General features: G+C 43.9%; 1 long non-coding RNA gene across 1 annotated transcript; it reads left to right on the top strand.

Moving 5' to 3' along the window:
- The first annotated feature begins 29,909 nt into the window (after window positions 1-29,909).
- LOC119146989 lies at window positions 29,910-37,897 on the top strand. The gene is made up of 2 exons (XR_005103908.1): window positions 29,910-30,473; window positions 35,718-37,897. It is a non-coding gene; the product is annotated as an uncharacterized LOC119146989 (long non-coding RNA).
- The last annotated feature ends 250,461 nt before the right edge of the window (window positions 37,898-288,358 follow it).

Raw genomic sequence — 288,358 nt, forward strand, 5'->3', positions numbered from 1 at the left:
CAGAAAGCTGGACAAAGCCATTTGCTCACCACCGTTGACAATGGATGTGCCATAAGAAAACAGCATTTTATAGCGCTTCCAGCTTCATTTGTGATAATCAGTTTGGCACATCTCTACCACAGCAGGCAAAATGCGATTAAATGGTGTCAGATGTAAGGGAAAATAATGAAATTTTTCTTCCATAAATCATAAAATGCTAAGTCTTTGCAATCTTGTCATCCAAGCCCCTGCTTACATTACTTTATGAAGGTGATAAAACATAACACAGTGTACTTGATTATAAATTATAATTTTATAAGCATAAAAAATGCAGACTTGCAAAGCTTATGTTCATGCTTATGTGTCCACATACTTAAGTGCCAGCAGATGTTCAATGATCAATAAAACTCAATTTATATACATTATTCTGAAGCATCCTTGATCATAAATACAGGCTGGGAATGCCTAACTTCACTCCAAGTAAGAATGATGATAATTGACTATGAAGTTACAATACAAAATGCTATTGTGGTAAGTTTTATTTAAGCTCTAGAAATAAAACATTTCTCGATTTTCTTCAAGACTGCTGGGACAGAACCCACAATTTAGAACCTAATCCATAGATTTATGGAAATAGCAAGTGGCTAAAATTAACTTCAACATTGTCAGGCATGGTTGACTGAAAAGGATCTTGTTTAGTAAGGTAAACTAAATGTCTCCAGAGGCTATAGGCTTTATAACAAGGTGTCCCTGAATTATGCTGTTTGCATTAGTAATGATAAACAAACATACCTTTATTGGGGAGCGACCACTGATTATCATAGAGATCACAGGAAAGCAGGTTCAGAGACGTACTTGATTTCAGGACTGACTCCCTTGAGCTCACTATAGAGAAGCAAAAACTGGGAGTGTAAGATACTGCATATGAGCTCAAGTCCACCTCAGCAGCACATGATTGGAAGAGCAAACTCTTCTGAAACCAAGTGTCTGTCAGATGTAATAGAAGATGGGTTAACTAGATTTTAAAAGTGGAGCAAGAAGGACCACTTTTCTGCACTTCACTTGTCAAATAAGAAAAGATGACACACCCAAACAAAAGAAGCATAATAGGTAAAGTGGTATATCGTTTTGCTTTTTCCTGTACTTCCACTGCATCTTGTCTACAGAAACAGAAAACCCAGCAGAAGACAACGGTAAAATGAGACCAGCCCACTTCCCCTAAGTCGTAGAGTTACTTCACTGCTGCAGCTACAGTTTCTGGCTTTCCTGATCTCTGCACTTCACTCCCTGCCTTGGATACGAAAGGGACATTTGATCAGTCAGGGGTTTTAGTTTTGCTTACACATTTGCCAGGCTCCTGTTCCTTCAGCAAGCAAAGCCAGCTATAGGGTTGCTGCTGCCCAGCCCCTTCCAGCACGGACATTATACAAGCCCGTTCCACTGCGTCAGTGAAGAATTTGCATTCATAAGAAACAGGTTAGTCCAGCCACTTTCCAACTGTAAGTTCCTATAAGAACAATCGTGTATATAGTTACAACCCCCAGGTCATTTTTCAAAGTTACTTCTTTCTATAAACTCCAAATTGTTTTTTCAAATATAAACTCAAATTATTTTCTCTTTTGCTGAAACGCTTCCCTTTCGTTGGTAACTGTAGTTTAAATTAAAAAATACCCAGCCTGCAGATTTAGTCTATAAATCTTTGCAGCTGCCTTATGTGGTGGAGAAACTAGCCTGCTAATTATTTTGTTTTGCTACTCTAACGCTGTTTTTCTAAATACAGCAGGGCTTATGTTATTCTTGGTTAAGACTGAGTCTACAAAAGCACAGCCATGAAATTTTCAGCTGTAAATTTTCTTAGTATAAGTCTCCTTTGAAGCATAATGATTGTGGAGCTCAGAGATGCTTTTGTTCTCATGGTAGATGTTTATTTTCATCATATAATCTTCTGAAAGGTATATGTTGTAATTTTCGGTTAAATCATTGATGCAGGCAATGCCCGTGTCCTGTTCTACATAATATCTGTCAACAAATTAATTACTGATGGTGAAAAGAATTATCTGCCAACACATTTTTTTCTGGCTTATCCAGTTACAACTCCCCTTTCATTCCAAAAGCGGTCCTGATTCAGAATTCATGAAGTCAGTGGGCACCTGGCTGCAAACTACACTGGGTCCTTACTACTCCTGTGCACCGAGACAGTATTGCTAGGTTTTATTTTAATCATTATAGTGACTTACTGTTTAGATATTTATTCCTAACCCACCTATCATAGATTTTCCTTCTCAAAATGATGTAATGTAACTTTTTTCCATATACTTCTCCTGCCAAACAGTATCCTGAGACTTCACACATGCTAGCACATTGATAAGGGGTTTCACACTGAAATGAAAAAAACCCACATCCTTTCCCAAAAGCACTGTCATATATTCTTGCTGGAGCTGTCTGAAGTGTATACACACAGATGTCATGCTGCCCTGAAGACTGCAACCTTGTTTCACAGAAATGCACAACAGAGAGTTAGTATTTGGAGGGAGACCCAGAGCAAAACCCCCAGTTTCCATGCAGAGGTCTTGCTGTTTGTTCAACAGGCTGCCCTCCTCCTGGTACATTAGTACTGAACCAGCATCCCAAAATGTGATGCAGCACGCTTCAAGACATGCTGTCTACAACTTGTTGCTATTAAATATTTCTTTATGCTGTACTGCCATGTACTGAACTGCTCCAACCACTGCGTGTGTATGTTTGTGCGTGTTACTTGCAGTCATTTAATATGCATGCACAAATAATAAAAATTTTAGAGTGCCTTTTCATAAGGCATTAAGGCAAAGATACAGCTTTTGAGACAATTTATTATTATTTAACAACTTTTCTAAAAACAAACTTAGTTCTACACTTGACCAGACTTGGTCATGGTTAACCTCAAGGATAATATATCTCATCTTTTCACACGCATAGCTTTCACTCGCTAAACTGAGCAAAAGTTATGTACATAAATCATGGTGAGAACACAGCTGACAAAGACAGGACATAAAGCCCAGTAAAGAAATATGATTTTCATCTTAGTAGTAATTTCTAGGTGCTCTGAGATACGTCTGGAAGCTGTAGTTAGGATGTAAAGATTTTGCTTGTATTTCTGAAAGGCATTTCTCTGAATGTTTTGCCAAATCCGTGTGTTTTGCTATTGATCTGTATGGAACAGTGCACTTGAAAAAGACCTTTTCATTGAGCAGCAGCCCCAGAACTGCACCAACACCATTCACGGAGGTTTGTGTACAGGGGGGACAGAGGCTGGGCTCCCCTCACTGCCCCTCAGCTCCAGGTGTATGTGGTCCTTCCTCACAGCTGGCACCGTGTGCCTCCTCGGGCTCTGCAGGACCTTCTTGTGTAAATAATTGCAGATAGCTGATAAATGGGCACTTTGTGTTGTGCCGGTGGCAGGGTTTTGTTAGCATTTCCTTTGATCGTTTCATAAGGAAACTGCTGTTATTTACCTAGGAGGTACTCCCCGCAATATGATCATTTACTAAGGCAGAATGTAAATCTTCGAGCCACCTTGCCTCTAAGCTGTGGACATACTAAAAGCTCACTGGGTCTGGAAGAAGAAGTCACACCATGGAGAGATATGCCATCTGCAAATCATTTTCTAAAAACTCCAGAGAGTAAAGGGGCTCACATTTGAAAATGCTTTTATTTGAGAAATCAATGCGTCCTTTTGATCCTGAATTGCCTTGGGCAGAAACATTTGAGCTTCCTTTTTGGAAAAATACTTCTTCTTTTACACAGCTGTCTAGTGTTTTGATGGTGAAATTCATTCTGTGCTCTGGCAAAACTTCTAGTGATAAGGGGAAGAAAAAGTGTAAACATCAAAATCAAAAAAGACAGAGGTCTTCCTTTCCATGCCCTTTGCAGTACAGAGTCCATAAATCCTCCCAGTTTCTCTAGATAAAGCTGGTTTGAGACACCAGAATGGTGCTGCTGGCACTCACGTGCTGCTGCGTACATAAACCCACAGACTGTGTATGGAGTGAGCAGAGGTGACCTGACCTCATGGTTGGTGCCCCTCGTTGCTGAGATGCCTCGTCCCCACGTTCTGCAGATTCAGCTTTGGTAGTGGAGACTGCAGAAGGTTTCCTGTTTCCTTGGTCCTTAACTGGATCTCTTAATTGCAGAGACTGTATTCTGGTATCACCAGAAGTCCTCAGTATATGTTCAGCTCTCAACAAAGTTAGCTCTTCGGTGTCTGTGCCCGTGCAAGCCAGGTATGCAGACTCACTGTCCTCTGAGCCCTTCTACAAACCAACGGAAATGGCTTGAGACATCAGCATCTTTCCCCAGCATCTTTACCTGAGCAACTGGCTCCTGCGCATAGAAATTCCCTTGTAGACTCCAAGCAGCTCCACATGATGGGGATTCTACATCCTGCTTCTTTAAATTGTCCAGACTCCTCCAAAATTATCCAAGCTTCCTATGAAAAACCACAGGCAGGTGACCTCATTGCTCTCACATATCTCTATCGTCTTATTGTGGTGGTGTAACATCAGAGGACTGGCTCTGCAACTCACTGGGCTCTCCACCGGACCAGTTCAGCTCACAAAAGTGGCAGACAGCTGTGCACGGTTTTGTGATGCCTTTAGTTTTCTCGTGGGATCCTGAGTTGAGCAGGACTACGCAGGGATCTGCTGGAGCCCAAGGTGAGCTGACATGGAATCTGGAGTCCATGGCAGAACTGAGAAGAGGGAAGAGGGAACAGGATCTTCTTCCCCTTTTGGCACCAGCAGCAATCAGATTTGATCAACTCATGTTGTGTGTCTTCACCTAAGATAATCATGTTAGGTCCTATGTCGTCAGTGGAGGAATATAGGTACCTCTGGACCGTGACTGGGATCCTAGATGACAGACTCAGATGATAAACTGAAGTTTTCTGGCTGCAGTTAAATGAGAAGTAGCTTCTAAATAAAACCATATAAACAACGGCCTCAGTGGTCTTTCTGGTCCTGGAACATACTGCCTGAATCATTTGGAGAACAACTTAGAGATTTTATAGAATAAAAGCTCACTTCGTCAACTGACACCTCACATTTGCATACAAAATCATATAAATCTTTCCCTCACACCTCTCCATTTGGAAATTGCATGGTTTCTGGGTATCACCCCCACTCTGTTGCCCTGGGAAGCACAAGCTGTCTACACCAGCAGGTCCTGAGCTCTTACTTGTCTTAGGGAGGTACTTTTTTTTCAGAAGCAAGCTTCAAGGCAGTAGATACATCTTCAAAAATGAGAGGAAAGGGTTTCTACTTTTGGACCTCCCTCATTCTCCAGAAGATGGGAGGGTAGAGATCTATTGTACTGACCAGACAAATAAATCTTTAGCTGAAAGTTTTAATTTGTTTGAGGTTAATGTCATTGCCGATAACAGTTTATCCCTAGAGCCAAACAAACAGTACGTGCTTTTCTCAGTGTCCAGGATCTTTATTTCCAGTATTGCAATACACAAGATCCACAGGTAGAATAGCAAATTGCAGCATGCCAGTATGAAGTGTTAATTCTCTTGCCTTCAGAGAGCACTCAGAATTTTTTGCAAACTGCCTTAGAAAAATAAAAATCTGTAAAATTGTATCTGTAAGTGGTAGATTCTGTATTTGTCCCCTTGATAAGGTCTGGAAATAAAAAGAAGGCAATACTGACTGTGGTAGAAAATAGAGACTCTATCCATGCTACTCAAAGACTCCAAACCAGTGAGGATTTATTTAGAAAACAGATTTCAAGTTGTTCTGGACTCATACACCCTCTTATAGCTTCACCTCGGGACATCAGATGGCTTCATTTCCTGGCATGGAGATTAGCTGGCTGACTCTCTCAGTAAGAACATTTGATCTGAAGTCCCAAACATCCTGATTCAAAGCAGAAAATACTCCACAGAACACATGTATTCTGCATAATGGCGAGATTAGCAATATGGTCCCCACTGTGTCAATTGCTATCGTGCTGATTATAGCATCCTGATACACTGGAGCGACTTCTGGAGCAGAAGAAGTCAGGAAAACAGTTGAGCTTGCTAAGGGTTCATTCTGGCACCCCTGAGCAGCAAGATTTTGAGAGATGCTTTATCATGGGCTTCTGAGACCTGTCTGAAGGATACCTCCTGTGCATGCAGATCCTCTTGAAGGTTCAGATGGGACTTTGTTATGAGCACCTGAAAACACAATTTAAACTGAAAATTTAAACTTTTAAAATTTTACTTTAAAATATGTAATAAATACAAAACGCATCTATTTACCACTTCCTTGCTAGTCATCTTTCAGAAAGGTGAGAAATTTGCAAGGCTTATTTATGATGCTGCCACGGACTTACTTCCAAGAAGACAAGTTTCCAGTAAGACCTCATCCGAAATATAATTTCAAGTTCCAGTTGCTGTTTAGATCACATTTTTCAGAGTTTGCTTCTTGGAAGTTTGGGGATTTGCCTGCAGTTATGGATGGTATTTCATTTTTCTGCAGTAGAAAGAAATGGTGTGAGATAAAGAGCATGCTTGGCAGTGGGAACTTCTTTCCAAAACGCAGCATGCAGTAAGGAGAAGTGCCTGGCCCTGTGCACGTGCCTTGGGATGCCGTCCCTTTGGGGTGATGTAACATCCCTTTATTTGACTCTGGTACTTCTGTAGCAGCAATTTTTTTTCATCTCACTTTGCAACACCAGACAGCCTTAATGGCAGAAGGCAGCAATGGTTTATTTGGCAAGAATTCAGGCAAGAGTTTTGGTTATGAGATCGGAAACAAAAGGCTGTAGGTAGGGCAGGTGTGAAACATGATTCCAGTCAGAGTGTGATATCTGGGTGTCTTGGCAGCCACTTATTGTGGTTTACTCAGCAGACACGAGGTATCTTTGCTGTCAGGACTGGGGCTGGTGGCTCCCAACAGCACCCTAATTTCTGGGGGCTGCCCTGGGGTCTGAGGAAGGCTGGCCTGGGAGCAGGCCACTCCTGCCGCTGCTGGGCTCTTCATGGCTTGGGTCTCCTCTTCTGGGCAGTAGTTTCCCTGCTGCTGTACCAGCTCTAAGGGCTGATGACCTGGTTTGCAGCGACTAACTCCCACACATACGCAAGCAGCTGATGGTTTCTCTCCCTCTGTTACTTTGCATCATACTTCCTGGTCCTTATTTACTACTAACCTAGTCTCAGAGTCTTCCACTTGCCACCTGGGCTGGCTCACAAGCCCTGCTCCAGACTACTCGAGCAACTACCCATGGCAGCCTTGCTTCAGCCTGCAAGCCTAAAGAGTAAGCTCTCCTGTGGCCAGCTCATACTTAATCAGCCAGTGAGACGATTCAACTTTCACATAGTCTAAACTGTTCATACACTTAAACATGAGTTGCAGCTTCTGGCAGGTGATATTATATATATACATACATATATAGAGAGGGTATCAGTTATACACCTACTCTATAAAGCTCACAAAATCGTACTGTAAACTGGCATTATTACCAGCTTTCTATGAAACCAACATGCACCACATGAGCAATGAGTTGACAAAGCTGGTGACAAAGGTACTTTGTCCAACTTCCTTACAGCTTTAGAGGTTCTGCCATCCAGCTTTCCTGAACCACAAACCAGCAATACAAAATGCTGCACCTTGGATGCTGTCTGGGTGTCTTCACCACGCAGCACAAAGCCTTTCAGGTCCCGCTCTGGCTGAAGACCCTGGCTGAGGACGCACACCCATGCCTGTTCAGAAGCTCTGAGAAGGCTCCTGGTAGCTTCTCCCCATGATCAGGCTTTCTCCTTCCCTCCTCCAGCCATTTGTTTCCACCCAGTAAATATGCCGGCACATCCCGGCACAACTATTTGTGTAGCTGCATGATGACCTGGACTGGGGAACTGATCCGAGTTAAAAGTAACTCAGCAACAGAAAAGGTTGTTTTTAACCCTGTCCAGTTTCAGGAGCAGCTGTAGTGCTGCAGGGAGGATGTAGCACAAGACCTGCAGCAAGCAGCAGTGGTGAAGGGAGACACAGGAGCTTCCTGGGCTGCTGCTGTTGGTGGGTGACATCCGTGTCACCCCTCACTGATACCATAGCAGGAAGGACCCATAGCTCCTGTAGAAAGCGCCTCAGGAGCTGTGCTTGTGGAGCTGACGAAGGCAAGGACATAGGATGACACTCAACCAACCTGGGCAGGGAAGCCAAGCCTGGCAGGGGTACCTAGGGTTTGCATCATCTGCTGCTTCCTTGAACTTGGCTCCTGCGGCAGTGGTGGTGGCTATGGTAGGCAGCTGTAATGGTTTGAAGATGGCCCAGTACCTGCGTATAAAGGTACGTAAAGAAAAAAGTCTCTTATGCTGTAAGTGCTCCTTTTCTTCCATTGCAGACTGTGAAACGTGAAACAAATTAACAGCTGACATGACCCTACACTCTCATGTTTCTGAGTAGCTAGTAGGTACTGGTAGACAACCACTAGGTCTGCAAGACCTAAAAAGGAAGAATGGTCCAGATTCTTACTCCGCAGAGAAGGAAATCAGGATTACCTCCAGACACTGACTTATCTCTGTTTGAAACTGATGTGGGAAGCGAGACAGATCCATCATCTGGAGTGCTGGCAGAGAGGATCCTCACTTCCAATTATACCAATGCATTTCTGTGAGTTGCTTTTCAAGAGTTCAGAGATAGCTGGCTGCAAACATCCTTCCCCTTTAGCCTTTGAACACACTATTAATGAAGTGATTTTTATCTGATGTATCTAACAGGCAGGTATTTCCTTCCTGCCCTTCCCCTTGCTTTTTTGGAATGACTACATAGCTTCTTTTTGGCATATGTACTTTATATACTGTGTTCAAAGGACTATGGAAGAGCAACAGCATGACAGGCAACCCGTAAAACATAAAAGGGCTGCTCCTATCGCCCTGCGTGTCAAGCTAATGTTGCCCTCCAGCCATATGCAACCATTATATGTAGCAATCCAAACCTGCTATAAAATGCTCTGTAAAGAACAGCCCTGCCTTAGCAAGGGATGGCTTAGATAATCTAAAGGTCCTTCTCTCCACTGCCTGCTATGGTATTACTGGTGTATTTATCCCCAGAAAATGAGTCACTGCCTGCTTAAAGTAGGAGGCAAAGCTCTCTAGCTTTTTCTGTCGTACCCAAACTAAATGGGTTTCAATGGTGTTTCTTCAGAGTTGTGAGAAAAATGAAAGCGTCTGCAGGTGTCAGGAAGTGACCTTGTTTCGGAAGATACAGCTCTAAATGGAGCCTTGAAAAATAATAATGAAAAAATGCTACTTTGTATGGCAAGGGGAAATGTGTGTGATCTCTTAACTGGCAGGTAAAATTTATTATGGCAGCTATTACAAAACCAGATGTTGGAACACGGGGTTTTCATATGGGTATAAAATATTTGAACTGTGTTAAAATTTATTGATAATATACATTGTCTCAATAACTCCAGCTTTCCAAATGGACACAGCACCACAGATAATAAGGCTTATAAAAGGGACCTGTGAAAATCATCCAGTTCTTACCCCTGTCCTAAGACAGCATCTGGTGTACCTATGCCTCAGTGGTTTGCATAAGTACGTCTTAAAAGGCTTCCAGTGGTAGAGTTAAGCACTTCACTACCCTTAGAGTTACAAAAAAGGTTTTTTCTAATGTTTAGCTTAATTCTTTCTTCCTTTTAAGCTCATTATTCCATCTTCTGTCGTACGTGAACATGAGAAATAGACCATCCCATTCCCTTTTGTAGTCATCTGTAAAATACTTCAAGACTGTTAGCTTGTTCCTCAGCTTTCTTTTACCTAGATGAAACATCCCCAATTTTAAGACCTCTAAAGAAAACTCATCCTTATTGGTCTATAATTTTTTTGAAACTGATTTCCTAAAACTGGACACAGGCCTCCAGCTGAGGTTTTATCAATGCTGGTAAAGTGCAAGATTGCTTCAAATGTCCCACAGACAGTAAGTCTCTTTATTCATCCCCCGGTGATATTTGCCTTTTTCATAACAGTGTGACCTTGTTGACTTCTATTCAACCTGTGATCTGTAACAAGCCCCAGATCCTTTTCTGCACAACTCTACCCTTCCCAGATACTCCTTATTCTTTCTTTGTGCAGTTAATCACTCTTGCCTAACTGTAAAATCTTCATATTGGGTTGCATCTTATTTCTAGGTCATTTCTTCAGTTTGCCAAGATCCTTTTCATCCAGCTGTCTGGGTTTGCATCTATAATATTAACACATGCACATTTTTCCACCTTACAAATAAAAATAATGAAAAGTGCCTTAAGACAGACCCTTTGAAGACTTAATAAATACTTCACAAGTAGTTTTCTGTCCAGTTGTGTCCCTACTCTTTGGCAAGTTCATTTCTTTATATTTACTTAGCTTGCCCATTTTAAAAATGTCCAAAGTTTTACTAAAGTCACGACATACGGCAGCTATTCTTTCGCCCTATTCACACGGTCTACTACCTATTCAAAAAATGTAACTGCTTTAGTGCAATTTGTCCTTAACAAATCAGTGTCAGGCATTATTTATCTCACTGTTTTATTCAAGCTGCTTACAAATAGTTCCAAGATTTTTCTGGGAATTCAAGTTCAGCTAACCCCATTACCCCTTTCAGCCTCCTTTTTAGACAGTCATGTCTCTCCCTTGGTGGTGCCCAGGATCAAAATGCACATAGCTATTTAGTGTCAGGGAATGCCTCTGCTAGTGTAAATTATGTCTCCTCTCATGATGCCACGTCATGTAAACATTTTCACCCTCCTGTAATCAGATTAAACTGCACAGTTAACAAAGAACTGGGAACAGGATATATTTTTGCACCTTTGGTTCCTTCCTCGGCTACAGCTTTGCAGACACTAGACTCCAGGTGTAACTCAGTAAAAGCAAAACTTGCACCAGACTCTAAGTACACTTTGCCTTTGGAATACTAGAGATAATCGGGATCATTGTACCATAACCCACAGCTGCACTTGAAGTGGAAAGTACTTGGGCTTTGCTTGTTTGCAATTTTTCTGTTGCTTCTTCTGTTGAAAGTAAGTCACACAGGCATCAGCAGTAGTATCACCATTCAGTAAGATTATTTCATTCATGACTTTTCTTACATCTAATTGGAAGTCAAGTTTCTCTCCTGTTTTCATTCTCCCATTGCAGGCTTCAGTCTCTGATATCCCTATGTTAAGAATACACATTAACTGAATAATTATTACTCATTATCAAAATTAATTATTATCAAAAAATTATAATTAACTGAATCGTTTTGTCTAAGCAGCTTGCAGGAAACAGCAGATTAAGAGGTAATTCATTCTTGTGATACACCGCGGGTGAAGCCCTGATCCAAATGAAGCTGACAGGAGTTTCACCACTGGTGTGACAAGGATCACAATTCCACCCTAAGCAGACTTTTTTCTTTAAATACTGATGACAAAATAAAAATATTGGTTTGAATTATTATTCACCAGTTGTCCTTAGTGCAAAGACAGATGTGCACTCCACCCCTCAAAGACTTCTACAAACTTCCTCCTTCCCAGAGAGCAGTGCTTGGCAAGTGTCCAGACACCAACATCTTCCCTTTGAAAATTATTGATTATGTGGCTCTAACAATTGATAAATCCTCTATCGTTTGAGCCAAACTTTGTCTTTGTTTAGGGGCCAAAAGAAAGATTAGGAAATGTTCTTGTCTTGATTAAATAAAAATGATAATGTTTAAGTGCAGGGAAACACAGTCAAAAGAATATGTGAGGCATCTGGCTTTCATATTCTACAATTTGATAAAGTGGATGACTATTTTCTGACGAAAAAAAAACCCACAAGAAAACAAAAAAGAAATAAGCAAGTGTCCTTACCTACAGCAAAGTAAAAGATAAATTAACTAAGCATAATAACCTGGTGCAGCACATTTATAAGAGCAAGTCATTTTCCTGTACCACAACAGCACTATCACACTCTCCCATTTTGTTTTCATTTTCTAAGCTAAGGACAAGGTGGGGGGTTTTTTGGCTTTTTTTTGTTTGTTTTGTTCTTGTTTTTTTTTACTACAGTAGAGGCAGGGCATTCTCAGGGGCTCTGTAAAGTTAATTTTATAGCTTCTGTTTTGCTTTGTTTTCTTTACCCTCCTCTTCTGATTCAGCAAAGTAGTTGTGGATAGGAGCACGATGGCAGCTGTACTGGGATGTATCAGCCCTGAGGTTGGATGTTTCCAAGCACCATGTGCAGGACCCCAGCTGGGGAGTACGTTAACAGGTAACCCAGTTCACTGCACTGAACCAGTTTTAGGGGTCTGCTACTGAAGTTTTGAGACTGCAATCCCTTTTGTGATTTTGTGTGGTTTTATTACTGTCTGCAAAGCAGGAACACAGCTTTTTGAGCAGGGACTATCTTATCTTTTGTGTAGAACAGCTAAATAAGTGTACAATGAGACTACTGACTTTAATGGCATTTTTCTTCTGGTGCTGCCATTATTCACCATGGTTATGCTGCAGACAAATGAATAATGATGACACGGATAATGATATAGCCACTCAGAAGTTTTGCTGAGGTAGCAAACAGAAATTCAGTTTATAAGACACAATGTGGGCAGGATAAGATTATTTTTTCCCCACTCTTTGTTCTTTCTTTGCCATCTATCTGTATAGCTTCCATTTCTTCCAAGTCTTTTGTTGATGTCTGTCTTGCACTCACACTTATTTAGTCCTGTATTAGAAAAGAATGCATTTAAAGTGGAGGTAGTGTAAGTGCCAGTGCTCAATCTCTGTTAACATGCTGCTACACGAAATGGTAGAAAACTTCAGAGACAGCACAACAGAGATGACTCCTGGAAAAGTCTGGAGAGTCTACTTTCAGTGTCTTACTTGAGATACAGTATCAAGCAACAAATATGAGATCTCTGTAATGTGGCAGTATTCATGACTGAAACTTGTGTCTTTTCCATCACATTTTAATTCCTGTTTTGATGTTATCCACAGAAAAGAGGAATTGCCTCGATATTTTGGGCAACGCTGTTTGTGGTTAGACATTCATACAACAGGTTATAATTTACCCATGTATTAATAGTGTTGGTCCTAAACATCTCTTCAAACCACCTATAATTAAGGAACTTACATAGGCAGAAACTAGCTCTATCTATAACCTAGGAAACATGTGCTTTTAATGATGCAGTTGTCAGTGGCTCCGCAGCATACTCATCGGACATGCTTGGTCTAACAGCCGTTCTCACTTCTGTGACTTTCAAGGAGCCATGAACCTCTAGCCCAGGGTATGGCCAGAATTTAATTCTGGAGATTCTGTACTAACCAAAATCCGATGGAAGATATTGAGGTAGACCAGCTGAGCTCAGGACAGGTTAACGGTACCACCACAGAGAGCACAGGCTGTAAGCAGGCTTTCTCTCCAGCTCATGTTTGTGAGAGACCTCAAGAAAGGACAAAGATAACTGTACGTACTAGTCCGTTCACTCATGGCAGTCAGTGAAGATCCTGGATTTGTCTCGTCATGCCTGGGAGAAGTAGCAGGGAAGCAGATCTGGTGCTGAAGCAATAAGACCTTCCCTAGGAAATGATACAGGCTACAGCTTGCTTAAGGTAGGTGAAGACGAGCAGAAACTGCAGGCGAGCGTCCGGCTCCATAGTCAGCTAGCGACAAGAGAGTCGTTCCACTCCTCCTCCATGACGCTTGCACTCAAGGTCCAGCCTGCAGACCTCACTGCTTGATTTCCTTAGCCATGCAGTGATGTTATGACTCAGGTAAAAATGGGAAGATGGGGTAGCAGAATGTTTTTGGGGGACATAAAACAACCTTGACCATCCACAAGGGAAGGTAGGAGCTGGGAAACACAGCAAAGATAACGGCTTGAGCAGTTCCACTCGTCTTGCATCTTGTTTCGTCTGGTAAATCTTGGCTGTCACCTCACATTCCAGTAATTCCTGCACTCCTGTAGCCACCTTCCCCTTCAGCCAGGGACAGATTTCAACTGAACTTAACTCCCATGCAGCCTATTAATAGAGAAGATATCAATCACCACAATTAAGTGGTAACGGTAGCTGGTATAGTCACTGGCCTCTATCCAAGGACATGTGACAGTCCTGGGGGCAACCTCCCAAGCCAAAGCTCCAGGCAGCAAATTCTTAACATAAGAACTTCTACAAAGTGGTATTTGGAGGGGATTTAGGGATGCTGCAGGATCAGTGTTCCTCTTTCCTGAAGACAAAGGTGGGTTAGGGAGTCACAGACCTTGGAAATGGTAGCTTTTGCTATACCATGGGGGGTGGGGGGAGAAATCACCATGCTCTTTGTCTAATGATCGTTTTCTAATTAAGACCCATATTGTTTGTGCTGGCCAAATTGTAATGAGTACAGGGCGAGGGAGCAAAATTGATTTGGAAAGGGAGCAAAATTGATCTGAAGGGATCTTCCTTGTTTCTGTTTTCTTTGTTCATTAAGGGGATACTGTGAAGGCAATAGTCACTGCAGAGAAGGAAAGCTGGCTGAAGTGACTGCTCTGAACTGGCGTAACAAGCTGTATCCAAGAGCTCCTGAGGAGCATAACGAAGGCTGTCTGTCATGTTAGGGCACAGACTACACGGCATGAAAGGTCCTCAGCCTTTGCTACTGTGTGCAGTTTGACAAATGATGCAAAGATAAAAATAACATATTAAAAAAAAATAATCAAAGAAAGTGTTACTAGGATACCAATCATTCAGTGGAGGACAAATCAGAACCCAGTGAGTCTGCAGGTAATGGTAATTATAGTGCTATGTAAACATGTGAAGCAGGCTACCAGTAATGCTTCCATTTGTCAGGGGAAGATGGGCTGGGATGGTGGACCTGAAAGAAAATTTGGTTTACATTAGATTGTTTTCTTGTAGACTTCCCTCTGCCATACACGTTCAAAATGCAATCCTTTTCCAGGGAGGGAAGACTCCATAGCCCTTATTAACGAGTTCACCAAGCGGATTCATAGGTAGGGTTTTGTCCTCACTATCAGATCCAAATCTGCTTTGAAACGAATTTCTTTTTGTCCTACCAACTGCCAACGGACCACCACCTTCTTTGCGACAAACTTGCACACTGGAAGCCTGCTGTCATGCCCCTTGTCATTCCTCTCTGGAAGAAGGCAGCTCAGTCTCTGCCACCTTTCTTCAAACATTCTTATCGCTATTATAGATTCCTTCTGGATTCTCGCTCATTTGCCTGTCTTTATAAGTATGCCTGGAGCTGGGAACAGGACCTCTGCTGAAACTTCCTAACCCCCTCTTTTTACACATGATCTAGCTCTGAATTCATTTCCAAAGTAAGACTTACATTTTTTGTAACAGCACCATGTTATTAATTAATTGAGTTTGAAATCTACCATAACTTCAAGTTTCTTTTTTTTCTGCAGTACTTCTGAAAATATTGCATTTATTTATAAATGTTCACTAGATTTCCCCTTGCCAAGTGTAATGCTTTAGATATGTTTTTACTGAACTCTGTCTCATTTGTTTCATTTGGAGTGAAAACTATTTTGAATTCAGATCCTGGTTTCTGAAGCACCTGGAAAGGTCTCCCCTCCCTATTCCTCATTGTCATCTGCAAACGTTATAGGTGTATTCCCTGTTCCACCACCCATATCATGCAAATCAAGCAGAAACCATACAGAAGATCTTCCAATGAGATCTCATTTAAATTAACCAGTGTGTTTGTCCCGTAACTGAGTGTCTGCAATTTTTGTGTATGCTCTTTTAGACAGCAATTTTTCCTGCACTTAACCAGGTAAAATTTCCAGTTAGTGTCCAGATTGTTTGTAAGAATGTCATAAGGGGCCATGCCAGAACTCTCGCTAAAATAAAGATACAGCCTATTGAGTGCTATGAATGTGAGTTTCCTGGGGAAAAAAGGAAATCAAACTGACTTGGTGTGATTTCGTTTTACTTCTTAACACCTTCTTATCCTCCAAGTGCTTGTAAGTATGTTGTAAACTGAGCTGTTGGAGTCCCTTTGTGGGTTTCAAAGACAGGTTACCTGTCCTATAATTCATTTTCCCTTTTTAACAGACAGGTATTATATTTCTTTATTATATTATATTTATTCCCCAATTGTCCCTCAGGTCCACTCTGTGCATACTCCCAGGCAACTGCTAATGGCTCAGAGGTCACTGCTGTGACTAGTCCCTCCAGTACTTCTGGGTGAATGTGGTCAGGCCTCAAGTATCACTAATTTAGATAAGCATTTCAATTTAGATAAGCATTTCTAACTGTTCCCTCTCTGCTCTGGCCTGCTCCCTTGTTCTTTTGTTTAAACTAATTTTATTAGGTATTGGTCACAACTAACTTCTTTAGTGAAGACTGAAACAGCAAAGAGATTTACTATTTTGGCCTCTTTCATGCTGTCTGTTATTTGCTCTCCCTGTTATATAGCTGTACTTCTTTTGCCACCTTACGTTCTGGTAACATTTTCTGGTTGCCTTTTATGCCTCCCGCTATTTGTAACTCCTTGTGTGCCCAAACATTTTGCTTTATCCTTCCATATTATATAGTCAGTCATGGAGAGGTGTCCTGGTTTTCCAGGATTTCTATGAGGCTTTGATTTCCACGTGCCTAAAGAATGCCTTAGAGTACCACCTCAACCTGCAGTTGTGCTTTCTCTTTCCTTTGTACCTGAACAGCTTATTGTAGAACCTTTAATATGTATTTTTTCAGTATCTGCCAGTGGTCTCCTACTCCTTTATCCTTTCAATTACCTTCTCAAGAGGCCTCCACCCCAGCTTACGAATTCTTAGAAACCTGTTCTTTTGTATTTCATCCTTAATAGTGAGGCTTTTTCAAAAATAGCGGTCTGTCACTTCGTAATTGCTTTCCCCCAGACTGCCTTCCACCTTCTCAAGAAACCCCTCATTATTAGCTGAATCAAATCCAGTTTATCTGTGTCCCCAAATACCACCCTTCCTCATCCCCCGCCTTTTGAGGAAAAACCTGTCCACAGTATATTCCAAGACCCTGACAACTGCCTGTTATCTTTCTCTGTAGCTTTTGTGTTATTATAGTCCAATACATATATTGGACTATATATATATAAAATACAGTCCAATAGCTAGTGTGCTATTGGAAGTGCCTTGCAGGGGCAAGGCCCACTCCTGAACATCTCCGTGAGTTGCTCAAGTGAAAAAAGCCTCATGTATTTCTTCTTTCTCATGATCTAGTCTTCTCCAAAAGACCTACAACAAGACATCCATCTCCTTCTTTTCTTTCCTCATTTCCACCCAAAGGCAGTCAAGACACCATCTTCTTAGCTCTCCCTGAAGCGGACAGCAAGCGTACGTGTCTAAATGCCATGTCCTGTCTATTCTTCTGGAAAAAGTTGTGTCTATGTCCCTGTTCCAGGTCCCAGATTTGCCCCATCAGGACTTCATGGCACATATTATGTCATGGTTTCATGCATATGAAGACTTTGAGTTTTCCTGTTTATTCAACATTTTACTGATATTTGCCTATAGCTATTTTGGATATTCAGCTGTTTGCCATATCACTCTGTCTCCTGGTCTTTCTTGTGCTTTTTGCTAACAGTTTCCCTATGGAGATTGTTAAGAAACTACTAATTACTGCCAAGCAAAGGGTATAGTGGTGGCTTTGTGATGTAGATACTGGTCAGCCAGGAACTTGACTGAGACTCCAAAATTACTGTAATTCCCATCTACGTCTGGACAGACTCCAGATAGTAACAGCTTTCAGTCTCTGCCAGCCTGGTTTGGAGCAGTTTGCCTGTGTGTGATTTTGCATGTCTGTCAGCCAAATCAGAAAGCCAGTGCAAAAATCGAATACTTAGAGGGTGTTTGATACCCGTGGGAGCTGTCTGGGTCAGGAAACCAATGACTAGTTTATAACAGATTGGGAAAAACAAAAAGAAAAGGATAGAAATAATATGGCTAGCATTTTAGTCACAAATACAACTGCAATTAAGTGCAAATTACCAATGTAAATCAGAAAGATTTTTTTTTGCCTGTGTGTTTCCTGACAGTCTTAATAAAGATTAAAGCTGAGCTGAAATCGTTCGTACAAAACGTGAGAAGGAGCTGCAGCCTCTCGTGATGTGTGACATGGTTCTCAATGAAGGCTCACGTTGCTGGTTTCACAGAGCAGGCAATATGCAGCCTAGGTGGGAAATCACAGCTGCAGAAGCTGCCACCAAGGTGTCTTTCACTTGCCTCAGGTGTCAGTCCTCGATCAGAGAGTAACACCAAAAGCATCGAAATAATGATGACCCATTACAGAGCATTAACAGCAGATCCCTTGGTGCCCTGTCCCTGTCCACATTTATATATAGACAAAGCTTTCCTTTGTATACCCTAGGCATACTTTTCTTTATTATTTAATTCACTGTAATTAATAATTAATACACTATAATTAATAACATCATAATATAATTTGTTCACTATAAGGAGGAAGATTATAAAGCTCATCAGAAGTCCTGCCAGTTGTTACAAATGACAAATAGGCAACAAAACTGAAAAGCCTGTTTGTGGTTTGTGTGGGTTACTTTCTAAATGGATTTTATAAGTATACCAATTTCTCCATTCCTAATTATTTGGAATGTTTGTGCATTTTCAGATAAAGACAGATCTGTGCTCATCTATTGCTTTATAGATGTTGCAAGGAGATGAGTAGGAAGCCCATCCTGGACCAGACAGCTAGAATGTTCTGAACTACATGTTCAGAAGACAAATGAGTGAGAAGTCCTATTTGTTTTCATTTAACACAGGAGGTCAGTCATAATCCCACAGAAAATACCATTATGAACTATAACCAGTAATAATCCAAATTTACCAGGTGTAAGAGAAAAGCCAGTATAAGCACTCCCTGTTCAACAAAACCCTCCCACCAAATTCACCTTCTCAAAAATCTGAAGTCTACAAAAAAACCTTGTAAAAATCTTGGGAACTATTGCACCAAAGCAAAGCAATAGTCATGAACTCTTTACTAAGAATTACCTGTCTGTAAGCCTTTAGCTAGGCATGTCCAGAAACCATTAGCTTCTTGATCTCAGTCTATCTCAGATGTTGGGTAAAAGCACAAGGACTAGTTTTTTAAATACTTGTGGCAAGGCCAAAATTGTAAAATACCTCACATCCAAGCCTTAAAGTGCACCTGGCTAGAAGTGGGAAACTAGCTCTGTTTACAGAGCCATGTGTTCCTTGTAGGCACAAGTACTGAGTGCTAAAATTTGAGAATTTAGGCTTTAAATGGACAGAGGGACTTAAACATCAGAGAAGCCCTGATCTAGCCCAGAGAGATGGGCAACTCAGAGCAGGATGCAAGCTGTACGCCTTCAGTGAATGCACAGAATAAGCCTGGGTTTTTCCCCTCCAGCATTCTATTCAAGCTAACATCTAATTAGAACTGGGAACTTGGTGTGCTTTTTGCTGCTGCTATGACAGTTCCTAAAAGCATTTCATGAACATCAATTGTGTGTGGTAGTTTTGCACTAAGCTCCCCAGCTACTGAAGGAGAAGAGAGGGACAACATGAGCTGTTTTATTATTGCACAGTACAGATAATGACACACTAACCATATCAAAAGGAGCTTTGTAATTATTGGCTCAGGGGCTCTGGTGGTTATTTTACATTTAACCCACATACCAATTGGGTGTCTGCTGGCACATGGTGGCCATATGGAGGGCAGAAAGCGTTACTGTCTATCACAGGAGAACATAATCTGGAGAGCGGAGGCATTTTCATGTGTTGAACAAAGTTCCACCCACATCATAAACTGGTCATTCTGCCACATCATAAGCTGCAGGAAAAAAATCATATAAATCTTCACAGAGATTCTACAGGACTTCAGTCAGAGGCTCTGTCTTTTATGCAGCCAGTGAATGCACTGTCGATGCTTTAAAATAACAACTAGTAGCCATATGACTGCTACCAATACATTTTGTCATGTAATACTACTATATATTGTTGGAGCAGTGTTGAAAGGGACACAAACTATTTCCCCACTAGAAAGAATGTTAATGAGACGAATTATTGCCTGATTAAGATGGGCAAAGAAAACCATGGAAATCTATGCAGGATGAGAATCCACAGGGGTTATTTGTAAATCTCATCTTTTCACCTGTTGACTTTTGGGAACCAAAGTTTAAAAACGTCTAAAGAAGTTACATATACATATATATATATATATGCAATTTTGTGTTGATTATTCCATATTATTATACAGAAAAATATTTCTGTGAACAAAACATATTTGTCTGTCCACCTACATAAGCTTGTTTGTATCTATGTATGTATGTATTTATGCTCCTCTGCCTGTGTGTTTGTTGGGAAGGGGTGCTGTAGCACTTGCAACCAGGTCCTACATGCTTATTAACATTTTGGGAAATGTTTATAATTGCTTTGCTGAGCGGAGACTGAAAAAAAGACAAGAAAAATGGTTTGAGACAGAATTCTCAGCTGTCTCACTGCTCTCACACTACATTATAACATAAATGGCAAAGAAACATAAACACATGGGGGGGGGGTTGTTTGTATTGCCTAAACAAATATTTTTTTAATAGTATAAAAATACGTGTAACAGGAAGATAGGCGGTACCACTGCAGGAGAAAAGCATGTTTGTGCCCAATTCACCAGAGAGATTGTTAAAGAATATTTTATCATAATGAAAATATTACCCTTGGAATGCTGGCAAGATCAGTGTCAGTTTAAGTTGCCCGTCCTTTTCACTTGTAGTCACCAAAGTTAGATTTGTCCTAGAGTTATTGTGACTAGCTGATTTTTTCATTTCAGAAAATGTTCGCTTTCATTCACAAATCAATAGCTCTTTGCTAGTCCTGGCTTTGCTTCTTGCTCTTCTCCATCAGCCCTTGCTGAGGGCCGTGGCTGAGGGCCAGAGGAAGTGTCCTATTGCATTTGGCTGAGAAATCGGGGAGGAAAAGCACATTTCTGTGAGGTGCAAATGAAGCACTTTTCCCACTGCTGTCCTGCAATGTAGGAAATACGATTCTAGCTGGAACAGGCTGCTCATGATTAGGACCCCCATATGTTTCAGAATTTTGACAGGCTATTCCTAAACTCATAAACTTTGGAGAGTGCTGTGGTGGGATCTGCAGAGCAACATTTTTTTTTTTTACAGTATAGGATTCCAGGCAATCTGTTTCAAAAGGGAACTTTATAAAGTTTTCCCCCTTCAGCTGGTAAAGTTAACAGAAATCTTCCTGGGGATTTTAATGAGAAAAAAACCCCACAACTTTTAGTTAGCTTCTAATGCCTTTATTTGAAAGCAGCTGAGTGGGGCATATATAAATTTGCTAAAAGTTTTATGGACAACAAACATACATCTCGGTAAATTTTCCATTTAATGATAAGGAATTTAGCTGGAGAGAACAGAAACCTTCAGACCTGTGGAATATACCTCATTTACTTTCTGAGCTGTTTTATTTTACATATACTCTTCAGTTATTCCAATAATTTATTTAAATTCGTGTTATGGTGTCTTGTACATCTAGCTTTGACAAAATCATACCATTTTCAAAAAAAGACATACTTTTTTTATATACATAATTGTGGCTTACTATGCCTAGGAAGCCTTGTGCAGCAATTCCACCGCCCTTTCAAGTGACTCTATTAATAACTGATCACTGCAGCAATTAATGTTTTTACTGAAGAGTTATTTACCCTCCAGCACAAAAGAAATACAGTTCTTTGGGAAGTTGCATGCAGGGGAACCTGCACTATCCAGGTTTCTCAGGCACCTGAGCTTGGGTTCTAACAGCCTGCTCTACTGAGGTGGCATGTGCATTGATAAGGAGCCACAGCCAGTGTTATATGATCAACATAAATAAGAATACATAATACAATGGCGTCAGGCAAGCCCATTTAGTTGCATCTGCACTACCCCATCCAAAGGCTGAACGTTTTGTGTGTATGCCTAGTGCCTGTAGGTTACAGTGCTAATGAGCCTATCTTGTCTCCTCTGAACAATCTGTGCTGGAGTTGGAACGAATTTCCTGTGGTTCATCAGAAGAACTGGCAAGCAAACAAGGCCGATAGATGTAGTTCAGACTTGCGAGGATTTCCTGGTAAGATTGTTTTTTTCCCTGTTCAACCAATTATGAAAGCAATAGTAGATGTGAATATCCATTTCCCTTTGCAGTTGCAAAATGTTGGCATTCGCTGATGTTTCCTTGTGGAGAAAGCCAGAGGAGTAATGAGTTGCCATAATGGTTTGGCCTGAAGATTCTTCCTGCGGACCTAGCAGATGGCGATTTGAATTATGTGTCCTGCAAGGTGAAAGCCATAAATCAGACCTGAGCAGAAGTGAAAGTCCAAGTGATTGTTCTGAAACTCAGGTGCTAAACTTTGTTTCATCTCTTCAAGATTTGGACAGGACGAAGATACTTTTTCTTCTTTAGAATAAGAAAATAGTGGAAGCAGAAACTTTTGAACTCTATTCTTCAGAAATTCCCAGGGGGTGTGATGAGTGCACTTCCTCTTTAAAGGCTGCTACGGAAAGCCATGGTGTTCTGAAGGAGATACAGGTGGCCTCCGAAGGCTGGGTGTATGATGCTTATTTCAGTGGAATTCCGAGTCATCATACCCAGCCTGTTACCTCTGAGACAGAAGCTGATGTTTGAAGTATGATGATGGAGCTGGGTACCTTCTGGAGTAGCCAGGCTGCTTCCTGGATTAATACCAAAGCTGCTGAGTGTTCATCACAGTGAGTCTCCGAGGGAGCTAGAACTGGAATGACACAGAAAAGCCCACAGCTCCGGGATTCACGGGGAAGCGTAGCAGATCTCCCATCCCTGAGCTACCTAAGCCTTTCCATTAGACCAGGTCATTCGTAATCAAGTGATTCTGTGTCATAGGAATGTTTCACGATTTGTGATGTAGTGTTTAAGACCGAGGAAAGGGCTTTTCTACTAGAGATTCAGGTTTTTTACCTTGATTAACCATATCTTCCCCAAATTCATGCTTTGATGTAGATAATAGAAATGAAACTACATGGTAGAGTTGTTCTGATTTTTATCAAGTAAGTGTTCACTGCATATTTCTAAGTCAAATGTTATTTTTTAAAATATCTGTAAATAGTACTTACTACCTAGGATTCTATTGCTTTGGATACTTAGCAAGTAAGTTTTAATTAGTATTTGTGCTTGTGCCTTGAGGGATGAGCTGCCTATAACACCCTAAACAGTAAGAAAAAATAAAATAAAAAAAGAAGGGATTTGTCAAGCAAATGGTTTGGAGGAGGGTAAGAAAAACTGTCACACAACATGACTGTCACACATGTTTTTTCCACCACCTTCTATCTTCTTCCATTATTCAGTATGTAAGAAGAGTTTTCCTTTCCCAAATGCTTACTAAATTTCCCTACAAGACTAGTATCTGCAAATGACACCACTTTTGCCTCTTTATTAAAAAGGCCCAAAGAAAATGTGTGTGTGGGGAGGAGCGGGTGACTTTTTTTAGTGTTCTTTGCACTCTTAGCTAGTCTGCAGTTGCCAGTTGCATTACTGACATTTATTCATTAAGTTTTGCCACATTAATTCTTCCCCTCAGCCTTGAAGGTCACCAGTTTTGATTTGCTGGGCTTGAGAAAAAGTTAGAAGCAAATACTGAGGCCACAGACACTTGCCCACTGGAGAAACGGCGGTGTTGGTGTAAGGCTCTACAGCTTTCACCACAGGGATGGTCTATGCAAGTGCTTCTCTCCATCACTGTGAAAGCAACTGGTTTATTTGGAACTGCCAGTGCAGGACAGATGGAAGAAATAGGTGACTCGTAACTACCCCGGCCGTTTCTGTAAGAAGCGTTTGACTGCAGCCTGCATAGCTCTTACTCTATTTTTTTTGCCTTCTTTTCACATTGCTGCAGCCAGGAGATTGCTAAGTGCCTTTCTAGGCCAGGTTTGAATGCAGTGAGACTACTTACATAAGTAGCTGTTCACCAGTTTGAGCAGCATGACCCTTAGTTTCCATTTCTAGGACACATCCTTCAAGAAAGTTGGGCCTGTTACGTCAATCCCAGTCCTGGTCCTGCAGAGTCTGCCGACAAGCTTCAGCACAATCTCCATCAAAGTTATTATAAACTTATTAAATCATGGCTTGTGGTATATATGGACTATGTGGTATATATGGACTATAGTTCATATAGTAATGAAGTACAGAATTTGGTTGTTTGTTTATCTCTGGCTGATTTTCTTGTATCAGGGATTTCTACTGCCCTAAAAATGAAAGGTTAAATTCCTTCAAGTCTTTGTCCTAGATACCACCATGTCACTTTATTTGGACTCTGTATCATATCATATCTGTATCCCTTTGTAAACGCCATTCCAATAATTCTCCCTTGCATGATTTTTTCTGAAGGACTCCGAAGTAAAGCTTGGTGGGAATTTTCCCACAACATATTTGTTTGTATCCAAAAATGCTGACTTGCTGAAACGGAACCTTTTTGTGGGAAAGTATTTGTTCCAGTAAGAAGGCTTCTCAAATTCAGAAGTGAATTTCTGGACAAAAAAAGTGAAAGACAAACTTTCCCTTCTTTTCCTCAAAATAGATGGCTGCTCAATGCTCAGGCTTTCCCCGGAGGATATGGGCAAGAGAGGTTCAAATCCCATTGATTCAGCATGTTCGTCTCGTCCTGGGCCAGCGATGCAAAGCCGAACAGCTTCAGACAGGATAAAAGGCAGCATTCTCACTGGGTTCTGTCTTTTTATGCCTGTTCTGGCACTTTCTCAGGAAGGTCCTAACTTCATTTTAATGCACAACAAAAGCACATTTTGAAATTTCTATTGTTTTCCAAAACACTAATTTTTTGCAGATACTGTTACACTAACCCAGCAGTGATCGCTTGCAGATCCATTCATATCTTTTTAAAAATGCAGATGACAAAGTCATTCTGTTTGGGGATCTATAACTTATATGGAGTCTTGAATCTTTGTGGGTTTTTTAGGAGACATTTAGGGGTTGATTCTGCAAATTTCTAAATTATAAGATGTTATGAGCATTAGTTACTTAACTCATGGAGCTATTCATACACTTGATGACAGCACATTATGAATTGATAAAAATTTTATTAAAGTCAATAGAAAGTTTTCCACTGGATTCAAATGACAGTTTGTTACATTGTGTCCCTGCATCCTGAAGTTTTGATTTGACACTTGATTTTGCCTTATTTTGTGATGTTCATAATTCTACCAAAATTATATTTGTATCAGTCACTTACCTCTACAATTACAGAAAGAGGCATCAGCTTTGTCTGCTTTTTAAAGAGACAGTGGGAACCTGGAAAAGCTGGATTCTTTTCTGACTTACCACTGACTTGCTTAGGCTATCTATCATTATTTATTAACTTTAGCAATTAATTTTATGACTCTAAGATGCAAGGAAATTTAAGCACTAGGCAGTATAACAGTGGCAAAATCGTGCATTACAGTCTCCCAACCTTAACTTACTCAATGGCAATTTCACAATTAGGACATTATAATGCAGTTATAATGCATATTTATTATAGTAATGAAGTACAGAATTACATAGATATAACACAAATCATATTTAATCAAGAGCAATCTCAGATAATAACCAACTAAGAATTAGAATTATATGCCATTGAGTTTATATGTATCTTTTTTTAATCAGTAAGTAGTGCTACAAATTTTCATAATATAAATTGTTTACATTTGTTTTAAAACATTCTATAATACTGATTGATGCTTATGACTGAATCTTTCCTTATTGTATGAATACCATAAAAGTTCTCCAACTAATGAGACAATTAATTTTCCATCCTGCATAACTCCAGTTTCAAATTAGATTTAAATATTAGATCTTATAATGTATAAATTGTTTCAAAATAGAAAAAAAACCCCAATCAAAACAAACAAAAATACTATTTCATAAAGTTGGCAGAGAAGGACCCTTGGAAAGCAGAGTAGTTTGTTCAGAAAAGTGATTTCTATATTCTATCATAAAACTCTCCCCCCCCCTTTTTTTTTTCTTTTAAGGCTACCATTCTGTGAAATACTGTTCATGCTTATTTCACAAAAAGTCACAGCTTGGTCCTCTGTATCATGTGCTTTTGCCTGTCTTGCATAGTAACCACGTTCTTGAACCTTCTCAGTTGGAAGCATGCTGCCAAAGCAGATGGGTTCTTAAAAGTAAAATGCAAGCCTAATTATTATTCCTCAATCTTCAGCTATGAGTTTCACTTTATAATTTAAATTGGAATAATACTTTTATTGCAATTTAGCATACTCTGGAAAACATTATAGAATTAAATAAGAGTATACCATAGTGTTTTCAATATATTTTACATTCTATGTTATTACACTACTATTTTTCAAACTATGCCTAAAATACATTAGGACTTATCACATGTCTGGAGGTATGCTTTTAAGAGTGGTAAGTACATGGGTTCCCAGCAAGTGGTAAAACTAAAATAAATACTTCTTCAAAACAGTGAAACATACAAGCGCATTGGAAATCAGTGTTCAGTGACTGTGACTGAAGAAAATCAACTGACTTTTGAGAAATCCCAGTATAGTACACACTGTAGGTAGCGGTATTTTACATTTGGAAGCCTTCTCCATGAGTCATGTCCTAAACCAGAGCTGTAACTGGAAGAAGACATTACTGCTCCAGTCCTGCATGCCTCCCCAGCCACAACTGCCAAATCAAAGTCTCCAGCTAGTAAGGCGAATGACAGAAATAAGTACCTTTGCTTTTTACTGAACATGAGAGCCCCCACAGCATTTCTAAATGCATGTTATTCAGGACAAAGCATCGTAACATTCACAAACACAATACTCACTCCTCTGCCCATTGTATAGGTCTGTACTCACTGCTATAGCGAGAGTTTTGGCAGATGTTGGCCTCCAACAAAACCAGAAGATAAAATTATTAAGTAAAGATAAAGCTGCATCAAGCCTCTCCAGAGCTGTGAAACAATAGTTAGCTTACGCTAATCTTGACTCTGAGCCTGAGAATGTAGTGGCTTCATATATCATTTCAAGAAGCACTTTTGCTAAATTTTAAGGCATGATGCAACCGTTTAAAAAGCAGATAATGTATCATGGAGAGCATTCTGGCTGAAGTCCCAGGTCCATTAAAATCAATGGGAGTTTTTACTCTGGTTTTGTGCCACACATTGGTTATTTCTCCTCCCTCATGCTTTTGACTTACACTTATTTTATGATACTCATTGATATGTACTGCTATATCGGAGTTCATTAAAGCACTGCATGTTTCATTACATAATGAGAACTCAAGTTCGCACCAAACAGAAAATGAGTTTTTATTTGCAGAAACAAAAATTATTCTTTCCTCCCAACTGCTGTTTGATAGACATATGATGGATAAGGGAAAGAGGGGGTATATTAAGCTCTAAATAATGGACTGTATGCCTGAGGCATGCTTTTTTGTGTAAGTTGCCTGCGATATGTGACATTCTGTTGGCTATGACTTTAAAGTAACTGTGTGCCCTGATGTAAGTTAAACACTAGAACATAAACACCTATATTAAATCTGAAACAGACAATAAAATAAGAAAACACATTTCCATTTTCTGACTGACCTCAATCTCTGAATGAGGACCCCTGCATGTTACATTAGCAGGCTGTGCTCCATTACACTGCTGCACGCTCTGCTCAATCTACTGAAACATTGATTTTTTTACAGCGCGTACACACTGTAAAATCGGTATTCCTGTACACACAGCCAAGTGGCAATGGCATAGCTGAGGCCAGCTCCGTGGCCTGGAAGATGGGGTGTATGCTGAGGGAGCAGGACTACAGTGGGAACAGCAAGATGGGAAATAATACCACACATGGGGAACTGCAGCAAAACGGAACGGGGCTGCAAACCGAACGGCGCAGGGAAGGTGCAGACAGCGAGGGGGGTACATGCTTTGTAAACAGAGCAGAGAGGCTCAGGGAAGACTTGCCATTTCTGATTCTGCAGACAAAGAAGCTAAAGAAGAGGCTAAACAAGAGGAGACAAAATGTAAGTATTTAAAGGTAAGAGATTCTTCTGAGGTGCTCCTTCCCCAAACACTAGGTTTTAAAGTCGGAATTGAAAGTCATTAAATTGGAAAAAAAAATATATATGTGAACTAAAAAAAAAAATATTTCAAAGTGTTTTTCAATTTATTTCCTTTTCAGATACCAAAATGACAGCCACAGGTTTGGACTAGCATAGATCACTGTGATCCTGCAACACGGACCACACCAGCGCTGGAGTTCACCCGTGCGGCAATGCCAGAGCGGGACAGGGCCCACACGAGGAGGCACGTCACGTTCAGCCACACGTAGCTCATATAGACTGATGGCTCCTCTGGGACTGCTCAAGCAGTGCCTCAAGCACAGCAGCATTTTCCCGGCTGAGGCCTACATGGCTACAGGCTTAATCCTGCATCAGCTCTTCAAGCTGTCAGCTGCGTTAGCTGCTCCGTCTGAGCCCAGGGAACAAGCTAAGCAGCGAGATACGTTTAACTTTAATGACTGTAATTCAGTGCAAGAGATAGAAAGTTGCAGAAATTACTGGTTTTAAGCTTTATTTAGTTGGGTTTGTACTACAGCGTATTTTGAGATCCACATGGAACTAGCCAAGCCTCGACACCTTCTGGAGAGGAGAGCGGGAAACACCCTCTCCAGACGGAGAAACGGACCTCCCGGCCGTTTCTCCAGAGAGAAACGGATCCCCCGGCCTTCCTCTCGGGGAGCGGGGACAGGCTCCTCAGGAAAAGCTGTCACGCTCTTCCCAAGGTCCTTCCGATTTGAAGCGGGAATGAGCCACATCGCGGCGCCCGCATGCTCGCACCTGCCGCAGGCCGGGCTGCCCTCCCGGGGCACACCGGGCCCCCTGAAGGGACTGCGGGAGCGGAGCGCGGGGCCGGCAGAGCGCCCGCCCCCAGCCCCGCCAGCGCGCAGGGCCGGCACCTCCGCCGCCGGCTGGCACCGAGCTCCCGCCGCCGGGGCCTCGGGAGGCGCGCCCGGAGCCTGCCTGCCGCCGCGGCCTCGCAGGTGTCGCCGGCGGTGCCTGCCGAGGACGGGGCTGAGCGCCCCGGGCGAGGGCTGGACCCGGCCTACGCGCGGCCGCCGCTGCGGGAGCGTAGCTTCGCCGTCCCCAAGCCGTGGCTGCGCGCCGGCCGGGGCGGGAGTGCCGCGGAGCCGCCGCCGCCGCCGAGGCGCACCGAGGACCGGCGCCGCGTCCGCACCCCAGCGGTCTCGCGGGCACCCCTGCCCGCCCCACGCCCCACGCCGAGGTCGAGGCCGAGCTGCATCGGGGACCGAGGCACCGCCGGGGCGCCGCCGCCCTTCCCGGCGCCCGCCAGCCGCCTCAGCGCCCCCTCCCCCCCGCCGCCAACGGCCGCCACGGCCACCGGGCCCCGCGGCGCGGCCCCGCCCCTCGGGTGGGCGGGCGGGCGTGGCGGGCGGCGGGGCGGGGCCGCCTGCGAGGCGGCTTGGCGCGGAGCGGCGACAGCAGCCGTGACCTCCGACCCCGCCCGCCGCCGGCCAATAAGAGCGCGGCTCGTCCCCGAACCCAAAATTTCCACGTCGGCAAAAGTCAAGATGGAGCGGCGCGCGGCGCGGCGGGGGCGGGCGCGAGCGGCCGCTGCCGCCCGACGGGACGCGGCCGGACGAGACGAGGCCGCCGCCGCGGCGGGGCGGACCGGACCGGACCGGACCTGTTGCGCCGGGCGGCGGGGACCGAGGGGGAAGGCGGGCGGGGCGGGGTGTTGGGGGGGGGGCGCCGCTGGGCTCCCCGCCGCGGGGGGCTGCGGGGCCGCGGCGGGATGCCGGGCGCTGCTAGGCGGGGCCGGGGCCGCTTCAGGGCCGCGGCGGCGGGGCTGTCAGCGGGAGCCGGCAGCGCTCCGGGCAGCCGTTCGGCTGCGACTAGCGCAGGGCGGCCCGTTAGCTCCCGGGGAGGGGGGGGTGGTGGTGGTGGTGGTGGTGGTGGTCTTTCGAGGGGTTTATTCATTAAAAAAAAACACCCTCTGTATCCTTCCGCCCCTGGCCGGGCGGCGGGCGAGCCGCCGGGGGGGAGGAGGGGGCCGCCTTCCCCGCCTCTAACCGTGTGCGCCTTCCCTCCCCAGGCAGGGAAACTTGTGCTGGCCGACGGCCCCGGTGCCGGTACCGGAGGAGGACTGGAGCCTCCGGAAGCAAAGTTCTGTGACACTCCGACTCTGGGTACGATAGCAGTCAGTGCACTACAGAACTTTGTCTCCGGCGGCGGCGGCGGCCCCGGAGCCTCAGGTGGACACGTCACTGCGGGTGCCCCGCCGGGGCGGCCGGCCCAGGCCCACCGGGTGCCGCAGCCGCACCTCGCAATAAAGCTCTGCCGTCGTGGCCTCCCGCTCTGAAGTCTTGTTGGGTTGGTTCGTTCTGGGGGTTGTTTTTTGGGGTTGTTTTTTTTTTTCTTTTCCAGGGTAAAAATAGCACGACATCTGGGTACCCGAGGGCTACTTCAGCACGGTCAGGCCGGCCAGGCTGCCGGCATAAATGTGAAACGAACTGGTGCTCGGTGCAGCTGCATCGGTGGTGGGTATGTGAATATGCTCCTCGCTGCTCCGAACTGTGCTGTGCCTGTGTACTACAGTAGTAGCTTAACTAGGGGCTGGAGTTGGATGAAAGACTTTGTGCTCTTAGCAAAAACCTGAGCTATAGAACCCTGTTGTAATACACAGCACGTAAGTGTGCTGATTCAGTGTTCAGGCCTTGCCTTGTGGCACTGAGCTGTTTTCCTCTTCAGGAGCCTCGAACCTCCAACTTCTCTTGGGTAATAGCTACGACTTAAATTCAAGCCTCTGCATCTTCAAAAATCACGAGGTTTACGTGAGTACTGCGAGGCTTCATCCTGGCTGGTGCAGGGGGGAGGCTTTGGAGGGGTAAGTGGCACCCATGTGTGTTAGTGCGGTTGCAAAGTTTTATAATACAACCTTATTTGACACCTGCACCGTGCTCAACATGGGCAATGGCTTTCAGGGCTGAGAAAGAAAGGAGCAAGCTCAACTTTTTTCGGTTTAAGTTGGAATCTGGCAACAGTACAGAAGCCAGCCTGGCTCTCCTCAGAAGTTTCGCAGAATTTCTTGATGTGTAAACTAAGCTGTGAAGTTCTTGTGAGGTGGACATAGTCAGCTGATCAGATTTCATCATAATGAGAGTAATCTGAAAAACAGGAATTGCTAGAGGTCAGGTGGAGTAAGGTATAGCAATTTATTTAAAATGAAAAATCTGTTATGAGCTGTAGAGTTTCTTAGCAAGTACTTTGACAGCAGCTGCATTATATGGCAGATATGCCGCTCTTACACATAAATGTGTGTGCATGTACACATACATGTTAGAGGTCTCATATATTCTGTTAGCCTTTTGTAGTTAATGATCCCCTTTGGGCTTGCTAGAAACATAAATCAGCTTTTCCTTTCTGCTAATCTGAACATGGAAGGTACAGAAAAAATGTACAGTTCATGGAATTGGGCTAGAAACTGAAATGCTATTCTAAGTATGTGCTTTCTAGCTCAAACGGTTTAATCAAAGGGTAGGTAAAGTGAGGAGCACTTACTGTATGGCAGCCCATGTGACCAGCTAGGGCTATATTTGGATGCTGGATGTTTAAGGAATCCTTTTTGCTAACCATTTTTGGCCAATTGCCTGCCGCTTTATGTTGTGCAGTGTGATGTCTGCTAAAAAGGATTTGGAAGTCTGGTGTCTGCAACTGTTTAATCAGTGCAGTTATAGGGAAACACCTTGTACTGTCAGGGCTAAAGTCCCACTGTATTTAATTTAGGGGTGGTGCCTGCCTAGCAGGATATGCAATGCAAATTGCAGTTTCCAATTTTTGTACTAAATATCCCTTGGGGGGAGGGGGTGCTGCACATCTCATAAAAGCTTCTTAGATGCTCAGGTTTGGTGGTTAAAACTACATAGATTCTTACAGTTCTGGAAACCCACAGACTGGAGCAAACGCTTACTTTTTTTAGGCTAAGTGTAACATGTTTGGATCTTAGCTTATTTCAGTATAAATTCAGGATCCCACTCCCCTACTCTGGGCAGAATTCTTTTGCACTAGACTGAATGTGATGGCAGATAGCAAACCGAAGTCTAGCTACAGTGGGAATAAAGAGTTAGTTGGCTTTCTTTTAACACATCTCAGCTGGAGCCAATTTTCCATATGCTTTAGCTTCCTGGTGGTCCAGCTGACCAGCCCTGAAGGCAAGGTGAGTAACGCTTGGCCTCCTGATAGCCCTCACTTGTCCTTGCCACACGGCTGCAGCATGTTGTACCTCCTGTCCTACAAGTAATACTTGAATAGTGACCTTTTGGTGACACTTCTGCTTTGATACAGGAAATCACGTGGCCTTCAGGTGGGACTAGAAAAAAGCTCAGTGCTTCCGATTTTGTGCTTTCTTCTTACACTGAACTGTATGTGATCTAATAGTCCCCTGGCATTTGAACTTTCTCACTTCATTGCAGTCTAAGACTTCTGAAGCGAGTTTGAGGTACGTAGTGGTGCTTGGGGCCTTGACTGGGAAGATGAAGAGCTCTGACTAACCTTTTAAGAGTAGTGGTTGATAAAGGTGGTGCAAGAATTGGAAACAGAAAAAGAATTGGTGATGCGATTTAACAAAGTCTGAATGACAAACTGTATAACTGCATTGATACAACTTATTTTCCCATGACTCCGTGGTGTCTTCTGCTTCCCTGTTAGGCAGTACATCACTGGAGACATACTCTAAACTCTGCTGCTTTATTTTTTGGTGCTTTTTGATGCTTTAGAGAGTCTATTCCAATTACAGTCCTTTGCTCATTGGAAGAGTGGCAAATGAGCATGCTGAGTAAATTACATGAATTTCCAAAACAGTAAGAGTCTGTTATCTGAAGGGGCAAAGGAAATGATACAAACCTATTTATTGTTCTGCAAGCTGGAGAACAGGAAAGGAGTTTGCTGTCGAGTACTCTGAAGGTTGAGACTGAATGGATCTGAGCATGGCCCAGACTCCCTGCATGTGTTGATCCAGCTGTATGGAAATCCTTGAACTCTGTATGTAGGTGCTGAAGTTTGAATTCAGAATTTAAAGGGACATTTTAGAAGTATAAAAGGTGATGTCTCACGTGCTTTTGTCTTTTCTAGGTCAGGACCTCGTTAAACTCTTAAGAGTGTGCATGTTCAGTGGCAGCCACTTTAGTTTTTGTGATGGGTGAATAATTAAGAGCACGGGGAATATAAAGCAGAGGCAAGCTGCACAGCCTATAGCTGGTTAATCTTAGGATGCCACTGAACCTGACAGAATTGAGGAACGTGCTTACTTTAGCTTCCAGAGATGTGATTTTGAGCTGGTGAAGTTTTAAGCAGAAATCTAACTCTTGTACCTGTAATCTAAAAATGCTGTGAAGAGATGAAAATGACAAGCCTTTCACGTGTGCTTTCATGGAACTAACTTGTACTGTTTTACTAGAAACAGAAATAGACTTGCTGACTTCCAGCAACTGTATGATAAAATTTATAAATAGACCGTAGAGTCCAATGAAATACTTTATTTGTATTGGAAGTCATGAGCTGACTCCAAAAAAACCCTGGGATATTTATATTTATCTGCTGCGTGGGCAGCTATGTTCAAGAAAATTCTCTGGATCCATGTAGAGTGACATGCCCGGAAAGCCCACCCGGAGCAGTGGCTTCTGGAGTCTTGTTTGTTGGGCTTTCGGTGGTAGCAATGGTCTTTTCTCTAAATCTTGGGACAGTAGGATGGAAATACTTTGTAGGATACTTGAGTTACCAACACAAGGCCACACGTACCTGTTGGCTGCGGAATGGGAAGCAGAGTTGCAGTAATTGAGGTGGGTTAATGGCACCATGCAGCGAAGGATTTGCCTTGTAGTTGGAGCCAGAGGAGGTGAACCTGGTCTTGGTAGAAACAGGACATTGAATAGGTGGATTCTTATGAGTGAAAACTGGAACTGCTAAACTGTCCCAAGTTTATTTTCTATTTTATTTTGGGAGGGAAGTGGAAGTTAGAAAAACTTGGCAAATGCCACTCAAATAAAGCTATTTTCTTGCTTTGTGCGACGGGCTAGGAACTCAACCCCATGCCCGTTGTACTTACTGTACTCTGGAAATAACCTTTGCAATGACCAGGTTTTATTTTCTGGAATACTGGTGCTAATGCTATTGAAAATAGCTTGGTACGGTTGAGCCTGTACTTAATATATTGGAGGTGTTGTACTGCACCATCATTCTAATTAACTGCAGGATGAGGGAGCTGAAACTTGGCTTCATATAGCCAGCACAACAATAATTACGTGCTGAATTAAGTACATACCTATAAAAACTTTCTGAAATGAGCATACAGAGTCCTGAGCTTTATGAAAAAAGTGTTAGACTATTGATGAATGATTGTCGCTTCATTTTGATTTCAGTTGGGCTGTGAAGCAATACCACCTTTTGGTGCAATGGCAGTTTGTACCCTGTCTGATGGTTTTTACCTTTCAAGTTTTGGAAACGACATTCTTGCACCCACACTTGGTCTCTTGCAGGGCACCTGTGAATGTTCCTCAGCAGTAGTAAAATGTAGTAAAAAAAAAAGTAGGCTTTTTATAAAAGTCTCAATACTGAATGCTGACCCACTTGCACAATAAAATCCGTAATGTATTTTGTGGTAACTTGCAGGAGCACTAGTTGTGGGAACATCATTAACAGTATGACAGACTCAAAATAATGACAACAGCATATTTTAAGTTGTGTGAGTAGTCCCATTTAGGCAAGCAAAATGTTTTGTGTTTTGTTTAATATGTTTAATATGACACATTTTGACAGCTGGGTGTCTTGGGGGTGTCTTAAATTTGTATCTAGACAACAAGCCCAGTTGCAGTGAGTGCTGTCGCTCTTGCCCTGCTGACTCCCAGCTCCCATTAGCATGTCCCAGAACTGTGACTCACTAACAGTGTCTTCAGGTGCTGATTCCTTGGAAGAGGCAGAGAAAGGATGGTCTTAGTTTGGGGAAATAACCATAGATAAAGCAGTTGGCGCTCATCCTCTAGTTTCTTCTTTCACAAACGGAAACAGAGGAGGTGCTCTGAACATCAGGAAACACTTTTGTCACTGTGAGAGTGACTAGGCATGGGCACAGGTTGCCCAGGAAGGTTGCGTCTGCATCCTTGAAGATATTCAAACACTGTCTGAGATTGTCCTGGGCAACCTTCTGTAGGTGGCTGTTCTTGAGCATGGAGTTGGACCAGATGAGCTCTGGAGATCCCTTCCAACCTCAACCATTCTGTGATTCTTTTCCTGACTTTATGCCCGGAAGACTGTTTTTCCTTTCCTTCCGTCTTCTCCCTATCCCACAGGTTTTTTTCCATTGCTGCTTATTGTCACATGAATAATCCTTTCATTTGTAAAGCAGAGGGGGAGAAGGGTTACAGAAGATCAATACTGATTTGAATAAATGTAATGTAAAGCACGTAGTGATCGCTTTTGACTCAAGTGTGTTAATTAGCTTGAGTTGAGGCTTGAGTGTTTAAAAAAAAAAAAACGTTGAATCCCATCAGAATTAGTACACTCTTGCTTTAACCTTCGTAAGTAGCAAAGTATGGGATTAAATGTGTGTTTAATGCAGAGGAATTCTCACTTTCCTGAGTGACTTAAATCCTTGAAGAGTAGTGGGGTTTGCTCTTCAGTCATGGCTGGGCCCAAAAGAGGAAGCGACTGAAGCTCAGAGATTTCTTTTGTGTGAAGCTTTCCCAGTGCAGTGATGTTAATAGACTGATAAAAATATTCGTGGTGTCATTGCAGCGCTGAACCAAACTGCGCAGTGCCTGTGAGGCTTGCACCTTGCCCTCTTGCTCCTTTGGCAGGGGAAACTGGGGAAAGTCCCAGCAGGGCATGGCACATCACCCTTCCTTATGGGGGCGAAGGACCATGCCGGGGCAGAAGTGTTGATGAGGTGAGGGTTTGCTGCAGTTGAAGGCGAATGGAGCCGTTGGTGTTTTCCCCTCATAGAGTACTGTTAGGCATGAAGGCTTTAAATAATGATAAGGAATATCTGCTTGGCTGCGCCGACTCCTCAAGGTTGCTCGTGTTTAGTCTTTAGAGTTGCATCCCTGCATCCCCCACGAAGTTAAGGCAAGAAGCTGATGGCATGGAGCAAGCCATGGAGAAAAGGTGCATCTCACACTAGTCATTAAAGGTAAAGCTGGAGTCCTTGCCTTGACGAGCAGATATGGTGGACAATACTTGCTTTGCTGCTGCTGCTGCCCGATGTACTGCGCTCGCCTGTAGGTATGGCTTGAGGGACCAGGAAGAAGAAGATTTAGATACAGCTGGAGAGAGAAGCAGAAAGGGGGGGGGTAACGGCAGAGGGTGGTGGGTGGAAGAGGCCGTGCAGTTTGCCCGAGGAGCAAGTTTTATGTTCTGCTGTGAACTTTGATGTCCATCTGATTGCAATTTGGTAAGCACTTCCCAAGATGTTAAACTGCCAGACTACGTTGACCAAACTAATTTGGGAGCCTTATGTATAATTGCACTCTGTGGAAGGAGCTAGTGCCCCTTGAGATGCTTTAGTAAGTACCTGAAACATAATGTTCATAAAATACTATAGTTACGTACTGTGGCCTTTTAATTTATGCTGTGTGTTAATTTGAAAATAAAAATGGACTTCAAATTCTGGGTTCTTAGGGCTGTTGTCATACAATATAAATCCATTATTTCAGAAATGGTCAACTAAGCTAAACGAATGAGGACCCACGGTACATGAACAGTTGTTGCTAAAATATAATTGTCATCTTCAGAGAGAAGCAGGAGATGCAAGAGAGCACTGCCAAGAAAGCGGAGCTGTACTTAACCCATGCACAGTAAACAATCAATACCAGTAAAGTCAAAAAAAAAAAAAAGGGAAGGCTCGCAAGTCCTCCAAGGTAAAAGTTTCAGGCAACAGCACTGTAAGTGACTGTTTGAGGAAATGCGTGGATGATGACAACTTTGATTTCCACCCTGATGTGTTCTCAGCCAGCCAAAGCTGAGGTGGAACTGAAAAGCTGGGGATAGTGTACAGGGGCAAGGCTGGGTGGTCAAGGGGAGCTGCCGTCACTCTGGATCACTCCTGGAAAAGCAGAGAAGAGAAAGCAGGCTCAAGCCTGCAAGAGGGTACTTCTCTCATAAAAGGCCTTTTCAACAAAATTTTAAACTAACCTATTCAACTTATGCTCACTTGTGGGTTTATGGACAGGCTGGTGGGAAATACTAATTTTGTAGTTTCATTAAGTGCAGTCCTTGCCATGTGGGTTTGATTAAGCAGCCAAAATAAAAATACAATGAAAACCGAATCTTGTATTTAAAATATTTCATTATTCAAATTGTGTGTTCTTGGCTTAACGTTAAGCATCCAGGTCTGGATTACATTCTTGTTCAGTACAGTTCACTTGTCTGAACCATACTGTTTAGATGTGGTGTTAAGTTCAATTATACTTGGGGTCAAGCAAGCAAATGGGAAGATGTAAAGGCAAACTTTAGCAGTTGTCTGTAAAGGAAACAAGGGTTTGGGCAATGTAGCTCATAGTACATATAGAGTAGATACTGTCTTCAGCATTATATGGCCTGCTTGCCCTGTGTAGTTCGCAGCATGAAGGCGAGTGAAAGCGTGAGAAGCATATATTGCAGGCCCATATTGATCTTTGTCTCAATACTTTGAAATCTTTGTGCTTAAATCACGTTAAGTGAACAGCTTATTTTTTAGGGTAATGTTAAAATGCTTTATAAAACCATAAAAGGTATAAAAAGCTTTATATAACAGCGTTAAGCTCGCTTCTGATGTATGCAGGTAAATAGTGGCGACAGTTGCTGTTTCAGTGTATAGGACCAAGCAGTAGAGGTATTGCTAGCTATGTAAAGCTTTTAACAAAGTATTGTACTTGGTCACATTCAAAGATACTAAATGTGAAAAGAAACCTAATAAAATACTTTGAACTACAAATGGATTTTATAGTCTCCAGACTGAAATTGTTTCCTTACGCTAAGAATAAAAAGCATTTGTGAGGGGAGTTGCTGTTGGATCATACTTTGGCAAATTAATGCTGTTTATTTTGCTTCAGAAACTTTTTTTAGGAGGAAAAAAGTTAAATTATATGTGATTATCTAAATATATGCACATAAACATGCATTTTTATATGTACGTAGAGTATGGCTTTTGGATTTTGATGTTTATGAAGATTTTCCAAGTGTGTGGTGTACAGAATGGCTCTTTTGAACAGATTTTGCATAGTCAAAAAATAATTCACTGCAGACACCTAATACGTATGGGTTTTTTTAAGTATTATTTGATTACAATGCATGTCATAGCAGAGTAGTTGCAGGCAGGGGAGGAGGAATACCTGTGTGTAGCACTGGGTGAAGGAATGGCAGTGCTGCCAGCTTGGGGAATTCCTGGTGAGCAATGAGTACTCGCAGCAAAAGAGCCATCTAGTCCAGGGCAATGTATTCCCTTAAGGAAAAGGGATAAAAAAAAAACTGAGGAAGATTTAAGGGATGTTTTCACAAGCATAGGGAAACTTTTCATAACTTGTGCTGCTTAGAAAAAGCAGTCAGGAGGAAAGTTTAGTACTGTGAACCACTGCAGAAGTGGGGAAACCCAAAAGAATTAATTTGCCATTTAGTAGGCTGGAGTTTTGTTTAATTATGCAAACATTTCATCAAATAGGGAGTAAAAGTTAAATGTATAAAAATAAACATGTAAAGGATGTGCTGGGGTGAAAGGCATGCAGCTAAACATTGTCCCATGCTTGGAGTACCAGAGTTTGGGAGTTAGGCTGTGGTGCATCCAACATAACTAGTTCTGGAGAGAATATTGATATGTCTGTTTGGCCCAATCTAGTAGCTTTTTTCAGGGTAAGGGCTATACCACTGTTGCATGAATATCCTAAATGATAGGATGGGGGACAACAGGAGATGAGTAGAGAGCCTCTGAGCAGCTTTGGAAATAACTGCTGGATATAGAGTAAAGGGTGTTTGGGTTTTGTTCTGCCAAAACAAGTGGGTGAGAAGCTGGGGCAGCATGGATGCGGGGAGGAGGTGTGATGGCTGGGGATCTGGCGTGCAGGGAGATGGTGCAAAGCCTCTGAGAACAGAGGGGTAGGTGAGGAAGTTCGTGTCTGACATGTCTGTCTGAATTGTCAATTGCCAAGCAAGACTCTGAAGATGCCAAGTATTCACGGGATCCAGATCTTAAGAGCATGAGGAGCTGAAGGCATTTGTTAACAAAGACACGGTTATGGCACATGCTGGCGAAGAGCACAAAATGCATCTCAGCCAGAGGTGCTAGGCAGTTCTTTGAGATAAAACTGTCAAAAATGGAGCCCAGTGGTTTAGGTGGTAGTGAGAACAAAGTGCTGATGTATTCAAACAGAAAAGCAGCTTTGGCTTTAATCCATAGGTGTGAAAAGTTTCATGCCTATTCATGAGCCAGCATTGTCTGAAGCTTGGTGTAACTCATTCTTCATGCTCACCCAAATGAACTGGAAAGTGCTACTTCTTAAATTGACAAATACGTGATATGCAGGTTGAATATAAACAGGGAGATGAATGTCGTAAATGTACTCTTTAAAGCATTTAATGCAAGTGCTGTACAGCAAAATCTGGAGCGAAATTACATGCCTACCTGTTCTCAGATAACAAAAACCAATTTTTTGGGGGGGACACACAGCATAGGCAGTGAGTGGGGCTGCACCCTGACAACATGGACCATCCATTGTGTATTGATAATCATGCATATGTTTATGTAGGCTCATAACTAACATGATCCAGCCTTCTCCCCGATAGGACTTGTTTGATCTTTTTTTTTCCTGTTCTTTACCGGAGTGCCAAATCCATTGCTGCACTGGGCCTCCCTTCTGAAGGCTGTGCTCCTCTGGCTTTGCTGAAGCACCAAGGTGCCATGTGCCTACAGGAGCCAGCTACCAGTTTGTGGAGCTGGTGACTGTGCAATGGCTATGTCTAGGAAAAAGGCACCTTTGAAAGCATTTGAATTTGCACAAGGAGCTGCAAAACTAGTGATATGCATCTTTTTAAGCATCACAAGCGAAGAGGCAGCTGCTACGTTGTAGCGTATTTAAAGTTGTTAAGGTTTTTGCTTTTCAACGCTCGCGGTCCCATTCAACAGTACAGAAGTTTTTAAAGTGACCTATTTAAATGTAAACACCAAAGAAAAAAAAAATAAAGCAGGCACCACAGGGGTTAAGGGGCTTCCTTGCTGGAAAGGAAAGGAATGGTGGCAGGTAGCAGCCAGATGCGAAGTGACTGGGTTTGGCTTGCAGCAGTTTGGCAGGAGCAAATTTAAAAGGTAACTGCAGTAGCTTTAAAAGGTAGCTGCAGTAACAAGACAATCCTGAGCGTGGCCGTGGGCAAGATCTCAACCAATAATCCTGAATTTGTGGGTTTCTATGTCATACTGTCCCTGATGAATAAAACCTTCAATATGCCAGAGATATTTATCGCTGAGAGGTCTTACAATTTTCTTAGTATTGAAAATTATTTTATGGGAGAACAGAGCCAAAATCCAGGTTTTCTTTTCGCTTCAGCACTTTCAAAACAAACAGGTGTCTGCAGTGTATCCCAAGTCTTCATTCAGTTACTCAAAACCAGTATTTCCTATGTTTATTTAATTCCTTATTCTTGGGTTTAAATCAGTACAGCTCTGCCAAGAGGAGACATATTGACGAGTTATTTTGTAAAAAGAAGACTTGAACTTGTCTGTCTTCTTCAAGGAGATATTAGACTACAAATGGGTTATGAGGCGTTACTGAAGTCATTACTAACCATAGCCTCACGAAAGAGGAACAATAAAATCTCACGTTCCCTGTGTGGATTTGAACTGTGCAATCATGTAAGTTTCTTAATGGTGGAGTTGCACAGAAGACAAAAAAATCCCCACATAGATGAGATCACTTGAAAGCAGAATGATCGGTTAGAAAGGTTTTGCTGACATGATATATATTCATGTCCATAGGTACAGGGCTCCTTGCCCCCTGCCCCCTTTTTTTAAAAAGTATTTAATGTTGTCTTAAACCTACGCTGGATAGAAATATGTACCTGAGTTTCCAGGTTTAAAAATGAGACCACAACCCCAGCATTGCAATTCTTTGACGGAAGAATTTCATTCATATTTGAAAGCTGCTAAACAAAAAAGAAAAAAACCCACTTTCAATTCCAAAAGAAATGATTCTTCACCTTTAAATACAGAGCTCCTCAGGTTTAGTTATTTGTAGTATGAGCATTATTCATCTGAGCTCGGACGCTAGAATATTTATAACTAAGAGCAGGAGAGGTGAAAGACATCAGATGTAGAGAAAAATTTCTTTCCTCAGTGCTGGGAGGAATCCGGCTGCTTCTGTTTGCTGGGGAAGGCTGGGCAGCAATGCGCTGCAGCGAGTGACGCCACGGCAGCTGCTCAGTTGGTTTTGCATAAGGCACTAAGGCTCACCCTGGACAACCAGTGTCCCTCGCGATGCCAAACGTGATGAAACTGATCCTAGCACAGAAGCAAACCGCTGTTCAAATTGCTTTTGCTGTCGAGGCAGCTCAAACCAGAAAAAAAAAAAACCACATTGTGAGTGAACGATATAACCGCAGCAGGGCCCTTGCTCATGTGTCCCGATGCTGTGCACCTTCGAAAATTAATTCTGCCCCAGTGCGGCCAACGTGCAGCATTCTGTGCAGAGCTGGCAGTCATCCTAACAGGAATAGGGGAGGAACAGCGGCGAAGTGGCCGATGTATTTTCAAAACTAAACCAGAAAAAGATAAATGTGCTCATCCTCAAGAGCTCCATATATATGTAATAACATGATTCTACTTTGGGGGAGGATTGCTTATTTTTTCGCCTTATAAAAACAGCAAAGACTGATGAACAGAATAAACTGTTTGAAAAAGGGAGGTCAGCTGAAGCTCAAAGCTCAGAAGACAGTTCCCAGGACTGGATGGTCGTTACTGTTAATTCTTTTAATCTGTTCTGGAACTCCATGTCATTCATTTTCAGTTCTTTAGTTGCTGGGTATTTGTTGAGCAGAGAAGAGTCCCGTCCCTGCTGGCAAGCAATAACAACAGCAACAACAATCTTTTTTAAAAGATCTAGAAGACTCCTAAGCAGTACCATAGTCCCGCAGCAGCGGTACCAGCAGGCTAGTACTGCGTGTTCCCCTGCAGGTCACAAACCGCCTGTGGCAAAGGTCGCTTTTTTGGCATGTACTTGTGTAGTGGTAAGTAACGAAGGCATCCTAATGCTGCTGTAGCAATAACACTGGCAATACAGATAATAGCAATAATAATGAACTCAGTGAAAAATAAAATAACCATCTTCCAACCCCATTATCCTTGGCATTAAAGCCACTAATCCCTTTCAGCCTGGCTTTATTTCGTGGTCAGCCACTAATAACTGTATTAAGTGAACATTCGATGATATTAAGCTCATTACACAAGTGATGAAATGTCACTTCTCACATTAATTGAGAGAAGGCACTTGATAGGGTGCTTTGGGACTGCTTTTTTTGTCACAACAAGGGAACTTAATTGCAGGTGTGACTTTATTGCCGACAGTGAAGTAGGACCGCAGGTGCATTTCTCTCCCTGAACAGCCCAGCAAAGCCTCTCGGGGGTGAATGAGGTGAGGCTAGGGTGGCCTTTGTCAGCCTTCTTGCTGCCTCCCTCTGCCAGCACTAGCAGAGGCTGGGCGAGGTCCTTCAACAAGTCATAACAAAAAATGTGAAACTTGTGGGTTTGGCACTATTTCTGTGCATCCTGGCTTGTCCCACAGGCCAGGAGGCAGGGCATATGGACAGGCAGGAGCAGTGCCCTGGTTCAGCTGGGCTGGAGCATCAGTGGGACAAGGGCCAGACCTGTCCTTCAGTACAGAAGTAGCTACAAAGGCCATGATATTCGTCAGGATCCAGCAGCAAGTGAGAGTACTGGATGCCAACCACTCAGCCATGCCCACATCACGTAGCTGTGAACACCACCAGACATCTCCCTCCCACGCAGCCCTTAGCAAAACCCACTCCTGATATCAATAACCTGACTGGCAAGACGTTCTTGAATTAATTTCCTTCTTTCAATAGCCTCTTGAGGATTTCAAATACCTGAGGGGATTTTGCCCCATTACATTACCCTCATAACACTTGCTATTCCTCATCTCAAGAGCTATGGAAATTACATTTTCCCATTTCTTCTGCCGAGCTGCTTCTGTCTCACAAAAAATCATGTTCTTCCCCACAGTGTAGAAAACCTCCCAGTAATTCTAGCCACTTGGCATTGAAAAAAAAAAGCTAGAGTAAATATGCAGTGATACTGTAGAGCAGAGGGCTAAGAACCAGCCTACTGAGGCTGCAGAGGAAGACAACGCAGGAGCTAATGTTCTCCTTATCTGGAAATGTCGGCGCTTGATAGGAGTCGTTTGAGGCACTTGAAGTTGGTTCCATTTCACAGAAACTCAAATTAGCAACCCACAGAGCACGATGTCGGAGCAAATGGCTGCTTTCCTCCCAGGCTCTCCAACCTAATTCGTGGAGAAGATGCTTTGCTCCCTCAGGAGGTCAGACAGCATATTTTCCAAGGAAACTCTAGAAATACGGAAAAAAAAAGCCAACTGAGAAATCCTTTTGGAGGGCCAGTATTTCAACTGCATTCTTGCATATATAGGCTATTGGTTTTCCTCCAGAGAGTAAAGCATTTAATCTAAAGATCAGCCCTTCCGAGACTGAAAACTTTTCTATGGTATAAGAGAACTGAATTTGAATGAATTCCAAATTAAATTTCAAATAATCTACTTTGAATGTACCATTAAGCTAGGAATTGCCTAGATACGATTAATAAGTGGTAATATTTAACAAAAAAGAAAGAAATTCCTGGAAGAAACGTTAACTAACTATACTTTTTTCTTTTGCTTACAATTTCTTAGCTCAAAACACGTAGTGGTGTCTGTACTACCCATGACACTTTGTATTTAAGATTTTAATATTCTTCTTAAGAAGAGCTAATGCAATGCTTTAACTTATGACTGTTTTACTGCTAACCCTCAGTTTTGGGGAAGGAAAAAAATGAAGCAACCTTTCACATACTGCAAATGGTATAATCCATCATCCCACTCATACATTGTTTATGTGACTGCGATCATGCATGCTGATTTAGGACACTGATCCATCATCTCCTGTGTTCCAGGTTGGCAAGTGGCTCTGTGTTAACTCTTTCCTCCTGTGTTGTGGGAACGTGCCCATCAGGTCAAACCCCCTGGCACTCACCAGAGAGCTCAGAGCACATCTTTTTGAGCAAAAAACATGTCTTAAATCTATGGACTGTCTAAACAAAGTCTGCATGGGAACATGAAGAGGCAACCCTGTCTCAAATGATGTAAAAAAGTGAAAAAAAATGCTGCATTCTATAAAAAGTGGAGTGAATATGCCCAGAATATCCTGAGACCTCAGTCAGTGATCAGTTAACTGGAAATGGTGGTTAAATTTCAGGAGATGTGAAATATGATTCAATTTGTTTATGCCTCAGGTGTGGCACTTACAACTTTTAACCATGGCCTGGAAGCTTTGTAAATATTTAAGACTGAACATGACCCTTTCTGCATGCAAAGGGTTAGATCCTCAACTGCCACAAGATTCGTAACTGATGAATGTCTGTAATTAAGCATCTTGCATCAAATATAGTTTTATTTTTGTCTGTTTTTTGGTATAACATTTGGTATTTTTAGACACCAGCAGGTCTGAAAGCCTCCCCAGGGACCAATGATCTCCAGCTGCTGGCAGACCAGTTTGGATGCTTGGCCACAAGCTGGGGACACAGACACCCTCGACCACAGGTCACCGAAGGCTGGGGCAGTATCTGATGGAGTTATTGCTGCATATGTCCCTTTCTGGGTATGCAGCCCCCTTTGGCCACCCCATAAATGGGGCACATCAGGTTGATGCATACAGCCAGGTTCAGCTCTAGGGAGTTACTGCTGTAGCTGTTACCGGTTTCCTTGGGGGTGTCAGTGGCTTCCTTTCCCTGCTGGGGACCTTCCTCTTGTGGAGGGATGAGGCCAGTTTCTTTCCACAGCTCCAAGGCAAAAAATAGCAGTGGAGACCCTGCCTCAAGCTCGTGCTACTGTCTTCCTTTGCAGGAAGACTCCCTGGTGCTCCTTCCCCACCAGGCTTTTGATCCACTGCTGCTTTTTTGAGACTAGCTGCAGAAATTCAGTTTTTGTACGGCTTTGGCAGAGTGTTACTGCCCCCCATCTCTTCAGAGGGAGAGATGAGCAGCCATAATGATATCATGCATTGGGTATAACCTGGCATGGTGGGCGCCCTTCCCCAGCCCACAGGGCCAGGAGCCTCGAGGATGCAACAGGGCTGGGGGCGAGGCTTGGGTATAATATGTAATCATAAAGAGGTAGTGCTAAGGCAGAGGAAAAATATTTTGGGAGAAGGTTTCCCCCAGCTAAGTTGTCAGTCTTCACAGAGATGAAAGCTCTCACCACACATCATCGGTGCCTGGAGCTAATCTAGATTATTTTAATTTAAACATACACATATTCTGTAAAGTCTTCTTTTCCTCAAAATTCAATTCAGGTAAACTCCATGGCTATCAAGGACAGTTACTGTCTTCATATGGAGGGCTTTGCTTTTGTATGTATCTAATAGGAGCTTGGGTTTTGAGATAAGTCAAATTTGATTGATTTCTTTCATCTGTGGAAAAGGTAATTTCTAAGTCACCCTTATTTTGGTCATTTATCAGATCTCAGCATCCTCAGTATCTCATACTGTTGCTCTTACAGAAATACTGCCTAGAAAATATTAGGCAAAACTACCTAATCTTATCTAAATGCATTTGGCATAGGATTTTGGTTTGAGGCAATCCCTGAAACAATACAGTTTTATAATGCAAGTGACCAGTTTTTGTGTCTAGCTTTGTTAACCAGCATGGTTATAAAATCAAGAGGTAGTAATGACCCCCTAAAGCCAATCAGTAATGGAAAAGTAATGACTGGTAGCATGAGGTAGAATAGTTAACGTTTTCTGTTGGGAGGGAGGAGAAGTGGATGGAGAGCACGTCTGAGGCACTCCTGGGGTGCTGGCAGAGCCCCACAGGAGCAGAGGCAGGACTGGGACCGAGGGTGTCACAGCAGCAGTCCTGGGGCCAGCAGAGGTGAACCATGGCCCTCAGCCACCACCACCTTCGGTGGTGAAGGCTTGATGTCAAAAAACTTTAATCAGGATTCCTGCCAGATTGGCAGCTGCTGAACCTCTTTGATAATGTCCTCAGCGTTTGAAGAGGAGGGGAAGAGTCAAGGGAGATACTAAAGACCTGCCAGCGTGAAAATATGCTGGGTTCTTGGGTCTTGGTGTATCTGTGGCAGTAGCTTGTCACCAAAACCCCCTCTCTTCCCTGTCGTACTGACAAGAAATGTCTTGGTGCACATGTGAGAGCTGAAGGCCAGCGCTTCAGAATATTTTTAAGGAGGCATCCCTAAAAGCACTGAGCAAGCCCATTTGTTAGTGAGGGGAGCTCCAGGGCTGGGTGCTAGCTTTCCTTAACTTGCTTCTTCGCATTTTGAGACAAGCTGAGGAAGGCAGTTGACTGTGAGACCATTCTCACAGTGGGGATGAGGGCCTGAGAACAAACCTGTGGCAACGATACATCCCAGTGAGGCATCACTCCCACCGTCTGCGCTTCAGATGTGAAAAAATTGCCTGGTTCTGGTGTTGGCTTTTCCAGTGACAAGTGCTGAATAGGATGAGCACAACAGGCAGAGATGCTTGTTTCCTTCTAGAATTTAGAGAAACTGGTATCCTAAAGGCTTTTATTTCCAAAATGCATCACTGGAAATGACTCCATAAACTTTGAGACTTTATGTGTTATCACTCTTTTCAGCAGATTTGAGAAATTGTTATCCCATGTCAAGCAAGAGTCACTACTCTACTTCTTCAGAAGAAACTTGTCACTGGTAGCTATAAGAAGACAGGCAGTGCTCTCCTCCGCATGCTTTTGAACAGAACTGCTCAGACATGTAACAAGGCTTTTAAAGCAGAAAGGCTGTGCCTGGACCATTCACATTTGTCTCCGAGAAGTTACGCGAGGCTCCGTGATGCGTCAGCTGAAAGGCTTTGCGTGTGGTAGTTGGAGTCATATGGATCAGAGAACAAAAGTGTCAATTCTTCGCTAGCAAAGGACTAGTCTCACTTTACCAAACCATCCATCTGGTAACCTTTCAACCAACACTTTTTAGCAAAGAGGGTAGCAATCTATTGGGCACCTGTTCTACGCAAGCACAAAGCAAAACCCTCAGGTAACTGCCGTACTCCTAATCTACCCTAGTCAGGCAGTTCAAACCCTGCCATCTCTCTCTGATACCATATATATTATTTTGATTGCTTCTTACTCCTTGAAATCTTCAGTGGAGTTGATGTAGAAATGACTGTCACATTCTGAATTTGACATTTGGGAACAGAATACCTTTGGCACAGAAACTAGCTGAGGTGATAGCTCAGACTGGGATGAGGAAGAACCCCATGCTATGAATGCCACGTGTCTGCTGGCACTGACTTGCATTTAATGTGGGCTACAGATAGGTTGGCTTGCTTGTGTTTTGTGACTACTCAGATGATTCAAGGAGAAATAAATGATGGCCTGGAAATCATGAATTACCCAGGACTTATATCAGCAGGCTTACATGTTGTTGTCTGCTCATCATTCAACTGTTAAATGTCCCATCATCCACTCAGAGAGCAAAAACAATACTTCATGGCTAATAATACATTATGAACTGCAGGATAATGAATTATTGCCATGAGCAGTTTGTTAGCCACGCAGATGGGGGTGTTGGTTGAGGGGAAGCTCAACATGACCCAGCAATGGGCATTTGCAGCCCAGAAAGCCCACCATATCCTGGGCTGCATCAAAGGAAGCATGGCCAGCAGGCGGAGGGAGGTGGTTCTCCCCCTCTGCTCTGCTCTCATGCGACCCCACCTGCAGTGCTGCATTCAGCTCTGGGACCCCCAATGTAAGAAGGACATGGACCTGTTGGAGCAGGTCTGGAGGAGGGCCATGAAGATGATCAGAGGCTGGAGCACCTCTCCTATGAAGACAGGCTGAGAGAGTTGGGGTTGTTCAGCCTGGAGAAGAGAAGGTTCCAGGGACACCTTATAGCAACCTTCCAGTACCTAAAGGGGGCCTACAAGAAAGCTGGAGAGGGACTTTTTACGAGGGCAGGTAGTGATAGGACAAGGGGTAATGGCTTTAAACTGAAAGAGGGTAGATTTAGATTAGATACAAGGAGGATATGAGAGTGGTGAGACACTGGGACAGGTTGCCCAGAGAAGTTGTGGATGCCCCATCCCTGGAAGTGTTCAAGGTCAGGTTGGATGGGGCTTTGAGCAACCTGGTCTGGTGGAAGGTATCCATGGCAGGGGGGTTGGATCTTTAAGGTGCCTTCCAACCCAAACCATTCTATGATCCTATGATTCTATGATTCTGTGCTTCTCCATTTGAAATTATAGTTGTAATAATATAAATTACTTCACAGGCTTTGGAAAGGATTTGCCAAACACAAGAGGCAACTGTTGGCTCAACAGAAACTTCCTTGACCGACTCAAAAGAAAACGCTGGAAAATATCTGCTTTTCAGTCTTACTTGAGTACATTTAATTTTTGGAGAAGGCACCTGTGGGCAAGTCAGAAGGACAGGGCCCTTAGATCTGGATCACGAGGAGGCTGTTGTGTCTCAGCCCTTGGTCTCTCAAATGGGCATGCAAAGAGGTCCCCTCAGCACTGATTGCCACTGATTTGATACTCCACACCTCTTCATCATTAACTGAATCCAAATCAACAGGTCTTTTGGGACAGTCTCACATGGCTGCTCCAGAGCAGCACTTCCCTGTTGCAGGCCTATCTATGCCAGCCAGGGATCAAAACCTCTCCGTTTCTTTTCCACCTGAGCCACCTTGTGGGCCCTCTTCTTATAACAAAAATGTTACTTTTAAAAGAAAAGCTACCTACCGTTCACAGTGTACATTTCAGAAAACAGTAATGGAAACCCATAAAGGTGGCAGCACTGTGGGACCTGACCCATCACTGCTTGATCACCAGACTATTCAACCTCTGAAATTAATTAACTTGTTTTGATGTAGTTCCTAGAAGACCAACAGCCTACACACACACACACACACACACACACACACACACAAAATAATAAAAATTAAGCACCTGGATAGTTGTGGCAGACATGGAAAGGGATGACATGGGTGTGGGAACAGAATTCCTTCCTTGATACTTCCCAACACTGTCAGGACTCTAAAATACATTCAGTGAAGTTTACCAACAGATTTTCTTGACACTGCTCTCACAGCAGGGAGAAATCTGGAAAGTCACTGAGTTAGGTTTAATGTTTCCTTCCAGCCCCTGACAGAGAAGTCTTTCTATCCATGGAGGTGGGAATCATCTGTTAAGGTGCTGACCACCTTCTTATCATACAAGATATCTTGAGCGGTGCCCCAAGGGGCAATAGTGCCAGGAAAATTTAAGCCAGTGAAAATGCAATGGGCCTACGTGACATGGGTTTTCATAGAATCAGAGAATTGTTTGGGTTGGAAGGGACCTTTAAAGATCACCTAGTGCAACCCCACTGCTGTGGGTAGAGACATCTATCACTAGATCAGGTTGCTCAAAGACCCATCTGTCCTGCCCTTGAACACTTCCAGGGAAGGGACTTCCACAACTTCTTTGGCAAGAAATGAAGGGAAAGGAAGAGTTTACCAGAGGGCAATTTCTGTGCCCTTCACAGCCAGCCAGCTGAGGCTTTGTTATATTTTTTCACAAGCAAAGAGCGTTCAGATGCTTCTGGGCTCTGTCCTTGCTTTAGTGAATCACACGTGACAAAACTAGGATGAACAACAACGCCAGCCTCCAGAGGCCGGCGTGTCGTGCCCTTTTCTGGGCACAAACCCTCTCTGATCTGCTGATACCCATCTCTGGCTCCTCCGGAAAGGGAAATGCAGGAAAGAGGACACTTCTTGATGATGATTTCCCACATGTGAATAGTGGACTGCTGTTCCCACAGCTCCTTCCTGGGGACAGAGGCCTGGCAGCAGCCGTAATGGTCCAGAGGTGATGGAGATGCTCCCAACTCACAGACACGAGCAGGAAGCATTTGACTGCACGGTCAAAGGTGAGGCCACATAAAAATACTCCTGCTGTGCTGTGTCTGAGGCATGTCAAATCCCAGCCTGGGCAGGCAGTGAGAGGTGGGATCTCCAAATGGTTTTTAAGTTTCTGGATGGGCTGTCGAGCAGGCAGGCGGGGAGCTCTGAGCGATGCTGGCTGTGGCAGTGAGCACGATGGCGGCTCTGCCACCCAGCCGTTGCTGCCTCCAGACAGCCGTTCGGCATTTCGGTGATGAGAAGGAGCAAAACGCTCACTATAACCCCATGCCAAGGAACATGGGGTTAACACCTGGCTCGCTGCACTTGGGCGACATGTCCAGCGGTTGGCAATTACAGCCATCTCTTGAGGAATGTATAAACATGAAAATGAACAGCTGTCATGGTTTTGGCTCATTTTGCCTTTCTCAGGGCCCCTGAGCACAGTTTCTCAACTCCAGCAGCTCTGTGGCAGAGCTAAAGCTCCAGTGTGACTAGCCTTTTCCTTCTTCCCTTCCTACCCTTTGTTTTCCTTCTCCAGCCCAGAGTAACACAAACGCTCCTGAAGGCACTACTTTCCCGATGCCCATAGGACTTGGAGAAAGCCTGGCACAGGTGAGATGCCAATGCTTTGGCCTGCTAGCTTCAAAATCTATTTATGTGAATGTACAGCATCACGTAAAAGCCTCTTTCTGTATCAGAATGAGAATTTATTTTTTTCTTTTCTTTTTTTTTTTTCAGATTAAAGTTGAAACAAATACTGTGGTTTGAGTTTCTGGGTTGCTCCCTCAGCATCTGCATTTCAGTGCTAAGCCCTGAAATATGGAAACGGCCACTTTAGGCTGTGGCGTTACCAATGCAATGACTAGCTCTGTGGTGGCTGCACAGCACACACAGAAAATACATGTCATTTTAAAGGCTTCTTTACGAGGCCGAAGCTTTGTTTTATATTGGATTAAATCTGAAATAGTATCTTTGCCTGCCTGGCACTGGTTGCTTGCCCGTAGCTAAGAGCAGGCTTTGCTCAATACCCTGAAAAGATTGGGATTTCAAATTAATTTGTGCCTTTATTAAAAAAAACAAAAGCCCACAAATATTCCAGGCCAAACTTGAGATGACTGCCCAGTGAGACAATATGCCGTATCACTAAATTATGATGTTCCTGAACAATAATGTCTTGTGGAAACAAAAAATGCTAGCTGTAGCCTTCTGTTATCCATCAGCCAGCAGCACAGGAATGAAGTTATTTAACTCTCAGAAGTACACAGATCAATATCACCGGGTGTGGAGCAGAAATGGACTGCCAGGCCTTGATGTTTAATTAATTATAAATTACTATTGGTTTATAAATGACCAGGTTTAAGTGCTGTGTAAGTGACAGCATATGATGGTTGGTAGCATCTTGATTTCCCAAAACCTAAAAGAGGCATCTTAGAAAGAACATGGCAAGTCAGGGAAAGCACACACAGCTGAACAATCCCAACTGCTTGGTATTTTGAAAAGCAGCTCTTGATTCCTAACTGACATTGCTAGCTAAAACAAATAAGCTCTGTGCAATTACAGCACGTAGCCTGTGTTCCTAGGGCTTGGGCCTCAGCCTTTTAAATTATTCCAATTACGTCCTATGGTATCAAGCTGGGATTGGTTTTTAGAAACACATATTTAATTTGCACTTCTCTTTTAATTTTTGCACAAGCACTATGTGGCCTCCAATCCTCCCCCTCTGCTTTGGGGGTGCCCGGTGGGGCTGGGCAACACCAATGGGCTTGGTACGTTTAGTTCTGCCGTGGGGAAGGAGCAGGAATAATGCGCCTGCCTTGACGGTGACACCTGTATGCAGAGCTATGTGCACGCATGTGGCTACACCCATGTACAGGTATGGTGCAGGCACCCACACCTATAGGCACCCACACCTATAGGCACCCACACCTATAGGCACCCACGGGTTTATTCCTCACGCCAGCCACCGAGGGGCTGAATGGCGCAGGTGCAGACACCCGCACCTATAGGCACCCACACCTATAGGCACCCACACCTATAGGCACCCACACCTATAGGCACCCGCGGGTTTATTCCTTTCACGCCAGCCACCGAGGGGCTGAATGGCGCAGGTGCAGACACCCGCGCGACCCGCGGTCGCGGAGTGCCCCCTGCTGGCGCAGCCCGGGACTGCAGCGGAAGGTGGACGGGGACCGGGACCCTCGCTCACCCGCTGCGACAAGGCGAACGGGGCCCCGGGAAGCTGTGACGCGCCGTCAGCACTTGCTGACGGCCCACGGAGGAAGGAGCCAGCTTCGTGATTCAGCTGCAGAATGATTGGGAAGGTTTCCAAGGATCCTGAGCACAGCCAAGTCACTGCAAGCAGTCGGTATTTGGTGGTGACACACCTTTTTTTTTTTTTAAAAAAATAAAATCCCACTGTGTGCCTGCAGGCATCTTCAGATGCTGACCTCCGAGCCTTCATCATCAACGCTGAAGCCCTCTTGCTGGGTAGTACCCCAGCGACTACACAGGGACACGTGGGTGTAAGGACAGGTCTCACATACCTTTACGGAAGCAGGTCACCCACAGCCACCCAGCTAACTGGAAATTTGCCAGCGTTGCTGCTAAAGCCTGTGTTGCCTCAAAGGAGCCCCAAGGACCTCACAGTAATCCCATGGGCAGGCTGGCAGGGTGGCCTTTCTGCAGGCAGGGACACTGGAAGGTCTCACACCCAGAACAGACGGACCTGAGCCACGGACCTCACAGCCAGGGAACCCCTCTGTCCCCCCAGCAAAAGCATCTTCCAGTTTTTACTGAAAACCAGGTAACACAAACTCCAGTGTGCCCTTTGAACAAAAATCCCACTTTCTGGCTATCTCCCTTCAGTCTGACCTGTATGCCCCAGTTTCACCAGCAAACCATATTCCTTCCTATTGCATTAAAGTGTGTGGCACTGAATACAGTGTGCCGCAAATAGCCACATTGCTCAGAATTTATAATGATATGACAGTTCCCTTGGAGGGTCACCGGTTTTCTTGTCATTTCTGAAGACCCACAGCAAGCGAAAGGGATTTGCCGTTGTGCATATTTTGAAAAGGCAAGGTCAAATAATGCCTGCAGCTGAAGTTATACCTATGCAGAGCTAACTGTGATGCTGAGACACCTTTCTTATATTTATATATAAATATTTATAATTTTTATATATTATATATATATATAAAGCCAAATATTTATATGCTGAGACATATAGATGCTGCTATCACTATCCTAACCATTTGGGCACCAGCACATCACAGCAATGAGGAGCCAAGGCAAGCAGAGGTGGCTAAATTGTCCATATCATGTGGATTAGAAAGGGATTGACCCCGTACTCTCATGTGCCCTTAAATACACAATTGATTGAACCTGCAGTTATTGGGGAGGATCAAAAGCTTGTGCCGTGATGTGCAGTGGGATTTAACCTCCCTCAGACCTACTCTCCACCTTGCCAGAGGTGGGAAATTGCGTTTGGGCCCAAGGTGAACTTTTGGCCTTCTCCTGGCCAATGCAGAAATTCTCTGCTACATGTTCAAGGCACGCTGTGATCTGACCCCGTTCTAGAATTGCCAGATAGTCTGTATTATAAAGGATACCCCATATTATACTTGCATTAAAAGTCTTGCATGAAGAGTTTATGAGAAATGGCCTGCCTTGGATTTTCACTGCATCCACTGCTGTCTGTCAACCTGGATCCTGCAAGTCCAGAGATGCAGCTATTGCACACGAGCAAATAATTCATGTATTTACTGTACAAATTACCCCTCGTGCACAATGACCTGCAACTCACTGCACAAATGCAACTCCTCTGAGACTATCCCAGATTTTGATAAGCAAAATGTACCAGCCCTACCTAGTGTGCAGCCTGTCTCTGCAAAAGTAACTAACCCTCCCTGGACTGCTGACTTATAAATCATGGTTTTTATTTCTCCATTGCAGGAATGTACTGCAGATTTATAAAACATTTAAGACCCAGTGGTTAATGTTTCATCTGTTCATGAATATCCTGAGGGACCAAACTATTGTTTAATCTTCTACAGAAATAACCATGATTTATACAAAAGTTGTCTGAAACATTTTTCTTTTATTAGCAACACCACTGCATGTCAAAACCAGAACCTAGATTTATCTACCGTTCATGCTATGCATATAATACATAATGCTGTGTGCATTAAGTAAGGAATAAAGAAGTAAATATTGTTCCTGTTGAGTGAAGATCTACAGATAGGCGGCTTCATTTTTGAGGTGATTTGGATCTACATCAACATCCAGCGGCCATGCAAGTTAATAGAGCCCTGAGTGTGCTAAAGGTCTGAAGCATTTGCTGCCTTTGAAGTGGCTTTGCAAGTCAAAAAGAAATGCCAAGGGAAAAAAAAAAAGCTGTTTGGGTTGCCTGGCTGCAAGAGCACTGCTTGGACTTCCTCAGGTGGCTGAGGTTGGACATTGGGGACATTAAAATCACCAGCATTTGGAAAGCTGGTTTAGAAAAGCATGATATAAACTGGAAATCTGTATCGCCAAATTAAAGCGTGCTGCTTTGGTAGAAGTTCTAAAGGATTGCAAAAATGGGGTGCCCAAGGAGCATGTGTATTACCAGCTCTCACAGACCCCATGTCCCATAAATTGCAGGAGGAAATCTCCTTCCTCCCCAACCTGCAGACTCTGAAAGCAACATGTCCTTCTGCCCAGCCTTTCATGCACAGGCTGAGCAGGGACCTCAGGGCCACCCGGCATCTGGAGCCACCCCAGTCCTACCAGCAGGGCCCAGCCGGAGCTCACTTAGCTCCACACAACACACAGGAGTGAGAAATAATGGGGAAAAATTGAGGTTCAACACCCACAGCTAGGACGATGCATAGAGGCGAGGAAGGCAGTGATAAATATTTGTATTTAGTCATTTCTCAAGGGGCACGTTAAAGAGGGAAGTGTGTTTATTATTCTGAGTTAGAAAAAACAGTGGGACTCGGGGGCTGAGGTTGAAAGTGCATATCAATAATTCAGTGTAGAATATATTATAGGGATATGGTGTAATTATCAAAAGCAAAACAAAGAAATGAAGAAAAAGTCACCAGCTCTCAAATTACATTTGGTCAGAAGATGTTTTTCTCTTTCTTGCTTTCTTTCTTTTTTTTTTTTTTTTTAATTTCTATTTGAGAAACAGAAGGGAAGTCTTTGGTTAGCACCTCTGCTCTTTCTGTTTCCAAACCCATCTGAGAACCTCAGACTTTCCTGCACAAAGAAGGCAAGAGACAAGGAAAAAATGATACTGAGCTGAAAACTATTTTCTCTAGGAACACAAACTCAATTAGTAGCCAGGGGTTGTTCAGAATTACACCTACATTTTAACAAGTGCTGAGATACAATAAATACATTAAAACTTCAGGATGTTGCCAATCTGCCCAAGAAACCAGAATTTGCCTTACGGGGACAATGTAACAAGCACAGGGCTGCAAGCTGAGGATTTTGTTTTTTCTGATCACATTGAATCGAAAAATTCTCTTTGTTTTTTTTTTTTTATACATTAGTATTGGGAAGAGACAGTTGTAGTTCTGAGCAAAGCTTGTACCTCAATAAAACTTATGTCGTTGGGTCCTACCCGATTTAAATATGTATTATTCCACTCCCCATTGAAGAGCAAAGCTAATTATTAGGATCAGCCAGTGAAATTCAAATTGGAAAATTCAAAATCAGTGGGTGCAATTCTCACTGACATTAGGAAAGGTGAAGATGGGCCTTTGGTTTCAAGCTTCTTTTCATCAACATTAGTAAGGCTGTGCCATCTGGACATTGGAAAAAAGAAAAGATGAATCCGTGAAGAGAGGAGAAAGACGGAAGACAAGACTCGGCTGCCATTACCTGATGCAACTTGCTGGGACCAGCTGGTATCAGTAGAGGAATGGGCTTTGCTTTGTGAAAGGTGTCCTCCTGGTTTGCTTTTCCTTGTCGGGAAAGAAAGATTGACACCACTGAGCCATCAGCACCTCAAACTTTCTGTGGTTTCACAGTACATTTTCTCTGTGAGTTTATCTGCTGCCACAGTCTCTGAAAACAAGAACCAAGAGCCAGCATGGAGCTCAAACAAAAAAAGTCTTCTTTTACTTTAATCTTGCTTACTTTTTTCATCCTGGCAGGAGCTAAAGCAAGGATTGTCTTTCATCCTCCTTCTCTTTTTTTCCCCTAACTCTGAGACTATTCTTAGCTATTGATCTTGTACCCTCATTTGCTGACAGAATTAATTATTTAGGCTTTATTTTACTGTAATTCTTGCCAGCTGTCCTTACTGAAACTCTCAGTTGCCAAATCAGGTAAAAACAGATATAAAAATGTTCATTCACTATCTATGTATTTAAAAAAATCATTCTAGCAATAAATCACTGTCTTAGTTATGGTTTCTTTTGTCTTCTAAATGGCTCTTCTGGCCAAACCACAAATCTTATCAGCAGAAGAGTAGTGGGGTAAGAGCTGTAGTCTCTCTAATGTTAATGTGGGTAGGTAGGATGCCTGTACTATCAGAAATTCTGGAGTTGTTCAGCAGAAGAACTTCTCAAAATCCCAGGAACAAAAGCTACATAAAAACGGTCTTCTTCCCTAAAGGTGAGGGTGGCCTGAGGGTGACCTTTCTTTAGCTAACAACCATTATATTAGGCATAAGGGACACAAATTCTAAAAGTCAAATCCTCGTCAGTATCACAAACACGTTTTTAATCAGGACATCTGAAAACAGATATACACACTCTCACGAGGTGTAAAAAGGAAAAGGCTCAGCTGAAAAACAAGTGATACATCACTCTTCCGTTGAACTTACCTCACATGGTCCTCTTCAGATAAAAATCTATCTTTTTTTATCTGAAAGGTCCTATCCTTCAGATAAAAAAGCTGGATCCCTCTTTTTTCTCCATTTTAGAAATTTATGCAGATAAAGTGGTAAAGATTTGAGGTTTCAGGCTCACACAGGACATCTCATCAGAAGGGAGTCTGGTCCTAAGCAAGTCCCCTCCTCCCCTAACTGGAAGTTTGGTGGGACCAGATTTCCAGCCCCATTTTCCTGACCACTGGAGCAGTGACCTGCCTGTCGGAGCCCACCATGCTGGGTCAGCCCCATCGGACAGCTGGCACTGCACAGCCTCCTACAGACTCGTTTACGGGACAGCAATTCTCAGCAATCCACAATGGCCTCAAAATGTTCTGTCATAGTTGAAAAGATACCATGTTGTAGATTAGGTGGCTAAAAAGCTACAGTTTAAAAGAATTGAGGTGTAATTCTACCCACATTTGACTGGTATGATTTGTGGCAGAAAGTGTAAAGTAAACGGAAGATCAAGAATGAAATTTAGCCTCAGTTTCTATTAATCTCATTCCAGCTCCTATAAAAGAGGTTCAATTTTGGCCCTAAGAAAAAAATTGTTTTCCATAGATAAGCTGCTTGAAGCATAGTATGATATACCTATAGATAACAGTGAAAAAAAAAGAAGTTGGACCTGAGTAAGAGGCACAGCCGATGAGAAGAAATCTCATTCTGAGCAGAAATCTTTCTACTTGGTTACCACGCAATCTAATCCTGACAGTGCACTCGACTTGAAAAATGACATCCCCATCTCCAAGAATTGAAAGGTGGCAGAAAAAGCAGGCACTCGGTGCTTTAGTCTAAAGTAATTATGAGCTCCTCACGAGCTCAAAGACAAGAATTGATTTTCATTTCTAGATTATCAAGAGGTGGGGGCAAGCAGGTCAGGAAATCTGACCCTATCTTGACCTCGTGGATTGGATTGTTCTCAGAACTCTTCAATATTGAAAAGGATTGTTTGGGATGGGAGGGGGCGGGGGGAGGAGAAGAGAAACTCTCTGGCATATTTTGTGCCCACTGGTATCTAAGAATCTTTCTTTACTTCTCTTTGTGCTCTTAATAATTCAACATACAGTCAAGTATTTGAAGGTGCTTATTTGAAAGGCGTTTGACCAAATCTGAGGACAGCGGGAGCTGCAGACTGCTAAATCAGGAGAGTGTAAAAGCAATATAGAAATAAGCACGGTCTGGTTTTGGAGGGAACCTGTAATTCTTTAAATCACTCCTGTGCTATAGATATACCTATAAACCCACCAGCTGACCCAAATCTTTTGTTATTGCGGTAATTCAACATTTGTATAACACAGCCTATTTCAAAAGACTCCAGATGATTACACCATTACCTGGCCTCCAAGAAATTTTGCCGTTTACTGCAGTGAGACAAACCCAGCCATGTTTTAAACTGAAATACGATGACACCTTGCTAACTCAAGTGCATGGGGACCATATCACTACTGGGATTGCTTAAAAATGGAATGACTGTAACATTGCTTTATTTTCAATTTCATGTCAAACTATTGCTCTTTTTTAAAAAGAATAATTCTGTAGATGTTTTAGATGAACTCATGCCTCGCCCCTCCAAAAAAAAAAAAGAAAAAAAAAAAGTATTTTGGCTGCAGGAAATAATACACAAGTTAAACAATAACTTCAAGGAGTAGGCATGAAAATTATAGACTTTGTAGAGGAAATAGAATCAGCAGGAGGTCAGGATTAACCCAGACAATAACCCAGTGTGTGTTTTAACCTGGCAGGCAGCTAAACATCACACAGCCATTCACTCACTAGTGTCCATGGTCAAGTCCACCCTTGATCACAAGGCCATCTAATATGTTGCATCTCTTCCTTGGTGGCCTAAGGTGTCATGGGCCCGTTGGGCTATAATTAATACACCCTTGTGTCACCAGTCCAGATTCACATGAGCCACTTCAATCCTAGCAGCCTGATCTACCTGCTGGTTGTTTTGGTGTTCTTTGGTGGCCCAGCTCTTGTGTAGATGTACGTGATGTACTTTTATAACCAGGTCCTCTACCCAAGCAGCAATATCTTGCCACAGTTCAGCAGCCCGGATGGGTTTACCCTGTGCTGCCAATTGGTCTGATTCCATTGCTGTAGTCAGCCCCATAGAGCATTTGCCACCATCCATGAGTCAGTACAGAGATAAAGTATTGGACATTCTTCTTGTTCAGCTAAAGCCAGCTGGATAGCTTTCACCTCTGCAAACTGACCCGATTCATCTTGTCCTTTGGCAGTTTCTGTGACTTGTCATGTGGGACTTCACACAGAAGCTTTCCATCTTTGATGTTTTCATACGATACGACAGGTCCCATCAGTGGGGCACAGCGCTTTTAATTTTCGGGTAGCTCCTTATAGAGGGGACTCTTCAGCACACGTCACTTCCTCCTCTGATAACATTCTGAAATTTTTGCCTTCTGGCTAGTCTATGATCATTTTCAGGAATCCTGGACAACTGAGGTTTCCTATGCAAGCCTGTTGTGTGATCAGTGCAACCCACCTACCCGATGGTGTGTAGAGAGGACCCTCCCTTTCAACATCCAGCACAGGCAGTCGGGGGCCCAGGAGGAGCTGTGCTTCAGTACCAATCACTTCTGAGGCAGTGTGAAACCATCCACATGCTGTCAATGTTTCTTTTTCAGTTGGGGTACGGTGGGCCTCAGATCCTCTGTATTCCCAACTCCAAAACTCTAAACGTCAGCCTTGAATCTCCCTGATGCTTTCTGCCAGAGGCTCCAGGTAGAGCCATTCTCCCCAGCTGTGGTGTAGAGCACATTTTTTACATCTTGTCCTGACTGGCCCAAGGGCTACTGCATGAACTATTTGCTGTTTAATTTGTTCAAAGGCCTTGTCATTGGTCAGGACCCCATGTGAAATTGTTCTTCTTCTGGGTAACTTGATAAAGAGGGCTTACAATCAGACTGTAATTTGGAATGTGCGTTCTCCAAAAACCCACAACACCTAAGAAAGCTTGTGTTTCCTTTTTACAGGTTGGTGGAAACATGGCTGTTGCTTTGTTGATCCCATCTGTTGGGATCTGATGACATCCATCTAGCCATTTTATTCCTTAAAAACCGGATCTCCTTGCCGGTCTCTTCATCTTACATTGTTTTATGGCAAAACCAGCTTTCAGAAGGATTTGGGCTCTTTTCTTCCCTTTCTCAAAAACTTCTTCTATATTATTACCCTATATGATGATATTATCAAGGTATTGCAGGTGTTAGGTTCACCCCGTTCCCATGCAGCATGGGCCAGCCCATGGCAGACAGCAGGGTTCCATTCCTGTCCCTGGGGCAGGTGAGTCCAGATGTACTGGCTGCTCCTCCAAGTGAAAGTCAACTGTGGCCTGCGCTCTGCTAGCGAAGGGACTGAGAAGAACACGTTAACAATAGCAGTGGTGGAGACCACCTGGTTGCCTTTGGCTCCAGTTGATATTTCAGTTCTAGCATGTCCAGCATGGCAGCACTCAGCAGTGGTGCGACTTCATTCATGCCGCGATAGTCTGCTGTTAGTCCCCATCCTCTGTTAGACTTTTGCACTGGCCGTGCGGGACTGTTAAAGGGTGAGCGAGTGCTGCTGATTGCTCCTTGGCTCTCCAGCCGATGAATCAGCTTATGGATGGGAATCAGGGAGTCTGGGTTGCTGCCAGTGCACCACTGTGGTAGTGATCGGCACCCGTTGTTCTTCGACCTTCAGCAACCCCACAACAGAAGCGTCCTCCAAGAGACTGGGCAAGGTAGACAGCAAGGTCCTCCATCTCCAAGGCAGCTATACCAAAACCCCACCGGTACCCTTTTGGATCCTTGAAATACCCTGTCCTGAGACAGTCTGTGCCAAGGATGCACGGAGCCTCGAGGCCAGTCGCAGCAGGGTGGGTTTGCCACTCATTCCCAGTTGGGCTCACTTCAGCCTCCCATACACCTAGCTGTTGGGATACCCCTGTCACTGCAGAAATACGGGAGCGTTCTGCCCCGTTACAGCTTGATGGCACCAGCGTACACTGTGCACTGGTGTCCACTAAAGCCTTATACTCCCGTGGGTCTGATATGCCAGCCCATTGAATCCACACAGTCCAAGAAACCTGGTTGTCCCCTTCCTCCACCTGGCTGGGGGCGCGGCCCATCTAGTCCTGGTCATAGTATTCATTGCTCACTTCTTCTAAATATGAATCAGAATCCCCTTCATTAAAATCAGAAATAAGATCAGCCCTTCTGCTCTGTCTGGGGAACTGTCCACTGGAAACTGAAGCAGCAATTTCCTGAAAGAACCCCCTTTTGTGATTGTTTTTTCTTGCAACTTACATACTCATGCCTCTAGGGTTGAGGTAGATTTTCCACCCCACTTCATCATGTCCTCTTCATAGTCACACAGATAAAACCAGAAGGTGGCCCACGGTGTGTACCTTATTTACTCTTGAGCAGAGGAACACTTACTCCTAATAGTTGAGATGCTGGTCTGTACAGGTGGGGAGTAGGACATACCATTGTCTTTGAATTGATGGAACTCCTGGGACAGTTTCTCAGAGATTTTCTTCACAGCTGAGATGCAGGTCCTTAAGGAGCCTGAGATTCTTTGTATTGCTGGTGTTGGCCAGCCGACTGATCCACGATTTGTCCCTCCCTGTCTTTCCAGGTCATTGCTGCTAATGAGTTGGCATATGATGATGGTGCGCTCCATATAAACTTCCTCCACATGGGTTGTGTGCACTTGACTTCATCTGGGTCTTTGGATAACTGCTTGTTGTTCAGGTCATTGTAAATCACCTCTAGCAGGGCTAATTCCCTCAGGTACTGGATACCTGTCTCCATGGTGGTCCGCTCACCTGGGTGACATATAACATTTTTCTTGTAGGGATACCTTTCCTTTGGGCTTGACAGGAGTCACCTCCAGAGGCTGAGGACTTGTGCCACTTTTTCAAGCACTTTGTCAGTGTCCCCTTCGCTAGAAAGGGATCCCAGCTGTTTGGCTTCTCTGTCCTGGCTACTGGCCCTGTCATGCCACCATCGGAGCAGCCAGGTGACAATGTGCTCGCCTGGAAGACATCTGAAATCTTTTTGCATATCTCACAGCTCACTGAGGGATAGGGATCAGGTGGTCACAGCCTCATGTATGGGTTCTGCCTCTTCCTCCTCCTGTTCTCGTGATGGCCCTGCTTCACACTGGCCTGCCTTGTCCACTTCCTCCCTTACTAAAAGAAGAGTTTCTACCTCTACTAGATGAGTTGACTTCCATTTCCAACATTGCTTCTTGTGTATAGGGGCGTCTGATACTGGTACAGGTCAGTTCCTGGGTTCAGCTGCAGCTCCTGTCACTTTGTGAACAGATCCAGAGGCCTTCTCCTCCCTTTGAGGGTGCTGAGTAGTGTTGACCAGGGCTCAGTAGGCATGGGCCAGGCCCCAGCACATTGCAGTGATTTGTGTCCCTCTGGAATTGCCAAGATGACTTATTCCAAATATTTTCCTAGTTTTTGAGGATTCTGCACCTGCTCAAGGGTGAAGTTCCAAAACACCAGAGGTACCATTGTCCTAGGTACTTGCCCATACTACCCACATACTTGCCACTCATAACTATCCAGCCTCAGGCCACATCTCTGGGTCATATTCTTAAATAGTTGTTTAAATTTAAACAAGACCTGAAGCACATTCAGGTGTAGGAGACATATCAACAGGAACATGCCAGTTTGAACATCCCCAAAATGCTCAAAATTCTCAAGAGCTATTTAACTAGCCTGGAGGGGAAGGGAAAGATAAAGGAGAAAGAGAGGGTGAAGGAGTAGGGAAAAGTGTCCACCCCTTCTCCCCCATAAATTGGCTCTCCAAGGAGAAAAGGTAAAGAGTGTAATTATAAATAGTTTCAAAGAGATGGTTCCTGAACAGAGCTGATGGTGATATTGAGTAAAGATACCAGATTAATCTCACAACCAGCAATTTTGTCATATCATAAGCCAGTATTACAAAGTACAATAAGATGATAACCTTAACCCAGCCCCCCCGATGTGATAAGAAGCACAACAGGGAACATGTGCAGCAAGTGAGGTGTTCCATAATGCAACTCTGAGAGCAAGCACAATTCTGAGCGCAAATAAATCAACATTGTGAGCAGCGACTATAAAATGAATATAATGAACACTTATAACAAATTTGTTTTAATACATTGTGATCAGATCTGTCATTATCACAGCTCTTTGGACCCCATGTTGGACACCAAAAAAGGACAGCTGTGTTTTAACCTGGCAGGCAGCTAAACACCACACAGCCATTCACTCACTACCCCGGCCCAGTGGGATGGGGGAGAAAATCAAACAAAAAAGTAAAAGACATGGATTGCAATAAACACAGAAAAGGATGGAATCATCATCATCATCGAATTAGAATATACAAAACAAGAAAACAAGTGATGCACAATGCAGTTGCTCACTGCCTGCTGACCAGTGCCCAGCCAGTTCCTGAGCAGGGGCCCCTGGCCACCTTTCCCCACAGTTTATATACGGAGCACGACGTCATATGGTATGGAAAATGCCTTTGGCCAGTTTGGCGCAGCTGTCCCAGCTGTGTCTCCTCCCAGCAACAACTGAGACATCCGTGTGTTATCAGCAGTGTTCTCATCCTACATCCAAAGCCCAGCACAATACCAGCTACAGGGAAGAAAATTAACTCTATCCCAGTCAAAACCAGGGCGCCCAGGCATACAGATGAATCAGTTCCAGAGTAGTGGGGTCCCACTCTGTGGACTGTATAATGTGTGTGCAGTCAGCTGCTGCTGAAATATTGCCATTTCTGGCAGAAATGCCACAGCTGCTTAACAGCCCACATTGACACAAGCCCTCAAAGGAGAGAATGGGAAAAAACTCCTGACCCAACCTTTAGCCAACTGTAACTGCAGGACTGCTACAGCAAAACGAAGCTGGTGGGAATTCTGTTACTGCAACCCTCTGGTTTCCCAAACCTTCAGGAAAAGCAAGGGGTTTATGAAAGGGTAATGGAAGGAGGCAAGCAAAGCCATGCATGCATTGCAGCTGAGTGTAGGCATCCAGGGCAGTGAAGCAGCAACAAACACACACAGAAATTATGTTTTCTGCAAGAATCTATGTGGATAACACATCATAGTGCCCAGTGTTTTCCCTTTTTTTTTAAACTGGAGACGTATATCTCCAAAATGAGACTCAACAGAAGGCCTCTTTGCCTTTGTCCTGATGTATTACCACCCTAAATCAAGCAAAGATTTAAACTGAGAGTATCTAAAAGGTCCCAAAGTAGGTCCCCACTGCTGCCAAACTTCTTCAGTCAGCCTTCCAATCTGAAAAGCTAAAGGGAAATTATCTGTGAGCAGGCCACATTCAAAATAACAAATGAACATGTAAGTGCGATGCTGGTTGTGTAATTGCAGTGTCTCACTTACAGGACTCTAAAGCAGGCGCCTGAGCACAATGGCTCTGCATATAAAATTAGTGCAGGCAGCTGGCAAATCATTAATTAAGAACAGCAATGGCTTCAAACTAGAGCTCTGGGGATTCTACAGGAAATAGGAAGTACACTGGTCCTGCTTTCAGTTATGCTTCTGACCTGGTTTCTTCCCCATAATTAAAAAGAAAAAAGCAATCCATATCTGAGCCACAATATCACACAAGCCACTGGCAGCAGTCCTTGAGATGACATGCACTCTGAACAAGTGGCAACACCAAAAGCTTTCTTCAGGTATGCTCCAGCATCAGACAGCTGCAAAACCGACTCTGGAATATGATGCATACAGTGCTAGGTAATTAAAGTAATCACAAAGATTATTCCAAAGAATTCAAACTTTTTAAAAAACATAAGATGTAGCTTCCCCCCCCTCCTTCTATTGTAGTCTGATTTTTATATATTAGATGATTCATATTCTTTCCTGGATTGTCCCCAGGAGTATCACACAAATAGAAGTGCACATAAATGCTAAGCTAAAATGTAAATGAGAAATAATCTCAAGATTTATCTGTGAACTCCAGCTTCTTTTAGCAAATTAATTCATTGACAGCAGAAGGGTTACTGTCTTGCTGTGAAACATATGAGGGAAAATGTTGGTTCACAGCAGATTTATTTCCACAATAGACCTAACATGTCCAATAATTATTATAGTTCACCATGTTGTTCCTGGGCTTTTGCTGAAGATTGCAGTCCCTGTTAGTACAAAATATATCTGCAGGGAAAAGACAAGGAGAGCAATTTGAAATGCATAATATTTTCTCCTGAGGATGAACTCTACTACAGCAGCATCTCCATATTCACAAGATGGAAGTGATAATCTGGAAATTATGTACTAGTAAAGCTCTGGGGAACAAGGAAAGAACAGTTACGTTATGGCAAGGGAGAGACCAGCTGGCCTCAAATGTGCACTTCATGCCATCTTTTCTACAGGAAAATTTGGTCCTTTCTGTTTTAGACTGGCTATGCTACGGGTCCTACCACCCCAGAGCCAGCCTGAGCCCTCCTGGCACCCCTGGCTCTGAGCTGGGAAGGTGGGGGAGTGAGGGCAGGGGTTTGGGTGGAGAAAAGCAGCAGACGACTGTCCAAGGCTTGGAGGAAGCAGAATGTGGGCACCACCAGATCACCCAGTTTCCCTAGGGCTGTGTTTTCTCCCACTCCCTGTGCAACTAGCACAGCAGTCCCAGAGCTTTATGCCACTTGTTGCATGGGAACAGGGGATGAGAGATGTATGGGGACATCCATTTAAGTGGCAAAACCCCAAGCCTTTTCTGCATCCATAGGAGAAGACTGAACATTATACATGCTCCTGACTATGCATCAGAAATGCACCAGTTCCCCTGTGCCTCTGCAGTTGCTGCATGTGTTTGGGCTGGTGAAGGAGAATGAGATTTTCCCCTTTGTTATCATTTTGTGTGTTGGTGTTGAACAGGATTTCTGACGGTTAAAAAAACCCATGGAATGGGTATTTTGACTTACTGACAAGAAAAGGTGCTGAGTGACCAAAACAGGTTGCACAAAGCTGTTTAGCACTGGAAAAGACTGAAGCATTTAGGTAACTGTGTATTTGAACTATAGACCTGGCCAAGAAAGGTAAGGTCACCTTGTGTTCGGAGAGAGGGATAACCTGAGCTAAAGCAGCTCATGTCTCTAAGATGCCGTTCATTCCTGTTGCTTCCCTTACCCCGTTTCCCATTTATTTATGCGGGTTTCCTGCCATGTGATGGAAGCAAAGGAGGGAAGCAGCACTTCAGGGCTCGGTTCCTGTGTTGCTGCAGTCCCCCAGTGCTGCTGCGGCAGAGTAAAACGTTACTGCAGTGCCCTGCTTTCCTGCACGGGCACATGTCTTGCTCTGTGGGGTGAGAGCTGTCAACCTGTCTTCATTGCTCAGAGCAGGCTCTGGAATTCAGACAGGACTCTGGAGGGGAAGCTCATGCTGTCGGACGAACTCACCTGAGACCTTGGGCACTGACAGAGTTTTGAGCATCTTAACCATTTTATCACATAACGCTGGTCTTTTTGTTCTGTGGTCCACAAGTATCCAGGATGGCACTCACATTTGTAAAGCCACATGCACACGTATCTTCTTTTTTTTTTTTTTAATTTACTTTTTATTATTATTATTCCCCAAAAAGGCAAGGCAAACTTTATGGAACAGGTTTTCATTACTTCAGGGTATGACATGAGGTTCGCAGTGAACAGTCAGGAGACACAAATGCGATGAACTTTACTGTGAGTGAATAATTCAAATTCAAATTCAAAATCAAAAAGATCTAGGGCGGCAGCAAGGGAACGCAGAATTATAATGATCTAAAGTGGGAAAAATTCCTTAGCCTGCTTTGGGACAATCTGCACTTACACCACCAAATTTTAATATACGTCTAGTTCAGCAGAAGTTGTGAAGAGGAAGATTTCTGTACTGGGTTTCAGAAGCTCAGATGTGGCTTGGAAAAAATCAAAATAACAAATGAGTTTCAAGGGTCCAACTTGCTCAAACAGCAGATGTTTTTATGCCATGAAAAATACTCAAGAAAAACTTCAGTGAGCAGTTACTACAGTGTGCTTTGCATGAGCTCTTTTCTCCCGTGGCTGGAAAGCACTCTCTCTATTTCCTTTACTTTAAGGACTTCAGCTTGTGCTTGGTACAGAGAAAATCAATCTCCTGATGCATCTGTGAATTATCCCTGATACTTTTTATTTACATCCACAAGCCGAGTGTTTTTGGCAGGCGCTGCACTTTCTGCTCATGTTCTTGTTACTGTTTCTACACAATGCTTGGCTTTCAACGGTGACTCGGAGCATCGCAAACAGGTTCCTGAACTTGCATGTGTGAAGCATACTAACTTAGCATCTACAGACCTGTAAACTGAGACAAAGTCACACACCTGGTTGGTCTTATTTGCTATCCTGTCTTCACCACTAGGCAGTACAGTCCCAGGTGTAAACCACTCTTGAATCTCTGTTGCAATAGGTAGTAATTATGATTTCCCTGTATAGGTAACTGATCTACTCTTTCTTTCTGTGAGTAGCTACCTGTATAACATACTGGGATGAAATAAGTAAGTGTGGAAGAACAAATCTGTTTCTCTTACATACATCAGAAGAGACAACAGCTGCCAAAAGTCATGTTATGCAGCAGTTGCTCAAATCACAATAACACCAAGAAAAACAGATCTAATCAGATTCTATGCTTCATTCTTCGGCATTGCGTGAAATATAGTGCATGATTCCTTTATGGCATAATCCAGTGTCTGTCAGAGTCGCTGGAAAGACTCCAGTTTATTTTAATGGGGAACAGATCTTGAATGAAGCAGGAAATATGATGATTTATGATATTCAAAAATGAAAATATATATAGGCATTGGCAAAAATAAAAGTGGTTTATATATCTGTGTTCTGCTTCAGACAGATATCAATCCCAGGTGACTCAAAGTAAGGCACAAGTAACTTCATGACAACCAATTATGAAAAAAACTGCACCAGGAAGCACAATTTCCAGAGGTGTGAGTCTAGTCCTTATCTTACACCCTGATGTGTAAGTATTTATATCACTTATACATGCCTGTATTACCAGGAATTTGCTTTTTATTATCCATACAACTACATAATCCTTTTAAAAGTCTTACTCAGCTATTTGGATCTGTAGCATCTTGTACCACTGAGTTCCAGGCACGTTGATGATCTGTATCTCAGAAGTAATTTAGAAAGCAAAATTAAAGCAGGATTTAAGACACAATAAAAATAATCTGACACCAGTTGTTCAGCAATAGGCTTTCTTTTTTTCCCCATGGGCATGATCCTTTCTCTTTATCCATCAAAACTCCCTTTGGAGTTCAAGTCAATTAAATCCCAGGACCTTAATAGCCTATAAACCTATTGATATCACAGATTCTCAGCTAGTGGGAAAGTGGGAAATGTTCCTACCTGTGCCAATCTAGGTCAGGTAAAGAACCAAACTGATTCAGTTGTGTTACCTCCTCTGCTTCCACAGGAGGAATCTGTAACACTCTTACAAGAACAGCCAATGAATTATTTGTGTATTTTAAAGTACCTGTAAACAACAAGAAGCAGATAATGATTAGAAAAATATACAGTTAAGCTAGAACTTAGTCCTGTCGTGTGTGTACTACAACCATTCAGCTAGCTTTTATGTCTGTTCTTAGTGGTTCACCGTGTCATTTATGTCAGCAACAATATGGCAAACATGCACAGTTCCCTTATTAAATTACCTGAGCAACTGAAACACTGGAAAACAGTATATAAAAGTTTTAACAACGCAGAAAAAAAAAAAAGCATTTCATGTATTTGATGTAAAATAAACACACATTTTAAATTTTAAAATAATTCCCCTGAAGGCATGGTGTCAAACACAGAAAGATATAAATTGCAGACTTCCTCTTCCCTCTCTCAGGCACGGAAAAAAAATTATACACCAAATATACTAATGCAGTGAACTTCAGCACGACCAGGCTTTCAATACCACATCCTACAACAGTGGACTGGGTGTACTTCTACCACTCTTCTGCCCAAGTCTGACCCCTGAAAATGAGCCATACTGAGCATCTTGTGTAGCTTCCTTGAATTTTCTTTAGATTTAATTTTTATTAGATTTTTCCTTTTTTATTTGCTTGATCCTTAAATAGGGACTTTGTCCCTATTTTTGCAAAAGTTATGAACAATTTGTCCTATAAGCCCTGATAAATAGCAAGCACTCACTCCGTTAGTTAGAGGATCGGAGCCCAAACTTGCCTCTCCGCCTGAAACCCCGGCTCTCGGGCTGTCGGGATGCTTAAGGGAATACACGGCAAGTTTTTTTTTACTTGATGTTTAGAACAAATATTGCAAAAAGCCTTCATGGATAGAGCGCAGTACATTATGAACCACCCTCGCATACAAACTGCAACGTGCAGTACACAGAATACTGTACAGAGAAATCCGGCTGCCGTTGTGAGAGATTTAGATGTCATTTGTGCATTTGCTTGGCCGGCTCTGTGGTAAGTTCCGAAGGCACAGTTACACCCTTACATTACATTATTTCCCCGAATTTTTTATGTCAGACATCAGTTCGTGCATAGGTAAGAAATATAGCGAAGAACAATTCGTGAAGTACAGTGTCAATGGTAAGGAACAAAACGAAAAGAAAAAAAAAACAGAAAAAAAAAGAAAAAAAGGAAAAAGGACAAAGGAAAAAGAAAAAGGACAAAGGAGGAAAAAGTAGGAACAAGGAAAACGGAGGGGGGAAAACGGAGGGGGGAAAACGGAGGGGGGAAAACGGAGGGGGGAAAACGGAGGGGGGAAAACGGAGGGGGGGAAACGGAGGGGGGGAAACGGAGGGGGGGAAACGGAGGGGGGGAAACGGAGGGGGGGAAACGGAGGGGGGGAAACGGAGGGGGGGAAACGGAGGGAAAAAGGAGGGAAAAAGGAGGGAAAAAGGAGGGAAAAAGGAGGGAAAAAGGAGGGAAAAAGGAGGGAAAAAGGAGGGAAAAAGGAGGGAAAAAGGAGGGAAAAAGGAAAACGGTTTATTCGTAAACACAAACATATACATATATTTTGGATGTTCTTTTTTATTAAGCAGTTATTAAAAACAAACACTTCAAAACGGTGCCTTTATCACTTCCTCGACAGCCAAGAGATTTGTGAAGGTGACTTTAACGAAAATGCCGAGATAATCGCTACGGCAAGACGGTGACTTAAATCACTATAGGCAATCGCTTCAGTTACGGCGAGGTGAAGTCTGGGCACTTAAAAAGCGCAGGATCGCCGAGAGCAAACCGCTCCAGCACCGTGCGCCGCATCCTGCCGCCGCCGGGGGCCCCGGGCGCGCCCGCTGCAGATGGGGCACGGCTGCTGCGCGCGGGGCGCCCCGTCGCTAACGGAGGGTCGGCTGAGGCGCGCGGGCGGGATCTACGCGGGTTTTTCCGCGTCGCACGCGAAGCGAGATGGCACCAGGCAAGGGCAACCCGCCGGCCTCGCCCCGTCGGGGTCCGTGTTTCGCAGCCTGCCCGTCCCGCCTCAGCCTGCCCGCTGCTCTCCCCGCCTCGAGCGGCTTTCCCCGCTCAGGCCGCCCCCCAGGGCTGCCAACCGGGCCCGGTGGCTGCGGAACGGCCGGGTGCTGAGGCGGCTCCGAGCAGGGGCGGCAGCACCGCTCCCCCCGTCCCCGCCGCCAGGACGCCCCCCCCCCCCTCTTTGCTGTCCGTTCCCCCCGTCTCTTCTTTAAACACGCCGCGCGGCGCGGGCTGCTGCAGCGCATCCCCGCTCAGGGCGGCCAGCGGGGCCCGGGGGCCAGCGGGGCCTCGCAGCGGCCGTGGGAGGTCGGGGCCCGGACGGGTCCGCGGGCCCGGACGGCAGCACACAGGCGGCTGCAGAGGGGCGTCCCCCCCCGCGGCGGGAGGTGCACGGCCGGCAGCCCGGCAGGGACCGCCGGGGAGGGCAGCGGGCGGAGCGCGGAGCCCGCCCCGCCCCGCCCCGCCCCGCCCCGCCTCGCGCTCCGCCTGGCCGCCGGTCTGCAACGCCTCGTGCGACGTCACCCGCCCCGCCCAGCCGCTGGGCAGACACGCCCCCGCCGCCCGCCAATAGCGAACTGCCTCCGCCCCGTTTGGCGGGGCCGCCCGGCGGCGGCGCTGCGCGTCCAATCCGCGGCGGCGGTGCGCGCACCGCCCCCTGTTCATTTGTATTCGGCTCTGCGATTGGCTGGACGGCGTGGCCGGCGGGCGTTCCATGGAGAGGCGGGGAGGGCGGGGGGCAGGCACGGGAGCAACCCGAGACCGCGGCCGCTTTCATTGGAGGAGCGCCCCGGATGTGTCACGCTCCGGGCGGGGCTATTGAAATCAGGGCCCGGCCCCGCCTCCCGGCCCACCGCGGGCCCCGCCCGAGGCGGTGCCAGGGCGGTGATTTGCATAGAGGCGCTGCCGCTCGCATATGCATGAGGAGAGAGGAGGAGAGAGGAGGGGAGAGGAGGGGCGGGGAGGGGAGGGGCGGGGAGGGGCGGGGAGAGGAGGGGCGGGGAGGGGAGGGGAGGGGCGGGGAGAGGAGGGGCGGGGAGAGGAGGGGCGGGGCGGGGCGGTGCTGGCCGCCGCGGCAGGGCACACGCCGTAAATGTCCCGCCGTGGTTTATGGCGTCCCGCGCCTCTCCGGCTCCCCGGGCCCTTCCGCCCGCCGCGCTAATTGGTGTGATGTGTGGTCCCGGCTCCCCGCTCTCTCCGCTTTCGCCTCGGCGCTGTAACCCAAGCCCGCTGCCTCGCCGTTTTTAATAACGCCGAAATCTGGGCCAGATGGGAACCATTAGCAACCCCATCCCCTCTTGCTGATCTTTATAATCTTATTAGTTTAATGGGTCACGCAGTGCAGGACCTATTTCCTACGGATCAAAGGGAAAACAAACAGGGTAATATCCCACCGGGCTTCCTCCACAATGGCCCCACGGGTGCCGCTGCCGGGCCGCTGGTGCTGCTTGAAATGTTCCCCCTTATTAGCCCGCACTGGCCGCCAGTTTTAAAAGACTCCCGGGCTGCTCTCGGCCGGGGCCCGGGTCCGATTCGGCCAGCCCCGGTTCCGGCGCGGGGGTCCCAGTGGCCCCGGGCCGGCGTTGGCAGCGCCGCTAGCCAGGGCTGTGGGGGTGCTCCCGCTTCTCCCCGTTTGATCGGGAACGATTTCCTGCCGAGGGACTCTCCGGGGAACGCTCCCCTTTGTCACACAAGCGGGCGAGACATTGCCCGGCGTGTTACCGTGGATCGCGTTGCAGTATCCGGCAGTTATGCATTTTTTTGGTTCTATTTCCCCCTCTCCCCCCTAAAGCATGAAAGCGGCATCACATGGGATGGATGATGGGGTCGAATCGGATACCCCGTGGCTTTGCCCGGCTGACCCAGGGGCGGCGTTTTCCGCTCAGTGGCAAAACGCTTATTTGTAGTCCGGAGACCCCCTCCCGTAGCCCCTGCAATAACTTTTAGCACAATAAATTAGTTGTACGCGCACTGTGGTCCATTACGGAGGAGTGTTGTGTGACGGCTCCTGTCAAAGGTTACCGGCCTTCATGCAGCCGCATAAAGCGTTTCTCTAGAGGGTAAATATTTGGAGTTATTAAAGGGCTTGGAAGCTGGGGGCTACAGTAGGGAATAAAGCCCCGGCACCCCCCGCTGAGGGGCAGCCGGCCCCCCAGCCCGTGCCGGGGCTGCCTCTCTCCCTCCTCCCCCCCCCGGCCCCTCCCGCGGCTGCCGCCTCCACTCGCGGCCGCTCCGCGCCCCTCCGCGCCGCGGTACCTGGCGGGGGGCACTGCGGCCGACGCCACAGACCGGCCTCGGGGGGTCCGCCGCGGTCCCCCGGAGCCGAGGCTGTAACCAGTTTATCTCCGTTTCTTGCCGTATAAAACGCGTAAATGTACACACGTATCCGTATTTAAAGTATAAAAGCACACGTAAAATATTTATCTTTAAAATCGCTAGAAACTAGGTATGTACGCGAAACCTGGGGAAAACGAAGCCTGCGGACGAGAAGCTCCTCAATGGCACCGCTCAGCACCCACCGGTGTCCCTTCACGGGTCTGGGGTTATCCCGACCCAAAGGGGAGCACGCGTGTGCGTGGGGAGCGGTGCGGGCGGGCACATATCAGCGTGTGCGCAAGCAGGGAGCGGAACGATTTATCGCCCTCGCAAATCTCCGGGATTTTGTTTTCCAAACTTCTAAAGAATTTTCAAGGAAAAAAAAAAGATGGATTTTTCTTTTATATCTCGTATAAAATCCATTATTTCCAGTTGTGTAGTCTGGCCCACGATATATTTAAGACATAAAAACCCTTACTTGTTGAAATATCAGAGATGATATATTATTCTCCCAGGTCGGAAACTAGATCTGAGTACGTGCGCACACAAACACAGACGTATTACGTATATATCAGTACGTGTTAATGGGTGTGTGTATATGCCCCCTTTAGTACTACCTGCACTGGTTTACCTAACAAATTGAAAACTGGACGGTGAGTATAGCCATATGCATGCCAACCACACACATACACAGTAAGCTTTATTTCATTAAAGACTATTAATACACAAGCCCATAAAAATCTACCCCTATTTAAATTTTATGGCAGTCTATGCTTTAAGTGCGCCTGCTTGTGCATGCAGAAGGAATTGTGAACATATGATTATATACACACACTCAGTTTTTTTTTGGGGTTTGTGTGTATTACAAAATATGCATAACATGGATTATTATGAAACGACTGATTAAAATACCGATTGAAAATGCAAATATCCACTTAAGGGCCACTTAAGAGATGACAGACGGTGCTTTCTCCTGTCCGTACAGCCAGTGGCGACTGCGCCAGGTTTTGTCTGTGTGGGTTTTTTTACCATATTTTCTCCTGGAAACAGATGTGTACTTTATTTCAGGCGAGCTTTCTGCCTTTTTTTTTTTTCCTTAACCTGCTAATTCCCCGAGTTTATTCGTGCCATAGACAATAAAGCCATAAAGCTGACTGCAGAAATTTGTTTGCCGTAACGATGTGTTATTTGAGTCCCGGCTTTTGGGACTCTGACACTTGGCCAGATCAAAGAGCCCCCTTAAAAAACCCGTGTGATTCAGAGCCGCTGTGTGCGTGTGCAGGGAGCGGCGGGGCAGCCCTGGACGGAAACCAGCGCGGGGAGAGCCCGGAGGCGCCTCCGCCGCTCCCGGCCCCGCCGCTGGCCGCCCCCCCCCCCCCCCGCCCCGCCGCCCCGGGGGCTCCCCGAGCTGCCGCGCCCCTTCGTCCCGGTGCCAGTCCCAGCACGGGCTGGCTTCCCCCGCTCCTAGGCTCGGGGCAGCCGGGTTTAGGGGACGTTTCCCCGCTCCCCAGCGCCAGGCTCGCCGCCTGGTTTTGCGTGTGTGCCCCTTCGTACTGCACCTACCCCGGCGCGACTTTAAAGCCCCGTGTCTAATTGCCCGGTATTAGTTTTACTACCAGATATCGACTCCTGAAAAGTAGATTTAAATTACGTGTTAGAGAAGCGATACTATAACGCGGCAGAAAACAGAATCCCTCCTCAAACACATTTATGGGCTAAGGCTGCAAAGATCACAGGCTTCAGGTTTTGCCTTCGTTTTAAGGGCTGTCCCGGCACGGAAGTCATTTGATAAACCTTTAAGCTGTACTTCATAATCTTTACTGCTTTATGGAGCTTTCCAAATCTTTAACACGCTGTAACCTTTTCAAGACAGATGCCAGACAACATTTCGGTGTTAGGTTTACTTTAATGTAGTTCTTGCGAGGAAGCGAATTTTCACGGTACCCACATTACCGTCGGGCACCCCCGCCCCGGCCCCGCGCAGCCGTCTCCTGCAAAGATTTATTAAACCTGTTAAATTACAATTATCTCCCGCACCAAGTTTGATCCATCAGATTACAGCCTCCGCGGTCTCTGAAGCTGCCACCGGTGAAGGGCGCTTTTCGTACATATTCCTCCGATTAGCGCTTGCCTGGATGGGAGGGAAATTATGATTTATTGCCGTGTTAAGCCGTTTAGGAAGGGAAATTAACCCCAGAATTGCCTCCAGCCCTTTTGAAGTTCACGGTTTGTTTTCCTTACTGTACAGAGCGGGGATCAAAGGGTCGAAACGCCCTCTTGTGTTTACTTTATTTGCAAGAAAAAAATAAAAAAGAGGGGGGGGGGCGGAAAATAGGGCTGCTTCGGGCAATTAAAGCATCGGCTCGCCGCCGCCGCGGAAATTCAACACCCGGCGGCAGCCGGGGTGCCGGTGCTGCCGCGGGGGGACCCTGAGCTCCAGTCCCCGGTCCCCCCAACCTGTGACGACACGGCCCCTCCCTTGTGACGTCATCCAACCCCCCCTCGGGGGCTGCTGCGGCCTCTATTTCTGCACTAAGTAAGGGCAGTGAAAGTCAGGAGGCGCCTGGAGTTGTTTTGTGTGTGTGTGTGTGTTTTTTTGGTTATTTTTTGGGCAACGTGCATAAAACACCGCCCCGCTGAGGCAGCCGCGTAGCACCCCACGCCCGGCGGCGGGGCAGCCCGGCGGGCTCTTGGAGGCCGCTAAAACCGTTTCGCTGCGGGCCCCCCGCGGAGCGGCAGCCTCTTATTTCTGCTCTTCAAAATACCGGGGCGCGTCTGCGCGGAGCAAGGGGCGCGGGGCTGGCAGGACTGCCCGCGTCCCCCCGCGTCCCCCCGCCGCACGCCGCAGCTCTTTCGGCTCCTTCTCGCAGGCGCGTCCCGAAGCGCGTAAACCACCAGCCCCGCGCGCCCCCAGCGCGCCCGCTGATTGGTGCTCGACGGCGGTGACGTCACCGGCCGGAGGGGTGAGGGACAGCGCCCGGCGGTGGCGCGTGCTGTCCCGCCCGCGCCGGGGCTCCGGGGGGCGGAGCGGGCGCGGTGGGCGGCGGGGGCCGGCTCGGAGCAAACGAGCGGCGTCCCCGCGTCGTTTTTTCCCGCTGCGGAAGCCGCGCTCGGCGCTGCCCCGCACGGAGGAACTCTCTCCGGCGGAGCGCTGCTAACGCCGTCTCTCTCCCTCGCGTTTACTCTGTGGGGAGAGGCCCGGGCGCGGGGCGGGAGCTCCCGCGGCCCCGGCTCACAGCCCGCGGGGAGGCGGGAGGGGAACGTGCTGTGCCAGCGGACCAGCCGCGGCCGGGGCGGTGGGGGGACCCGCGGCTTCGCCTCTTTCTCCTGCTGCCGGAGGAGCCGGGCTCACGGCTTTAGCCACCACGTAGCACCACACGCGCACGCACGTGTACTTCAGCGCTGGGTTATTCGGTGCTGAACGCTTTTTGCCCACGCAACTCGTACGCGCCTGCCTGGCAGCCGCCATTACTTGGCACGGTTACGCGTGAGAACAGAGAGCTGACGCTCCGCAGGGCGACACACAGCGCTGGGGAGGCGGCAGCGGATGGTGTCGTTATTACGTGCAGCGACTCCGTGTGACGGGCAGACGCCGGCGCCTCTCCCCCGAGCCCCCCGCCGCCCTGCTCCCACGGCGACCCGCGCTACCACCCGCCCCGCGGCGGCGCGCCCGGCATGCAAATGTCGCCTGATTGACGTCCCCGCAGACAGCCAATGGCGGGGCGCCCGGCCAGCCATTGGCCGGCGAGTATTTGACGTCAGCGATGACGCACGAAGCACGTCAACCAATCCACGCTGACTATGCAAATACGGGTGGCGAGGCAGGGGGGCAGTGGCAGCGGGCGCCCTCCCGTGGTCGCAGGGAGTGCTGCAGCGGTGCGGAGCGGCCGGAGCAGGCGGCGGCGGCGGCGGTGCAGGGACGGGGCTCCGCAGCGGGACTCTGCAACCGGGCCTTGGCGCTCGGGGCTGCCCCGCGCTGCTGGGCAAGTTGGAAACACCCACGGGCCGCGGCGGCCAGGCGGGCAGCGGGGAGACCGGACGGGCAGCCAGCTGCGCCGCTTGGCTTTTTATTTTTTGAGTTTTCGCAGTTTCCCCGTGTCTGCCCGGGGACAAAAACTGACACTAAAATCGGCGACGAAGCCCCGGGGCACCCGGGGAGCCTCACTGTCCTCCCCGCCCCGAGTTCTGCGTACAGCGAGTTCCCTTTCCTTGGCCAGGGGCAGCGGCATTTCATTAATTAGACAAAGAAAACCGGCTCCGGCGGGGGGTTCCCTTCTTCCCCGGGCAGGGACGGGAGCGCAGCGCTCCGCTCCGGGCTGTTCTTCCCGGGGCCGCTGCGGAGCGGCTCTCCCCTCCCGGGCTGAGCACGCTGGAGCCGCCGCTGGGCTTCGGGGATGCCCGGGGCCACCTCGGCCGGGGGTCGCAGGGCTGTGGGCACCCCCTGGAGCACCGTCACACGCCAGGCAGGCACACACGCGCCCAGCAGGCGGGCCGGATCGGGGCCACCCCGTTCGTGCCGGTGCGGGGCAGGGTGCGGGCTCCGGCCCCGAGGTCTCCGCAGCCCTGCGCAGCCGGCGCTTATAGAGGAGCCTCGGCTGCGGTCAGGGTCCGCATGCCCGCGTACCCCCCCGGAGTGCAAAGACACATACACACACACGGGTAGGGGGTTGTGTTTTATGCGTGTAATTTTACGTGTGAAAAAAGCAAGTTATCCTCTAAAGAATGTCCCCGGGCCGGTGGGCTCACTCGAGCGGCTTCCTCTCCTCCCCGTGTCCCCAAGCCCCGGGACTGTGCCAGCGAGCCCCGTCCCCCCGCCGCCGCTCCCTGCCCCGCTGTTACCCTGCTTTAGCACCGTTTGCGTTTTTTCCCTCCCGGGGAACTCGCAGTCCCTTCGTTCAGCTGTTTTAAGTTCGGTTTAGCTGAGGCGGCAAGCTGAGGCCGCTGCGTGTAGTTTGCAATTTAAACAGCTTTGAGCTGGGCTAAGGCACATTTCGCTGTGCCTCTCCCCGACGTGGCAAATAATGCACAAGGGTACAGGGACAGGCCGTGTCCGTGGGTGCCTCTCGGAGCTGCACTGCGACGGACTGCAAGTGCTCCTGTATGTGGAAGAGTCCTTGAATTCTGTGCTCGGCATTTAGAAATAATCCTGTGAAAGAATAAATGTGGTGTTCGTATGTAGCAAGGAAAATAATTTTTCTCTTTTTTTGGGGGGGAATATTCTGCTTCTGTGACTTGGAAAAAAAATTAAAATCTTTGTGTGATGGCCCACGACAGTTTACCCTGCAGTGACCCAACACATGAAAAACGTTTCCCTTTCTAAGAGAAGGGTGAAAAGCCACCTTTGCAACCAGTGACAGAACAATTTAATGAACATCTCTATTTTGTGGCTGGAAGAGAGCGAGGCTGCGTGTGTGCGTGCACACGCGTGTGCGCAGGAAAGGTTAGTGGGGGGTAAAGAGGCTGCGGGTGTTGGGAAAGCAGTGATTCCTAAGAACCCATGTGGAGTGCTCCCCCGCCCTTTAAAATCCTAAACAGACATTCCAAGAAGGAGGAAATAATCCTGATTTGTTTTCATTCGAGGCTGTAAAGCAAGAGCCAAACAGAGTTAGAAATATAAACCAACTGAAAGATCTCCCAGCTGTTAGCTGCTGCTTCTAAACAAGCCTGATCTTTTTTTCTCTCTCTCCCCTCCCAAATCTCCCTGGCTTGTGGTTTCTCTCTGAATAAGGAAGGTTCCCTAGAGAATAACTCACTGGAATTCACTCCCTCAAGAAATGACTGCATAGTTTGGTGAGAAGTGAAAGGGGCCTTGAGCTGGGGAGGGCTCAGGGAAATAGAGATGGCTCCACAGTCCAGGGAAGATATCTGCTATGGTAACAAGGAGAAACAAATGCTACACTTCAGCGCACAAGCCTGAATACCCGCAGGGCTCAGAAAGAATCCCCTCTCCCATACTGAAATAATCGGAAATAATTGACCCTGTGCAAAACTGGTCCCCCCTTCTCTCTTTTCCTGGTGTGCTGGTCATTCCCAGGGACTCTTCCTGGAGTCAAACAGGCCCTGCGGTGAAATGCACGCGGTCCCTGATGAGCTCCTTAGGGTCACTGCTAAATCCAGGCCCCTGGCCTTCCCACTTATTTTCTCCCCTCCCCTCACTAATCCTCTGTCCCCAGGCCTCTCCCAGCCCTTCTCCAGCATCCCACCTCATTTCTGGCTTGCTCTTGCACAACCATTTCTTTTGATTTTAGTCGGACCGATTTGTACCCTCTGGGTTTTGAATACTGAGCCTGCGGTTTATTTGTCTGTTTTATTTTCATACAGAGTCTGAAAGTTGTGCCTTTTTATGGCATAGGTTATTTCTATAGCATTGGCTCTCTGCCTACAATGGTAAAACCCTGAAATCCCCCCTCAGCCCTCAGCTTTTCCCTGTCCATGAAGTTAAGAAGGGACTGCACAAGAATGCTGGTTGGAAAACAGACAGATCCATGCTGGGGGTGATGGAGCAGGACAAAGTACAATGGGGCATCTTTCCTACAGTATCACATCTGCAAATTCAACTGGGGAAAGTGATTTGGGGTGGTGGCAGTGGGGGGAGGCTGTAAAACTAACACCAACCAACCAACCAACCACCACCCCTCCAGCCAACAATGTTTTTTCAAAAACTCCACACATCTTGGGTTGCAGTTGTTGCTGTGACCCAGATTGTAGCCTTCCACACAGCAGATGTCTTTGCTCAGCTTGGGGTGTGGGCCTCTCTGGTATTAGGTAGTGGCTTTTTTGTCCCTGATTAGAGAGCATATGCAGTGTCATTAAATGCTGTCCCCAAATCTTACGAGGTATGTCCCCAAATTTATGAAAAGTGCAGGGGCCGTTTGGGGTGGTGGGATTTCTTGTTCAGAGACACGTGATGTCTTTTATATATAGACACACACACATATAGACACCCCCACCCCTATATATATACATATATGCGTGTATGTATAGAAGTGTGTATATTTACCTGTACACATGAATGTGTGCATATGTAAAATGTAAAACGTATGTGCATGCACACGTCTCTGCATGCGCAGACACGCGGTATGTACACTCACGCGCACGCGCGTATGCAGCCCCCGCGGTGGCCGCGGCGGCGGTGGTGTCGGTGTCCGGGCGGCCGCCAGGGGGCAGCAGACACCGCGGAGAGGCGGGCGGCGCGGGCGGGCTCGGGCTGCGGGCGGGCGGCGGCGCAGGGCGGCCCCTCCGACGGCCGCTGCCGCGGGGCCCGGCGCCCCGGTTTTTGTCTTCAGGCGGGGTCGGCTGGCCGGTTTGCCGCCGAGACAATGGGTTTATTGAATACAGGGGGCAAGCTGGTGAAAATTTGGATTTACTAAAAGCTGAATTCCTCCAAAGAAAAACTTGCCATGTTTCCACACCCATGCCCTGATTCCTTCAGCCTTAGCAAGGGAAATAATCTTGTTAAAAACGTTTCTACAGCTTGAAGAATACCAGGACAAATTTTTGAAATGATTGTAGCTGGCTTGGGAAGGTTTTTACATAACTTTCCTTGCAGAAAACAGTAAGACAATGCTGGAAAAGCTGAGGGCTCCTCTTACCGTTGTCTGGATGCAGAAGCGATTGTGGAGGGGTTGCGAACTCTTGGGAAAATATCTGCTTTTAATTCAGAAGAGAGCTTTTAACACAAAGCAGGCAAGGGGTACGCAGTGGAGTATATTTGCTGTGGATTTTTAGCTGAATTTTCTAACCTGTCCACTTTGTGCAGCTTGAGTTCTCTTTGAGTTCTCTTCCACATTACTCATGTGATGGAGTTTCGGGGCCCCAAATGGCTGCAAAAGGCAAATTTGCCCAGTTGCTTTCTGTTGGCACTTTCATCAGCAACTTGTTCATAAGCTCCGACTGGGGACCACCACCACCAGATGACTTAACCAAACGCAAGGAAGTGACGAGCTCAAATAGTCAACCCAAGAATAAAAAAAACCTCAGAAAAAAATGATGTGAGTCATTTCAACAGTGAGTTGTATGCCAGGGCAGGTAAAAGAGACCCAATTAATTTGTCAGTGATTTCACACTGTTCTTGCAAAACTGTAGCTCACTGAACACTCATAAAATAAATGAGTGGAAATTTAAATTGTTTCTTCTAACACTGTAAAAATAGGTCAAATGTTTAGATTTCGTGCATGCTGTATAATGTAAATGCCATGCTGGAGAGGGTAGATGCGTTCCCAGTGTTGTATTGCAGGGTCTGAGCGATCATGGAGCTCAGCGGACTCTGTGAATATGTATTGAGTCCATAACCTGTGGCTGAAGGTCCTGATCCCTCATAGCTGCCAGTGACATGGTAACCGCAGTTCCTGTCATGTCAGTGATCGGGAGATAAAAGGCCATTGAGCGCTGGGATGCTTGGAGCTGAATAGGAGCACTGCAGCAGTTTCAGAGCCAGAGTCTCTATACATGACATTCGAGACAGATTCTTTCTTCTCTTTTTCAAAACAAAGAAACAAATGAAACAGGAAACACTCGGCAAAGGAGCTCAAATGCTTTCTCATCCTCCTCCTCCGCTGGGCCTTGCGGCATTGCTTTGTGGATGCAGAGGGATCACGGCAAGCCTCCCTGTGAGCTTGCAGCAGAGTGGCTGATAGCGCGGGTGATGTGATCTATGGGCAAAGAAAGGCTTCTGCTCCAGAGGTGCTCTGGCCTTATTCCAAGCACAGCTGATAAGCAGTTTTGATCGTTTTGTCTATTGGCCATGATGTGATCTTTCCAAAGTGTAACATCTTTTAGTCTGGACATTGTAAGCCTCATTCTCCACCACTCACATAAAATGACTGTTCTGACATTTTGTCTGTGCTGTCATCTACATGCACAAAATACCATCCTGAAAAGCAGACATTCATTGTTTTGGTAGTCAGAAAAATGAGCTAGGCTCCCTGCAAAGGTGCGCTCGGTGTGCCAAAGTAGGTAAGTGCATGACTGTATCCCAAAAGATTTTTTCCTGACATCCCCAATAATTACTCATACTTCAGGAAGCACCAAGATGCAGCAGTTCCAGCTAAGATTCCTATTACAGGAAATATAAATAGGAATTGCAGGATCTAATTTGACTCCTCATCATGGTGCCTGTGGCTTAGATATCTCAAACCAGACTTGCACTATGTGAATGAAGTCGAAGGAATGGTGCTGACTGAGTCCATTTGGGAAATCTGTTCTATTGTGTTCTTTATCTGTTTGCCAACATAAAGCATCTCATAGAAGCTTATGTAAAGTGTTTGGGTAGTTTCTGGATAAACTCTGGAAAAAAGTTTTAATGTATTTTTTTATAATATGGTCCTGTTGCTGTACTTTTCGTAGATACTAAATGGAAAACCAGAGCAAGAGGCAGATGCTTATTTTTGAAGGTGGGAAGCCCCTCTCATCATGACAAACTGTGGAGTTAGAAACAAATTTATTTGGTGTCAAGATTTTAAGTTTCAGCTCTTGGATGGTACATGGGAATGAATGCTGTGGTTGATGCCTAGCTTCTTCTGTGTGCCCATGAACATGGAAAAATTAGGATTTGCTTATTGTTGTACCCATGTCACAATCTAAGGAGCAACAGGAAACTTCAAAGAAGAGGAACAATAATTGAGGGCACATAAAAAATTGCCTTACACTAAGTGTAAGAAGCATAGTCCAGGGACTGTTAATGAACCACAAGGAGGGAGGCTGACGTGCTTTGAATGAAAGGGGTCTTTCCAGTGGGTTGAGAAGTTAGCTTTTCCATCCCGGAATCTGTCTTCATGGATGTCGAAAAATGCATGGGGGTTGGGACAGTACCTGTCTGCATACAACCCCAGTCTTCTCCTAGGTAAATAATTGTGCAAATTGTGGCATTTTTGTGCGTGTCTTTTTTTCTCCAGCTATATGTCATTTTTGCAGGCTTCAAGGACATGAGTCTCCTGGAATGCTGGCTGTGTGTGTCCCACAGGAGGGCTGCAATGGCCCCGTTCAGGCACTACGCCCAGTGCAAGCTGCAGAGGCTCAGGAGAGAGGAGGGATGAGAAGGTGCTGGGGTGAAGAGAGAGTGATTCTTGAAAGAGGTGATTTGGAGATTGCTCTGCCTCTGGAAGTTTAGCTGAGTGTAAATGTAATTGACTGATGATTACCAGATAAGAAATATGTCTAGTGGAATTTTGCACAGATTTGGACAACATTTTCCACGCAACTCAGAGGAACTGCCTTTCACTGGAAAGCAAGATTTCTTTCTTTATTTTTCCTTTCTTCCTTCTTTTTCTCCTTCCTTCCCTGGGTCCGTGAAATTATTTTCCTGCAAATTAGCTGTCTTTCTCCTTCTTGCTTCTGGACCTGGTGCTTCTGGAAAAGGAGGAGGAAGACCCTGCCATAGCATGCAGACTGCACTGGTGCCCCAGGGGTGGTGGGCGACTCCATCTTGTCATGGGGGTTTCCGTGATCCTCCACTCCCCCAGAAACCGTCCTCCCTGTCGTGGCAGTTCGGGAGCAGCAGACAGAATCTGAAAGCATTAACAAAAAGTCTCTTTAACCTGTGACTCACCCTCTTCCTGGCAGGTCTCTGCTTGAAGGATTTACTCTGCCCCTCGGTGTTTTTTTATTCAGGCTGATCAAGTGCAGTGATCCCTCAGAGGGTGTTTTATTTCCTAAGTGGGCAGTCTTCAGCGTGGTAGGACTTCAACATCCCTCTGACATAAACTTTCAGGCCTAATATAGTGATATATTCATAGGCTTATGGGCAGAGCAGTTCTCCAAATGGTGGTGGAGTTTAAAAAATAGCAATAAAAAAGCGTCTTCTCCTTTCACGTAAGAACTGGCCGATTTGTGGTTTGGACGCTCCCGCCAGATACTGAACAGAGTGGATGGAAAAGGTTTGTTCGGCTTGAGTTTGACTTTCCCTTCTCTTGTAGCTTTTGGCAGGGCCTGGGGCTGGGCCGGTCCCCCGCGGCCCCGCCGGCTCGCTCCCTCCAAGGTGTTGACAGACTGTTTTTCAGCTGCACCAGAGGCCGCAGATCTCATGTCAGGCTTCAAGATACATGTCTTGATAAACACGTCTGCCTCCAACGATTGGCAGTGTTCTTTCTGGAAAGCAAAACAAAAAATGGCTTTATATAAACAGGCGCAGTGGTGCGCAGGGTGTAGCATAGCACGGCTTTGGAGGCATGGGCGAGTTCTTGTCCCCTCCCGCCGCTGGGCTCTTGCTGACAGGGAAGTGGCCACTCGCTGACAGCGCTTCGGTGGGGGGCCACTGCTTGCCCAGCTGTGACAGGGGCCCTGTTCCTCTGGCTGCGCTCTGCCAGGGTAGAGGAGCTGGCCAGGCCACCAGGGCTGCCCTGAAGACAATATGGCCGCCCTGCCGCTTGCTGTGGCTGCCCTGACAGTCAACGTGGCTGCCCCACTACGCACCATGGCTGCCCCAGCTGTCATATAGCTATTAATATGATTTCTATGGATCTGATTCCATACAACTTGGCCCTTTAGCCACTATCCATTTGAAACGCTCTCCAGAGGTGGCTGTTTACCCTCTCTGTTGAGATCGGTGATACCACTCACAGCCTATGGAAATGGACAATGTCAAGATCTTGGTAGGGTGTAGAAGAATGCAGGCAGTGGGTTGACTAGCATTGATAACATGCAGCTGTGGCCTTGCCTCGTTGGTAGTAGGTGGATTGACATGGATGATGTGTAGCTGTAGCTCATTCCTGCTAAGCAGTTAAATAGCCCTGAGGATGGTGGGAGAGGGGGTTGGATGGAGGAGGGGCAGTGTGGTCTGACCTCTGAAGGAAAGAGAAACAGCATGGACAGTAGAATCTGACCAATGGTAAAAGTCTTGTTGCAGCCTCCTAGTTTGTTTGTGCTTCAACAATTGGTGCCCTGTGAGAGACTGACTGAGTTGGACTCCAACTACAACCATGGGGCAGTGTGGCAGCTGGGGTGGCAGAAACCACCCATAGTCCAAGGGAAGTGCCATCCACTTCCCATCCCTGCTTCCCTTTGGTGTTATCTGGTGTGGTGCTCTCTCTGTCTGTGAGAGGGATCATCTCTGGCTGAACACGAGTGCTTTGCAGTACTATTAATAACGCTGTGAATCCCTGATTCCCTTGTGCCCTGAACAAAAGCTGCTGGTCTTGGCTGTGGTGATTTTTCCTTCAGCTCCTGCACAGCCAGCTCCCTGGGGAGCCATGGAGGGAGAATGGGTTTCTCTTAAACAGAAGTAACGGGGTTTGGCCAGCACTAGCCCTGACCGGGGAGGATGGCAAGGTCCCATGTGTGCCTCTTGTAAATGGGACCATTTTTAGTAGGCTAATAAGGGCCCTAGCCAGTGTTTTTAAACTGATGTTGTAGCAGTACAGTGACAGCTACTAAACTCCCTTACCTGCTTGCTAGGAGAGCACAGAGTGGGGAGTGTTTGAAAACCGGTGCAGCTCCTCAGAGCACGTGATCATCACCTCTTCTTCTGCCATCTCCCACCTGATTGCTGTTGGAGACTGCTGTAGCCAAGAGCCATTTAAATCTCTGCCCAGTCACGTTTTGGGGCTGTTGAAGAAAACTGCAGACGGCTTTTGGTGCAGAGTCTGGCATAAACCCAGTCTGTAAATGTAGTCTTCCCTACTGCAAATGCTCCCATCAAAGGCTGCTGGTGTTCCTGTTTGACAGACACTACCAGGTCTGATAGCTGCTTGTCAGGAAAATAGGGACCGCTTAAGCTGTAGGCACTGGATAAGAATCTTGAAAAAAAAAAATAATCAGTGGAGTTAAGAAAATAAAAATCTAGAGCAGATGTTGAAAGTTCCTTCTTTTCATATTCTATCCCCCCCTGAGGGCAGAAGGGGAGGAAAAAAACCTTCTGCACAAACGCAGCTTAGAGAAGGAAATGGCTTCCTGGCGGGGGGGCTTCCTTTATATTTTGAAGCTCCTAAGGCTGGCTGCTGTTCCCTGGTTCGTTAGCAGGATAGGCTGGGGCACAGCAACTGCTCTGCAAATGCATTCCCCACCCGGGGCTCAGGGTGTTGAGCAGAGGTGCTGGGGAGTTTTCTTTTCCCAGCTGGGTACACGTGGCAAAATTCACTTTTCAAGTGACCATTTGTAAGGTTTCCTCAGGGGTGCATCATTTTCCTCTCTCTGAAGTGGCTGGGGAGCACCAAGCTTGAAGGGCAGGGTGTGTTTGGAATATACTGCTCCTTTTGTATATTCTTCTCTTTCTTAAATCGGAGCTCAATTTAAAATGCTGTGGCTTGAACAATTCAGTGCAAGGGAGAAAAATAACACAGTGAGGGGTAAGAACAGAGCATGGTTTGATTCTCAGTCATACTAATCATCTGACTTTACAACAGACTGCAATATGTTCAAGGGAGTGATTTATCCCTCGGCAGTGTAAGGTGACTTTAATAGGAGACTCCATCCTTCCATCCAGAAACCCTCATCCCTCAAATGTCTTTTATTCCTGTCAAATGTCTTTTCTTCCTATAAATTCCCTTGCACAAACTATACTTTTGAAGCAATGGGATTGTGCATCAAGCGTCTTGTAAACCATTGATGGCTCTGGCCATAGTTTGGAATAGGAGTATGTGAGGATCAGGGCAATCCGGGTGCACTGGAATGTGAAGACTGTTCCCCTCTCCCCATCTATGCAATTAGCAAGGTTGCTGTGCCTTGTAGGTTTACTTCTATAAGTGGAAAAATGTCAGCTCTATCATTTTTTTTTTGTTTTCCCCCAGAGAGCTGATGTGGCTGTCATGTGTTGTTACCTGTTTGTCAAAGGAACAGCACTGGTGTCAAACAATAGTCCGGATGCAAATAAGAGAAAGAATGCGTGTCCTGGACTGGTAAATGGAGCCTCTGTGTTTGCTGTGACCTCTTCTTCCTCAGCTGATTTTGTATCATAACGATCCCTGCCATTTGGACAGGAATAATTAATGAGATAAGTGTAGGTTAGTGGCTTGTGAGCAGCCAAGGGCAAGGCTGCCTGTCCGTTTGAGCTCAGCCTAAACCGTGGGGGCACTTCCTTCCTGAGTCAATAGTGATCCTGGAACGCTAACAAAAGACCCCCATTGATCATTGCCCTCTGGCAATTACTGCCAGTGTGAGCCTGCCTCTCACAACTTGTTGACATCTCTGGACAATTTAACTCAGACCCTTTAAAAGGTCTCTGCAAAAGAAGCAGGCTGAGGTCTATAATGGTGTAGGTCAGGAATGTAAGGACAAATGAGATTCTTCCCCAAAGAGACCAGGGTAGGGTACACATGGAGTTCCAAGCCAAGCTGCCTTTCTGGTGTTACAGGAGGGCTCCGTGTCTAGCTTAAGTGGTATTTTACTTATGATTTACCTCTCTGGGAGACCTGGCCAAAAAAGTGACATTTCTCTTTCATGGGGATTTGTATGTGTGTGTGCGCAAAATGCCACCTGTGGCTTGAATCAGACCCAAACCAAAGTTTTTTGGGGAAATTGTACCCTCTTCCAAGCTGGGAGTTTCCCATATTCTTCAGCATCTTTGTTCAAAGGTGTTCCCAGGATATTCACTGTGGATTGATTATCAGGTTATGGGGGGCTGATGTGAGCCTATGGTACATATTCTTGCCTTGGCATTCATCTTCATGGATTGTCCCGGGCTTGTCTATACCTTGCCTGTAGATGGACTTTCTGGGCAAGTCTGGAGATGGAGATAAAGGCCTTATATTCCAGGAACATCCCGAGGAATCGAGGCAGAGGCTGCCAGAACCTTGGCTTGGAAGGACATGAGTGCAGACTGAAATGCTTTGCATAAAACATCCTGGATACCAAGAAATTGCCCACCAGCTCTCTTGTCTTGCTTCCTTGATGCCATAGAGACTTCTGCCCAAAATACAGTGTCCTTAAGCAAAAGATAAAACCTGTTGGTGGTTGGGTATGTAACAATATTGAAAGGCCTTTACCTTTGTAATGAAAAGCGGTCCAACTAGTTAGTATACATATAATATAAAGATATACTATAATATAAGGCACCGGAGCTGTTTGGTGCTAATTACCCCCTGCCCTCTGATGTACTCTTAGTTCTCTTGCCATCATTTCCACAGGGTCTTAATCTCTGTTCCATTCAGGACCCAAGGTGGAGCCTACTTGGTCAGTGTGCCGATACAAACGCCTTTGAAGATGCCTGTAATTGCAGCATTTATCATATTTTCAAGCCACAGGCCTCTCACAACGGGCATAATTTCTCTCTCCCACTATTATTGTTCAGCTAATTGAGGGAAAAGCTATGGTTTGCCCAGCTGATCCATTCTTCAGGAAAACTGGACCAGTGTTATTTCAAGTGAAATTCAGCATGAATTGCTGAAAAAAGATAGAAAGTAAATCCTATGAGAAGCACCCCAGTGACCTCTGCACAGAAGCAGAATGGGGAGGGCCAATTTACTGCAACAGCTGCTTCATTCAGTGGCTCTGGGATAGAGAGGGGTGTCCCAGGGAAGTGTGGCCAAGGCAGAATTGGACAGCCAGTCTACACTAGATACTGTCATGAAGTAAGCATAGGGATGTGACATCATTCCAGCTTGGGGGATGGAAGATGGGTCACAGAGGAAATCCATTTCTCGCTCAAAGCTTGGGAGCTGGATTCTTCATGGCAATTTTACATGCCGCTTTTTCTTCTGTGTTAGCAGGTAATACAGTCCTTTAGTGATTGATGGTTGTCTTGCATCTGATGTGCAGGTTTGATGTTCTAGTAACAGTAGATGACACTTTACCCTTTACAATATTGTTGAATCAATAAATGCAGACCTTGTTTATTAAGCACAGCTGACACTGTCTTGCCAAGGTCTCATGTAAAACAGATCTGGGTAATACAGCGATTCAGTAATGGCAGCTTATATTAAAAGAGAAGCATAAGGCTGAAGCTTTACAACAGGATATTGGTTTTCTACAGATTCTAGTAGGGTAAGATCAGTGACTCATCTTGCCAGTATGGATAAACAGAGTAACATACTGTCTGCTTCATGGAGATCTTTTGAAGGACACTAGGAAACCAAGGGATTTTTTTCAGCTGTCAGAAATCCTGTAGCAATTTTGGGAAGATATGCCCCAGCACTCATAGTCAGTGTTTGCCATTCCCTCCCTCTCACACTATGGCTTAGCGAACTGGTACCATCTATCTGCCTTTCAAGACCCTTCAAGAATTTAGAGCATTTAGAGAAAGGCTGTTGATGTGTGAGACTTCCTGCTCCGTAATATATTAAGTGGAGTGTTTCCTAACACCCAAACCATGGCAGTGTGTTGGCCCAGCCCCATCCTGGTTATTCCATTTTTCTGTTCTGCCTACCAAGACTTGGCCTGTCTGTTAAACTCTGCTGTTCACCTGCCTGACCCACAGCCAAGACTGGTACTTCATTGTGGTCCCAGAGACCTTCTAGAAGAGACTAGGGTGGACAGAGTAAACAGATGGACCTCAGCCAGACCCAACCTCAAAGCTCTGGCTGGTCTGTGAACATGTTACAGTGGTCCTCTGCAGTGAGTTGCACAAAGGCAGGGCTGTGGCACATCAACATTCAACCACAGCCTTCTGAACCAGCCCTCTGAAAACTACTCAGCATGTGGAAATCTTGAGGAAAAGGCTTCAGTGAAGATCGAGACACTTTTTTTTCCGAAAGACAGTCAAATCAAACATGAATCATGTACAGACCATCTTTGGTCAGGTTTTCAAATAGCTGATGCCCAGGTCGAGGAAAGGTGCTGCTGTGTCAGTCTAGCTCCTTATGCCTCTCTGTCATACTGCTCAGGAGGGTATACCTGAGAGCTGTAAACTGTAAGTGGGTCTTTCCTCCCTTCGAGTTTATAACCACAGAGAAAAATGATGCCTCTACTTTCTGTGTCCTGCCCTACAATTTCTGCCTTCAGGGTTTTCTCTAGCTTATCTGCCTGAGTCCTGCCTTTCTCCCCATCTCACTGCCTGCCTCAGTGGTGGCATCACAAGGGTTACTAACAAGGCTGTTTGTTGGAAAGACATTTTAACTGGAGGAGCAGATACAGAAACAAACAAGAACTGGAGTCATTCTCCTGGCTCCTAGTTGCCTTCAGCTTTGAGCCAGTGCAAGGTATTATGAGACAACTCACCCACCTTGTGCACCACATCTTTCCAAAAAAGAAATCTCTCTTCAAACTCTTTCAGGAATTCTCACCTCCTCCCCAAACCTGTGGGTTATTGCAGGAGTTGATTTACTTTGCAGTGGAAATCTTTGCAGGTGTCCAGGTGTTTCGAAGGCAGCCAAAGCCAAAGATAGAGCTCTGATACTGCCTGGTGTTTGCCAACTCTTTGCACTGTCTGCCCATATTCCCTGCAGTTCTTTTCCAGTCCTGCCGCGGCTCTGAGGCCACGGTCCTGACAAGCAGAGAAAATTTGTCCTTTTGAACAGAATACTAGCCTGAGCTCCAGGGACCGTGCTCCTTTATTCCAGAGAAGAGCAATCAAGTCTGAGGCTCCTGAGCAGGAATGGATGTTGGGAGAAAAAAGAGAGGAAGGGTAGCACTTGTCTAGTTCAAGTAGTAATGAAAATCAACCATCTGCTTCCCAGGGCCTTCAGCGGTGTAATGCTGATATTGGCCTCAATGTATCGTCATTCAACAAGTCTTCAGAGTGTTATGAGCAGTTACTGGCCTTTCTCTTACTGCTTCCCATTTATCAGTGTGCTGAAACCCTGTTTTTTCAGTCTCTTCCCTTAACAGCCTCACAATGGGATACAGCCCTCGGTTCCTCCATGAAATGCCCTCCTACACCTGGCTCTGGGAAATGACGGGAAGGCAAAAACCCCTTCTGTATCTAGTGGCCTGAAAAGCAAAACCTCATCTAGTTGATCACTGTCAGGTTTTGATGTTCTGATAGCCTTTACTTTTAGCTGTTGCTTTTGGTCACTGGCTAATGCATGTTTGTTACTCAGCTTGATCTGTTGAACATTATTTATTTTCGGGTCTTCTGTGTGGACAGAATTGCTGTCACCAAGTCCACATGGGCATTATAAGAACTTTCAGTGAAGTCCAAGAATCTCTTGGCACTGTGCTGTCTCAGGGCAGCAGGGGACAGGCTAGGGATGTGGTCATTGGGAGCAGAGATAACACAATGCAGAGAGAACCAAGTGAGTCATGCTACATGACAGATTTGAATCTCATTGATGAAATCACAGACTATACTCATATTCTGGATCAAAATTTCCTTATTGTAATTAGAGCTATACATATGTGGAAAGCTATGTTATTTTCCTGATATTTTGAATTACTTCATTTACAGGGATTTTTTCCCAAATACTAAGAGAACAATGTCACTTCTAAAATGGCACACCACCTGATGGCTATTTTAAAAGTAAGCTAGCTGGTTCTTCTGGAAGACTGGTTTTCTTGGTCTTAACATGAACCTCACTGGGGGGCTAAAAGCAGACTAGCATTTCCTTAGCAAGCAAATAGGACACAGTCTGGAGACACAGGGTGGGTACTTTTCATAACCAAATAATGATCTAGCATAGAGCTTTTTCATGTCCAGAATACCACAAGAAGCATGCAAACCTTAGTAAAGAAAGAAAAAGAATAGCAGTCCATTCACAAAATACTCATTAACTGTTCTTGCAGACAAGCAAGACCAGCAAAAATGGCCTGTGAGGAGGAGATCTAGGGTGATGTTTGAAGCTTTGCTTAGAAAAATAACGCTTTTGGTCTTTGAGTCCTTCAACCCATCTTGGTATGATTAAGGCTGCCTGAACTATCAAAGCTAAGGAGGAATGGAGAAGAGAAACAGAAGAGGGAAAACAGGGACAAGGGAGTTGGTCCGTTTAAGGATGGGGTTTTGCGTGCATTTGTATTTTGATCAAGGAGGAGAACTCAGAAAAGATGTAGAAATACTTATCTGTCTAGACGCCATCATGGAAAATGCAAAAATATCAGAGACCCCATGGGCTGACTGGAAATTAAATTTCTTCCTAATTTGGGTACCTAATTTCTTTAGGTCACTTCAAGAAGCCTAGCCTGTGAGTTTGTCAGCTGCCACAGAGTGAAATGAGGCAGAAACGAAGACTTGTGGAGCTCAGCTCCAGCCCAGCTGTCCCCATGTCCTCCACTCCACCACTTTTTGTCCTGTGCCATCAGCAATGGGTGGGTTGTTGTCTAAAACTGTGCTTAAGATCACGTTATTGTGCAAGGCCTCTGAATGCGTGCCTTGTAAAGCACAGCACCCATTGAAATACTGAAGAAAGGTAGAAAACACCAGTGATGCTGTAGCATAAGTGTTGCATTATTAAGTGCATTTATATTATATCCACTTGTCTTCAAATCACTGGAACCTCAATCTCCAGAAATGAGTGACTGGCTTAAAAAGGCCTGTAATGTGCACATCATGCAATTGGTTTTCATCAAAGACAATTATCTGGGTAACATTCTTTGGGGGATATGTTTGTTCATGATGCTTGGTATCCAGATGGGACTGGATGTCATTAACCATCAGGGAGTATGAAAAGGAAAGAGCAGAATGTGTATTATTCCCAGCATGGTGGCTTTTAACCCTTTGATGAAGGGAGCCAGAATTTCCTGAGGCTTAGGAGGCAATTCTGGTGCCAGAGCTAAAGAAGGCATGGAGTTCATTTTATTTAGAGTAGGTTTTATGAGTTGATCTCTGGCATTTCACACAGATGAATTCCACAGCGTTCTCACATGTATAATGGACTTTTTTCCCCCCAACAAAGGTAAAGCAGAGATGTGCAATGTGCAGGAGGGCTGTATGCATATCTAACCAAGACAGAAGACAACTGCCTTCTCCCATGAAAATGTTTAGTGTAGTTCAACATTTTGGTTTTATTTCCACTTCTTTTCTCGGTGCAGTTCAAAGTGCTAATACATAAAACCTTTTCCAGTTTGCAGTTTAGCTGTATCAGAGCTTTCTGCATTTTTATGCTAAGCTTTGAGACTACCCAGGAAACTAGAATTGCCTGCGCCTACTCCCTGTTACCACCTCCGTCCACATTCATTTTAAATTGAGCGCAATTTCACAGAAAGCTTCGCCTTGGCTCCTGAGACATGCTGAATAGCAGCAAAATGAACTTCACTTTCTGGCTCTGCAGTGAAACCCGAAAGCCCAGGCACTTTCTTCTGGTTTCAGCTTTCACAGGGACAGTTCCATGCAGCTCTAGTCCTTTGACAAGTGCCAGGCTCCTAATGAAAAGGAGGTGGAAGTGCGAGTTGAGGTTTCATGAGCAGGTGGGGGGGAAAGAAAGAGCGAAATTCTGCATTACCCAGAGCTTGTGCTGACAGATGAATTAAAATGTAAATCTGGGCTAAGATTTCCAACACCAGGGCATAAAGTTAAGCTCCTGAGTTTCTCTTCAGTCTCTAAAATAAATCCTGATTTTAAGAAGTTCTCACTGCCCCAGCATTCCGCTGTATAAATTTAAACAGGGTTTTAGGAGCATCCAGTTAAAAAAGCCTTGGCCCAGTTTTCCAAATATGTGTCACTGTAAATCATAGCATGCTTCGCAGTTGAAAAGGGGAAGGGAACTGCAGCTTTAAAGTTGAATGAGATGCTGTTCTTGTGTTCAAAGTCTTTGTGAAGCACAAAGAAAATATTCAAATTGACACCAAACTAAAAGCAAGACTCAAAATAAAACTAATCAACCAGAGGATGCTAAGTGACCTGTTCAGGAGGGAAAAGAAAAAGGTCACATTTTCTGGAATAAATCCCTACACTGAGAATCTTGGGCCGCTTCTTTCCCCTGTGTGACAAAAGGCAGGAAAAAAAAAAGTCCTACTTGGATTTTAGTGCTCTGCAATGGGGTGTGCTACTTCTGGCCATCTCCTTTTGGGAGTAAAAGGTATAGAAATGTCTGAGATTTATTTAATGAACCAATGAAACTGAGTTGAGCAGTCCTGCTGAAAAGCGTTGCTGCTCACTCGGTCTCTTTGCTTGGTCCAGAATTGCCCTTGAAAATGTGGTCCTGGCTGGTTACTCCCCAAGCCAGCTCTCTCTGGAAATTTCTGCCTGGCCATCTCCCAAGCCAATGTGAGGCACACAACAAACAATGTGGGTGCGCATTTTTAATGAAGCCAAAATATTTCATGGTCACATCTTTTCTGAAATGTGCTGAGATGATTTGCTGAATCAAGACCCAGGAACGGTTTGGGATGCCTTTCAGTAGGCTGGTGAGAAATTGGCTGGATTAAATAAAGGGTTTCTTTTCATATGTTGCATAGATGGCAATAAGACCTGCCAAGTGGCTGCACTGCAGCAGGGTTTGAATAACATTTTCTCATCCCTCATTCCACTGGAGTGATTGATCCGCCAAGGTTTGTTTTGGCAGGAGCTTGCCTATCGTGGAATGTAGAAGAGCATGGGAAAGCATCCAGTGGCTAGGGGTGGGCATGATGTTTATTATGAGATAGTTTGTAAAGTATTTGCAGTATTCTGAGCATCAGAAACTAAGATTCTTTCAAAAAGAGGAAGGAAATAATGTCAGGAAAATGCATAAATAATTACTTAGATGTCATCTAGTATGAGGTCTTGTGGCAGCAGAATCATGACATGACACTTTACAAGGGGGCAGACCATTGTTTTAGGACAATTAGGCCCATCCCAGCCCTGTCTGTAGTTTCCCACGGATGATTATATCAAGAGTGACAGTAATCTCACTGGTGCAAGGAATATAGTGTTGCAAAAATGAGGCAGCAAAAAAATCCTGCCCTTTTTGTTAGGCAAGAATGTTTTTAAACTGGGCAGGAATCACCCACCCCAGCAACGAGTTCTGGAAAAAAGTTCATGTCGACTTCTGAAAAGTCACCAAATGTTTCTTCTTGTGAGGCTGGAAGGAGCTGTGACTATCTGTGCCATGTAATACCCTGGGCTGGGAACTCGACTCTTTTAGTTTTAATCTGAAACAGCCTCGTGTTTGGTCGCATGTGCTGGGCTGTGTCAGGCAGCGACGCAAGCTCCTGTGTGGGGATGGGAGGGACAAGCCTGACTGTCTGCCCAGGGCCACAGGGAGTCTGACGCTGGCTCAGCTGGGCAGATGCACGGGGAGGGACGTGGTAATCAGTAAATAAAGGGTTTGACACGAGCTCTTCAGTAGTGTGTGCAAGGTCCTGCCAGCAGAGGTGAAGCCTGAACAGGTGGTCCTGTTGGGAGAAACCTTTGCAAGCTGCGGAGGAACTGCCCGAGCCGGGAGGCTGTGCTCAGCTGCTCCGGGCTGGAAGCCGCTTGCTGTCCACACGTGGTGGTACCTTTACGACGGTTGACTTTACAAGATGCAAAAGCTGACTCTGCTCATGGGTCATCAGCTCATATTGGGCTAATAAAATCCACACTCTGCTCACAGGCACTGTTGGTCAATGTGCCTCTTTGCTTATGGCTGCATAAAGTGATACCATACTGTCTGGCACGGCTGTACATAGGGAATTACATTTAAATTTTCCCATAAAAGAACCATTACTTTACAGCAATATTAAAAGAAACCATTTATGAGTGTTAAATCTTTATTTAAATATAATCCTTACCATGTGTTGTGTGGAAAAAGGCAGCAGCCTATAACATTAAAAAAGGTATACTTAGTATGTGGGGTTTTAAAAGCACTTCCATTTTCTAGATTTTTCTTGGGTGAGGAAGGTCTATTTTGGTGGGGGTGGAGTCCAAGCTCTGGCTGGCCAAACCATGCAAGAAACTGTCTGTTTATTTGGTCATGCAGAGGCATAATGTTAGCCATATTTCTGTGTCTCGGGTCTGGCATATGAAGGAACTGAAATGAAAGAGCTATTATGCTGCCCCCCCTCCCCGCCCCTCCAAATACCACTTAATGCAGGGTATAGTATGTGCTATGGTCAAACAATGTGGAAGCAGCTGTGCTTCCCTCCTGCTGTACCTCCCCATTCTGAGGCTTCCTGGTCTCAATATTCATCCTATGTTCATCATACCTGCCATGCTATCTAATTTTTCTCTGGCACCCATGCAAAACAGTTTTCTGCAGTGACAACTAGTTCTTCTTTGGTAATACTCCATGATGGGTTGTTTCAAAAGCCACCTTAAGATCTTGCTAACCTCTTGCCAAGGTTGCTAGACCAGCCGAGAACTCACAGCCACTCCTCCTTGAAAGTACGAGCATGATTCATCTCAGGCTGAAATCCCACCATTAGCAGGGGTGAGGGGAAGCATGGGGAGGGCACAGCTTGAGCACCCGATATATAGTCAATGTATGCAACGGCCCTGACCAGCACAACCTGCCCCTGCCAGATCCCATACTGCTCTTTCAGAGCACTCACCATTGCTGGCCGCTTCACCATTTCCTTCCAGTTCTGCTTACAACCTCACAGACAATTATAGCTGGCCAATGTGATTTTCACCAGGGAAATTGGTTTTGACCTCAGTGGAAGTTTCTCTGAAAACTTTCTTTTTTTGGGAAAGTTTCAACACTTTTGTCCAGAAGGAGAAATAAAAATCAGACAAGCCAAAACATTTGTGTGAGAAACAAAACCTTTTTTTTTTTTTTTTTTTTTTTAGGGAGAAGCTGTTGGATTTTTTAATTTTTTTTTTTTGTAAAAGGAAAAAAAGTGACCTATGTTCTTTTTTCTTTCTACTTGTGAAAATTTTCCACAAGAAAGGTGCTTGACCATCTCTTTTTATGGCTGCAAATAATACTGAAAGCATCTGATGAGGCCTCTACCTAGAGAGACAGAAGAGGGAAAAGCAAGAATGATCCTCGCAGCCTTTTCCTTTTTAAAGCATTGTTTCAGGAGAGTGCAGAGCTTTCTTCAGAACCTGTAGTGCAAAATACAGCAGTTGACATATTTACTTTTCAGATCTCCAGGACAACTGGGAAGATGTATTTCTACTGACCCAAATAAATCATATCCCACTAATCTAGCTCATACTGAACTGTTTTGAAAACAGGTGCATCCAGCTCATCCTATTATTTATGTAAATTTCAACTACAAACCTGTTGTACAATAATAATGTCATTTTTACTTAGCAAGGCAAATCTTGACAACATACTAGGCGTGGTTTTTTTCCTAAGCACCTGTGTCTGAAGACATTTTCACTCCTTACCAGAGAATAACAAAACGTGGTAAAGCAATATGAATAAAAACTTAGCACAGATAAAACACAGGGTGGAATGCAAAGAAGAAAGAAGAGTAGTTCGTGGTCTAATGTTTATTCTGTAGTGATGCATTTGTGCTGTACCGCTTTTTCAGGCGTTTCTTGTAGCATTTTTCTTAGTGTTCATATCTTACAAACGTTACAGGAAATGGAGCGTAGAAGGGTGAATAAAATTTGCTTCTCTGTATAAATAATTAAAATCAGAGTAGGACATAAACGTGGATTAAACAAGCAGAAAGGAGAAAACAGTAAACCTTGGATAAGCATTATGAAAGCTAATACAAAGCATTTCATATTTGCAGTGTTGATAAAAGCGTTGTTATCTTTTTCTAGGCTAAATTCTTACGCTGGAATAACCAGCTGTTAGTAAGTCAGTGTAAATCAGTGGCAATCTTTGAACCAGACCATAAATCCAGGGTGGCTCTGCTGAAATCAGTGCCGGTACTTCATATTAGCACCATGGTAACTGAGATCAGAATCTGATCCACAGTCTTAGCTCATATTATTCCAGGAGGAATAAATCTTCTTAAGTACTTGGCATTTTTTTGCCTGATTTTGTGGGTTGCCTCCAATATTCCAGCCACTCTTCCTTTCACCTCTGGTTACATGGCGGTTATTCCCATCAATGGGACACAATGGATGTGCTGAAAAGTGGCAGAGTGGAGCACTGGCTAAAATTGCTCTTGCAAATACATCCAGTGCCTTCAGGAAGATTAATCTGAGTGAAGCACCTGAAAAGCTGGAAAAGCCTCCGTATACTTCTGAATGCACATATTCATTTGGAGCTGATTGCTGTTCCTCTGGTGCCCTATAAATCCTTGAGGAATGCAATTGAGGTCTGAGATCTTCTGCAAAGGGATTTAGAGAGGTTGTGAACAGAAAAATGGAGGATTTGTTTGACTTTTATAAATCCGACTGTTTTAATATATTTTTATAGAGAAATTTTTATTCATACATGTATTAATAAAATATGCAGCTTGAGAGAATCCTCCATGAACCAACCAGTCCTATTAGCCATGGTTGTATTCAGTATTCATAAGGTTTTGCCAGAAAGTTCAAATCAATAATTTTCAGATTAGAGGTTTGCTCATAAGCTCTTTACTATTTATTATTTCTGATTGATCACATAATCTGACTTTGCTTCCTTACTGGGTAAGGTAATGAAGATGGGAGAATGTTAAGTACCAATCATGAAAAATGAATTTCTGTGCTCACGCAGGCCCAGTGGCCACAAATCTGCACAAAAAGGAGTCACTTTGAGATAACGCAGCTCATATTCAAGATGTACAAGCGGATTTTTCACTTCGTGCCTCCTGTGTCCCACACAGAACTATCTCCTTGTCTTTTTGGTAGAATGGATTAATTTAATCCTTATTAATCCAGATGCAGTAGTGAGTGTGATTCAAAGATGGGGGGAAATCCAAATGCTCATCTTTAAGGTCCTTCATATGTCTCCCATCTTCATATGTCTTTTAGGTTCCCAGCCTGCCTGAGCTATCCAAGCAGCCAGAAGCATTAGCTGAAGAATAGATTACAGATACCTTTAGGAAAAAATTAGTGAGTATACTGATATTGCTGTGTCAATTTTTTTCTCAGTTTTTGGTATCACACCAATTGTTGATGCAGATCTCAGGGCATTTCTCTGTGAACTGTACATTCCATGAATTTGGTATAGATGCACAAATGATGGGTTAGCTAAAACTTTCACTGGAATACTATTTCTTATACTGTGTACTTCTCACTGTTTCTGAAGTGTCAGTTTTCCAGTCATGACAGTGAAACGAAACAGTAAGTGCTGGGTAACAAACCTCAGGCACAATAAGTCTGGTATTTTTTTGACAGTGCATTTTGGGATGGACAATGATGATTTGCAGATATGTTCCTGTTTTGGCTAAACTGTCACTGAGAGAGAGACTTCAGGTTCAGACCAGAATTTCTGGACAAAATGTGAGAGAAACTGGGTGCCAGAGCACCCAGGAACCCTGAGGGCTTTTTTGGCACCTTAGAGATGTTGGGTGTCCCATAGCTCAAGCATTTGGGAAAGAATGTTTCCTGGTGTCTCCCATCCAGGCAGTTCCACTTCATACAGATAATTGAGAATGTCCTCAAGCAGGACACCAAATCTGAGATGTTGTGATTCTGGAAGAGTATCCATCACAGCATTACTCACAAGCATGGAAAGAGGGAGAAGAGAGGAAGTTGTCTTCTGCCTGGAGTGAGAACATCTTTGAGATGACTTACTTTCTCAGAGAATGAGAGAAAAATTTTTTACCCATCACCAGTAAAGTGACCATAAAAGCAGGCCATCATGTGTAAGCTGACACGAATTCATGTCGATGGCATACTGATAGAAATCCAAACATTTATGGGAGAACCAGTTCTTCTCCCTCTTGCATTGTAAGGTGCTGTGTCGAGACAAGGAGCTTCTGCTTCTCTGTTCTGTGGTTTTTCTGCACTGTATTTCTGAGTGTTTCTCTATTTCAGGCTACCTCTGATTCTTCTTTAGGACAATATAGATGCTCTGCTATATTTCTGTTTAGGCTAAGTGTAAAGACAGGCCTAACTTCTATGGAGCATTTTCCTCTTGCCCCAAGAAAAAAAATAGTTATTTGCCATCTCTTGACTCAGATATAGCCTATGGTTTAGATTTTTAAAAATAGGACTAATTGAGAGAAAACATTTTAGTAGAGTTTTGTTATTTAGTGCTCTGTAGAGATTGGGCTCTCATTTAAAGTTTTTTTTTTTTTCCTTCTGAATTGAATATTTAAAAACTGAGTTTGACTAATGACATTTCAGAAAAGTCAGGCCATTTGTCTTCTTGAATGAGAGAATGTAGCTGGTTGTAGTCAATTTTTATTTAGAGATTTTTCTTGTTCCCATGCTTCTTACAGAAACCAGGTCCTTTGAATCTTGTTCCCTTGAGAAGAAAATGATAAACATACTTTTGATCAGTTGTTAATATGACTGTCTTCCCAAGATGCAGATGCTGATCTGCTTGGTACATATCTTTGTATGGGTACTTTTGTGACAGAATGGAACATGCTCACTGTACTGACTGCTTCCCAGGATGAGCCCAAGAAATATTGAAGATTTATTGCACAAAATCATTTGTGGCAATGCTGCCTTCCTACAGAGATACCCAAGACACTTTTCTTCTCATTCTTGTTGCAGATGATTTGCATAATTGTTATCATATCTGATATCCCCCACCGTACATCACTTTGTATGTGGTTTGTGCTATTGAAAGAGATAAAATGGTAGAAGCTAAAATTCTGTGGAATATTCAAGTTGTTGCATATGTATTATTTGACCTTGGATTACTGTGATTTTTTATAAAAGGACCAGTAAGGCTTGGTATGTAGTGCATAAAGCACTAGCTTTTCTCTGGGTATTTTTATTAGAAATTTGAATCATGGTTCAAATCACAACTAGAGACCTAAATGAAATGAGTCTGTGTTTTCATCTGAGTCCCCCAATGGACAATAATCCAGAACATAAAATATACCACTTAAACTTTGGCAGTCTTCTGTTCTCAGGAAGCTTTATTGCTTTGTATTACCTTAACTCAAAGATAGTCCTTCCAGGACCCAGTTCAAGCTGAGGTTATTCAAAGAACAAAGTTTGTATTTCTAACTAAAGCTGGTCTGTGGTTAACTGTAAGCTCTAATAGGGTCGCAAAGCAAACTCACATACCTTTCTGCTGTATCTTAATGAAATTTAGCTGTTTGGCAGGAATGTCTGTCAGATCATCCCCTCTCTATCTCCAACATGGAGCCAGAAGGAGGTGGGGAGACCTTGGGAAAATTATTCTCTGAATCCCTAGAGCCAGAAGCCTTCTGACATCATCACTGATGGCTCAGGTATTTTAAAGGAATTCAGCTCAATTTGGGATTGATGGATGCAAAAGGTCACAACTGACAGCCTATATTTTTTGATCCTTACGCCTTTCCTTTTTACCTGCGTGCCTGTGGGTCCCCGTGTGGCAGCTTGCCCTGTACCCAAGGGGTGACCGGTGCGGTTTGTGCGTTGCCTCTTGGCAGTGTAGCAGCCCCTGAGCCACAGGACCCACGCTGAGGCCAGCTGCATCGCAGTAATGGGAGCCTAAGTGGCTAGAGCTCTTCTGGATTTACGTGATGTAACTGGAGTCTCAGCGTCGTGTGCTGGCTGCATTTGATGTCATGAATGCAAGCTATTTTTTACGCTTTGATAATAAAAGCGCTGCCTGGCTTCAAAGGCAACCTGGCTTGGAACATCCTGTAGCATCTGAGAGACAAATGTGTTCTCAATATAGACACCTTTTACTAATGATTGATCTGAGGCGTAGTAGTCCTTCCAAAACAAAAGGCATGGATGCACTGTGAATTAAAATTTGACATCTTTCCATGCACAGCAGAAGTAAGGGAAAAAGGTTCATGCGAATGTCATGGGTTGTGGATGGATCTCATCCAGGTGAAATTCCTTCTGGTTATTTTAAATGTAACAACAACTGACATTAGCAGCATTTTTTTTACCCTGAAGGTGAAACACTTTTCAGACTGTAGCTTAAAAACAGCTCTCAGTTATACAAGTGTAAATCTGTGCCAAATAACTCCAGTGAGGCCAGTGGAGTTATTGGGGATTTACATGGGTGTAATTCCGAGCAGAGTTTGACCCTTTGTGGATATAGATATGCACTCAATTTATTGTGCTATTACGCTGCAAGCAGGTGCGCAGGGACATCCACTGGGAAGGAAAAATATAAGTCCCAGCTACAGGTCACTTCATATCCCTTTCCTCAGGCTTGCTGTATTTCCAAATCAAAACTCACAGGCAGAACAAATCAACTTGAACTACTGGGTAATAACCTCTCAAGGCCATTTTAGCTTCAGCCCTATGCAAGGCAAAGGGAGGTGTCTTTTCCCTTAGCATCTTCTTTTACACTTTCTCCCCTTCCCCAGCTGCAATCTTACCTTGATAATGGCTGTGAGGGCAGGAGCCAGGTAGCTCTTTTTATGCTGGGCTGTCATGGTATCTTGCTATATATAATGTGTAAGTGAATGGCTATAACTGCAGATGGATACACAGAGGGGTGTTGTGCTTGTGATGGTACCTTTGATAATCTGAAATAATTTGCGTGCATGTAGCTATCTGGATGGGTCCTGACTGAGAGAGACACATACAGAACCAGAGCTGTAGGGCAGGTTTAGTGCTTATTGTTTGATACTGATTTGAGGTTGTGTGCTGCCACGGTGGCTACTCAACAGTATATCTAGGAGCAAGTGCTTTAGGTGTAATGATGGGGTGAATTGTAGGAAAGTAGCATATGGAGACCTAAACTGGAGTTTGACCAGCATGCCTGGGTTAAAAGCCCTGACGCCAGAATGTCTGTAAAAAAGAGCCAGCAAATCTTTATTGAAAGTGATTCAGATCCTGGTTTTATGCTTCCATCGTAATGATGGCATCTCCAGAACCTCATAGCCCTTTTCTTAAACTTGGGCTTAAACGAAAGCAAGATATTTTGTGTCCTGACTCATCATCATTCACATTTTTGGTCATGCCCCTCATTCACATTTTTGGTCATGCCCCTTCTTCATGGTATATTTGTCCAAGGGCAGCTCACCCTCTCTGGCTTTCACTTCTGCCCACTACATGCCAGGAAGGCTTTCCTTCCTCACAGTCCCAGAGTTTCTAGGTCATTGCATTTCTGCCTGGGACAGTCAACAAACCTCACCCAGCTACCAAAATGCTGTAAAAATACTTGCAAATTTCTCTTTTCATGCCTTGTTTAACCCTGAAATCTCAGCTTCTGTAGCCGAGGCACAACCCTGCCAAATGAATCTGGTGATCTCTACATGGGCTAAATCCTGTCTTTGCCTTCGTACCAGTCTGCAGTCATCACTCAGACTCTTCCTTCTTGAGATCAGCACTCTTTGAGGCAGGGATGTAGTTTTTTGTAGTGTTGGATACTAGCATAGCTCTCAAAATAAGACATAACAATTGATGACCCAAAATGTGAATGATGATTACTCCCCTGATGGGTGCTGGCTAGATGGATGTGCAGATGGAGAACAGTTTTGAAACTTTGATCCCTGACAGCTGGAAGTGACCTTTTACACTTTCTGGCATTGAGAAGAGCATAATTTACTGCACCAGCTTTTGCTTTCCTGGGGCAACTGGTGATGCTTTGCTCACGAGACGCTGGGCAAAGCTTGGAGAGGGCCACGTGCTCACACTACTGGTTGGAAGCCAGAAGCCCAAAATTAATCTCATGGGAAAATCAAGAAACATGAAGTTTCCTTCTAAAACAACTAAAAAAATATAATTTTTTAAAATGTTTTTTCACTATCTTCTTAGCAAGTTTTTAGATTAAGGGCCACCTTTTTGCTATTAAAAAACAGTAAAAAAACCTGAAAATCATTCACATCTGTACCAAACTGGCTTAGCTATTTTTTGCCCCTGTGGGAGAAATATCCAATGCTACCCTCTCCCTGGGTACATAGAGTGGTCTACTCCAGCTGTTTTGTCAGGTCATCAACCTAAGAGAAGTATTCTGGTGCCCGGGGCAACAACTGTCTAATTTGCCCACAAATCAGGTCAGTCTTCTATCAGGGCTGTTAAAAATTATCAATCCACTGAAAAGAAATCTTCCCTAAGTAAATTACAAACTAGTTGTTAGCATCACAAATTATCCAGATCTATTGTATTTAAACCTTTGTAAGAGAAGGGAGATGCTGTACAAGCCTTCTCAGATTCTGGATTTGAACTAAAAATTTTCTACCAAATGTCTGTATCTTCTACAGCAGCTAGAGCTGGTTATAAAATAGATACAGATTATTTAAAGTAGAAAAGACCAAAAAGACCAAAAGACCTTTTTTTTTAAATAGTCAGTTTTAAAAAATATTGACAAAGCAGTTCAGGATTTTCAACCACCTTCCCTACAACCTGGTAAAGTTTCATTGTTTACCATTTAGATTTTCATGTTCAGTTTTCTTTCTTTTGTTCTTTTCTGTCTCTTGCATTTCCTCTCTTCTGCTGTTTTTTGAGAGAAAGCTGGAGAGAAATAAATAATGAAGGAAAGAAAAGAGTAAGGAAAAATGAAAGAAATAAGCTAAGAGAAAGAAGGAAGGGAGAAAGGAAGGAAGGAAGGGAGAGGAGGCATGGAAGGAAGGTAAAAATCAGCCTTTTGAGATACATTTTTGAAAAGTCTATTTGAGAAGTCTAGCTGCTTTATTTTTTTCTTCTTTTCTCTTGTTGTTGTGGCCTTCTGGGGAAGCAGGGCTGAGTTTCTTCCCTGGGAGCGGACGACAAGGTGGAGGTGCTGCTTCTACGCGGCCAGTCCCAGCTGAGGAGAACGGAGCTGTCCCAACTGCCAACACATGAGCAGTGACTTGGGAAGTGCTATGGACAACCAGGGCCTGGGAAGGACTTTTAATGACTGCTGGCAGGAGGTAGCTAGTATGAAAAACACCAAAGTTTAGAAACCTGAGAGGTGTCAGGGTGTTTCATAAAAATTCTGCTGCCCATGCAGAGAGGGGATGGACTCCTGCCTGGTTTAGGTCAAAGCAATATATGATACCGATGGTTCAGGTATGTGCATAGTCTTTTCTAGTCCAGACAAAGGACCTTGCAAAAGGACCATATCCCTTGTCAAAGGTTACAGTTTGGCTTACTTTGGAAAACAGTCTTCTCGCTACAAATGCCTGCCCCATGCAGGGCTGCCAAAGGCAGTTCAGGGTTTTTTTTGGGATTCACTGGAAAAGCAAAGAAATGCAAAGATGCTGAAGCCAGGGCACAGGATCAGAAAAGCAAAACTCTTGGGCGTCTCTGCGAGGAAGTGAAAGCCAAGACCTTAAGGCAGGAGGAGCTGCAGCCTTGGAGGGAAAGTGTGAAGACTGGAAGTGTGCTCTGCTGCTGTGGCTTGCTGACACCTCCGTTGGTGCAATTGCTCTGTTGGTGCAATGATACGTGCTTGTCTCCTGTAAACATCTCTCAGAGAGTTTGTTTGAAAGTGGCTTGCCAGCTCTCGGCACTTTCATCCCAACACCTTCACCGTGTGGCCAATGTGGGGTTGAAGCTAACATATCAATGGTGCACATTAACTAATAGCCCCATCTGAGTTCATCTGTTTGGTTTACAGGTTTCACTACAGATTTTATTACCCCGTGATTCAAATCCCAACCCTGCCACAGTTGCCAGGTTGTCCAGATGCTTACAAATGATAATAAATTAGAAATACTTAATGCTAAAGCTATTTAGTGTTATGTGAGGATAGAGACCTCCAAGTTGGAATACTGTGCCATGTGTGCTTCTACCTTGAGCTTGTTGTGGGATATTTGCCTAAAACTTTATTGTATTGTATTGTATTATTTTATTTTAAAATTTATTTTATTTTACTTTTTTTTTTAATGGTCTCAAAGGTTGGAGAGAGACTCAGAACCTCAAGCATTTCCCTTCAGTTCTGCTTGGAGCACTTCATGCTTCTAAGTATAAACAGCTAGACCCATTGTCTAAGGCAGGATACTGGGGCTGACCGCAGCAGTCTTCAGAAAGTGAGATGGATTAATTTTGTGTGTCTGATAGAGCTTTGCTGCAGCCATACCTACGTGTAGTGTACAAACCTCTGCCTACTTAGGAGCAATTTTTAAGGCTTCCATTAAATGCGAGACAAACCCTGCACCTGCAGCGTTCACCCATGGGTATGGCATTGCTTGGTACATCTAAAGTTGCCTAAGGAGCTCTGCAGATTTCTCTTGAAAAATATTTCTGTCAAGTTTTATATTCAGAAGGGAATCGTTTATACCAGATTCCTCCCCCAGCTATCAGACTTGTACAAATCAGGCTGTTCCATACCCTCATTTCAGATCTTTGCGTACACAAGAAATACAGAGAGTGTAAAATCGGGCCTATGTTGCAAAGGAGTTTTATCAACACATAGTACAGATAAAACCCCCATCGTTAACAAGGTTTTAAAACTCTGCAAGGCAGGGAAGGGGTTAAAGCACCAGCATCTGGAAAGCAGCTGGTAGGATGGGAGGAAGAGTGGAGAAACGGGACTTAAACCAAGGCTGCTAGGGCACCTCTGAGATGTTTGGGGCTGGTCCATCAGCATGCAGCTGGCAGTGACTGTGGGCCGGTCCTGGACGGAGTAAGGTGCTACTTAGCAGGGCTGAGGTGGGGAATGGTGCCCAGGAGCCTAGCTGTGGGGTCTTTGTCAGTGCAGGTAAAAGAGCAAACCTGAGGGAGCAGCTGAGGATGAAGACGGCAAAGGGGATGCTTGTTATTATGCAACACCAGTGTTTGATTTTTAGGGTTGAGAAAAAGTGCTAGTACACCTATTTGTGTCGATAGCATTTCTGTGCTGATATATAAGACTTCTGGGGTTTGGACAAAACAGTTTGAACTTTGTATTCTTGCATCCTTTTGTGCTCCCTAATCTCTCGGGAAGGACCTGTCTGTTTCCAAGGCATTAATTTCAAAATTTATGTGGCTCTGTCACCACCAGCAGTGGCTCCTAAACTCCTTTTTTTATGATAGTGATAGTCTGAGCTGCTGTCAGGCTGGTGATCCTGTTGAGGTTTGCAGCTCCTTGTCCACAAGCTTGTTGTCAAGCTCAGGACAGAGGCAATCTCTTAGACCCTCAAAGCTCATTAGAAGCCACTTAGCAAACTAGATATCCTATAAATCCTCCAGCTAGCTGTAATTTGATTTTTTTGTGGTTGCAGTTGCCTAGCAGTGTTTGGCTATCTGCAGCGTGTGAAGTGACACAAGTTCCAGGACCACTTTTTACAAGACATGCATCTCTTGTTCTTGGGCAGGTTACTTGGGCTCGAGGGATTTCTTCAGGCTACTTCTTTCTACCTTACCCCACTGCAATGGGCTCTACTCCTGTCTGGTAAATAGGTAGCATAAGACCACTTCTCTTGAGAGCTACTTGTCTTATCTTGAAAGCTGACTACCAGGAATTTTGGTAACCTAGCTGGGATATTTATTGCCAAATATGGTTGCAGTGACCTTCCATGTATGCAGAAACTTAGAATTCACCCCAAGTCTCTGCTCCTTGCTGGTGCTCTATCCTTTCTGGGGCACTCCAGGTGTCTGCAGTGTAAGCACATAAATGTGCACAAATTGGTACACGGTGTGTAAAACACAAAGGCCTTCAAAGAAATGGCTTCTGTAGTCTACTTACAGATTAGAAAACAGCTGAGTCTCCAGTTCCAGTAAATTGCTCACTGATGTTTCTGTTTTTATTATATATTTATATATTTTCCAGAAACTGAGATCCCCCTGAAACCTTTAAGAGAAGCTCTGTCAATTTGTTATTTCAAGTCATGAGGCAAGTATGTTTTCTAGAGAGAAGGTTCGTGGAGACCAGTCTGGTAACCCCAGTCCGTTTGGAAATGGACAGGTGAGCAATGCCACGTGTAGCGCAGCCCTGGATCATGGTGTTCCTCATGGATAGCACAGAGCGTTGCCTCTGGGACTTCACACAATGTTGAGTGCTGTAAGGTTTGCACTGTTTGGTCATAAATGGCTAGTGTTGTTCATTTAAAAACTGCAGAGCCTCCATGTGAGCTTAGTTAATAAAATGTTTGAGTTTTGTTAAACAAGGGATGCTTTCCAAAGAATGCAGAGAGCAGAGGATCTCTTCCAGCCAGGCTGGAGGGCTGTACTGGGACATGGCTGGCGGTGCAGGAGACCAGGTGCAAGATTTGGGGCTCATAAACAACCTTCACCTTTGGAGTCCAGGCACATGTCAGCAGGAGCAGCAAGTATGGAGTCCAGGCTTCAGCCTCGCTGTGTGCAAGGGATTTGAATGCGGAGTCTGAAGCTGGAATTAAACGCTATGCCAAGCACCCCTCCAGTATGCAGTGGTCGGAAAATGTTGCTTGTATCACTATGAAGTGTGTGTACACTTTCTAAAGGGTTTAGTTGAGAAAGAAACCAGAAGACACCAAACACATGTTTGTATAAAGCCTTTCCCTGAGTTAAGAGATGTCAGATATAAAGTTTATACTCCTAAACATGGGAGGAAATAGCCTTTGGTTTAAATTTTCAGCAGGCCAAGTTATATAGCCAGCCCGGTGGGACTCTTGCAGCTCCAGAGAAGGAGCAGCTTTCAGGCAGGCGGGCTTCTGGGGGAACATCAGCTGGGCACGGCACTACGCTGATGTGGCTGGCCAGGCTACGCTGCTCGGAGTAGAGCTCGGTGTTGCCATCATCGTGGCGCAGCTCCTGCAGGCATAGTGAGTGCGGAGTAGGCAGTGGTCTGGGCATCGGTGCCTTCTCCTCCTGCACAGCCCTTCTTGCCCAGAGGGGTGTGAGGGCAGCGGGCAGCGGGCAGCTGCCGGCGGTTCCTCTGGGTGCATGAGGACAGCGGCCGGGCAGGATGGTGCCCCAGCGGCAGGCACAGGGCTGAGCCCCTGTCACACTGCCCTGGGCTGTGGGCTCACCTGGCGCAGGGAGTGCCCACCAAACCAGGCTGTTGGCGTACGGCTGATTACAGCTAAAGAAAATAAAAGTGGTTAAGCTGAGCTCCAGAAAGTTGCCCACGTTCCGCTTAGAAAATATTCAAGACCCAGATACACTGCAGAAATGCACTTTAACCACCTGAATCTGTATGGGGAGGGAACAGTAGCTATTGAAGATTGCCCTGCTGAAGGGGCGGTATCCAGGCCCAAATAGGATTACCCAGCCTGTGTCCAACACTGTCTTGCAGCCCTGTTTACCCTGCTTCTGATTTAAGCTGTATTAAAGGTAGAACCAGACTGTCAATCAATAAGCCGTGTTTGTCATACGGTCTGGCTCTATTTCTCTTGCAGTCCAGCACAGGAAATAATGAATACTTCTGTGGTAACTCTTTGTTTGTTTGTAGGATTTTTGTTAAAATACAACATACTTTATCAATTTGACTTTTGTGTATGAACGTTTTTATTAGACTTACTTACGAAGAACTTCATGTTTTGTTCTCTGCCCTGTGTTCTCCAGCTCCTCTTTAAGAGAAGGTGACACCCCAGCCTGTTCAACTGCTCATCTGCCAGGTCACCTGCAGTAACTGCTGAACCTGCTGGCCATTCTTAACGTCTCTAGACAGAGCAGACTCGCTCTCAGACATGAGCTCTTAAATGTCTGAAAACTGATAGATGTGCAAAGAAGGAAAAACAGTTCAGGAAAGAAAATCCATAGGGTGTGTTCAAACATTTAATCTTGTTCAGTGTTCCAGCTCAACAAACCTGCACCTGTATGGGCTGCTCAGCCACATGCGCCTCATCTGGAGCCAGCCATTTGCTCAGGTTTTAGCGAGGGGAAGGAGGAGGGAGCTGATGGCACTCATCACGGGCATGGCGTGAAGCCCAGGAAGGAAGGGAGGGAAGGGGAGGGAAGAAGGGAAGGCAGGATGGTGGTGAGGGTGAAGGCAAAGAGCTGGAGTTACTGCAGAGCAGGGACACGCACACTGTAGAGAAGCCAGCTTTGTCAGTTTTGCTGTGTCTTGTGCCATATTTACACAGAAAAGGCTGATGCGTTGTTGGGGGAAAGGACTGTAGCAGTAAGACAAAAAAATATCAACCCAGAGTTGAAACAGTCACATTTTTTAACATCTGGAGGAAAAAAAAGAGTGTCAAAATAAAGATTCGGCTCAATGTTGAATGGCCATTTTTCTGTGAATGTATCAAAACTTAATTAGCTCCTGTAGAAGCTTTGGTATTGACGCAGAGTAATGGGAAAACATAAGATGTAAACCAAGAATATTTGTAAAAAATGCTATTAAAGATTTCTCTTTTTAAGAAGTGACAGATTAACTAACAAAATAATCCCTTTTATTGAACAAATTGGTTAGAAAAGTATGGTGTCTGGCTTACTTCCAACACCAATACTACTATTAACAGCAGCCATGGAATTGATGCCAAATTAAAAGGAGAACAGTCTGAGCCCTGAGTGACAGAAGTGGCCTTCTGCCAAGAAAGGTAAGTATGAATGCACGAGGAATATTTTCTTCTTGTTTTTGTATTTACATTTGGCATTAAGAAGTCACCTAAGGGCTGTTAACATCTGAGGTGGTATAAATCTAAACAGGTAAAGGACAGGACAGATTTTAAAGGCATTTCCCAGCAATTCATCTTGAACACACAGCTACCAAGTATTCTCACTCTTTGAGTGCGGCATCACAACTAAATTATTGTTCCACATTTTTATTAGCATTTCATTAGAAGTAAAATAAAAAATGTTTGACAAACCATATTTTTAAAAGTTTCTGAGGATAGGTTTCAGGCACGAGAGGGATTTTTGTTTAGTTTGTAAAAAGGCTAGGATTTGAGAGCTCTGAGGCATTCGCTTTTTTAGCACTGAGGATCCTGCTCCCCTCCTGTTGAGCCCTTTTTCTATTTTCCACGTATACCAGAGATCTCAGTAGGTCTCTTTCTTGAGGAACGTGCTAGCCACTGTGAGGAAAGGAGTTGAAATCCAGCCATGAATAATAAATGTTTGGAAAACAGGTGAGAAATCACTTTTGCCCGACAGCTGAAACTTTACCAGTGTACTTAACACTACAGATCAGATCTTCAACTGCCATAAGCTGACTTCTGTGGAGCTACTTTACTTCACACCAGCTAAGGATCTGGCCCCATATGTCTGATTTAGTGGTGACTCCAGTCCAGTCTGAGAGCAAATTATGGTGTGTATTGAACGACTGCTTCCCAGAGGTCAGATGGACCAGTCTCACAGGAGGGCTCAGGCTGCCTCTGATCTCACCCCCTCAAACTAATGACTGTGAAAATAGTCATGGATGTGGGAAGCGATTACATTGTGATGCACATACGTACTTCTAATGCCCAACAGCCTCTACTTGCCATTTCACTAAAAATATGTTTTCTGGAGTGACCATTCTTATACAGAAATTTCTGAATCCAGTTCATGATTCTGGCACTGAGGGATTTTTTTTCTTTCCAATGACAGTGGTTTTTTTTCCCCATTTTTAATTTTCATTGGATTGGATGTAAAAGAAAATTTTAGATGCTTGTTTCAGGAAGGAACTGCACTAAATATAGTTCTTCCAAGAAGTGTGGTAAACATCTGTCCAGCCATCCACTTATCTGTCCTGTCTTCCCAGAAAGGCTTTTTAAATTAGTTTTTTTAAATTAACAGATTATTTTTTTTTGATCGGTATAAAGTTCATTCTGGAGCTCTGTTTTACAGGTAGATATAGTAGAAATTTGTAAACGATAAAGAAGATTGGTTCTGATGAACCCAAGAAACCTTAGGAGATGTTGCTTAAGAGCTTAAGTCCCACTTTGCAAGTATTGGTGCAGATCCTGCAATGTTGTGGCTGTGTGTCTTGGCATTGACAAGACCCCTAAGCACCGCGCAGCTGCGCAGAGCACTTGTGACGTTTGAGGCTTCAGGCAAATGCTGATGCACTAGAATAGCTCCGGGATTTTGTAGGGATGTCTCAACCTGGGCAGGAAGAAATATGTATTTCCACCTCTGCTCACAGGTTGCTTGTGCCCACATTAGGAGGCTCAACCCGTAACTGGGAGAGAAGTAAAGAAGCTTGCAGGAAAAACCCACTGTGGACTGACTGAGCTGCCAGCTGTGTGTCTGACTGTCTCTGGGACCAATGACATACAAAATCCTGACAAATCTGCAACTGAGGAACAGAAACCTGCACACAAAATCCATATATTCAAACTCAGATATTGGTATATTTGAAATTTTTATGTTTAAATTCCCAAACCCTGAGAGATGAGCTGAAGCCCACTCCTGGTGACAGGTCAGGACAGATCTGCAAGCTGCTAGGGAAAAGTCTTTCACTACTATTTACAATCACTTTTATGGATTGGTCAAAATGTTTCTGTTTCTGGTGTTGACAAAAATGTTGAGATCCGAATACTGACAACCTAACGCCCATTCAACAAATGGAACTTATTTTTGTGAAGGAGGGTTCAATGCATATGCAACATCAAGGATATCAATGGCATAACAGAATGGTGATCATAGTTTCTACCATAAAACCTAGAAACCAATTCAACCCATAAAAAACCCAAACAAGCTAACAAAAAAAAAAATCAACCCTGAAATCTGTTTAACTATAGCAAGTCCTTTTAACTAAACCCTTACATAGTAAGTAGCCAACTCTGCCCTCAATATATTCTTGTTCTGAGCAGGATCAGAGGTGTTGGTGCCAGGAGTCAACATACCATGAGAGTGTCTGGTTTTTTTCCGACTGAATTGGACAGCAGAAGTGCAAATTTTCATACAGGAGAGCTCTCCTTGTGCTTTCCAGCCTTCTTGGATGGAAGCAGCAGAAATTTTGGATAGGATCTGGGTTATACTGGCACTCCCAAACAATTTTCCAGTCCAAACCCACTATCCAAAGCATCTGAGGTTTGCCCATTGCTAATATGTTTAATCTGAACTAATCTGTTTTTTATTTAAGCAGGGATTAATTGCATTTCTTTGTTCTTTGGTGACTTGATGCTAATCACATGCAGCACACTCCTTCGGATCAGTTACTCAAATGCCTGAATTGCTACCTTAGATGATGAAAAACATCTGGGAGAGGAAGTGTAGCAAAGGGGAAAGGAAAAAAAAAAAAAAAAAAAAAAGAGGCAGATGGCTGTATCTAGGGGCCTTTGCTGTTGTGGCAGGAGCACTTTCAAAACAGCTCTGCAGGTTCCTCTTTCTGTTTAGAACTTGCGTTTTTTTGGCTTATGCCTGAAGCTGTGGTGTTGCCTGAAGCCTAAAATAACCCAAAACTGTGGCTTTTTGGAGCTAAACCTAGGGTAGATGGCAAGTCTACACTCAAACCTTACTAATTCTGTTGTGGGAGATTTCCTGCATATCTTAGCACTGACAAAATCCCCGAGCATCGCACAGCTATGCAGAGGGCTTGTGACATTTCAAGGTTAAGGCAAATGCAGAAAAAGAAAGAGAGACTGTAGCTTGAGCATAAGCAGAGTGAAAATCGGGGCCAGGGTGATGCTGTCCACTCCTGCCCTCTAGACTGGGCTGCTCAATGTGCAGGTGATGTTATGTGCTGTTAAACATAGAGGCAAAATGTCCATCAAGTCAGGACACCCACAGATGGGACCACAGTTCAGACTTATATAAGAAACACACTTTTAATGTTGTCAAGAGACCTCAGTACAGCCCCTAACTGAGCAGTGCTGACACAAAGCTTGTCATTGAACCCAGCTTTCTCAGTGGCTAAGGGAAATGGCTTTCAACATTTTTCTGACTATGGATCTGTGATGGTTTTCCAGGGTGTCTGCAGAGAGAATTAAGGCCTACGCATGACAGATTGGCTTTTCGTATGCTGCCTTAGAAGTGGTCCATCTATGCCCAAGGGTACACTGACTGTCAATGGGATACCTTCAGTCTAGGGGAAATCCTGGTCCTAGTAAAGCCAATGACAAAATTATGAGTTCATAGTAGTCAGAACTGAAACCTCAGCAACTCCTGTGGTGTTCAAGGAAAAAAAGAAAATGCTTCATTTCATGACTGGATAGGAGGCTCAGCGATGTAGACAGATTGTCTTGCAGCAATGCCAAAAATATCACCTGTGTTTTACGGGAATAAGTAAAGAGACTCCAACAGCCCCATCTCTAAAGTGTGGCAGATTAATGCAGGAGTGAAACTTAGATCATCTCCATAACAATGCACAGCATCAGCTCAACTGACTGGGCATGGACTGCTTTAAAGGAATTCTGTGGGAAAATCAGAAACCATTCACACAACTGTCAGTTAAAAGGCTAACAAATTGTCCAGCATCGCCCAGTGTCTCAAAGCTAAACTAGCATTGATTAGTTTTCATGATATTTGAAATGAATGTTGTAATGATGTCCAAAGTCTACCTTACTTGCAAATGTATTGGCTGTCTTACAAAGCCTGAAACAGCCTGGTTGACATGTCTTATTTCATGTATGCCCTCGAGTATGCAACATATTTAAATCACACTGTGCATGGTTAAGTGTATGTTTTTCCATATGTTACTTTAGTAGAAAACTGAACTGAGGCTTACCTGCAAGAAACAGCATTTCAGGATGTCAGCATATTCATACCGACTGCTGCTCTTGCATAGGTCAGCAGGAACGAGCACTTAGAAAAACTCTCTTAAGCTCTGGTATAAAATGCGTAGAACAATATTTATTTAACTCCCAGAGGAGTTCATGAAGCTTAATTAATGCCAGCAAATTGGTTTAAGATCTTTGAGTGAAAGATGATATAAAACTGTACAGAGTGTGGCTTGTGGCTATTGCTAGTGTTTCAGAGCTGAGGGATCAACCCAGGCTTTGAGTCGAACTGCGGAGCAGGGTGAGGCATAGAAGAGGGTCTGTATATATGCTTATACTCAGTATGAACTCGTGACCCGTGTCCTCTGCTTATACTGCAGGTTGTCTGTCAGGCTCCAGGCTGACACACTGAGATCAGGAGACGAAGGTGCTGGTCCTGCAGGGTCTCCATCTGCCTGTATGAAGGAGACCTGTCCCAGCTCGCCTACCCACCAGCTACCTTTGGGTTGCTGTTGGAATGTTTTGCCTTATGAACAGACATAGGTGTGGTCTGGACGACTGGCACAGACCGCTCCGTTCAGCTGGAGAGATCTGCCTGCCCCAGGTCCCTGCTGTAGCTTGCTCTGAAGGAGAAACAACGATGGGGAGAAACAGCAAGAGGTGCTTATGCCCCGAGCACCCAGGAACATTTTGCTTCCCTTTTCCCTGCCTTTGTTATCCAGAGGGTGATGAAGCTTCACGGCATCCTTTTGCTCCAGCCTGCACGTGAATGACAATACAACATATGCCACAGAAATACCACATCAAATATGTGAGAAGACGGTCATCTATGAACTTCGTGATATTTTGCAATGAATCAGATCCAATGCTTATACAGTCCACTTAAAAGCCAAACAAACTTAAAAATTTAATTGAGACTGGCCAGAGGAAGGGAAAACATCAGAAGCAAATAGCTGCAAATGTAAAGTTGCTTATGTTGGAGCTTCTCTGGGTTTTTTCCTGAGTCTTTTCAGTTAAATCTGCACATTCTTTCTCAGGCATTTCCTTAGAGCATTGCTTTCCTTATAGCAAAGGTTTGGAGTACCCAGAGATCACAGACTTACTAGGTCTTGTATGTAATGAAAATGAAAGCCTGGAGTAGGTTTAAAAATAAATTATTATCTATATTAAAACCCATCCCTATCAACTCCGAGCACTGTCAAATGACTGAGAAATTAGGATGGCATGGGTAGGCCAGCTGACTGGCATGCTTCAACCCACAAAAAAATAAGGAGGAAAGTGCTGATCTGAAAACCTGTAAAGATGGTGCTACATTAGCTTCTCTCTTACAGAACTAATGAAGGAGCTCTTTTTGTCTTCTAGCAGCATGCACTGCATGTGAGTGCTCTATAAAACTCATTAAGGACCCTCTACCTCAAGACATCTCCGAAAGGTAAAGAATGGTGCTTGAGAAGGTTGTGATGTATGTTTGAATTTCCGTTAAGATAAATTGCATATGAAATAACTAATTGATTATGTATCCATCCTGGAAATATTTGGATTCCTGTAAGCAGAATGAGGGGTCATTGGAAGATCAGACTGATAGAAACCTTCTAAATGTACCCATGGGTTTAATTCTGTGGGTTAACAAAACCAAAACTAACGGCCTGTGAAGGTTGTCCATTTACAGTAGCCACAGATCTGTACAGTATCACAGTCGGACCTGAAGGTGTTCCTTGTTCATATGGGCAAGTACTCAATGCCTAGAGACCTCTTTCTTTACTTTGGGAGCTTTCAAACACACACCTTATTCAGAAAATTATTTGCATTTTTACAGAACACAGGATTAGCTGCAGATCTATGGTCAGCAATTTTCTTTAACTGCTATACAAACAGGAAAGTTCCCTTAATTAGGGGTACAATATGTGGTGGCACAGAATGTTGCTATCTAGCAAAGTTTCTGAATCCTCAAAGTGATATTTGATAAGTCCCGGTGGATTTCAAACTTCACATTTATAGGATATGCTGCACTTTACCTAAATCTCATAAAACAGGCTAACACGCAGCACCTAGGGGAACATGAAAAGCAACCTAGTTATAAATATTTGAGCTACATTGTAAATTGTACACTAGAGGCAAGAAAGCAGGAACTCCCCAATTCAAGATGAGCAAAGCTAGCAAATGTGAAGCAGGGGACTGTGATGCCTGAGTGCATTTCTCCCATTTGACATCCAGTTGGAAGTAGATAACAATTGCTTCAGAAAAGCCCATTCCTTATCACTGTCTCTTTGGCTCCACTCATCATGTTAAACCTTAAGGGATGATTATTTTGAATTTCAAACCCAAATGTTTTATTTTGGTTTTCACTTATTTTTAGAAGTATCTTTGGTTCTTGGCTTCACTCATGTCAAAAAATTGGCTGAGAGGAATTCTAACCTGATAAATCTAAGAGAATAACAAGGACCCCGTGCAGACCTTTGTTTTTGTAACACCTGATGTTCTTTCCTATTGTGAAGAGCAGATAATAGTGACTTGTTCCCCATTATACTGTATTTTCCTAGGGTAAAAAATATTTTTGCTTGTGGAGAATGAAACTCACTATTTAGGATGATCTGCCATGATGAAAGACTTACTGCTTGTCATTCTCCAGAAATCGGGGCAACATCTGAGGGGCTGTGCCAGGCATCAGAGGAGGCAGGATTTTCTCCCTGAATGCAATGGGAGGCTGTTTTGGAAGAGTGCTGGGAGGTCACCTGAGTGTGTTGTGTCCTGTCTCGAGGTCTGATCCAGCTTCTCATACGCTCGATGGAGAGACTCTCTTCATTTTTGAGTGGAAGCCCAAATCACCTGGTTTAAAGATAACAAGGAAACCATTAAGCAAATACACCAAAGCAAAATAAGTCAGTTCAGCCAGGAAAACAGTACACTTTTTTTTTTCAGTTTTTATGTCCTTTGTAATGTTGCTGACAAATGTCTTGTGCCTAACTTCCCTTATTGCCTTTTATTTTGAATTAACAGCCTGGTTATTTAGAGATCATGTATGTTTCCTTATTATTTAGGACATATTTTTTATGTCGTATACGGAATTTTTGGACGTTTTCCCCAATGAATGTGAAGCTGCCGTCACCTCCATGGTTTCAGTCTGGTCATAGTTAGGATTTTTCAGACCACACACAGGCCAACTTCTTACTTTTGGCAAGAAACAGACAACTGGGCTCATAAATTATATTCATAAATATTTAGTGTACTCATATATGTGTGGCTTTCTAAATAAAGAGGAGGAAAACCAAGACCTGAGGAAACCTGGTAATTCTGGGGGAAGAATAATTTATTTTGTCAGGAAGAAAAGCCTTCTACAAAATCTGTAAAACTATAATTTACTCCTGACGTTTAAAATAAATCATGTTTTTGTACAAGTATAATGCGAATGAAACTACTTCCAGAAAATCAGTATGGGCTTTGACCAACAGAAGTATTTGAAATATTGAACACTGCAAGTATTCAGCAATAGCGAACAGCGTAGGACAGCATGATTTATTACGCCAGGAGGGAGACTATCTAATCATATAGATCCCATTCTCCAGAGTGGGCAGTGGTCTCTTTCTGCACATGACCCTTCTCTATTAAAAGGGAAAATGGTCTGTGGAAGTAGTGATGGTGACTTGAGGGTGGTGGGAATAGTGCATGGGATGGAATGCCACCAAGGAAAGAAGCTTTCCCAGGCTCCTCCCGTGAGCTCAGCCTAGCCACACTGCGCAGTGTGCTCAGGTTATCTTTCTCAACTCCTGCATAATATAAAATAACTTTAACTTTCTTTTTTGTGTGTGTTTTTTCTAAAAAAAATTATCATTTCTTACTGTGTTGATAAAAAGATGGTCTTCCTGTCTTATTTTTTTATGCAGAAACAGTTGAGTTAAGATACCTCTTTTCTGCAGTTTTGCTAACAGAATTATTACAGTGAAGAATAATAATATGAACAACACAGCAGCACACAGCTGCTAATAAATTGCTCGCTGTTTTTGGACCAACCTAGCTCCTGAAAGATGTGAAGTATCATCTAAGAAAGATACGAAATCACAGAATGAGTTGGGTCTTTAAAGATCATTGTGGGCAGGGACATCTTCTTGCTGAAAAAGGATCGGATTGCTGAAAGGTATGTCCAAACTGACCTTCGGTTCCTCTTGACCTCAAGTCTGGCTTTGATTTGGCCTTTATGAGAAGGCTTATACCACTGCCCCAGAAGAACTTAGCTTCTTACAGTACTGGTTGTTCAATTTCTACTGTTTTGTTTGCCTTTGTGGCATACCATAAAGTTTTACAGATTGGAGACAGGAATGATGGCTATGCCCAGGGCAGGTTTGTTCCCTACAGTTTGAACATCATCTTGGTTTTAAGTTAAGGCTAGTGTCACAAGGCCTGCAAAGAAGTCTCTCCTCTCATCGTCTTGTTAAAATTCTCCCTTTCTTAATATGATTACATTACATTTCCTATTTTCCACCAAATCCTATCCTAAACTGCCCTAAATTGTTTGGTCACCCTCTCTCATGTGGATAAAATATTTGTTAGGCAAGCTAAAAAGGGTCAGGGGAGATGTTTGTGCACAGGACCCTGTCAAATTGCGGGAGTGGAAGAGTTCAGAAGACATATGTGACCAATTTTCATGGTTAGCTGTTGGGAGATCAGTTGCCTGGGGTAAGAGCCGAAACTCATGCATCAGTGAAAATTATCACGCCCTGAATCTCTGGCCAGATGTGCACCCCTCATCTGATCCTGTATTATTTTCAGGTGTCCATGTCTTTGTCCAGGTATTGGAATGGAAGGCTTTGAGGCATGCCTTTGGAATATATTTCAGACTCAGACATTTGATAGGGCGATGAGAAACCTTTTTTTCTTCCCTCCTGCCACAGTGCTGATCATTGATTAAATGTATTCAGAACATGCAAAAAGCTGGTCACTGGATTTATAGCAGCGTAAACAAGAACAGGGCAGCCTGCTCTGCCACTACAAAGCTGAGGGCTAAGGTATGAGAACTGTGAATAATACTGTTAAGACACTTTGAAGCCACTCCGTGTTAGTCCAGGGGGCTCCTTGTTTTATAGATACAGCCATTAGAAATGTGTTTCTTCTGCAGAAGAAATGATAGAATCTTCAGACGTGTTACCTATCCACATTCAAGGGATATGCAGGGCAGGGCCCTGGGACAACACTCTGAAAAGTCTGGCTGGGTGGGAGGAGAGGGCACAGGGTACATAGTCTTCATGCTTTGTCCCTGTTTGTTGTGACAATGGCCATCTCAGGCACTGCGTATGAACTCCTGTCGTGTGATGGGCTAGTATTTAGCCTGGTGGGTCACGGGGCTGAGGGAAATCCTCAGCCCCTTAACATCAACCTTATGACACACCCTTGAAATGCGGTGTAAGAAAGCAAGTGAAGTATTTGAAGGCTCGGGGTGAACAAAGCTCTCTAGATATCCCAGTGAGGAAGGGAATCTGGGGGACAACTCAACATGGAAAGCATGGCACTGTGGGGAGATCAGAAGGAAGGGATGTATATTCTACTTAGGCAAAACTTAAATGGATCTTACTTAACAGTAGTTATGTGTTCTGGACTGCGTGGCACTTAGTAAACTTAAATGGAGAGGAGATCTCTGTACTAGATGGATAAGCGCACTTCCTGCCCAAAGAACCTGTAAAAGGAATGAGAGAGTGCAGAACTGGCTTCATTTGTTATGTACCTATTTAGTATTTCTTGCAATATTACTACATGTTTTCTCATTAACTCCCAAGAATCCTCTTGGATCCCCATTCCCTGGCTTCTAAGCTCAGGCTCAGGTAATTCTTTGGCAGTGTTTGACAGTGACCAGTGGTACTAGTCAAGAATATGATATCCTCATATCATGTTCCCCTGTGCTCTATTTACTGTGTTTATTTAAAAAAAACAAACCCCACTTCTGGCCTTTAAAACACTAGACTAGAAAGATGAAGAGCATGCCTTGGAGTTTCAAATGATACATAAGGTTGATTAACAGTGACCTAGAGGGTCAACTGAAATTTAGGGCTAGAGTTTCTAGTAATGGAGGAGAAAATTACTGAAAAGCAAAAATCCTAATTTTCCCCCTTTAGGCACAATAATAGCCATTGTCAAGTTTCAGAAATATAATACTGTGGCGCTGTCTACTGAAGGAAGCCGCTGAAAGCCCTATTAGTAAAGTCATAGGGAACAGGACTGAACAAATTTGGGGAAGGTACCCTGGGGAACAATCAGGAGGGTGGTGAGATGATCTGAGGGCTCTTTTTGATCTCAAGCCTTGGTATTCCTGCATCTCCAGGAGTAAAACAGGGGAGAAGTAGCAAAATAGTTGGAGGTATTGAAGAAGACAAGGAGACATCTGCTAGTGCGAGAAATAAAGCCAGGTATCAGCAGGTTTTTGGATTGGAACAGGTGAATTTCTGCTGTAGACCTGTGGAGACAACTATCTTTGGGGGTGAATACTCGGAATAATTGCCCAAGGGGCCAGGACATGGGCAGAGGGTCATACCGCACTAAATTGGGTAGTGCTGAAAGTCATCTAATACATGGAAAGGGAGAAGGGCCCATGCCTTAACCTCTGCCCGAGGTCCCCATATATCTGAAGCTGACTCTGCCTGCGAGTGCCAGGGATGAGCGGAGATGGGGAGAAGGCAAACCTTGTCACCCCGGCACTCCTTATTTCATTCCCACCACCGCTGCAGCTCCTGTCTCTTGAGGACTGACACCATTCTTCTCATTTCATACCCCAGGATGAGGTTGCAGATTTGGCCACCGACACGGTGGCCAGGGGCAGGGTAACACGGTGCTGGCTGGTAACTTCACCACGTTTTCATTTCCTTTGTGCATCCTGCACATGAGCCAGCACAGCGTAACTGGTGAGGCTCACAGAAAGAATAAGTCAGCACGGTGCTGTTAGAGCTGCCGTGATTTACACAGCTGAAATCCTTGTGTCCATATATTCAGTTTGCTTCTGTAATTTATTGACTTTTTGTCCTTTTGGCTTGACTCTGCCTTCCTCCAAGGGTATCGCGCTGCCATTCCCACTTCATAGTATTTCATCACAAAAAAGAAAGTCGCTTACTTTCTGGGGTATTTGACGTCTAAGAAGTCTTTCATCTCCGTGTTGCTATTTCGTGATAAGAACCAAGGTATTCTGGATGATATTACAACCTAAAGAACACTTGTAAAATATTTCATTATCAAGAATCACCTGTCTGTAAGCCCTCCCACCTGAGAGTTTTAGGTCACAAAGAGGCAACTGGAGGCAGTCTTTCCCTGATGAAGGAAAAATAGCAACTTTGGGAGAGGAGGTCCTCAAAGGCCTAAACATGGAAATTGACCCCACAAATAAGAATTGGTTACATTTAGGATTTTTTATGAATTTAGGATATTTATGAAAATACTTCTGTCTTCTGACTGAACCGTGTTACATGTCTGTGCATCTTAATTAAGTCCATAGGCGATCAGATGAGACTTCTATCTTTGACATAAATATTTGTGGAAACATCAAAATGGTCGGTGTTTCATCTGAAAATGAATCCAGAAAGATAAACTGGGACTGGCATGTGATTTTTACCCAAGTATGGCAGGAGGAAATAACCTGTCAATATATCATATTATGGGATGGTATGATTACTCATACCTATTTTTTTCATCCCAAGTGGAGGTAGATAGGTGAAAAGGACAAGACAGACATGGAAGACATTTCAGGTAGAGGTTGCAGACAAGACAGACAGAAGAAGAATGACTGGGAAAGAGGGAGAGAGATGCAATTACTGTTGAAGCTGATTGGACAGGTTCAAGTTCCACTTTGTATTAGTGTAAATTTTGAATAGTTCCCTTGGGTTCACATGGTGGTCTTTTAGGGATTATGTTGGTGCAACGAAAGTCAGAGGCAAGGTCATTGTTTCATGTAGATGTCGTCTCATTGAAATAAACAGTGGAATTTAACTGAGTTTGATAGTCACTTTTACTCTCACTTGTTTTTTAATATAAAAAAAATATTCAAAGAATAAGTGTCATCTCTGAGCTTAGCCCCATCATGCAGTCTGCATGTCAGTGATTCCTCATTCAGTAATTAACACAGGACAAATCAGGGATATCTATGTTATTATTAACAACCAGAGCTGGGCTTGATAGCATCATGACCTGCATTTGCATCTTACTGTGCCACTGTAATTGAAGAAATAGCCCCAGTGTGACTGATAATCCTTATATTGCTACAGTTCTGGAGAAGTGGCTGGCAATAAGATGAAGATTTTAAAATAGCATTACCACCACTGGTGTCTGTTTGTGAAACAACCGTAACATTTTATGAATTTCTTGTTTCCCAGCTATTAGTTGCCACCATCTTCATATTGTAGTTCACCTTCTATATTTGGGAAGGAAATGGTCCAGGGGACTTTCCTGGGGTCAGTTTACCGTCTGCCAGTTGAATGATGGGGACAAAAACCTGAGAGGAGGTGTCTTTGTAAGATGCCATAGCTGTCATACAAGCAAATACCTTGGACATCTTGAGTTTTTGCATGACTTCCTGAATATTCCTCCACCCATGCAGGGCTGAAAGAACAGGCTGAACACTATTTTCTGCTGCTGCAAAGCTATTTCACATCCTGCTTGTAGAAACAGTAATTTCAGTTAACAGTTTTCCAGTCAATAAATGTTGGAAATATTTAGAAACCAAAGCTCACGGGGGCTGCAGGAACTGATAGACTGCAACTGCCTGATCTGGTGAATCCGATACCATCAGAAAACCATCTATCATTATTATTACCATTAATAAAGACCAAGAACATTGTTAATATTGTAGGTATTAATAATCTAAACAAAAGATAAGGATAACAATTCTGTTTTAATATAGAGATGGCACCTATACATTTATGCATCGCTTAAATCCCAGTCCCTTACTTACATTGTAGGGTTTCATCTCCCTGTGCTGGGTTGTCATGTATTTCATGGTGCTTAGGCAGACCCTTTAGTTAACCATAAGTTTGGTAGCTTCTCCTGATTCTTAATTACAGCAGTAAAATGTTTGGAAAAGGCCTGCTTGTCAAATGTTTTAAATACCAAACTATTTTAAAGTGGTTTGCTTTATATAAATATGTTTGTCAAGCCACAGAAGCAGGGAACATATGTGATCCATTTTACAAGAGTGAAATCTAAGGATTTACCTAAGGACACAGGAATTTTGTGAGGTAATATTTATAAATGTCACAGGTGTTATGGTAATTGTAAATTGCTAGCCTTACATCATCCTTCTCTAATTGGCCTTGGGTTCTGGTCTCTGCACAGCTATCTGAATGTTAATAATTCCATATCATGCTTGAAAGCAGAGAGAAACAACTATTTTAACCAGGGAAAAACAAAGTGAGTGACTATTCCTGCATGCCTTCCACTGTGGTGTGGAGATGTGAGCTGGGGTTCCAAGGGCGCCTGGTTTCCACACAGGTGACACTGGGTTGTGGTGGTGTATCACTGCTAGCAAAATGACCTGAACTCTTGCAAGAATTAAAAACTCAAGGAACATCCAAAAGTTATCTTCTTCAGTGAGTAAATAAATCGTGGTGTATAACACCTAGCTGTTATCTACTCAGCAGAAAAAATAACTCCTTATATTAATTAAAGTCTGTGATGTAAAAATTCTCAGATGTCACAAAATGTAATGTTAAAGCTCCTGTTAAGTCAGCCATAACTCTGTCCCTTATTCCTGTGCTATAAAGGGACGTTGGAAAAAGGGAAGCGGAAATGTAAGTATTGGATAAATAGAGATGCCATTTAAGTCCAGAAAGCACATAAATACATGTTTATCTTTAAGACTGTGATTTACCCTATCCAAGCCTAATAAAGTGAATGGAACCATTCATATGTGCAAAAGTTATGCACGTGCTTACGGCTTTCACTGGACCAAGGATTCTCTGTCCTTTGAGATTTGTAGAGAAGTATATTCTTAAATGTGAAAGGACCTTCTTTGTCTGCTGCCAGAAGCAAACCTATCTAGATTATTTTCTAGATTTTAGGAACCTTAGAACCTTTACCCCTTCTCTATTCTGGTCGAATAATTAATGAAATGGTGTCAGAAAATTTGCTTGCACTTCTTCATTCCTTAATTTCTTGGACCTATTCCTAACTTCTTTGCATACCCCCTTCAAATCAACAGAAGTGCTCACACAAGCAGGATTTATGCCTTTATTATTAATAAAGGCATAAAACTACTACTTTCATTTAGAAAATTCAGTTTGCACAAACCTGTAGGCCATTGCCTTTGTGACAGGGCTAATCTTATGTCAAGCTATTAAACAATGTGTCGTGCTGGGCTTTATAACATGCAGCTCATTGTGGATCAGAAATTAGGTTCTTCTTGAGAGTAGCAGTATCTGCAGACCCTAAATTTAAAAAATAATAAATATGTTCAGCTGAAAAATAAACAGAGGTCTAACTTCATGTGCACTTGCATGCCTTGTTGTGAGGAAGGTCAGCTTTCTTCCACTTGCATTTACTAGGCTTTAATATTGGAAAAAAACCTGGATACTGAGAAAAGCAAATTAGTGTCTACTTCAACAAGGGTACTCACCCTTCCATTCAAAACAGCTTTTTCTATCTGTTCATTTATTAGTTTATCTATCTCAAGGGAGAAAAGTCAGGAGGAAAATTAAAAAGAGCAATTAACGTTCAGAATGTTGGCTGCCGTCTTAGGAACCAACCCAAAATGTAGAATCCAAGGTGCTAGCTGGGGGACTAGCTGTAGTGGTCACGTTAAATAAGGGATAGTTAAAGCAGGAAGAAAAAAAGTGCCTCCTATCACAGACCCACATATATTTAAAAACTGAAAGGTGTAATTTATTATGGCATAAAACATAATTTAGATGTGTCACATGAAAGAAGCTGAGTGCAAATCAAAACACAGATGCAGAGCCGAACAGCATCATAGTAACCGTAGTAACCATTGCAGTTGCGTTTTCTGGATAAGCTAAAGAAATGTAAAACTTCTTAGTGTGTGATACTGGCAACTGATCAGAGGCTTTCATTATCTCTCATTAGGTGCATGTCATAGAGGGGGGATACTCATGTATGATGGGAATATCCCATTGGCATATCTGAGATCTCGCATCCCCAAAATCCTGGGCATCGATATGATCGATGAATCGCATAGACCATGAATCAATGAACACACCTGAAGCCTGGGCATTTAAAGTAGGATAGTAACAATTATTACAGTTTATGTGCAAATGCTCAAAAGAGAAATATGTGGGTGGTTTCTAGGGGGTCTACAGTGCTGCAAGCACAAGGGGGTCCCACGAGTACGGGAATGTGGGACTTCCCCAAGGTGAGCTGATCCGTCCCTCTGGCACACTGCGGCGCGGTACTTGCTGTTGTCCTAATGATCTGCTGTACTGTGCTCTTTGCCTGTCCGTAGGCAGCCGGCGTCTTCTGCTTTGCATTTTTTTGTGCTTTGGTTCAAGGGCTGTCTTTTGGATCACACATTTGACTTTTAAGTCATCCATCAGCTAGCATATGGGGTTCCTATCACACACCGCTAGCGTCTATTGGTATTGTGGCAATACGAACGGTGCAGTTCATCCTAATTTTTATCCAAGTGCTAGATGTTTTCCCAAGCACTTTTTGAATAATTTATTTTTACAAAAAACAACTTGATTTCATGTTAACTAAGATTTCAGACATGTTTTTCTAATTAAATAGATTTGTTTGCAGCATGTAAAAATAAATCAAGATTTCCAAACCCTTTAGCTGGCTGGATCTCCAAGGGCTTGGGTATATGTCACTGAGAGTTTAATGTTACGGGTAAAGAGTAAACAGTCTTCCGTGACAGATTAATTACATAAGGTTGCCTTGCAAATATTAAATAATTGATGGAGATTCAAATCTGAAGTAAATAAAAACTGACATTATTTACTTGAGGTTTTCTTCCTTCCCTTAGAAAAGTAATGCCTATTCCCCAAACGTGTTCAAGGGAAGAATGTAAATTTGTTTGCGGTGATCACGTCCCTGTTTCAGTGCTGACACAGGGAAAGAAGCAGCCTTTCAGGGCACCCTTTCTCCTGTGCTCAGTTACAGCTTCTGTACTCCTTAAATTTCTTACCACAGCTGATGGCTTTCCATTTCCATGACTGGATCCAGACTAGCGTGGGGGACACAGCACAGCTCGCCCTTGCCCTCTCCTTGGCCTTGTTCTGCACTTACAGCCGTGCTGATACTTCAGAATTAAAGGCGTAATCTCTGCTCCCGGCATTAATCAGTCTGGCTTTAGGGAGATTTTTTGCGTAATGCAGGAGGAAGAGTTGAACAACTGGATCCTAAAAGCAGACAAGGGAGATGAGAAGCTGTGACAACCAGACACCTATGAACAGGCTGGGTATTCATCAATCCTCAGAGCACAAGTTTTTTGCTTGTTCATCATTTCCTGCTCACCGAATTGCAAACACATCTGTTCTTGGGTCGGCAGGTTTAGCAGTGGTGGCCAGCTGAGGGCAGGAAGCTTGGGCTGTTCTGCTGTTGTTCACCAGGACTTTCACCTTTGTGTGTCTCGTGGCTGATGTTGGTATTTTCATTGTCAAAATAAATACAGAAGGCAACACTTGGAGTCCATTCCCTAGCAGGCTGTGCTTCCTACAGAAACGAGTTAGCAAAAAATGAAGCGAATGTGATTGCATTTCATGTTGGTTTTCCTCCTAATAACTTCTGAGTCCACAGGCCATTTTCAAATAAATTTGACAGAAGGTAAAAGGCTCTGAGATTATCAGCTTCCTACAAAGCTGGGGAAAATCAGCATCTGGGTAGAGGAGATAAGGCCAAATGAGTGCCCCCACAGATGGAAAAGCAAACAGATTCATTCAGCCTGACAGCAGCCTACTGGCCACTGAGCAGGGGCTACCCATGTCACTGCCGTCTGCTTGGTGAGTGTCAGAGAGGGTGTGGGATGGAGATGGGGCAATCTTAAACAGTGAAGGAATACTTATCTGGTATGTAGAACATATTCATATATTTCGGATCAGGGAAGCTTTTGCAGAGAAGGAAGCACTGGTATCCGTGAGTTTTTAGGAATACTAAACAAAACTGCAGTTCTTTTGAGCTACAGCTCAAAAGCAAGCACTGATGTTCTGTGGTGGACCACGCTATTCTAAAGTTGACCCTGTTCATGAAGCTCAGATTAGTGTAGGTGAGATGAGGAATCCTAGGACAAAGCGAGGATACAGAGGTGAAGTCTAGTATTTCGAAGTACTTGTAAATGGTTATCTGAACCTATACATTAGCTTCATTTCTCATGGCCTCATTTCTCTGGTTCTGAATATCTGAAGCCCTCGTCATCTTAAAATAGATACGGTATTAGGGAAGTAAACCAGGGTGAAACACAAAGAGACAAACAGTTCAGCTCCTACCACTGCTGTGGCCTTAATTTTGCCACTGCCACCTGTTATTTTGTTAGGACCATGGGACCCACCAAAACTCCTCAGGTTCCTTCCCCCTTCCTTTTGCTGCTCCATGTACCCACCATGGACAGGCTGTAATTAACTGGGACATCGTTATCAGGGTACCACGGCACTTCAGGCTCTTGAATAGACAGTGTTGCAGTGGTGTTAAGAATTATATGAGCTTTTAGGCAGACATTCCCTATCCAGAAGAGCTGGCTGGGGAGCAGTGTAAAGCCACACTCATCTTGACTTCTTTTCAGGAGGTTCAGGTCTGCCATTAGAAGGAGAGAGAAACTCTTTTTCTTTAAGGAGTATTTTGGACTGAGGTTATGTACAGGACCCCACCTTAGGTCTCACAACTCGTATAAAGTTTGAACAAAAAAAAGTAAATTGCTATAAAAGCTGTAAGCTCCTATTATCCACAGAAATAAGAAAGCTGAGTGTTTTTGGCAGAGGACCTGCTAAAAGCATTCCAGAATGATCTGAAAATGAAATGCACTGCACACAAGGCCATTTTTTAACCTAGAAGTGGGCATGTTTAAAGTGTACTTAAAACCAGGAAAGTATTGAAACAGCAACTTTGTTGTTTACCTCAGGGACACTGGCAAAGGAAAAAGATTTGAACTGGTATCAATTTAGTATTAAAAGGACATATAAGATAGTTTTTTTGAGGTCGCCTGCTATAGAAGACTGTCACAGGACTTCTAAGATCCTGACCTGCAAAGGCATTTAAACACCATTTTTATGTTTACTGACTGGCAGTTAGGAACCTGTGCAGGACGTACACCTTTGAGGATCTAGGCCTATATTTTTATACAATGTGGGTTGGTAAGACAGCTGGAGTCATGGATATATGGTGTCCTTCTACTTTCATGTGTCTCTGTTCACATCCAATCTCATTTCTCATTCACTCTCAAAGCAGAAGGAGGCTTCATCCAAGAGAATCTCTCCATATTTTCAAACTCTGAGATGGACTCTGGGCCCTCAGGGCGGTGAGCAACCTCTTCCATTCTACTAAGAGCAGAAATTCAGATGTACAGCTCGGTAAAGGTCTCCTCTGCTGCTGCTGCTGCACCCCGTGTATGGCTTTGCCCGTTGGTTTTATGTAGCACTGTTCCCGTTGGCCCATGCCACTCTGTTTCACTCTTCTCTGCCATGCTGGTGCAAACAGTCACAAGAAGACTGGGATCTTTGATGTTTCCATAGCTTCTGTGATGCCTTCTGGTGTCCACAAAAATGGTATAATCACAGAAATCGTGTTTGCTGCTTTTCAGCCCTAACAGTGAGTCTACTTTTTGTCAGTGTCTGCTCCAAGTTAGTTAAAAATGTGCATGTTGAAAAACATTGGAGGCTACCTTAACAGATCTGATCTGGAGATCTTCTCACAAAGGATTTACTAGTGCTTCCGACTGCACCAGCACCACCTTCTTGATATGAACATCAGAAAAGCAAACATCATGTTTTTTTTTATATGAACATCATGGCATTTGTCTTACTTGCTGCGAAGAAAAGGGCACAGAGAAGAGGGAAGCCTGAGTGATCATTGCCCCTCTCCCTTTGCATGCTTCTGATGTTAAAATCTGGCAGCTCTGGTTTCCATGGGTTTTTGTGTGTGTGTGCTTGGAGACTGTCTTAATTTGCATGGTTCACTGCCAGGTGAGAAAGAATAATGCCTGAATGTACAGAGCAAACATAGCTGGAGTATCAGACTACAGCTTGCTGGAGGGGCTTGAAATGGTAGCTGCTCAAGACTTGCAGACCTTTGGCAGGGCTGTAAAAATACAAATAATAATAAAAGAAGGGAGACATTCTGACCCTAGCAGCAGCAGGATACCTTTGCATGCAAGTCCATCCAGGATCTGACTAACTGTCTTGTAAGGTCCATGTGGAATGTGTGAAGATTTGCAATAATCCCTTACTGAAACAAGGCAGAGGACTTAACAGCCAGAAATTGCTCATGCAGCAGGGCCTTGGCAGGGGAACAAGCCCGTGCACAATTCCATATGGAGCTGAGCTATTATCCTTTTGTGTAGCTTGGCCTTAATGCTAGTGCCTGTACTAATGCCTGCCTACAATCAACTGACCGAACAACTGACCGACCAGCCAGCCAAGAAAAGGAATAGAAAAAAGCTGTGACCGTTCAGCAGAGTGGGGCAGTCCTGCAGCCATTCCTCAAGACCAGATTTTGCCTGCGATGCCTCAGCCCTGCCCTGGGTGTGGTGTGAGACCCAGAGGCGCCATTCGAGGGCTCTCTCTCATTTCACGCTTTCTTTTTGATGGCACTGATGCTCCCTTGTCAGCAGGCTGGTCTCCCAGCACAGGAGCAGGAGTCAGCCTGCTAAGCTGACCCCTGCAAGTGTGAGGACAGCAGCTGTGAGCATCACACAGAGGGGATGAGTCTCCAGCATCCTGTTTGTGCCAGCACTGCCAGGCAGGACCAGTCCACATCGATTTGCAGGCAGGGATTAGTCACGCAAAATGATTTTAGGTCCCTGGGGTTTTCATCTGAGTGCACACAGTGTGCTGTAAAGTCACAAATTAATTTAGCTTACAGTCAACTGTATGTTATTTCTATTGCTCTTACAGATAAGGACTTGGAGGACCAGAAAGAGTCAAGTTTCCCAGTATTGGTCCTGCCCCACCAAAGCCTACTGGTCCTTGATGGTCTGTGACAGCACAGGGGGGGACAGCCCAAGCAGTGTGTCCTTGACTGCAACATGTCCAGCCCTGCTTATCGACAGATTTCACACTTGCAGCCGGTAGCTTGTTTGTGTTTCGTGCTTAACTTCTCTCCCACTGTCATCAGGATTAATAATTTATTTTTGCAGCACTTTGGCTAGTGAAGGATGCAGCCTCAGCTACTGCACTGGCAATGTAAATATGGCAGCCAGAACCTGGCTTCTATACGTATGCATCTGTGTGTGTGCAGGCACATATATGTGAGTGTAGGAATAACAATCCTATGAAAGCTTTAGTGTTATAGCAAGAGCAGAGAGATTCAAGTGAGACAGGCTTTCAGGGCTAAGGAAAGAGAGAGAGAGAGAGAGAGAGAGGATTATAATTGCTATTTCACTTGGAGTATTTCTTAAAATAAAACCCAGTTTACAATAAGAAATAGCCAAGGGGCTGCGTAACTTTGGCCTGATATATTCCAAGTGGAGCAGGACTGGTTTGAAGCCACGCAGTCCTTACCCTTTGGCATGGAGTTAGTTCTGCAAACCCTGCTGTGGAACTGAGACCGTGTTTCCTTTTATAAAGAAATTTTGGTTTAGGGGGCAAAAGGAAAATATGAATAGCGCTCTGGAGCGGTGCTCCTGGACCCCGTTTCCTATAATAGTCCCAGAAAAGCAGGGCAGATGATGTCATGGCAGCTGCTGATTGCCTGACAGACAGTTTCCGCAGCGCAACATGAGGCCCTTTGGTCTCCCTGTCAGGGAGACTGGCAGCTGAATGGCACCAATGAGCGCCGGACTGTATTCCCTCTGGGAATGCTGCCCTCACTGATGGACAGAAAGCAAAGGGAAAGATTGTCTTTGAACCTGAAAAGAATCCCCTTTTTTCTCCCTAAAGCTCCTGCCCCAGCTCTCCGCAGCTCTTTTTTCATCCCCTTTTTTTAAAGGTGTTTTGTTCTACAGCAGTTACTGAGCTTAATGGAACTGAATGACTTTTCCCCTTCGCAATCTGTCAGTCAAAAGCTCAACTCCAGGGCTGTTAAATGAAGTCCTTTCAGAGTCAGACAGAGGAGGAATGTGTCAGTCATCCAACAGACCCTGTTGTGTTTTAATCTGTCAGAGGGATGATAGGGAGAGCAGCCGGGCTTGGCTGGGGCACATTCCCAGCAGCAGCGAAGAGGCCCTGAGAAATCCAGGTGCTGGAGCCAAAAAGTCAACCAGTCACAAACACGGGTGAAGCACAGCACCCCGAGCTCCCAGATGCTCTGCTTTGCAATCGGCTGTGAGAAGTTTGGGCAAACTTTCAGTAAAGGTTTCACAGTAAGCATTTCTAGCAGAAAGCCAGCCTTTAAGCACAGGATGGATCTGTGTAAGGCAGGGCGTTCAAATTAATATAACTCTTAAATAAAACACTGGAGACAGTAATCCTCTGGGTGAAATGCATTTAGGTGGACTATGATTCCAAGCCTTTTCTGCCGAATTACCTTAATTTTTTGAGTTTCCCGCATTATATGACATTCCATTAATCTTACCTATTAGGTTAAGACTGATGTGCAATTTGTTCAGGGGCTGAACAGTTGGTCCTATTCACTCAAGCGCCAGTGTTTCACTACACATTATGAGTAGTGCTCACTGTTGCTCTAATGAGAATAATGATCCTCTACTTGCATTTCAAGGGTTTGCTATTTCATTTTTTTTTTTATTTCCTGCAAGGGAGTAGATTTAAACAAACAGCTCCTGTTCTTATCAGATCTCATCGAGAATGCCTCTTGCCTGTTTTTACAGAGATGGTGAGCTGCAGTTCTGCACACAATGTAGTTCTGTGTTACTGTGGCAGCTGGACTCCTGATGCACTTGAATATGCTGGCTTTCCATCTGTAATAAAGTGGGTGTATATCCCCCACAGCACTGCTGTGGTTCCCCTCTAGTTTTGTGTACCCGTGGTCTGATGCCAGGCCCAGCAGAGCTGGCGAAGGCAGCCCCTTCCCTGGGAAGGATGCTGCATGGCGGTAGCATCTTGTTTCCCATCCTGCCTGTCTGCCTGTCTGCAAAGTCATGGAAAGCCAGTAGTCTCTCACAGTTTGTCATTCCCTAGTTTAGGCAGAGGCTATCATGTCAGCATTTCTTAAATGGTGCAGCAAAATGCATTCCCTCCATCTTCTCCCCTATGCCCCAACAGATTTCCCTTGTATTTGCTCAGAGCAAGGGAGCTCTGTCTGTCTGTGGGACTGTGACCTGCCCTGAGCAAGGACTCTTTTGGAGTTTCAGCTGATTCTAGAAAGGTGTCTTTCGTGGATGCTGACAACTATGGCTATATAAAATGTTATTGACATAGAAAACTACCTGTTCTAGTTATCTAATGGGTTAAACTCTGAAATACAGGGCTTGCTTGGACAAAGTCTGAAGAACAGCACCTGAGTGATATGCTGACAGGAGAGATTCACAGTGTTGGCAGCTTTTACAATAAATTTTCAAGTCAGTGGGTATGTTCTAGGATAAATAGAGTGGTTTCCTTTCACTGAACTAGAACAACACCAGAACTAACAGTCAGCAGGGTACAGAGCCCTGGCAGGAATCTAAAGGTGTGTAAAAAGTCACCTCTGCCTGGTCTTGACTTGTTCCCTTTCACAGTCGAAGGAAAAGATCAGAGAAAGATAAAGTTTTAGAAAACTGCCTAGATGCCCCTGTGTAATTTAGTTGAGAATTACTGTAAGTGGAAAATAACCTGAGCTCATCCTGCTAAGACACACAGGACAGTCCTGAAAAGGATGGTGAGTTGAAGTCCTTTGCATTTGGCCCCAGAAAGCTGTCTGCATTTGTTTAGAAGAACCGGAGTTAAGTTCTCTGGGAACCAAGCTGCTTCACAGAGTAACTGAATTAGTAGGGTACCTGCTTTGCCCCAAAAGGAAGATGTTGCAGGGGGGCTGAGGTGGCCAACACAAGTCCATAAGAGGGGAGCCCGTTCCATGTTCCAAGCACAGGCTCTTGCTCCATCCGTCACTCAAGGCTAAGCTGCGGGTGGAGGGAGGTGTGGGAGGGCATGAGTGAATGGAGCCTGTTGTCATGTAGATTATTTATCCTCTATGTGGAGGAGTAATTAGGCCCAGAGGGCAGTCCATCACTGTCCTCAGGCTGGATCAGTGGAGACAGACTGGCTCCTCTTCCAGCGATGCTTAGAAAAAAGAGCTGTGCCGCACACTGGGCCCCGTGTGGAGCACATGGCGATGGTGCATCTTGATGTGGTCAGAAAGGTCATCGTCCCCACTGAAAGGCAAGAGAAGCCTGAGGAGCACTGGCTGACAAAGGCAGTGGCCTCTTGTCTGCGCACGGACAGGAATGTAATTGCTGAACATAAGCTGTCCTTGTTTCACAGAGAAGGATCAGACAGCCCCGTTGGGGTTCAGCTGATCTGAGGGAAGGCTTGGCCCTTTATGCGTATTGAAAACCTTTCTGTAAAGAAAGGTTCCTTTAACAGTGCCTTAGCTGATAGCTGAAACAAAACCCAGCCACACTGCCTGGGTTAGCCTGCATCATGGGCTGCAAAATGTGGGAAACGGTATTTCTGCACTCTCAGAATGCACCGAGATCTTCCCAGGCTGGTTAGTGTCCTTGGTCCTTTTATTGTTTTTTTTTTTTGTTTTTTTTTTTTTTTTTCCCAGTTCCATAACGTACAATGAACTAAACAGAATTTCCTTTGCATGTAGGTCTGCTATTCTATGTTTTTAAGTATTTATGATACGATCCCCTGCACATGCAGGCAAGAAAAATATCATTCTATTGATAGGAATGAATGATGTATCAGTTTGGATGTCTATCTATCCTGTCTGCATGCTCAGTCATGGAAAATCATTGGACTGTAGCAGCTTGTCACTCACTCAGCTAAATAAGTTTCAAGCCATATCAACATCTGCTTAAAAGTGGCTGGACTGCCACTGAATTGCAAAGGCTCAATTCAACCCATATAAATGGAAATTTTTACTGTTGGCATAAAAGCATTTACAAGCTGAGACATATATTATAATGGGAATGAAAATAAACCCTTAAAAAATCTGCACCCCATTTGTTCAGGCTGTGCCTGAATGTTCCCATGCTGAGAAGCACTTCTTGCCATTTATTAACTGTGACTTTAACTAGAAAGTGAAGCTGTTCATTCAAATAAAGTGCATTCCTGGGGCTCCTACTGGAATAGCTGTCATTTTGCTGAAGGGCTGTGTCTCAGTGACACATGTGCCAGCAGTAACAGCTGTCCAACGGTGCCGGATCCTTACACATCCAATATTCCCCACTCCTTGTTACCAACACTGAATGCAAGCCCTAAAATTTCCCTGTGAGTGTCCTTCCTGTTTCAAGAGACACTACAAAATATTTTTTAACAAGGTATTGCTGCCTGGTTTTAAATGTTTGTGCACTGATGTTTGCTTGACAAAGATCTGTGAACCTGGACAAGCGAATAGTCATAGTCACACGCACGCACTCTTAAACACAGTTGGCCTTGTCTTCACCCAGCACGATCTACTGCTGCGCAACTGATGAGTGATGTATGTGTGGGTGGATACATTTTAGGGAGAAGTTATTCAAAATTTGTACTTTTATGCCCAGAAGGGCTTGTATGTGTGTGTGCCCCTGCTAACCACAGAGGGGAAAAAGAGCAGGTGTTCCTGTTTGCAAAATAATGCCTAGAAAATGAGAGACCAGGACAAGAACCCAATGAACGGGAGATCCTTCTTTCATTCATTTCCTTAAGTTAAGCCCTAACGTGCTACAAACTTTTTCTGGTTATTGTTAAAGGGGAATGGAAAGTTTCAAAAGCCCTTTCTTGTAAAGAATCTTATATTACCCCTAAAAGGGATGGCGGGTGGGGGAGGAAAGACCCTCATCTGCAGTATGGCAATTTCAAGCAGTAAACTTGGAGGTCCTGCTTTTAATCCAGGCATTTAATTTCAAACAGGTGTTGCTGCTTGTCCTCCTGGGGACCTGGGAGGTGAATCCCTGCTGGTGGATGTGGGATCTTGCTTGCTCCAGGGAAGGGATGTGTAGCTTTTCCTGCTGCTTGCAGGTGACAGCTTCAGATCCCCTGTGGGCAAGGGAAGAGGCTGAACCTTGGAGCAATGGTGGGAAGGGGCAGGAGGCTGGGGGCCCAGGGGCCAGGGCTGGGTTTCAGTTTCAGGTAACGTGGGTTGCAAGCCCGGCTGCTGTTGGTAGATGCTTCTAGCTTTTGCTTTTTGCATCTTTTTTGACATTTCCCAATTGGAGGTCTTGCAGACCATGAGGTGGCATCTTCTTCTGAGTGATTTACACTCCCCCCCACCTGATGTCCTTCCTGGGGCCTCTTGCTGCGCCTGGACCCACATAGCAATCAATATTCTTTCAAGATGTTCAAGCTTTTTTCATTAAGTTTGCCCCAGTTCTTCTGATGCTGCTCTTGACCCTTGCTGTTGAGCATTACAGCAGTATACTAAACTGGCACCTTCTGTCACACGTTAAGAAAACAGCCATGAAAATGGAGAGCTTGGAGGGCACACCTTCTGCAGCCTCAAAGGGCATCCTTTGAACACCAGATCCCCCTCCACCTGCTTGAGCACAGTTGGATGTGGTGGCCGGACCCTACCGCACCAGCCCCACTGCCTTCCCGCAGGCTGGCAGGCTTCCTTTTGCTTTCGGAATAAGTGGCAGCTGTACCTCTGGGGCATCAGACTTGAGAGGAAAATGGGAATTACGGGGTATCCTAATGCTCTCGGGCTGCCTCTGCAGGTGCCTGGGAGCTGGCCTGGCCCACCAAGGGCTCTTTGTCTGTTCCCACTCTTTTTCAGGCACAAATAATTATAGGTACAATTTAAGTGACCTCAGTGTCTAACTACTTGATTTGAAGGCACAATTAAGTACCTAGACATATAAATAGCCTTAATTGGACCTTTCACTTAATGGTTAGAACAGCAATAGGGGCCAGTGTAGGAAACTCTGACCTTGTACCTGAAAATTAGCTATACTGTACATTTAAACTCCTTAACTGGAGTGACTCCTAACCTTGCACACCTGGCTTCTAGTCAAACCTCTAGATGTCAACTTTTCTGACTAAGAGTACATGTTTTTTTGGGGACTGTTTATTGTGCAACAAAATGCCTTTCTAGAAGAGTTAGTATCAGCATGGTTTTTTACCCGTTCAGTCAAATATAGCAAAGTGTGGAAGAAACACTCCTTTCCCCTGAGCTTGGTGCTGTGGCATCACTTTGGAGGTGCGAGGCACCCACCCCACCTTGCTGGGTGCACCATCAGTTCCAGTGGTGCACCCCAAAGAAACTTCTTGGAGATGTGGATGAGCCAGTTCTTGCTGAGGGGGTCCTGTTAATATCTGAAGGATAATTTGTGCTAAGTAACTGTGAGCAAGGTGAACAGCTACACCAGAGCGTATCATTGCCTGAATCTGGCGGGAATGGAAAGTCCTCCACTGCTATGGTACATCAGACTTTTCCCATGAAAAACCTTTCTGCAGAGAAAAAAAAAATAAATTTGAGTTGTTTAATAGCATTTAGAGCATATGAAGAAAGATAACAGTCCTGGATTTTGTGGGATCAAAAAGGGCCCTTCATCTGTGCCTGTGAAACAAGCAATTTCTTCTACTGGCACAATCTAAAATGCATTGTGAACCTTTGAACTCAGTAATAATCCACAACAATGTTTCCTGGGAACTGCTATTATTATGAGTTGATGTAGCCATCTGGATACATCTAGCTATTGTTAAACATGATGTTTATATGATGTCATACGTACCTATGCCTCCATAAAGAAAGAAATGCAGTTTTCTGCACCAATGATCTTGTGTTTTGAAAGCTAGCGCAGTAATTTTCCACCCTTTTATGATTCATGTATCCTTCCTTAGCCGTTCTCCAGCAAAATTGTGAACTCTTTAAAAAACATTACATCTGTAGACCGCTATCTAATATTTATGAACTTATTTTCTTTCATTCTCTTCCCCGGACCTGGAATCTCCCAGGGGTCCTCAGATCACAGACTGAAAACCATTGGGTAGGATATACCTTTTGTACCAGCTGGGACAAACAATGGTGTGAGGCTGTTAATATTCCTTTTGAAGGGGCTGTTGGGCTACACCCCACTCCTTTGCTAGGAGCTGGTGGAGCGCAAGAGTAGGGGCAGCATCTGCTCTGTGTTCCCACTGCAGAGCCCTTTCCTTACGATGAAGGACTGGGCATGATGTGGCTCTGTTTTAGACTTGATCTGCCCAGCTCCATTAAGAAACCAAAGCTCAGTAACCATTTTGCAACCAGATGTGACATGGGTTGTGCTTCCTGTTATTTCCATCAGCCCTGAGGGTTACCTAGGTGCCAGCTGGGAATCACCTCTGTCGCTGGGCCTAAGCCTACAGTAGGTGACTGCTTTTGTTACGGCACACACACAATACTCCAGGTGCATGGGCCCTTGACTTGGGCATGCAGGTTGCTGGTTGGCAAGATGCAATGCCCAGGCAGGTCTTGACGTCTGCCAGGACTCGGTCGGTGTCCTGGCTTTTCAGAAGAAGGACAGCTTGGGAGTGATCATAGGCTGGGCAGCACAGCAAGGCAGCTTGCACCATCAGCGTGACTTCAAGTCGACTCCCAACATGCAGGAGCAGATTCAGCGGCCTCCTCTGTTCCTTGCAGCTCAGTCCATGAAGTCACTCTTCCTTTGCAAAGACCCATTCTTGCCTCAATAAATAGAGCTTTCCACTGCCGTTGTTTACTTTACTGGGGGGGGGTGTCTCTTTGTGTCACCTTTCCCTTTTTTAATTTTGGCCTCTTATGGACTACATGCTGGTTTGCAAAACCTGCCAATCCGAATGAGTAGCCCAGGGAATACAAGTTCCTATGGGGTAAATGCTCTAACTTATGACTCATGGAGTAGAATAGTAAAAACTGAAGCATAAAGAGCCCTGGGCACTAGCATACCACTGATGTTTTAAATTTATCTTCTGCAAATGAGAAAGATGTTTTTCTTCAAGACATACAAAAATATACCAGCTCAGTGCAATCTAAATGAAGTTACGTGGGAACACTGCTCTGCACTGTATTGCCAATCTCCTGTGTTTATGTATAATTTTCCATGGGGCATTCCTGTCTGTAAAACTACTCAGAGTGCTTTCCTGTGGACTCCTTTTGACTGGCAGGAAAACGAGCAGCCCTAAGTGTCGTGTTGTTCATTTGCGCACGGCGGTTTTACAACTGTCAATAGCATCCGTGAGAGCTGAGCCTCGGCTCTGTGGCGTGCGTTGGGCAGGGGTCTCGGGTGAGCAGAGGGAAGGAAGGAGGTCTTGGGGACCAGGGCTGGGGTCTGTGGGAAGAGGCACCCTAGCTGGCAGCGGTGGTCCGAGGGGGAAAGCTGGTGCTGTGGTCAGCCACCTTGCTCTGCTCCATCTGCACGGTGGTTTTGGCCCCAGGGAAGATGTCAAAGTTGGCCTCATAAGTTCCTCCAGGACAAATAAAGTGGAAAGGAGCAGTGGGCCGTAAGATGCCTAATTCTGCCTTGCCAAGAATTGTTTAGAGAGGTGACTTGCTCCCCGAGGAGAGGGTAGGTGACTTCTCAGAGCACAGCGGAGCAAGGACTGCTGCTGTCGGTCACACATGGGTATCTGGTCTCCTCCTGCGTGGCAGGGGCCTCTCCTGCCCATCACTGGTGATGCCTGGGAGGTGAGTCTCACCTGGATCTGCAGACCCGCGCGTCACTTTGCATGGATTTATTTCTAAGGCTTGGGTATTGCCTTCCACACAAGGAGATCTGCCAGGGAGGCAGCACTTTTCAAAGCCATCCCACTGATTTCTGTGCCCCAGCTCAAATACTCGGCTCTTATTCCCTGAGACACACGGCACAACTGAAGGTCCTAGCTGTCCTTTGAGGAAAAGGCTTCCTTGGCGCTAGGCCAGATCCAGCCTGTGTTTCCTGGCAGTGAGGCGCTGCAGGGAAGGAGCAAACCTGGGTTTGGCCGTCAAACATGGAGCTGATCGAAGTGTGAGCATGCAGCCTGCCTGTGGGGCCAAAACCCCTGGAAGATGTGGTGGTGGAGTGCAGCAGGGGTGAGCCAAAGCAGGGAGGACATGAAGGTGGGATGCAGCCTGCCTCGGCAGCTGCCAGCGGCAGAGATCCCCTGGGCTGGTCACCCTTTAGTGATGAAACTGAGTTAAAATCCGTGACTTTCAATAACGAAGAAAGAGACTGCAGTCTTTTTATTTCCTTTCTGTTCTCTATGTTCTTTATGCTGGAGAAAAAAAGGAAGGGAAAGGGGATATTTACATCTAGTCACGAGGGAGAGAGGGGATCTAGTTCTTGATGTTTAATGTGTGTTTTAAAGTGAAATGAGGGAAAAGCAGAAAAGTGCAACACTGTGTTATGCTAGGCCTCAGTGTTCCTGTAGAAAGGGTGACAAAAAGCACCTTTTTTCCAGAGTTATTTGCATCTAATCCTTGGTCAAAATTGCTCTGCATGACTCACTCATTCCTGTTTTCCTTGTTATACTGCGTCCCATGTCACATGGGCTTCTGAGAATAAACCTTCTATAGATTTTGGGCAATATATAGAAAGGCCAAAGAGGTGAAAAAGAATAAAATGACTTTATAAAAAAAAAAAATAGATTACAGAAAATGTTTTAAAATACTCTAGAACCTCTGGATCATAAAGAATAGTCTACAAATTTCCTAAAGGCCAATGTCTGCTTTCTAAACCAGTCTTTCTTGTGAGAAAAGAAAACTCACGAAAGAGTGGTTTAGAAAGCACTTTTCTCGTTTTGAGCTGCACCAAAAATAATATGACAGCCCAGTTTTACAGAATTGGTATCTGTGACAGATGCAGAGCTGAATGTTGAAAGTGAAAACTTCTTAGATTTGAAGTTCCCATTTTTGTGATCTGTATATATAAGATTAACTGAAGTGTTTTGGTTTTGCAATCAAATTCACTAGAAAAATACTGGACACTTTTCATGTTTAAGACCACAGCTGATGTGGATCCCATATTGATCTTGAAACTGCAGCGAAAAGCTGACAAAGAGAAAAAGGAAATGATGAAATATTCTTATCTTTTCAATTATTTATTCACTGTTTTTCCCCCTTCATTTTCACTCCAGGGATAATAATGAGTTTTACGAATGTAAGGTGTCAGCTATAGGCTTTTCTGTTGAAACCTCTAAATTTATGGCTCCTCTGGGCATTACAGGCACGGATAATGCATAATTTACAAACAGACTCGAAACTTTCATCTTCCTTTTCCCACTCCTTTTCAGAGCTTTTTGTTCAAGGAGTGATTTGTTTTGCTGTAGTGGAAGCCATATGCTCTTCTAAATCTCAGCGGAGTGTAGAAATTCTGCAACATTGCCAGATGTTGTCAAAGAAACTTCACCTGACATAGAATTACACAAACTTCTTAAGTCAAAACTGTCTTTCTAAGGGGATGTTTTTTCCTGCTATCGGGTGGTGGGTGAGAGGAGACCAAATCACAGCCAGCTGGTGTAGGCATAGTCTCGACATCAGACTCCCAAGGTCTGTGCTCTGTTTCTGGTGGGGCAAGAGCTGGAAGCTTTAGTGAGCTACCTCACAAGAACTTGGGTCAATAGCTCTTAAATAGGAATCCTGCTCATGGCATTGACTCTACTTTGTCATTAAGGACTTACTATACCGGATAACACCAGTCTAGTTCAGAGCCGGTGTGACCATGACCACACGCTTGTGTGTCACCAGGTGCTGCAGAGAAGGGTAGAAGAAATGTCACATCTGAATAGATAAAAGAAGACTTACTCTGTTATTTGGCAGTTAGTGTATGACTTCAACTAAAAGCCTTGATGTTCTCCCTAAAAACGTGTCTGTGACGGATGATAAAGCCTCAGAAGCTCTTTTTATTCTAAGAATCCCCTCATTCTTATGTGCGTCTCTGTGACTTTTTTCCTTGTGGCAGCAAATCAGAGGGTTTAGGTGCTTTGGGTGCGAGGGCATGGGATGAGCTCTTTCCTTCACTGGAAGTGCCGAGTAGTGAGGACAGCCTCCAAGCCCAGAGATGCTGAAGGTAGGCTGGCAGAGCAGAACTGCGCAAAGACCTGTGGATCCTTATACAACCCACGCACTCCCAAAGAGTGGGGCTTGTGTTTCCTAGGTACCTTTTGCGAACTCCTTAGCGGTGGGCTGTGGGTCCCTAGGAGTCTGCTAAAACCCAGCAGTCTGCTAAATACTTCAGCGACGGCCATTTAGGCTACACCTAAAGTGAGGTGTCAGTAATCTGAGAATCGTGTTAACAACATGGTTTTGCCTCCGGTCCCCAGTGTGATTAAAACGTTATTTCATCCCAGAGTTTAGCTGGGAGCTGTGTCTCGAACATTCACATGACCGTGGGGAGTCATGAATGTCCCAGCTGTGTTACTGATGGAGTCATGCCTGCCTACACCATCTCCAAGACAGCTGGAGGCTGAATCCTGGACATGGATCTTGTCATGGGGTAAAGGATGTCCCCCGCGCCTCCCACAGGTGGCTCATGGCCAGGTTGTGAGACTGTCCATCTGGTGAATCTTCAAGCTGCTTGAAACCCGACCCTGAGGCTGTACTTGCTCCATTTTAGTGCCTTTTCCTGCATTGCTGGGACACTGGCGCTGTGGCTCTTACTTCTACCAGAGCACCTGAAGCAGCTATGAGCAGGTCCCTCTGGTTTACACCACGCCTATAACGTAATCATTCCCAGCCCATGTGGTGATACTGCCCACAGTTAGCTTCCTCAGGGCAGACAGGGAAAACGAGTGCAGATTTTGTTCACTACTCAAATATGTCATGGATCTTTCTCAGGATATTTGAGAGAAACAGAGCAGGAAACTTCCTGAAGGCAGTGCCTAGCCTCATTCTTCCTCTGGGGCACTGCCGGTTTCCTTGTGCATCGTTTCCCTTCATTTCCCAGGTGCTGACGGGGAACTCCCTTCCAGATAAACTGCTGAAAATGACTAAAGACTTTGTTTTGCCCCAGCCCTTCAAGAAGTCCAGGCAGACTCACACTGGTGTCTTTGTTCACCTTTCCTTATGCTTCTCCTGCTCCACATGCTCCTCACACCTCCTTGAAAACAAAATGCTTCTCCTGGGTTTCAGGCAGCCCATTGACCCAAGCAGCACCCACTTCAGCACTTCCCACTGAGATTTATGACAGCTGCACTTGTTCTGCAGATGTGGGTCTTGGTGGCCGAGCCTCATGCTTTCACAGCAACAGCTCTCAGCTCCATGTTGACCAGCATCGACTGTCAAAACTGACAAAATTTTCATTTTCTATGTATTTCATTTATACATATCTATCTGTTGAACCCCATCTGCTATGCTGGATGACCCCTTACTGTGTATGATGGTGTGATGGACTCAGAGTTGGGCCACTCTGTTGTTTGATTTGTTCTGCTGTATTGTGTTACACGTCGTTCAAAGCCCAGGCATAAGTGAAATGCAGCGTTCAAGCAATATGCTGTGAGGTTCAATGGTATGGTTGAAGTGCATACAATCACACATTATAAATCGATCCATCAACATTATAGAAAAATGTCATTAATATCGAAGCTGTGTCTTTTTTTACTGTTATACCTAGTTCATGTAAGGAATCTTTCTGACACGTAGGTTTCTTAGTTATTTTTTTAACTTAAAAACAGGATAAAGTTTGATAGCTTTATTCAGCAGGGCACTGTGGAAATACAGCAAATCAGCACAAATACACAGCCTGTCACAGTCGTTCTTGTATAAAATATGACCCACAGTTTTGAAACATATGGTTACACAAGTTTTAATTTAAGTGGCATCTTCTTTAGTCAGCAAAATGAGGTCTGGCTTGCCTGCGGGAAGTGGAGTCAGCACCTCCACCTGCTGAAGTGAAAAGGCTCCCCCAGTGACCAGTGTTGGTTTCCACTGTTGGTGTATGGCTGAACAAAAACGTGAACCTTTTGCACTTGATGCACGCAGGGAAAACCCAAGAGCCTTCCCATACATTATCTGCAAACTGCTAGAAATGCAGCTTAGCGTATACCTTGCAGTCACACACCCTGTGGTCCCACTGCCTGAACCCCCCACGTGGATAAGCACCAGACGCACCCCCCTGCTAGAAGCACTAAACTTTCCCACTGACACTTGTTTTCGATTTTGCCTCTCAGCCACAATAGGGAGACTCCCATACTGGTCCATCTTGCCAAATAGATATGTATATATGTATATCTTGTCACAGCTTATTTTACTGATGCGTTTGGATAGATTTAAAAGCCTCCCTTGGTCCTAGAAAGGAAATAATAATTAGCACCTACTCTCACAATAGGGAACTATCGTCTCTTCTGGAGGAGGGGAACAGGGCTTGTCCTCCCCCTCCTGACAGCTGCTGCTGGGAGACATTTCTGGGCTGTCAGAGCCTCTTTATGAGCAGATTCTTTTGTGAGTCTTCATTGCCCACACCAAGAGGTCTACCCTTGACATCTGTTTTTCCCCATGATTTTTTTCATCTTTCTCAATGGTTTCTCTATCTAATTCATTCTCTACTGCCTCTCTCTTCTGATCATTCTTTTTTTTTCTACTTTTACTTGGTCTTTATTTGACAATGAAGAAGATTTCAGGGCAAATGAAAAGTAAATCCAGTCTAGATTTTGTATTGGGCTTTCCTGGAGCTTTGGCAAAGGGTTAGTTTGCTTTGAACTGCGTAGCGAGAGTTAACCAAAGGAAGAAAATTGGACGTCCATGGAAAAGACAGATATTTCACTGTAGAGATCTCATTGCAGAGCACTGCTTGTAAATGTGAGGAGAAACGCATCTATAAAGAGTTGATCCAGGCTTTCCCAGCACACTTGAAATGGAGTCATCTGACTTTGTTTAAATTTTTTTGATCCAAAGAGCAGGAGAACATTTCACTCATAAAGAGTATCTACAACTGTGTTTGAACCTTTGACACGGGAAACTGAGGAAATTAAACCAGCTGCTACCAGTTTCTCCGGAGCCAGAAAGATGTAAAGCATGCAGAAAAACAAAATGGTTTTTTTTTCCCTCATATTGTAATTTTCTAAAAAGAAAAAAAGAAGAAGCTATTTTTGGAAGGGGGAAAATATCTGTGTTTGCATTTCTGTCTGTAATACAATGTGTGGCTGATAAGAGGCTTATGTTTTAAATTGTTATCATAGGGAACCTGATGACTTCTGAAGTTGGAGCAGGGCTGGAATGAGGCTGGCTCCTTCTGCTGCCTTTGTCCTGTCCTGCGCTGTGCCCTGCCAGTGAATTGTGCAGTATCTTAAAATGACCTTTTATCCAGGCTCTATAGAGGCACTTTTAGTCAACTGGTAGGAGCAAGTGACCCCCGACCTCCTCATATTCACTGAGGGCATGGAGGCATTTTCTGCTGCTGATGGGTGGTCCCAGTAGACGGTGGCAGCAGATGTCTGCTCCTGATAAATCCAGGGTTCAGCTAATGAGAAGAGACCTGTCACTGGTTTCACTGGAGAGTGAAATACGTAAGCTATAGGCAAGTGTTTTTGCTGGCTTTTAAGCTCCATCACTGGCTGTGAAGACTGAAAACCTTTGATGGTGTCTTGTACTGCTTTGGGGTAGGTTTCAGTGCCCCCCCTAAGTCCTTCCACAGCTGTTCTGCTCCTGTGCTGGGCACCCATCTGTACCGCATGCAGACACCTCTGAGCTCCCTTTGCTCTCATAGCTGGGAAATGGGGCCATTTGCTGGGCTCGTGATTTTTCTTTTGGTTCTGGAAGTTACTTTGTGCATCTGGTGGAAAGCAAACTTGACAGTGTCCACCTCATACTGAGTTAGCCTGGTTAATTTGTGTTTAGGACTTTCTTGCACTGGAAACTTTCAGCTGAGAACCCATTCCCAGAGCAATTTCTGCTTCTTTGGTTGTAGCAGCTTTTCAGAGTGGTTAGCCAAACCCACTATCATTGCTGGCTGGAACAGCTTACTCAACTTCACCCATCCCTCTTGCCCATCCCCTTCTTGCTCACCTCCTTTCTTCTGGTGCCAGTAATTTCTATAAATTATCATATGCTGCTCAGTGGCAATAAATATTAATAAAGGTATATCACTTTACTGCTGTAATAGTGGGAGAAGAGGTAAGCAACGTATATTTTACTTCTTCAGAGGCTTGGCTCCCTTTGGCATGCCTTTTCCTCCCAGAAGAATTGCCAAATTATACTCTAGTTTCCCTTCCCAGATGAACTACATCCTCACATCTGTTTGGCTCTACTCCAAGCCACCCCAAGTCAGTAGGAGCTTGGAGAAAAGTTTAACATGCAAATTGAAAATGTCAAATTTTGGCTTTGTTTATTGCTAGTTTTGTGGAAAGGAGGAAGTAGAAAGACTTTCCATCAGAACAGCTCACTGTTATTGTTTTGCTTTGAGTAAATGAACCTCTGAATTGCAGTAAAGGGAGTGTCTGGGAGGCTGAGGGACCAAAAGGGCAATGCTATAGGAGCAGTCTTAGTCGTGCTGGAAAAATGCAGTGCTGGGAGAAGTGTGGTGTTGGGAGTGCACCTTTAGACAGCTGAACTTTTTGGACACTGGAAACCAGCAGAGACAACTGCAGAATGGGTGTGTTGTTAACACTGAGGCAGGTGTGGTAAATCTAAGCTCAGTGCGGAGTCCTTTCCATATGAGTGCCAATACTGCATTGACTCAGTGTTTCGCTCTTTAATTATGTAATTTCTGTTTGAAAGACATAATTCTATGATCATACAGTCCATTAAAACTGAGAACATTTGTTTATGTAAATTTAATGCACCCTTTGAGAAACACAATTTCCATAGAGGGTTTTTGGGGTACCTGAGGTGCTCTGCTGAGAATACAACGCATTTTAACAATGTGGACTAAGAGCGTTTTATATGGGTGATGTTTTGATCTGGGACAAACCAGAAGAAGACCAGAAATGCTTGGTTGAAGTTAGGTAACAAATACTAGTAATTCTGTATCAGACAGTAATGTACCAGGAAGAGAAACTGACCCAGCAAAGTGTGTGAGCAGCTCATGGTAGGACCAATGCTGTCACCAGTATCTGTGCCTCCTTGGTGCAGAAAGGGATTGATAAAAAGGCTCCCAGCAATGGGAAAGTTGTTCATGTGTGAGCACTGGTATGCAAAGATGTCCAAAGAACATGCCAGACAGACATTAGCTTAATTTGAGAAATGGAGGAGGTAATGAAAAGATCCAGAGTTGAGGTACAGTACTGGTAATTATGAAGATAATTTAAGCAGAGCTTCTTCCACTGCGCGTATTCATTGTTTTCTTCTGGATGTGTTGTAAACCTGGAGATGAGCAACTTCTTTGACACAGTAAAGTAAGAAAACACAGTAGTAAAGACACAGCAGTAAAGAAAAAAATGCCACCTGCCACCTAAAATTGAGTGTTAATATACAGACAGAGAATAAGGCCATGGGCTTAGCTTGGTGGTGTAAAGAAGTTCATATCCTTATTTATGGAAGCTGAAATGTTATCCGAAATGGACCATAAATCACTTGCTAGCATTGCCGAATTGGGTCTGCCCAGCACTCTGCCTGGAACACACTATTTTTAACTGCAGAGATGTGATTTGTATATCTAATGCAAACCCAATGAAGAGGTGTTAATAGCAGGCACATTCCGGAGCATTTAATGAAAGTCCCCCAGTATGTGTCACTTAAAAAATACCTTATAGTTTTAATTGAAATATGGATTATAATATCTGTGGTGATTCCATGATGAAAACCTGTATGAAGTCATTACCACAAGAACATTCTCTTAGCTTACCTCACCCATTCAGAGAAGCAGCTCCTTGTAATAAAAGGGATTTTCTCTAAGACAGCAGCAAAGTGATTCATAAGGAGTTGCAGAAAATTTGTTGAAAATGATAGATGGAGGTTACTTAGGAATGGAACAAGAGACAGGCTAGAGATTCCCAGTGAATAATGATACTGGGAAGGTTGTCTAGGCTTGTTGCATATGTCAAAAATACAGACCACACTGAGTGGAATAGTATCATACTGTTGTTCCAGGGAAAAATAAGCACTTTGCTATTCGTAGCTACTTACTAGACTTGTGAAAATGGTTTGAAAAGGTCATAAAATAAAAGCAGTTTTGCAAAATTGCTTTTTGATTGAAACTTTAAAAAGACTTTCTTTTTAGACACTTTTAGTGTCTTTCATATTTTGCTCAGCTTTTCTTTTTTCTTTTTGTCCTTTCATTAAAGCAGAGCCTGCTTTTAAAGATTGCTTATGAACATACAGCTGTAAAATAAGTTCAAACAACTTCAATTGATACAGGTGGGACTAGGACAGATTGCACTGTGGTTGTTGATACTGTTCTTTTAGTTGAGTAGATCCCCCTAGTTACAGAGTGGATCCTGGAAAGCCTCTGCGGGGCAAGGTCTATTGAGTTAATCACTGCAGTTAACTAAATCTGGATTTGAAATAACTGGGGAAGAGTATAATTCTATATTTCTATGATTCTGAAGCCTTTACTCATGCAAGTAGTGTGGGTTAAATCAATGAGACTATTCACATGGATAAGCATTAACCATATGAGTAATGAGTAATGAGAAAGGGTTGAAGGGTCATTCTTAAAGTTGCTAAGAAACTTTGCAGCTGCTTCATATGGCCCAACTATCATTATTCCCTGGTTATTGCTTCTAATGCAGTAGTGATTAATTAAACTAGGGTGATATTGACCCCATGCCGGTTTGTTCCAGGTTTAAGCCCCCTCTAAATGGTGTCTTGAGGACTGCAGTGGGTGTAAGAGGTGTGCAGGCCAAAGCCCACAGCAGTCCCTCTGCGTGAGGTGCGTTCGACCCTCCGCTGGTTTCAGATTTCCTTTCTCAAGAAAATTGTCTTGGTGCCTGAAATGGAGTTTCCAGTCCCCATCCCCCTCTTGACATCCCTTTCTGAGTGTATCAGTTATCATCTCATGCTATGGCACACAGAGCATAGGAGAAGTATTTATAGCTAGCCATGCCTATCGGGAGAGATGTGCAGTGCTATCTTCAGTCGTTCCACATACGCTTGTTTTAATTACTTCCTTTCTCTGCAAAAGTAAGTCCACATCTTCCAAAATAGCAGCAGCCTTGAGGCCAAATATTTTCCCAGGTGTTTCATTCCCTCAGCATCTACAGCCAGCAGGATGTCATTTCAGCTGCCTCTGACTGCCCAGGGACTGTCCCTACTTATCCGTGATGCCATTACAGAAATGTCCATTGGCCTTGGCGCTGAATGAACCGGCAACCCTTCGCTTCCCTTCTGAAATTGCCTTCTGAAGGGACAGTCATGGCCATATCAAAACCATCTGCTTTTCTTGTACTGAGGAGCAGAGCATACTGTATGGTTTGCATTAATGGCGTTTTTTTCAACAGCACAGAAAAATATTTCTAAGCCTCCATTTTTTTTAATTACTGTCATCCTTGCTTCTTACACGGCTGCAGTGCCTAAGAAGGACGTTATTTTATTTCTTCAGCCTTTCAAGAAGAAACGGACTGTTGGTTGTTTTTCTTGACTGCTTCCCTGCTCTGAGATATGTTTATTTTTAATACATTATTGCCTTTGGTCACACTTTAAGAAGAGCCATAATACATATGAGACACTTTGGGTTTGGAGTTTCATACTTTTTTGGAAGCCTGTGGTCATTTCTGGAGACCCGCTACATAGTGGTGTCCTGCATCAAGGTGTCTTGAGTTCTTACATATATTCACCCATCCACTTCACAGGCAGATTTTTGCTCCAAATGATGTGTCCAGTTAATAGAGTTCTGTGAGCTTCAAATGGGCTACCTGAAGAAGGAAGTTATTAAGCAAAAGACAAGATGGTATGATGTAGAAGAAGTAGTTCTCTAGTTCAGCTAAGCTAAAAGAGGTTATAAGTATGAACATTGATGAGAAACTAAAAAAAAAAAAAGAAAAAGCAGTCATCAGAGAAGACATGTCTGAATCTAGAAGTAAAAAACGGGTGACAGCTTTCCTCATCTGTCCTCTTGGCAGTGATCCATTGCATGACAGAGCACTTCTGAATAATATCAGCATTGTTTGAAAGCAAACCCCAGGCTACCGAGAGCAGGTTCAGAGATCGTTGGTTTTATAGTGAAAGGTGGGAAAATGTCAGCTCTGTGCTCTTCACATACAAAACCATTTTCCTACACTTCTGGCTAGATTCCTTCAGCTAAACCAATTGTCAAAATGTGCACTAGTTAATTCCACTGTAATAAATATAACACATCAGCAAACATAAGCTTATTCCAAGCCTTGCATGTTTCGTGGAGCCAGATGGACTCTGGACCCTTCACCACTTCTGAGTTCATCACCAAAGGTGTTGCCCACTGCCCCATGCGTGGAAGAGGATAACATCCATTACTTGCCTTTCTTCTACACTCCGCTTCAGGAAAGCACTTCACAAAACGTTTAGCTTTTCTGGGGTACTCTCATTGTATTCATTTAAGCACGTGCTGATACGTTTTTGGAATTATGAATGCTTTCCTGAAACAAGGTCTGGGAGCACGTAAGTCCTGCCTTGGACCAGAAATGCCAGGCTGAACAGAGCAGGCTAAAATTGTCATAGTTTGCCATTTTGGAAAAAAAAAAAAACAACAGAAAAGCTGTATTTTTTTCCCCGCTGTGATTTAACTCAGTGAGGAAAGGTGAAATAGATTTCAGCCCATTGTAGTAAACTTCGGAGACCTGCGCTCAAGTACTCGGTTTGGTGTGTCTGTGTGGTTTTGGACAGGTCAGGCTCCCCAAGCGTGCATGTTATAGCTCTCTAAGCGAATTATCACTGAGCTAATCTGGTACACCAGTGAAGTTAGCAAAACCTAAGAAGCTGGGCAAATTAGTCAGGTTAATCTTCTACGGAGTGATGGTGCTCACCTGGACATTTGTTATCTTGTCTTTTTACAAGCAAGTTTTGTGTCTGGGTTGGAAGAGGGAGTTAGTGATTCTGGTATGTAGTGTTTCCAGTTACACAGGGCACTTGATTTTTCTCTCCCATCTACTTCATAGTGGTTTTTTTGTGCATTTTTGTGGTGTTGGGGTTTTTGGCTTGGTTGTTGGTGGTTTTTTTTTCCTCCCCAACATATTTCCTTGTTATTAATGCAGGGTGACTTGGCAACAAAGCCAGTCAAGAATGTGTTACTAAAGAAACCAGCTGTTCAATGCACAAAAGTGTATGGAAAGACTCTTCCTGAAGTCATGTGGGACTGGTGATTGGGTCATTTGGACATTCTTATCACAGGCAGCTGATGTATGCTGTCCTGTACAACTTGCTATCCTTTTACCAATGAAAATACTCATGTCAGAAGAAAAGGAAAAGAAAACTCAAACCCAAGAAATAGCGTGGAAAATTCCCACACTTGACTGTTGTTCGGTACCTCTGAAAAAGATAGACCTCTGCCATCATGCCCAGAGAAAACATTATTTCCAACTCCAGATGAGTTCTTTCTTACCCAAATCTGCACTTAGACATTCTTTCCTGCTCCTTGACAAGCTTTTCTTTTGCATTTTTTGTGAACAACTGTCTATCAAACCAATATGGCACTCAACAAGTTAGTCGTTTCCAACAAAAAAAGAAGGAAACAAGAAAACTTCACTTCCTGGGAAAAAGCTTTTTAAAGAAAGACCCATCCCGTTGGCATAAATCAACAAAAGGCAAGTGTATTCATTTAGCTATCCAGAAAGTCCTAATATGTCATCATGTCATGTACAGCATTCGGCTGCTTTAATAGTGTTATCCTTTTCTCTTTTTAGAAAGGAGTTCATTTCAGTGAGCTTGTAAAGTACAATATACTGTATTAGAGGTTTCATTATTCACAGGGACCAAAAGAAAAAAGAAAGATCTTTCCACACATGATTAATACTTCAGCTGAATACCACGTGCTGGATGTGGGCCATCCATCAGCAATTTAACATCTGTAATCTGGCCATGGTGAGTCACTGCTAACATCATGAACAAATCATGGATACTCTGTGGTCTTAACATGGTTTATGGGCCTTGTATGAATTGAATGTGTGTTCAGCCTGGAGATGAAACAGGGATGGTCTAAATTAAAGGCAAGGGAAGTTACGAAAAGGAGCCTTGCCATTTATTTATTTATTAAGTAGATGTATCGGAGGACTGCTTGTGGAAGTCTGGCTTTCAGCCCTTCCCTAACAGGGAAAGGTTAGAGGATGGGAACCAGTGGGATTTAACAGAAATTCAGCAATAAAGAATAATAAAACAAAGGGAGGTGATCAAATCCAATCCTCAGGCACATGCTTTAACCTGTAAAGGCATGCACAGTACTGGATGGTAAGTCTGGTTTTGTTTAGTCCCACCTAGCACCGTGAGCTGCGGGTACCTGCAAACCAGTGTGGTGGGCAGTGTGGGCTTACCCCCCACCGGTATCTCCCTCCCTGAAGTCGACCTTTTTGCACTGTGCTTGCTCAGTGCAGTGCCTCTGAAAGCTTTAACTTGAACAGAGACTTTATAAGTGACCAAGAGGCAGAAGAAGCTGCCCAAGGAATAACCTGACGATACTCACCTCCTGTGTAGGCTGATGTTCACCTCTAGCTGCACTCATTAATTTGTCAACAGGGAAACTGCTCCCCTATCTAGACAAATTTCCCTGTGCCACGATCCCTTCATTCTGGGCATGCTGACAACAAGCAGCATGTCTCCATGCTGACTCAGGTCCTGCTGCTACCCTTGCCTTCTGCCCTGGCGCTGGATACCCACATTGATGCTCACGCTGGCAGTCTCCTGGTTTGTGCCTCTGGGGACCCCTGGGACGGTGTGTTCAGGGAGAGCCCGCGCGCCTGGGATGCTCTGCCTTCCTGGGTCTGACAGGAGCACAATTTGATGACCATTAAGATGCATTATAGAGTTCAGCTACTAATTCAGGCATTTTCTGAAGAGGAAGGTGAATTTGTATTGAGAGTCTTTTTTTTTTTTTTTCTTTGGCGGCTTGAGAAGTATTATTGTGGCTGCTGTCAGCTTAGATATATTCTGTAATACATACTTAAAGATACTGATTGCTCCTGTGACTTGATTATATGATAGTTGCTTTAGCAATGCAAATAAACAAATAAACTGGAACGTGTTTGGTGTTGTTTGGGGCTGCAGAACTATATAATTCATAATTTTTAGTTTTTTCCATTCATGAAAAGCAAATCTGATCCAATCCAGACTTCTGCTATAGTTTTGTCTCTGCCTCCGTCGGGATAAACCAGTCAGGATAACTTTCTACAAGTTTAGTTGAATGGCAGGTTCTTGAAGGGAACATGAATAACTTTTGTAAATTGCCTTCAAAAGTAGCACAGGATCTTTCAGTCAATTTTAAAAGAACTGTTTACTGTTGCATATGGCAGTCATTATTTGGAATAATAAACCCACTGAGAATCTGAACATGCATGGGCCAACAGATGGGTCATCTTGCTTAGCAATTTAAGCAAGTAATTTATTTCAAGCACTAGGACAAAGCACATGATTACTAGTTCCCTTCCAAGATACATGCAACAAAGTGCCACAGCATTCCGAATCCCGTAGCCATTATGGAAATGTACACTTTCTCCTCAGGATTTGGGACAATTTTTACTTGCTTGCAGCAATTTATTTCACATTTCATACTAAAAAGCGCCATTTTCTGGTTCAAATCAAGAGAAGGTAAGAAATGGGTAACTATGAAGTTATATTACAATGTAAAGTCACCTGTATTTGGGCAGTGCTATACAAAAGCTGAGCATTAAGCAACAAAACCAGAGAAGCACTTATGTTATTTTTAGTAATAATTATGCATCCTATCTTTCTCTGAAGTGATTAAAGCTTTATCAACTGGGAACAATATGTAAACATATATTTCAGTTATCTCTGGCAACAACAAAACAGAATTTGCTGTCTTATGGTTTGCCAACTGCGTTAGCTGCTGAGGTCTCCTGTTCCTCCTCTTTGAAAACTGGTGTTTATCTCCCAATAGCCACTGAAGTGATGACTCAGAATTTAAAGTTTGCCATCATCGCAATGGATCAGGCAGTGCAGACAGCCCAAGGACCTTGGTACTATTGCACAAACCTGTTTCTGCTCTGATTCAAGGCTATCGTCATCAGGGTGATTCCAAGTCCATGGAGTGTGCCAGCGTGTCTGCTGTGACTGACGGGAGGGTGCAGCTCATCTTACCAGTGAGGATGGCTTATGTAACATTTGCTCGCCAGTCCGATACAAAATTTTGCTGTGACCTACCCTGGACCTCTAGTTGAGCAGTGCAGCATCACTGTTAGAGCACCAAGCATTACCCCAAGCTGTGGTCCCTCCAGGTGGGACAGCCCTATTTCAGTGGCCAGCAGGCACACATGAATTCTGCAAGAAAAGCAAAGCTGCTTTGGGCAGAAACTGGGTTTGAAAAAAAAACCAACAAAAAAATCAACCAAAAAACACTTCATGGGGCTTCATGGTGTTAGTGTGCCTGATGATTTGTGGTTGTGAAACAATGCCACTGGAGGGGGTCGTGACCACACAGTGGTTTTAGCACCCAGTGGCAGAGCTGGTGCACACCTGTTCCACCAAACCTTCCTGCAGGTCTCTTCAGTGTGTGTGTTGCAGGGCACTTGGAGTTTAGTGATAGCAACATCATGTCATTGCACCGACATAGGTCACATTCAGCCTGGTGACCAAACAGGTAAGAAAAACTAATTGGTTTTTGAAGAGCCTAGTAGGCTGTGGTGGGAGCTGAGGTGTGCAGCAAGCATGGTGGGTTCCTACGCAGTGGCAGAGCTGCTGTACCTCTCTTCATGAGCCCTCTCAGCCTGTGGCAAATGCAGTCAGATATATCTATGTAAATTGCAGTTCATTTAAACCTCCTCTCAGCCAACAACGAGCTCATTGAACCTATATAACTTGATTGTGTGCTTGATTTTTAACAAATAGCAAGCTTTTGTAAATACACAGCATGTTTACCTAAACCTCTGCAGTTTGATCAATGTTGTCATATAAAATTTAGCTACTGATACTTCATTTTGAGCCATAAACATTGAAAGAATTATTAAAATGAATTCTAAAGTCGCAATATTTACTCATTGGCCAATGTTCTTTGTGAGCAGAAATAAAACTTGTCACTGGTACATTGTCCTAGGGATTAAAAAATTGTGAGGGAGTTGCAAAGAGAAGATCCTTCCTCTGTTGAGAAATCTGGCTGGTTTTGAGAAAAGCTTATGGAGCACTAAATGGTGTTATGAAGCAGTAAGTACCCCCCAAAGATGGAAAGGAAGAAAAGTTTTAGCCATGAGAAAAACAAAATAACGATGCATGCCCCAATGCATACTCAATGAGTGCTTCTTATGAGAATAACAAATTGCGGCCAAGTTTTTAAAAACCAAAATATTTTACTTTGACATTTTCAGAATGATTTTTTTTTTATGCATAATTTCACAATAACTGTTTCATCGAGAAACAATTGAATTGAAAAAGCTTGGAGACCCAAACCAGAATTGATTTGTTTGGTTTTCTTTCACTGAGAATGATGAAACATATCTGGTTTTGGATCTGAAATTTGTTTTCTCTGAAATTCTGCTGCTTTTTTCCCCCCTCTCTGCTGGGTCCCCACGACACACCTGAGCTTTTCATCAGGTTTGTGACTTCTGTTCTCCACTGTGTGTCCCCAGCCTGACCATATTCTTTGAGCAAATATTGCCAGGCACGGGGAGCAGTGGGGACCGGCACTAGCCTGTGCAACCTGACCAAGTCCCATCAAAACCGAAATGGAAATTCCTGTTGGGAGCCTGCTGGGTCTGCATGCATTAGTGGTTTAGCACTGCTTTCCCTTTTATCTCTATTATTTCAGCAATGCCACTGTGGTTTCTAAACTCTTTGGTTACAGCACACACCACATCGCCCTGCCCATTGCTTCAGAGACTGCTAATGCCTTCAGTCCATTTGGAGAGTAGAGTCTTAATGAATTTAGAAAAGAAAAAGTTCCAGATGTTTAGCAAACTATCAAAATACACTGGTTTTTCTTTTTGTAAGAAACTTTTCACAACCTGATAAAACCCCATTCTCTTAGCAAACAGATTATATCTCAGCCAGAGGTGTGAAACCTTAGTAGAAAAGAACCATATGCCAGTTCAGGAGATAAAAAACCCAAAAGTGTCACTATGTGCTTTCTAATTCTCTCTCAAAAAAAATCACTATCTAAGAAGAAAATTAAAATAAAGTATGTTAAAAAAAAGATAAAAGCAAAACTGATTTCCAAATGTTGTATCAAACATATGACACAGGCTTTTAGTTGGCTATTTTTTTTTCTACTTTAGACAGAAAAAACTGCAATTCTCAAACTACAGAGTTTTTTCAAACTTACGCTGAGTGAGTCTTTGCAGGCAGTGGATGAACCGGGCTTCATTTACTGCAGTCGTGGGCGTAAATCCCACTAAGGGACCAAAATTCAGAGTTATGGTAGTACATTCCCTGCATCTTGTATTATAAATGTTGGAAGACTGGTAAATTGACTCAGAAGAAAAATTCGCTGCGTGAACATCTTGTTTTGTGTCATGACAGACAGAAAGCATTTCATAGGAATGATGCCTGATAAAGTACTTTTCATCAGCCAAGCCCAGAGTGCTCTACAGAGAAGATCCCAGGTACCTTGTTTTACAGGTGGGAGCAGGGATGCAGGAGCTTCCCAAAGCAGAGCTGCAATGGGCAGGAACCTCCTTAGGCACAAGCCTTTACTCTAGCTGCCATCCATTAGCAAGACGGAATACAGATACTGGAGAGGTGCCTCGAGTTATAGTGGTATAGCAGTAGGGAAATGTGTCACCTTTGTCTGACACAAGCTTGTATTTATTTCCCGACCACAGATTTTATTTCATTTCTTTCTCTCTCCTCCAACTCTTTCCCAGTTGCAAGCTTTGTGCTGCCGAGACAACACTTGCTTCTCTGCCTTTGCAGGGGTGTGAAAGGATTTGCAGTCTGGCGAAGCAGTCTCTCCATGCTGTGCCTGCTGCTGCGGGCTGGAGGTGGAGCGCACCCTTGGGAAGCTGAAGGCCAAAGGACATCGCCTCCAAAATTGCTGAGTGCCATATCACACGCACTGCCTGCCCGGTCTTGCATGGTCTGCAGGACGAGGGGCTGGTGGTTTTGCGGGGGGTGGGTGCAGTATCGTGCTTACCCGTTTGCAGCTGATAGCGAGCTCAGCAAACACAGCCCCCCGCGCAAGGACTCCCGGCAGGAATTAGGGGGATAATGAGTAGACCCACTTGTGGACCACACATGCTGCTTTGATGAATAGTCTCCTGCTAATAGAAAGGCTCTTTGCCAGGGGCTAAATTCCTTGGTACATATTGTTCTGCTGTGTTACAGGGATTAAAGTCACCTGCTGTACGTGAAGCTCTCAGGATGAAAGACTTACTGACCTGTGTGGGATGATGGGCCCTCACAAAGGGCTGCTAGTTGCTGATCTCTTTTTGTTGAGTTAAATATCAGGTTTTGTACAATTTTTCTTAATGATTTTAAGCTGTGGGTTTACCTTTTAGAAGCTTGCTTGTTATGTATTTTTAGATCTATATTTCAATACGGTTTTGGCATGATCGTGGATTCCTGTGTTCTTCCATTGGGGTGAGCAGCAGTAGGCAGTTAAATGGGGGACTATACTACACTTGCAAATGTGTGTACTGAAAAACTGATGACTGCTGTCAGGCCCACTCACCACTGCCTAAATAACACACGGTGATGAGCTCTTCAACTTCAGAGTAGAACTGCAGCTCATCCTTTGGAAACTAAGCATCAGAGAAGGTTTTGGGGAGTTTTGCTGATGATGGCCACCTGCGCTACCTTGCTCTCCTCCTGTCTCTGCTTTTGCACATGGTGAAGTGCACTGCAGGTGTAGAGCCAGGAGGGATTTTTACTTTCTTCTCCCTGTCGAATCCTCCTTAAGGGCTGTTTGTTCCCTGAGGCCAGGGCAGTGAGGGGAAAAAGCTGAAGGAGCAGAGTCACAGCAGAGAGGCATCAGGCAGCAGAGCTGGTTCACAGTGGTGATGAGTTCCGAGCACCTTCAGCCTCCCCTCCATTCAAGCTTCTCTGCAAGCTTCAGAGATAAGTTATGTGTACAAACAAAAACCTCCCCCAGGCCTAAAATGAGGCCAGCGAGGAGCAGATGGTGCATGCACTCTGGAGATGATAAAGAATGAAGAATAGTGTGAGGCAGAAGATTTGAAGTAGAAAAGCATTAAGTAAGGCAGAGTTATCCAGAGTGCATGTTGGTCTGCATGAGCTGTGGCAAGAAGCACAAGGCAAAGCATGGGGGAAATAAGGAATCTGCATATGAAACCAAGTGACAGCAGGGTTACTGCCTTGAGTACAGTATCATAACAGAAAATGAATGGACCATCAAGTGCAAACAAAAGGTCTTCTTGTTTAGTTGGAGCTGGACACGGGAACATGATCTGGCTTGGTGCTAGTGATATAATCATTCCTTCGGTGCTCCTTTGTCAGTGAAGCCAACAGAAAGTAGAATATAAGACTTAGAGCAGTCATCTTTTCTATGTGGAGTGGCAGTATGTTGGCTGAATGTATTGATACAGCACAATCAGGAAGAAAAGACACCTGCACCATATTTAATTATGGCAAGATAAGATGCATCCATCAATCAGGTAAAAGCATACCTAATTTTTGATCTCAGCAAAAAGCACCCAGTCCCCTGGAGAAGCAGAGACCACATTTCCTGAGGAAAAGCTGAAGCCTGTCTTTTAAAGGTGACAGAAACTCAGAAAATGAGGAGCTGAGAGATGACAAACTTTTCACAGCTCAAGTCTGAAGACAAGTTCCTTTTGCACTTGGCTTTTGATCTCACAGCCACAAGCAAAACCCCCAGACACGGGCCAAGCTGCAAAAAAGGACGCATTCCCTTGCTTAAATATAAGCCCAATGGAAGAAATTTGATGCGCAGAAGGATCATATTCCATTACTTCTTAGTGGAGACCTGACTGAAACCAAATATTTTTTTACATGTGATGCCTCAGCAGGGTTCTGGCATTCTCCTTAGAAGAAACACAGAACATGTTTGTTCAGATTTAACACCTTATATGTGCAAAAGAAACTATTTCCCCTGCCTATTGGTCGGGTTGTGCTTGGCACCAGTGGCAGCTCACTGGGAAATGCAACACATTTGTGACTGTCTAGAGGTTACTAGAGTCTACCTAGGTGACACATGGCTTTAGGAGAAAAACACCATCATAAGATTCTAGCAGCTCTGGACTGAGCCACTTCTGCTAGACGAAGTTAAACAAACACCACCAGCATACCATGGAAATAGCACACGGAGAGAGCAGGCAACGGTCTGCAGTGACCTGAGAGATCACAGTAAGGCTGCAACCATCACAAACACAGCAAAACCATCACAAACAACAGAGAAAAAGATGTTACAGAGATTGCGAATCATGCAAGGCAATGCAGGTCTCAATCAATTACCTGAAGGAACAATCCAATATTAGGAAGGCAGGGGGTTGACAGAAAATTTGCAATAGCCCTGGCAGTAATGAAGAAGTTAGAGGGATCCTAGCTCTGAAGATTTCTGATGATAAGCACAAAATTATGGTATCCCCACTCACTTTCACATCAGGGGCACAAAAACCATAGGTGGTCTTTCTGAAGCCTAACCCCCCTGATGCTGCTGCCTCAGGGAAGATGCACGTGGGCACGTGGCAGTGCAGAGGTTCACCGAGCATCGCTAACCACTGCCAGTACTGCACACTGAGGGCCCAACTCTGCCTTTATTTTCTCTCGAGTCTAGCGTGTACTAGTCTGAGTAGTCCTGCTGACTTCAAATTTTATCAATGTTTGTAAATACCTGAAGGGAGGGTATTGTACATAAATACCTGAATGGAGGCGAAGCTGTTAGTTCAGGGGTGCTGGCTTTCAAACTGCATTATCACGATAATTCACGGACTGGTATGCTGGGACAGCAGACTGGTTTCTGAGGGCTTAATCTTCTGTCTGCTTACTGCACCTCTCACCGGAGCCAAGAACTCTGTTCTGCTTGCTTTGCTTTTGTAGGTCCTGTGTGGGTGTGCTCACTTGCCTTCCAGCAGGTGCTGCCCTCTGACAGGCCCATTCTGTACTGATAGATGGTTTCCAGCAACTGAGGATCTTAGAGCAATCTGAAATACTGTGAAATAGCTGAAAAAAAAAAATATTAAGACTTAGCAGCACTTCCTGTTGCTGCTTTATCTAAGATAAATGGAACATCTCTTCAGAAAACACAGCAATATCTGCAGCAGACTGGAGAGAATCGTTCTTTGAGCTATCTGCAAGATGAACAAGTTGATGAAAGAGCCTTTTGCTCTCCATACACTAACTGCATGCAGGTACCTGAGTCTGCTAGTCATACACAAGAGGCTAGGGACATCCTAGGTATAAACCCCTCCTGCTGCTCTTGCAAGCTCCTACAAGAAGAAAGCTTATGAAGAAAGCTTAGAATGATGTTGCACTTTGTGTGGATACAAACATCAGGTGTACTTCAGACGAGAGAGAAGGCAACACCACCGGGAAACTTCAGGAAGTAATAAGGAGATAAGACTTGATAGGGGAAGCTGGGCTTTTCGTTGGATGGATTAGGATGAAAGAACAGACAATAGAGAAGGGACAGCTGATTGATGTAGGGTCAGAAAATGGTTCTCCAAAGCTGGATCTGCTAGCCACCTTTTAACTCAATATGAGCATGGGTTTTGTTCTTACCTTGCACTGATGGATATCACATTAATGGCTGTTCCTTGCATTAACTCTCAGCCAAGAACTGTGACATGTCTTTGTGTAGTTAGTCTTTCTGGAGATTATCCTGTTCCATTCCTTTGACTCCTGTAGATACGTGTTTAAGTTGTGGTACATAATTTCCAAGATGGTGATACTTTTTTCTTCTTTTTGTTTTCATAGAACATCCCAGGAATGACCCAGGAATTTCTTTTAGGATACCTGATACATCCCTGTTTTTAATTTCAGCCATCAAACATTAGCTTTCAGTGTTTTTTCAAGATGTATTCTACAAAGCAGAGCATTGTCCTGTCGTTACCACCAACAAACAGACCAGCGAAGTGAGAAATAACTGTGATAAACACAATAAAAAGAAGAAAAAAAAAAAAGGATGCAGGACTGTAAAACCCAGTAAAGCTGTTTATATACTCAAGGTGATCATTAGCAACACTTGGTTAAAGTTTCATGACAAACTCATTCACAATGTTAAGTTTCTGGCAAAAATTCTTCACTCTGAGGAATATGCAAAGTCACTTTTCAGCCAGAAGCTGATATATAAGCCAGCAGACATAGGGCCTTTCATGGGTTTTAAAAACTAATCTTTTATATGACAATTTTGCGATTCTGGAAATGCCATTGCCAAATATCTTGATGTTTTCATCTGGAGCAGAACAAAAAGACAAATTCTATGGTTTTACACTGGAGAAGCTGAGGCTTTTCACAAGAAGGTCAGCTTCACAATTGCTAACAAATTTTCCAATAGCCAAAGCAGATGACATAGGTTATTGTACACAGCGAACCCTTGATACAGTTGTATCACAGCTGTACCCAAATTAACTTTCTTTTCTTAAAAGGAATCTGCAGTTTGAGCTGAACTGTGGGAAGGAATTCTATAATTTTTCTGACCACCAAAACCCACTTGATTTCTTGTTGTGTAATTCTAGTGAAAAGCAACATTTTGATATATATCATTTCCAATATTCCAGATGTTAAAAATACTTCTCTTCAATGTGGTTGTAATGGAGTCTGCCAGAATTCCATGATAGACTTCTTCCTAGAGAATTTGGGGTTGCTTTTCAAGTTTTGCTGGGGACCATGTTCTGGGAACTTGTGGAAAACAGAGTATGCGTCACTTCATAGGAGGCTTAGCTGCCTTTTCATCCTCTTCATTTCAAGAGACTGTCTGCATTACCTGAAGGCAGACACACAACTGGTGACTCCTTTTGAAAATCCCCAGCAGGGCCCAGCTATGCCTTTAAAAAGTAAATGCTGTTTTATCTTTAGAAGTAGTTGAAAAAGGACCAAGGTTCACTGCTGGCGAAGGAAGCAGAATTTGAAACAGAAGCTTTTGATGGCTGGTGTTGCCAGCCTGTATGGATCTAGTTGGTCTTGAAAGGTTATAGGAGCCTTGCCATTGCATACTGATGAAAACGGAGTTACGCCCTTTTTATTTTTGTGATTATGTGCTTGGTAAAAACCTTTGTCCCTATTTTCAGAGCTGCTAAGATGACCAACAAGGGTGTGCAAATTTTTTTATGAAATCCAGGTAGATTCAGAGCGGTGGACAGACATTTCTAAGGGGCTAATTCAAATCACGATCTTCTGCAATGGTGAAGAAACCAGTGGTTTGCCAAGTTTAGGGACAAAAATCTTTATGGGCGGATCAATAAATCTCTCCTTGTCTTACCTTATTACAATAGTTTAGTAGGTAATAACCAGAATGTTATAGTTTTTCTTTCCAGGGTCTTAGGCAATTGCTTTCTTCCTTCATGCTCTGTAAGAATCTTTAAATAAGTCTCAGAGACTTATTTTTCCATAGATGTAAAATAATACAGCACTTACAAGACTATAGGTCATTATTAAAGACATTTTTGCAATTCTGCGGAATTTTCTATTTTTACTCAGGATTGTTTTTAGAAGCTGACAGAAATGATTCAATATTGTTTTAAGCTATTCTGTAAGACTTAAAGTATTTTCCACAACATCCTCCTGAGCACTTGAAGTCTTCCCTCTACTGCTTCTAGATCACTGGTGGACTGTGGCCCAGTTGGGCAGTAACGAGGTATGAATGGATTGCTATTTCCTGTCCTAGGCATTTTTAAATGAAGATTCAGCAGCTGATTGAATCAAGTAAAATGCATAGAAGGACTGCCATTTATTTTCAGCTATTAACTAAGGGTTACTTGTTTTGATATTTCTAAAAATAAGTTTTTTATGTTGGATTTATTAATTGCCCCTGTGTGAACAACATAAAAATTTCTCATGAAGATGCCCTTAAACTTCAAACAGAATTTCCTCTGGTTGCATTTATATTCTTTTGGTGTTCATATCCTACCAACCACATTTTACTCCCAGCATAACTGATGGCAAGTGAATTAAGTTCACATGCTCAACCATTTGCATCGGAAGTGATGGATTTTACAGGGGACGAGACATCAATAGATCAGGTTTCCTCAAGCCATTTAACAGTGCCCAGGCACAGAGGCAATTAAATAAAACATATACAGATCTGACTACATTCTTCTCAGCTAGGAATCAGGCACACAAGTGATTATGCAATGCTAGTCACACAGGTGCTGACAAAAATTACAATCAACAATGTAATAACGTATCGAGCACATTTTATATGGGATCAGACACTGTTTGTTAACAAGCACGGGAGTAGCAGGGTTATACACAGTAAGAGAAGGAACACATTTATACTCTGTTCCCAGCTAATAAATTTTATAGTAGCTTTAATATTTTTAGGTATGTTGCTGAAGGGTAGTGTTATGAGACCCGAAAAGGAAGATTTAAAATGCTTTAAAATGCTGTAATCCTGTTTATTCAAACTTTGCTTTAGTGGGTTGCTTTCTCTGAAATAGTCAGGCTCACAATTATGCCTCCTTGTAATGTGAATTAGACTCATCAATCTGATCATAGAGGAGAAGTGTTAAATTAGGACTAGGAATGATTAATCAATACAGCTCACATTCCAGAAATCATTTAGCAAAATATTTCTCTATTTGTCACAAAACGGACTTGAACCGAAAATGAAAACCCAAGCAAAGTCTATGAGCTGTGATGTTGAATTAAAACGCTGAGAAGCTGCCATCAAAAATACAGGTTAAATTAATTGGAAGCATTATTCCTCCTTAGGCACTGCTGCTTACCCAGCTCCAGGAACTGGCTGGGATTCCAGTGAAGTGGGGGTGCGGTGCCACAGGGCTTGGCTCCCCAGACCCTGCCCAACACCGGGACACTGAGCAGCATCTGCTTCACTGTCACAGTGGCCACCAAGGAAGCCCAGTTAGCTGGTCCCGACTGCCAACCCTTCAGGGTTTCACCTGGTTTCAGTGGCAGTCAGTTGCTTCCAGTGACAGTGGCCATCCACATACCCACAAATCACTCCTTCCCCTTGGCCTGGAAGCGAGTGACCTTGGGGTTCATCTAGGTTAGAAAATGTCTTTGGATCAAGACTTACCTGGCAAATATTAAGAACTGCACATTATTACTCCAGCTCCGTAGTTATTAAAAGGGTCCGATGCCGTTAAGATTTACACATAAGCATTGTCTTTTAGGAGTATCTTTGCTGCATCTTAATGCCAAGCATATTCGTTTTCTGTGTTGTTAGCTCTGTTACAGTGACTTGACCAGTTGTTTCGCTTCCTATTTGTTGTGTGCTCTGCTGTTTGGGTTCAAAAAATGGTAATGAATTCTTGTAAATTCAAACAATATGGTTTTCAATTTAAGTTTAAAATGAACGTCTGAAGTTCTTCTATTGATCTTTGCTTTCTGTAAGCCTATTTTTGAGCAAAATCTCAATTTGGGTCCTTTAAATTGTGCTTTGCAAGATAGCTGGTAAGAGCATATATTTTAAGTTAAGAAAATAACCATTGTTTTTTCTGGGGCTTGTTGAGTCCAGCCATATGTTTGATTTTTAAAGGTATTGCATCACTTGTCTTTCTGTGAATGGCTGGACCTACTGATCCATTGCCTTTATTTTAAAATTAATCCCATGCACCCCTCAGGCTTTGGAAATACAGAAGCGTGGGCTGCAGAACCAGGGATTTTTACATTCAACAGTTAGTTCTTGGAGCTGATGAGCTATAAAAGCCCTCTTCTGAGATCGGTATCATTGGGAGACTGATTACCTGTGGTCTGAGATGCACTCCTATAGTTGTGCCATGGTGCTCTTCAAAAATGTAACATCTTTGTATGGAAAAGAAATCATGCCATTTTATTTGTCCTTATCTTATTTTTTTAAATTCTGATCTTCCCAGAATGTCCGTGTGATCAGAGACACATAAGTGAATAGTTTAGATAGTTATGGCTGCTCTTTCTGCTTTAGTAGCATTTCAAATACGAAACTTATGTATGTACATCTGTACATCATATGTGTACGTACCAATGGGCTACGTTGGCATGTGTTACACAGCATAGCTGTACTGAAAGAATATTAAAGTTGCAAATTCAATCACTTTAAAGTTGGGAAGCGCCTGAAAAAATTGCACTTTGCTAATGGCTTTCACAGGTATTTGCTGACAGCAGAGGAATGCAGAGGCGGAGGACTCCTTGGATCCATTTCAGCTCTGGCTGGAGCTGGCCCCATCCACCCATTCCCTCCAGACCCGATGCGCTGGTGTTCCTCTCTGGGTCTCTCTGCCCTACTACTCCTTGCTTTGTTTCATTCCTGCAGGTCTCTTGCTCCCTGCTTTTGAGGTGCCTGTGCCAGGCTCAGCGCCTGCCATGGCCCTGGCTCCCCCTCTGCCAGCCCCTACCACAGCTCAGTGCCACCCCCTCGGTGGGACCAGGCCACCTCTGCTCACCCTTCCCGGCTGGCTCTGGAGGGGGTATCCAGCTCCATGCTGAGCTGGATAGATGCAGCAGGCTTAGCAAGGACACACATATTTTGCAGTTTTTGCCACCGATCATTAGCTCTGTCCTAAGCAGACATGATTGGCAATCATTTAAAGTCTCACTGTGTACCAAATTTGCAGAAAATTTCACAGGACATTCAAAAGGTGCATCTCAAGAGGGGGAAGAGACTGACATGCTTGTCTCCTACTCCAAAGTTAAGTGAGCAATAGCTTCTCACAGAAAGGATTTTTGGAGGCTTTTAAATGTTCTGGTACAAGCTCTTTTTGATGGCTTTATTTGCAGGGTGGCCAAACTGTTGTGTATAAAACTCCTGCATAAACAAAAACCTGAATGTGAACCTGACACAGAGGGTTTCAGCTTAACTGGTTATAGTTTACTGAGGATTTAAGCCATTGAAAATGGGGTCTTCTGGAAGGAATTTGTAGATGCTTTTAATAATAGGCTTCCTCTCCTACAACAAATACCAAAACAGATTTGTTCCATCTTGACAGATTCTTCAGTGGTTTACGTGTCCTCAATTGAGTGAAGATCACTGATAGACAATTACAAACAGAAGTGCCTTGGAATTAAAAATAGTCCAATATATTTTACATTCTTCTTGAGTGAATACTTGCAATCAAACTCGTGCTAGATACAGATTTTGAATTTGAGTAACAAAAAATCCCCAACCTTGAAACTTATCTGAGAGCTGGAAGTAAAACTTTTTCAGGGTTTTAGAGCTAAAATGAACCATCAGAAGGCAACACTTTAAACAACAACCTAGAAAAGAATGCATCATCTATATATTAAAACACCCAGCTACAGGGAAAAAATGTTTCACTGATAACAAAAAGGGTAAAAATATGTTATTGTTATTGATATGAAGAGGCTAAGTATAGTTTGCATAGATTATGATCTACTTTTCATATTTATTGATCTCTGGTTGTCTCAAGCCCAACGTTCCTGATGTTTCCATTCATAACATCGTAAGGTCTATCATTCCAGTGTGAGCTTTGGTAGCAGTATTTTTCTAAGCTTCATTTGGTTACGTGTATGAGTAGATTATCCTGTGGATTTGTCAAGATTTATGGAGGCAACATTTTATGTGTTTCTTTGACAGAGCCAATAGCATGGGCAGGCACCAGAAATAAACCAGTTTTTACATCTTAGTAGGCATGCATTAAGAATTTTGGTTCATCAGCCTGCACAGAGTTCACTCATATCTTACTGTTCACTGACTCTGACAGCTCGTATATTTACTAGGTGGCTCATAGTGCTGCAGTTCCCATGGCTTTTCAGGCGGTGGAGGTCTGCAGGTTTTATTTAGCTTTAAAAGTTATTACTTGCCAAATGCAGACTGGCCTCTTTTTGCCTGTTGTGAGAGGAAAACGTTGTGAGAAGTTGTTATCTCTTTCTGCAGGTGCTCCTCAACCTCTGAGCACACATCTGCCTCAGCAGATGCTGCTCTGCTATTGCAAAGGTCCTCGGTAGAGATGGGCTCAGAGGAAACACGGGGTGCTGGGGTTCAGCTAGTGGCTAATGGGAACAGAGGGGCTGCAGAGGAGCAGTATGAATTTCAGCTTTCCAAACATGTCAGGGAAGAGGCTGCTTTTTGATTCGTCCCCCTGTGATTTAATGGCATGTACCATGCAGGTTAAATCACCAAAAGGACAGCAACAATTTTCTGCTCCTTGGCAAACCCATAAATTTTAGTGTGTGGCCTCAATCCCTTTCCTGTTCCCTGAAATAAATATTCTGGTTGTGAAGGCAAAGCAAAATCTAGTCTGGAGGCTGTTCTAGAATAAACCCTGGCGGGTCTTCTGATGGAGTTTCCATCCCCCCCTGTCCATTATGTTCCCTGGTGAGCAAAGGGAATAGTGCATTTTACTGCCTCTGGGCAAAGCTACCGGGGAGCCAACCTCCCACAAGGCTTGCTGAGAAAACCTGGGGCAGACTTGGGTTTCCTAAGGTCCAAGCTCTTGGATTTCCTCTGTCGTGAATTGGCAGTGAAGACACTGATAGAGAGAGCTAAGATACAGACGGAGAGGATGAGGGTCCCAGTCCTTGTCAGTACTCTCGGATGTTTACTTAGGGCATTTATCAAGGTATTTCTTGTTTGTTTGCAGTGGTATGAAAAACAGTGCATGAAACCAGCATGAGTTCCTCTGATGATCGGTGCTGTATGAAGACCCAGGAAGCATTTGTCTGCTCCCCAAAATTCTTACAACCAAAGACACAGACTGTCTTCTCGTTAAGTAGCCGAAGCAAGCTGAGGAGAAGCTGAAGTGGAAGCTGGCAGCTGGAGAAGTAGCAGAGTGCTGAACGGGCAGCTGAAGGCAGCAGTATGCACATTCATCCTGCCATCAGCTGAACCTGGCTGCTGGCAGAGTAACTCTTTCAACACTGTATGTTGAAGCGAGAGGAGACAAAGCATGTAGGGAGGCCAAGAGAAGCCTGTCCGCCTCACCTTTGATATCAAATAGATCTCTGGCATCTCACAGTCATGCACACAGAGCAAAGGTGGAAGCATTGCAGCCAGGAGTCTTAACAAGCACAGTGTGACCTGTGTCCAGTTTATCATCTTCCCTTGCATTTACTAACAGAATGTTATGGTTTAGGAAACGTATGAGAAGGGGCACGTATAATCTCCAATCCTAGAACAAGATGCGTGCTGGTCAGTCAAGGACCCCTGCCAACCATCCACAGGCAGTGTTGCTCACTGGTGTTTTTGTATTTCTTTCATTGCTACAGCCACAGCTTCACATTTATTGGTGTAACTCTGGTGCCATTGAAAGAGACCCTTTCATATAATATCCTATTCCTGGACTAAACTGTTTACTGCTGAATTTGAATGACTGCAATTGTTTTCACCTCAGTTTGTGCTATTAAGTTTAGCAATAATTAACATCTCTGTTACTTAGGTTTCCTCCAGATGCCTGCTATTAAGTTAACCAGTCTCCCATCTGGAACAGCATATTCTAACTGGTGCAGTGGCCACTTACTCTTGTGCTAGGACACTGTGCCAGCGCTCCTTTCTTGCTTTCCTGTGTAGTGACAAAGCAGTTGCTGGTGAGATGGTAATATCAAATGCTGGGTAGTGACACAAATACAGAATCATAGAATCACAGAATCACTTTGGTTGGAAAACACCTTTAATATCATCAAGTCCAACTGTAAACCTTAGCACTGCAAATCTACCATTAAATCATGTCCCTAAGGGCCACATCTAAATATCTTTTAAATATCTCCAGGGAAGGTTACTCAAGCACTTCCCTGGGCAGCCTGTTCTAGTGCTTGAGAACCCTTTCGGGGAAGAAATTTTCCCTAATATCCAATCTGAACCTCCCCTGGTGCAACTTGAGGCTGTTTCATCACTTCCTATCACTTGTTACCTGGGAGAAGAGAGGGACACCCACCTCAACACAACCTCCTTTCAGTTGTAGAGAGTGATAAGGACCACCCTGAGCCTCCTTTTCTCTGGGCTAAACACCCCCAGTTCCCTCAGCTGCTCCTCATAAGACTTGTGCTCCAGCCCCGTCACCAGCTTTGCTGTCCTGCTCTGGACATGCTCCAGCACCTTGACGTCCCTCCTGCGGTGAGGGGCCCAAAGCTGAACCCAAGATTCGAGGTGCAGCATCACCAGTGCCCAGTACAGGGGGACAGTCACTGCCCTGGTCCTGCTGGCCACACTGGTTTAGATACAAGGCAGCAAGCACTTCTTTTCCTATTTCATTAATATTTGTTAGCAGTGATTAACCTGTAAATAGGTAAGGACTGTGAAGGCAGATCAAAGAGCTTTGTGGGAGGCAGCTCCTGGAAGATAGCTGACACTTTTCCACACCAGGTTTTTTCCACACAAAATTGCAACTCAGAAGAGGCGTTTGATGCAGAGAGCAAATCCTGCCCTGCAAAGTGTACCCCAAAGATGGATCTGCAGCGAGGGAGAGGAGGGGCAGGTCAGGACTTCTTGTAGTCTAAACCTTCCTCCCAGCCTACCTACTGGGAATCCCCTCACCTTCAGTTTTTGGGGAAATAATCTGTAAACAAACTAGGCAAAATCTGATTTCCCATTCTATATGCAAAATGCTCCTATGTTTTTGTTCATATTTTCCTTCTCCAAATAACTAGGAAGCTATAACTGCAAATAACCTATTAATAAACTCTTCTGCCTGCAAGAATGAATTGAAATAAAGGAAAAAATAACCCCATCCTCTCAAAAACTTTGTCAAAATTTTGTTTTAATTGCAGTTCTGCAGATAACTCTAGAGGTTAGTGATAGATGAAAAGCAAACAGTTCTGCTGAGGAAATTTAGGAAATCCCTTTATCATGCATCTCTGAGGAAGATATTATTATCAAAGATGCCTTGGCAAGGTCTTTCTTTCTATCTCTGCTTTTTCTTCTTTTCTTTTTCTTCTTTTTTTTTTTCCTGTGTGTGGTTTCATTTGTGGTTTTTTTTTTTTTTTTAAATAATATTATTTTCAGCTTTGAAACAAAACAAGACTTATGATTTGGAGAAATGGTCCGTTTTTTTCAACCACTCTGACTCTTCCAAAGCAACACTGGACAACTCAAGCAGTGAACTTTTAGGACAAGCATCCTGACTGTTAGAAGGGAACTGAAGATAATCCTCCTGATTTAACAATGCTAAAGTTGATGTTACCTAAAGTATTTACTTCTTAAAGACAAAACTCACTTAAACAAAACCTGTGGTTTTTATTTTGTCTTAAATGACCATTCTATTCTGGAGTCTTGTTACTTTCCCTGTCATACTGAAATGAATGTTCTTTCTGGCTGAAGCTTATCTTTTCCTGAAATTCTCAATCCTGTAATGAATCTGCCATATGACATGGCACAGAAACCCTCCCGTCAGCTTTAAGACAAGGCAGGTGGGACTCCCTACGGACAAGCAAAGGAGAGCCCACTCAGCCGCCTGTGCTCATTGAACCTGGCATCTCCAGCTCTGCAGAGTCTGGTTGCTGGGGGAAGAATTTTCTCAATGGTGGCTCCAAACTTTCTGAATTGATTCCCTGCAAAACGTGAGAAAGCACAAACTTGGCCACTTTTAGGAAGGGTTGTTGCAAAATGTCACTCTTTTTTACAACCTTTTCCAGCTAACTGATTTTATGTCCCAGGTAAGGGGCAGCAAGAAAGTGTAGCAAAGAGAAGAAATTTCTTACTGGAATGTTGAATGGGTCATCCTGAGGATAGCTCTGACACTGTGGAAATGGGCATCAGATTAATAAAACCAAGGACCTTACAGTGGGCTGAAAACAGAAGAGTAATTTAGCAAAGCGTATTATTAGAGTGGCCATTTTTGTAGCAGACACCTTTGGAGAAAGAAATCTGTCTTTACATTGCGCACAAGCTTAAAGATAAGTGTCTCTTTTCAATTAGATGAAAATCCAAGACTTTTGTCAAGGTATGCCAGTAAAATGAGAGTAAAACAAATCCTATTGTAAAATATGAACCTGTTGCAAGTACAATGCTGGTGGTGATGAGTAGACAGGAATCAGCAGTCACGTCACACGATGTCAAGCTTGGGATGGGCATTGCAGGAAGGGAGATATTATAGATGGGGAAGAAAAAGTCTCCAGTGAAAAATTTTCAATTTCTTTAGGAGGATCATTATAAGGACTTATATCTTCTGTTTTACTGTCAATTATTTTGGGGAAAGATACTTTTTTTTTTCTGTTTTAATCATACCTTTTTTTTTTCTTCCTTTCCAATAATACCTTGGTTGGAAACTAGACTGGTATGTAGGGAAGCCTTCTGTGAAGTACAGGCGGTATTCATAGCTTGGAAGAGCAATCTCTCTGCTGCTACAGTCCTGTGCTGCTGCTACAAGATTATCGTATTGTGTCAGCTGGTATTACACACTGGTTACGGCTCTGGTGCATTAACCTTGACTCCAGGACATCTATGAAAACAAGTTTGGATTGTCAGATCCTACCAGAGGCACTACTACTATAAAGTGTATTGCAGCCGGTATTCAACATTTTATTAGAATGAAGAATTACATATTTTGATCACTCAAAAATGAATAATTTTTGCAATTCAATGTTTTAACCAATAAAACAATGTTTCTATAAAGAGAGATCTAGCTATCCAATCAATATCATGAAACACAGAGCTCTATGAACACTCAAATACTTCAGTTTTGGGCATAAAAGGTTTAACAGCAATAAAATTGAAATCTATGCTCCTTGCTTTTTTCCTCAAGGGATTTTAAAATTGTTTTTCCTTCCTGACTGCAAGTCAAATGTTGAGGATGAAAAAGAAAGGTAACCTTTGGTCTTTGCTAAGGACAAAAAGTGTGTGTGTGTGTGTGTGGATAGTCCTAGTTTTTTCACTTTTGAAGTAACTGTGCATTTAGAAGAAGCACATATAAAACCATCACTTTGTTACAGTATTAACTTAATAAAGTTTTACAAGACGTAATTTTACAAATTTTAATCTTAAGAACAATTTTTTAAGATTAACACTTGCACTTTCCATCACATGCTTTTAAAGACCCCAGTTCTATGGGGGCACTTAATGGCTTGATCTAAGAACAGTCATTGACGACAGCTTGCACTGTCCTGCAGTCACTGCAGTGCCATTTCTACGTAGACACAACAGTGCTGATGGCACATATGGGGTGCCTTGGGCTGAAAGGTGCTATAGCTTTATGTCCTAACGTTCAGCAAAACAACCCAAAGTATGGGAACAGCTGTGCCCTCAGGGTAACCCTCAAGGAAATCATGTCAGCTTTTTAATAACTTATAACAATGGTGCTTAAACCAAGATGGCACTTCTGTAACTGTAGCTAGAGAAAAGATATTTCATAAGGAAGAGCCACATTTTACAGTGAGTAACATCATACAAAGTCCCGGATTTTGAGTGAGGCATTATTCTCTAACTGAAATGTTTTGCATCTGAAAGGCAGTCTTGCCAGGGTGCTGGTGCCAGTTAAGCAAATTTACTGGCTATGGTTTATGCTCACACAATTCCTTCTTCTTGATTTCATAGAAGAAGTCAAGCTTCAAAACCGTGTACTGTGTGGGGCCATTAAGTTAGGTTTTAGTTTCCTAATCATTCTCATAATGAAAACTTACAAAAAAGTCATACAAACATGAAGAGCCTTTTTGGTTCCAAGGCTGTGTTAGGCTAGGAGCACACTGAATATTAATTCCCAGTCTGCAAACTTCCAAGTTGTCAAAATCAACTCTGAAATACTAAGAAATACCGAGAATGTATTTCTACACTGAAATCCATAGGAACTGTAGATGCTTCACAGTGTCACAGGATTTGGCTTGAAATTACACTACTAAAAGCAGAAGGGAAAAAGTGAGTCTTTTTCACAGCTACAGTTGCTGTAATCCTATGACGGAAAGAGCTAGAAGTACAGAGAAAAAGACTGCTGAAAGACCAGGTGTTTAAAGCCCTTTTTAAGTTCATGCCCCAATAGCGTTTATGAAAACTGTCCTGGAAAGCAGCAAAAGCCCACTATGGTGACCCCAAATAAGATGCAAGAAAAAAAGTCTGCTTGAAAGTACCATGAGGGAAACATAAAGAAAACTCTGACTCCCATTCAGGACCCTCACTTCCATTCACAGGAGAGGGAAGAAGTTAGAGCAATTTCAGAAATAAAAATGCTGCTGGGTGTTAGGGAGATGTGTGAGTGACAACGCATTCAAGAGGCCATCCAAAGTGGTGGTCAAGATCTTAAAAGTGAATGCACCACAAACTTCTGTGAAGGTCATACTCTTCTCACTGTACTGATTCACAGCTTCAAAGATAAGAGACTTAAACATCTGAATTCATCATGCCTGCTTGAAAATGACCTGCTTTTCAGAGGTCCTGGTGATACGGTTCAGCCAATGTACGAGGTGGTGTTTTGCTGTGGTCATGTCTTCATCCCTGTATGCAGCATCTGTGCCACATTCACTTGTTTAGGTGTCTCAATACTCTCTCCTCTGACTACCCACAACTAGTCTTTTTAAATGCTCATACAATGGAATGTCCAAGACTTCTCTGGGGGTGGTTTTCCAAAGGTTTAACAGATTTCACAGTTTCATGGCGATTTGCATTGAAGCTACCACCAATTATCAGGGTAAAATAGAAAAAAAATACTGGGATGAAAATTAGACTTACGGTGCCTGAAAACTGATAGAGTGAACAAGGAAATAAGCAGATAGTGTTAAGTATACATGCCAAAGGTTATAGTGGCATATTATATGGCACTGAAGAGTTGGGATCTAAAACATCTCCACCCAGAGGATGAAACTTCAGTAAATCATAGCTGGCAACACCCAGTGAGACTAATAACTTGTGAATCTCACCCCCAGCAGCAGTGATAGCTTCATTATTTCATTCCTTAGGCTGTGTATTTCACCATGTTTAGCTGAACAGCTCAACACCTGAGACCACTTCTTTTCCATTTTAAGATTATTTTTTTCCCAGCAGAGAAAGCATTAACATCTGACCACTAGGATAAAAGATCCAAACTTCTAGCTACGCGTAACTAGGAGGAGTCTTGCTGCCTGGCTGTGAGTGGAAATGTGGAAGACAAGGTACCCATTGACATTGTGCTGCTCCCCGGGTCCTCACTGGGGGCGTTGGGGACAGTGCCCCACGGTACAGCACCACCCGCTTCCCTTGCCTGGGCTGTGCCCCTTCCTCTGTCTGATTTCCCCACACAGAAAAGCAAAAGGCCTTTTTACCTATTTTGCTATAAATGGCAGCTGAAGACTTCTGTGATTATTTTATTTAGCAGTACACATTTCTAATTATATACAGCATGCTGGAACCTTCCAGACACTGTGAGTAGGGTTTTTGTTGGTTTGTTATCCTACTCTCATTTTCTGTTGGTATATATCAATGCAAAATTACCCCTTCACAGATTTTTTTCCATCTTAATGTGTATCAAAATCAAATGCTCTCAGTGTAAAATTGCCCTTCGGACACAAAAGGCCAAATTCACACTGGTTTCAGTGGAGGGAATTCCAGTGACTTCAATGGTCCTGTGTGTGCAGGGACTGGGGGGTACAAAATTAAGCTGGCCTATTAACATCACAGGCAATGTCTTTTTGAATTTCGGCAGAGCTGGTTTGCAGCCAGACGTTCTTTGCAGTAGTCCATGTATTTCCTATAGTCCAGATGTACCTGAGCATGGTGCTGTTGTTTTACTGTAAGATCTTGGGCAAACCCACACATTCTCCGCAGTCTTTGTTTCCCTGCTTTTTCTTTCTTCACTGCACAGGGCTGTGGAGAGAGCAATTGCTTTATAAATTGAGAGTCATTTGGTTGACTGAGGTCATGCAAATTCTTTATATGCGATAACTTATATAACTTACACACAGCAATGCATAATTTACATTTACTGTATATATTACTAACCTAGTCAGTACAGACGTATATAGAAACACAGCCAGTAGTATATCACAGTAAATCCCACAGCATTCCACCAAGCAATACTGCCATCCTTTCAGAGGAATAGAAACGTTATCAGTGTAAAGCAATTACATTAATCCTGTATATTTTATGTGCTTATTTCAAAGATTAAGCAGGAATGGAAGTGTGAGGTTAAATTGCTCTGAAGCTTCAGCTGACTTCGGACACAAAGTTGAAACCTAATTTAAACTTTGCAATTGCTCCTGTCTTAACAACTCGTCGAAAGGAAATGCCAGATACGTTTCACTTCTCCCCCACCCATACCCATACAACGCATGCATTGTGCAGCTTAGTACCGGACAGGCAACTTGCAAGCATTTTTTGCTCGTTTATTGTGAAGAAATCTTGTCCAATATAATGTTTTTTCCCTTTTGCATTTTGCTTTTGGAACTCCTTAGTGTTTACATTGTTATCCCGAGCATGATATTCCAGAAGAATGATATCATTATTTATACTTTGCCCTCAGAAATCTGTTTAATATAATTGTGACTTTTTCAGTTTAAGGTAAACATTAGCGTTTGATGAAAGCTTGGTCCTTTACCTTCTCCCTTGGTAGCTGTTTGTTAAGGTCTGCTATGGAGCAGCAGTCAAATTAAGAAAGTGGTGTTATTTCAACAAAGCCAGAGACCTTCTCTTGCTTGTAAATATTAGTACATCCTGCAAGCACTGGTGAGTGCTGCCAGCCATCCTGTCACTTAAACAGAGTCAAGACTGATGGAGGCCAAGTTTCTGTCAAGATTCAAAACTCAATGCATTAGCTCAGGAGCTCAGTGTAGACGTGCATACATTTTTATTTTCACATCTACTCTTTTTATGTCAACAGACTTTATGGGTGCTGGTTTCTGTCACAGTCCGAAATAATTAACCCTGAAAGAAACATTTTATTTAATGTTTTAAGAAGTCAGGATTTGGTGACAGAGTAAAAAAAGCCAGATCATGAGCTGACATCATGTAAAACAGCCAAGTGGCAGGACATTTAATAGATGGGTGGCCCAGAAAGCCACAGAAAACATATATGCGTAACACCTAAATTAGGGCTATCACGAAGATCAGATGTGTTACAGACACACTTTCCCTTCAGACAAAGCAGGTAGGATGAAATAATGAAAAAATATGGAGCAACAACAAGCAAGCGGCGATTTACAAATGAGTTACTGTGTATATACATGAAGCTGTTGTTAATGTAAGTGATGGTTCATAAATATGCTACCAAGAATTGGTGTATTTAATTAACTTTCTGTGATCAAAGTAAGCATGTTTCTTCTGTTGGAAATAGCAAGAAAAAAAAATTGTGTAACATAAACTAGGGCTAATTCCCTGTTCTTAGCACTCCACTGGCTTCAGGTATGTTTGGCTCACACAATACTTAATCTTGTCATGTTCTGTTCTCCTCTCAGTCCTCACTATCCCCTTGATTTTAATTCAAAAGATTTGTTTTTCTCCATCTACTGAACATTTTATTTCTTCTTTTTGAACTCTGACTCTGAGGCCTTTCTTATTGGTTGCTTCCCTTGTCTTTTTAATGGGGACCTTTCTTTGCTGTTTATGCCACGGTACAAATCTATGAGCTGGAAGAAAAAAATGTGCTAACATATAGGTCATTCAGGAATAACCCATAAAAACAGCTGGTGGCACATGGGTTCAAAATTGGTTTGAGTCCACAGTCTTAATTTTGCCTCTACATTTTTTAAACTGTGAAAAGAAAAAGAAAGGGCCTGGATTCATCTAGACTCTTTGTTTCCACCAAAAATATTTTTAAGCCCAGAAAAACCCCAACAGTTTATGTTTTTTATTACCAAGCTCCTCACAGTAAGTCTGCAATAAAAAAAAAACCTGTTTTTGAACACACAGTATCCCTTCATCCCAGAAGACAGTAGGCTGAATACCTGGCCTGGCTTGAATATCAGCCTGAATTAAGTGGAGAGAGACACCCTAATGCAAAGTGGGGATATGTTTAGAAGAAAAGTGTTTTAATATCATCAGTTTTAGACCGAGTTCTGAGGTTAGCATCAAAGCAGTCCTGTTTATCTAGTGGTATGCACAGCAAAGGCCCAGTGTTTCGAAACTACCCAGAAGGATTACCCTTATTTTTTATGTTTGCCATATCATGGAGAAATCATCTCTGTGAGAAATATATTTGGAAAATCTGGAGAAGCAACTAGGAGTTGGGAAGTGATTTTTGGTACCTCCAGCCCAGTCCTGTCAAAGATGCATGCAGATCATGAGGTTGGGAATGACTCATGAAAGTCAGAGGGACCAGTGACAACCTGTTAAAGTTGAGCCCTGCAGAAGCGTTTGCAAGAACAAGGTCTTGATAGCAAAGTCTAATAAAAAATAATGCTTTCCCATATATTAGAGAATTCTCCTGGGAACTGTGACTCCCAGCTATCCCTTTCAAATTGCATAATTAACAGTGTGCTTCTAATTACCAACTAATCAAATCAAGCCTTACTGCGTGTAAACAGGAGTCTGGGACTTTTAATAAGGTCTTCCCTGCACAATTGCTCTTAGAATAGCAATTAGTTTGGTTTCTGCTCCCATTGATAAAAGTGACAGTAATATGGAATGAAACTGTTTGCATACCCTCCAATTCATAAATGAAGTGCAGTTACTGGGGGGTGACCTTTGATGAGGCAAGGGGGAAGGACCTGAAGGCCTCCACGAAATAGACAGGAGCGCTTGCTTTTACTTTCACGTCATTCTTTGACCTAATGTCTAATGTTCTACCTGTCTAATTAGACATGTCTAACATGTCTAAAGGCAAACCTAGCTGGGGTACCTTCGGCTTTTATCAAGCCAAAGGAAGTATTTGCTGCACTGATGTTATCAATGAGGCAAGAAACCGGTGCCAGGTGCCACTCATTGAGTGGCTAGAATAGATGTCAAAAGTTACAAAAAATACCCAAATGCTGAGCTTTTTTCCAAGCACAAAGAAACTATAATCTGAGAATATAACTACCACCAGATAGACTTTGGGTATTTTCCTCTATAACTCATGTTTTATGTGACAGTCCAGTTTCTTTATATCTGCAAGGAAAATTATGTTTTGTTTTCTCATCATGTGCAGCTGATCTCCCTTGATTGTGAAAAAAAAAATTTGAACAAGGCTTTCTTTAGCAAATCATTTTTACAAAAACCCCTCAGATCAACACTCCCTCCTCCCTCCCTTCTTAGAAAAAAAATCAGCCACCACTAACCTACCCTGTATTCTCCATTTCACAAATGTTTCCTTGTTTTTTCTTTTCTTGTCTTCCTATGACAAATATTCCACAGTAGGCAGATTCCTGACCTACAATACAGAATGTTGCTAAAAGAAACATTGCTGTCAGATGCCCTCATCAAATCCAATAAGCCATATCCAGCTTCAAGTTGACAGTTGCATTTTTTTCCTAATGCATATTTTAGCCTTGCTTGACCATCAACCATATGGCAGGTTTGTCCTGTGGGTAAGTTTATTATTAACAGCTTGCAGCTGGAGATACAATAACTACGTGTAACTGTGACATTGCACTAATTGATCAAGACATCTCCAAAACAAGATGCAGAAAGTGGCCACAGCAAACAGGTTCAGATTAATGTTTGGGGATCTCCTTCGTGCACAAAGTATCTTAAAAACTGAGTGTTCTACTTGGGGCTTCAGTGAAAGGAATTAATTTCAAACAGACCTCTTTTGATGGGAAAAAGACATTATTTAAGCTAAAGTTAAGCCTGCACACCAGAAGCTCAGACAATTAAATCACTGAATATGCTGGGTACCTTCAGTCCATGCTTTCCCTTCTAATCCTGCTGTCATAGCAGAGGGTGACTGAGGTTTAAGAACAGCATGTGTAACATTAATCCATCACTTCGTATTAAGGTCAGAGTGCTGGATTTTTGATGGGAGGGAGAAAAAACAACCTTATTAGGGATTAGGTAGAAGTTAGCTGGCTACTGTTCAGGGCTAACTAGTAAATAAGCTGCAGAATGTGAATTGCTTGACTTGCATGTGTCTCCTGGTAAATTTATTTTTCAGATGCTTTTGCCAAGCTTGGTAAAATGATCTTGAACTGAATGGAACAAACCAAGTGAGTTCAGTGGTTTAGTGCTGTATCTTTGGAAGCTGAAGCTGTCAAACTTAAAAAGGTGCTGTCAAGTGTAGAGCACTTGTCAAACAACCTGCAGACTTCAAGGTTTAAAACAGAAAGCTCGCCAAACTCCCAGATTTATGAAGAGGTTAGTTAAAGCTTATGCAGGAATGAAAAGTGTGTGTGAGGAAGAAAATATGATGACTCCATGCAAAGTATCAGATAACTAGCACCGGGTTTGAACTGGAGCCAAAATTAAAAGTGCTTTGTTGGCATGTCAAGACTGAAAAGTGTATTTTGCAAATTCTGTGTCAGTTGAGCAGATTGGGTAAAGCATGAGAAAAACAGTCCCCGGTGCTCTCTTGGTTTAATGCTTGGAGCGAGGTGATCTGTAATCACAGCATGGTGAGTCTTTCATGAAGAACATTTTATCTGCTATATTTAGGTCTTGCTTCACACATGCTGACAAAACAGACTTAAGTTTGCACTTGGCGGTCCACTCTTTGCAGGTCCTTGGCAAACATCTTGTGCAAGGAGGGCTTACAGCTTGAGCACACACTGATCCCAGTCTTGGTATTTCCCTTTGCAGTAGGATGGGTGCATTTTAGTCACATGGTATCTTTTCCTTTCCCTGGATGATAGATGATATAATTCTTGAAAACAGCTGGAGGGCCAGACTGACCTCGTGGGCTTCAGTTCTCCTGTAGAGATATAAAGACCCTGAAGAGTTTTGGTATGGTCTTAATCTTTCGCAAAATGAAATTTCCATAAGGGAGATCTCAGTTTGGAAGGCTCATCCCTGATCTTAACGGAGAGGTACAGCATAAGAATGCCTGTGTTTGGAAGAAGTTTCCAAGGCGGTTTAGGATTTTTTAAAAAAATATTTCTAAAGCTTGTCTGCACAGGTATCTTCTAAAGAAAGATTAAGTATGGGCATGCCTGGATTGCACACTGGATGTTATAGATGTTATACTATTAGAAGAAGCCATGCCAACCATTTTTATTTATTTATAATAACAATCATTATTTTTCCCTATCAAAAAGTACCTGGGTGATCCAAAACACTCTAAGAGCTGTGGATCCTTATTGATTCTGGCCTACGGGTACTTCGCACCCCTGGGTACCCCGCTGGGGTCTTGTGTATGTCTATGCATTAGTAAACATCAAAGTCCAGTAGTAGACATCTGAGATTTTGTGTGGAGTAATTTTGTCAACATCCTTGCACACAATTTTTTATCTCTCATAAACTTTCACTAGGTCTTTCACAAGTTCAGCTGCTGAAAAAGTGCTTCTTTATTATTTAAAAACAAAGAAAACACTTGGCAGAGTTTGATAAATCTGTAGCCCATATGATACCAACCAACAGCCTTGGAAAGAACAGGGGGAGAAAAGCTCTAGTGTGTTTTTCTCCATGAGAGGAATAAAGTACAATAGAAAGCTTTTTTATTATTATTTTATTTCAATATTTTCATGTTGGAAAGTTATATTGCTCAAGTTGTGTCATCACCTACTAAAATACATGATTGAATTTGGATTTTCTGGTGGAAGATTTGCAATGCAAAACATCATGAAAGCTGAGGTTTTGCAGGGCAAAAGTTTAAATTCAGCACTGTACTTGCAGGAGACTGAAATTAACGTGTGACATGAGGCCTGTCCTAAATGTTACAATTTAGGGGCTGCAGTTCCTTCAGCTGGAAGACTGGTAGGGTCTAGAGGGCTATGTAAGGACTGTACTGCAAGTATGCATCGTCAAGAAATAGCACAGTGCAGGAATATTTCTACAAAGTAGTATCACCAACGTATACAGGTGTGTCTATGAGATACAAGACGTGCTTTTTAATAAGAAAATAGAAAATGGAGGCAAGAGAGAAAGGGAGAACCCCAATGCACTATTGGTTTTGGTCAATGAGTGAAACATCAAGGGCAGGTGGATTTACAGACATGTGTAGAGTAAACGTCTGTGTGACTTTTCCTCCATCTAACAGTCAGGATCAATGGCAGTTGAACATATTCTGGTCAATCATTCAAAAATGCTTCTGAGGGGGACCAAAACAAGGAATAAGAAGCTTGAACCACAGCTAATTGTTATAAAGGCATCCCAGGAAGCTCTGCATAGTCTGTCAAGGGGGGTTAAATTCTGCACCCACCTCTCTGCTTTCTGAACACACTGTGCTTGGGTCGCCTGAAGATGCCTGATCTCTGAAAGCAGAGGTGTGTGCTATGGAAGGACACTATTGTGTCTGGATAGATACAGTCCTGGTTACTGCAGCTGGGCAGAAACATGGGAGTAGACTTTTCTGTCACAGTGTTATTTAATACAGCCCACAGTGGATCTCTGGGCACTGCGAGGGGAGCAGGATCAGACCCCAGCACTCACTAGCCTTTCTAGCTGTCTCTGAATGATCCAACTAATGTTTTTGGTGGATTATCTGATTTAAGGGGGAATATGGGATGTTGTAGGCTTCTGTTGCGCATTTCCACAGAGCACAAAAGCTCCAAGGCCAAGCACAAGTCACAGAACTGCAAGATGACCCACACACAAGACACTCATTCCCAACACCCAAGACATTCATTTCCCCACAGGGGACAGGGAGGTGAGAGAAGCTTCTGCCATCCCCTTCCAGCAGTGCTTCCCCACACACAGCCCCTGGTGCGGGTGGGGAGCTGGTAAACAAGACCCAGTCTGCAAATTACCTGCAGGAGCACCAGGCAGAGCCCTGCCTCCTTACACATGGCCTCGGGGCCTGCTCACAGCTCCATACCTGCATATGAGAGCAAAGATCCGAATGCATGTGAAGTCCCATCTTATGGTCAGGGGAAGGTGTTGCTAATAACCCTTGTAAACCCTGGTGCCATAGAGGTTTTAGTGGGAATATCAGATGCTGTACAATTGTTGCAGCACTCTCCAAACTAGCTGGCTGCAACATGGCCCTTTACCATCTCATACCAGCATACAGTCCCTCTGCTGCTTTCTCCTCACCTCATCCAGGGCCCACTCCTCTCTTCCTTCTCCCTCTGCTGCTTTCTCAACTGCTCCCTCTTCATCGGCTCTCAACCACTTAACTTAACCAGCCACACCTGCACCTTATCTACATCAGCCAACCCACCGCCCCTGAAGCCAGCCCACAGCTGTATATTATCAATGCTAATTAACCCAGCTTCATTCCTCTACACTGTACCTTTTGCAGGGGTTGGCCCCCAGGTAGCTGATGCGTGAGTGTACCCGGGCTGGTAGCCCGCCCTGTAAAATGATCTTCAGTCAGGCAATTGTCAGGTGACACAGTTTCCAGTAGGTTCAGCAGAAGCTCGTGTTTGGCTCAGTCTATCCGGTTGCAGCTGTTTTGGGTTATATTTGATAAGTAGCCATCCAAGTGTCAAGTTTTTGGGGGTGGGGGAGGTGGGGGTGGAATGTCTGTCATCCACAGATGTTTTCCGAGAAAGCTGTTCACTCACTGTTCATATACTTAGTGCCCCTGCTGCCTGCAGTTGTATATACTAGCGGATGTATTTTCCAAACTGCTTTTAAAATAAAAATACCATTCTTAACTTTTGTCCCTGAAACAAAAAGGGGTAATTTCACCCAGATCAAACAGCCTAGCTGAACAGATGATGGTGTGGGAAAATGTTCTCGTGTGGTTGAAAAGATTTCTGCGAATCTTTGGATTTACTCTCACCTAACTCTTACAGAATGACGATGAACATCTGCATCTTGAAGATGTTCCATAGCTGTTAAGGAAGACGTGGTTTAGCTACAGGCATCTCCTGTATGGTTCCCAGTCTCAACCATGCCTGCTGGCGCTCACTGCTAAAGCATGACCGGACAGACATATATATTTTTACCGTAATTGTTATTTTACTTTTACTGGTCCTTGATATTAGTAGTCCTTTCATGCTGATGCCTTTTCCTTATTGATATGAAAGAAGAGAGCATTTACCTAAAGTCTTTCTTTTTTGGGATAATGAGAAACGATTTATCATGCTGATCATCTCCAGCAGCCCTCTGACAGAAACATGCTCACATCTCTGTAGCTGCCAGTGTCAATAGCGTATTTGTCACAGCTCTGCTTCAAAAGCCTTCAGTGAGATCCAGATGTTCTAGGAAAAAACATCATTCCTGCAGAGTATCTGTGGGCTTGAGAGCAGAGTTGGATAGGGGAACATGGTAGTGTAACATCATGATACGGCTCCCACGATTTCGTTTGTCTTCCCTGCACTCTGTGTCAGGCTAGGGGAGAAGTATGGTGCCAGATGACACCCTGGAGACAAACCTGGGACATATTCCACTTTTCCCTCCATTTCTCACTTTTCCAGGAGTGTTGCTCTTTTGTCAGCAGCACTGCAGTAGCATCTTCTACAGTTTAAATTCCTGTTGCATCTGTAAATCTGTGAAAAGTCCACTAGGAAACTGTACTGACACAGAAACCACTGTCTACCTCTTTACTGAAAAATAGTCTGACATTGAGCAGAGGATGAGTAGGATCTGTAAACTAGTGTGGAGCAGTCCACGGTGGGACTTTGTTAAACTCTATAGGATAGCTTTGAAAATGCTTAGAAAAGGTTCTCATAGATTTTCTATAAAAATGGAATTATTTAGCATGAGTGAGTACCATGAGGGGTTACACAGAGACCTCTGAACCTTCAGAGGTTAATAAATCCAATATAGTAGCCGATGCGGTTTTGATTGCTCAGAACCAATTGCCTCTTGTGCGTTACCCCTGCGCTTACAGAACAGACACCGGGGCAAACGGAGGCTCGACAGGTACTGTTATCTAGCACCCTATCATCGAATAACGGCATCTTCAGAAAACTGGGGATCTGCTTTCAACTGCCTTTGAGGATTTCTGAGGTGAGAGGGAGCTAGTGGTTCCTTGAAGCTGCACAAACCCACTGTGTATCAGCACAAATGCATGCAGCATCTTATTGAACATACATACCTTGTTTCCAGTTTGCTCTTCCTAAGCATCCAGTGAGGTCTAGTTTTATGAAGAAAACTACATAAAATATAAATCACACCCCTCCCCCCCAACTTCAGTTTTTTCCTTTATACATTATATTACTCTTTTGCCCTTTTTTCTTCAAGTAAAAATTTCACTAATTAAGTGTGAATGGATTTTGTTTTTAAATAGACCCTCAAAATATAGCTAAAGAACCTTAATAAAAAGATTTTGTCAGCTTCTTTCCACTAAAAACAGCTTTTGCTTTGGCCTTTAAACACCAGAGCTGAGTTTTAGGGCTTTAGGAAATTGTGCATAAACAGTCTGGCACGATGCTGTGTAACACAAAGAGAGGACTTCTCTGGTTCACTGCAAAAATCACAGATAACAATCACACTCCCTATCACTGGCGCATTATGACCATATGAAATATACACAGATGCATAGAAAATTAACTTCTGCACTTCCATCTACACACATATACACATACATGCAGCAGGTAGACTATCAACAGTTTAATCCTTCCTAGTTGAGCAATATGTATTTGGCTATGTTGGAAATATCATTTAAGGGGTGGGACTGCTGCCAGGAGTTATGTGTAAATGCTTTCAAACCCTTTGCAGAGCAGAAAATAGCAACCAAAATAACCGATGCTCATTACAGAGAAGAGGCTGTGAGGCAATGTCCTGTCTGCTTGTGGTTAAATCTGCCATTGTTATATAATAACTGCTTTATTACTACTATTATTTTTCAGATAGGCTAAGCATGACTAAAACCTGAGTGTCACAAAGTCAAAATGCACAAGGGCCAGCTATGCAATGATCTTTTCAGCCAGAAAAAAACAAGTAAACCACCTCCAAGTTTTTGGAAGCTTGAGGTTGTGGGTCTTTTTTTGGTGGGGGTTTTTTGTTTTTTGGGTTTTTTTTTTTGTTGGGTTTTTTTTTTTTGCGAGTGAAATTTTTAAAGCAAAGGAAATATCCTTCTCATTATTTGATTTACCTTGAGGCATTTGACTTTCAATTATATGATAGGGTCACAGGCTTTTCCTCAAAAAAAAAGAAATAAATTAGGAGTTGAGGGAAAAATGACTTTGTGTACAGCCCATTAATTACTGTGGGTGCTGAGCACACACCCATTCTCCTTACACAAACAGAAGAACTTCTATGCCGTATCAGAGCAGGCCAGCCTAGAACTTGCAACAACAGTGAGTCTTTCAACCACTTGTGTGACTTCACGTAAAATTGCCTCTTAAAACAAATACACTACCCCCCTCCTGTTTCCTTCTCAGAATTTGAACCATTCTGCCCCCTTTTACATTTCACCACTGTGCTGTTACGCATCCCACCTCCCACCAGCAAACCCACCCCTTCCATGCAAGTCACTAATGAAAATCCCAGACTCCTTCCTTAGCGGTTATCAGATTCATATTTCTTTGGGTTCGACTATTATTCTAAACTTAAAATTCAGTGTCAGGCTTTGCTTCTGGGTTTTTTGCTGGCAGTTTTATAGCTTGACCAAACTTCATGTTGGATAGTGTTTTGGTTGGCTGCCATATTTATCCTGGCTGTTAATCAGGATTTTTGCTGTTTTGGAGTAGGGGCAAGGTGGAAGGAGCGGTTATGGTTTCGCTCTGTTAACAGAAGTGGCCATGCTTACTGTCAGGAGCAAGTGTCTGTACTTTGTAACTACAAATTCCTTAATGACCTGTTACATTTCAAAGCAGAGTTGGACTAGTGGAGGGAGGAAACCTAAACTGATAAACAAGAACAGCCACCCTCTGCCCAGACCTCTAGTCTCCCACAAGCTATTTTTAATGATTCTGTTATTTATTCCCAAATAATGTTTCTTTCTACTTTTAATAATAAAGCAGAAAAAAATATTTTAATTTATTTTCTGTATGTGTTGGTTGGCCGGATGAATTTCGGACTAGTTGTAGACCGGAGCAATTCCAGGTGTAAGTTTATTAGTCAATGAAGAAAGCAATGGCACTGATTGAAAGAGAAGCCCTCCTACTGACCATAAATACCTGCTTTGGAGGGGAATGGGGAAAGCCTTTCCTAAATTTCCTATTTTGCAGTAGCCTGCTTTCCTGTGGCTTCTGTGAAGTAGCACCGCACACCTCTTCTTCTCCAGGTATTAATTGAATCAAGATATATTTGATTAATCACAGTGCCTTTTCCTTTTGACCCCAAGGAAGGCCACCCTGGCTCCGTCCTGCATTTCCCAGATGTTTCTCCACAGCTTCTGTGGTTTCTCAGCGTGGGTCTCTGTGTCTCTGCTGAGCCAGGGGCTGCCAGTAATGGGGGGAGAGACAGAGGAGCCCAAATGCCCCGATGTGCAGATACCTTGTCCCCAGGGTGCCTCCTCGGTGCACGCCGTGGTGCAGGGACCTGGATGCATCGGGGAATGGGGTGCACTGGCTTTTTTTTTCATCTGCCTCACTGCCCTTTCACAGGGCTTCTGCATGCATCTCCCACAGCACTTGCTCAGGTCTTCCCAGCACTGCAGGCAGCCGTGGGTTCTGCCATCCCGGGGATGAGGCGTTGGGAGGAGTCAGGGAAGCAGCGGGGCTGGAATGGAGGTCCAGGGGTGGGACAGCCAGGCTGAGTGATCAGTAGACTTATAGGGGGGTTAATTTCCATTTCTGGCAAGTAAATGGTTTCCTTCTCCTGTGCGCCTGGCAGTAACCACTTAGCCATCCCACCCTGTCCCTCTCTGCTCTTCCAGCAGCTGGCACAAGCCAATCATGCAGGGAAACCATGGCTATTTTATTGGGTATCTCCTGTTTCGGCTGCATCTACAGCCAGCCCTGGCCCCTGCCAGGTGTCTGCATGATTTAGAGCATGTGATTGCCTCACTTTGCTGCACGTGCAAGGCCTTTCTTCTGGATGATCCTCTGAACATTTTACCATGCCAGGTCCAAAGTTGGATCGGGTACTATCTCAATCCAGTTTTGAATTACATATTGAGGCTAGTCTGAGAAGAGCAACCAGCTGGCAACCACCAGCTGCATGACCAAGGTCCCAGGACTGCAAGGGGGAGGGACAGTGCTGGCCCTCCAGGGTCCCACATGGCTGGCCACTGTCTCCACAGGTGCCCCCAGGTTGGTGGGACTTCCCTGCCCACCCTGAGCCATGTCTCTCCCTGCAACTGGGAGGACAAGGTGATGGTGGCATGGGGTGGTGGAGGGGCAGAGGGCTCGGGAAGGAGATGCTCCAGGGTAGCCCGCGGGGGTTTGCTACACAGTTGAGCAGGACCAGTATTTTACTTCTGCCCTCATGTGTGGTTTGCTTTTGCATCAGATGGTGAAACGCAGACTCTTGCCTGGCCTGATCATTTGTAAGGGCCTGATAACTGGCACACACCACCCTTCCCTCCCCCCCAGACTGCAGTCTAGCAGCGTCCCTTTTTACAGATTAATTTAGTGCCTGTGAATCAACCCTAAGCCTGACCCAAGCTGACCACCCACTCTGAAGGTGTTTATATTTTCAACCCCAGGCATCTTAGTAATAGCTTTCCAGCAGGCTGTGGCTTGCTTCAGGGGGGGCTGCTCTTCACGTAGCATCGAGCAAATGACTGACCACCATTTCAGTGATGTCCATCTTCATTCCAGTGATTTACTCACAAGTGACTGAGCTTCCATCTGTTCAAGCTAGATAATGGTAGAAGCCCGAGACATAAACTCCCTTCCCTCTCCTTCTTCCCAGAATTATTCCAATAACTGACTCAATGTTTTAGGAAAGGAAACATTTCTCTTGATTAGTAGTCATTTTTTGTTTAATATGAATTCACAAAAAAGCTAGGAAGGCTCACTAATGTAGGGTAAAATGTATCTTTCATTTGTATTATCTGTAGCAATTACTAAGGCACTAAAATATCAATTGAAGAAAAAAAGAAGAAATGTTTGATTTCATAGTTAAGTGCAGAGAAATATTTATAAAATAACTGTGAAACATCCATTATATCATACTGAAAATAGTATTGCTTGGACAGCTTGCAAATTCCGAGGTTTCATCCCTTCATTGTAATAAACTACCCCAGATTTTAGTCGTGTATTCCAATAGTATTTTTTATTGGTGTTTGGCTAAAGTAGAATTAAAAGATCTCATTTATCCACTGTTATACTTGAAGCCGATTGTTAGATTAGGAATCAGCTCCCCAATATGGAAGTACTTTCTCTTAACTGGCATTTAGAAAAGGGCAGATATCCAGCAATGCAATATTATCCTCCTGAACTCATCCTGCTAACTTTATAGGGAATTTTGCCTTTGATTCTTTGGGACTCAAAAGGGCCTTTCACTCAGGAGAGTCAAGGACTAAAGTGAGATCAGACAGTGAGATAAGGAGCCAAACCCTCCTGTCATCTTCCCCCGTGTAAATTCGGTGTAACTCCAAGAAGCCTTACCAGGCTGCTGCTAACATTCACATTCTGACTCCTAATAAACCCCTGACCCTCTATTTTAATTATTCTTGATTCCTTAAACATAAAATCCCTTTTCCAAATGTTCACTTAAGTGGCTACTATTAAGTCTTTATCAGTTCTGAGCATTTCAGCCTCTTCTAGGCAGAAATTTCTCGATCTGACAGAATAAGAAATGCATTTACATGGCCTAAGCTCTTAAATTGTCCCTTTCAATTAATGCCCCATCATGGAGCAATCTGGAAACCATTACTCAGTAACTCTTCATTGTAATTGCTTGCAGCTGAATATCCAGGCCTTGGTAATATAAGAATAAAAGAAAACTCAGTTAGTAACAAGTGCAATTGATTCCATTCAGAATTCCCCTGGTGCTTTGCCATGTTTGGCCTGCATGAGAGGAAACAAGAGGATTTTTTTTTCTCTTTTTTTTTTCCTTTTTTTTTTTTTTTTTCTTTCAGGGCCAGGAAATGAATTGGCAGACATAAGATGGTCTGTGTGCTGCTTGCCTTCATTTTTCAGCTGGTCCTTGTTAAAAATGAGACGGTGGGGCTCCTACTTTTTTTTTTTTTTTAAAAAAAAGAAAAAGTAGAGGGCTTTTCTGGTAACAGATAAAACTACAATACCTCAATTTGCTGCATGCTAACAGCAACCAGAAACGGTCGCCTCCTGTGCTTTTCATAACCAGACTTGAAACTTTCTTCAGTTAATTCCAGGATTCCTTGCTAAAGGAATATTTTTCTTCTTGATCCCAACTTTATGAATACTTAAGCAACTCTGAAAGTGAACTTCTCCCGTCTTCTTGTCCCCCAACCATCCACCAACACCCAAACAGAAACATGGGCGTGTAGCTGTGCCCACATATACGTCTGCCATGTCCACCTCACAGAGGTGAGTCCAAGGGCCATGAATCAGGAATGATGGAAACTTTACGCTAAGTAGCATCAGCTTTGGAAGAATTCAGAGAACACCTTGGCTTTCAGGGATGCGGTACTGACATTTTACCACGTGCTTGCTCCCAGGGCAGGTTGTTTCCCATCAGCTTATCGGAGTGTGTCCAGGCTCCCACGAGCATCCAGACCCTGCACTTCCTCAGGTGAATTCATATTAAACAAAATATCATGGTTACTCCAGAGATATCAAACCCTAGCAGACACGGCACATGCCAGGTACCATGAAGGCAGGGTAGCTTTCTAAATATGTGAAACAGTAAAGAGGATTAGTAACAATCTGTGTGCCTCCAGGCCATAGTAAAGGGGTTTAACAGCTCTGCAGCATGGTACAGTAAAAAGTTTAGCTCTGGTGCTTCACTTCTGTATGCCAGTGATGCTACAGGTCCAGTCAGGACTAGAATTTTCCAGCACCTCCTCCACAAACGTGTTTTCCCTGCAAGGCCAACAATGACAAGGTTGCTGGTAGGTGATCCCACCTACTGCTCCAGGCAGAAAGAGCTCCTGGCACCCAGAGCACCTCATCCTTGTGCCTGTTCTTCGGTGTTGGGAGCTACTTCTTCCACGATCATCTCACATTGCTGTGATGCAAATAACATGTACCATTATTAAAGTGTTAGGCTGGTTCTGGTCTATCCGGGAGGTCTGGATATCCCAAATGGTCCCCTCGGAGGTGGCCCCCAACAAGTAATGGTGGTGTGCCTGGAGCAGATGCTACATGTGCACATGGGCTGGCCGGGCTGGTGGGTGATGTGCAGCAACGTGGCAGTATCCCCTGTAAAGCACAGAGACAGGCTGCATGGCAAAAGATGATGCTACAATACCACCCCGCAGCAAACAGTGCTGACAGACAGTTGTCTCCCCTGCACTGGCAGCTGCCAGAATGGCTTTAGTGATGGGGGCAGCATCAACAGTAAAGTAAGGCAGCCAAATGTTCTCCATCTGACTCCTTGAGTAGCCACAGAAGAGATGTGTGTAGCTACAAATTCTCACCTCCAGTAAACCAGATGGAAAAAATATTTTTTACAGTTTTTCATTAAAAAAAAAGATCTAAACAATAATTTCAACTTTTGTCTTGAAAAGGCTTGTGGAAAACCAAAGGGATATTTTTCACAGCAGGGAAACTGCCATTTCATTCTGGAGAGCTGTTTTTGCTAAGAAGTTGGCAAAATTTCTTTGTAAAATACAGATTGTCTTTCTTTTTTTTTCTTTTTTTTTTTTTTTTTTCCCTTGCTCTGAACAGATGCGTGGAAATTAATGATTTTCCTTGAAAGGTAAAAGTGATATTTTTTTTTCCTTTATGGGATTTACTGTTGCTGTAGTCCTCACTGCAGCTCAATATTATGATTTCACACAGGTTTTTTGGATGCTTCTTCAAAAGTGTTGACAGTTAGATAGATGGGCTAATCTGGGAATGGACTTCCCTGGAAATCCTTTGGACTCTGCAAGGCCTGAAGCTCACCTCAGAAGCTTCCCATCTACACAGCAGGTTCTAAATCTAATTATTCCTTACAGCTATATTGTGCTTCTCAGGACTTCACTGAGGTGGGGTATGTAGGCCTGTACCTGGCAAAAACCCCAGGACCAGCTTATCGGAGTGTGTCCAGGCTCAAACCATGGGGTCCAGCACTATGCAGAATATGCTCCATTCTGTGCTCTCTGTCACCCCGTTTCGGTGGTGTGGCTGTGGTTGATCTGTCTCACTCCCCGTATTTCCAAGGCCCGTTGTGACGGTTGTGTGAGTTACTCAAGGGTGGAAAAAATGTATCACTCTTTCCATTTTTAAGGAGAGGCTGTAAGGTCAACACCACCCTGATGTGTAAGAGCTGTAACACAGAGGAACCAACCTGTTCCTGGAGGGAGTTTTCTAAGCAAAAGGTTTTGATGCCAAAGAATGCACAAACACCAGAGGTGCGAGGCGAGTCTGACACGGGCTACCCAGTCGTACGCACAAGCTCAAAACCATCTCATTTCCTTTGTGAATTTCACCAGGAAACAAAGAACTATGCACCTGAACAACGTTTGTAGGACTGGTCTGTAATGAAGTGTAAATCAAACCCATGTCACCCTCTGTACTATAAAAGATGTAGCCTGATAATTTTTGTTTCCATAAAAGCTACACAAAATAAGATTATTCTAGCAATAGTCTCTATAAACAAAAGCAATGTTAGGGTTAACCATAAACTTCAAATCACTCCCAAGACACCACTGACTGTAATCTTTGGTGCCTTCATACATCATCTTGAGCCGTGCTGGAATAAAATGTTCTCCCTCAGAGCCAGTTTATTATCTGCTTCAGGTGTAGGTTGCACAGGCTCTGCCCTTCATGTACTTGCTGCTTTGCACCAAACCTCCATCTTGTAATCACATTGCTACTGGGGCTGAGTAAGGTATTGTCTGCCACTGCCATCACCTCTGCAACGGCGGCTGAGCTTCCTGAGGGCAAAGAGCAGCATTTCCCAGGCAAAACCCTTCACTGCATACTGTTGCTTTAGAGGGTGCTCACAGACACACTGGTGATATCTCTGATCGTGTAATGCCACCTTACACACCCTCTCCTAGCTCCTCTGTTAGCTCACTCCATGCAACTACTGCGTGCCTGAGTTTTCTGTACTGCCCACCGTCGGGAGCGGGAGGCTTGCCTAGGTGATCTCAGCCCTTAATTTTGCTTGTCTTTTTTCTCAGCACTGCACTTATCTATTTATCAGTCACTGTCTTGGGAGCATTGAAAGAAGGAAATGAAAATACGTTCAGCTGGGGGTAAGTCTGAAGTTACATTCTTAAGTATCATACTCCAAGATACAGGAAAGGCTTTGAGGCTTTCCTGTTATTTTTCTCACCACTTTATCCATGCTGTGCTCTCATTGCCTCCTAGGTCTTCAATTTTTGTGACTCAGCACAGGTCTCCTGAAGGGAATTTGAAGCTCCATTGAATACCACCAGCTGAACACTGGCCAGAATATCTAAAACCTCTAAATTACTAACAGGTCTTTTGTGAGAGTGGTGGAACTATCAACATTACTACTCCGTAATGAGGAAAACATTTAGAGGCTTTTGAAGGAGATCGGTCCTGTTGTTTTTCCGTTATATTCCTCAGCACTTTAGTCTGGAGATCTGTGACAGCAAATTCCCAAAAGTCCTCAAGTAGAACAGTTAAAATTTGGGGAAGGATAAAATGTCTTCTTTGAAACTCTTGGGGAAGGGGTTAAACTCTTGTTTGAAAATGTTAATATTTTTTTTAAATGAACAGTTCCTTTCCAATGAGGTGGGGGAAAAAATTAGTACTTTTTAGATCCCTCTCCCAATTTTATTATTAACAAAACCTGAATATGAAATATCACTAAAATTCCAGCTCATCCATTTATTTGGCAAATAAATGCTCAAAATTTGTATACTCAAAAGCTCAAATTTGTATACTAATTTGGAGCAACCTGACTCACATCTCTTGAGATGGGAAAACTGGATCAGATGCCTTGGAGAGGTCAGAACCCTCATGCATGCACATAGATGTCCATATTACTATTTCTTAGGTCAAGAAAAATAAAAATACCTTTCCTCTTGGTTTTTTGGTTTGGTGTTGGTTTTTTTTTGTTGTTTTTTTTTTTTTTTGTGTGCAGCTCTATTGATCTTGGTTAGAAGTAGCCAGTGCAGAAATATCCCTTTATTAGATCGGCCCATTGGTTTTGATGGTGTCTCCTCCCAGTGACAAGCCCTAACCACAGCAATGATGCCATGAAAGAGCTCCATTAACTCAGGTCATCAAGGCTTGAACTTTTCGCCTACAGCTTGTCCCAGCCTTCTCTTGCTGCACTATCTGTGAGAGTTTGGACACTGCTAGTTTGTTACACAAGGAAGATAAATGGTTTGTTTGGAAAGCTTCAGCACAGGCTCTGAGCAGAAGTTCAGAGGTATCTTGTCTTTCCACTCCTCCATCTGTCCCCAGGTAGTTGGGTCTTATGGTATGAGAGTCATGGCTCAAACCCTTCCTCTTGTATTTGTATAAATTATCCTGAAAAGCAATACAGTTTTTACAGATGTGGTTGAGAGACCCTGTAGCTCAGCACTTCCCCTTCTTTCCTAGGTCCCAAACAGGCAGACATGGGCCTGAACAGTGCACTGCTGTATTTTGCCTGAGAGCCTCATCCACGGTTATTAGCATAGTTATTGCATGCAAATGGACTACCTCCTATTTTCTGCCCAGTTCTGCAAACGTCACTGAAATCCCTTTGTGAAGGTAGCTCCTCCTTTCCAAATTCCCTTTGCTTTTACTAAAAAAAGCCTGGGAAATACATTTTTTGATTAGTTGAGAAAGGAAATATTTTCTGTTCTAGATCTAGAAGAAACAAATTCTCTCTTTCCAGTTCAGCCACCAAATTAAGAACAGTTGATGATTTGCACAGCTCATGTGAAAACCGTGGTCTCTGCAGCAGCTCATGACAATTTCCATGACAATACTGTACATTAATATGCTTTATGGGTACAGCCTCACACTGCAATGTAGGACACTTTTACAATGATCCCCGACTACATCACATGTGGCTGTAGCAAACAATGAATCTAATGCTGCACTTGTAAAAGATTTATGATTCAGAGAGCAGAAGATAAATGATTCCAGTCCCTGGATGCTTTAAGAGCAAGTTCCTTTAGCTCATATGGTTAAAATTGATCTTTCCATTGTCTCTTGTATGGAATGACCAAAACTAATGATGTTAGGTAATCAATATGAAAAGCCGTGCATAAAGAATTAAACCAAGAAATAATGGATTGCTGTGTCAAAGGCCTCCAGACATTAAGAAATCGGTGCTGACTGGACACGTCAAAGAGACATCCAGACCTTCAGGTATTTCACTTCAGCCTGTACCCACACCTAGAACAAAGGAGTCCCTTCCTATTCAGAAACGAAAACATGAAGGAGAGCAAGCCAAAAATAACACCGCACTATCAGACACGTGGCCTCCCTATAACTTGCAACCTTTGAGAATTTTCAGTACTCAGATAACCTGCAAAAGAGCAGAGGGAGGACTTGAAGGCCAAGGAAGGGAATGGAAAAGGAGCTAGAATAAAAATCCTCTGTATATTATCTGCAGTCCTGGAGTCTGCTTGGTGCCTCAATCTCTCTAGGATGTTGTCATTTGCTTTGTAGAGTCCCTTTCACACGCGTGAAAATAAACTACTAAAACTAAATAGTTAAGATCCATGAAATCTGGTTTCCAGTGGCTCTGTAGTTTGTGTTTGGAGTCTTTGCCACCCAATGAGCTATGAGGCTTTTCTCTAGCTATGGTGGGGAATTCATACTAATGTTCTCCGTGTGGATTTGCTCATGTCTAGTACCTGTGACTTTGTGTGGCCAAGCTCACTCAGCAGCCTTTCTGCCAGCAATGGGAACCACTGGGATCTGTCTCCTCTACATGGCTGGCTATTTAATGAAATTTGCAGAATTTCGCATCTTTGACACCCCTACTGCTCTGTCAAATTTAGTTACAATCAGTTGCTAAGTTCATGGAGGGAAGGGAGAGAGAAGGTAGTGACACACAGACACTCTTGTATTGCGCATCATTGCACAGATGTCATTTTTTTGCAAAATCAGAGGACAGTTGCTAAGTAGCAAGCCCTTCCTTGGGGATTTTAAAATAGCTGTAGTGGTGTTTCTTGGACAAGGCTTGAAGAGCACGTTGGTTGGAGCCTGCCTGTGCAGCACACAGTATTAACCTGCACAGTAGCCACAGCAGGCGATGGGAGAGCTCACAGACAGGCGGCCCAGCCTCTGCTCTCCCTCTCATCTGAAATGATGCCCACTGCAAAGAAATGGCTCTTTCCTGCTCTAAAATAAGCAGGAACATGGTATTGTCCAGTACGCTGCTACATAGCATGGGTGCTGCTACATAGCTCTTATGGTTTACTCTCGCTAACTTTTTCACATGTCATGTTACTTTCAGGACTTTTCAGCTGTCTCTTGCCTTTTTTCTCTTCCTTTATTCTCCACAGCCCTTTCCACACTCCTTAAATAGGGCTTTTCTGTTGCATCTGGTCAAAGTCATCTAATCTAATGAGGCTCGATCTTGAAGCAGAGTGGAAATGAAGTTACTGAGCAGTTCCCCACTTCTCACTGTCTGGCTGGAGAGACAAAGATGGGGAAAAAAGAGGGAAATCTGGGATGTAGAATAATTTCTGAAAATTCTTCTTTGCTCCTTTGGGTATTAGAGTGTATATAAAATGTTTTACTTTCCATTTGGATCTTCCAGGCAGGATTTGTATTGATGTCTCCCATAAGCCTCATCATTTCCTAACATCCAGACATACCGGGTATAAGCAGAGGCTTGCAGATGAGCTGGCACAATCTCCTTTCCACCAGAAGGAGTATGCATTTCTATGGATGACAATTTGGCTCTATCCATGCTAAAGAATATACCATTCTTTTCCTGAACTGTTGTACTGAGGAGATAGGCTGAGCCCAGAGCCTGGCTCCTGGGGTTTGGATCCCACATGCCGCTGGAAGCGCTGTGTATCCCTGAAACTCAAATACTCACAACTTAGGAGAGTTCAGCTTTGCTTCCAGATTGGGAAGTCCCGGAATAGGAATCACTCAAGGCTATTCCAGAAGATGGAGTAATGAACCTTTAAAGGATTTCAGCTCTGAAGAACTTCATCTAGGGACCCTGAGAGCGGCAAGCTCAGCACCTCATGCCCACTGCTGATTTTAGTAGTTGACACGCAGCTAACCTCCACACACGACTTAAAAACTTGGAGGCAGGGAGAGAACACGTTGCAGAAGATGCACTTGTGTGAGGACTAGCTCGCTCTTGGGATGCGTATGTACATTATAAAGGAGCTTGCCCCTGGGGTCTGGTAGCCCCAGGCTACCTCAACAGCTGGTGGAGATGAAAAGGGGGAACTTGGGGAGCCCCCCTTCTGTGTCATCCCTCAGCACATCTTTTCTTTGCGGTGGATGACCAAGGGACATCCACCAGTGCCAGAGGGAACAGTTCCACCCCAGTGGTGGGCTGTAGGAGAGCAGGAGTAATGCCTCTGGGGTCTCAGCACAAGGTAAAGGCTGAAAACCAAGGTGCTGGGGCCCTTGAGCCTGGGAGCTATGGGCTGTACTGGTCCCTGAGGTCCTGGGGTTTGCTGCCTGCAAGTCATGGCACTGCACCCCGTTGCCCAAACGCGCCCCTCACCCACTCATGAGGGAGGACTTCTGATCTTTATCTTATACCTCAATGCTCTTTTTTCCCCCTCTCCATATCCCATTATATTGATTTTAGCCCCAGTCTTGCTCCATTTAACCCAGTGTTAGAGGTGGAGACCTTAAATATTTATTCACTTAATGTAGCCAAATGCAGCCAACAGTAATTAAAGGCCTGACCTCTAACACCCCTCTGAAGCACCCGGCCAAAGTTAGAGGCTCATCATCACATGAGAAATCGGAGGTAATTAGACCTCCTTCAGCCCCTGCTTCCCACCCCCCGGCCCCTGCCCCAAATACTCTGTAAAGTAATACCATGGCACTAAATTAGACCTCATTACCTACTGAGTCACTCGATCCAGACCTCCCTTACATAGTAATGAGTACTGATTTATTGTGATCATTATTTGGGCATTACAGGTCACTAAATAACATGCTCTGCCCACACATGTCTTCTGAGCTAATAAATATCCTTATAGGAAATATTTTTGAGTGAACTAACCTTCAGGTTGGTTCAGTAACTTAAGTCACATTAATTTTCTTAATGCATGTAGTGCTTTGATAGGAAAGCCGCAGGGATGGAGGCAGAAAAGCAGGCACAGAAAAATCCCCAAACACAGCTTTTCTCAAGCTGGGATTTCTGGATGGAAACTGGGGAAGTGGTGCAGAGAGAGGTCAGTGGGGAAGATCAGGAAAAAAAACTTAAAAAATGTATATTTAAAACCAACCAGCCCCCCTAGGGCTTGATCTGAAGCTCAGTGAAGTAATGGAAGGATTCCCATTGAGCTTAATGGGCCTTGGACCTCATCCAGGTGTGCTTGCAAGTATTTGTGCATCACTTGTGCACATACATACGCTACTATATATTTCTTAAAAACTTCAAGGCAAATTAAAGTAACTCAAAAATTTGCTCCGGGAACCAAACGACGCTGGAGTTTCTGGAAATTTACACTGTCTCCCTTGCTAGCGTAGCTATTGTACAAAACTGGGGAAGATTCAAATTTGGCAGAGCTGAAATGATACTGTTTGCTGTATTTATCTATGTAAAACCTTCAAAGGACTCATCAATTTCAGTTAAAAGGTGCACAAAGCAAGTCCATGGATATTTCTGAAATATGTGGGTATATATTTCCAAAAGAGACAATGGAAGATTAAAAAAGGAGGGGAAAAAAGAAAAAAAGAAGATTCACGATTCAAGAAAGATAAAGAAGAAAGGGATTTAAACCCCACTCTGCTAGCCATCACACAAAATGTTTTATTGGCTTACTCTTAACAAATCCTATAATACGTTTTCATTATTTATAGAAATAATTCTAGATTAGTTTGCCATAAAAAATTGGGCTGGACTGTTTTAAAAATTACAGAAATTAGATGAAATCAGGCTCTTTGAATTATCCATGAGCATTGGGTTAATATAATCAATACTTCAGCCATTACAGGTTGACGTTACATCTCAAGACAATTTTCTAACTTAATAAGATTAGAAATAATAAACTGGTATTATTTCTTTGCGAATTGGGGCCTCTGACCTAGTAATTTAATGGCTTCATTATTACAGCCGTGGAATGTAGAAAGACCCAGCATGCTCCCTATTATCACAACTGTGCTTTGTCCAAATTATGTGACTTTCAAAAAAGCAAAATAAAAATTTAACAAACAATTTCAAAGGGCTGTGGCGGACGTTTTTCACTAGACATGGTATGATATGCCAGAACATGCTTGTGAGTTTATTTTTGGTCCATTGCACTGTAATAGTATAGCTTGTATGCTTTCACATTTAAAAAAGAATGAATAAAAAGCTCCCTTTACATATTTTCGGAAAGACAATACTGGCAAAGCTTTCAGTGCTTTGTGCTCCTGCTGTTTTTTGGTGGCTGCTACTCAGATACTTTGCAATAGGGAAGGGAAAATAGTCTCTTGGTCATAGAAATAAGGGTCCAAGTCTGGCTATTCTATGGACTTCTTCACCTCTGAAGTTGAATGTGAGCCCTGTGGAGGTCAGGATGGACAACTCTTCTGGTGCCAGGACATCCAGGATTTCAATCTTCCATCAATTTCTAATCTACAGAGTGGGAACTTGGGTGGTAATTTCCTTTCTCCTGCTACGCTGCTGTTTTGTCTATTTATGTATGAGGTCCAGAATGGAGATATCCATTCGCCACATGCATCTCTGAGCACCAGAGACTACTGGTACCAGCTGATGCTTTGCCAGGATGCAAATAATAGCTGCGCAAGCCTCATGCAGTGAGGCGTGGAGCAAACGCACCCAGAGTGTCTTTTGCTTCCTGCCATGGTGAAGCTTAGGTGAAAACACCGATAATTCAGCAGTCTGGTAGGAAATGTATAGGGGACACACACACACACATTGGTGTGCACAGGGGAAATGCCACCTCAAAAGGCACAAAGGCTTCACAGAGTAACTCAAGCCAGGACTGGCATCCTCACAGGGGCTGAAGCTGGTTTTCAGGATGCAGGACATACACCAGGGTATAGTTCTTCCTCAGCAGCAACATTCAGAAGATGAAAGCCTTATCTTTCCTTCCCTTTTCTCCTTGTGCAAGACACACTTCAGTCCTACCTGCTAGAAAATAGCCCTGCGTTAGTGTACATCTGCAGGGCAGAGATGCAGGCAAACAGCATTTATTTTGCTCCTTATCTTCTCTCCGCACCATTTCTAACTCATAGCATTTCAGAAAAATAGAAGGGCTTATTCAGCAGGATGCTAATTCAGTTATCTCTACCTGTAAGAGAGCCTCGTGTGGTCATTTCCAAATCTCTGGGCTAAGCTCATTCACATACACACATCTGTTATAGCAAATGCTTTCTGTAAGCTTTAAAGAAAACATAACCCAGGATGATAAAACATCAAGGAAAACAGAAGACTCAGCCAAACTATCACCCCTCTGAACTTGTGCTCGAGAGATGTTTGCGGTTAGATGCACTTGTATTTCTGTGCCTCTGCGTCCATCTTTAATTGGCAGGTCTGCCAGGAGCAAGGGAGGGAGAATGAGGTCGCACTGAGTCCTGTGCTTTCATCACTGTTTAGGAATGAGGGAGACACCTCTCAACTCCTCTTTGGAAGTGAATGGGAAGAAAGTTATGACAAAGTTACCTGCCTTTCAGAATTAAGCCTGTAGCTTTTTAATATTTTGTACCGAAAAAAATCTAATTTGGCTTAATTTTAAGCCTAGCAACACTAGTCACAGACTGGCACGCATATGCGAATGGATCCACCGTGCTCCCAGACCACTGCGTTATCCTAATTCCACAAGTGGGAAAAACAAGCCCTTGCGGGGTTTGCACAGGGACCCCCGAGACTGCAGCTGTCGGGGGAGCGGAGAAGCGCAGCATTCCTGAGCCTTGGTGGGGAGAGCCGGTGCACATGCTTCCCATTTTAACCGCTGCGTTCTTTCTGTGCAATCACAGGCCAGCTGGGCTTTGATGTCCTTCCCTAACGAAAGGTAGCATGGGGCAGGAGGGGCAGCAGCTTCAGGTACGTAATGAGACGCTCTTGATTGACAGTGCTCTTGCTCAACCGCATAATCACTTCATTAGTTTTTTTCTTTGCTTTTAACAGAGCAAAAATTATTTTGCTGTTGCAATAAAAAAGCACTTTGATGGTGGAAACACTTTTTTCAGTAGCCAGAAAATCATAAGATATATGTGCGTAGAAATACATTTTTATATAAAGAAAAAATATTTGCTTTCAGCTTGGAATTAACCCTAAGATAGGAGGCATTTATACGACCTGTGGTACCGCTGTTAGCTTTGTGGAAACACTTATTTTCTGTCTCCCACAAACGTGTTGGCATTTTTTATGATGCTCTATATTTCCAGTCACCCTACATGCATAACCTGTGCCCATTTAGAAACACAGCGCTGGAATAAAAAGCCACAGACCCTGCAGGCTCAAAGCAGTGACAGGGTATTTTGCCCGCGACACATTCTTTAGGCAGAATATACAATGCCCCCTCCTTGAGCAACTGCGACCAGTCTCTGGTTAATGTCTCCGAAACAGCCTGTTAAGACTGTTACTACAAATTAGAGTCTGGATCATTCTAAAACGAAAATAGACTTCTTTCATCTTCCAGATGGCTGTCTGATTGGGAACTGGCCAGGATCACATTTCAGGTTGTGACTTAATGATTCAGGACAATATTTATGGTTATTACCTGACAGAGGGCAGTGAGGAAAATTAAAGCACAGACCCATGCTTCATTTATGACAAAAAAGCAAATTCGTGACAGTTCTGTGTATTAGAGGTGGCATCTTTTGCTCGGGGCAAAGTCCGAGCATAGCTCCGCATCCGAGCCAGAGCTGCCAGGGCTGCTGCGAGGACCCAGCCAGCCCCGCTGTGATATATGCCCTATCGTCAGCAGCAATCTGGTGCTTCCCTTGGAGGAGGTCTTAGGCAGGCAAGATACAAATATGAGTGAGAGCTTTCAGAGGGGAAAAATAACGTAATTATACAGTGTAGTTGTTTGATGGCTGCAGTTGTCTGAAATATTATTCTTTGGGGCATGTTTTTGACATAATTATTGCTACAGAATAATCCCTTCTGGAGAGAACACGCAGTAATTACGCATGCCAGTTGTAGATATGATTGTGTATGTGATTTTCTCTGCAAACGATGCTCCTTGTGATACCAGCCGTTTGGGGTGCAGGGTATTTTGAAGCAACGGGCAACGGTGTTTGGCTAAATCAAACTGAAGCCACAGCTCTGCTGGCTCTTTCTGAAGGGAAGAAATTTATTAGTGTTCCTCTCCTGGTTAATCCTTTGCTTTGCATATGGAACAGACTGGCACTTTTTTTCATTGTCAGTTGCTAAAAAAATAAATAGCCCTTATGAAAGTGACTGCATCCCACAGCTTTTGGGCTTCCCGTAAATTGGGTTCAGGCTGCAGGCTTTCTTAATAAAACAAACAATTCTGAGAGATGAGAGGTAGCTGTTGAAAAAAGCATCAGGAAGATGGCTATCCTTCCCATCGCTCAAGCTGATTTTATCCCTAAGCTAAAGTAAGCTCTGAGTTTGAGGATAGTGATACAAGGAATATTGTTTCAATTAAGAGTATCTTCTTTTCAGGAGGAATATTCTGTCCACACCTGTAAATATTACTCCAAATCAATCAAAATATTTATTATTTAAGAAACATTTTTCCCTGAGGAGAGGTGCTTCTCAGTTATTCTTCGAGCAGGACCTTTCTTCTCCTCCTTTTGCCCCCTTTTGCTGTGCCCTCACCCTGACAAATGTGGCATCTGGCAGCATCCGGCCATGTCATGTCGTCCCAGAAAGTGTCCCCAGCTGCCTCCTTCCCCAGCCTGGTCCCATCCTGCTTGGGGCAGTGCTTCAGCAGACACCAGGCGAACCGGCTTGCTGATGCTTGCCGCTAGCTATTTTGATTTATGCTGGGATTTGCAGAGCTGCCCCGGGGAGACAAAACCATGGAGCCTGATGTATTCCAATCCCCTTGTGCAGAACAGAAATATTAGTCACAACCTTCCACAGAAAAGGCCAAATAATTATGAATGTGCCATACCGCTGGGTGCTTGCTTTGGTGCATTTTGGAGGGATACAGCTACATAATTAGGGGGTTTTTGTTTACTAGCATGAGATGCATTTTTATCCTGTTAAAAAAACCAACCCCACCAAAATAGTTTGAGCACTGAAACGGTAAGGGTAATTTTTCTGTTTCCCTCTGACTCTTCAGTCACGCGGGCGGTTGTGAGGTAGCACACTTGGCTCTCAGCTTTTACCTGCATTTCAGCTGGAGGGGCTGCGTGAGGATCTGAGCAAATCCCCAACCTCAGCCCAAACCTGCAAGACCCCCCTAAACCCCTTACACTGGCTCTCTCCAGTACGTGAACCTCCCATGCAGGCACGTTGCCTGATGGCTTTGTCTGATGACGGGGGCTGATCTCCACCACCCTTTCACATCTCTTCTTTACTCCCTGTGCCCCTCTGAGCACCGCACAGCCACATCGTCCGCACCCACGAGGGCCACGCTCACCCCAGCGCAGCATCTCCAGCAGCAGCTGCCCCACGCCTGCAATCCTTCCCCCATCCAGCATCTAACAACAGTCGGATGCTTGAAACACTTGCTTAATTATGTAGTGGTGAGCACCTCACTAAAAACAGGGCTGTGGTATACAATTAAAGGAAAAATAAATAAACTGTCTGATGTTGTCAATATCTGTAGCTCAACGTGAAATTACACCAGGAACAGGAGACTGTTGTCTGAAAAATCCATTTTCTTGTCATTTTTATGGCTCTGTTAGATAATAAAATCAAGAGAAAGATGACTAGAATAACAATAGTACCTCTTCCTGGGTGAAAAGATAGGGGGAGGAGGAGGAATGCAGAGATGGATGTACAAAATGTCTAAGTAAACAATCTACATACATTTGCATTTGCACGTAATCATTGATATAAAATGTTGTCTTCATTAACATTAAGAGCTAGAGATATATGTTACTCCCCCATCTCTGACATAGCTGCCTCTTCTAAAATAAGGACTGGTGGCTCTTAAACCCATCAAGCAGCCTTAATTCTCCTCATTTGACTGTGTTATTTCAAGTGCCTGAAGATTTACTAAGGAGCGGCTGACATTAATGAGAGCTGCACATCCAGATCCAGAGGAGAATAAGCCCGAATTAGGTTTCATCAGAATAAATAAGGGATGGGTCACTGTGTGCTAAGACAAAGATCAGGATGATATTAAGAACAAGTTTTGGGGAAACAACTATAGACCATATTCTACCCAGTCCTACTACTGTATGTAGTTCACCCAGTCTGACCCTTCATCCACAACCCACGCTGTGAGAGCAGGTTGAGTTTTGCACTGCTCTGCCATGGGAGAGGGGTCCAAAGACACCAACCAGAGATCCATTTCATCTCTGTCTCTTACAGAGAATTGCAGATCTGTCAGTCTGGGGGGAAGTTAAGATTGTCAGATTAGCCCCCCAGCTTCTGCTTCCAGCCCAGCGTTCCTCAGGAGCTTGGTGGGATACCACAACCCTTTATACCTTGCAATATATTAGCATAGCTGTTAAAAAGCTACAAAGCTACCAAAAAAACCCGCAAAAGCTAAATATGTAAATACATTTTTGACTTGAAGATTTCACTAGGTAGTTTTTCATATTAAAATACACTGTTAAAGGAGACATCTCAATTATCTTTGTGAAAAAAACCCAACCAAACAAATATCCCAACATCACCTAGTGCTTTCTTTCAAAATATGTAGTTTTTACAAATGAGTGGTGTAGCTAGTCCAGTAAATTCTGCTGCTCTTCCCACAAGGCTTTTTGTATTGCAAAGCTGACTGGTCTGATGCTCTAATGAGCCAGATATTCCATAATGTTTCAAAACAGCAAGAAAAAAAAAAAGAAATTATTTGAATGCAAGGTTTGAAACAGCTATGCAACTTTGCAGAATGACTGTGCTAATGAGGTGTCTGCAGGAGTCAATCAGGGCAGACGACTTTCACAGAAAAACTCGATGCCTTTCAGATTTTCAAAGAAAAATAAGCCAATGACAAAAGCATAGCAGCTGCAAGCACACGAAGGAAATTAGTTATAGCAGACTTGTAATTAAGCATTGGAAACTGATCAAAACCATTATCATGTTAGTTTATACCATGGCTTCTATCTACTACAAAATCAATTACACAAAAAATAAACTACACACGCTCTGAAGTTTTCTCATATGAACACATCCTATCCATTCTTTGGACTGCGAAGTATGTTTGCTTTCTCAATAAAGTATGCAAAGTGTAGAGCAGGGAAAAACTGAGATGAAAAGGAAAACAGAAAAATTGGGAGAGAAGGTTGGCAGAATAAGTTACTCCATCTGAACCACACTTTCCTAAAAAAACAATATTTGTGCAATGAGATAAGCAACCATGGTACTCTTTTGGCTATGCATTCTCCGTTTTCCTTTGCTGAGGTTGTTGGGTAAACAGGACAAATTGCCATTAAATGATAGAAATAATTTAAAAATAATAAAACAAAAGAATGTAATACAAATGTAGAAATTTGGGGGAAATGTATGCACAAGAGAAGTCGGGCAAAAGTTTGTCTTTTGAGAATCACATGCTATTCCCATTAACTGTAACATGAGATGGAAGGCTGAATAAAATAAGGGCTATGTGAGCTGGGATTTTCTTAGAAGATTTGGGCCTGGTTTAGCACATGTTTTATACCAACAGTGCTGTTTCAGTTAAGAAAACAAAAATAAACCCTGGCAGGTTGCAGACACCCGTCCTGTCCCGGCGTGAGCAGCGTGGCCCTTCTTCCCACGCTGGTCCCACCACCCCTCTGCAGGGCATCCCTGCCTGGGCTGCCAGCAGGCCAGTGAACGGTGCTGCTGCGGGAAGTCTTTGCTCACTCTGACTATCGATGGGATGCTAAGGAGAGCTGTAGGATTTTTGTGATCAAAAAGGCTGTATTTCATAGCAGGGGTGAGAGTAACATGGTTCAAGCAGGCCAGCAAAAGAGGTCTTTTGTTGGCATAAGGTGCTCTACACAAAAGGTCTGGCTAGTAAAAATGTGCCTAAACATGAGACAAGTATTTGGAAATGCCTGGAAATCCCAGCTCTGATGTGTGATGTTTCCACAGTGCTCGATGAAGGGTGTGTAACAGAATTGGGAGTTCAGCTTTGCTGCCTGCTCCCCATTCCCTGCGGTGGCTGCCAGGAGCGCCGGCTGCCATCCCTCTGGTGATGTGGCCTGCTTCCAGCCGGCCCAAACTTGCACTTCCAAAGGTGGACTGGCATGGTGATGCAGAAGCAGGCACAGCCACGAGGCCTTCACGGATCACCATTATACACGAGCGCACTAAACCTCTACCCTGGCCCTAAGTGCCCTAAGAAGCGGTATTGTAAACCACCAGTTCTGTTTGAAGTCCGCACCTCGAAAATTCGGGCTGTAATTTAGGGGCCTCAGTGTGAATATAAAACTCTAACTTCAGGCTCTTCGCTTTATAACTCTTGGCATGAGATCCTGAGACAAAAAGCAGAGCAGAAGCAAAGAGTATTACTGCTATTACTATGCCATGTGCACCAGCAAAATATATCAATATGTGAATACACAGAAACAAGAGGAGGGAGACAGAGATGATGTGCTTTTAATATATCTGAAGCACCAGAAAATCTTTCATGAGCAGGAACAAGATAGAGTTCATGAAAAGGTAAACCCCAGAATAAATTATGAAGCTCATTCCATTAGAGGTATATATTAAATACCATATGTAGGTATAGGGTTGGTTTTCTTTTCCTCCCCCCCCCCCCCCAAAAAAAAAAAAAAAATTAGCTAGTGGTAGATATCTCTTCCTTCTAGGTTATACTCTCTCATGTCATATTTACTGAGGTGAAAGACATCTGCCTTGAAAACCATAAAGTGGTGGGGTTTTTTTATTTTTAAAATATATATGAAACAGAAATCTGGGGCTAGATTCAGTGCAGGGGTAACTTGAGTGAAGCCAACACAGTTATACCACCAAATAATTTGTCTCACTATTTTTATTAATGCATATGCCAGTATTGTACTTAGCTATTATTATACCACAAAGGCAAACACATGTGCATTCATTGTGTGTACGCTAACCCAAACACTTGGGATTGTATCACCATTTGGGTAGGCAAAAATGTTGTTATTACAGCATGAGAGTTAGTATATGTGCATATTCTACTTTTCCCATGAAAATAAATATTTGGGGCGGAAGGAAGAAAAAAACCAAACCTTGTATTTTTCAAGTTATGCATATTAAGTAGGAAGAGTCTTGTGCAGGCAATGATATAAGCAAGAAGCAGCAGTAGGACTGCATTTAGGTAAGCACCGTCAGAGAACCCCATCTCCTAGACTGGGTTTGCACTGCTGGATACCACAGCCCCACTACGCATAGAGGCTTACGTTAAACACCGAAAACCTGCCCAGGTCTCTCTCAGTCTCTAACTTGCCATTTTGGGCAATCCTGGGACAAAACAAAATGATTGCTCTGTGTGACGGATGCCTTTTGAGCAACTGCATCTTGAGGTGTACTGAGGAGAGGTGCAGGACAGCTTGGTGGGTGGAGATGGGACCTAAAAGGAGGTGGCTAACCCTGAGCCTTTCCTGATTGTGGTGGAGAAGCTGAACCTTTATGAAAATACATAGCCTGGAGGGATTCTTTGGTTAGATGTCTCTAATCCCTTGCTACTGCCACAGACAATTCATATGGCCCTTGTAAGCTTCCTGAGGGAAGAAGGGGACCGAGGTCAGGATGCCGAGTAGTGGCCTGAAGGGGGGTGGCGGCTCAGCCTCAGGTGATGGACTTGGTGAGGAGGGTGGGAGAGAAAGATGGAGTAGAAAGCTGAAAGATGCTGTAATGTAATTAAAACACTGGAAAATGGGAGCAATAGTTTTGCCTTTTTTTCATACAACCTCCCACATCAACATCAAGGGCCAGTTGTAATGAAAAGGACAAATATGTGGGACATTTGCTACTGAAGATGACCGATGTGCCAGCTGCCTGTTCCATCGCTCTTCCACACTTCTTCGTAATCATATACAGACGTCAGAAGGGCCCTGGGAGTGCACGAGGCAGTTTCTGGGCTCTCTAGTGTTTAGCTTTACATTTTCACATGCCAACCCTTCTGCGATGGATCCACACTAGGCCTTCCTCATGGACTGCTGCCTTGGACACATCCTTCCAAAGGCAGAAGAAACAGCAGATAGCAAAGACCAGGAGAACATCCCAGGAGTGATGCACTGCTGACAACTTCACTCCGTTGCAGGCATATTTTATACTTGCCTAATCTCCCTGGTGCACTTCTTCCAACCTCTTGCTCTGTGCAATATCAGAGAATTCAGAAAAGGTCAGGAAAATGTTCCCAAATCATGTGGAAGTGAGGAATTTAGAGTGAGCCAGATGGAATAAGTATTTCTCTGATTTATTACGGGCTGTTGGGCAGATAAGAGTGTGCAAGAGATAAGGTGGGAGGAATCTCTTAACCCCTGATCTGCCTTTTGGCACATTTCCAGGTAGATAGGTGGCCTCTAAAAAGTTAAGTTTTTGTTAACAGCTGCCACATCCTACACAACCTTCCCACATGCCTCCGTGCTCTCTTTGTCTGGGAAGGGGAAACAACTGTTGCTAGAGGGAGGTAAACGGTGGTGTTAATCACTCCGACATCATTCCACAGGGCAAGATCCAGTCAAGAATTTGCCCCTTGATAATAGCAATTGCAGTCCCAATTCCCAGGTAAGCAGGAAAGCTCTTGGTGTGGGGAAGTGCGAATATGGACTTTTGTGTGCGAGGATACCTTGCAGGTCTAAGCATTTGGAAAGAATATCTAGTAATTGACTTTATTTTCTGTGTTTATAAACACACATCTGTTATTTGAGTTTCCACTTTGGGGTGAATTTATGATGATAGCCCATCTGCAGGAGCTCTGGGGCTTTTTTTGTGGAGATATTGCCTTTAAGGTTTCAAGGAGTCACTGGTGATTGCAGCATAAATATTAACCAGGTTGAATCTGCCAGAGGCATCACACGGCGTGCAGTGATGTGACTTGCAGAATTTTGCTGTCTGATAAAGCTTATGGAACATTCCCTCAATAGATTTATTTATGGCAACAGATTAAACCAGACTCCAAGTGGACTGCACTCTGTAGGTTCAAGAAAGAATTTGTAATTTATTAGAGATTTCTTTGGTTTTCTGCTATCACATTTCAGTCACGTTTTCATTCTTGATAAGCAATTGGTTCCTTCCTTGGGGAGCATGGGGAGGTAATTCTTGCTTTGAAATTCTTGGAAGGACAGATAAATCGCTTAGGTTTAAGCTTTTTAAAGGAGCCTTACTGTAAATACTTCAGGCACAATGCACACATTTTAATATTTTTCCCACTCTGTTCCTCTGCTGCTGGAAATACAAATTCCTTTTTCAAATTTTTGCAGTTTTCTTCTGTTTCATGTTTGTGATGGCTGTAAGAGCTCTCCTGCTTCCTGCTCAGTCCCACCACCATCAGCATGGAGAAGGGTCCAGGTTTTTGGGGACACAGCGAGCAAGGGTTCCAGGAGACGTGACGGGAATGACTGTCTGCTTGCGTTCCTGCTGTTGGCCAGAGCAAAGCCAGTGCAGTGTCTCGCTGAGAGCCAACTTTGGAGAAAGGCACCAGCAAAGTGTGAAAGATTCACTGCCAACAAGCAAGAAGGTCAACATTTTTTTTCCCATTTTTTTTTCCTTCTTTTCTTTTTCCTAATTCATCTCTGAAGGAGGAAAATATGAACGTTTAAAGGATCTCTTCGCGAAGGCAGAATGTGCCGAAACACAACTGCAAGGAACCCCTCTGAGAAGAGATATCGGTCTTATATCGAGCTGCCAGTTGAGATTATCTGGAGTGGACGCCCTGAGAGACCAGCAGGAATTTTTTTCCACCAAAGACTGATGGAGGCTTCCCATTCAAATGTTTTAAAAGCTGTAGAGAATTAAAAATAGAAGTCCCGCTTAAGGGGGAGAGACTCCTTTGGGGGGTACTTTGTTTGCTTTGGTTTATATCTCCCTGGGTTGGAATGCAGTTAAAAAACTGAAGAAATTAGAGTCTTGCAAAGAAATGTAACCTCATACAAAACTGAAGGGCAAGTAGCTCAGTTTGCATTCTGGTTTTATAATCAGTTCTGTTTATAGTAGGAAAGAAATATCCCCTTCTTGGATTCCGTGTATGCAGCTTTTCTTAGCTGTTCCCTCTTTAGGTAAACATTAAAGGATATATGTCTTCAATAATTTATTATTAAAAGAGCAACTAATGGTAAATGCAGGTGTATAACATGGGCACGGTGGTGTTATATACACCAACATATATAAGAGAGTGGCAGTTTTCTCACGCATTTTTTTTTCTGATCGCAGGCATTCGGGCGAGTGGAGCCACACAGAAATGGCACTCAGTGAAGGGGAGAAACACAGGGGGTCGTTCAAAATCCGGGGACGCCTCATTGCATTAGACTGTTTAGACACCCTGATGTGGCCTATATAAATATATATATATATATATATATATAAAAATATACAGGAGCTACTGTATATTTCCTTGGAAGGGAGATTACATGGTAATAGGGCTTTTAATTACATGGGACTGAAATATCTTTCATATATATGTTCTGCTTCTGTTGCTCCTAATTCTTCAAGGCCACAGCCTGCAGCTAATGGACAGTAAGCTAGAGACATCTAAACCACCTTCCCTTAGCTCTGACGTATATGGCCCAAGTTTAAGACACTATTCCCTACATTTTAAATTTAGAAGGAATAGGGATCTGCTCGATCTTTCTTTCCCTTCTAGGTTTAATTTTTTTGTGCCATGAGTGTTTTTAGAGGAAGGGTTGGTATTTTCCATGTATCGGTGGATTGATCTTCCAATCTCTGGGAGCAAATATTTGCTACCATGAAGATGAAATTTGAAGCTGTACCTCAGAAACCATTTCTTCCATACTGCAACCCAGTAAGTAGAGGTGCAGGCAGGCAGAGATGAGGCAGAAATTGCATCTGCATTTGAGACTCATTTTTCCAAACATCAGCTTCTGCATGAATCTATTGTTGTTCTGTTTATTTTATAAAATAAAAGTAGTCTAATATCATCCCCTTGAGGATTTTTTCAGCTGTGGGTCAGTGTTCCCAGAAGTGCTCTCCTTTGACAAGGCAGTGGCACAAGGCTGTTGGTGTGCTCCTTCTGCCGCTTTTGTGGGCTGCTCTGCTGGAGGGCCCCAGTGGGACCCCCCTGCTCCATCACCATAACGCTCCTGGGCACAAGGTGCTGTGGCAAGGAACAGCTGTTCCTTTGCAGGGGCACACAGGCGTCTGGGGTGGGGGCAGAGCAAAAGCTGAGACAAGACTGTGGTGCCCACTTATTTACGTTGTGATGGGTTGTGCTCTCCTTGGTTTCTCCAAAGAGGCAGCCCAACCAGCCTCGCAGGTGTGCACTGTGGAGCTTCCCAGGTATGCTCTGGGGAGTATGAAGTAGAGCCCAAGGGTACAAGATGTAAAGCAGTGGCGCTGGCATTTACAAAGCAGCCATGGGGACCCCCTTGTCTACACAAAATATGGAGGACATCCAAAAACGCTAACGCATCACCCACAATCCCTGGCTTTCACACTCTAAATCTCAAATGTACAGATGGTTCTTATGGGTCATCAACCAAACCTGAGTAAAAAAGGGAGATGTGATTAGTACTGCACCGTTTAATGTATGCAGGCAACCCATTTGAGCTCTAACAGTAAAGAAGAATGGCTCTAGCTACAGACACCCACTACAATGGCAAATTGCTCACACCTGCTTATCATATGAGTAAGGCTCTGAAGAGGCAACATGCTATATAATTGCTAGGCATCATCACAATTAATCATTTCCTGCATGGAAACTGAAATATGGTAAATATATTGGTTGCAACTGAATATTATCACCTGATGCAGACACAGCTCACCTCTCTTTGTTATGCCGACAAAGAAACGTGCCTGATACTGCCACCACCTTTTCCTCAGCTGGTATATGAGGAGCCTGCAGCTTTGTTTCTGTGCTCTCATCATGTTCTCCTCTTCCTCGGTGTCACTCGGCTGGATTCTGTCCTGGCTCAACTCACCCACCCAACCTAGCCGAGTTCAGTGGGAGCGGGAATGCCTTTTAGTTTGTTACTACTTTTTTTGAATGTTCAAGAGAAAGTACTTGTCTTAGCTTCAACGGATATTTTTCCCTAGGGGGAGGCAGCCTGCTGAACATTTGCTCATGTGCATTGCCATGTGGCGATGCCCCTGGTAAGCAGAATGTGCTGTCCTGACTCCTGGCCAGCCCAGCGCCGGAGGAACCGTATCTTCAAATATTAAGCTACCTAGACTCTGTTAATGCCATGACTTTCACAACACCTCCTTGCAATGACATCATGTGAAGTCACTGGTATATGCTGGTCTAGACCTGGGCTCAAATCTGCACTTTGTCTGTATATTCAGCTGGATCTTTTTGAAAAGTCTAAGCAAGATTCTCCCCAAAAGTTAGAGGATCAGGTCTATAGGACAGGTCCCATCTTGCACAGGGAAAATAGGGGTGTTTTCTTAAAAGAGCAATATATTTTTTTTCCTTTTTAAGCTTTTTAAGCTAGCCTAGGTTATGCAGAGATGTGAGGATTCTGCTTTACAAAATCCGACCTGGCTTTAGGTGTGCATGGTCACCTCTGCAGGCCAGTTGTGCTGGACCAAGAACAGCCCCTGACATCCTTAGCCAGGTACATGGCTACATGTATTGCTAGGGGTATGGCTATACAAGGGAAAAGCAATGGAGGATTAGACTTTCCAACCCAGCAGCCTGGTAACTTGAATGTAACAGCTTTATGGTTGATCAAACAGGATTTTTACATCAATTTATTCAGGTCAGTCAAAGAAATTCTGCCCCTCAGATGAGAACATTTGCAGTGTTTTCAGGAAGGAGTAACCATATCACCCATGGACGGCATTACTTTAGCTACACTGACACATTTACAGCTGAAGTATTTTTATGAATGAGCTCAACTACACATATCCTGTTAAACACCACCTGGCTGACTGCTCAGCATGACCACTGGTTTATCATTGCATTCTCCATTTGGGATTTTCACGCTCTTTTACCATGCTCGGCCCATCAGCCACCGCACCCCATTGCCACCCAAAACCTGACCTGTGTATAGGCTGCTTGCCACTGTCCAGCTGAGGGGTGGAAATGACCACTGCAGACAGACGAAAGGAATGATAATTGCATGTTATTTTTTATCAGTTGTGCTTACAAGGCAGTATCAGCAACCCTGGTTTACACTGTAAAAGCTTTGCCAGCGCAAGCAGCAAAGCCCCCCTGTAGAGATGCAGCTTATACTGGCAAAAGGATTTTTTTGCTTGCATATTTAGACCACCTCTTGGGATGACTTAATTTATACTGGCAAAAGGCATCCTTTCTCTGGTTTCATTGTTTATCAAATGTTTGATGGGATTTTTTCCCCTCTGTTTTTTTTTTTTTTCAGCATAGTTAAGTCAGCTAGCAGTAAGGAGTTTTCCTCTTGTATCTATCTGCACAGTCAAAATGTTTCTTTATGGGCCTGACCTTACTAATTCGGACTTATGTTTATGGGATGTGAGGGAAGATGGACAATGTATTCTCAGATTTCCTACAGGGTCTTCAGCATGCACAAAGTCATATCCTGTTTAGATTACTGCAGGATTCCCCAGCGCTCATTAAATGATTTTAGACTTCAGACAAAACACGCACGTTCATTCTCCACAGCTAGTTCTTATTGTTAGCAGCATATGGAGTTCCCAAAATGGGGGACTAGAAATGTTTCCTATACTTAAGGGAGGAGACCCACAGGCAAGATGTGCAACCTGCAGTCATCTGCAGGAGCACAAGCAGGACATTGCTGTTGGGTTTTTGATTTCAATGCACTTCAGCTAAGACCTTTGCTGCTTGAAAGAGAAAAGCTCCAAACCACTTCTGCACTGTCCTACTGCACTAATTCTCTGGGGGCTTCACAGGGCGAGAGCTGCTGTATGGCTCTGCTACATTTTATTCTCACTGCCCTTATTCTGTAGAGCTCAGTGAAACGCAGCCAGGTGATGAGAAGGATTTCTGCTGAACAGAATAACCTTGGGATGTGACTTTTCACACTGCTCTGCTACCTAGCGTATGAGAGTTGCTTACAGAGATGGTAATGAGCTGCTGGTAGACATGAACCTTCTTAACTTAGGAAGTCTGTGATGTAATTGACCGACAAAAATGGAACAATGCAGGAATTTTAAAAATTTTCTGCAGTACCATAGATCCTGGTTTGTTTACTGAATTCCTCTCTAATTCATCTCCCTGTGTTTCCTGTCCTCCTGTCATTCTGCCTGACCTGAGTGGGTATGGAAACCTGCCCTTGTTTCCCACCAAAAGAGCAGGAACAACAAACAGCAGGAGCAGGAACGCGTGGTTTATATAGTCTATAAAACAAGAGAACATCTCCACAGATGACAATGTTGCAGAAGCTAAGTGTATTATTGAGATAATTAGCAACTTCATTGTCTTCCTGAACAGCACAAGTATAAATATGTATATATGAATCCTAGAAATCCTTTTTTTCTGTAAGCAGTACTTATTCCTACCTTCCACACAGATACATGTGCTATCACCTATGCTGTGTGTTATCACAGCGAGCTCACATCTAAGGCACAGTTGTACGTTTTCAGCTCAAGCCATACAGGGATATGTAAAATGTCCCAAACCCAGCTGGTACTGCACTTACTAAAGCTATCACTAAGTTGATGATTTCTTGAAATTGTTTTTCCACCTTTTCTGACTGTTGGTGAGGGGATATGTTAAGGCCCAGAGGAAATGAAGGCCAAGGTACTGCAGAGCTTAGTGCATCCTGGCAGATTTGATGTGCTTAGCAGCGTTCAACGACACCGAGAGCTGGGAAGGAAAGTGGATCTACTTTGTGCTCAAAAAAAGGTGGCTACATTTAATCTGCTTTTTCAGAATGGTCCCAGGACCGTGCCCAGGAATTGTATGTGAAAGTGATACTTGGATGGGAATTGCACTAACAATTCAATAATACAGGCAGCGGTGTTTTGTGACCAGCACTGTCAACCAGACATTGCCTGCAAGTCCTCATGGGGTTTAGGTGTCCTGAGGGGCCAGAACTGTCCCCATCTCACTGTAGGGGGTGTTATAGTGAGAACAACAGTCTATCTGTCCTGAAAAGTCCTCTTCTGCCTGCCCGTCTGATGAGCAGCATCAGGGATACACTGGCTTACTCAGGAATAAGAAACATCACAGACAAATAGAAGGAGTGCATGTGCCTGAGTTTGAGCAGGGAGAGATTTTCTGAAATCCTGCTTTTTTGTGGTGTTGTTTGTGACCAGGTGACAGTTGGGAAGACAGGAGAAGTGAGGACAATCTTGGGTAAGGAAGTTTTCAAGGAAAAAGAAGCATCATAGGGCTGCACTGAGACTGTTGGCTCCAGTTGCTCAACCTCAGATTCTTGCTGTGGCACCTAAGGTGAGCTCCCTGGCCACAACTGCCAGGCCAAAAAAAATCAAGAGAGGGAAGGAGCTGCACCTTAGCAGCAATGCAAGAGGGTGGTCTGAATGCAGCCAGCATCATCCAGCTCCTGCTCCTTTTAAAGAGATTTGGATGTCACTCCCAGATGAAAAAATATATGTGTTGGTGGTATGATGAAATGATGTCACTTGTTCGCAAGGCAGGAATTAGCTGAGATGAAAACTTGTAAGAGCAAAAAAGAAAACATCCATAGCATATGTATAGGAAGCATAAATACAAGACAGAAAACATTAAGATGGCAAAGGCATGTGCTTGGTGTTGATCAGATTTTTTACTTCCTTGGCAAGAGCGATGCTAAAAATCATGTGAATAAACAGTTCCCATCCAATTATTAGGGCTTATGAGTTTTGCGTGTTTTTAATGAAAGAGGTATAATTCCATTCTACAATGTTGCATGCCATACAGCCTGGCAAAGGGTAAATTTGCTTCAAAGAGGCAATTTTCAGTGTTTTTATGGTGCAGAATAATATTTCACTCTAAACATGTCAGTGCAGATGGATCTGTGGCGACAGTTTTCCAAACAAAGCAGCTGCAGAATCCAGCTTAGCTAAATCCTATAGTTGTACTGTATATTTGTATATGTGGATATACTCATACACACACGCATGCGCACACACGCATTCATATAAATATATATATATATGTAAGAAAATATAAATATACATGAAACTCCTTCTCTTGTCCACCCATACGCAAGGAGCACAGGGGATGGATTGTGTTTGGGCAGGAAGGGTCACACCCTGGCTGGACCATGGAAGTGCCACCACTTGCCCTTCCAATAGCCTCATCCCATAGCGAGACAAGACTCCTTTGTTCCATTCCAAGCCTTCATGAAGAGACTTTCTGTATGGTCCTGTTGATGAAACTGGGATATGTGCCCTGTTTATTCATGTTCCTCTTCATTTGTTTGTCTCATGTTTAAATTTTAGACATAGAACTTGACAGATCTGGGCCCCTAAACTAATTCATCTTGAGTCAATCTGTTCATTTGGACCCTGTGTAAATACTCGTCTATAACAATCAATATGAAACACTATTAACGCAGGAACCTAACGTAATAAATTGTAGTTTCCCCCCTTCCTGTTTACCTATTGGAATAAGCTCTTGTTTAAGCAATACTTGATAATGAGATAATCGTTTCTTGGTTTGTTTTTTTTTAGTATAGGATGGCCCTGTGACTTCAAGGATTAAGGCTGGTGCAGGAGGCAACGCGGGTCTTTTGGGAGGTGTCCTGGCAAGAGAGCAGGCTGGCAGGGAGGAGAGCTTGGGGGCTCACCCAGCTTACCAACGGGCAGAGTCAGCTTTAGAGAGTGACAGTAATGCAGAGATTCACTGGGGTAGCACAACGGAGAGAAATTATGCATCGAAGTCTTGTGGTAGAGGTCCAGGGAAAGCTGCTTTCCCAGATCTTGCTGCGAAGCACATCTAGTAGCGCTGGGTGCTCAGCAGCATGCCAAAGCAATGCAATAGGGGAAGACAAGAGCTGAAGAGACAGCCGAGCAGGGCAGACTGGGTCATGGCCTGTGACTCTGCTTTTACCCTGTTTCTACCTGTGTAAGGCTGCTAGTGTTGTCCAAGGCACTTTGTACCTCTGGGCCCCATCTTCCTAACTTGCAGAGACAAGATGAAATTTACCTGCTGTTATATCTACAGCAATAAAAAAAGGCTGTTCCTGCATCCTTGTCCTAAGCAGTATGCAACTGGGTGCCACATTCTTTCCAGCCCAAGGTTAGCTGCCAGAATGAGCTCCTAGAAAGAAATCTAATTAAAGCTGTCATCTCCAGCCATATTGTAAATGACCCATTTGTATGTGGCAGAGGGAAGTGGTTTCACAAGTGTCTGCTGTGTGTTTCTTAGTAAGGCATCAGCAAAGTCTGGCAACTATCTACTTTAATGTAATTTTAATGTAAGTATCTACTGTAATGAAAATCCCTAAAATAATATCATGATAGTAGCTCAGACCCGTTAAACGCTATTGTAAGCTGTAGGATTTAGAATCATTACTGCAGTATCATTTTTAAAAGATATTATGTCTCCTCTGTGGGATTTTCAGGTTCATATTAAGCTTATAACACATATTAGCCATGACTACTTCATTACACCCATTTATCGAATGACCTCAGACACGTCAGCTGCCAGCTCCACCTTTGCTCAGCTCAGAACAATAGGTTGTGTGTTATTTAAGAGAGTGAGAGATTTTTGGAAAATGATGCTGCAGTGCACCTTAAATATTACTGCCTCGCAGTAATATTTAAGGCGCATACCTTTGCAGGAGGCATGGATGTGTTTCCCAGCTGTTTTCCTCCTTTCAGAACTTCTCCTGGCTGGAAAAAGATTTAAAACCCAGCAGATTTGCCCTGCCTAAGCAGCGAGGGAAGGAGGGAGAATGGTGTATGGAGATACCATCACGATGGAATCAGAAAGTCCATCTGCACAATGAACTCTGTTTGTTCCTGGACTGAAAACTGAGCAACACATTTTGCAGAGTCTAGGTATTCAGTTCTGTGGCCACTTCACCTCTGCAAGCTTTTGGGACGCCTTTCAATTTTTGTGAAATGTTATATCAGAATCACTGTTGACTCTGTCATCAAGTCTTCCACATACTGACAAAAGTGTTTTCCCTTGTGAAGAAGTTGGGTGATGTGATTTCTCAAATAGTTTTGATTAAGGGATGGATAAGATTCCCATTACAGTTGTTATGAACATGGGAAAACTGAAATATGTGAATGACAGGGACAGTTTTCTTTTTGACGATTTTGTTTTGATTTAAAAAAAAAAGAAAAGAAAAGAAAAGAGCCATTTTAATTAAAAAGTTCTGGTGGACAGAAAACTGTGAGAGATCCTCCCAGCAGGAGTTCTGTGTGGGGAAACGCAGTAGAAAAAAAAGATGTGGGTAGAGCATCCTGCAGTGATTGATCTGTGGTAGATGGCTGCAAGGGACCTTAAGTGCACCCAGTCCAGTCCCTTAGAAGCTGCCAGGAAGCTACAGAAACATTTGGACAGCACAGGAGAGAAAAATACAACCTCAGAACTTGGATCTTCCACTAATACAAGAGGCATCACTGCCTATGGCATACGCTACAAGGCTGTTTCTTCTCACCTACCATATGGATAGGTGAGTTACTCAGCTTTGGGTTTACACTGTTTTCCCCATGGAGCTAATGAGGCAATACTCTCTTACCACTGGGAATATCCATGAAAATATGTTTCAATTTATGTAATGGTTCATCTGCCAGTAAAAGACGCAATATGAAAACACAGAGGTCAGGGGCAGATCTATTATAGAAGGACAGCATATGGCAATGCAACTGTCAGATGAGCATCTCATACTCTTGAGAATGCTTTAGGACTGACAAGGGGTTAAGGCAAACGTTGGTTCATTGCTAAATTCAAGACTCAAAATGAAAGAATGCAAATGCCTTGTACAAGCGTTTTTTAAAATAACACTTTTAAATAGCCGTAGGGACTCTATGCAAGAGAGACTGAAAAGTTTTGAATAATGCATGCAAGATAATTTCCAAAATCACCCTTTAACTAGTACCACATTCTTTTCACTGTCTCCATATTCATGATTCACCGTTTGCTAATCCTGATGCATAAGGAATGAAGATAGCCCCTGTGGATAAGACCTAATGGACACCATCCTGGAATAATATACAGAACTCAACAACCAGACATGTGTCTTCAATTTAAAATAATTCAGCAATCATGTTCAACCAGAACCTGATTACACAAAATGGGACTTTTTAACTCCCAGACTTGGATCAAATTTTAAGGACAGGAAAAAAAAAAGTAAAAAAAAAAAGTGCTATGTTTATACATTCCAGATACTGTGGTTGAGTTATCTGCACACAAATTTAACTGTTTCTTTGAGCCTCTTATCAGGTCATCTGCAACTATTTTAAATGCTTTTGCTTTACCTGCCCTTTGTAGTTCCTCAGTGAGTTTTCCAGCATTCCAGAATTGTGATGAATGGATTTCCTGGATCTGGAACTTAATTAAAAATGAAGCTGAGTGACCATGCTCCATTACAGTAAATTGTAGCTTTTTTCTAAACAGCAACTACCACATTTTTTGTTCTTTTCTTTTTCTCTCCATGAAGGCTGAAAAGACAAAGGACGCTGTCACAGAAACAATGATAGCAAGCCTCAGCAAACTGCAAAACAGTGTGTTGATTTGCAAAAGCGATGGCTTCACTTCTTCCCGTGGTTCCATACTTTCTGTGTCAGCTGCCCTTCAGCCTAGCACATGGGAGGCTGTTAGAATATCTTCTGGTCTGTAACAGAAAGGGAAGGAAGATCTGATCCTTTAGACCACCCGGCCCTGAGACAGCCTTGAAGAAGGTCACAGGCTAGTGTTTTGTGAACAGAAATAAGAGTTGAGTGCTGGTCAAAATGGTCAAAATGCCTGTGAGATTCACTCGTTACTGCTATAAGCCAGCTTTACTGCAGGGAAGCATCATGCTCTGATCTAGTGTTTATACAGGGAACACCACTAAAATCACCAAGGTTCCCATAAGGGTCCCTGCAGCTCTGGTCTCTTATGACTGAAGATGAAATGGCTGAGACAAGACAGAGGTGCAGAGTCCCAGGCTTGTCTCTTTCCTCTTTTTTTTTTTTTTTTATATATTGTTTGATTAGAGCTGAGTGAGTCTTTCTTCCACTCTCTCATGATAAAACCCAGAACAAACACCTGGCTTGGAATTCATTGTTGTCACCTACTTTTCACTAACATCAGACCTATTATGGTCAAAGATTCTTTGTCATACTTTTAAAAAATGGGTGAGAAGGGATGTAGGCAAAAGCTGGGAACACTGCCCTTGCAAGCAGCATCCTTTGCTGCAGGTATTCTTGCTCTTCTGTCTTCAGGTGTGGGTACTTCTGAGAGCCACCCAAAGGTACCACCTTTGAGAAGACTGCCTGTTTATGGGCACTAGACTTCAGAGAGCTGTTCAGCATCTAAATGGTGAAGAGTAGTGGGTACGGAGCATCCCCCCCCGCAGCCCCTCCTGCAGGCACACCTTTGCAGCCCTGTCTACTCCGACTCCTTGAGCTCTTGGCACTACCCTCCATGAGACACTCAGCTTTCACACGCAAAGGGCTAAATGGCTGGTGCTGGCTGGCCTACTTGAAAAGCTTGAAAATTACCATGTAATTGGGAAAATAAGTAAGAAAGCAAGTTAAATATTTTTATTTTTTTTAAAAAAATAATCCATTTTTTTATTCATGCAATTTTAAAGCCAGTTTCATGATATCTGAAGACATAAATCACAGAGGTTGAAAACCAGAGGTTACTAATGCCACTTTTTTTCTTTATTTTGGAGTCTTTCACTTAAGACCTATCTTGGGAACGTACTTGCTCTGTGTGTGTAAAAACATCATTAACAGCATGATGAGAGGTGCCTTTTGCTCTGTCCCCAAGTGCTCTGCAACATGGTCATTCCGAGACAAGGGCAGGAAAGCCTAATCACTAATCTGTTGGCATCTGAAGGGTTTGATCGTAGAGCTGTGTGGGAAAATGTTCTCCCCAGCCCTTGTGAAAATATTCACAGGGATTTTGACATTTTCCCCTGCCCTTCCTAAATCAGCACTAAAACTCAAAACCAGAAAAAAAAATCCTGCAACATGATAATGGACAGAAAAGATACTTCTTTAATTAAGATGGGTTAATAAAACGCATGTTTGGTTACTTCTAAATACTTAATTTTAATGATGTTATTTTTTAAGATAAAGCTCTTTTTCAATGCATACATTTTCCAAACAAGAAATACTATTTTGAAACACAAAATTAATTCAGTGTTCAGAAATCACAGAGGTGGGGTACTTTGACCATTTCAAAACATTTTCTTTTCCTTGCCCTTCCCAAAACCCACTTTTCTACTGGGAGACCGACCCAAACGGAAAATTGTTCCAGGTTTAACGGAGATGTGGTTTTTCCAGATCAACCCTTTTATCAAAAAAAACCCCAGTGGAGATGAAGCCAATGGTGAGAATAGAATGGCAAGGTCTGTTTTGGTGGGGTTTTGTATAAAATCCTCTCAAAAGTGGGTTATGCTGCCAGTCCCCTCTGCCCTGCCAGCACACACAGCCCTGGGGGTGCAGCTTGTTTGCGGAATGCCAGGCACTGGCCTGGTGACGATGCTGTCCCACATCTCCACATGCTGTAATGTCGCCCCGAGAGACTTTGCTCCTGCCGCACGAGCTGAAGCCAGAGAGTACATACTCTCACAAACCTAACAGATTATGAGCTACAGTTTCCTTACTTCCCTCTCCCAAGAGGAAGAACCCCAGCAGAGTAACCACCTCACTTACTTCGTAGATGTATGTAAAAGGACAAAAAAAAAGCACCCTATGTTCTGCACCCTCATCTTCATCCCAGCTGCCAAATCCTGACCCAGCCAGCCCTGTTTTTGCATTAGTTCACAGAAAGAGCTGATATAAACATTTCTGGTGCTAACCTCCTCCAAGCTGACTGCTTCTCTCTCAAGCCAAATTAAACTTAGTGCTTCATCATGAGAGCATAGGCCAGCACTCAGGAATGAATGTCACCATGGTCTTTCTGGGCTGGACAGGAGCCTAATGGGTACACAGCAGTGAGATCATGAGCTAGGAAGGGGGTTGTTTTGACAGTTGAAAATCTCTGGCAAATACATCCCATTGCAAAAACAAATTACTTGCTTCTAGGAAGATATATACACCACCGAACCATCTGCGAAGGCACAGGTATTATTGTTAGTTATTGCCAGGGAACAGGAATTGTGTGTGTTGAGTGTTGCCAGGAAATTAGTACCAGAACAAAGTGTCACAGATGCAATATATTAGTTAGGCAAAGACCATTTCAAATTCCAGCTCTTTTGTTTTTTGCAAGTTGCGTCTTTAGGTCCTTAGGTGTTGCTCGCTGCTATATTCCCTTATGGATGCCATGAGTCTGTTGGGTTAGATCACTAAAGTCATTTGTCTCATTCTGTCACAGCTAAAAAGTGATGGTCATGATAATGACGGTAACCTCTCCTGTAGGGCACGCCACCATTTACTGAGGATGAACTTCTGCGTCAGCCTGAGAACCAGCAGCCAACCTTTGCATTGCTCCTTTTAAAGGCCTTGCGTATAGCTAATGGTGACATAAATTGCTTTGGGATTTGGGACTGAAGACTCTCATTGCTATTTAAGCACTTCAGTTTGGAGGAGATGCTCATGCCTCAGACACCCCCAGAACAACCCTTTTTTTGTTTGTCCTGAGTCAGGGCATGTTTTTAAGGTCTTTCGGAGTGGTGAGCTGCCCTCACTGTGCAGAAGAGGACAGTTTCCCCCTGCACTGGCTGTGTTTGCTGCGTGCAGCTGTGGCTGTGCCCCTCTGCGCAGCTGCTCATGGGGACAGGGTGCTCTGCGAGGAACCCGGGTCTGGAGCTGCAGCCTGCAAAAGCACGAAGTCACTTAAACAGTAACATTGCTACAGCGGCACAGGAGGCTTCTGCAGGTGTCAGGCACAGACAGAATAAAGGCCCTCGAGTAATCAAAGTCATCCTCTTTTAAATGAAGTTGCATTTGAGAAGAGAAAAGAAATGGTGGCTAGAAATGAACATTACTCCACGGCAGCAAATAGGAACCATGGGTCCCACTGTCTTTTTTTATCTTGACCGGGATTGAAATGGTTGCTATTAGTGTTTATTGTTACCTTACTAATAATAACCAGAGCATTTACTAGTGCGGTTGTGTAGTAGAGATCCAATTACTGGCCAGGCGGTTGCAGTAATAGGGGCTGCATAAACACCAGACAAAATGATGGTCCCTGTCTCAAAGAGCTTACAGCACTGGCACCAACATCTTCATTTACACCAAGGTCTGTTTACAACCTCAGAAAAACAGTGGACACAGACTTCCCAGGGCCCATGAGGAGGTCTTGTCACCCCCACTGCCTCCCCCTCCCCCTGGCACTGTGGTGCTCCCATGCCATGCTTTCTCAAAGCAAGAGAGGCAAGGCTAAAACCCCCTTCAGGATGCTGGCCTTGCTCCTGTCCTCCAAAACACAACAAAGCTTTGCTCTCTGTGACCACTCCCTGCTTCTCCTTTGTCAGCCTGACCAAAACCAGCAGCCCTGCTCTACAGGCTTGTTGTACTTCACTGACCTTTCAGGCATACGCCCTGGCTTTCCAGGAGACATCCGAGGTAGCTGCTTGCCAGATCACCTCCAGGTACTCTTGTATTTCTAATGGTAGAAGGACGTCCCTCTCCCAGCTGCCTTCACATGACTGCTGCGATAGCGCATTCGTGCAGGTGGGCTGTGCGGTTGCTTCGTTCCTTCAGGTGAAGATTTGAAGCAGTGGCTGGACAGCACCAGAAAGGTCTGTCTTAGCTCCCATGTTTCTCAGGAGAATTTAATTAGATTTTTTTCCTCCCCTGTGATGGTTACTGGCTTTATCTGATTGTTCCCATCTGCTGGCCATTCCTTAAAATTCAACACAGTGATCTCACTCACTCTGCACAATCAGAGCAACTGTGGGGGGCCTGGCACAAGGCTCTGTGCCAGAGGGGATGGAGTCAATGGGCTTTGTGTTCATGTTGATGTTGTATGGCATTCATGAGAGCTTGTCTGGGAAAGATGGGGTGTGCCACAGGCAAAGAGCCCAGCTCCCCTGTGGGAATGGTACTCTGTCTCTTCTGTTGTTGCACTGAACATCAGAGGATCTTGGTGGCAGCAGCGCTCTGGACTCTCTTCTGACTTGGGCTTGTAGGGCTTGATGCAAATCCAATGACTTTTGTACTCCTCCACTCCTGCGGGAGCTGAGATGTCCCAGTAGAAAGTAAAAATCATGTAAACTGGAAAAATCTTGTTAAGCAGCAGCCTCTGGCCAAAAAGCAGCCAAAGCCTAGTACGTAGCAAACTTTGACCTTTTTGTTAGACTCCACCATGTCTCTTCACTTGCAACAAGCTTTGTTCCCTTTTGTAAGACACCACTCTTTCCAGACCTAACATCCCCTCTCTGGTGGCAACTGATCTGTCTCCAAGTATCTAAACCCACACACTTGTCTAAATAGAAATGCCAAGTCATCCTCAATTCTCCTTTCATACAGCCTACATGGCATTCGTATTCTCTGTTAAAAACCCTAAGCAAGCCCAAGAAAGGCCACCAAGGACTAACAATTCCTGAAGAGAACCCTGCTTGCATATCTAGGGCTTCATCAAAGAAGATTGTTTCTTTTTTAAAGCCCTCTTACCACTGTGAGACAGTGATTTAAGGACATTAAGAACTGATTCATTAGGAAGCAGCATTTCTTCAGTTTCAGAGTGAAGCAAGGCTCAGAGGAAAAGGCAGTGCCTTTTGTTAGACAGTGGAAAAAAAATTTGACAAACTTTCAGGCATTTGATATCCTGCCATCATTCCTGGCAAATGGAAGGGGCAAACAGTTAAAAAAATGTTTTAAGGGCAGAGAATCCTGGCAGGTCAACACCTAGTTTTGAACCAGCCTGTGCTAAGCAGAATAGTGAAGAGGGTAATGAAAACCAGCCGTTTGTGTCCCCAGGTTTTCTGCTGATATCCTTTGTTCTCCTCAGCTGTGTTTCAAGCCAGGGTCTAGTGCTAAAAGAGCACGTGGTGTCCTCTTGCTCTCACACAAGTGGAGCACAGTTGTATGCTGGTTTTTGTGTCTGATCTACCTGGTTCTTAGGCACTGTCCTCCCTCCCAAAAGAAATAGCAACATAAAAATATTTCACATCTCTTTGTGAAGGGAGGTCAGAGGTCTGTGTGATCCAGTGCTCCTTCCCCTTCAGAGCCCTTCCTGGCCTGCTGCCTCCTCTCTCGGCATCTAGATGAAACCCCAGCTGGCTGAGTCCTGCCTGTCATGGGCCAGCAGCAGATAGAAACATTGCGCTTTCCCAGCCTCCAGCTGGGGGAAATTCATACCTGGGAGAAGCCACCGCTGAAAGGCAGGATCCAGGTGAGGAAACTTGAAAGAAAGACGTTTCTAGCAACATACTTTGTTCTCAAAGGCTATTGTCCTCTTGCTGTATATGTGTCCGTGCTTTCTGCTCATGACCAGACACACGAAAGAAAAAGGTCCTCCAAAGTCCTCTGGATTCTCATTTTAACTGTATGACAAACCTGAAGAGCTCTGGGCAAGCGTTAAAGTCAAGGACTCTCTGTATTGTGTGTAAAAAAGCAGTATTTCTTTACCTGTAAATACAGAGCAATCTTTTGTGAGAGTGCACACCTGACCTACAGAAAAGGAAGAGTCCCATCTAGAGAAAATCTTGTGCTAGTTTGCGGGCCAGTTAATGGCACTTTCAATATATGTCTGGAGAAGGCTGAGCAGGGAAGGACTGGCTGAGGGATAGCTCTAAATAGGTCCCAAATGGGTCCCACCCCAGAGGGGTCTAGGTGGGACGGCTAAAGGGAGTCCCAGCTACTTACAGAATGTATGGCAGTGAAAAATGCCTGGGAAAGTAAAGCCATCTCAGTGTACAAAGATGCGTCCTGGGGACGCAAGAGGTGAGATATGGGTCAGAAGATGGGCACGCAACCCAGACACGTGGGGTGTCATGGAAGCTGCAGTGCTGAGGAAGCTAGGGGAGGTCACAAGGGTGTGCTGCTGCTGCTGCCAGGGGCAGAGGAGTGATGAGCTTTCTGGTATTTGCGGAGGGAGAAGGAAGTGCATTTCAGTGTCAGGAGGAATCCTGGCAAGTCATCCCCACTCCTCTGAAACAACCTTTTCTTCATAACATCTGAGACAGCAAATATTTTATGAAGAGTTAAGGTCACCTCTGAAGTTTTGACCTCATTCCCTTTGAAATTGGTTAAGATTAAGCGATTTGGCTGAACCTAGCAGATGGTGCAGTAAAGTGGACAGGCCTCTCCACCCCCTCAGCCTCACAGACAAGGAACAGGCTGTACTGGAGCAGAGCAGGAGCCACAGTCCTTCGCTGTTTGTCACTCTTGGTGCGGAGACAAACCCAACAGCCCTAAAGCTCCTTCATGTAGACGTAGACATGAGCCCTCCTGGACCCCACTGCACTGGAATGAACCCTGATCTGGAAACCTCAGGCAGTCAGAGAACGCTTGCTACTTTTGTCTAGTGTTTTTTGGTTTAAAGTGCAATTAGATGGGGGGAGCTTAACGTTTTGAGCAGGTGCTGAGCTGGAAATTGCAATTTTTTGGCTCGCATTTAAAAGTGACGTTAGGAAACAGCAACCTTACAGCAGTGTTAAGAGCAGATGGAATGAATAGGAAGAACAACAAAAAAGTGGGTGCAAAATAGCACAGAAAGAAGCAGAATTAAAACAACAGCCGTGACAGGCACGATGTGCTGGCCCAAGGTGATCGCAGAGCCCAGACCGTAGGCACAGCAGGAATTTGTAATCTCAATGCACATCTTAGTGGTGGGGCAAGTAATGATACTCATCTTGAAGTCACTCAACAGCTACTTTGTAGTGCTAAAAAAGACACACTTGCGTGACTCTAGAACCAAGGAAAAAGATCTTGCCCAAAGACATTACAAAAAGAAATAAAATAAAAAAAGAGGGGGGAGGTGGGTGGGGGTGGGGTAGGGGCAAAATGCCCAGTGCAAGACTGATAAATCTAACAGAATAGAGATGTCTGAAAACCACCCAGGGTATCCTCTAGTTTCACAGCAGTTCAATGAAAACCCTCAAGCTTTCAGATGGATGTACACTTTGAGTAGTTTTACTCCGGAGAAGTATAGCATATGGTTGAAATGCCAGGAGCATGTTATAGTATCACCCAGGGAACTGACTCCAGAGCCCTGGAAATCCTGAAATGAACAGGAGCTTGGCATTTCTGCAAAGGAAAGAAAAAAATATAAGAGCTGATGTGGAAAACAAGAAATGAACTCAGAAATAGTTATCTGGAGACAGGTAGTGTAAGCTTCGTAACAGCCATCGTGTACCCTCCTTCCTTGACCAAACACAAAGCCCCTTGAAGTCTAGAAACTTCCCAGTGATTGGTGCAACTTTTGGGTCAGGCATGTACTTGCCACCTGAGTTAAGGTTTATCTTTCTGGGGGTAGTACAGTTCAGTCCACCTAACTTGCCAGCAAAAAAAGCATATTTTGTCAATGCAAGCTGCAATCTACACACATAAAACAACTCTTAATATATAAACTGATTAATGTGAACAGAAGGGGATGTCACTCGTGTGCTCAAAAGACATATTTACTTCTCCTCTGACTCACTGAGCGTGCAGTCCTTGCAGCATACAAAGTAAAGCGTACAAAATGCATAAAAGAAGTAGTCTCCTATTTGGAAATCATCCCTACAATGCCACAATACTAGAATTTTCTAGGTATCATATTATGGACTTTGTCCATTAACTTCTTGCTTGTTGCCTCTTGGTGTGCATAATTGTATCAAGCTTTCTCAGTGCACAAGAACTTTTCAGGGAAATCCTCATAAAAAGAAGAGAAAAATAAAAGAAGAGAACAGCTTAGATACTCAGATCTGGCAAAAGTTTCACATTACAAAAGTGATATTGATCTAAAAAACCTTATGTTATTATCCAAGTAGTTTCCAATTGTTCCTGGAACTATTATAGCATAAAGACCATTGCCAGTTCCTTAGAGAAGGAAACTCATTAGGGTTGCAAGAATTAGCTGAAATTGAAATTCCCTGACATCTTCATGAAGAAAAAAAAGTCTGTTTCATTGCAAACAATTCAGATTTTAAGAGATTATGTCAGGTTATAAATGTCCGTGCAGTTTAGAGAATGGCTTTTCTGGTAATAATGTATTTCTAATTTTCTCATAATAGGCTTTGATAGAAGACAGAAGAATTGATAACTAGAAAAACATTATAGTAATGGGGAAGGCTCTGTTACAAGATTAGTACAGATTTTGAAGTTGTTAGAGAAATTACTTTCAAGGACTTTGCATGCAAAAAGCTGGAGCAATGAGAAAGTGATGTAAGAACTGTTGGGTGCAGCTGGCCCCTGTTGGGTGTCAGGAACTGCCCACATTCCCTCTTACAGGGGCAGAAGGACACCTGGCAGGAGCTTTTTTTTGTGAAGAGTCCTTTGGAGGTGTCTGCAGCAGTCGTAAAACATCTGTGGCCACACATACACTGGCACCACAGCCAAAAGTGAATTTGGAAGTGTCACTGCTAACCATGAAGACTGCCAGCTCCTGGGGATCCAAAACATCCTCAGCCACAAATGAAGCACAAGGTGTGAGAGCAACTGGGAGCAACCAGAAGAAGAAGCCACAGTACAATTTGAGGCAAGATGTGATGGTTTTATTCATCTCCGATATCAAAAGGCAAATCACTAACATGTAACTCACCATAAAGAGCACTGCCCTACTTGAGGTGAATTTTCTGATTTCCAGCTGCCACGTGTGCTACACCCCAGGGGTCACTCAGCAAGCAGAAACTGCTAGGCAGCCACAGCTGGTCCTTAGCATACAATCAACCGATAGGAGCTGTCAGACAGCATCCATATGGTGTTTGAATGAGACATCCCTCCATCCACACTGGAAGAGAGCTTGCTTCTGAAGACCCTCCCAGGACTATGCAGTGGAATTTAAACCTTAAATAATTCAGTGCCATGATTATTTTTCTCACTTCTGTTCAGTCCCCAACATTTTATTACTCATGACACAACATTTATGACTCCTCTGAAATCCCAATTAGGAATTGTAATAAGAAATGACTGTGTGCTAGTGCTGGCAATTTGTCTTTCCTTGTAAAAATAGTTGTATTTTAATGACCTAGGCAACAAGCATATGTAACGTGGTCTACTTCTAAGTGAAATCAAACACAAATCCAAATGCAGGCCAGCTCTGCCAGCAGGTTACAGTGATTCCCTCAGCTTTAAAGAGGGTGTGGAAGGAGGAGCTTTGTTTTACCAGTTGCCAGTTCTGTGCTATCCTTGGGGGCATGATACATGGCTAAGCATCATGTTATGATATAGCAACACAAATATAATTTAATAACTTGGGTGTCAAATGGCTAAGATTTATGGTCAAGGAGGCTAACTGTTCACAAAGAATTGCTCCAGAGATGCAGTCCTATTGGATTAAGAGAGAAAAACTGGCTAACGCAATGCTTTAGACAACACATCTCTCTGGAGCTGGAGGCTTTGGATTACTTTTTGAAATGTATTAATATTTCCTCATTGCATTTCCAGAATCTCTCTTTCTAATTATAGCTTCTTGGGTTCACCTCCTGCAAATTACAAGCACATTACTATTTTGTAACTAAAGTGTATGATTTGTGTGCTGCTGTTTAAACAAGAGGCTGCAGAGTGAGCCAGATGCGGCTCCTTTCATCTTAGTGTCACTGCGAATGTTTGTATGAGCAGCTTGCAGGGTCTCTGACTTACAAGAATATCCAATCTGTGATGAGTGGGCAGATGCTTTTTATTTTCCAGAAAAAAAAAAATTAAAAAATGAAGTAAGCTTGCTGAAGCCTTTCCAAATCAGTAAGCTGGAGGGGAGGGGGGGTGTGTGGGGAGGGGGGAGCTGTAGAGGATTTGTGAGGTACCACCAAACCAACTGGAGAATTGCATGTCACGGGTCTGATCAAGGGCAAGGGCCCTCCCAGCTGCAGCAGCTGGAGTAGCCCAAACCTTTGAAAAATAAACTGTAGTTTGTAAGAAAAAGACTCTTCACTGCCTTTTGCAGTGTCTCCAGTGACGTCTCATCTCATCTGGTGGCTGCCCTGGTTCCTTGCCTTCCTCTGGAGTGGCAGACACTTGGCCTCTTGTCCCAACAGGCAACTGCTCTCTAGCTGTGCTGGAGCCGCAAATGTCTCTCTGACAAAGTCTCTGGGGATAGAGACCAGCTCTGCTGAGAGACACATTAACAGTACCCAAACAATTTAAATCCAGAAAAAACCTGGGCTGCTGAGAAAATGGGAAACGGTCTCTGTCGCCACCAGGACAGCCTCTCACTTTGTGCTACGGTACCATTTGCAGCAGGACTCCCCACCTTGCTGGCAGACCCTGAGGAACACACCTTTCTCATCCATTTATCTAGCTTTATACTCTAAACCCAATCCATTCTTCCAAGGCGGGTGGCAGCTCGCTCCTCGAAGGACCGTGCTGTGTGCTGCCGGTGCTGCACCCATGCATGTCCAGGCTGCAGTAACCTTCGGACAAAATAGTTGAGCAGTCACGGCACCTGCAGAAGTGTCAGTTGTTTCTGCTACAGCGGGCTGGGAAGGGCTTTTCTGCCTTCAGCCACACGTGCAGAAGTGTGTGGGGCTCAGGATTCAGGAGGTGAGGACTGCACCCAGCGCTACTCCCTATTACCCTATGGCTGTTTCTTCTGTCCAACCTGCCCCAGTGGAGTCAGCCACACATTAAAAATGTGTAAGGTCATCTGCATTTATGCTGAATGGGCCCAAACACTTACGAAATCATGATGATACCATTGTACACATGACATCCCATGTGCCATGTGGTGGTGATTTGGGTCAATACTTTTCTTGCCCGGTAAACTTACAGTTGATTTTGGTTTTCCTGTGTGGTTTTTGGTGTGGTTTAGAGACCAAGTCCTGTCCACAAATCTCTTTGCAGTGAAATAAGAATGCCAGTATTTTCAACTGGTATTTTTGGCCAAAGGCAGAATCTCATGCTGTTTAAAGGTGGCCCCAGGGGTGCCAGTGCTTTTTCACCATTAAAAGCCACAACTTCTTGGATGGCCTTCCCCTTGCCTTTCCTCTTTTCCTTATCTACCTTGCTCTTGTGGCCAGAGTTCAATTTCCAGCCCAGCCATGGGCTGATTTCATGACCCTGGTCAATCACTTGCCACCCTCTGTTTCCCTGTCAGGAAAATGGAGATGCTGCTTCCCTGCGGGAGGCTCGGGAAAATGAATGTCACACAGGCCTGAGGCAGCCAGCTCTGGTGGCATGGGGGGACTCATAAACACTCGATCGCACCCTACTCTCTTACCTCCATCCTCCCCCTCTCTCTTGCCATGCTGCTTCCTCCTCCCCCTCACCAGTGAGCCCTGAGCACCAAGAGCCTTCACCATCTTGAAATGTCTCATGTCCTCTACCTCTTGCTTTCCCCTGACTTCCAAAGGGGCTCTCTGCCAGACCTGTAGCTTCATCTGCAGGCAAAGGGGGCAATAATTCACCTGCCCACCTTTGTAAAGCATTTTGAGACCCTCGCTTGATCAGTGCTGCCTCAGAAGGCTGAGGGATTTGGGGGGCAAAGGGGGAAAGGGGAAGGCAGGGTTTATGATGTACTTATTAATTCCAGCCCAAGGAAGAAGCTTTCTCGTGTGGAGGGGAACTAAATGGAGCTTCCCTTCCATGCTGATATAATTATTGTGTTTATATTTGCAAAAATAATAAAAGGTTTGGAACACAAATTGGCCTGAGGCCTGAGCCAGGCTTAGGGTTGGGGTTTTTTTCAGCCTAACTCCTAATCAGTTACTCTGTACCTCAGTGGTCCTGTCTTGCATGTGCTGATTTACTGGTCACTTTTACTACTGGTGTTGTAATGCGTATATAATAGGGGTTGTCATTGCTTGTCAGCATTTGAGGTAAGCTGTGTCCCAACAGAACTCAGGCTACAGACAATACCTGCTTTTTTAAGCAGATGCTTTACCTGAATGTAATTAATGAAAAGGCTGGACTGCAGCCAGGGCTCCGTAAAGCTGCTGCACCACTGCTGTGAAGGCAGGATTTGCCTGCTCGGCGGACTGGGAGAGGCCAGGTAACAGGCCATACCTGCCCCTGCCCAGGAGGAATGGGGCAGCCCAGCGGGTCCCCAGACATCCCTTGAGGTGCCACGGGATGGTGCTTCTCTTGCAAAAGTGTGTCACGTCAGGGTTCCCTTGTCCCAGGCCTGCTCTGAGCACACCTCGCCTGCCTTAAAGCAATTGGGCTGTCGGCTCATGGGTTTTGAGGCGCTTCCGTACCTGCTGCCAGCAGCGGGGCAGTGGGCGAGCGGCTGTGAGTGCACCGGGAGTGCGAGGTGCGACAGCAGCTGCAGCCTGCATGGTGTGTGCTTGGTGCTGCCTGCGCCCAGCATGGCCTACACCCTGCCCTGCCTGCGCCCAGCGCTGCCTGCACCCTGCACTGTGCCCTGCCTGTGCCCTGCCCTGCCTGCGCCCTGCCCTGCCTGCACCCTGCACTGTCTGCACCCAGCCCTGCCTGCGCCCTGCCCTGCCTGCACCCTGCCCTGCCTGCGCCCTGCCCTGCCTGCACCCTGCACTGTCTGCTCCCAGCATGACCTGCGCCCTGCCCTGCCTGCACCCTGTACTGTGCCCTGCCTGTGCCCTGCCCTGCCTGCACCCAGCACTGCCTGCACCCTGCACTGTGCCCTGCCTGCGCCCTGCCCTGCCTGCACCCTGCACTGTCTGCTCCCAGCACTGCCTGCGCCCTGCCCTGCCTGCTCCCTGTACTGTGCCCTGCCTGTGCCCTGCCCTGCCTGCACCCAGCACTGCCTGCTCCCAGCACTGCCTGCGCCCTGCCCTGCCTGCTCCCTGCCCTGCCTGCTCCCAGCACGGCCTGCGCCCTGCCCTGCCGGCACCCATCACTGCCTGTGCCCTGCCCTGCCGGCACCCATCACTGCCTGCACCCATCACTGCCTGCACCCATCACTGCCTGCACCCATCACTGCCTGCGCCCTGCACTGTCTGCACCCAGCACGGCCTGTGCCCTGCCCTGCCCGTGCCCTGCCCTGCCCGTGCCCTGCCCTGCCTGTGCCCGGCGCTGCCGGTGCCCTGCCCTGCCGGCGCGCTGCGGCCGTGCCGGACGCGGTTGTCACGGTCAGTCCCCGCAGGTGGCCCAGAGCGCTGCGGCAAGGGACGACGCAAACACACACATAAAGCGGCGGGAAGCCAAAGAAACCCTTCCAAGCCCCACACCTGGGTGGGTCACTATCGCTAACGCAGGAGGACGCGTTCCCCGCAGCCAGCGTCGCTGCCCGCCTCGCCGCGCTCCGCCGCGCCCCCCCGCGCCCTGCCGTGCCGTGCCGCGCCGTGCCGTGCTGGCCCGCGCGGCCGCCGTGCCGCCACCGGGGGGCGGTGGCTCCGCGCAGCCGCCGCCGGGCGCCGGGCCGCCGCCAGGTGGCAGCACCGGGCCGCTGCCGCAGCCGCCGCGCTGGGCCGCGGGCTGCCCCTGCCGCCGGGCGGGATCCCTGTGCCGCCGGTGCCGGCTGCCGGTGGCGGTCTCTGCCCTACGGTCGGCCCGCCTCCGCCGCGGGGGCTTATTGCGAGCCGCAGCCGTATTTTTAATTTTTCTTAGTTAATCAGCTTAATCTTTGCAGCTGTCGTGGCTCCACGCTTCTGAAAGAGACATCAACAAGACTTCAGTTTTGATTTGAGCTGATGTTCAGAAGCACTGTCCTTCTGACCGAGAAGCATGGATTTGTGTGGCAGGAATTAAACAGCATTGCTGCCACTTTAATTATGGGGAACGAGAGAAGTAAATAAGCTTGCAGACAGGGAGGGAAAATCACTGTAGCTAAGGCCAGAGCAGCCCCAATAGGTCAGGGATGCGGCCCGGTCATCAGGACACGCGCTGCGTGGGCAACACCTGCACGGACCCTGGAACTGGCTCTGGAGAAAGAAACACTCTGGGAGACTCGTGGGCCAGACTAACCCGGCTCCTGGGCTCAGCGCTAGCAGCCGTCCCGCTGGAGCTCCTCTGAACTGCGCTCTGCATAAATAGCAAAGGCAAATTTTGGTCCTCTGGGCAGTGAAAAAGCAGCATTTCCAGGTTAAGAAATGTTTCAGAAGCATGGAAACAATGGATGTGCAAACGTATGACACCTAATGTGCTTGCAAAGGGTGATGAGACGTGAAAAAGTATAAGCAAAAGGCAAGGACAAGAAGTGAGATACGGTTGCAAACCCTGGGGGAGGAAGATCTGACAACCACGGTGACCCCAGGCTGAGTAGCTGGAGAGATCCTGCTTTCACCTGAGGGCAGGACAGCTGAGGGAGTGGGTATGTGCAGGGCTGAAATGCCATCTTGCGACTTTGAAATCAGAAGGGCCCTGTTTAGACAAACCATTGCTTACGGACCAGTATTTCTACATGGTATTTCTGCAGTAAAAGTATCTGATCTTTGAGAAAGATTTCCTACAACCAGAGGTTAGCTTATTTACCCAGGGAAAGGAGCAAAACTGCAGTGAGAGATCTGCTGAGGTACCTTGCCCGACAGGCAGACATAGACACTGCCCAGGGTCCAGGGAGTCAAACCAGAACATCAGTTAGCTGTTTAGACACCAGGTGGATGTACAGCCTCACCACAGGCAGGATGGAGTCACACTGGCCTTGTCTAAGGACTGTCATATGTGAGGTGAGAGAAGCAGGACCATTTCATACTCCAAAACAACTCTTCTTTCAGGAAATAAAAAAGCAGCAACTCAGACAGTGACTAGACAGGCAAACAGACATCCACTGCAGAGCAGGAGCTCTGCACCGTGACTTTCATGGGACTGCAGAGGAGAAGGCTGCCCACCATCCAGACCCCATAGAGCTCAGAGACCACTTGGGTGCCAGCCGGATGGGGATCAGCTGCAATGTCAAGCTCCAGTGAGCTGGAACTGGCCAGGCTCTGGAGAGGAAGAGTCATTAGATCCTCCAACACTTGTTTGGGGTGTTCGAAGAACGCAGTTGTGGGAAGTGAGCTGTTGGGTGTGCTCATCCTAGTGTACTGAGCACAGCAGTGAAAAAGTCCCCGCCCGGTCCTATCTGGTCACAGGAGACCAACTCCACCTGTGGCAGTTAGTGGGCACAAGCAGGATCTTAGCAGGTCCAGCATCAGCTGTCTTTCATGGATGAAAATAGTACCAGTGGAGAAAGGGAAACCTGAGCAAGAGGCCAACTGGGCTTATGATACCAAGCTGTGATAACTGGTAAGGGATATGAGACCAACGACAGACTACATGCAGCAGAGGAGACTGAGACCAGCTCATCTGGGCATCAGGTGATCTCTGCTGAGCTCTGTTCTCTTTCTCAGAGACACTCAGGTTCATTCATCAGGAAATGCCTCCATTGCTGGAAATGTCCAGATGCTGTGCACGTGCAGCAGAGTACTGCAAAGCCGTAAGGCAGCTGCCACATGGTGGGGTTAGTCAGAGCCCCCAGGTGGGCATCTGAAAGAGTAAAGATTGCCTAAGCCAGGCACATACCCTACATAATACACTGCTACTCTGTGGAGCAGCACGAGGTGAAGGGTAATACTCAGGAAATCTAGTAGCATCACTGCTCTGAAGCCATCAGCCTGTAGTGTTTGTAAGTAGAGACGATGTGAATACATGAAGGGGAAACGTCTGGGCTGAGAATGATCGGTTCCTTGTGCTTCTTTGACGGCAACATTTTTGCCAGTTTGCCTTTGGCTGTTAGCAAAACATGCCTTCTGACAACAAGCAGTGTGGTGAATAAGCCATTGTGGACTGCATTCCAACATAGACTGGAATGAGAGAAAATGACATTGCCTGTTGTTTGTACTGAGGCTTCACATATCTTTTATGCAATAAAAGACACAATCTATCAACCTGCCTAAAAGCCTTTCTCAAAGGTAGTGTTAGACAGTCAAATCAAGCATCAAACACAGCAGGGTACTGGAGGCGGTAGAATCCTTAGTCATTTTGGACCGGGACAATCATCAACTACAAATAGAGCAGCAGATGAGTCAGTCCTATCTGCTGAGGGATGAGAACACAAGGTGAGGGTTTTTTTAAAAGTGGCAGGCAGTTTCAGAGGTGGTGTCATGAGAGGGATCATCTCATTGAACTCCATGTCCAGATGCAGGGCTCTCATTTTAGTCACTGAAGATGTAATCAATATTGTCAGTGAACTGTATGTCATTATTTTCTCTATTTTAAAGCACTTCTCTGACCAAGCTCATTGTGTTTTAAAATTATTTCTTTCCGTCAGCTGTTTAATGACCTGCAAGGGACTAGTTTGTCTGTATACACCTGCAACTGTAGTTGTCCAAATGTCAGAGAGAAGGGTCTTCTGTGTGGTGTGTCCATACTTCTCACACAAGGAAAAGACAGACAAACAAAAAGAAGATCCAGTGGCATGGCATGACTGCCCAAGGAAGGGCAGGTTTGGGACACTGCAGTATGTGCAGAGGAACCAGAAGAACACAAAAGGAGCTGCTTGCCTGCATCATGAGATAGGAACCTGATCCTGAATGATCATCATGCTGTCAGCCATACTGATTTCTTACTCCATTTCCAAGCAAGAGTATCGCTGGATGAAGGACACTCAGGCAAGGACTGAGAATAAGACATTGAAGTGTCCTTGGCAAGGTGTGGCTGTCATGACTCTATACTTGGGCAACGGACCACAGAATTCCTTAGCAGAGTTCAAAACTGGTTCAGCTTTGAATGGGAATGTGAGCACGGAGTACCTGCAAAACAATGGGAAGCTGGGAGTCAGAAGAGGCAAGATATTGTCCATCGAGCAAAAGAAGTAGGAATGCAGCTCTGCCTGATAGTGTGAGAAAACCGCAGTGGAGCCCCCAGAGATCCAACAGCAACTGCACTCAAAGATGGATGGGTCTGAGAACCTCAGGCACTTCCCTGAAGAGAAAGTCCATGTGATCCAGCTGAATAATGCCAGGCAGTGCAGAGGAGCACTTAGGAAATGCTTGCAAAAAGCTCCCAAGAGCCACACATGTAGGCATACCTGCCCAAGTGACTAGGGCAAGATCCAACAGTCAAATAAGGACCTAAAACAATGGCCACAGCCTATGCTGCAGTATCACTGGTGATGTTCATATGCTTAGAGTAATGGTGAAAGGCAAATGAAGAAAGCAGTACATAATAGCAGATGGCAAACACACTTGGGCTTATGGGCCAAAGTCAGAGTGAGGACTAATGAGTACAGCCCTTTACTACTGTCTGTTGAAGTTTAGAAAGAGGACACATAGCAAAGGCCAAGTCAGCTGCCCGCCAATCTGCAGAAGAGACATGGTTACAGCCTTGAGCTACAAGATAAAGCAAAAGCAGCTGATGTTTTTAAGTGCTGGTTTGATCCTTTATGTGTCATCCAACAAGCAAGGACCATGCCCACATTCTTTGAGACAGCTGAGGTTCCTGGCCAAAGCACAGGGGAGCAGGTTGTGCTGCCCAATAGGATCTATGCCCCTGAAAACACAGTATAGCTCTATACTTCTCTTCTCTGGTACACATTTATATGTCTTGGATAAAACAAATGAGTTTCTTCTTAAAGATGTGGGGATTAGGTCAGAATTCATGTATTTAGTTGAAAAAATGCTGAAAGGATGGATCCTGATGTTCAGTTGTCTCCATGTCTGTCCATTGATGACAGTCACACGTCAGCATCAGTTCAAAGGACAACCAAGTCCAGTGAAAGACTCACACCTATGGAAGGCAAGAGGCCTTTCTCCTTTTCTATCCATTTCTGCCTACCTGTCCTCCTCCCCTGACCATGCCTTTCCACCTCTCTGTCATGCAGGTTTTGGTTCGATGAGCATCAGTACCAGCACATGGCAAGCAATGGGACCACTGAGGAAGAAAAGTGCAGTTCTCTTTTGTTCAAAGTGAGTTATGTCAGCTCACAGCATCTCCTGAGGCCATACGTAGCCCTAACGCAGACTGGTTGGCCAAAGCCTGAAGCAGCAAAGCCATACACCCAAGTGCAGGAATTGTCTTTCCTTTCAAAGCTTCTACGCTTTAAGTTCAGCATGTGTACTCTACTCTGTTGCAGAAAGAATTAAATTAGCAAAGCATGGGGTTTGGATTACTAGTGTCAGTAGCAGCAAAAGGTTCAGTGCCACAAGGGATCATTCAGACCTCTACTCTTCTGAGATGCTCCCAAATCAGGCTTCAATATGTAAAGTCTGTGGGTGTGAGATATACTGTGGTCCGTAAAGAGCTTTGGGTTCCTTTTAAGACACTATGAGGCAATCTGTGAAATTCTCTACTTGTATTTGCGTGCAGTTACATGCATAGACCCACTATAGTTGAAGGCTTGCCAACACTAGTGTGGGATTTACAGTCCCCGGCCCTTTATGAAGGCCTTCTGGAGGTTGTGAAATGTTAAGCATTCTCAGCAGTTCTGGAGAAAAATTACATTCTACAGAATTACTAAAGTCAGGTGTTCTTCACTGCAAAATGCCTGTCCCTTTGCTGCAGGTTGATCTGTACTTAGGGGAAGCAGCAGGACTGTCCCACAGCACAGTTTCTGAGATGAACACTCCTAAGGTGAAGATCAGCAGTATGCACAGAGCTAACTTTAGCCTAGGACGTCTGTTGGATTAAGCAATGGAAGCAGACAAAGAGCTCCTTAGAAATGCCGTGGGTGACAATTGTCTGTGGTGGGTTCATTCATCCCGGCGTAGTACTGTATGTGGGAAGTGAGTGCTGGCTAACAAAGCCACAGCTGCTTTCCCAACCCACACACTGGTCATGTGTGGGTCCTCTTCAGCACAATAAAGAAGGGGGCTGCAGCGTTGGTTGTCTTTCACTCAATTGAAAATGGCTACAAAACTTTAAAGCCTGGCTTGAGTGAGGAGGCTCACCAAAGTCAGTATGAGGGTGTTAAGAGGCACGACTGTTTAAAGTAACTGGCTGGGCAGAGGAGGGGTATTTGCAGATTGTTCTCTATCTGAAAGGGCAACGTTAAAAGTGTGCTTGTTCAGAATGAGTGACTAAGAGGTTTATTTAACGTGTAATTCAGTGGTTATGCTATTATTACCATGTTTCTTTTTACTCCTTGTTCTTTGCACTTTTACATACACATTTTATTAAAGTTCCAGGAATTAATTATGCAATTTCTGTTGGAAAAACTCTCAAAGACTTCCTACCCTAGTGATCAAATGCCAGAGAATTTAGTCTTCTGCTCCTGATTAAGCTGATTATAACAGTGAGTTGAATCTTCACACATGCCATAAAGAGCAGCATTCGATCCTATGTATACATACACACAAATGTATATATCCCTATATGCACACAGACCCAACTTCTGCAGCTATGTGTGAGAACTCTCAGTAAATGGAAGTTCCTTGAATTACTTCGAACAAATGAACAAAAAATTACTTTCTTCTCTGTTTGGCAATGATATCATATGTTTAGGGATATTTCTCTGTAAATTACTATTCTGAATAGTGCCAATTTGCACTGAAAATAGTGTATTAATAATAACAAAAAGCAGTTGCATCATGAACATAGCATATGATCACATCCTCACTTTTCTTTGTTGTCTCTGATCTGTAGTATCTGGTCTAAGACTGTAGACCCTTCTCATATAAGATTCACATACTAGTTTCAGGTCATGTTTCATACACATTCTGGTGCAAACTGAGGCTCACTGTGTAAGGATGATTTGATGAGCTTATCAGCTCCGATCACCTACACAATGGTTCTGCCACACAAAGAGGCTTTCTTCCAGATTTACTTCATGGTTATTTTCCCTCCTTCTATACTGTGAGCTCTAAAAATAAGAATAAATGGACTTCCCAGTTTCCAAAGTCAAAGACAGCGTGAATTGATATTGCCCACTGAAACGCAGTGAGACTAAATCAATAACATCTGCAATAAGGCATAATGAAGAGAAAATTATATCTCAGCTTTCCCCAACAGCTGCGAATCTATTTTTAATGATCCTCATTTTTGGCAGTCAGCTAAACAACTTTTAAAATGTCCTCGAAAATGGATTGTTAAGTAGATCAGCAATGCAGAACACTGAAATGCCATTAATTGCAGCTTCTTCTGTGTGGTCTGTAGTACTTGGCACGAAAATACTCTCACTCTATAGCTAAACTTGAAAACACATGCAGCACCCTAGGGTAGTTTGAAAAAAAGAAGTGAATTTAAATAGGTGACTTAAAGAATAATGTGGTGTGATTGCCACCACGGATTTGTAATTTTTTTAGGTAGGGTTCTTAGGGAAACTATCTGTTTTCACAGGCTTGCCCTATCATTCAGTGATACCGCTCCGTATGATGACAGCTTTGTACACTGATAACCAAGCTCCTCGGCTTGGCCTCTCAGGCTCTCAGCATAGCTTCTCAGTTTGAAAAGTCTGAAAGAGTCAGCTTTCTCTCAGCACTGATGGAGTTCATCACAGTGAGATACAACATGGCATTTTAAACCTCAGTGTGATGTGTATTTTTCTTAAAATGCAGAGTATACAGTGACAGTGGAGGTGGTGAAAGAGAATGGTGGACTGAGAGGTGTATTTGGTTATTCTTTGTACTAAGTCAAATAGGTCATGCTCATCTAAGATGAACAATGTCTCCTGGAAAGGCAGAAAGCAGGGGAAAAGGGCACCCCGTGGGATCTGCTCATGGTGATGCTATGCAATGTGAATCAATGAGGTTACTATGGGGCTGTGATTACTACTCATCTTGCATGGTGATTTGAACAATGCTGACCTCCCAGTTTGCTGAGCTTTGCTCTTCCTTATGCCTAGCAATGAAATTGTGTGAAAATGTGTACCAGTTCTGTCTGGTACAAAATTAATCAATATTACTCTTCATACCTCATCCCGTTGCTCCACAAGCTGCATGATTCTTCCCTATGAACATACTGTCCAGATACAGGTCTCCATGCTGCTCTTTGGAAGCCTTCAGGTGACTTCTAAGGACAAATGTGGTTTCTTCAGACAGCTCTATTCCCTGGGAAAAGCTGGTGGTGAGGGCTGACACTCCACCACACTCATGGCAGCAGGGTTGCTATGATGAAGCATGCTCATTTCAAAATGAACACATAAAATTTTCACCAGAACCGTTCAGCAGAGCTTCACTTGTCTGTGTCTACTGGTGAGCTGGTCCTCTGTTTTAAAATATTTGGTAAGTGCTCAGACACTGGAAATACACACCCAACCTCGAACTTCTTTCATGTACATTTGGGAGTTGTCCTTACAGCAACCATATCTACCCTTCCTTCCTGCTCTGTTGACCTAATCTCTCTCTTGAGGACTTTTAGCGCAACCCTTGCACTGCTGCGCTATTAAGCACTCTTATGTTGATGCCAGTTCCCCATTCAGTTGACCGCAGTGGCTTTCTTATTTTGTTCACTATAGTGGGTCTTCTTATTTTCCTTGGACGAATGGTGTTTGGTTTCAGATTGTTAAAGTCAAAAAAACTGGTCAGCGGGTCGTCTACTTGTACTTGCAGCGTATTGCCTTTTCACCAGAAAATGAGTCTGATCCTCATTTTCATCAGTGTCTGTTTCCTGCTTCACACCACCCCAGTGTCATCTGCTTACATTTTGAGAAGTGCATTTCATGGCACAGGGAATGCAGTGCTCCTGAAAAGGCTTCTCAGTGGAAAAAGTACTGCATGTTTGTCTTCCATGTTTATCTTAAAAATCAAAGCAGAATAAAAATACTCTTTGCAGGGTGGGAGGCAACATTAATCTCTGTAGACTGTTACTCTGAATCCTTGCTGCCTTTGTATCCCCTATCTACAGACATCGAAGAGCTCTATTTGTGTGTTTGGAAAGTAGTTGCTATGGTGTAAGTTGATTAAGCAGGTTAAGGAGAGACCACACAGTGCTCTGTTACCAGGATTTTAGTTTTGCTCATGTTAAATGCAAGTTTTCCACTCTTTGTCGAAGCAAAGATAGCATAAGCATATATAGCTGTTGTTTATGAGTGGCAAAACACCATAGCTTCCCACAGATGGGATATTTTAAATAGGCATTTAACAACTGATCTGGGTACCCAGCGACTGAGCCCCTCTGTTCTCCTCAGGCATTCCTTCAGGATGACTAGATGGGATTATTTGTTCTGCAGAGTACACAGATGCTCTTCCATGCTGCCCCAACCCATTCCCATGTCGGTCTAAATCACAGTTTGCTTTTGCATTTTATTTTTCTGTTTACTAGTAGCAGGTTTCTCTGCAAACCTTTCACTGTGTCTCTCCATTTCACGACGAGTAAACGTGATGCTGCCTTTTGTGGTAACTTCGGTCTTTTTATAGGAAATTTAAAAGCATGCCCTGAAATTCCTGCACAAACGTGCAACCATCTAACTGGAAGGAGAGCACATTATGTATCAGGAGAATGAGAACTGAAGCATTTGGAAGGAGAGGAAAGCAAAACTGTTTAAAGACCTCAAGTTGCATATATAATCTCTCACGGAGGAGTGTTACAAGGTATAGTCCATGAATCAGAGGAGTATCCCATGAGCACTGGGGAATTTTAATGAAGAGAATGAAATTCTCATCATGTCTAAACCAGAAATTAACATGCATCGCTTTTTTCTTCCCATGGCTCTCACTGCCAGCTTCAGCTATCTTGAAATATTTGGGGCCAAAGCAGGAGCAAATCTCTAGAGGAAAGAAAGCTATTAACATCGCCAACAGTTCACAACACAGCTTTGTTTCTTGAAAGGCACAGACACGGCAGGAGGTGCTTCGTGCAGCTACACGGTGGCTGCGTGACTTTGAAATAATGGGCCCTGGGGCCCTGAGCCTACAAACCGTTTCTCATGCGACCGAGAGACCCCTGGGCTGTGTCAGAGCTCCTTGCGAGAGGCAAGGCTTGTGGTACCGTCCTCCTCTCTGGCACCGAGGGCCTCTGGGGTCCATAGGAAGCCCCGCAGTGACCTGACCAGAATTCAGACCAGGCTGAGAAAAAGCGTTTTACTGGATGGGCTACACAGTCCAAGTGACTTTTTACTTATGGCTAGACCAGAGGTGATACATCTGCCAAAGAAATGTGGTCTTGTGTTATTTTTTGACTAAATGGTCTCTGACAGACGCTTCCCTGCTGCACCCATGTTTGATGCAGCTGAGAGGAGACGGTGGTTTCAGTGAAATGCAAAATCATGTGATTATAAAGAAAGAGCGGATAAAAGAGGAACTCTTCTATTCACTTCTTGTTCCAAAATTTCCTACCAATCCTACGAACAAATCTGAGGTGATACATGGGAACATTAGTCCCAGTATAGCTATTTAATATCAGAATTTGCTATTCACAATCTGAGACTGGGAAACTATCTTGAGTAATGCATGTACGCTATCTTGACACACTATAGCAGTTGATTTCCATTGTGCAGATAGTTATAAAGAGCACAATTTATGATTATAACATATTTGTATGTTAACTGCTGTGAGTTTTCCACCAGGTTTGCCCTTGTAAGCAAAAAGTGTAGATGTCCCATTCATAAGGTCAAAATTAACAATAATAAACTGCTGGTTGCAAGTTGGTAAATAAAGAGGAGCCAGACGTACAATATGGCCATTGGACATGGAAATTGACATGTAAATAGTTCACAAAAAATGTCTGAATAGGTTTTGTGCAAGGATATATATGGAATTGTAGGATCATAATACTGTGTGTGGAAATTGGCTTCCTTTGTGTTTTGCTATGTCATGCCCTTATACAGAGGAGGCTCAAAACACTTGCCTTAGTTCCTATTCCCTATCAAATGCTATAATCTCATAAATTACTTTTCCTTACCCAAATTAAAAAAAAAAGAAAAGTCTATTTTAAACTAAGGCTTTATTTTACCTTAAAAGTCAATTAAGACTCTATACCTGCTCTTCAGTCCAGCTTCCAATTTTGGTTATTCCATCTAATTATTTCATTCAAATTTCAAATATTTCTTTTTCCTGAATGAGAAACCCACATAATCAGTAAGGGAAACTAACTGAATATATGGGCGAGAGAAAATGATTACAGGCAAAGTGGTGTCAAGTTAACACACAGTGCAAGTGGAATAACAGAAACCCATTGTTCAGGTGTAGTAGGAATATGATTGTGTGCAGTAGGCTACAAATTTCCACTCTGTTCAGGAAAAATGTGATTTTAAAATCTAATGTTACTTCTAATTTAGTGTACTCAAAATTTGCCTTACAGAACTGGGAGCCAACCTTTGATTTAACTGTGTTTACCTATAATCCTAATTAAAAAATCAGGTACTTGGGTTTTACTTTCATTACAGAGTCTGTGTTGGCAAACAAGACATATTTGTCCTTTTATGGTAGTTTAATTTAGGACAACCACTGAGATTTCATGTCAAAATAACATGCTAGTAACATGTCATCAAAACACCTGGTGTGGCTGGAACGGCCATGTAATCAAACACTTCATGACTTACAAAAAATAAAAAATAAAATAATTGCTGCTTAATACTGCCAAGAGGAAGGTTAAATGTGATCTACCTAAAAGCTTGTGTGTTGTTAAATACGAATAATAATTTAAAAACAGTCCAGGATATCTGTGTTCCTTCATGTTTCTACTGGTAACCCTGTGGTTAAGTCAAGTAATGATTGATTTTGAGAGAATTATAGCTATTATAAACTGTAATCAGCAGAGGATGAGAATAATTACGCAGAGAAAGGGGAAAAAAAGCTGAAACATGGCTGAGCAATATTCTGATTGATGGCAAAGTCACTTCCTGGCTGTTAATGACTGATTTTTCAACAGTCAGCACAAGCACTAACCCGGTGGGGGAAAAGGGAGAGGAATGGTTGTGTTGTACAGAAAACTACTGTCCTCCACTTATCGTTTTCATTAGGAATGGGTGAATGGGCTTGCAAAAAACCTGCCGACCATCGTTCAGGACCATCTCTGTGTGACGAGACTGCAGCTTGGGGTGAGCGTGTTTGGAAGGGCTGTGAGTTGTGCCCTGGGTTTGCCCTGCAAATGCCCAGTAAACCTTCATCCCCTTCATGCTCCTGCATCCCCAAACCCCACCAAAGCACCCTGGGGAGGGCCATTTTTGTGCTCTTACACGGCACAAGTAGAGCAGAACAGTGCCTACAACAGAAATCCTGTCTCAGAGAGCTATTCAGATAGTCTGTCTGATTTGAAAAGTTTTCCATTAATGAAAGCTCAGCTGATCCATCAGTTGTCTTTGGCAGCTTGGTATTCTCAGATGAAGCAAGTACCAGTTTCTCCAGCTTCAGGCTGGTCAGATGTTAGCCCGTGTGTCCTGTCTGCGAGCTTTCCTCCTTGATAGCTTACATCTGCTCTCCTCCCGTCCTCAGACCTCTCCTGTTTTGCTCTCAGGAGAAAGGCATGTCCCCTCCAGAAAGGCTAATTACCTGCCCCTCACCACATTTCCGTGTGCGTGCACATATGCTGGCGATATGCACACAGGCCACAGCGAGCGAGCACCATGGGGGGTGGGATGCTGAGCAAAAAAACAATCGCTCTGATCTTACATGAGTCTCTGAAGGAATGTCTGATGGGGATGCATGTGTGTTTTCAAGACCTAAAATAATTCTAGTTTCTATTTTATGCTATGTGAGGTCAAGGAGTGGACAAGTCTACAGAACAGTGGGCTCCAGTTGACAGCCGTGTGCTCTCTAAACTGTGACGCTTTGAAAAAAGAGACTAATTTATCTTATCAGTCACAACCATAAAATAAAGAAAGGGATGGAAACAGATTAGAACCCATAAAACTGAGGGAAGCAAGACAGCCGCCATCCAGGAAGGGACAGACACTGCCCTGTGGGGTCCTGCTGACTTTGAAGAAACTTGTGGATCATTTACTGCTGGCTCCACAAAGTGTCTCCTGTCATGGGAACACTCCCATCAGGGTTGAGCACCCAGAGAACCTCCAGAAACATGTTTTTTCAGATCCCCCCTGTCTCTTTTAGTGCAAAGATGATACCAAAGTGCACTGCTTGCTTGCAAACCTGCGCCAAATGCTTCTATAGGCAGTTTCCTATCTGCCCAAGAAATTATGCCTACATAATGCTTAGCACTTTCTGGCAGACTTTGAAGTGCCATGGGAAAACTGGGATGGTGGATTTTCAATTAATTACAAAAATCGAAATTGTCCAGAGTTTATAGTCCCGATTCTAAACTATGTAATACCAGCTCGATATGAGTGTTGTTTCACTGATATTAGTGGAGTTATACCAATCAGTGAAAACAGATGGAGTGAAGAATGCAGTTAGCAGCTGTATCTCCTCCCAACAGCAGGTCAAATGCATCTCAACAGCCAAAAGTACCAGAAAAGAAGGGAGATCAGCAGAATAAATGTTAGAAACATAAAGTGTCTGTAATTCAGACTTGATAGCATTGGGTTCTTCATTAGGGACAGTAAAAGAGACAAATAAACAGGCAGAGGGAGAAAGATGAACTACTTACGAGCAGTGTATACGTAGGAGTAATAAATGCTTCTACTGACTCACTCGGAGGCTCAGTGAAGAGATTGCAGCTTTCCTTTTCTTTAACTCCCCAGGCAGTGCCCCTGAAATCTCCACTCTGTTACGGCACCCTACAGAACATTGTCCACATACTGAACAGAAGATCCTCTATTTTCCTCCAAGCCAATTTACTAGTAACTTAAATCTCTGTTTAACAAACTCCCCTCTTTGGAGATGCTGGCAAAGATTTGGATGAGTGCAGGGGGATGCAGAATCCCTTTCTTTTCCTTTCCATTTTTTTTTTTTTTCCCCTCACGCTCATTTTGTGGCTATGATCTCAGGGTAAAATACTAAGCAATGTGTGGGTCACAGACAACTTATTGAACCCTGTGCTTTCAATAACACTTTTTCAATAGGCAGGAGGAGGCATGCAGGCTAGGATTAGCGTGCAGCAGTTTGCCTTCTGGGTATATGTTGGTCCAGACATTTTCTTTCCTAGTGTGAAGCACATTTCCAGCAAGTGTTGCCTGAGATACTTTGAGGAAATCATGCCTAACTAGAAGCACATGGATAGTCCAATTGGTTTCAGTTACTAATTTTAGTAATGAGCATGTGCTTGTATTTCTTGCTGAAGGTGAGGAGTTAGCAGGGGTGAAAGGTGCCAGGCTGGTACTGCTGTAGATTGCCATTTTCTGGTCACAGAAAAGTCTAGGCAACAAGAGTCCCCATTTCCCATGTCATCCCTGGTGGCTGCAGCATGGGATGGAGCTGGGTTCACTTGGACTCTCACCTTGTACCCTCACTCCACGTCTTGGGCACAGCTACGTCTCATCAGCATTACCTTGTCCCCCTGTGAAATGAGTACGCTGATGTGGTCTGTGCCTCATGCGCCTGGGTATCTGCAATTCGACCGAGATGTCTAAAACCGCTGTGCTTTTCTGCCCTGCCTTCCATGGTCAGTGATGCCTCTCAAGCTTTCCTCCTTGTGCCCCTGCTGAGATGAGGATGCCATCCCAGTGCCGTGTTCCCACTCACACCTGCAGTGTGAGTGCGTTGCGCGCCGAGGAGCAGAGCCACAGTGAGGTGAAGGGAGGACGGAGCTGGAAGAGGAATGAGGTTTCAGTGGCACTGCAGAGGGACACTGCTGTAAGCCCACTGCCTTTCAGTACAGGCCTTGGGACAGCTGACAGCTACTATGGCAAATGCTGACAGGCAGTGATTTCCACCAGGTCCTCTGCATCCTGCCTCAGCAGGAGTCATCTTAGTCATGATCCATTCCCTAGTTTTGGCCTGGGCTAGCCACCTTCCCCAGGTTACAGCCTTCACATCATTTCCAGGAGATGGCCAGCAAGATGTCTCCCTCTGCTCCAGCCACCACTCGAGTCCCTGGATTGACAGATGGGCTTCTTGGGACCGAGCAGGTCTCGCTGGATCTGGAAACATGGTGAATTCAGTCTGCTTGGAAAGTCATACGCCTACTCAGACATCCAACCAAGGGCACAGGAACTTCAGTTTAAACCTCTGCTTTCTCCCTTCCTGCTTTGAAAACAGTGGCTGCACGTTGGGAAAGTTTTAGGTAAGCTTTGGGTGGAAAATGTTTTGCAGACCAGCTCCATGGGCTGGTTTCAGCCAAAGGTGCCTCTGCAAGCCAGCGGGTAGCTGATGGTACCCGCAAAGCTGCCAGACGTTGCCAGCTACCATGACATTTTGTTATCTGGCCATTTGTTGACCAAAAACTGGATCAAGATCTCTTTCCTGGGAAAGGGCAGCTTAGTACTTGCATATCAAGTACAAGAAAAGCAAGCTTTCTGGGGTTTGTTTTCCTTTTTTTCCTCCCTTTTGAAAGGAAATCGTGAGTCATGGCTCCAACAATCTGAAACATAACACCGCCACTGGCCAGATCAACAAGCAGGCTAGCAGAAGGCCATGTGGAGCGGGGGTGGACCGGCAGCCAAATGCCCTTGCCTGAGCTAGAGCAGCTAGGGAAGCTTTGTCATCCAACCTCTTCAGATGCCAAATGTGTTCACTGAGTAAATGAGGCAGCTGGGTTGTTCCTTTTCAGGAAATGGCAGAGGAAAAAGGTTCCTACAGTAGGTGACAGGCAGAGAAGCTGTCACGGGTGAACGTACCACAGCTCTGTGCCAAAGCCCAGCTTGCCAGAGATGTAACTTCACCCCATGCATTCCACTACTGCTCGGATGTTCCTCCAGCTTGACCTCCTCTTCTCTTGCTCTCTGAGCAAGTTTCTTGCCAAAGTTTTCTCAAGAGTGCTCTCAGACAACAAACAGCAGTTTGTTCTCTTACGCAGGGGCTTTTTCACCCCTAAAAAGCCTTTTATGTCACGAGTGCAGCTTCCCACTGGCACTGTGCTTCAAGAACAGACATGGAAAAATGAAGTCAGGAGATAACACAGTGCAGTGTAATGAGGGCACCAGCATGGAGACATTTTTGCATTTTTTTAAAAGTGCCAAATAAATTCTGTTCCATAAAAGTGACAAGAAACCAATTTAAAGAGAAGGAAAGAAAGTTTCAGCATGAGTCACTGCTCTATATGTTCTGAAAACTATGATAAAAATAAGCAGCTCCCCCAAAGCTGTACCCTTCTGGCAGCACATAGCTTAGTAAATAGTCTACAACACAAGGTTGAGAGAGAAGTTATTCATCTTTTGTTTAGAGAGCACTAATACAGTGGACAGGGCACTGATGCCAGCTACAAGGTCAATGGAATCATGAGCACCATCCCATCCCATCCCATCCCATCCCATCCCATCCCATCCCATCCCATCCCATCCCATCCCATCCCATCCTTCTGCCATACCAAATTTGCTGTCTCATATGCCATGCCGAGAGGTCAAGATTTCAGCCTAGTTTTCTCATGGTCTAGAATGTCTCGTGGGAGCCAGCCCAGCTTGGTCTGACTGACCACAGGAAATGTGCACAAGCCCAGCGACAATTCATGAGTCCGAAGGAAGCCCCAGTGAGTTCCCTGCTCACAGGATTCCACTTCACCTTTACGCCCTCATCCCCCAGCAGTCATAGAAGATTTCCAAAAGCACTGTACTGAAAAGAAGCTTGATTCTGCTGTATTAAGGTCTCTGGAGAATTTTCTTTTGCTTACAGAGTTACAGTTACATATAGTTACAGAGAAAGGGAGTCAGTGCCCTGTTTGTGGTTTTAATTTTGGATGGCCAATGGCAGGATTGTTATATTTCTTACAGGTATGTTTGCACTATGAAAGCATCTAATATGGCCAAAAGAAGCACGGAAACTGCTCCTTTGTACAGCTTTGTACTTATATCTGACTTGGTGAAATTTTACATGTACAGGAGTTGGCTGGGAAATGCACTTTATCTGAACTTTGTGGCCAATGGCCAAGCTAAATAAACCCAATTAATATTAATTTCCCTTACCCCTTCCATCCCTTCCTTGGTAAATAGAACCACCTCTGGGATTTCGAATGGTAAGTTACCCTTGCAGCGTCTGGTTTAACTTGGCTACTATATCGACAAGATGTTTTTCCACTTTCAGTCTTTTTTCTTTTTCTTTGTAAACTTCTAAAAATTCAGGATCTTCTCTGCATCCCTATAACTTTTCTCTCATAAGAGTATTTTGGTCTCTTCTAGTTCATGCTTAGGCATAAAAGCAGTATAATCTAGCTTGTGGGATGTGACTTAAATTGTAAATATTTGTTATGTTTTAGAGCCTTGGGGTGGTGTGTGACTTGAATGGATATGAAGATATTTAACAAATAAATCTGTGTTCCAAAGTAGAAAGAGTAATTTACCCACACAACACAAAAAATGAAGTCATGGTACAGCCATGTCTCAGCATTAGCTTTGGTACCTTCAAAGAGTGTTCTTACCAAAAAGAATTCTAACTTTAGTTTTTTTTATGAAAAGCTGTTTTCTAGGATGGGTGCTATGAATATGGACTGAAGTTTGTATTGATTATCTTCTGTGTGAGGTTCGTTACCAAAATAATTGAGTGATCAGTCACAGATATGAACTCCCTGCACTATTCCTCCTGTTTTTCTCAGAAGTGTTGTATCCTGAGACTCCAGACTCTCTTTTGTCTTTGTGCACTGGGAGCAGGACCTGGCTTGCCTGATTTGGAAAGCAGCTTGTGCGTTAGCAAATATACTTTCATATATTTCAAGAGTTGGCATTTTCATAACATGGGTCAGGTCTCTTCAGTTCTGGCTGAGGTTGGGAGCCAGGGGCTTCCAGTGCCTACGACATTGATCTTTGGGGCCACTTTGCCAAGGTCCATCACTTTGTTTCCATAGCTGGAACCAGAGGAAACATGCAAGACACTAGTCTTGATGCTAATGCAAGATCTTAATGAAACATTCTTGATCTTGATAAAAGAAAGGAACATGAAGGGGTAAATCTGACAGAACAGAGAGGAGAAACTCATTCAGAAACCTCTCAGCCTTGTTGGTTGGTGTGACCTGTGGAGCTGAGACATACAGACATGCTGTGACCAGCATGTGACAGTACTTAGTGATGTACTCTGAATAAACTTACTCTCCATCAGGACCAGGAGTGCTTGCAAGGACACACCAAAGTCTGCCCCATCTGGTGGTCTGCCTCAGCCCCACAGGCTGCACAGGCTGCTGCTGTAGACAAGACGAAGCCTTTTGTTTTCCCCTGTAGCTGCTTTTTCTAGACTGTTAGTTTATGGAAAAGGCATGTACTAGATTGTGGGTCTGATCAGAGCTTTCTTCTCAAGGGGAGATGCTGGTGACTTTGTTTAGCCTTGCTCTAAGTAGTTGAAGCCTCAAACCCACGTCATATGCCAGAGCCCTGTGGCAAAATGTCTGCAGAGCTTTAAAAATGCAGCACAGAAAATGGAAAGCTTCTCCCACATACAGAGCACTCCCTCAAGCCACTGACTATTCCAGATCAAGTTAGAGATACATTTCATGCATAAAGTGCAGAACTACATTGCTGTAGAGGATGACTGCATTTTCCACTGAGGCAATTTGTACTTTACCTAATAGCTGTGACATGGAACCCTTCTGCAAACCGCCCTATCCAAACACCAAAAGGCTTTTTTGCAGAAGCGCAGAGCATCTGCAGAAGCTGTCAAGAACTGAAGTGCCTTTGCCTGAAGTCAAAGGAGTAATGTATTGACTCTAAATGTGATTAGGATGGACTTTTGCCCAGAACAGGAAAATTGGTTCTGAATGAAAAGTGCTCTTCAGCAGCGGCTCTTCGTTAATGTTATTATTATTATTATTTTATTTTAATGTAATTAGGGTTATGTTCTTAAATCATAATTGTCATCGTTATACTTTCCTTAAGTCAGCATAGCATTACATTTAGTGATCTTAGTAATGACGCAAAAGAGTTGTGAACCTCACCTGCCATGGATAGTGCCTTCTGTTTCTACATAATTTCATTGTGCTTGGAACAGAAATTGTCCTTGAGGTGCCTCAGAAATGTACTGTCTTGATCATAACAATTGCCTGAGACTGAAAAGCCATCTGGTTAAAATCAGGTCTTCTTTTGTGCTTTATGTAACTTCTTTAAAACATATTCCTCCTCCCCCCCTGAAAAATTAGAACAACTGACATGTTAAAGCATTTTTCTAGTCATACAGTTTAACAAACTGGGTTTTAATAGCTGCACTGGGCAATGAACTGTTCAAGTCGAGCCTGTGGTGACCATTTCCACGCAGTGTTGGGATGTTGGCTGATGGATATCTCTGTTCCAAGGACCTTGGGAGCCAAGGAAGAGCTCACCAGACAGGCCCAGAGGGCACACTGCTATCGGTGTATTTTAATGCCTTGAAAGAGAGCAGCATAGCAGGCTGCTGTGGAAAAGCTGACCTTCCTGTCTTGAGAAATAAGGATACCACAAGCAGTAAAAGAAAAGCCTCTCTGTGTTCCCTCTCCTTCTCCAGTAATGTAATGCTGCAAGGAACAGCCTAGCCTTCAATTTAATTTCATTCACTCATGCATTTTTTACTCATGATATCACCCTGAAGTGATTAGAAAATTCTAACTGGGACGTGAACTCAAGCAGAAGCTTACGGGCTTTTCACTGTGTCATAAAGAGCAAGAAATGAGGTTACTCATGTCATCTTTCAACAGGTCTCCCGGTGGATATTTGTGTCCCATCGTGCACTCTGGCTAGTCCTCTTTGAAGCTGCTCCGCAGCAGATCCAGCAGAAAGGAGACTACAGCCGGCAAGCGAGAACTAGTCTGGCTGGGGATGCAAGTAAAGGGATGGCATGACGGAGTGACAAGACGGGCGAGGTGCCATAGCAGCCCAAGCAAGCACAGAGCAATGACGAGTTGACCTGCAATAAAACCAGCTTTGATATAACTCCACCATTACCTCCCCCTTCAAAAAATGTGCCCATTAGCCCTGTTCCAAAGTAAAAGAAAAGAGAAAATAAAAAAAGCCATTGTAATTTTCCCAGAGGAAAAAAAATGGGGAAAAAAAATCAGAATTCTCACACTTTTGTGCTGTGATAACATCTGCACTTCCCACAATGGGTTTGAAGATCAGCTTTCTGAGCGTGGCACTCCCAGCAGAGGATGATGCCAGCTCCTTTGAGAAATGCCTGTTCAGGTTTCTATCATAATTCACTGTCTTGTAAATATGTTTGATTTCTATTTTAGCAGAGTCTGTGTTCTAGCAGAAATACAGAGATTTGTGCATTTATCCTCCACAGAAGTCATAATGCTTCTGGAGTTTACAGACAGGCGTTACAAATACCTCCCTCCAAGCTTCACTTGCCGCAAAGTTCAGTGTCATCTGGCAGCAGAAGACATTAATCACTACGGAGAAGGGAAGGATAATGTTCCTAAGCCAGGCAGGGCTTGTATCTGCTTCCCAAATAGCTTACCCTAACAGTTCTTTTTATTGAGATTGATTCCCCATATTTTGCTAGTTTGGGGAATATGGTCCATTTATATTTATCTTGTACTGTAAAGCTAATAATTGACATTGTTACTGTAGTTATTTTATGAGCCAATTTCTTAGGACCTGAGGGTGGTTTTATTACTCCCTTTTGGCCTTTCCTTTAGAGTACCGAAAGTATACGGGGCGGGGGGGAGAAGCGTTGTACACACTTTGTAAAGAAATTCATTGACTGATTAGGATTATTTCTTTGTTTAGATCACCGTTGTGTTTTCTGTTACCCTAGTACTGGCTAGAAAGCTAACCATCCGTGCAAGTCAGAGGCTAGCCTGAAGGCAGCTCTAATTTAATTTGTATGAAATAGAGAATAACAGTCAAAATGCTGTGCCCCACTGACAGGGACCTTACACGGAGGATTATGAGGGGGCAAGGTTGGCTGTCGCACCCACTGTGATCCTGCTAAGGAAATTTCCCATGCTGCACATATTTCCCTGAGAAAAGGGATTGCATTCAATTTAGCATCACTTAATGCCTGCAAAACATGATATTCATAATTTTGGGCTGATAATAAGCTATCAGATAACTTGATGGATTTCCTGTCAGGCTGAATCTTGCATAGGTACATATGAGCATTTGTACCTTCAACTTGTTAGGGAAGATGACTTTTCATCCAAAAAATTAGGAACCTTCACTGACCTAACTTCACTGACCTGTGCACTGACCAGGCACAATGGCATAAAGTTGGTCTCTTGTTTCAGTTTTGATGGTGAGTGAGATGGGCTGATGGCATCCCTGCTACCAGGATTACTCTGAACTTGTATTAAAACACATGAGCCAGTGGATGCTGATGCACACCTTCATTGCTGCCAGTTAGTGCATGATGGTGTGAAAGATGGGCCAATTGCCTGGGCCCACAGGCTTCTCCAGCAAGTGGATTGCTGGTGCCAGTCAGCAGAGACTCCAGATTTCAGGGCCAGGAGGAGCTACTAGATCACCGCCTGACTTCTTGAGTAACACAGGCCGTAATATTCACTCTGTTGCTTGTATCTTCATGGTATCTCCCTTCTCACAGATGGATGATTAGGCAAGAAGATGGAAAAACAAAGGGAAACAGATTTGTCTTCAAAGATACGAAACAGCTACAGTCCTGCGTACCTTGACACAGGAGCACACTGACCCTGATCCCCTTATTTCAGCCTCAAAGCCCCGTGGAGCAGCACACGTGGGAAGTCTATCTAGGTCTCTTTAATCCTCAGACACTGTTAGCCTGGGATGGAAACAGCCTGTCTGGAGAGTACCGAAACCCTGTCAGTGCTGAAGTGTCAGTATGGCTGTCAGCGTTGGCCTTTTGGAGGCAGCCTCCCCTGGTCCTAGCTTGGGAACAGGACCTGGGAGAAGGTTCCCTCTGTAGCCTGTATGAATTTAGGGAACCTGTATATGTACCATGAATGGATTCTCACTGCTGTTTATATCTAACGGTTTCATTTCTTGTGAATAATATTGGTATGGTTCCTTATATTTTGTGGCATTTAAGACAAACAGTGATGGTCATGGATGTCCTTCATAGGACCATGTCTCAGTCTCTTGAATAGCCATGGGTGTCTGAGGGGTAGCACTGTAAACCAGAGTGTCCCCGAGGGTAGAGCTGGAAAACCAACTTTCAGCTACAGGGGACGTGTTGGGCTCTTGGTGGCTGATCCAAACTCTTCCACTATTCAGACAAAAGATTAGACAGCCAAGGAGTGAGCCTCATAGCTCTATAGGGACACTTCGAGCCTACATGGACCAAAGTGGAACTGGAGGACTTGAGGTTTCAGCCTGATGTCCAGTAGATTAATTTGGTCAGATTGGAGATTTTCTTTTTCAACTCATCATGAAGCTCCATCCTCACAGGCAAACTTTCGTTCTGTTACTTTTTCCAGGAAATGATTGCCTTTGATGAGATTTCATCTGGAATAACTCACCCCTTAGATAAAGTCATAAAATCCAACTAACCTGGATTTAACATGGTTAAACATGACCATTTCTTTCCTTAACACATCCATATTTGTCAGTTTATTCATTTCCTCCAACTAATTTTTCTTAGACGAGAACCTAAAACTGGCTTTAACGAGAGCTACAGGGCACTCCTTGACGTGCCAAAAATAAGTATTTTCCTTCAGGTCTAATTTGGGTACTGGGAAAATATTTTTTCCTAATGTGATTTTAAATTACTAAATTTCTTCAGTAGTTTTAAATTACTCTGCAATAAACAGTACATAATCTATGTTCTTGCCTAAAAGGAGGTCACCTATTCTCGTTCTTATAATCTGGAATCTCAATTTTTTACAAAGGTATCGGTAAAAAGAAAGAAATATTTTAGAGTATCTGAGCCAGAATATCCTGATGGGAGATGCCCATCTTTCAGTGGGTTGATAGTAGACAACTTTCTCACCTGTAGTTCAGGCACTGGCTATAAATCCAAGGTGGTATAATGGCATACTTTCCAGGGGAATCATACTCTTTCCATTTGTATCTTGCAATAAAATCACTGTTTTTCCCTTCGAGTTTTGTTGTGCCTAGGCAACCACTCCACCACAGTGGGACATAGCTGACAAGAGGAGGACATTGTGAACTCAGATAATTTGCTGAAGCAAAGATCCCCGGGGCCATTTGAAGTGCCCTGTGGAAAATAGGATGTCCACAGTGGGCTGGCAGATACAGCACAGGACCTGTGAGAGACCTGTGGTGTTCCTGAGGGTAGGCTGGAGAGCCTGGGATGTCTCAAATGAAACAAGTCTCCCATATTTATGCAATGAACTGAACTCAGCTCCAACCTCATGATGGCATTTTTAACATCTGGACCTATAACTGCAAGTGACTAGTGACAAGGAGACAACGGCTAAGCATAATATCAACATTTGGTTAACCGTGTTTGCAAAAGCAACCAGCCCCCTTCACCCCTTGCCCTCACCGCCGGAGCAGGAACTCCCTGGCGGCTGCAGCAGCCTGCGTGGAGTGGGGAAATCGCCTCAGCACGGGGGGAGCACAGCATCAGCCTCCTCCGCCCCCCGAGCTCCCCGAGGGTAACCCAGGGACAGGCATGGCCCCTCGGGCTCCCACTGCTCGTGCGGTTGCTGCTTCTTTCCCCCAGCTGCTCACTGAAGCAGCGGGTGCAGACATGGCTTGGGAAGTGCCGAGGTTCTGCGGATTCCTCAGACATGGCTTGGGAAGTGCCGAGGTTCTGCGGATTCCTCCCTTCTGCCCTGACATCCCCTGTTCATGTTTTCACTGACCAGTGTTGATGGCCACAAAATATCTGTGCTGTTCCTGAGCGGAAGATTTTCTCCTGTTGGTGTAACTGCCTGCGGGAAATGCGATGCTCAGGTGGGGCGAGCCATGCGATGCTCTCCCAAAGCCACTGAGCCCTTACAGCGGGGGGGTGTGCCCCAGCACCATGTCATTCCAGCAGGCAAAGTCACTGGGAGGGCCACGTATTCAAAAGCTGTGTGTCTAGCTCTGCATAGAGAGAGGTGTTTGGAATCTGCTGTCTGTCCAAACACATCAGTTTGTCTGCATTTGCACTACGTAATACATGTGTATGGAAATGCACAATCTGGTATGTGTGGTTGTACAGAGCAACATTATTATTTTTTTTTAATGTCCTCACAGGAGCGTAAGAAATCACTTGTCCTGTGCAGAGGAATTTCATAAACTTTCAGTCTAGCCTATCCATGGTCATGGCGAGAATAGCCATCTCTAAAGATGCTGATGTAGGATGCTATTGTTTTCGCAGTCTGCTAGGGGTCTAACCTGCAAAACGCAGTGCCAAAAGAGACATTCCTGCCTTGGCATCGGCTGATCGGGCAGGAGAGGATGCAGCCGTTATAGGGAGGAGGCTGTGCAGCTGTTTAAGTGCTGCAGGCAATGGTGACGCACACTGGCTTGTGCCCTTCACCTGCCTTTCTCCTGGACAGACCACACTTACGTGTGTGTGTACAAGCGCACACTTGCTGGGTGATGTTAAGGGGATAACGAAGATAAGATGAACTAGCATACAATAGGAACAATGAGAAAGTATTAAAACTTACTAGTATTGTCCTTGACTTTCTTTAGTTTAAATTTACGCTTTCACTTTTTTCCAGTCAGCCAGATTGCTGTGGTAATTAATACATGGAATAAAACATTTGGGTTTGATGTAAGGCTGTGATTTCAGCCTTCTTGCATAGTCTTGGCTTATCTAAGTACTTGTCTGGGGTCTCATGAATCTCTGTAGCAGATTGATGCCTCTTCAAAGCCATCTGGAAGATCTACCCGCTCTTTTTTTTCCCCTGCTCTTTTAATTGGAGCTGCTGCCTGGCCCTGTGTATCAGAGCAGTACAAAGGCTGAGAAAACAGAGAGGTCTTACACTGAACCATTTGAAAGGGCAGCAGGAGACGTCATCCATTTTGTGTATGGATATGTTTGGATAGATGTGGTAACCCATGAGAAGTGGATGCCTTGACAGGTTACTTTTCAAAGCCTGCTGATTTGCAGTGACCTCTGACTGCTCTCAAAACAGCTGAATTCTGCAGACTCTGGTAATCTGAGATAGAAACTGTTTTGAAGTCAGCTGGGTGTAAAGAGTCTATCGCTTCCCTGGGTGCCTCAATATCACAGGGAAAAGTAGAGCAGGGGAAAAAAGTGCGTTGTAGCTGGAAACTCCCTTGTCTCCTTATGTACGGGACAACTTGCTGTGTTTGCAGGACAACACCTGGGTGAAAACCATGCACCTATATGCTCAGGTGTGGTCAGTCCCCCCAGGCCAGCCATTGCCTCTGGGATGTGCATAAAAACTCCCTGTTCCCCACTGTGTGATGCTTTCCTGTTCTGCAGGAGCCTCGTATTTTAAATGTACAGCATGTTATGTACCATATTGTAGTCACGATTCTATAAAATGTGGACTGTGTAGGGAGAGGTAGAAACACCACCCTTTTTTCTCAAAAATAATCAGTTAACAGAACCTTTTCCAACTTGTACTACAAGGCTGTTACCTTTCTGTCAGACATGCAGAAGCTCTTGTAAGCCTGAACGTTTTCTTCATTTTGTTTGGTTTTATTTGCAGTGTTAACATATGACTTAATTAAAGATAGTCCCCCTTCTAATGAAGTTTGCCTCTGTTTGGGGCTGCCAAGTATTTTTTATTCTGGGCCCACTGGGCTGCCTGATCCTGAGGACACCCGAAAGGGAGGAGCTGCTACCTCTCTGAGCTGTCTCCTCGGTGGCCGTCCCAGTTAACCCCCCAGCACAGGCAGGCAGTGTGCACACAAGCCTCTGCCTGTCTTTGGGCACACTCTTGCAGGATCCCAGTTGCCCTCTCCCAGTGCCACACACATCCAGTTTTAAGGGATCCTAAACATCTGCTTCCAGATGTGCATGCTTGCAGCAGGCGTGAGAGCAGGAGGGCAGACTGGCAGTCCCAGAGGACAAGGGGGGTTCAAAGCTCCATGTTTTAGGAAGTTAAAGAAGCAAAGTATCAGGCTAATTTTCTCATGGTATTCTTTACTCATCTGCATTAATAAAAGCCTCACGTGTTTTAAGCTTGAAGCATATCATTCCTAGAGCTGCTAAAGTAGCTCCTGTTGCTGGATCATTAATGAGGGAAGACATTGCTATGGTTTCCAATGAGCGCGTGATCAAACTTTACTTAGCACTTATGATACCTTTTGTGAGCATGGCTGATTTCCTTCTCCATAATAAAAATAATTTGCTGGCTTTCATTTCATATTCAACAGCCTCGTCACAGAACTCAAAGTGATTCGGGGTATCTACAAGCAATTATTGTCAACATGTGCTATTTTTCCTCTTAATTATCATGCTCTTGGAAGGATCTGGTTGTTGAGGATGGCAGATTTCATTATGGAAAAAACAAATGAACACACTCTCCCCATTTCTAAACCTTATTTTTAGAAAAAAAAAAAGAAAAAAAGAAAAGTTGAGTGTCCTGTTAAGCCTCAGAAACCGGGAGACAAATGAAAGAAATGCAGAATTGTGTGGGTTTTTATCCAGTCCTGTGATTTTTGAAGCCTTCTCATAAGTTTGGTGGCCTTAATATTGCTTTCTGCTTGATTTGTATTGGCACTGCCACTGTATATTAATTTCATATGTTAATAGTCTTACAGAATTATGCTTAAGTGCCTAAAAGCACCGAACAGGATTAACGGTTGTTAACAAAACACCATAAACAGGTCTCAGTTGATTAAAGTCCCCCCTCGCAATTGGGAAAATGTTGTCTCTGCAGTTGTTGCTGGTGTCTGGCTCAAGTAAATGATCTTCCCCCCTCCCCCCCCTCCCCCAGCACTTTCTGTTCAGATGTGGATCCTGAACTGGCATAATTCAATATAATCCCATTAACTTTGCCAGCTATTCTGAGCTGTGGTTCTGGCAGACATAATCTACATTTTTAAACACAGATGTGTATTTTCTTCTGCCATAAGATAAGCAGTTTATAGCCATGTTTCAACAATACTTTGATCTTAAGACAATTGAATTGAATATAAAATCCTGGTTAAGCATATTATTATTGTTTTCCCCTCTTGTTAGTATAGAAATTATACCAGTACTAGATTTTAAACATAAAGTGAAGATATTTTTTAGGAAAAAACAACCCTACACTGTAAGTTTTATTTGGCTTAAATATGTTCACCATTAATTTAGGGGAAAATACATGTTTTTTCAATACTGTATTTTTGCATCCTAAATACAAATCAGATTTTAGTATTCCGAATGTTTATTGAGAACTTAGTTCAAAGATTTGAGTGGATTTATAGCTGAATTGCCAAAGTCTTTTATATACATATGTACATAAGTACGCATGCTATTTCTAAGGGGGAAAAAAAAGCTTTATTCAGAATAAAGGTCACTTTCATTCTGGTTTTGACACTAAAATGTGATTTTACAACTGTTAAAAAACAAAGTAAATTCATTACTGACCTTCGAAGGGTGATTTCATTAAGCATATGGGGATCATCTACATTTTTAAAGCAGCTGTTTTTATGACCTGAAGAATATACATGAAACACTGGAATCTGGGCTGCTTTCTGTAGAGAAAAAAGAAAAAAAAAATCCTCCTATAGCATTTAAAATATTTCTTTTTTCTTGCAGTGATTTATCATATTATAAAACTATCATCAGCATACAATCCTCACATCTCCAGTGTATAACAAACGTACGTGTTTGTTATTATGGACTGAATGAACATGTACCTTCACAACATTGATACTCCACAGAAAGAAACATATGGAGATGTGCAGGACTTGTTAATTTGTTCTTTAAAAGGATACAGATAAAAGCAGATGCTAAGGGGCAATAAATTATACTTCTCTGTACATTTTCTTCAGTCATTTTTTTTAACCCTCCTAGTTGACACAGAATTTCCTTTGCAGCATTATTTATTGCCAGTGATGCTGCTAGGCTGCCTGGGAGGGCAAAATGGAAAACTTTGTGAAGTATACTTGGAGAGTGCTTTTTTAACCAGGTGATTTGTGAGTAAATCTTGGGAAGCTGGGAGTATATTTTAGTTATGTTAGCTGTCTTGTAGTGGGCTTTTATACAGTGAATGAAAGACTCTGGAAAATGTTGCTTATATAGGGAATGTTTACCGAGATGTATTTGAGTTTCTCACCAGTATGTGGGCTATGATCTCCTCAGCATAAAGTAAGATCTTCCATTTGTCCACGTGAAAGGTCTACAAATGTTGGAGAGTTATATTTTGGAAAATGGCTGTTAATTTTGGGTTTGCTTCTTCTAGGAGCTTAATTCTTAGCGAGCACTGACACCACCGCTGTTCAGAAAACTAGATTTTTACAACGTGTCTCAAGCCACACACCAAAACATTGGAAGCATGAGAAACCATTAATCACGTCTGTAAATTTTAGGGCTTGAATGACTGGTCCGGCACGTCCTTTTTAGAAAGGTTTTAATGGGAACTTTCTCTAACCTGCTTCTGATACGAACCAACAACTGCCAAAGATGCCCCGAGCTCCTAAGAGCAAACGTTTCTATAATGTGCACACCTACAAGTATCGAGTATGTAAAATATATCTCTGTATGGATGTGTTTGCGTACAGGAAGACATGGAGGAGGAGCAGCTTCCAGATGTGAAAGATCCCACTGGAAGGTGCAAGAAGACATCTGGGAGGGGCTGGGGGAGGGATGTCTTCCGAGGACCGGGCACTTGCACTGCTGCCTGAGTGCCTTCTCCACACACTCCTCCTCCTCCCACCACCAAGGTGGCAGCTGTGGAGAGCAGAGATGAGGGAGATAAGGTGGGAAGCCTAGGGCAGGGGGCAGCAGGGAGACTGAAGATGAGCTAAGCCCACCCTAAGGTCAGCCTCCAGCTGTGAACGTCTAACCTGCGCAGAAACGCCGATGGGAGGCTGAGCTGCAAGGTGGGATGGTGGCATGTAGGAAATGGCTCGTGCTGGTTTGGTAGCTATGCTTCACAGCTTGTGCCCAGAGTTTTGCCTACAACACTGGAGTGAATATGTTGCAAAATCAGACCTGTCAGGGAAAGATCCAGAGCAGCATTATCACCTGATGAAGAATTGCTGCAAAACCTGCTGTTCCCTTCACACTGTCTCACACATCCACACAGGGTGCTCCCTGATGCCACCCCTCGTGGGATCTGTCCCCTTGGGATCTGTCACAGCAGGCTGGTGGGCCATGGCACCATCACTCACGCTGTACACAGGGAGTGCTTTTGGCTCCCATCTGCCTAGTTAATTCAACACCCTGGGTTTTTTTGACTTGATTTTTATTGTATTTTCTTTTTGTCTTGGAGACATAGTAAATGCTGCTTTAACACAGTGGTAGAGATTGAGTGGTTTGATTTGGGTTTTTTTTTAGCTTCACGAGCATTATTTTTTCCTAAAAAAGGTCACTGTTAAATACACAATCAGGCATCCTTCCACGTATGAGCACACACACATTCCTGCACATACTGTAATTTTTAATGTAAAGTGATCGATTGCATTTGAGTGCCTGCAGCCAGCAAGTATCTAATGGAAACTGGCAAAATATTTTTTATGCACCAGGGGCCACAGTAGTGAAATCAAACATGCCCCAGCAAATCTCAATGAAACTGCTGTATGCATCTGTTTGAATGCAAAGGACAGGTAAAAGCAAGGAAATGGGAAATGCATATGCGGGTCTGAGAGCAAAATCCGGCCACACTTGGCCTGCCCTGAGAGGAAATAGTCCTGACTTTGTCACAGATATACGCCTTATGAATCAGTCCATTTAAAGTAGCATTGGTTCTAAAATACAGCAATTTGCTAGGCTTAAGTAGAGCTTAAAACATTATGTTGTGGAGGGACTCATTTTGTGTTGCTCTGAAATCTTTGTACTTCTCAGGGGTATAACCACTTTGTCAGTGCTAGGAGCTGCCAAGCTGCTGTGCAGCTATTTCTGACAGAAGCTGAGGCATACCTGTGCTGATTCTGTGACAGAAAGGTGGGTAGTTTTATGGCACGTGTGTACAAAAAAATACCCCAGAGCCTAGCCCCACTCGGGCTGGTGACAGGTTTGCTACTGACCTCATATCAGATGTTTTTGCTGTCAGGGTAGGTCCCCAGTTTGGCCAGCAGCCAGGACACAGACCTGAACGTGTTCTGAAAATACAGCCAGTGCAGTCTAACGCAACACGTCCGGGTTATTTTTATGAGTGAGAAAAGCACGGGGCAGGCTGTACACTTGACTAGGGAAAGGGAACATTTTTATCTGTTTGAGCTCTATTTTCAAAGCTGTAGATGAAAAAAAAGCATATGCAGTTAAATAAAACAAAACAAATATAACATCCAACTTGGGCATTCAGTTGAACGTGTTGAGTAACTTGTGGGTAGGTGGTACGTTGCAAGGTCATTTGATTATGTGAAAATCATAGGGGCCTCTAGAGATAACCTAGTCCAAGCTCCTGCTCAAAGCATCCAAATAAACTGAATATCAATGTTTAACCTGAAAGGTCAACCAAAGATACTGACGAGATGGAAAACATGTCTGTGGTTCTAGACTTACACCGACCTTGCAAATTTGGCCTGAGAATACTCATGACTAGCATTCAGGAATTACTTTTTGAAGGGGATATTTCCACCTTAGTTTTCTTTTTCTATTTTTTTTTTTTTTTCTTTTTTTCTTTTTATTTTTAATAAGTGCAGAGCACATGAGTAAGCACTGGAGCCAGGTGGTCGCCCATGGAGATGATGACAGCGGAGGGGGTCCTACTGACCCGATCTGTGAGGCAGAGCCAGGGAGCAAACCAGGACAGGACAGGGGTGGCTCAGTCTGAGTGAACTGCTTTGACTGACTTTATTTTTGGTGGGGAAAGACAGCCACTTCCAAAGGGCAAATATCTTATGTCAGAGATTGGCGCCTACGAGAGGTGAGCCTAACTGATGCCTGGAGTTGCTTCTCTGCCCCTCCGGTGGCTGTAGAGGCCATTTAAATGACCAGTTCAGAGGTGATGCCTGTCCTTCATATGGCTATAGAGTTCAGGGGACGAATCCTGCCCTTCCGTGTTCAAAGAAACACTGAAGAAACTTGTGTCTTTCTCAGCACTGCTGTGGATGAAGAATGAGACAGTGGACTTTTGAGTAATCCTTCCAGAAATGTGCAAAGCTGCAAAAATTCAGAACCTATTTGGGAATCCTCAGCCATCAATAACATAGGCAATAGTGAAATAACAGCAGGACGTTTTACTTTTAAAAGCTTCTCATAAAAATGAGGGGAGCAGATTGTTTATATTAACCTTTCTGGGAAATGCAATCAAATTGTCCTTGAAAAATGTTAAAGAAGAAAAACATAAGCGTGACTTTCAATAGCCCTTAACAATCTGTGAACCGGCCCATTGCTAACTGTCACACACAATGTACATTTTGTTTAGTGATTTCTGTTACACTGCCACTCTCTATGAAAATGTTTAAAAGAATAATTCAAGCTGCATGATCCCAGGTGCATAAACATGTGCTCCTCAAGCCAGCAGAGAAACTGCCGAGCCTAGCAGGATCGACAGACCCACGGGTCAATTCAGGGACTAAGAAAATCATTTCCTATTTTCCTTTATGGATTTGGAGCACGCTGGGATCAGCCAGTCTAGAAAAATAGAAAGAAGCTGTGTCTTCTGCAGCAAAAACAGAACTGGGAAATGAAAGATGCCTCCAACCCTGGCCAATTCTGTCAAAGCAGGGTAGGGGAAATGCATGGTCCCAGCCGGCCGAGGCTCCCGGTGGCCTTTCCTACCGCATTACCTGCTCTGCGGAGCTGCTGCCTCGCGGAGAGCGGCGGGAGGGGGAGCCTGGCCCCGCGCCTGGCAGAGGTGGTTAATACCTCACACCGAGCGAGGATGGAAAGCTCCCTCAGCCGAAGCCCCTGCACCCTTGGCTCCCCTCTCAGCACTTTTTTCAGGCTCTTGAATTGCTCTTCAGAGGCCTTCAAAGGCGCCTACCTTTCCACTGACTAAGAAAACAGGCTTAAGTGGGATTTCAGGCCTCAGGGTACGGGTCTGTTCCTTCATGGGAATGTGCCATTTTCCATGGACTGAAACACCTTTGCTGTGCTTTCCCTTCTCCGGTGGGAGAAGTTAGTGACTGAAAAGGTCCCGGTTCACCACTCCTGGTACCATCCAGGTGAGGTTACGGGCCAGCACGCGGCACCTAAAATAGGCCTAAATGCAATTGTTAATACTTGCCGTGCCACGTGATGTACAAACCCTAAAATTCCTGATCGTTTCCTCTTTTTTCCTCTCTTTTGTTCATGGCTAAGCTTCCTGCTTCTGGTCCTGCCTGGCTGAAAGAGGTCCCGTGGCGTGGGGTGGAAGGGAAGTGCATCAGCCCCACAGTGCCACAACTTCAAACAGGTTGGACAGCCTCCAGCTGGTGACAACACCTTGGCCAGCCCATGGGGTAGATGGGATCACTCTGGGCAGCTGTGTCTTTTTCCTGAATGAAGAAGCTCAAACAAATCTATGGGAATTTGCTTGGCTTTGCCTACCTGTTTTACTCAAAGAAAGGACAAGGGTCCCATCTGGTCCTCTCTTGCCATCCTCTGGATTATGTATGAAAGCTAGGTAAAGACCACAAAGAAAGAAACATGGTGTCATTAGCCTGCTACCTGATAAGGAACACGGAATAACTGTAAGTGCAAGTGATTTTAAAAATGCTAGTAACATTCAGCTCTTTTTTGACTTGCCCACAATGGGTAATCTCTAATTAGTCGAGATGTATAATCCATTAGTTGAGGTTCAGCTTGTTGAAACACTCTCTGCACAAGATTGATGGGAAGTGGGCAGATTTCTGAGGCATTGGTTGGTAGTTATTCTCCATTATCCAGAGGCTATGACCATCACCGAGGAGACAAATGGGGAGCATAGATATCATGCAGAACTGCTGCCTCAGCATCGAGGTCCTCAGCAAGCCCTAGTCTCTCCTCTGAATTTCTTTGCCTTTTGTGTTTCCAGCTACAGCTTCCCATTACACCTTCTTTCCCTATACCAAAAGGTTGTTGTTTTTTTTGTTGGTTTGGTTTGGGATTTTTTTGTACCAGGCATTTACTCCCTGTTGGAGATATTCAAAACACTTCTCAGTGTTGTTTTGGAGAGACACCACAGGCTGATCTCCTTGAGCCTTTCACTGAAGTATTGGTCTCCATACTTTGTGTTAGCTCTTTTAGGCTATTTATCAGTAATGTTCCAGTCGTGGAAATCCTTTCTCTAAATCCAGTTCTCAAGTATTATTCTACTACCAGCTACACCAGTTTAACTAAATATGAGCACTTCTTTTCTTCTTTAGGGACCGAACACTTAAGTTCAGTATCTACCTCTTGTTCCTGGCTTAAATCCTGTTCCTGGTAGGCTTGCCTGAGGATTCTTAATTCAGTATTTTATGGTTAGGCATTTTCAAAAATGGAGAGTATTTAAATATCCTTCTCTATATACCTGTGGCAGATTGCAGGTTTATTTTTTCCTTTTAACACCCTGCAAAATGAGTTTTGAAAGGTAGAGAAAAAGGCTAAATTCAGCAAAATGCAATGAGTTAATTATTATATTCAACACAATAGCAAAGATGGCATGGAGAGAAGAAAAACTGAAAAAATAACACCTTATGAACCAAAGTAAAATGCTTCAATTCCAAAAACTGCACAATGGAAAGGTCTTCACTTTTCCTTTGGTCCTGAGAGTTGTTAGCCCATCTCCTCGCAGTTCAGCACCTAACTGATTCAAACTAGATAATCTCTTTGGAAGCCAGACACCCTCTCGGGACGAGGAAAGCAATGGTGTGGTCTTTTATGAAAACTTGCATCATTGCGAAGACCACAGCACCAAAGGACTGCCTGGGTGTGGTATATGATCTATTCAAAGTCAACAAAACAGTTTCTTGTATGAATTAACAGGATATTTTTGGTTTCTGTAGTATCCATGCTTTTAATACAATCAAATACTGCTTTAGTAGGCTTATGTGCTAAGCTAAAGCGTATTAGTGGGGGTAAAATGAAACAGGTTTGAAGAACTTGACCTATTGCAGATCACCAAATAGAAAGCAGCAGAAGAGACGTTTATCTGTTGTTCTGTTGTCCTCATCTGCTTTACACTGGCAAAGCATTAACATTGAAAAAACTGCTTGGAAAACACTAAACATTTCCCCGTGGAAATATTTGACTGTTAAGGGAAAAATCCAAACCCAGAGATTTATGGCTTGAATCCTCCTCTCTGGAAGCACTCAGGTTGTGACAGGTGAAGTGCAGGGGGGTTACAGCTGCATTATCCTTTAAGAATACGGTTCCCTGCTAGGCTACATCTTTCATGGTGCAGTGGGGAGGCTCAGCAACAAGGGGTGGGCAGATCATGGGACACATAGATAAGCAGATAAATGCAGCCCCCATACAAATGTTACGACACTCCAAGAGGCATTTCATGGCAGAAACATTTATTTGTTTGCCTGTTGACCAACATTTAATCTTTTTTTCAGTTTTAATTAGTGAACAGGCAAAATCCAAAGAGAGTAAATCCCATCTTCAAAATATTATCTTTTTTTATATATCACATTTTCCTTTGTAAAACTCCTAAAAAATACAGTTTTTCAGTTGTTCCTTTTCTTTCATATATATTTTTTAACATCAGTGAAACTACACTGCTGGTGATCTGACTGGTTCATGTTGTGACAAAACTGGGACCCCATAAAGGCGATCCTCTTTTTGTTGTTTTTTTGGTTGTTTGGTGGTTTTTGGTTTTGTTTGTTGGTTTTTTTCCCAAAGCTTAGTTTGTTTTTCTGGGTTTCAGAAGAACAAGGACGGACTGGATCTGGGCTCCACATGCTCCAGCTGAGAAGCTTTGGATTTTGATCCATATCTTTAAAAAGAAAAGAAAGGAAGGAAAAAGAAACCATCTTTGAGAACTGATACCTCCCTGACTGACATTGATTCAGTTCAGTGTTCACAGTCTCCTTTCAGCTCTGGGATGGACGACAAATGCTCAAGCAGCCAAAGAATCAGCAAAATGTTTTCTTAAAAGCAAAGAAAACACAGATGCTTAAGCATGGAGAAAACCATTCAATTTATCTTAGAAATAAAGAGCTTTGTGACCCTGAAGGATGCTTGAGGATTTGTTTTAAATCTTTAGCAACTTGTTCTGCATGATTTAACAGCAATGGAAGCTCTGTTTTGTTGTACACCCTATTACACCTATCCAAAGTGACCCTAACACTGATAATATACTTCAACGATTATATTTTTCACAGAGTTTTACCACTATTGACTATCAGTGAATTGCAGACTGTTGCCCTGACCTCTGGTAGCCCTCCTGCAGCCATCACACATAGCAGTCACCTGCACTGCGATGCTTTTTGTGTGTGTGATTGAAATAAATGAGTGGCGAGAGGTGCATTAGGGTAATACAAACACATTCTACGCAGGATTAGCAACAGTATTCTTGACTTCCACAGTCAGTCCTTTGTGATTTACAATGATTTTGATTTATCTCCTACCGGTATGCTCACTTTGGGTTTTCTGGCTGTGTTTTCAGGACAAAAAATTATGCGGAAAAGAAGCATTAAGTTTTTCTCTACTCATTTAGGTCACAAAATGGAGCTGAGAGAGAAAAATCAGTAGCTTTCAAACGCTATTACCTTGCTAATGATAGCTCTCATCGCATGACAGTTCTCAAACTGATAAGACATTCCAAACATCCACAGAAAAGGCAAAGAGGTTTTTTAGTGCCCCGGCTCTGTCTATGCAGCTTGCACATGTTTTCAAACATAATTTCATGCCTGCTTTCTGACAGCTCATTAAACAAAGGCCTCTTGGTACATATAGTGCCCATCTTCCTGCTGAGATTGTAACATATTTATGGTGTTTGCAGATTGCTGGCTGTTTGCTCTTCTACTTCACAGTGTCCTGCCTGCCAAATGCTTATCAGTCTAGCGAAGGTGACAGTTTTCCCCATTTGTGTAGGTAGCAATGGTCTTGTGTTTGACCCTCGGAGGCAAGAAGCAATATGATTAGAAGAAGCTCCTGCAAGCAATAGATAAAGGCAATCACACAGGGAGAGACAGTGAGGAAGAGCTCAAGGGAGGAGGCTGATGTTGTGGAAGCTGATAGCTTGCATTCAGGGAAAGTGCTGGCAGTTAGTTAGCTAGACAGCTGGTAACATCCAGACCTTGTGGGATTTCAGCTTCAGACAAAGCAAACAAGGATTCAGGAGTGTTGAGAAGCTATCTGGAGCAGTGTACAAGGGCAATCAGAGCTACTCACTTCTAATTATCTGCCTCTTTCCTGCCATTAAACTATCATTATTGCACATTTGAACCAATAAAGTTTAGTGAATTTAGCACCTTCTATTTTCTTTAAAAGCTGGTGCCAAACCCCTGTTTTTCTTCCTAACAGAACAGATGAAGACATCTTTAAGCCAGCCGCTACCGTTCATCCATCTGTCCTTGGAGGGTGGCAGGGGACTGGGAGCAGGTTTCTGCCTGTGCCACCACCGGCAGCTGAAGTATCCGTTCCACTTCAGCGGAGTAACGAAAGGGCTAATTGGTTTTTGTTTTTAAGAGAATTTTCTTTTCTTTTTTAACTTCTTGTCAAGCCTATCGCTTACTCAGTATTAAAAGAAAATGCAGTGGCAGCTCTGTTCAGCTGCCAAAACTTAATCAACACAAAGGAGTTTTCGAGTAGCTGTCAGACAGGATTATGATATTGATCCTAGCTATGTGCATGTTCCAGGAATGGGAGCATCTCTTTAACTAAAAGTCAGAGGGTGACAGACAATGAAAGACAAATATTTTACAGCTTGAAGGATGGTTCTGTCCTCACATTAGGAAAGCTGCCTAATTACAGCTGAGAGAAGAAGCAGCACCTGTGCGTGTTTGCCGCTGTCTCACCTTGTAGTCGGAGCTTCTTGTCTCCTACAAATAATCAGGTACAGAGCAAGTCCCAGCATGAATGTAAGGGTCTGAGAAACATCCATGCCATCAGGGAGTGATGTGTGTGATTTAATAGGCTGCTCTCCCCTCTTTGAGACGGTAGTGAATGAAGGATTTTAGGATTTTAGTTTGCCAGGGAGGGTGACTTTGGGATCAGAGACAAACTCAAGGCACTAGTGTATTTCTGGTTGTTAGTGACAATATGACATTATTTATAACATCCGTGAAGTCGAATCCCGGATCTGGCTATCAAATGGTGAGACAGGTAGCGGTCTGGGTTTGAATACAGATAAAATGAAATGAGCTGGGATTCATCAGACTCAATGCACCCTACGGCAGACAGCTAAAGGTGGACAAAGGACTCACACCCTGTGTTTCTAAATGTTGTCCCAGTTGTCTCCAAGTCCAAAGGCAGGTAAGATAAACCACACCTCCAAGGACTCCAAGTGCAGTATTCCATGATAGGGATCTAATGAGTGAAAAGAGCCTTTTGCTTTTGAGGGGTTGTAAGCCAAAGATGAGTCCACACGTACACCAGGAAACTCCCCGAGACCCAGATACCATCTTTGCTTATTGATCTGTCACCCATCATGGCTGGAAGAGAGTAACACCAGTAGTCTAACAACAGATGTACATGATGGGCATAACATGGGTTTTGACGGCTAAATCTGAAATGGCTGCTGTTAACTTTAGTTTTAATAGCCTGGGGCCTTTTTATGCAATATAACTGCCGTTTTACGCACAGCGTAAACAGCCCATGAATGGATCTCTGTGCACTGCTGCTGCGAGCGACTGCAGTCCTCTGAATATCCCCCAGACACCCCAACCATCTCTCCTTCCTACCCAGCTGCAGACCCCTGTCTGCTTGGGCTCCAGCTCCTGTCACAGGCTGGTAGCTTCTTTTGCTAGTAGTACCGCGTGAGTGATGAGACATACAAATAACAAATAAATTATGCCCTGAGTTACAACCCCCCACAAGCCAGAGCATAACTCAGGTCAGAATCTGGATTCAATCTTCTAATCTTGGGTTTTCCAGCTACAAGTTTTGGTCTCATGGGTCCCCAGGAGAGTCACTTAGCCTCTCTGTAACTCATGTTCCCCATCTCTGGTGAAGCAATTATGGTTTCCACCTACTGTGCAAGAGATGGGAAGGATTTGTGGCTCAGGTATCACTGAGAACTGGGAAGAATGTCCTGAAGAAGTGCTGTGATAGTGGCACTGAGGAACGCCACAAAAATCAGTGAAAAGCTTTGGCTCACAAGGGATGTTAAAATGTTTTTCGTTTTTAAGACACATTGTCTTACAGAATTTTCTGCACCTAAAGACTAAGGCATGTCACAAACCCCAAGGATTTTTTTCAGGACCAAGTAGGGAGGGTATATTTTAAATAGCTGGCCCTGGATCCTTCCTAGACACTGTTAGTTGTTGCAGAACTGTTGGTAAAGAAAATATGCTACGTTAGCGTGTGGCTTTCCCTGCGTAATGAGCTACCACATCGGTCAATTTTGTTCTCTGTAATACATCAAAGCAATGGGAGTGCATTAAGAACCAAATGAAGGTCTTGGCCTCTCATCTTAGTTTTATCTCCCCCAATAATAATGAAGCTGGGTAACTTCCTAGAAAATAACAAATTGATATAAACAGCGCTGGTTTGCCAGCTACTGTCATTGCTGATGGATAGCGCTACAGCCTGAATGGGTTGTCCACATAGCTATTTGTCAGCACTGTCTGTGAGGAGCTCTGTGATAACATACTGTGAAATTCACTCTCGTGTCTACAAAGGAATAAAAAATGGCTCATCTGAGTCACTAGATGTCACACAGAGTAAACAACAACAAAACCAGGATGCGGTTATTTTGCAGCTTCGTCAAAAAGATACCCTTACTGCTGAATAGGTTGCTACTAATTCAGCTGCCTGGGAACCTGGGTATATGCTAGTAAGGTGAGTTCACTGTTGGCTTGTTATCTTTCTATCAGAAGAATTAAATACGCTTACTGCTTGCATGCACACACAGAAAAAGTGCTTTTGCGTTAATTGCCTACATTGCTATTGCTTGCAAATGCAATTGCAAAACTGACAACGATCGTTCCTCTCCTTGTAATCTTGTTTATATCAAAGGGTAGATCTGTTAAAATGTAGGCTTTTCTTAAAAAATAAGAAGTGCAGAAATATGCATAATTTCTGTGGTTCAGAGCTGATAACTGAAGCCTGTTTGTGGCGTAACTGAACAAAGTGGACCATGTGCAAGAGAGGAGTTGGGCAAACAAAACTGATGGCTCTGCTTATGCACGGCTGGGTGCTCCTCACACCACGTCTCTTGGTATAACTTGGGCTTCCTTTAAAAAAAATCCCTTTATGCTATAAAATATGTGCATTGAAATACTGAATTATATAATGTAGGACAGGAGTGGTCATCATGCACCATTGATACTGCAGACAGCTGTCAACTTCCTGAAGCACAGTGACATGTCGCTATTTCTAATGAGAAACGAGGCGACCCCAGCAGCTGCAGGGGAGGACACCAGTTCCCTCTTCCCCTCACTCTTTCCTCTCAGTCAGCTGCTGGGGTCGCTTCAGAAAAACAAGGATAGCTGTTTCTACTGATGGTGAAACATCTGGAAGGTTCTCTTAGGAATACTTGCAGGATAACGCTTCCTCATGTTTCCACCAAGACACTGGCATTTCAGAAACCTCAGCTGGGCAAGAATGGTCAAATGGGATGTTTTGTGCATTTTCAGGAAGCAAAGGGTGTTCTGCTTGTTTTGCAGGACAGTTCATTGCATGAGATTCCCAAGACAGGATAAAGAATTCCTCACTAGCCTAGTGACGGCATAATGCTGCCAAAGGCTCTTAGGTTGCTATTCTCGACATTCCGATCCTAGTTTTTAGTGCTAGTACCATAGCATCTCCTTTCTCCTGAGCATTTGGGACGGGTCATCACACCATAAATACATCTTCTGAAGATGATAAAAGGAAAAAGGTTATTTAGGAGGTCCCTTATGTATATTTAGTGGCCAAAGATTGCTACAACCAACTTTCACTCAGGCGATGGGAGTGAGCACTCTCATTATGGAGCCCACCGACTGCCACGGCTGCTTAGAAGAACAAGCAACCCAGGGCCAAGTACAGAGAAGGGGATGATCTTGCCAGGACTGAGATAGCATCTTAACTTCCCGCATTGCTATTTCTACCTAGAAGTTCAAATGTGACCGACATTATGTCTTCAGGCAGTTGTCATGTTGATTTTAATGGAAAAATAAATGATCCAGACTTTTTGTTTTACAGAGGCTAGAATGACAATAAATTGCTGGTTTGATAACAAGTTGCTAAGCACTACTGGGTATTATATTTGCTCCTGGAATTAGTCTAATTCAGTTGTCGAGTAGCAGGCACACCACAGGTGGTTCATAGAGCCCAAAAAGGCTTTCACATTGTGTATCACACCATCTTAATTGGGGGAGTTGAAGTGAAAGGCTGAAACTTGATCAGTTGTTGGATTAGGAGACTATGTGAGGAGAAACAAAGAAATGACCCAGAGTAAAATGGATACCTCCGTACTAGAAAGGTTATAGCTTGACCACACACATTCTTTAATAATGCATTTCCAACATAAACAGAGGCACAGTCACTTGGCATAGAAGACAGTTTCTCTTTTTTGCAGGTCATCAATATACCATGTTTACATTGTCAGACCAGTCTCAACAGTGTTAAATTATAAATTAGACTCAGTGCAAGTGGAGATGTAAACACTGATCTGTATGTTATAGCAGCCAGAACATGGGCTGAGCAATTCGTCCCTTTCAGGTAAAGATTTTAATAGGAAGCTTGGGAAAAGCTGGACACTGAAAAACTTTCAAAGAAAGTGTTTAAAGGTGTTTTTGTTCTAGATGGAGCATCACTTGGGAACAATTTCAGTTAAGCACCATTTCATAAAGATGTCCTTGGAGTAGCTTGCATTCAGAAGAGAGTAAAACTACAACTGTCTCTTAAGGACAATCATCTGCAGCATACAATATTGACACATCAAAATGCCAGTGACAGTGGTGGTGACAGGGGCAGGTTATTCTAGCTTTTTAGATTAACAAATGATGACAGTCTTCAAAATACCCAGCTGGAAAACAAAGCAATTGAACCACAGGCACCAAAAACATCTGGAGAAAACACACGTATTTTCTATTTGTATTGTGACCTGTAGATGACAGCAGAAATCCCTCGGTCTCCTTCTCCAGCAAGCCGGTTGAAAATTTAATTTAAGTATTTCCTGAAAACTTAGTGTAATGTTGACATTTTGTCGATACTTTAGAAAAATAAAATAATAAATATTATGTTTATATAGTTACAATAGTATTATTATATATATTTACAGCACTGTTTTTATATTATTAAAAATTGCCAGGTGCCTACTTGCCACCCGCCAACAGAGCGGGCGTGAAACAGCAGCTTGCTGGCAGCGTGGCCAGAGCTGCATAGCTGACCTTCTGCCACCCCCTTGTCTTTTTGATGAACTGATCCCGTGGCACACCAAAAAGAAGAATTTGGGCAGCTTTGCTCCGTGAGGCTGTCCCCTTTCTGTACCCTGGCAGGGAGTGGGATCGAGGGCAGCTCAGAGTGCTGGAACAGCCATGCAGCCTGTGCCAGTGCTCACTTGTGAAGTGCCATCTCCCTTAATATGAGCGTGATGCGCATGCTGACAAAAAACCAAACCTAAGCCTTCAAGGCATCCCAGCTTGTATGGATGTGTTCACCCTGTTGTGGAAGCAAGCTGAAGTGGTCCTCAGAGGCCTCCGTTACTTTTTCATAAAGGAGACTTGTGTTTGCATAAGTCTGCTCATCTCTTCTTCTTCAACTCAGCAAAATAATTTTATTTCTTTCATATGAGGACAAAAGCTGTCTCATACTTGCTGGCACCAAAGCTGACAACCATGTAAGGTCCAGGGCAGAGGCAAACAGAAGTGAACATCGTCTTGCATATGCTCCAGGTTTCCTTCATGGATCACTTGTTTATTCATACAGCGTTTCTGGATGTTGAACCATCAGTGTTTGAAGGGCAAGATAGGTTTTCTTTTTAAGACTGTGACTCCGCCTACTTATAACCTGGCATCTGCCAAGATGGGAAAGCAAATCCAAAACTCAAAGGAGCTGTCTTAGGAGAATTTTTCTCTGGTCAAGGGAAAGAACATTTGGGAAGAGGAAGGTGAATTGCAGCAACGTTTGGGGTTCACTGTTCCTATGTTCAATGGAAAACACCGCTGTGATTATGTCTGAGCTCCTGGATCAAAATGGGAAACTGACTTTCATCCTCTATTTCTAGATTGGGCTAGACTATTTCAGTTGGAAGGGACCTACAACGATCTAGTCCAACAGCCTGACCAGTTTAGAGTGACCAAGTTAAAGCACTTATTAAGGGTGTTGTCCAAATGCCTCTTAAACACTGACAGACTTGGGACATCGACCACCTCCTGTTCAAGTGTTCAAACTACCCTCTCAGTAAAGAAATGCTTCCTAATGTCCAAACCTCCTCTGATGCAGCTCTGAACCATTCCCACACATACTATCAGTGGATCCCAGGGAGAAGAGATCAACTTATGCTCCTCAGGAAGCTGTAGAAAGTGGTGAGGTCTCCTGTCAGCCTCCTTTTCTCCAAACTAGACAAACTTAAGTTCCTTAGCTGCTCCTCATAGGACATTCCTTTCACGGGCTTTGTTGCCCTCCTATGGATACATTCAAGGACCTTCATATCCTTCTTCAAGTGTGGGGCCCCGAGTGGCACACAGTACTCAAGGTGAGACTGCACCAGTGCTGAATGCAGTGGGATAATCACCTCTTTTGATTGCCATTACTAATGTGCTGTCATAAAAACTCAGCTTAACCCAGACACACGGGCCCACAGCCGGGACACTTGTGCATCTATGGAAGTTTAGAAAACATAGAGCCTCTAGCTCTGAAGTCAGATTAAAACATGGAAAAATCTATTCCAAGCCAAGAGACATGGCTTGTAGATATTTTCTGGGAGCAAGGCTGTCTGTCAGAAGGATGCTGCAATGACTATTGATTGTTAATGCTCACTTGCATCCTAATAGGACAGAGGGTCCAGTCAGGATTAGGCTCCGTTCTGTTATCTGATAGACACAAAAATGTTAAATCATACTCTTATGTCAAGCTGATTACAGATATTTTATGGGATTTTCTAATTCATCTATGCATTTTGTATCATGCCGGCCAAACCAAAGGGGGCGTAGCTAACAGAGGAGAGGAGCAGTGCACATCTGACCAGTACCTTGAATTCCTGGGGTTTTCCGAATCGGTTTTATCTGCTGAATCACCAAATGTTAAGTCATGGAAAAAACTTTTCTGAAGTTCTGTTTTGAGGAATTTGTGGATCTATGTCAGATGTTAGCTTGTTCTATACATTTTCCTAAGATTCCTTATTTTTTTTCCAGCTAAAGCAATGACACTGCAATTATAATGTGGTTTATGATACTTGAGAAAGTCTCTCTTTTCTCCTTTCCCTCCATCCAACAAACTAGCCAGTGAAAATTTATGTAAAGAAACAACCCCCCCTATACTTCTGTGGTCACTGTTGTCTGACAGGGTTTTGGGTCTTTTATTTTACCCGAGACTGATACTACAGCTAATTGGAAGAGTTTCTGCTGTGTACAGGAGACTAGGAACACAGAGTTGCTAAGCATAGTTTTGGACCCTGAGTTCATGTCCACATTTTGGGGGGAAGTTGTGTTCAAATTTGCAATTGAGGCAATTGCGGTTGTGCTGCCTGTAAAGACAGAGCTCAAAGGCAAACCCACTGTCCCCAGCGATGGTGTTTTCCTGCCTGAAAAGCCAATTTATCCACTTGTGGCTAGAGCAAGCGTAATTGCCAGCCCACAGGCTGTGTGGATAATTGGAGTTTGGGCTCTAGCCTGAGTTTGCATGCCAAGCTAACATACTGGTACAGATACAGCCTTTGCTCACAGGTCAGCAGCAATTTTACTTTATGTGGCTCAAAGGGCTGCAACAATACTGGTTTGCTGGGAATTGTATCTGCTTAGCCCTTGTGAAAATTTGGCTTAAGTAATCTCAATAACTTTTCAATGATTAATTTTGGAGCCTATGATTTTGCTACCCACGCGCATGAAGAAGCAGATTTTTGGGCACACAAACCTGTACATACTTGAAGGAGGCTGGACTGCAATCCCCATGGAAATTGGGCTCACAGTAAGAAGGTGGGTGAGATCTCCCAGCCACTCAAATTGCTATTGATCCAGCTGGGAATCTGATCAAATGTATTTGTCTTTATTACCGACACAGTGAGCGGCTTGGATGGGGAGCTGATTTCATTTGCTGCTAGTCACACTGGGGCAAATCTTGGAGTCCCTGAAATGCAAGTGAATTATACTTGTTCAAAGCCAGTGGCCCTTTTGGAGTTTAGCCTACTGACCGATTTGTTGTAATGCTTTATAAAAGAGTATAAATGAATGTCTGGTGAATATAGGGATTACCCTTTGCACCCAAAACAGTAAATATTAGTATCATGCTACATTGAGCAGCAGCAAAATTTCTTATCCTATGGTGAGAAGCATTCAATTTCTTCCATGCATAATAATTAAGACCAATACAGTAACAGATGAATCCCATGTCATTATTTTCTAAACATAACATTACAGACACCACTGTGAGATTAGAGTTAGGAAACAAACTACAGCTGTAAGAGCTTTGGAGAAACCCGATGAAGGGAACACATTCCTACGTGTGAAAATAGAAACTATCAAGCCTATGAGCCTGGCAAGATCTTACTGAAAACCAGTGGGCAGCAGTGGCTGGGACAGGTCGGGTATGCTTCCCCCTGTTCAGTGATGCCCATGGAATGAGACAGTAGCATGGGGCCAGCTTCCCAGGCCTCAATAGCAGTCACCATATTGGTGTATCAAGGGATGACGAACTAGTAAAATCTCCTTTCCAACTATGCGGACATGTCAGTGGTGGGATTTACACTAACACCAGCGAAAGACAGACATTCAGCTCTCCAGGAAGTGGTTACGATTTGAATGCAGTAGAAATTAGGCAGTCATCTTGTTCTGGAAATCTGGTAAAATCCCATGAAGTGGACATCAGCCTCAGTGACTGTGTTAGAACAGTAGAGACTGATGCATCTTCAAGAAGCTGAGCCCTGGAAACCTTTCATCAGCTGGGCTGTCCTGTAGTGACCACCACAAATGGTACAACAACCTGCTGCTTGTCTCATTTCTAATTCTGGTAGCCTTTGCAAATAGGGCCTTGACTTTCAGACTGGCGCAGTGATTTTCACTTTTTTGCACCCTTGTACCAGCTTTCAGATAAGCCCATATTGTCCAAGCACTTCTTCACATTTGGTTTCTTGGTTTTCGTGTTCCTGGCAATGGCTGTGTGATAAAGTGAGCGCCTCAATATTCCTTTGCTTAAATCCACCTAAGTTTCACAGTCTTTACAGCTCTAACTTCCAGAGGCTTCCCAGAGAACCCATTAGCCCTGTTCCCTCTGCAGCTGGAGAGGTCGCAGTGCACCATCCCACCCAGCTGAGCTAGCTGCTCTCCAAATCACTCCTGCCGCCAACTCAAGAGACCACAGTGTCTCCATCTCCTTTAACTACATATTAGTTATAGCCTCCACTGCAGAAATACAATGAATTTGGCATGAAATGACAAAACAGAGTTGTTTATCACTCTGTAAACCCTGGAGGGCCAAATGGTTTTGACACTCAGGCAGCAGAGCGATTACAAATCGAGCCTCTGGGCTGCAGCAGTCCCAGGGCTGCTGCTCTTTCTCAGCAATACATCCTCTGCTGGCTCTTTGCTTGCCAGCTCATTGCAAGGCTCTTTCGACTGTCCATTTTAGTGCAGTACGTGGGTTTCAGCTTTGTGCTTGGCCTCTCCCCTGTGTCCCTCCATAAACCCTGGAAACAGGAGAAGAAAACAGCAGCAGACAATCATACATCTGGCTGTCAGAGCCCAGAGTGGCAGGCAGTGAGATAGCTGTTGTGCCATGGAGAGAGGCCTTGGGCATGCGGATTTCTAAAATGAGGTTTAGCACTTGTCATCTCAACCTTTCTTTCATTAATATATCATTTGTTTGTCATTCCAGCACAGAAAACTTTGATTCCTTCTATGAAGTGGAGCTATGACTTTCCTCCAAAAACCCTAGTCGGTGGGTAAGATTTGGCCTTTTGACTATTATGGCCAAAATTAATTCTGTTCCTGAAATGTGATATGCACAACAAATAATTTAGCTGCAAGTATTTTTTTTTTTTTCTGAGTGCAAAACCAGTGTCTTTAATTTGCACCAAACCATGTTTCATATTAAAGCAAAGCAGCTGAATACCTGCTCTTTATCATGAGAAGGGGAGGAAAGGAAGGCTTTCTTATGAAGTCCTGCACAGTCATTAAAATTGGGAAAGTGGTTCCTCTAGCAAATCTTGTTCCATCAGCTGTATTTCCTGTCACACTTATGCTATTTGTTTATGCATTAGGGGCTCCTGCTTAGAAAATGGCAAGTGGGTTAATGGAGAGTTCTCAAATACTTCTCTTGTGTGGTTGAGGTCCCCTTGGGATCGATTTAATTGTTCCTACAATGAAAGCAGTACCGTCTTAAGGTTCTCTAGCTCAGATAAACATCTTTAATCACTTTCATGTTGAAATAAAAGGAGCTTGGGAATGTGAAACTTTAGTACACTTTGATTCCTGAAAAGAGAACTTAGGGACGCATTGCAGATACATATATAAATCATCTTGCTAACATTAGAGGAAGGGTTTCCTATAAGGCTTTCAGGATGCTTTAATGTAAGTAGCTCCTATTATTGCAGCTAAAATATTTTTCACATGTGAGCTGCTCTTTCTATGCCGGGAATGCAGCTGTACAACTTCAGCTTCACTCTGAAGCTGAAACTGGTCATTATCAAATGTGTTGTCGCCTATCAGTCTGTAGACAAATTCTGAAGTTTAACTTAACTGGAGGCTTGCCAAGCAGTAGACTAAAGCCAGAGTCTGCTCTCCTCTCCACGTGCAGATGGGACTCCCACTGACATTAATGGAGAAAATAATAGATACCCTAACAAACTCATAACGAGGTGGGCTGGTATCAGGCTTAATTATCCGTGTTTATGCCAAAGAATGCCTATGCTAGCAGGTGCCCCTGGTAATAAGTTACCTGGAATGAACCGTCACAGAAAGCAGCAAGGTCTCTTTATTTATTTATTTTCATGATAAGCATTTAATCCACCACTGGAGCTCATTAGTAGGCATGGCAAAAGAGAGCTGTACTGCTGCTCCACACCTCGTTTCTCCTACTCGTACACGAGTGATGCTATTAATGCTGGAAACCGTCATCCCAGTTTGCCTTCAGGGCTCTGCAGCACAGCTGAGAAGAGGCATTGCTGTGTGTACCTGCTTCCCCCACGCGTGAGTAGCGGCTGCCGGAACGCGGCAGCTCTTCCCGGCTCAGAGAGAATGGGAAGCTTGCTCAAAACACTTCTTGGTGTGTAACTTTATGTAACAAACAATAAGAGCGCATTTAATTGTGGATCTTTGCAGGGGAAGGAAACACGGATTCCGCAGGGCTGTGCCCAGGACCCCTGATGGCATGGCAGCATTTGCAGAGTGTGCTGGAGACGGAGAGGGGGATCCTGATCCTTCGCTATTCATTACTCTGACGCCTGTTTACTGACTTCAGCCAAGGACATGGTGAAAATGTCATTTCTCCACTTAAACAAAGCCAAACCCCAACTCTTCAGAATAAGAGTTATATAGCATGGGTAGAATCAGGTTCTGTCCCCTTTTGTTTCAGTGCCTCATCATTTTCTTTAAGTTGAAGAGCAACATTAATCCATTTTATATGTTATTCTCCTCATGCAATAAAATAGGGCTGTTTTATTTCAACGTGCTGGAAAGAGAACTCACGGCCCTTCTCACGCGTTCAGAAGGTTTTGTGGTTCGGATTATTGCTGCACTTCCAGCATCCTCAGGAATTTTACTGCTCCTCTTTATTAAACTTATTTTTACTACATTCCTTATGTAACGAACATGTCTGCAGGTAAATAAACACAAAGGCAGAACCTAGCAGCAAGTAAAAATTCTTATGAAGTTCACATTCAAGAAGTTTTGTTCTGCCACTCCTACAGTCTTCTTTTATTTTTCAATATCTGCTATATTTTCAAGCCACAAAAGAGAAATGTTATGAGAAACTTATCACATAGACCATAACCACTTGCTACCTCATACTCAGTTTTAAGGCTTCTCTTTCCTTGGGAATTTTGGTTGAAATCATTTCAGTGATTGAATCCTGCTTGCTGCAGGACACGAGGCAGGGTGTTACCCAGAGGGGGAAAAAAAAGCAGTGTGTTGTCTACAGCATGACAAAGAAAATTAGTCACATAGGTATCATTTACTTGTTTCCTTTCGTGGCCTCTAATCCTCTATTGAAATGGAATATATCCATCACCTCCCCCTGCAATATTTTCTGCATGCTAAGACAAACTTGGGGCATTATAGTGAACTCAAATAAATCAGCTGTCTGGTGCGTCCTCTTGCCTACTAGATATTTACAAATTCAATGTTCTTCCAGTTTTGAGTCCAACACCAGAAGCCTCTCCTCCTGGCTACTCAAATGATTATAGCTACCTTTCCCATGGCTGAATTACTTAAAATTTCAGTTTAATATATATTGCTTATTACGGTCAGCTGATAATACTACTGATCCTTCTGGTTTAGTGGGCAATATTCCAGGTCTCTCATTGAGATAAACTGCCCAGTCTTCGACCTCGTAGTTTATCCACTTCAGAACCAGATTATTGTCTCGTAAAACTGTTGAGATGGTGCAGTTAATACTTGCTATTATTTTAGAGGCCAGAACCATAATCTTCATCATAAAGATTTAAGTCCTTTTTACATGCTTAAAGTTTTCAAACTATGGGTCATATCCTGCCATTGATTTTTACGCAGAACTTCCAGTGGTTTTTGCAGTAATTGGGTTTTTTCCTCTTGTGATTTCACACCACAGGATTGGAATGATGCAATCACATTCCTAATACAAATTTATGAACTTTGTATCATCGAATTGGTGTTATAAAACAAAATCATTTTCAGTCTAAAGGGCATGTGTGTGTATATTTGACAGACTTGTGCATCATTCTGCAAGCAACCATTTTTCTTAATATCAGCCAGCGAAACAAAGTTATATGTGAGTGATGTTGCTATTATTGAACTGATGGTAAGCCCAAGCGCTGTGCTGTTCCCTCCCTGAAATCATTTGATACAACAGTGGCGTTCCTGTTCAAACACTACAAATCAAAAGACACAGACTCAACTTCAAAGGGAAATTGAAATGTCCAGATGAAAGGCAAGATGAAAGTCCAGATGGAAAGACAAGTGTGCCTTGCTTTGGCTCATCAGATAAGTGGAGAACCAGGTGCATGTTTGAATTTTCCCCCTCTGCAAAAATAAAATCTTAATTCTTTTTGAGGGTTTGAGGGTCTGCGGATGTGCAGATCTGTTGCCCCATCTATAAAAGGGCTCTGTTATTTCAGTGCTCAAAACAAACAAGAGTTTAATGAGAAGTAAATACAATTTTTCCCCTTTTATACCAATTACGCAGTTTTATGTTTGTTTCCTGTTTCTCTTAAAGCAAGTAAAAAACAAAGCAGACTTGTGGAATGGCAGATAATTAAACATGTAAAGAAGAAAAGGGATGGAAAATTAAGCATCCATTTGAGAGTCCACTGTGCCTGAATGTTGTCTTTTCCCTCAGGACCAAGCCTAGGGAGCACCTGATCTGCGTCAGCAAGATGGCATATACACACAGCATGAACCTCAGCTTGGTGCTCCTCTGCTTCTCCTGCAGCCCTGCGTGACACCAGCCTCCCTGTCATCCTGCTGCTGACTGGCTTGAACCAGGGGGGCAAAACGGTGTCTAAACGGCATCACAGAATAGAGGAGCCGTAACCCTTCTCACTTTGCTCTCAGATACCCCCAGTAAGAAGGGGGAAGATCGCGAGGCTCTCTGAGAGGCACATGCCACCTGGCAGGCCCTCCTATATGTGGTTACTTTCCCTGGCTAAGAGGCTTTGACAAATGCCAAAACCAGAGAACCGAAAGCTACCGTGACATGTAACTTCTCACTTCAACTGCTCTTCTTATTTCTGCGATTCCTGGAAAAAATGCACTACTTTGTCAGTAAAGCATCAGACCACAGAGAAGAGGTCTGGGATTTTGTAGAAAGTAAAAAAAAAACCCAAACCAAACCCAACAAAAACCTGACAAAATTGTCTTTACTGATAGAAAAAAAAGTATTTCCAGAGAGCTCCAAAAAATGTGTTATTCTTAAATTGTCTTCTTAACACAAGAATATTGCATTCTTAAAAAATGAGTTTTGAGAAAAAATAGTGTGATTTACACATTTTTTGAGCTCTTGGGGATGCTGTTTACTTTAGCTACTATAACTATCATCTGTCACTCTCACGTAAAGAAAGGGACCAAAGTTCCCTTTCAGCCGAAAGAAAGAGGCCAAATGGTCACTAAAGATATTCTATTCTCTCTTGCAGGACATAAACCATATCCTGACAAAATCCCACTGGCAACAGGCACTGGGGTCTGGTTGAATGGGGTTTGCCTCCTTCAGATTTTGCCTCCTGAAGACTGGGTATGCCCAACAAGTTGGAGGGCTCTGCTGATAGCTGGCCTAAGAGAGCTTTGGAATTCATCCCTTGCAGCATGCATACCTCTGTTAGGATGGGATAAATCATCTCCAGGAGATACCTAGCTCCACCCATTGCCTGTAGAAGGAGCTGAGAGGTCTAGTTTAGATAAGACCCAAGTAGGTTAGATGCTATTATTATTATGCCATACCAGTTCGGTGATCAATACCTCTTTTTCTCCCAAAATTATATCTAAAATAGAATTATCCCCTGCAAAAGAAAAGACATTGACTTGAGAGGTTTTTATAAATTCTAAGACTGTCACGGTGTTTACAGCAAAAAACTTTCAGCCTCTGTCTCTCAGAGTGATTTCTCCAGTGGTGATACTGTTTCTCTCAGTGCAGGATATTGATTAGATTGCAATTTATACTTCATATCTCATTTTGTCACTGATCCATAGACATTGATGATCCTTTGCTGCTGAGCTGTCAGTGATTCAGAACCTGTAATGCCGATGATCCTTTGCTGCTGAGCTGTCAGTGATTCAGAACCTGTAATGCCACTTTTCACAACCTGACCCTTCCTAAACGGGTTGTAACTGATGGTTTTAACATTCTGATCAAGTAAAATCCCTTCCCCCCCCCCCCCCCCCCCCCCCCAGTTTCATTAGGGCCATCTTGAAGTTGAATAGATGCTCATAAAAGAACATTTCCAGTTCCTTCTGTTATTGCCTAGACCCCTGGCACTAGTGTACAAGCAATTAAAGAATTTATTCTCCTAATGTCCCTGGGTGTCTTGATTAATTTTGTTCTTGACATATTAATTTTTGTGCTAAATGAATGTTCATTTGTCCCCTCTTTTTGTTCTTAATTTAGTGCCTGCCTGTCCAGGTTAAACAGACTGCACCCAGGGAAGATTGCTTCTGCTGCCGCTGAGGTGGAAGCCATCCCAGTTGTACTGGTCTCTTCCTACAGAAGTGGGTCCCAAAGCCAAGTGCTCCTCCCGTGCATCCTCCATGTATGCAGTTTAGGATCTTTAATCCTTGGCTGCTTCTGCTCAAGGACTACAAAGGATCTCCAATAACACAGCCTGGGCATTTGTCTCCTGAGGACTGTCCCGGGCTAAGCACCAAGCTGGTGGACTTCACTGTGTGGCAGTCATTCCTGTCCATCAGATCGAGGGGGGAAATTCAGGGCCATTTTCAAGAAAGGTGATGTTGCTGTTCAGTGTGAAGCCCATGCTAGCCTATCCCACCCTCCAGGGCTCACCACTCACTTGGAGCAGAGCTGTTTCTGTAGCTCCCAGTGGTGAGCTGGCTCTTTCCCTTTGCTTCTGCTTCGGTCCAGAGTGGTGGGGATCAAGAGCCCTGCAGCTGAAATCTATTGCAGTCACTCACGCGCACAGGCGGTGGTAGGAACAGCCAGCCTTTGCTCCCCAAAATGACGGTGCCTCAGTTTGTTTCTGCAGGACGGTCAGTTGGTGTAGCTTCCCTTGTTTCCACAACACAGTTCACGCCAGCAGAGAGGGTGCATGCTGCCTGCACTGCTCCTCCTCGTGCAGGAACAAACCCCTCCGGAGCACACAGGATCAGGACTGCAAAGCAGGTTCAAGGTTTTTCAGCCACACCAAGCCTGAACATGGGCCACCTCCACCCAAGGAGAAGGAAGGGGAAAAGTACCAGCACAGCTGGGCTGAGTGCCCAGCACGAGCCGTGGGGGCTGAGGCTTCTTGCTGCTGCCTCCGGCTGGGATGGGAGGCGCGGGGGACATTACCAGGGTGCCAGGAGGTGCTGGCTCCCTCTCTCCACGCCTCTGCACCAGCAGCAGCTGCTCCCTCACACATCCCAAATGCTCTCCTGGCTGTGGTGGCTGCAGCAACAGCTCTCCAGCCCTCTGGCAGCGGTGAGGGAGACAGTGGGACATGGGCTCATTTCCTCCCACAGCTGAGCAACTGCTTACTCTGGCTCTGTATAGACCTGGCCTTGGTCTCATGACGGTAAATATAGTTTTCTAAAGAGTGCTGGCCAAAGCTCCTTCCTTCTAAAATATCTCTTCATGCCATGCAGTTATTTCACAGGCCATGCATCACTCTGCAGTCCTTTTAGTGCACAACAGCAAGCTGGGGTTCAATTTTTCAGGGATCCTTCCTCAAAACAAAAAAAACCCAGCATCCACCCTATCTCAGGTCCCTGCATAGTACTCTTGGAGACTGGATGTGTGCCTCTGGTCCCAAGCAGTCAGTTAAGCAAATGGGTTTAACTGAGAGATCTGTATCAGAAGGGGAGGGGGGAGGGTTTGCTGTGTGGGAGGAAGGAAGAGGACAATAACGTCAGTTTGGGAAGCCTGGACACACCAGGGTGAGCAGCCCTTGGAAAGTCTTAGCCAGGACAGGGCTTCCCTGCTGCTGGGAGGCTTGCAAAGGAAACCAGCCCCTGATCTTCCTTCCCCACCTGCCTGCCCCATTGCCTGCTGCCGCAGGCGATTCCCACCAGTGGGAGGGGTGCCCTGCACTGCAGAACAGAGTGGCTGGTGTCTGGGACTATCCAAAATCGAGACAGACATTCTTCTGCTGCTGGGAAGGAAGGTGTCAACCTCTGTTTCTGCTAAATGTGCTTGTTACCCATCACTAGTGGTGTTTCTCCCTCTTGCTGAACTTGCTGATGGCTCCTCTCCTGGCTCTGCCCATTGCAAGTCATTCCCTCTTGCTGAGTTTGACATTGACCTCTCTCACTAGCTGTGGCCCCGCAAACTGCTGTAGCTAACCACGTTTGCTGCTGTTTTATCAGGCAATTACTGGTTACTGCAAACCTTAACCTGTGCTTTTGCTTTCGTGTTGTAATTCTTCCAGGAAGCCCTGCAGCATTTCAGTAGTTAGAAGATGCGGTGATATGCTGAATCCAAATGGAGCCTTTCCCTGCCTTGAAGAAAAGAAAGCAAATCCTACCCCTCCGAGACCCCTCTTTGCCTAACATTTCTTCCCTGGTGCCACTGGCATTGGATGATCCTTCATATTAAACCGAAATGTGCCGAGCTGCATTGTTTGGGCAGAACCGTATCTTCAGCTGATGCAGGCTGGGAGGGCTCTAGCTGTCTCAGCTGAGGATTTGTCCCAGTGAACATCCTGAAGATGAAAAATACAGTCAATTAAATAGATGGAAAGTCATCAGCATGGTGATATCTTAGCACAAAATTGAAGTGATGAACCATTTGCTGCTTGAAAGACATTCATCAGATAGTTGGGTCTCCTAAAAAATCTAAAATTAAATTAAAATCACAAGGTCAAAAATGAAAATGCTATGTCACTCCTTTGTAATCACAAAGGATATTTATAAATCAGAATATTTTCTTAATCACAGCTCCAGCTGATGCCAAAAAAAGGTAACATGACAGGAAGTTAATGCTGGAAAAATAATTAACTCCAAGAACACATGAATGTAAAAATAAATTTCGGCCTGCTGTCATTTAAATTTCATTGCATTTCAGGCATGGATAAACAAGGTCAGCTCCCTAAGCTATGATTCTGGTTTCTTGGTCTCAGACAATCTCCATTACAAATAATTCCCTGCATTTTAGACTTGTGAGCCATTACTTTTAATAATGGGAGAAAATGGATAGCTCAGGTGATTAAGTCATACTGAGTTTTTCAGCTGTATAGGAAAACACAATGGTGATTACCAGAGTGAGGCTTGAATACATACGTGTTTATTATTTTTTTTCCTTTTACTCAAGAAAACTTTAGGGTCTGTTTCAGCCTTTAGGTAACAAAAGATTCAAAGTTATCTACTTCAACCCTGTCCAGGCAAACACGTGGTCCTGAATGTGTTTATTCTGGATGGCTTGTTTTTGATCAAAGATGGGAGTGAATTTTGGAGTCAGGGAAGACAGAAGCCTCCCCTTCTTTTGACTCCCCTGAGGAAGTCAGTGCTGTAGGATCACGACAGAAACAAAGGTGTTCCCTACTGAAAGCCAGCAGATTTTTGTCACTACTTGCATTTTTTTTACTTTGCTCCTTCTATTTCCAAATTTGCTAGGACAGCTGAGGCTGCGTTACACTTGGGATTTAAGGTTAAAGGAAAGAACGAAAGTCAAATGTGATGGCTGCAGATCTGTGGGCTGACAGGAGGGTAGTGTGGGGCTTGCACAGCTAACAGACATGGGAAGGAAGAGAACATAGGGAGACTGGAGCTGGAGGGGCAAAGCTCTGTTATCTGCATCAGTCTCTGCTCTATAAAGGAGGCTGTGCACTCTGCCACGTTGTATTACACATGTACATATATGTATACCTAAGCAAATTAGTTACACATAAATACATAAATTCATGTATCATGTCCACGAGGGGTAGGGAAGGAAGCTGAGGAAAGTTTTACGCATACAAAAGTCCATACTCTGCTTCTGGGCACTTACCAGCTGGAAGCCAATGATCTCCCCTGGTTTTCCAACTGACTGCAAAACACCCTCCAAATTTCCCCTCAGGCCTTTTGAAAAGGAATTTTGAGAGACAGGTTTTTCTCTTTGAAAAGCCTTAGTGTTCCTGTTCGCCTGGTACAAGCAGAGTGAATGAAAGGGCCCAGGATGCTTGCTCCTGAAGCGATCCATTTAGTTCAGTTCCCAGCCCTTCCACCCCTTTGGTGAATTGCTCTTTAGAAAGGCATCTTTCAGCTGCTGCAGATGTGCTGCTCTGTCAATTATCAGCCTTCAATGGTAGGGTTTACACGTTTTTGTCTCCAGCAAATCCTACTATAAACTTCTTTACCTCTTCCTTAATGGCTTCCTAATGTATCTTAGTGAAAGATGGATATCCCATACCCTCTTCTAAACACCTCATTCCTTAGATACTTTATCTTGACAGTTCTGCCTGCCACAGCTGGCAATCTCCCAAACACAGAAGCACATTTTTGTCTCTTGAAGGCCTACCATGACTAAATGTTATCGTGGCAATTTTATACTTGAGGTTATCATCGTGCGGCACTGCAACTGCTACTTGTCAGCTTCTTCCGTAGAGTACGGGGGCGGCAGCAGAACGGAAAGATTTATAATGCTGTAGCACAGAGAAACCGAGAGCCCTTAACTCCCTATCAAATTAGCACACATTAAAGAGCTCACCTCAGGCTGGCTTACCAACATGAAGCGACGGCTGTTCTGTGCCAAGGCAGATGTTCCAGATGAGTCACTCCTCTGTGCAAGTGCACAGCACAGTGGGTACCCTCCAGTGCTCACAGGGATGCTGGCAACCTCCACATTTATCTGCTTCCTGATAGAAACTAGTTGCCATTCCTGATGCATTCAAAGCAGCAATTAAAGAAATGCTTCAACAAAGATATGCACCATGGTTAGCATCCACAGGAGTAACGCGTATCTGTGCTTATTCCATGCAGCTGAACTTGTTTTAATTTTGCAAAAATTTGGAGAGTGGGATGAAAATCTGCTTTCACTTCCAGTTACTGGAATTTCATACAGAGCAATTTCTGCATACATTTTTCCAAAATGTGTACCTATAGAAATGCATGCTGGTGCACACTGCGTTGTGCCAATCTAATCCCCAGTGCAACCTTATTGCTGGTATGCTGAGCCTGAACATTTTAACTTGAGATCCATCAGATATTTGAGGAACAGCTTTTTTTTTGAGGTGTTTCTTTTTATTATTATTATTTTCAGTGATTATGATAAAATCCATATTTTTTAGTATTTCAAGGGTGATATATGGTAGTTGCTGAAGCTTTGACTTCGCCATTTCTCCTCCATAGCAGTGTCTCCCACATAGCACCTCAAACTGGCTGCTTATCTATATTTTTAAGTAAGCCAAACAGAAATGCAAAATGTGTTTATTAACAGTGCTAGAACTGCACATTGCAAAAGCCTACACTGGATGAAAAACAGAATAAAAAAGCAAACCTGTGCAGCTACAAAAATGTAATTCAGACCCATAATGGGTCTGCTGGCTCGTAATGAAAGGTATGAGTCTATGAGAGAGAGAACATTGAAATCAGTGCTGCTCAGGGAGATGTGCTTCAGCTCTGAAATGCTGACAGTTCAGAAAAACTTCATTTTTTCTCATCAATGCCAAGTTTTAAAGTTTTCAATTTTGGCTTTCCTCAAGAAATCAAATCATCATCCCTTTTTTTAAAAGGCCAGCATTTTTGAAAAAGACCTCAGAATTTTGTGTGCTCCACTGGACAAAATACTAGAAATTTCTCAAGTTTATCTTTCCATGCCTCTGTTGTTGAGAGGAGGGGTAATGCAGCCAGCTAGCACCTATATGCCTATACTGGTAAGCCTCTCGGTACGAATCTTCATCCCATGACCACTCTGTATGAACAAGGTGAGCTGTTTCATATACATATACTAGCTGGACATATTACCAGGTTTAATGCAAAGATGACACTTCTTCCATATCATACCTGCTGACATTTTGATATAATCTTAAGGCAGTGCAAAGGCTTGTCTTCCCCCAGAAAGAACATAGACAGCTGCACCACTGGAAAAATCAAAAAAACATCTTTGATGTGTATCTGTAAGAAAAGAAAGCTATTTCCCCCCTGAAGGAATGGGAAGTAACCCGCTCGGCTAAAGGAAGTAAGAAATATATTTTTGGACCCGCGCCACGTTATCTGTAGCTGGAAGTTTCAGAAAGCTTCTTTACTTATATAATCCTAAGTACCAAGCTTTAAGCATCCAAGGCACATGTGTTTTAGGCATTATTTAAGAACAGCCACTCTGCAAACTTAAAATCAGGTACAAAGATAAGGGGAAAACTTCCTTCTTTCGCAATACTTATAATTTTCTCTGAAGAGCACAGCTGCGAATGACAGAGTCATTTCACGTGCCCTCACACTGGGCATACCATTAAGGGCTGGGCTGCAGACCCCAGTTTGCAAGGCAGAGTGATGGGAAAGCATGCCAAGCAGTTCGGTTTAAAAAAGCC

Source organism: Falco rusticolus, chromosome 4, assembly GCF_015220075.1.
Source record: "Falco rusticolus isolate bFalRus1 chromosome 4, bFalRus1.pri, whole genome shotgun sequence".
Taxonomy (NCBI): Eukaryota; Metazoa; Chordata; class Aves; order Falconiformes; family Falconidae; genus Falco; species Falco rusticolus.